This window comes from Scomber japonicus, chromosome 2 (assembly GCF_027409825.1).
Source record: "Scomber japonicus isolate fScoJap1 chromosome 2, fScoJap1.pri, whole genome shotgun sequence".
NCBI lineage: Eukaryota > Metazoa > Chordata > Actinopteri > Scombriformes > Scombridae > Scomber > Scomber japonicus.
In genome coordinates this window covers 18,742,626-19,030,983 of record NC_070579.1, presented here as the reverse complement: position 1 = coordinate 19,030,983, position 288,358 = coordinate 18,742,626, and the positions used below count along the sequence as shown (strand labels likewise).

Here is a 288,358-nt window from a genome sequence, read left to right as displayed (position 1 = left end):
TGCTTGAAAGTTGGTGAGCCTTTAGGATAATCAGTTAATTTGAAGGGGAAATTAGAGTCTGGTATTTCAGTCAGTGAGATGAAATTCAGATGACTCTGGGTTGCGCTGCCTTATTTAAAAGAGAAAAATCAGGTTCTTCACTGTGAGAGTGTGAGCTTCACATCACAGGTTTGTGCAAGTGTGTTATGTCTGGAACCAAGGAGATTTCTGAGGACCTTAGTTCATGTTCACTGGGCTGGAAAGTGTTACAAAACCATTTTAACAAAACAATACAAAGGTTCAGTCACTGATAGAAATATGAATTCTGAGCTGTACCAGAAATTCTACAGAACAATGTTGAGGTATCTATCCGTGAACTGAAGCTCATCAGAAGGTACAGCAAGATGACGACCCTAAACACACAAGTCATCCTACAAAAGAATGGTTAAAAAAGAAGAAAGTTAATGTGTTGGATGGCTGAGTCAAAATCCTGACTTAATCCTATAGAAATGCTGTGAAGGGAGCTGAAGCAGGCAGTTCATGCAAGGAAGCTCACCAACATTCCTCTGTAAGCAGGAATGGGCTGAAACTCCTCCAAGCCAATGTTCAGGGATGATCAACACTGACTGGAAACATTTAGTTGAAATCATTGCTGCAAAAGGGGCTCACATCAGTTACTGAAAGCCAGGGTTCACACATATGTTTGCCTCACATAAATTTGTAATAAATGTATATGTTTAAAGTTTTTAACTTGTTTGATCGATCGGTTCCCTTTATCTAGTATTAGGACTTCTGATGAAATTAGATGATGTTTTAGGTAATTTATGCAGAAAATGTTCAAGGATTCACAAACTTTCAAGCACCACTGTATATATTTCAACTCTTTTTACATCACTATGCTATCCATCCATTGTATCCATTTATCTTACATAAGGTATGGGTCGTTTTTTTGCACAATCCTTTGCACTCGTCATGGAAATTTGAATTCAGCTTGTGTGGCTGTTTAGCCCTGCAGTTGATTGATGACATTTCCAGTGTTTAGAGGATCTCTGTTTTTATGTGTTCGGTGACTCTTTTGTGATGCTTTAATCTCATCATTCATTAATTTTGATAGATATTGATTAAACATGTTTTTATAAACCACTTGCTCACCCATATACAGGATAAACTATAGATAAGATTTTACACTAAGTTTACACAGGACTGTATCTGTTTTGACAAGCCATTCCAGCTGATAATTATAATTGGCAAATAGATGAGGAATACTGTGGGTCCTTCTGCATTGGCAGTAATTGTGGGAAGTCCACAGTGTTAGACAGTGGATTTATTTTAAAAGCGTTTCAACCTCAAATCCTTTCCCAGTCTGTTACAGTCAAAGTTATATTTGTTGGTTGATGATATCAATACTAACAACTGGAATATTTAACATTTTCAATACACAAGAATATACCAAATGTACCTATTGAAGCTTGTGGGAGCGGGAACACACCCCAATTACACCCCTTCCGGCTCCTATATAAACAAACCTAACCCTCTTCCCCCCTCTATCTCATTGGTGGTGTGGTCCTTGCTCGTGAAATAAAAAATAATAATATACATGTATGAATATCTCTTGAGTCTACTTGTTACAACTAAATAGTGTTTTTAAAATCAGGAAATAAACGAAAAATATTTTTTGGCTTGTGCCTACTACTATAGCTCTGTAACAAACTCAAACTTCCTGGAATTACCACTCCTCATACTTCATGTAACAATTAAACACCACTGAATCATTTTTTATGCTCCTACACTCAAATCAAGTGTTCACTAAACTCCTCAAGAGGATGCAGTTTTAGGGAAATATCTCAGATCCTTAAGTACATTTTTACAAACAATGTTTTGCAGACAGTCAGGCACCAGTTTAACTCCAGCTTTTCATTACTCAATCTTTTTGTCACACAGGCACAGACACAAACACTTATACGCACTTAAAATATTACTAGACCCTTTAAATTGCATTAATTTAGTATTGTCATAGCAGGAAAAGCACAGGTGTAAGTCATGACGTCTAGTCTAGGCATGCCAGTAAGTCATGTCATTTTGTCCCTGCTACTGGATGAACATGGAATGAATGGATTATTTATATTATAAATTACACTTGTGTTTTGACAAGTCAAAATGTCTGGTGCAAGTCTAATGTGTCCAGACACTCACACAACACACACTCCTCAAACTGGCCCATCCACTCAGCTTGGTTTTTACTTGGGAAAGTCCCAAAATTGTAAACATCTCAAGTCACATACATTTATCATGTTAATCCTTTCATTCCAGGATGATGCAAGACCTACATATTGCTGTAAACATGTCCGATGTCCTGGACTTACTTACTGTAGCAAAAGATAATATTACGTATGGTCCTGGTGTTCATTGAAATCCACTACATTAAAATATCAAAATTTGTTTAAAAGAAAAAAGCACCTGTCACAGTGAGCTCATCGCTTCATCCTTCACGTCCCGATGATGACTGCACAATTAAAAATTGAGGCAGACATGATATGACATCAACCTAACTATGCCTTGACAGCAAGATCACGGTTTTGCAGCATGATTTTAAATATTGAACCAACTCAAGAGTAGAAATTCTTTCTCCTAGTATGTTAGCATATAGGTTGGTGTATTTAGATTTTAGGATAGATCTGATTCAGTGCGGCACCTCAAGTGTCAACATTTTACATTACATGGTTTTATCATGTACATATTATTCATTCATTCATTTTACCACTTATCCCCTAGAGGTTTGTGGGGGAGCTGGAGCCAATCTCAGCTGACATTGGGCAAGAGACAGGGTACACCCTGGATAAGTTGGCAGTCAATCACAAGGCTAACAAATATAGAGACAGACAACCATTCACACCTACAGGCAAGTTCAAGTCAGCAATTAACCTAAGCTAAATGTTTTTTTGCCTGTGGGAGGAAGTTGGAGTATCTGGAGAGAACCAACACAGGGAGAACATAAAAACTCCACACAGAGGGGCCCCATTAGGGCTGGTGGGTTCACACCCAGAACCCTCTTGCTGTGAGGTGACAATGCTAACCACTGCACCACTCTGCTGCTGTAAACTCATTATGAAAAAATGATTGGTTTGATTGTTCTTAATCATGTTTGAAAAGTGTATCCTTTTCAAGTTAAGTTTAAATGTTTATTACATGAAGGAGCATCTACATCTCTATTTTCACAAGAATGATTGTAAATTGGTTCCCACTTGTTGCAAAGACTGAGGGGCGAGACACAGTGGTGGAATTATGACACATGAGAAACACCTGCACCCATAGTTTTCTATGTAATGCCCAACAATCACTGAAAGACTTTGAAAGACCTTAAAAGATTAAAGTCTGACACCCTGTCACATATATGGACCCTGTGTCTTCAGATGTGAGCCACTGAGTTTTTAGTCACATACTATAAGATTTTGCAAAGCCTGGTGATCTTGCAAGGTCATTGTCCTGGTGAACAAGAGGAAAAACTGTTGAACAATCGAGCAGAAACAGAAGCAGCTTTTGGCCACAGCTGTCCTTGTGTGTGCAGTGGTATGCACAGAAAACCAGCCAGAAAGAAAAAGAGACAAATTCTGTCCACTCTTTTTCCTTCACTGCTCTATCATGGTATCATTAGGAGGACGTGTCAAAGAGACACTTTTGTTAACTTCACAAGCCCACCAGTTTCTTCTCCTTTTCGACTACTTTTTCCTACTCGGTTTGCTGCTTCCTGTTTGGTGGTGGAGAGTGTTCATCTATTAGTTGTTGAAAATGTTCACATCATTGTTCTTAACTATCCAGGACAAGGAAAAAGACTGCCATAAAGCTACTCTTACCTTTCTTGCATTTCACACAGCACATTGAAAAAAAAACTTCTCCTGTCGGACACTACAATATTGATGACCAAGACAATGCACATGCACACACACATAGTAACGTGAGTGGACAGGTGATTACAGCGGAAAGTTAAATTCTGATAAACTGTACATTTTACCAAACATGGAAAAAGTGCCAATCACGAGAGATCTGGCATTATTTATGCACAGGTTACCCAACACTAGGTAATTATCTAGAGCTAACTTAAGTCCGTTAGCAATATGCTAAACTTGAACCGTTAACTGTAAGGTTACAACAAATAGAAGTTGAGTCAAACATGCCAAAAATATGTTATTATGTACAGCAAAGGTTGCCCAGCATAAATTACCTAATTAGCTGGAGCTAACGTTAGGTCCATTATTGCCGCTTCAACCAGTATACAGTATAAAGTGCAGAAGAGCTGTTACAGATGTTGTATGTTAGGGTTAGTTAAATAAAAATACCTTTCAAACAGAAACTCCGCAACCATTTCATCCCTTTTTAGCTCTGGATGAAGCTTCATCAGACTCCTCCATCGCTCGAAAGCAGAGCTGATATTGATTCTTGTTTTAGCTCTTGTTGCATCAAGCTCTTTCTTTGTGGTGGCTGGATCTCTCTAAGATTTTAGAGTGCCATTGCCTTATTAATAGCATTTTAACCTAAACCAAAAAAGTGTAAAAATTTAACAAATAAGGGTAGCTTTAAGATAGTTTGGACTGAGTTTTATGACCACCTTGAACCCAAAGATCAAGATGACCAGAGCATTGTCACAGCTCTCGAAAAACTGATTTCATTTCAACACTGGAAATTTGTCTGAACCTGTGAAATTGCCTAAAAAATGTATTTGGTCTAAAGCCAGCATAAGTTGCACAGCGGCAGCTTCCTGACACAACTATTCAGGAAACACAGCTGTCCTATTTCCCAGACCTGATAATGTGTGTCACCGCTCAGAAGTGGCTTTGAGTGCTTTCCGCCTGATGAATCCTTTGTGTTTTACAGGCAAAGACTGACATAAAATGACAAAGCTGTTGTCTGTTGCACTTGAGTCGATTGATACATGCAATGAGCTTTACAGTTTAGTATTATTTAAGTAGATACCAGCTGTCATTTCTTAATAGTTGATGGTGAATCCGCATAATTATTACCACTTCACACTCCCATGCATACATTTACATAATATAATAATAAAAAATAATAATGAAAACTTATTTGTAAAAGCACATTTCTTGTAAAAAGATGTAATAATTTGTCTTGAAAAAAAGAAAAAACATTCAAAAGATTAGAGTAGTATTAAAAAAAGAGACCCATGAAAAATAAAAAACAGTAAATAAGAAAAAATGAACAGTACATACAGTACAATGACGATACTGTACATGATGTCAAGATATAGTAACATTTTCTAGGTAAATGCAATAGATGTTTTAAGGCAGGTGCACATAGTCTGGTTGAGTGTAAACTGAATGCAGCATCACTATAGTCCTTACAGTCCAGGCAGAGGAACAGTTACCTGTTAGGGACATATACCGTGAGGAGGCCACTGATGTAGTCTGGAGCAACCTTAAGTGATTTGAAAACAATGAGAAGCACCTTAAAATCAGATTCTCGTATGGGGGTTGTATGTATCCATGTTTTCCTAGAAATTATGTATATTTACTGAATTTTTTCCAGGAGAGACGGTTCGTATATGCTCAGTTTAATTAACTACTTTGTATCACACCATTATGTATGATATAATTTTACTCTATGTTAATGTGCAGTGGACCCTGGCTATACATTCACAAAACATGATAAGTTTGAAGAAAAGAAAAAGATTGCTTTTAGTGGTGGTTTAGTGGTCTGTGCAGATTGGTGCTTACAGGTAAGATGAGAGCCAGGAGTGACAGGACTATGTGGATTATGTGGATTCACAGAAAGAGAACTTTACAATGACCACCTCGGTCAGTGGCAAAAGTCACAAGATAAATGTCACATGTCAGCCTATGTACATTATGAATATAAGTCAAATGGGAAAATGTCAAATTCAGTTCAATTATCCAAGACTTGATACACCAGTGCTCACTCAGACAGGCATTGAATTAACTTCTCACTTTTCTTCAGTAACAATTAATAATTTCATGTCAAGCTAAGTGTTTGAGACCTCTAACACATTACTATTAAGTCTGCTTTATTGAATCTGACATGATATGCAAATTTAAAACTTTACAGGTTTTAATAAAAAGAATATGGTGATCACAGTGAATTACTTCGCTGTTTGATGTAAGTTCAGTGTGTGGAAGATATACCAAAAGCAGATCTTGACAGGTCTTTCTCGTAATAGAAGAAATGTAATCCACAGAAGTTTTCAGAGAGAACCAATATTAAGGGTGTCTCAGCATATTTTGTCTCCTCTGATTGAAGACGTGAAGAGGGCATATAGTGGCGAATCCTTTCAAAGGGGAAAAATAGTTTGAATTATTGGACAGCTATGTGCAGATATGCGGATGAGTGTGAATAAAATCATAATGCTCTTTCACTGGTAGCAGATAACAAGATGTAAATTGTTACAAATGGCTATGAGGATAATTGAAGAAATAGAACTGTTTTATCCACTGTTAATGAATGTGTGAAGAAGCTGAAACAAAAAGGTTTTGATTAGTCTTTGCTGCCATTATGGGAATTTTCTAACAATACTTCAATCACTCACACAGATCCATTCAGTTTTAAAGGTCCTATATGTAATATCTGTGAAATAATATTACATGTAATAATCATTTGTTATTATCAAAAATGAGACCTTCCCCAACTTTCACTGTTGTCTTTAACAGCCTGTGGTCTGACCTCTATGTGAAGGAGCCGGGCTGGATTCTCTGTGAAAATCAAAAGGATGTGATGTTTTTGAACGTTTCATAGCGCTTTGTCTCTCTCCTGCTAATGTCAACGGACGACCAGCATAACACACAACAACATAACAAACGGTGCAGTCCAAGTAGAAACACCCTGCAGATAATAGTTCTCCAGCTAATGAGACAGCTCAGCTGCTTCTGTTATCCACAACACATTTCACAACAAAACACTCCCAAAATGACAAGTTACTATCTCCTGAGAACACAAAGTTAAAACAACATTATTTCTTCAGCAAAGGAGCAGATAACAAGCTCCAGCGCGATAGCAAAACATACCTTATCCGTTTTACTGCTTCTGTTGATTGTCCAGACGTGGTAATAAGCACACATCTCACAGCAAAACCACAGCCTGTTGCACCCTTACCACAGCTCACAGAGCCGACTGGTGTTTATTAAACACGGATGGTAAAAAAAACAGTTGCAGGTGTGTGGGTTGGCTCGGGTTTAAGATAGAGATTGTTGGAGATTCTTTATGTAATTATGAGAAGTGTAAGTAAGGAAAAAGATTTCACTTGCAAACATACTTTGAAGAGAGCATGCAAGCTTGAGCAAAAAGACATCGACTGCAGCTACAACTCCCCTGATGTAGTTCTGCTTCTAAATGATTTGTTTCATACTTTACATAAAACATAATCTTGTCAGTTCCTTCAGTTTTAGAGTTACTGTCATCAAAGCCTTTCTCTGCAGTGTACCTGACACCTTGTATTGTTAAAGAATAGTTTGAGGAATAGCAGGGAGCTGAGGACTTAATTGTTTATAGTGAATAAATGAATATGCTCTGGTCATTGAAGATCTGGGTGTTTAAGGGTTAATGTGAGAAGATTTGAAACAGTAAATGAACCACCAGACATGGAGTGTGTATTTTGGTAGTGCTAAAGGAAATTGACAGCTTCATGCTATTTTCCTTCTCTGCCACTGTGTTAGATACTGTAAGAGGCTGTTCTAAAAATGACTGACGTGCCAGGTGGTCCGACGCAGAACAGTAATGATTGCCTTATTGAGCGGTGTAGAGGCATACGTGGGTTGGAGGGTAAAATAACGCTTCATCTTTATAACCATGGTTTTTTTGCAGGACATGTGCATGGATTTATCATCAGGTAGATTCTGCATTTAACACACTGATTCAACCATTAACTACACTACATATTTCTTCATTTGTAATATCACTGCACTACAGATAAACAGAAGATATGTTAGTGAAAATTGATTCAACTTTATACTGGTATGTATAGAGAGTCTCAGTCAAAAGTTTGGACACACTTTCTCTTTCATTTGAATGGAAAAGTGTGTCCAAACTTTTGACTGGTAATGTTTATTTAAATATATTAATGTTTATGTATTTTTATTCTTCACACACACACACACACACACACACACACACACACACACACACGCCATATATTATTTGTAACATACTACTAACATGCCTGATATATGCAATGTCACAGACCAGCACACTGAACTCTAAAGCCATCTGTAGCTGAGACACGCTTCTGCATACCTACTGCCTTATTTAGAGGAGCTCTCTCTTTAGAGTAAAAAAAAAAAGTCTTTAATACAACCACAATGAATAATTGAACAACCTTTAGTTATATGTACTTGTGAAATTATTTTTCTTGCTCTATATGCTGAAGTCTAGTTTAACAAGTAGAAAGTGAAAATGTGAGGTCTGAACATTCACTCTTTCTCTGATTAAATTTACAGTACAATAGAAATGTAATGTTATAATTAAATGTATTTATGAGGAGGATTAGTTTTATTTCAGGACACTAAAAGATGGTCAAACCAGCAGGATACATTTGTGTTGGCTCTTCATTTCATATTACTGTATTCTTAAGAAGTAAAAAATGCATTCCAGTGTGTACCTGCACCTACAACTGATTTGTTCATAGAAGCAACATCTCATTGGCTGCCAGCTGTTTTTTCATCATTAACTTTAAGGTACTGCAAGCAAGCATTTTCTGAAAACAAACTTGACTGATGAGTGTAAGATCATAGCAACATTTCTGCCTAACATAAATACTTAAAAAGAAAGAGGCAATCAAGTAAAGTAATCTCAAAGACTGTGGTTTGATGATTGCTGCCTGGTTAAATGCAAATCTCATCATTTTGCATTTCTTCGCTATGAAGAAAAGGAGTCTAATACCTCTTGCTAAGCAAACAATCTCCAAAGCAATTCTCATATTTGGTAGTGTATTTAAGTAATGCTCTCAAAATGTTTTGAGGAAGTTATGTGAGATGAAACATTATTGCAGTGAGGCTAGTAATTTGAAAAGGGATACATTTTGCCTTCTCATATTACCTAATATTTAGTTCAGTTATTCTCAGAATGGGGGCAAAGACTTTATGCCTGTAAGGACAACAAGGTCATGTCCTCACTATTTTTCTTTGTCTTTTTTAATATTCTAATATATATATTTCTTAAAATGTTACATTTAAGTGATGGATACATGCAACACTTACTATAAGATCAGCCAACACTATGATTGAATACAAGTTACACCTTCATAATACACTTCAATGTGGTATTGGTTACAGTGATGATCCCCAAAATCATCTTAGCAATTTAAGAGCAATATAGAATGGCAATAAGAATGGCCGCTCTGGTTATATAGCCTACCTCTCAAAGCATGACTGGCCAATGGCATGAATGATAGGTCTGGCTACCTACAGCCATAGTCTGTATTCCACCTGACCTGCACACTCAAAATAAGTAACTACGAGTCACTCGTAGAAGCATGTGTGTTAATGTGTTTGTAGAGGAATTAAGCCGCCCTGTCAAGTTGAGAGACCAGATAAAGCAGCCATAGACCCCGCTGTGGCTCATGAATATCTGTGGACAGACCAACCATTTAATTTTCTGTACAATCATGTCTCTATCTTGTCTCTAGCAATTTAGCTTGTTTGTGGGTCAACGCCATCTTGAGCGAGAGAAACAAAATTTTTGTTGGCCAGTATCAAGTAACACGTGTCCACTGCTTCCACGTTGTGCGCATGTTTATCTGTGTGCAGAGCTTGCTACTTTCTCTCTCTCTTGATCACTATCTTCTTTCCCCCCTTCTCTCTCTGTTACTAATCACGCACACACACCTCACACATATCCACATGGAGAGACAACACAGGCTAAGCTAAGCTACATGCTAAGTAGCCTTATCTTTAGCCACGTGTGTTTTGCTGAGCCAGTGTGTTTGGGAGCTCTGACCACGAGTCGGCGTCCTTGCACCATTTTGTCCAGCGGTATCCTGTTCTTAAACCCACGCTTGAAAACCCCACTCTCTCACACACAAACACAAACACACACAAACACACACACCCTGTCACTACCTGATGTGAGTCGCTATCCGATTTGAGTCGCACATGTGCAGTTGAATCCACCAGGGTCCGCCATATTTGACAGTTATGTAAGGCAACTCCGCTTGGACAAACTACTGTTACTATATGTAGGTTGGATAGATGTACATGCTTCAGCAGTTGGATGCGAGTCCGCAGAAAGTATAGAAACAATAGAAGTTCAACATCTGTATGTAACCAGAGAAGTAGTAATACATTATATAAGAGCCGTTTTTCGTACATGTGCAATGTCGCTACCTGGGACTCACATCGGGTAGTGACACACACCCCTTCTCTCCCTGCATCCACACGCACGTAGGCTACATTAAGACTGCAGGCAAATCTGATTCTGATTCCTTCTCAAATGCGATTTTTAGGCCTGACTGTCCACACTGTTTTTAGCAAGTGTCGGATTTGGCTCTGTTCAGACTGGGCCACATTAATGACCAATCGGACAGGTTGCTGTGGCAACGTCGTTGGAGCGGAGGTGTCATCTAGCGTGTATTGTGTGATGTCATATAGTTGTGACAGCAACAACAAACCCTCGAGCTTCTCTTGAACGGAGCCATCTCCCCAAAGATTAATTAAGAATTTGGTTTTGTCCTCTGTCCAAGGACTGATGTTTTCGATGGCCACCATTGCCTCCATTGATATCAGCTAGCAACAACAACTCGGATAAGCGCGGGTCTGGTGTCGCATAGAGTGACATAGCGTAAAGTGAGTAGTGTAGAGACGTCACGGACAGTCAAAAGCAATGTATGGTTGCCTTGTAGTGAGACTACCCCCAACAGTAGGAAATGGGAAATACATTACAATGAATTTATACAGCATGGCAGCTGCTTTCAATAAGTAATTAATCTACCTTGCTGCAGTCATGCGGCCTATAACTGCCTACTCTACCTTGATGGGCCTTGCGTGAGGTTCATGGTGATGAAGGATTGCATCAGGGCATACAGCCTATGTCCAAAATGAAAATAACTGCATGTATGAGTGAGAAGTCAGAGTGGGAGATCAATATCATGTGACAAATCATAATTGCAACTCAAAATAGCCCAACAAAAACATTAGGTCGATCATTCTTGTTTATTTTTACTAAAAAGAACTTGAAGCACCATGTCAAGAAATCTATCCCAATCAGTGTGCCCACTGGCCCTGTGCATTAGTGTTAATCTTGATATCCTCACTCAATATAACCTCGACTTTTTGTACTGTAGGTGAAGCTGCTGCCTGTTACATTTCCCTTGTTCATGCTCACACGGCCTTTAACCCACTGTCCACCTATTTAATCTGATGTGATCCCTTGTGTGATATTGCAATAAAGACGTGCTTAATTGCAGTTTTGGAATTTTTGAAAGATGACTAACAGGCTTGTTCATTGTGCGCCTCTGCTGCTATAAGTTTATAGGCTAGGGAGGAGAAGAAAGTTATTTGTGTTTAGTGTGGCTCTAAAACGTCAGACAACTCCTTTAAAATGCTAAGAAAATAAATGACTCATTTGGATGTCAGTGGCAACAACACATAATCATCTGGTACTGTTTACACTCAGTGTTACAGTGGTTTATTAATCAATGTTATATAGCAATACAAAGATAACAGCACATATTGACACTTTGATAATGGTCAATTTAATGTTATAATCTGCAACTTTTGTTATGACAAGAGGTCATTGCACTGCATTTTTCCAGCAATTTTGGTTCTGACAGTAGCTCCCAAAACACATAGTACATAAGTACGGATGACTGAATCTACAGAGGCAGTAACATATACGATTATTACATCTCTATATATTTTTAGTCTGTTTTAATCTCTGAAATGCATTAGTAGATGTAGATTCTAGTTTTGGCTCATGTCAGGGACATTTCTTTTGTATTTGTAAACCTAAAATCAATGATTTTCCTTAAATTCCTCACGTTCTATGAAAATGAACTGATATTAATCCTGCAAGAAAGCAACATGATGTCAATGACATACAGCCAACTGTTAAGACTGTCCTAAATTAACTTGTATTAAATCTAGAGTAGATATAAAACAACACAGACTTTTTAAAGTGTTTCCATTCACCGGTTTATCTGGGAAATTGGGCAAATGCAGCCATGTGACTTCACGGACATCAAACATACTGAAGATCCCTTTTTGGTGTATTAACTTTAAAAAGACTGGTTTGTCAAAAATGTATTCAGAGATAGAGTACATCAATCACTTTTGTTGTGGTCACCATTTACTGAAGCATCTGACTCTATAAAGGAATTGATGCAAAGTTCTGTAAATGGGTAACATCTGTTTAACTTTGTGGCTGCGATTATCAAGGTGCTGGTCCCCCTATCAATATGTTCAAAGTTCAGCCTGGGACCTCTTTGTATGTGGCTGTCAGTGCTCATAGCTGTCATTCAGCCCTCAATATTGTTAGATATCCACCTGTATGTCAGAGATTCTTACAACAATTAGATTTGTAATTATTACTAAATCAAAATGCTTAGATGTAATTATATATCATAATTACATATTTGAATGTACAGTGCTTCTCTAGGTTTAATCATTGCCATGAAGTTGAGATGTTGAAAAGTTGCAGATTATTACAAAAATCTGCATTGTTTCTACAACTAACACAAAAATAAAACACTATTGCTCAGTTGTTGTACTTGTTTTTTTTTTCTTCCTCATTAAAATTTAACTGCATTTGCAACAAGTCACAGATACATTTCATCATTGCAATGAAGCTACATCAAGCAAACACATCAGAACTGACCAATGGAGAGCAATAGAAACATTTTTGGAGGTCTCACTGTAAGAATATGATAATAAAATCACTTAATACTTACTTCAACAAACTATTTCTATCATTTCTAAATTTTCAGATGACCAAAATAATTGTCAAAGCCATCAGTAATCATTCTATAATAACTTGTTGAAATTAACAAATTATCCTTTACAGAAACAACAAAGAAAAAAGTCACCACTTGACTGACAGAGGCACACATTGTACTGTACATTCATACAAAACATGTATATTAATACAGAGAGCACAAAAAATAGCTTAATTACCGTATACAGATATTAACCAAACTACATATGGAAATGAAATGATTTGACAACATCTTAAAAATACAGAACACATTAAACGCACTACATGTTTTTCTTCACATTCTTGAGTAAATACTTTCATGAAGTCATCTAACATTCAGAACTGTTGGTAAAAAATAATTAAGTACTATCACAATGTGTTTTTGAATGGTTGCTAATTCTAACCAATCTAGAAAATGTAAGCTTTAATTTTGAAACAAATATGTAACAATGCTGTGGAATCTGTAGAGCTTCCGTAGTACCCCTCCCCCACAAAATATTAACACAGCTAGAGTTATACTTAATTCCCAGCATTGACAAATAGCATCACTCATAATCACATATAGTAAAGGGTTTCCTCGCCTTCATTAGTTGACATGTTAGTGTGTTGCCAAAGGGGACACACTGTTCTTATATGGTTTATTTAAGCATATCTGACAAACCTGATGTGACGCAAGCTTGGGTTGCTCGATGCAGTCTCAACACTCATTGTGCACACAAGCAGAGAGTTAAATTAGGGTGCAACACATAATAACAGCATGCTGGAGGAAATAGAGACACCAACAGTGGCATCAGCTCAATCTGTCCTGCCTTCTGATTACACAGCATACAAAGGCATGTCATATAAATTCCTCACTTGCTGAAAAGTTTCAAAATGAAAAACAGTGTCTCGCTAGCCTCTACCTGGTGAGCTCACATTGAATTTTCTGATTCACCAGCAGCCTGTTAGACTTGCTGGGAATGTATACTGATTTAGTCTGTGGCTCATTACCATTTACCAGAACACATGTTCCTGGCAACAGTTACATAACTGAAAGCCAAACTCAATTCTATTTAGAGCCAAACGTGGAGCATTGTGTATAGACAAACAGAGTTCAATCAACGGCTATTCCATTGGAAAACTCTAAGCGACATTACAGCCGTTCACTCATGCCTTCAGGGAAAAACAGATGACAGTCCTCTGTACCACATAAAGTCCACAGTTACAGATTGAAACTTGACATACTTATATAATGACAATCACTATGACACATTTTTCAGATAATCTCCTTGGTAACAGTAACGCCACTCTAATAGAGTATCTCCAAGCGGAATTGATTAATTTCATTATCAATCATTTGAACTGTAGGAGCGTGACCTCACCAAAACAGCAGTGCACTGACGGTGTTTACATGCTAATCTCAATCAGAGCTGAATTTTTGGTGGAAGTGGAAAGAACAGTTACTTCATTTATTAATATTGAGGAAAATTGATTTCATTAGGGGAAATCCTGACTGTATCAATCCGAGGAAAAGTGCCAGGAATATAGAACTATCATACAAGACAAGAACTGTTCACCTCATATGTGGTTAAGGCTGCTCCCAAGTATTGTATTAAATCAGTATTACCCATTAAGGTAATTAATAGACTAATATCCATAGCCGTGCAGTTGATTTCTGCATGTTCAACTTTGATACAATGCTTCTGCATTTAAATTCAGCAAACAACCCATGCACTCTTTGTGTGTACAGTGTATTATGCACGTGTTTAAAATTTCCTTGCATGCATATGTCTGTGTGTGCATTTCTGTATGTATGTCTGTGAAAAAGCCCTTCAAGAGAAATCCTCAGGTCGAGCATTCGGGGTGTCTCCATTTTGCATTTTCACATTGCCACCGTTGCATCCAGTGATCTCTGTGTGGCGAGACGTGATGTAGCTTTTCTTTCTGGCAGACAGGGAGGTCTTCCTTCCAGAGGCACCACTGGCACCGCCATCGCCCTCAGCCGGGTCGTAAACCGCAACCACGGTGGTATCCATTCGTGACAGTGTGTACATGCTGCTCTGACGTGTTGGGTGCAGCCGTGTGGAACGGAGTTCTAACTCGTCATAGCTGGACACCTTGATAAATGGGCACCAACGAAATGCTCGCTTGAAGCCAGCCCGAAACCTGGTGGCATTTGGGAAGTGGAGAAAGAATAATATATAGAAGATAAATACAAGTACATCTGTGAGTATTTTATTAGTTGGTTGTCCTTAAGGGTGATGCATCGTTAACATTTCCAGGTCTATATTCTAGGCTTCTACTGGAATATCTTTGCATGATTCACAGTTCGAAAAACTCCTTTTATCTTACACTGGCCGTTTATGTGGCCCCTCACTTCAGCCTCTGTCTGAAACAGGTAGTTTTAGCTACTGTTCCATTGTGTTTAAATGCATTTGTTAAATGCAAACAGTGGTAGAATTCACTTCTTTTTCTTATTTTTTACTCCAAATGGAAACTTCTCAAATAAATCATAACATGTTTGAGCTCAAATCTTATCTGAAATATGTGACAAAGTGAAGACCCCATGGAACAACCTTCACAACAACCATAGCAACAAAGACTACAGAATGGGCAACACAAACAATCTGACGTCATCACAAGGAAGAAGTACAGGTGACATGTGGTGCTCCATTTGCAGGCTGAAGCCATGGCTTCTGACCAGGGCCGGCCCGTGGCATAGGCAGTATAGGCAAATGCTAAGGGCGCCGTCCATCCAGGGGGCGCCACAAATGGGGGAAGAAAAAAAAATGTAACTTCCACTAATCTTAAAACTACTTGGTATCATGTCTTAATATGAAGATAATAAGCCCACATTAATTTAACTGCATAGCAAAGCCTGTTAAATAGGAATACTAATAATAATAATGATGACACGTTACTTTCCTAAGACGCCCCCCCCCCCCACTAATTAGACTGTACCTGCTACCTGGGGGAGGATGGTCATTTTTTAACGTGACCCCAAGGCAAGCTCGACAACAACATGTCATAACGTCCCAAACTGTCTGGTGCCCAGGGGAGGAAAAAAAGAAAAGAAGAGGAGGAAAAACGAGACAAAGACAGAGGTAACGTTACAATAAAGATGATGTCATGACCTTATTTGTGTGTTGCAGAACGACGATAACGTCGTTAACCATTAGCATAACATGGTTTGTTGTTAAACTGTTAGTTTTAACGCCAGTTAATGTTATGGAAGAGCCTAAGTTGTTATGGAAAATAGTAATGTAAGTAACTACTCCCACCTTACTTCCCAGCAAGCACATTTTGGTTGAAAAGACGTCTAAAAGACGTGTATCTATGGTAACCGGTGAAAAGACGGTGAAAATTGGTTGAAAAGTGAACTTTTTTTTTTACCGGCTATAGAGACGTTTATTCAACTTTCACATATAAACCATATTTCACCGGGAATTGCTGTATAGAAAATTCCCAGCTTATTTAGTGTGCAGACATAGCCTATATAGTTTCATATTTATGATATTTTATTCAACATTAAATGCTTTGAAATTACGTTTTGTTTAGACGTCATTTCACCTCCTCTCATTTATAGAAAAAACGTCAAAATAATCAATACAATCTCTGTAGAGAGCTACAACTGAGCTAATTATCAACCGACATCAGACAAATGTGTGTTTTGTGACGCGTTGATGTTGTAACCGTTTTCAGACGGTTGAAAAGACGTTCAGACGGTTCAGACCTCATATCAATCTGTTTTCAACCGGAAATCAAACGTTGAAATTAGGGTTTGTGCTCGCTGGGTTTCCTCAGGGAAATGTGTAAATATTAGATCTATTCAGCATTTTTATTGACATCTGGTTAGCTAAGGTTTTCTTTGCTTGTAATAGTCAATCAAAATGCTATTCCTTTTCCACCCTTTTATTATAGTTGTAAGCCTAGCTGTATCTTGTGTTACAGTTCATATTGTCTAAAGTGTGTTTATAGTGTTAAACTTTACATCAGTGTTAAAGTGCACATAATTCATGTTATAGCTAGCATAATTTAGCATTCCCACATTCTATATTATACTGCAGTTTACTACTTCTTTGCATTCTGCTAATCAGCATTTTGTTGTAATGACAATAAAATTGAATCTTATATAGTTTGCATATCAGAAAAAGTTGTATATTGTATATTATACATGTACAGTATAGTGAACATCATGCATGTATCTCTTAGATTTTTCATTTATATTATTTCATTTCATTTTATTCTTGAAATCATATTATGTATCATATCATATTTATTATTAGACTGGTGTCACATACTCCTCTTCTCTCTTCAGATGCGCTGTTGAGGTTTCTCAGTCCCACCCCTGCAAATCTTGGGCCACCTACAGCATCAAGCGCTCCTCCTGTTGCCTCCACCTCAGCAGCACCACCCAGAAGTGATGCAGCAGCATGTCACTTGTTTACACTTTTTATTTTGTGGGTATTTAAATCTTATACTTTATGTAAGCTATTTATATTATATTTCATATATTCATATAATATTTTTTTGTATTTCTTTCTAATTTGTTCTAAGTATTTTGATTGGGCAATTGCTTTCTTTAAATAAAAGAATGTCCAAGATAAAGCTATTCAGTTTCTTGTGAGTATGTACACCAGCAGTGGAATTTACTTCGATGCAAGGGGGGCGCCACCTAAAATCTTGCCTAGGGCGCCACATTGGTTAGGGCCGGGTCTGCTTCTGACTTTAAGAGAGCATTTTTACAAAAATTCACTTGAAGTTTCTGACCTTTTGAATGTGTTTAACATCAAACATTATAACTGTTAAAAAAGCAGGAAATCACAAAAAAGAAAATGTCTCTATAAAATAATTATGTATGTTGTGGTAAATGATTACTGAGTGATTCCTTACAAGAAGTAGCATTGTATACACTGCTGTACCAATAGTTGGCTCTTCAGTAACTATAAGGAGACCTTGTATTCAGGTGTCCCTAAAGCTTTTTAAAAGGCAGCCAGTTTTGAATGTTTAAATGTTTGTGCAGTGATGAAAAAGAGGTCAGTTGGTGTGTAATTGTAGTATTTACAGTGGGAGCACTCAACAGTAAACAGACAGCATTTATCATACTGGCTGTGGACTATTTTCTAAATGGATGGAGGTAATTTTCATTGATGAACCAAATAGCTTAAGGTACTTGATAGATGCTATATCCTTTTTAAGAACCACATCAATTTAACTGAGTGGACTGGGTGACATCAGAGATGCACTACTAAGGATATCTCTTTCTAAATAAACTGAAAAAAACCCAAATCATACCTACAAATTGTTAACAAAAAAAGTATCTCATCATTTGAAATTCTACATTTAACAAAATTAGACCAAAACAGCCTGGACTACACACATAAAATATGCATTTATTCTAACTGGGAAATTCAGAGAAAATGACATGAGAATGTGACAAAACATGCAACACAGCCTGATTAACAGATCAGTTTTCCTTTGCTGTGTCAAAAAAACATTTTAATTATGTTTGGATTGAATGCATCCCAGTCACTTTGGCCAAATATGATTAGCAAATGTATTTTTTTGATAATGCCTGAAACAAATTTTCATCCAGATTCCATAACTAATGAAGACATGCTTAACTTTCATCGTCTAAAACAACAAAACAATAATTCACATTCACTGATGCATAGCCACACTAAGATCAAGTCCACTTTTGATATTTTGTTGTCTCAAAATGGAGATATTTTTTCAGTTGTAACATTTAATTTTATTTAGATTGTCAACACTGTGATTTTACCCACCTGCTGTTGAGGCAGCAGTAGATGATGGGGTTGTACATGGTGGAGCTCATGGCCAGCCACAGCACCGACAAGTAGACCTGCTGGATGTACTTCCACTTGCTCAGACGTTTGTTAAGGCCCGTCACAATGAAGTAGACATGATAGGGCAGCCAGCAGAGGGCAAAGGTCACCACTACAATGATCATCATCTTCACCACCTGCGAAAAACCAGTTCACAGGCTGTCACTGTATGATCATGTAAGCCAGAGATAATTATAGGCAAGAAAAACCCACTGTCTGTCTCTCTGAATCTGAATAATATTTGACAGGGGAACGCGGTTCATGTAATTTCAAGTCATTTTTTTAATTATAGCATTTGGTAGCACCTGGCACTGCAGGTGACAGATGGTAGGGTGGGGAAAAGTCTGAGTTTATGAAAAGTCTTCAATATTAAATAATGAAATATTGAAGACTTTTCATAAACTCAGACCAAAATATAAAAAGTCATATTTTCTTTCTCATTTCATAATATTAGAATTAAAATAAGTCTAAAAATCTATCTATCTGTCTTGCTTTCTTGCTTTTTCTCTTTCAAATTAATGAACTGCTGTGGATTGTCTCTGGGTGGTAACTGGAAAAACCATCCATACTACTATGTGGCTCCTTAGAAGCAGGATGGAGAGGAATGCTACCAGAGCCGAAACAGACATCATTGAGTTCCTCCTTAAATCTAAACAGAAATCCTGGCACCCCTTTTTTTGAGTGTATGTTTCAAGACGTTTATTTCATAAAACATGCTGTGTAAACTAACTAGACGGCTGTTAAATAGGGCTGAAGAAGTTAGTATTTTGATGGCAGTGTAAATGTTAAGAAACAATGAAGACTCTCTGAAGATGACATATCAGGCCTGAAAATGATGCGAGAAGATTAAATGAAAGAGGAAGAATAGAAAGGGAATAGTACAAAGTTGTGCTTGGCTTCATCTGAACTGTCAGTCAAATCTGTCTAAAATTTTGTAATAGTGAAACAAAATTTAATGTGCATAGCTCAGGTATTAAAAGATCAAATCTTTCCCACAACTAATTGCAGAAGACCTGTCCACTTGCATATTATTTAGGACACATTCACTAATTTATTTAATTTGAACTGAGCAATAACTAGCTTGGGTTATTGCTCATCATATGCTTCTTTTAGTTCATAAAAATAACAATGTGTTATTGCAAATTGTCATTGTGATTAGTGAGCATGTCACCCATTGCAACTATGTGTCTCACTGATGTGTTTTATGACAACAACGAAGGACAATGGCACAAAGTAATAAGTCAGGATTGATTGATAACAAGAAAAATCTAGTATTTTAGTATGAAATATAGTCAGTGCTATCTTAACAGAAGTATTATCCAAAATGTACCAATTGAGTGTTAGTCTTCTTGCACAGTGTGCTTTGTTACTCTTATGTCATTGATCTAGTTTCTTTTAAAGATTTATTTGGCCTTTATTCAGACAGCAGTTAGAGAGAGAGGCTGACAGGAAACAGAGAGCGAGGACGAGGGGAATGACCTGCAGTATAGGTCCTTGGCCGTATTTGAACCAGGGACACTGCAATTATGTGGTATGCGCTCCAACCACTCGACCACCAGGTTGCTTAGTACTGTCAGCCAAACTCATAAATCAAATAAACTGGAGGTAGAGAAACAAACTTACTCACAGTCTTGTTTAAATGGTCCATATATAGACTGCCAGAGAACTCAACACAATTCATGACTTATACTTACGTATGTATACACACTGGATATTTTATGAGGTTGGCTTCTGAAACATTTCTTAACACAGCCTCTTCTGGAAACACGTTGTGGCTTATAGATTTAGAACTATACATGCTGTACAAGAAAATATGAAATTATAGGCAAATATTGTGGGGAAATAAACCTCCATAAACATGGGGTCATTTCTCACTAAAGATGTTGGTGTCCTGAGGGGTATTCCAGAAAGCAGGTAACGTGGAAAACTCAGAGTAAGTTAACCCTGAGATTAGGGAAACTCTGAGTCAGTCACCATGGTAACTGACTCTGTGAACATAACCTGCTCGCTGGCAGGTTTTCTATAAGAAACCTTAAGTTTCTACCTGTCTGCTCCTACCTGAAGAAAGCTACCACACTTGGGTTGTCCATTTCTCTGCAATCCAATAGATATTGAGGCAGAATTAATTTGCAATTCCTTACGTCGGGAGATGTATTCAGGGCTCAGTTGGATGTGCTTTCATTCCCAGATGAATATCTGTTAGAATGGTATCACTTTTCATTATATATGTGGGTATATAAATATATATATATATATAAATACTGCGTACTGCGTATGCCTCATAATAACAGTGTCGCTGGTTCAATTCCAGCAAGGAACTTTTGCTGCAGGTCATTCCCCTCTCTCTCTCTCTCTCTCTCTCTCTCTGTTTCCTGTCGACCTCTATACCAGCTAATGTTAAATTAAGGTGAAAGTGCCCAAACATAACTCTGTGACTGTGTGACTCTTGGACTGAAACATTTACACTTTTGTAGTGTTGTATATATAAAGACATTTAGGTGTTGCTTTCAAATATACAATATTAAATACTGGCAGTGTTGGGATGGCTTTCTTTTTTACTAAAGACTACTAAACTACTAAAATAACTAAACTACCAAAATATATCACATGTTGAATGTAGCCAGTGAATGCTGTTGTAATTAGGTAGAGCAGGCTAAACAACTTCACAATTGCTTGTAATGAAATTATACTTTGCTTGTGTGAGCTATATTTGTATATTTCATATTCAATTCCAAGTAGGCCTATGTTTTGTACCTGTTGGGGACTGCATTAATATTAAATGCGCTGCGCACACACACATACACAGAATATATGTTGAATAAATGGACCACTCGAGACAAAACATTTCAGGTTTTTTTCATTAATAATCACACATTGGCCCGGTTAGTAATTTCTGTCACACCAGCTCATGTTCTTTTGCTGCTGCTACTGTAATGCTTTTTTTGCTTGAATATATATTCATTATTTGCAGGTAGCTATTCATTAATATAACTAATCTAACTCCACTGGGGAGAAGTAGGACGACTGAGCCCTTTGTTTCACCTGTTGCCATGGTGAATCATGTTATCTGTGTTCCATTGATGAGGGCTTGGTATCTCCTCATGCACAAGCTTCACTCAGGGTTACTTTAACTCAGAGTTGATTGAACTAACTCAGAGTTTGACAGCTCAGAGTTGGTCAACCTAGAGTTAAGGGGGCCGCTTTCTTTTGGTCTGAAATACTGGTGCTATAATGCAACATCTAGTGGCCGATGGTCATTTTTTGCAGCTTTAAAAAGTCTAAAATGTAACAAGAATGATTTCTTTATGACTTTTAAATGAACATTCGGTCACAATGAATATATTTTGCATGGGGCAACTACAATATTAGTTATTTCCCCAAAGTGTCTTGATAATTCAGTCAGTGGGGGCCAAGATTTTGTATGTGATACAGACTGAGTGGGGAAATCCACAGTCTGTTTCTGTTCCAGAAATAATATTAGAATTTATCTTGTGAGGTGCTGGGGGTTTATGTGAGCTTATGTGGTGGTTCATATAAACATTACTGGCTATCTTCAGGGCTTTGAACAGAAGAAAACACTGAGCCTCACAACAAAGGCTATAGGGAATACAAAGGGTTTGTTTTCCAGCTGTATTATTTGAGATAACATAAGTCAGTGACATAGTGTTAACAACAATGAAACAGAGAATGAGAGTAGGACCAAACTTTCAGACTACAGGTAAATACTAGTTGTAATGAGTAATTTAAAAGATAATGCTGATTATGTGAGCCTGAAAGTTTACCAAACTTGATATTTGCTGCACTGTAGCTCACAGGGGGACTCATACATCATAAATCTTAAACATCAATTATAAATCTGGGAGGACAACAAATTAGAGTTTGTTTGTTTTTTGCCAAGGGTGGCAGACAAAAATAACTTACAAACAAATGATAATCAGATAAATGAAGCACATTTTCAAGTGTTTGAAATTAAAAGTTGCTGTCAAATATCAGTGCCTTACTTTATAGCAGATGATTAACAATCAATTAAAGTAGTCACTGAAGATCAGCATTAGAGGAGGGGGGTGGGGCTATCATTAAGCTTAATGAGTTATCATTAAGATTAAGATTAATTAAGACAAATTAATGTTGTATTTAGGAGATGTATGGCCCAATGGAACGCTATTAATGTAAAATAAAAGTGGACCCAATATTATTCCGTAGGCTACACCACAAGTAAAGAGGGTAGGCTTGGTTGACAACACTGAAGGCAGAGCTTGAATCAAATGAAACAGAAAATTGAGTCAGTTGTAAGAAGTAGATAATTTGGTTACCTTGATAAGAGAAGACTGAGTACTGCTACTAACCATAATGTCAAAAACAGCAGATGGCAGAAACATTTTTCCTGAAATCTCTCTCAAAAAAAGACATGTTTAAATGGACTTAAAGTTAAAGGGTTAGAGAAATTAAATGAAAATATGCAAGTGGACAAACATGGGAAAGACTAGATTGTGTTTTTACATAAAGGTGAGAACACTGACTAATGAGCGGAAACCCTTTCATGGTTGACAGATTGATTTGATCATGCATAGACTGAGCATAGGTTTAAGAGAGATGCACAGTTATGTAGATGAAGGAGACATTTGAAACCTTATCTTCTCAGTTACCAGTGAAATGTTAATGAAATTATTAAGAAACTACCTAGTACCATCTGGTAAAATATGTCTATTTCATAGTTTTTCAGTGACAAAACTACATACTGTACAAAAACCTGCACAAAGAACCAGTGGGATATTTAAATTGCAAAGGCAACCACACTTTTAGAACACAGTAGTTTGAAGGAAAAGAAACACACAACTAATGTTGTTAAATTGCATCTCTGGTCCAAGTGAAATTTGAGATTCATTATTACGTTGTTCCTTCTCATATACAAACCTCTGAACGTTTTGGTACAATGAACTGTAATCTATGACGAAGCATTCATTATGATCTGTTATGATTGACTTACCACTCAGGTCATCTGGTGCTGGCCTTTTAAAAATATCAAGAGTCAACTGCAAAACTTAGAAAAGCAGATTTTTCTTTTTTTATGCTCCCATGAGCAGGAACCACCTTCCAGTGAATCCATTTCCTTTTTCAACAACAAACCCAATTGTCTTGCTGTTGGGTATGACATATGTCTATTCATAACAGAGTTGGTCAACTGTGGTCATTTCTGACTGTGTTGATTTAAAGTATTTTCCGTTTTAATCTTTTCACACATGTATTTACTGTATATATTTGACTAAAAAGGTGCAGGCCGAAGCCTTAGCTTATTACACCTACCCTTTTTACATTCATTAATTGTACAAATCCCTTTAGTTTTATATGAAGGAAAGAAGAAAGAGCAAAGAAGAGAAAGACTATTTTTCTGTTTACAGTACAGTAGGTTTGTGAATGTTTTCTGTGTGTTACCCGAAACTCTCCACAGTGTATGCAATGTTAGGTTTTCCTAAAATGTTTGAGAACTCCGGAAAGAGAGAATCATTCACACTGTATTTTATGAAGATAGAAATGACCATTGTCTTTTTCATTTTGTTGGGAAATATGCGAAAATATTATTATATGGGAAATATGATTGGGTCCACAATATAATTTGCAACATATACATACATATGCATATAGCCAACATTCATAAATGGCAATGTATTTTATTTTGGTTATGATAGGTTGATTATTGTTAATAAAGTTGGAGCTTTTTTTTAGTTAGGAACTTATGTTCCACATAAATTGTTACCCGCATGCTCACTGAATAGCAGTCATAGTCTATTCAAGAATTTCTACACAGAGATGGTCTTGTCTTGGCCGTTAAAATAATTCCTCACACAGTTCATGTGAGTGTCTGCTGTATATTTGCATCAACATCACTGCCTATTGATAACTCCTGAAATTGTCATCATCTGTACGGATCTATGTATTTTAGGATATCCATACAGCTGAATCATCACTTTGCAATTTCTTGTCCAAGTGGCTTGTATTTTGTTTTACTTCTGTAAAATACCTGAATGCCTGACAATGTCCAGATTTCTTTAATAAGGTGTTCATTCATATACGCTGCACACAGTCAGCTACCTCAAACAGCTCAATCATGTTCATGTTGTTCCGATTCACAAAACAAACTATAATAGCCTGCTTTACTCTGCTGTTCTTTTGGGAAAACGTATGAAAATCCACGATTTTGTTGCTGTCAATGAACATGTTTTGTCTTCCAAAAAACTGTATGAGTTGTTCTTCCAGTGTTTGAAACTCATAGAGGGGGGCATCTTAACATTGTCTCAGACTGACGCTTTGGCATATGTTTGGGGCTTGGTCTCCAGTTTGGCTATAATCTAGTATGGTTCATTGTTCCATGTCATCAATTCTCCAGGTCTTCAATTTTATTGTCTCCTCAATAAGCATTAAGTAACTAAGTTTGGTTTGTTATGTAGCAACTTTACCTAACTCTTCCGACATAAAGCTCAAAGATTTCCTGATTTCTTTAATTTCTTCTTCCACCGTGGTGCTATTTTGTAGCTTCATCTTTGGTGGAATTTTTCTTTTTTGTACTCTGTCCTTGTTCGTCATATACTCTGTTCTCACACATTTAACTGCCTCAGTATGTCCTGTACCAATAAAATTCATGATGAGGTCAAGGAAACTATCTTGATTGTAGAATACAGTGTGAGCCAACAATGAATAGAACCTCCATATTGTTAGTTTAATAAAAGGAGTAGAAGCACACCTAAATCATTTATGGGGTAAAGTCAACTGAAAGTCTTTCGGATAATTCAACAATATGTGTGAGAATGCAGTGGTGTTTTCAGTCTGAATCCGTGTTTATGCATGAGCAGTGTGAAAATATGACTATTAAGATCACACTTGGCGTATGAATAGGAAGTGCAGAAATAGATTTTATAACAAGTTTTTGTGGCTTTATTATACTGAACACTGCATCTGTTTAGAGTATCAAGCCACTTTTACAACCACCTTTCAAGCCTGCAGAAGCATGCTGTTTTATACTCAAAAGACAAAAAAAATCCTGGGGGAGTAAATCTCAGGCATGACAAAACATTTGAGGAAAACTGCAACAGTATTTGCAACCTCTGCTCGTTCTGTCAAAAATTCAAGAATTGGGATTTTAAGGTAGCCAATTACTGCTGTAACATTATGACACATCAGTACAGTTATCATTAAAAAGCATGTGAATCTTTTTTTTTTTAGTCTTCTCTACCAATGCTTTGACCGAATGATTATTTCGTTTTGTGCTGTGGTCACAATTTAGGCTGGAGACGGTAAACAACTCCCTGTGTGAGTTAAAGTGTTTATATTCCTAATAGGGAGGTAGCACTCCAGAGAGCAAGGAAGAGAAGGTCCTGCTCCTGAGGGAATGATAGGATTGCACATCACGTATCTCCAACATCCAGCAATGGTCTGCCTGTGAGAAGAAATGCAAGGGTGAACGCTTTATGCCACACAGTTTTAAGGTTACCGTTAAGTTACAAAATATTTATTTCTTAGGGATAAGGTCACTTTCTTGGTTGCTGGAGGAGAGAAATTGCATTGATTGCAAAGTTGGTGACTGCAAGATGTAGGACTTCTGATTTTTCTCTTATTGTGTAGTACAGTTTATCCTTGGAAACATTTAAAAAGAGGCATTCATTTCAACATTCTATAAAAATCAGGCACAAGGTAATCCCTGAAAGTTTCATTTAAAAAATATAAACACACATATAAACAGAGTCTTTGATGGTGGTCCTGTTGAGTTTGAATTTGAAAATCCAATACAAATGCGCTCAGAGAGAGCGGAAAGAATAAGACATGAGTGAAGAACACGTATCAGACATTTGCATACAGTAGAGCAAACCTCAAAGAGAACATGTCTTATCTCTTTTTGCCACTTTGATGTTTCATGATTGCTACACTACAAAGACCAGCAGGACAAAAATGCACAAAGAGAAAAAAGGTTGTATAATAAGAATAATATTGGTAATAGCAATAGTGTACCAGAAAGTCCTGTAAAGCAGGATGACTGGTGCTATTGTGCTGAGACACGAGCTGTAACAGAACATGTCAAAGAAACATGGTTATTTTTTGATGTTTATTCTGAGATATGTGGAAACTGGTGGTGACATTACATATGTTCTTATAATGGCAGATGATCCCGTAAAGGAAAGTCTCCTGTCTCCTAGAAATTAAGTTCAAATACTATTAAATTACAACAGCAAAAATGTTTTATAAGAAAATGAATGATAATAATTAATTCAGAGACAATCTTGCGGTACAATTTTGGCTGGTAAAAACAAAAGCATCATTGAACTGTTTATGTGTATGCTCAGGCACAAACGATCCTTGTTTAAGGACACACTCTTTTGGGACCCCGAAAGTGAGCTGAAGTCTCTGATGTTAGAGTCCTGCTTCTCCTGGGTGATCACAAGGAATAGACCAGGTAATCTGGGTCTGCCCCAGTACATCCATTATCAGAGTTTAGGGCAATATTAGAGGCTCTGTCCTGCTCTCTATTGGATTTGTGAAAGTTTACATTCCAGCAACCGCAGGAATCAACAGTCAGTCCTTATCCTGAAAGCCTTTTCTCTCATTAAGGTGAAACCTTTTTTGGTAATACAAACAATGACACATAAATCTAGTCCAAGTGTGTTTATCCAAATAGGATCACATTTCATATTCAGATGGTTCACAAAGACGCATCCTTACTAACTAACTTAAATCTCTGATTTACATTTTTGTAATTTAATTCACCTCACCATCACAGCAGGTAAGGCATATGGGCAGCCTTAATGCTATGTGACCTGGACCAGTTAGCTGGTCTGTCTCTGTGTTCAGGAAGTGGTACTTTCCTCTTGCTAACTACTGTAAGTGTTTTACTTTTTGCTCTTGCAGTAAAACATATGTAAGGTTATGCTTCTCATGAAACACTTGCCTTCATGCAAATGGTTCACATCTACTCACTAATGATACATGCAAAGAAGAGCTTCTCAACAGCTAACAGCTGCTCCTTGCAGTGAATCCACTCAAGTGTTTATATTCAGTCCCACTTCTCAGATGGAGATATTGCTATGGAGTATTGCTACAGGCAGAAAATGCTTTACTGACACATTTGGAGGCCAATTTGTAAGCAGAATATCACACGAGGAGCATATGGTGGAAATAAGTTTAGATTTTTAGTTTAGTTTAGTGTAGTTTCTTTCTGTCACTGAACTCAAACACACATGTAAAAACAAAGCAAATGATTATATGCCCTCATTCATTTTTCTTAATTTCTACTGGAACTAATGACAAGCCAAAAGGAAAAAACAAAGATATAAAAAAATATAAATAAATAAATAAAAAAAATCAGATGATGTATCAAAGTCCATAAGCACTCAGACTCAGTCTCAGCTGACAATGTGTTCATAACAAGTCACTTCAACCCTTTCTGAGATAAATTATGTGTATATTTTACAACAATAAAGTTTCAAGGGAAACATACATCTTGAATTGACTATGTTCAGTGACATGGTTGTTTTTAATTAATTACAAAGCCAAATGGCAAGAGTGAAAATAGCTATTTAAAAACAGCTGCAGTGGTGAAGACTTTATACCAGCTCACTGTACTGTTATCACAGTATTCCACATCTAAATTCAGATAAGGAAAACATATTAGTTTGATGCTGATTTGCATTTGAGAAAAAAACAAAGTAATGAAACTAAAATGTAAAAGAGCTTTTTCATAAAATTGATATTCTGAGTTAGACTGTAACCAACCAAAACAGTCTCAGGGCTTACGCTGCCTCCAGATTTATATTCCTTCATTAATCCAGTAAATAACTATACACATTACATAGCTTGAAGCCAGAGTGAATCCCACCAACAATTTAGAGCATGATACAGTAAGGATGAAAATCAGCACTGAGTTGCACTGAGTTATTCAACAGGAGAGAAACTAGTCTGCTCTTTAAAACTATTTACTCAGTGCAACCCAACTTTCAAATAACCGTTATACACTCCTGATATTCAACAGAAAATATGTTTTGAAAGAATTGTAAATCAACTCATGTTTATCAATACGATAAGGATTCCTACATTTAATTTCTTTTCAAAGTTAAGATACAACTGTCCAACAATTCTTGGCAGTGCTGACAGAGTCAACAATTTACAAACATAATTAAAAACATAGTCCATGTCAGTTTATGTATAGCCTTGGATACAATATCACAAATCCATCTTTGTCGAATCTACAGTTATGCTGCCAAATGTTCTACTGTGTAGAAGGAAAGTTATAAAATATCAAAAAATATGTGTTTTATGTGCGCATATGTTACTGCTATTTAAGGAGCGCATTATCAAGAGTCCAATATGCTCCTATATAGGCGGGTATATAAGAGCAGACACTGTGCTTGTTACACACATGGACACGCAGCAGCACACACACATGCAAAACATTACAAATAAAAGGACCACAATGTGAATTCGTATTATGATGATCAACATATTAAAAATGCATGTCATATTAGTTAGTCATAATATTTATCAGATTTAAATAATTGTAAAAAATGGAGAGTGCCTGCGGACAGTCCTAACAACCTATGAAAGTCTGTAGCCTCTGATGCTGCACAGAGCACAGTGCCATTACGCACAGCCACTCACTGTTTATTAAATCAGCTGATGACACCAGGCTGCTGCACACCTCTACACTCATCAGACAGGTTAGTTATAACCACACACACCTCTACACTCATCAGACTGGTTAGTTATAACCACACACACCTCTACACTCATCAGACTGGTTAGTTATAACCACACACACCTCTACACTCATCAGACTGGTTAGTTATAACCACACACACCTCTACACTCATCAGACTGGTTAGTTATAACCACACACACCTCTACACTCATCAGACTGGTTAGTTATAACCACATACACCTCTACACTCATCAGACTGGCTGGTTATATGTCCATATTCTTCCTTTATATGAATTAAATGTGAGGTTAGCAGGTCATCAGCCAACTTTCCTTTCAGCAAAAGTAACTCATGTTATATTATTGAAACGCATTGCTGGTAAATGTGCTGCTATAATAGCAATCCAGCAAAGTAACAGCGCTCCTGGCTTTTAAAGGGAATGGGAGATGACACTGGTTTACCGCGTGTTACGCCCAAAACACGCCTATGATTAATGAGTGGACTTAAGTCCATCCCTTTTAGACCATGCGCCTGGCGCAGTGACCATTTTTCCGCCGTTAAAATAGAAAAAGTGGATTTGGATACACCCCTAAGGCATTCCTCAATATTTAAAGTCTGTGTAAAGTAAAATTAATTTGGGTTCTGAGTTTGACATACCACAGAAAAGTGTGTTGTTAACCACCCTGCCAAATTTGATTGATTAAAAAAATTCCCAAATATTTGAAATTAGGCTTCAAAGTTGTATAAACTCAGCCTCTGTCTCTGCTCCCAAACACTGTGGGAGTGCCCGCAGAGTTCGCTGAAACCCCGCCCCCTATGTCACCTATCAATCAAAGTCACCACCTCTACCAACATGGACGCTATGTCTGAGAGTTTTCTGCCGCTAGCTCAGCGGCTAACTCAGTGGCTAACTTGGTGGCTAGCTCAGCGGCTAATGCAGCTGACTGGCTAACTGTAGCCTGTAGTAGTAATAGTGTGCGCAGAACGTCTACAGCAGCAGGGGCGGGTTTATGCCAATAACGTGGCAGTGATTTTCAGACCCACCCACTAAATCCTGAACACAGAAATTTTGAAACACAGTTTGTGAAGCCTAGCTCCACAATTCAAATGTAAATGGTTGAAATGCTTTTCACACATTTTTTAGAAATACATTTATGACCTATTTAATGTGTTTAGAAGAAAATGTCTGAATTCACTTAACACAGTCTTTAACCAAAACCCCAATCACATTCATACATTATTCCCTGAACTTAACCAAAGTGCTTTTGTTACCTTAACCCATATCCACACGTAGGAGACAGGATGTAACCTGGACTCTGTTGTCAAAGTGCTTGCCCGACCAACACCAAGAATGTAACACCTCCTTGACTGGAAAAAATGTTGCGAGAGAACAGTTTGTGTATTTGAGGTGAGAGGATTGCCTATTGAACAAAGGTGGTCTTTGGGGTCAGAGGGTACAAGCAATTTCAGGTATTAGAGTTACTAAAAAGTCTTTAAGGCCTGAATGTTTCAGGAGCCTTTGTCAAGATGTGAAAAAGATAGAGATTCAATTTTCATCTTAGACTCACTGGTGAGAAGGAAGAGTACAAGAGGTTACCAGACTATAGCCTCAGTCGTTGAGACCTGCACTCTCAAGAGAAAGCAGCAAACTCCTATTATGTTATAGCATGGCTTGGTGAGTGACTGTGAATTTCATTATTGGACAAGCCGAGGCACTTGCCTGTGAACACCTACGCGTTATCTCTCTCAGGACAGACGGGCCTATATGCACCTGTCCAGTCGGGATTAGAATAGTCCCATTATCGCTGGAGGTTAGATGGAGCCAGCGTGAACCTCAGATACACCGCAGCTTAACACTGTTATACCTCATTTTGGGGAAAAAATTATCTTGTAGAGGTAATCCATCCCAATCCTTACTTCTACACACACAGAGGTACACTCACACACTTTATCTTCAGACAGAAAGGCAGATGGATGATTGAATGCAGATTGACTTGAAGAGAACGTCATAATGTTAAAATGTCTGAAGTTCAACGTTAATGACCTGGTGATTAGTGGTGCACTTCAGATTGACATTTCGCACAGGCCCCAGGCCTGAGCTTAAAATGGAGCACCTGTGGCGTGGTGATTGCAGCGGAATGGATTAACTCAAAACAATGGAGTGGTGAATCTTTCTTTCAATGAAAAAGGACAGAAAGACGGAGCATTTCATTGTTTCATATCCCTCCACAGACCTGTGATAGCTGCACAGGAAATCTGTCATCAAGGTGAAACACTACAAAATACTTGAAAAAGATCTCTTGAGAAATAATATCTCTCTTCATGTGTTATTTTTGTACAAAATTGCCACTTTATGCTTCATTACTTCAGTTCATCTATTCATTACATGTGGGTGACCTTCAATACTGCATCAGCCCCTTTAGTGGCTTACAATTGCTTCACGGGTACAGATGCAACTGTCACTCCTCAACACATCATAGAAAACCCAAAGGATACTGAAAGGCCATAATTTGGTCAAAAGGAGGGGAAGTCTAGGACAAACAAGCGGTAACCGCCACAGACGAGTGATATATAATGAGATACTTATACGTCAAGGAGGCACAATCAAAAATGTTTCTATTTAAGCATTAATGTTGTCTCAAAGTGTCAGATCACTCAAATAATTTGCTGCTACTCCGATGTGAATCATCTTAAAGCATCAACAGGGTAACACTTTATATCAAGTTCACTGCTTACATATACTTATTGTACTCATTCAGCTAGGGACGCCACCCTCATTTAAGGGAAATATGTTTCATTGATCAGTCTCATGACCAAGAGTTGGAATTCTTTCTGATACATTTACTACTGTCTTCTTCTTCTAAAGAGCACAACAACTGTGGAATACATTTTGTCTATGAGCAAATGAGGCCCTGACAGGATGATGTGTCAATGGCACTGTATGGCCTCTGTAAGACAAATAAGAATTAAGGTTTGAGGCCCAGCCAAAGGGGGGGCGGGGGGAATCATAGTTTAACATCAACTCTTCTTTCAGCATATTCTCAGTTTAAGAGTCGTGACTAAGGTGATTTCCAGTACTGTTAATGAAGTCACAAAGGTAGACACCAAGTTGATTGCAAAATAAAATAGAAGAGTGAATACAGTTTAAAATATTTTTTAGACTTAGTATTTTGTTATCCATAGTCAATGGATGGCAGTGTTGCAATGCGGTGAGGAATGTATTATAATTGTATTCTAATATCATTTTATATCGTATGTACATTGTATAGACATAGGAGTTGAAGCACCTTACAAGAAAACATTTGTTGAGTACTATTAGATGTGTTCCTGGGTTGTTATACTGCGAATCCACATTCATTCAGACTTGGGTCAGATATAAGGAGAATATTTTGAATTTACTTCAGGAATCTTCAGCACCCTCTAATTTACATCAGAGATTTGAAGATAAGTGAAGCCCAGTGAGGAGAGAAAAGGGATTGTGTGTGTGTGTGTTAACACAGAAAGAGATGAGAAGAGAATGAGCGTGACTCAGGATAGTTTCTTAATTTTGGTGAATTTTCTTTATCTTGATGGGAAAACTTGCATTCAACAGTCTCTTAACTCAAGTCACTGTCTATGTAAACATGGAGCTCTCTTGACTTGTGTGTTCTTGAGCTCATAAGACCCAAGGGTTGAAAGGTCTTTGTGTAATGTTGTTATTCCGTTGTCTCTTCAGGCATCAGACTCCCAGGGTGTCAGAACTCTAAGTGCTTGGTCTGGCTATTGTAAAAGAGTACATGCTCAACCTGCTCTATAACTACTCTATAATTTTGTGTTGTAAAATTGACTTGACTTAATATCTCAGATCTTAATTGAGCATAAAAATACCATTTGAGTTGCAGGTTAAGTTTGACATATAGCTTCATATATACTGTATATACATGCTGTACACCCTAATGCACCATACATGTATCTGCTCTCTGTTTCTACATTCCCACAGCTCTTAAACAATGCAAAAAACAAGTCAATCCACATTTACTTTAATCAGCAGGTGGCAAGCAGGACAGGGGAACTCGACTTGGGTCTTGATGAGTTTTTGCATTTATTCACTGACAAAGTGCCTAGACTGCACTTTTACATTCACAGCTGCTGACTTCATACTCTGTCACATACACTATCTCTCTCCAATGTTATCCCCACAAGAGGCAAATATCCGCAGAAAGAATATATTTATTCTCAACCCAAATTCCTTTTGACCAGGCCAGATTGGTTCAGCCTGTTAACTGAGGTGATTATATGAGGTTATAGTATTCTTATTCTGATTGAGCTATTGATTTTTAATGGAATATTAGGGTCCATGTTAATATAGCCTTTTGTCTTTGCATGCTCTCACCTTTCCTAAAATTCAATATTGGCTTCACTACAGTGTGTATTTGAGTCTTCCAGACAGAAATTGGTCTATAGTGAGCCCTACCTGAGAAACTGCAGATCAATAAAAGAAAAGGAATATGTATTTAAGTTTTATCCATCTGTTTTCACTGTTATATTCCAGACAGACAACATTTTGTGGTTGATTTTGTGCCTAATTTAAAGGCAGTTTGCATTTGTGTTTCTGTATTTGAAGCTAAAACCTGTTCATCTTTCAACTCTCCTCTCCTCATTGCTGTTCACATGGTACAGTGTCTTTTTCTTGGGGACAAATGTCATGCAGGTTGAGAGTTTTGTGCTTGCAGGCTCTGGTCAGAATAGGTTACAGAAAGGAGAGAACAGCCCGGGGGAAACACCGTCTAGCATCACAAAACTAGCTGGCTCAAAACCTAATGCTTCTACTGTATTCCAGACTTCTGGCAATGACACTAAATAAATAAATAAATATTCAGCTCAGTGAGCTGAAACACTAGGACAACATAAAAGAAAGGAAAATCAGCTTAGTGACCTGCACAGAAAATTAAACGACTGTGACAGAAACACTGTTGTTCAAACATAATACTGTAGCTGAATAATCACTATTATTCACTTTTTTTTGGTGCTCTCTTTCTCAAATGATTTGTGACATAACAAATAAATCCAAATTCTATCTCTTCTGTTGTTTCATAATACACTTGGTTAAAGTCATCCATTTTTTGTACTACATATCTTCATGGTTAACCAATTACCTTTTCTTAATATGGTGATGAGATGATAGTTGACTAACATCTACAATATTGTAATTTGGCTGCTGCCATTATCACTTCTTCCTTTTTATGACCTTATACAGTATATGTGTTTTTCCTCATATCTTTCATTCTTTGTGACAGCAGTAAACAATCTCCTTGTAAAAACATATTTTTAATTACTTTATGACTCCTGGCCTGGGACAACTCAGTCTCACATCAAAATGTGAAATAGCCACATTGGTCCACAGCACAGAGTTTCACAATAATGTCCTAACAATGAGAGATGCTTTGTTTTTTAGTTTAGTTTTTTTTTAGTTTTTTTTTTTGCTTACCCTTTTCTATTGGCCTGAGACCACATCATGTGACAAACTTCTGTCTTCCAAAACTAAATGTCAGGTCCGACTGATTTAAACATTTGTATTCACACATTTAGCTCCTCCAGCTATTTTTCGCTGCAGTGCATGCGTGAAAGGGGCTTAATACGTTTTGTGCTGTGGACCAATGTATAATCATTACACATTTTGATTTGAGGACTTGGTTTTGTATACCAAAAGCATGGCCAAACTTAATGCCTCAAGACACTGTTGGTTTTTTAGAGCTTGTACCTGTCAAGATGCATAGACAAACAGCTGATTGAGGACAAGTGACAACCACAGAGGTTGTGTTCTGTTGAATCAAAGATTTTTTTCCCTGAAATGCAGTGCAGTGCAGAGCAGTGTGTCTAATGTCTTCACACACATACAGAAGATAAAAGTCACTGATCTTATTCAATTGCTAAGTGCTGTATAATGCTCTTAATGTTCTCTAAGTGTTTATCAGTGATATTAATGACTTTCTGAAAAAGACAATAAAATCTGAAAGCAATACCAAAGCTGTCTACTTTACAGATCGTTGAGCTTGGTTGGTGTTGTTCCTCTGTTTAATTTCACAAGTAGCAATTTGATTGTAATATTACTATTTACTATTATGGAGGAAAATGATGGTTTATGTGTAGTCCTACTTCTGCTAGTGCTTGTCCCTTACTTATCATCAAAGTATCCCATCATAACAGCATAAATATGAGTTCTGGTGGTTAAATGCACAATGGCAAGCATAGGGAAATGTTTTGTTTAATCTAAAAATATAAAATATAAAGCTTAAAACTGTATGAAATGGTTCGATAGGGAGTTCTTCTGTGAAGCATTAATTTGTTACATTACTGTACTGCCAAGGATATTATGTTTTCGCCAGTTTGTTTATCAGTGTGATACACTTAACAACAGATTATCATGAAAAACATAGAACAGAAAACAGGCCAATGAACAATTAATTAGATTTGGCGGTGGTCTGGGATTTCCTCCTTTAGACAATAAATGTTTTAATCACAAATTAGAGGATTATATCCAAACCCCAAAGGTATATGTACAGTAACAGCAAGCTGGATAATTGTTCCAGACTGGCCAGTTAATGTTGAATGCATTGCAGAAAAATAAGTGACACCAATGGTCTCAAACTGTATTTTTCATTTTCAGGCTGCTCAGTGGCAAAAAAATAGCAAACTATTCCTGGTACTTTGGCTTTGAGCGTTAAAAGATCACTGTATTTAGAGCTACAGAACTAATTGGACTGCCCCAGGTCATATCTGAATTTTGGAATGAATGCTGCTCTCTTTCCCCTTTGAGCATGCTTACCTTCCTTTTAGCCTGAAGCTGTCCATGATAGTTATCAGATGAATCTCCTGGGATCTCCCCTCCCCACAGAGTCACACCCACAATGGTGTAGGTCATGCCCATCACCACTAAAGGCAACACATAGACCAGAACTGTCACTATGATATGATACCTAAAGAGAAAGAGGAGAAAAGGCTCAAAAGTTTATACATCTATAAAACATTCATACAAATGTGAAATTTCAGAATGTCAAGTGTCAAGTCAGCACCACCTGCTCCTCTGTAACTAAAACTGCAGCCTTTAGGTAATATGAAAGAGAATGACACTACTTATTAGTGTTGGAAACCTACAATGCACAATATCCTGCATGTTTGTACATCTGACTTTATATCATTAATAATCAATAATAATGTATCATTTTGAGTTCATCTCTGTTATGATTAGACTTTTTTATGAAGTTGAGGGTCGCTTTAGAACACAATATAGTCATTAATTGCATGAAATCACTGTTGTAAAAAAGTTTAACCACACAGTACTGTAACAAACTGGAATGCATGTACAACAGATATACAACATTTGTGTGGCTTGTTCCTGACAAAGTAAGATGTTAACAGAGACCTCACTCTCTGCCTCATTATTATAGGCAGTCAGAACACAAATGTAATAAGTGCAAGGCAACATATGCAGAGAGGCACAAAAGGACAAAAAAGGACAAAAACCTCACAAGTCAGGCCAGAGTATAAACACAGAGCCATGTGTTGTTCAAGATGTGGAAATGTAACAAAACACCATAGGAGAGACTGCTCCAAATATGCAGAATGTGACAAATATAAACAAAAATGACATTTCACCCAGAACTGTTACAGTGGAAAGAGTTCCAGCTATTCCTAGCCATCGCTACTCCATGGACAGGCGTCAGACACTGCATCTGCCCAGAACATTCCTGTATGGTCATAGCAGCTCCTAGATATAACAGGATATTTCAAAGAAAGACTGGACATGGCGTCTATATGGTGGTCAAATTGATGAGACAATGGGGTCATGGGGATCTCCTCAGCTCCAGAACATTTGCAGTGATGCAAATATTGGATGGCTGTGAAAGAATGGTATGCTACAACGATGATATTTCGGTGTATGGCAAAGATCAGTCTTGACATGATACCAGACTAGACCAAGTATTCAAGAGACTGAGAGATGAAGGGCTTGATCTAAATTAGGGCAAATGAGAGTTTGCCAGGAGCAAGATTATGTTACTTGGACACTGCATCACCACTGAGAGAGTTAACACTGACCTAAGCAAGTTCAAAGGCATTCTTAAAACAGCCAACATCTGTTCCTGACATCAGAAAAGAGAACTCAGCTCACCCAGAGTTGTTGCTGTATACTCACCCAATGCAAAATGCGGATATCAGCTGACGCATCATCCTTCGGTCTGAAGGAAACTTCTGAAAATTTCTGGTCCAGAAACAGCCAGGGAGTACTGACTGTAAGCCAGTTGTGTTCATCTTCACAAGTCTGTTTGATGCTGAGAAACACTATTCTCAGATTGAGAAGATGGCACTAGTGGTGGCCTGGTCATGTGAGCGCTTGGCATGAGGTTCACAATTCAAGGTGCTGGACGAATTTTCTGACTGGGACTGTGGAAATTCTCCAATGACATTTTACACAATCCCTGAAAGCTGCTCATGAATGCAATGAATTGTCAAGTTATGGGAGGAAATGCTTGACATCGTTCAACAGGGCTGAAAAAGGATAACCAGCTCGACTGGTGGACAAGGCTTTCAGCTAACATCCTGCTAGTGTTGTTCAATCATCAGACTGCTGCAATAACACCAACACTCAAGAAACCTGGCTCCGATCCGAATGATTTGAACAACTTCCATCCTATCTCAAACCTGCCATTTCTCTCCAAAATACTAGAAAGAACTGTTGCAGCTCCGGTCCACACCCATCTGTCTGACAGCAATGTCTATGAACAATTCCTGTCTGGTTTCCGTCCCCTCCACAGCACTGAGACAGCCCTAGTGATAATCACCAATGACCTCCTGATGGCATCTGACTCTGGACTACTCTCCATTCTGGTTCTCCTCGACACAGTTTCTCATGGCATCCTTCTGGACAGGTTAGCCTCCATTGGAATAACTGACATCCCTCTGGCTTGGTTCAGAGCATATCTCTCTGGTCGCACACAGTTTGTTCAACTCAAGAACCTGAGATCCGGCTCCTCTCCAGTCTCTAGTGGTGTTCCCCAGGGCTCTGTCCTTGGTCCCCTCCTATTCATTATTTGTCTTCTGCCTCTTGGTCACATTCTCAGGAAATTTGATATACAATTCCACTGTTACGCTGATGATACCCAACTCTATCTTTCCAGTAAGCCTACTTTCACTCTGCCACTCATAGCTCTATCCGACTGCTTATTGGAAATTAAATCATGGCTCACACTCAACTTTCTTAAACTCAAGGGTGACAAAACTGAAGTCCTCCTCATCGGTACCAGATCAACCTTAGCAACACTCAACACATTCTCCATGTCCATCAGCAATTCCACTGTTCCCCCATCTCCTCAGGTAAAGAGCCTGGGTGTCATTCTGGACAGCACATATCTTTCGAAGCCCATATCAATAACGTTACTCGGTCTGCATACCTCCATCTACGCAACATCAATTGTCTCCGTCCCTCACTTTCACCATGTGCCTTGTAAGATGTCCTTGAGTGCTTTGAAAGGCGCCTTTAAATAAAATGTATTATTATTATTATTATTATTATTATTATTATTATTATTATTAGCCAGAAAGTTGGAAACTGTCCCATACGCATAAAACACAGAACAATACATGGGGCAACCCTGTTGACAACTCCTGCACCTTGGGATCATGGCAACGTGTGGGGTACACTGATACACTGACTTTGCTCATCTCCTTGTTGCATTACTTTACACAGTCATATAGGCACTGAAGAACATCCTTGTTTGGCATGGGTTCCTGGAGATGCTGATGTCAGACAATGGCCCACAGTATGCCTGCATTCTCTGCAAGGACTTTGCCAGAAAGGCAAGACCATGAAAGGCTTGTGAGAGGGAGTTATAGGACTAGTTATGGATCAAAAGACTGCCTTCTTATCATAGCTCTGTAAGAATTATATCAGTTAAGTAAAAGTCATGTAAACAAAAACATCAACTAAACTTTCTGGAAAACTTCCATCTTGGGAAAAAAAATCATGGAAATAATAGTTCAGTTTCTTCTACAAGAAACACCTGCCCATATCTGTTTGACATAACAGTAACTGTACAGCACAACACTGAGTGTGCATGTCACTGTTATCACACATTTAAAACAATATCACAGTCAATGTAAATATTGGTGTAAATACAGAAAAAAATACAATTTTTGGGTGCAAGTTGAAAAACGTTTCTCACATGAAAGGGTCATCAGCCTTGCGGGGCCATGCCACGTAGCAGAGGGTCCTACGAGGCAGAGTTCGAATTGTGGAGAAGTAGCAAAGAGGGAAGGCCAGAACCACAGCCAGACTCCAGATACAGACGATGACCCCTGTGGTGGCCTTCGCTGACAGCCGAGGTTTCAGTGGGTGGATGATGGCCATGTACCTACAGGTCAGAGATCAATAGATTAAAAAGAAATCATTATTTTCCAAATCTATTGCTATTTCAGTACAATATGTCCAGAACATGGACTGGTCCCAGCATGTGGCTTGCTGGCTTATCTCAAAACACTGACACCTAAACACACTGGGCCCTATCTTGCGGTTGTAGCACAGCGGATGGTGCGTGTGGCGCATGTGTCTTTGTTAGTTTTCCCCAGCGCAGTTGTCATTTTTTCGCCCTGCGCCCACGTTATCTAAATAGCAAATGCACTTTCACCAATCTGTGCGCCTATGGGCGTGTTGGTCTCAAAATGAGGTGTGGTCAGGCGCATTGGTGGCGCGTTGCTATTTCAAGGCAGAGGAAAGCGATTGTGCTACTGACAAAAAAAAAACAGGTCTAAAGTCACTGGCACATATGTTACTGTTATTTAAGGAGCGCATCATCAAGAGTCCAATATGCTCCTATATAGGCGGGTATATAGGCACAGACACTGTGCTTGTTACACACACGGACACGCAGCAGCAGCACACAAACATGCAAAACATTACAAATAAAAGGACCACAATGTGAATTCGTATTATGATGTACATCAACATATTAAAATGTATGTCATATTAGTTAGTCATAATATTTATCAGATTTAATTAATTGTAAAAAATGGGGAGCACCGTTGTGGACAGTACTAACAACCTATGAAAGTCTGTAGCCTCTGATGCTGCACAGAGCACAGTGCCATTACACACAGCCACTCACTGTTTATTAAATCAGCTGATGACACCAGGCTGCTGCACACCTCTACACTCATCAAACTAGTTAGTTATAACTACACACACCTCTACACTCATCAGACTGGTTAGTTATAACCACACACACCTCTACACTCATCAGACTGGTTAGTTATAACCACATACACCTCTACACTCATCAGACTGGTTGGTTATAACCACACACACCTCTACAGTCATCAAACTACTTAGTTATAACTACACACACCTCTACACTCATCAGACTGGTTGGTTATAACCACACACACCTCTACACTCATCAGACTGGTTGGTTATATCTCCATATTCTACCTTCATATGAATTACATGTGAGGTTAGCAGCTCATCAGCCAACTATCCTTTCAGCAAAAATAACTCATGTTTTATTATTGAAAAGCATTGCTGGGTAAATGCGCTGTTATAATACCAATCCGCCAATGTGTCAGTTCAGCAAGCTATATCGCTACAGAAAACTTTCATTATGAAACCACACAAGTACAGGTGATTTTCAGAATAACAAGAAAAATGCAAAACATTCAACAAGTCAGAAACATACACATTTTTATGCCTTTGTAAGACAGTTAAAGTGGACAGGTAAGAGGACATGAAGAGAGAGGGAGGGAGAGAGTTTGAGAGAGAGAGAGAGAGAGAGTGAGAGAGAGAGAGAGGAGGATCAACATGCAACAAAGTCCCCAGCTGGAATCAAACCAGAGATGATTCAGTTCATAGTCAGTGCCTGAAAATTCTGAGCTTCAAAGGTGCCCCAAAATAAACAGAAATATTCTTTCTAATAATCTTAATCACTTATGTGACATATTTATCTTAGGATTCCTTAGGGGGTCAGATCCCCCATGTGTGTGATCAAGTTTTTAAAAATTCGCTGACTGCAAATTTCACATGCTAATTCAGATGCTTCAATTTAAAATGCTAATGTTTTCTTTATTAATATATTGCTTTATTTCCTGCAAGAAAGCCTAAAAAATGTCACTGTCTGTTAGGAGTTTCAAAGTGATAGATTAATTTTTTCCAAAACATTTGATGACATATTATTTGACATTTAATGACACAGTAAAGCACTCAAAATTGGAATAAGATTAATAGCTGAACATGCTTTGCTGATAACGCAGTCTTAGAGCTACTTATTCAATCTTCCTAAGAAGGTAAAGAATGGGCCTTGTTCTGTCGCCTCAGTGACTGGAAATCTCTGAGGTACAAGAACAAAGCTGCCCATCTATTCACCAGTAATTGCTTTGCATTTACTGAGTGTCTCACTGGTCCTTGCTGGCAGTGACTGAATAGCTTGTTAGATACCCAATCAAGTATGTGCCAAGGCAGTCCAAGTTATTTGGGATCCAACACACTCACACAAAGATGATTGATCGAATAGAGTGGTAACCACTGAACAGTAACCATATAACACTTGACTGAGCTAAACAGAATTACACACACTCCTTTTCGGTAACCAACAACACACATCAAACTACATTCAAGTGTCAACATGAATTTGGCATCATCACAGAAACATTACGCCAGCAAAATATTAATTCATATCCATTTGTTTTCCAACCTGCAAGTATGAAATCACAAAACCGTTGTGTGACAATACCAGCTAACACTCACTTGATCACAGCCTAGTGTTTGACCAGCAGAGATTACATCAAATGACACTTCAAACGCAAGGAGCCAAACATTATGCACACCAGCTAAATGTCAAGTGTTGGCTTAAATGTCTTCAGAGGAGAGGATTAAGTTTAATGTTCACAGCATAACATAAAATACTTAAAGGGTCAGATTACCCAAATTGCTTTTGAAGTAACATTATCTACTGTTATAATGCAGATAGTTTCAGTTGTATTTGTTTGGGATTTTTGATTTATCAGACAACATCCCAATATAATGAAGGTGGATGAAAATCCATTTCATTTTGCAGTACTCAAAGTCAATTACTTTTAGGAAATTTAACACAATCTCTATCCTCAAACAATGCCTATGTTACTATGGATGATACACAGACATTACTGTCAACAGTTTTATTGGGGGCCATTTCTTCTGTTGACATTAGCTCGAATGAAGAATGTGCAGAGTGAGGTCTGTAGATCTTCCAGACTGACAGACATTTTCTCTGGAAAGATATGTTGTTAAATTTAAGAAAAAGTAAATGTTCAAGATTATTAGCACACAAACACACAAACACACAAACACACACACAGACACACACAGAAAAAGAAGAACCTTAATCCTTGGTGGAGGCGGAAACATTAGAGATGGATATCTCAGAAACTGTGTAAATTAAATCCAAACTGTTTGCATGAGTTTACAACTGACCCTTTCTAGAAAGCAACAGTTATTATTCTCAGCGATGCCTGTCTTTCGTCACCTTCTCTAGCTCCCCTGCACATTATATTAAACATTAAGAGAGCCTTCCTAATCATTACTACATGTTCTTTATACAAGCAATGCCATACATATCTCTAGGACCTATTGACAAAATGACCATAACCAACACATCCACAGCTTTACACAAAAAGAGAATTAAAGTGTGAGGGATGTAAAAAGTCACTAGCCGTGTTATCATAAAAAAAGTTTTAATGGTTTGCCAGTTGCCTTCCACACAGCAACCTGCATTTATTTTGCTGCAGTGCCCACAGAAACACACTTGGCAGCACAGCAAGGCAGCAGGAAGGACAAATTCACAGATGATCACGAACTGTGGCCTCATGCCATTTCAAGACATCAGTGCAAAGACAGCACCATACTGGGGTTAGGAAAAGCATGACCGGAGGTTACATCTACATCATGTAGGTCATGCCGATGTTCTCTTCCTCAGTACACAGTTGACGGAATCAAATGGACACTGCAGACCAAAAATACAAATGCATGGGAGTTGCTGTAGAGGAGCCAAAATGAGCACGGCCTGAGGAAATGCATTGTTCCTTTTTGTGTGTCAAGGAGAAGTACAAGAGAAAGAAAGCACCTCGCACAATATCACAACACACTGTGACACATGAGCACTGGCTGGAGACACACAATGTGCCTGCATGCAGCATCTAGGCGCTTTTTGGTTTTATTACGCTCGACCTGTATAGCTGCTTCCTTCAGTCTCATCCCCTCATTGAAATATTATGACGGATGATGCTTCACTGATCAGTATCAAAGCCTGACTGATAGTGGTGACCGCTTCACCACATTACTTGAAACCACAGGGGCAAGAGAAGAGAATGAAAAACAAAGAAAGAAAATGTGTGAGAGAACTGAGGCTAAATAATGTAAGTGCATGTGACAGAGAGCTAGAGAGTCAGGGAGCGTGAAAGTGTGGAGGAAAGGATGATCTTTTCTAGGGTGTTGGCACACATAGGATCATTTACTGCAGTGCAGACTCTTTGCAAAACAATAGCTTCAGTCTATGATTCACTGGCTGTGAAACGTAAAACTAAATGTGTGGAATAGGCCCATTGTGTGTGAGATGGCAGCCACCCTGCTGGGTACCCGCCTTTCCAGTATAATAATGCATATCTGATGCAAGTGATTACTCATTCTAACAATGAGAATTTCAATCAGCAGGGAGTATGCACTGATGAAATAATGTGGTGAAATAGCCTCCATAAGATGCCATCAGTGGAATTGAAATTGGACCAAAGTTTTTACTCGTTTGAATATGAGAGGGAGTCGGTTTATACAGTTTGCATCAAATAGGCCGGATTATCTCCAAAGGCGGAGACACTCAAATCAGTGTTCGAAGACAACACTGATTTGAGCTTTTTTTCAGTACAAGATTCAATTTTCCGCTGGTGAAAGGCAGAAAAACCGAGTGGAATAATCAGAAACGAGATGTTCAAAAATCAGACGTGAAGCTGTTGAGATGAAAGTGTGTGAAGGACCAGGGTATTTTTACATCCTGTAGGCTATAGCTTAAAATAGTATTCATTTTTATGGTTTCTTTGATGATTGTAAGGGTGTTGTGAAGGTATGGATATAGGCTATTTCCCCCTTTTTTCCCTCACTGGTTCTATATGGAGACAAAAGGTACCTACATACACAAGTGACAAGAAACAGAATCTAAATAATTAGTTTAGATAGCCTATTATTTAATTTAAAAAGAGATTAAGGTAAGGGCCGTGGGGAGGATTTAGCATAGTCAGTCAATCGTTACATGTTGTTTTCGGACCATTTTATTGGCTCACCTGTCCACAGCGATTGCAGTCATGGAATAGATGCTCGCAAAGACCGATGTAACCGGGAAGAAGTTGTGGAATTTGCAGTAAGCTTCTCCGAAGTACCACTCCCCGTGGGCAGCGTAGATAAAGTTTATTAAAGTATTCAGCGCGGCCATTGACGCGTCTGAAAACGCCAAGTTTAATAGAAAGTAGTTCGTCACAGTCCTCATACGCTTGTGGGCAAGAATGATCCATATCACGATGAGGTTTCCAAACACCGCCACCGCCAGAACCGAGCTGTAGGCAACGGACCAGAGAGCGATGCGCCACGGCGGCTGCACAAACTGGTTGGTGTAGTTCGCGGTTAAGTTGGATCCGTTATGTGGAGCTGCCATTCTCGTCACCTGTTCTTCTATAGTTGATGCTTTTGTTGTTTAACGAGTCTGATCTACCTACTGAGGTGTAAACCTAGAGTGCCGTGAGAGGAAGGCACCATAGCGCGCAAAATAAACGCATCACCACCTCAAAATATACGCATCTCCTGCTCTTTAATATTGTCTGACACTTCGACTCTGTTTAGTATAAAGTACTACTTATACAAACTTGAAGAAACTAAACATGTAACAAGTATCCTCCTCCAGTGCCTGTTGAATGTGGGTGTGAGCGCACAGCCTCTCCTCCGGCAGCAACAGCAGCAACAGGCAGGACGCTGTGCGCACTTAGTGACGCACAAGTGGCACAAATGGTGAAAGAAAATGATTGATACTTGTGGCTGCTGTGTAAAACTTCATGAATAACAAATGGACAGCGCTGTCCCTGTACGGTAGCATCATAATCAGACAGCGCACATTGTGTGCCTTTATCTGTATTGGACCCTTATATGATCTCGTGTCAGCAGCATTTCAGAGGAGCCACAAACCGGATATTGAAACATCGCATGCACCCTGTGTACAATGAGACATCATGTTTAACCCTTAGCTGTGATTTAAGATCACTTTGTTTATTTTTTTGATGATACAGTGCAGTACCATCTACTTCTGATGAGTTTTCCAGTTATTTCAAATCTCAAGGTGTATCACCCACCGTCTTAATTCCTCTTTTATTACTGTCCTAAATCATCGTAACTGTGCAGCAGAGAGTACATTAATGTTCATCACTCTGCTGGTAGAGATGCTATGACTCTCTCCTTTTGTTTCAGACCAACATTCACAACTAACAGGGTAAAGTCCCCTCCAGATATCTATCTATTCACATCCAATAAAACTCCATCATCTTCTTACAGTATATAGCCTTTAGTGATAACCTCTACACGGCTATGTTTACATGTCTTATATGGCTGATCAAATCCAATCTAGTAAAAATCTTCTGACCGAAGACAGTGTTATTAATGTATACAGTGGCATGTGGAGAGTCATCATTTATTCTTGAAAACAACACCTAATTATAATATTATTTAATGATCAAATCGGTCTATAGGAAGGATACAGTTCACATAGGCGGGTGTATTTTACCCAATACTTACATTTAATTTGTAATAGTTTTATGTCAGCACTATAAAATTACAGGAGTTCAGAATTAGCAGAATATGTCATTTATATATGACTGGGCATTGAAAGGACATTTACACTATATTGCACCAGACACTGAAGTATGTAACTGCAGTCTATTGTAGATAAATGTGGTGTCATGCAGATCCATTAACAACATATTGACGCCACTTTAGAAATCTGCTTTTCAAATGTTTCATGAAATTGCTGCATTTATGAGGAATGAAATGGAGATTAGTGTAAATTCAAGCAGGAAGCTCCATTACTATCTATCAATCATTCATTCATTCTCATTCTTCTATCTTTCTCTCTCCCTGTGTGTCCTGCTTTAGTATCAGCTGATTAGGGGTGATAGAGTAGTTAACAAATCAGAATCCACAATGATTTCTATCAGCCTCTGTCTTAGCTGCCAAACTTTAACTATGTTCTTTTCACTGTAGCTCTCAGTTGTCATTTCATTGTGAATCATCAAAACCTCCCACCACTGTATTCACCTCCACCTCGTCATGTTAGCATCTGATCTGAGATCACAGAGGCCTGCTTCTCTTCTTATCATCCAGATCTCCACCTCATTCCCCTCATCATGTCAGCGCAGGTCTGTGATTAACAGAAACCCGCTGTTCCTCTTTTCTTCCACATCCCAATATTCCTTTATTCATCATCACCACCAGTGTCTAGACTCCATCAGGGGATATCCTATTCTACTCTTCACCTTCACCTCCCCCTTATAAATATGATGATTTGGTCTAATTACCAAAGACTTTATATGCAAGTTCAATAAAATTAGTGTCTCCTAATTCCAATGCTTTACTACTGTTAGACTGGATACATGCATTTCATTTCACTGATAAACTTTTGTATGTTTAAAAGAAAGTTTTACAGTGTATCTTTAATGTTATGCATTATCTATACAATACATTTTTATCTTAAACACTATGGTATTATTCATACTTTGTGCATGTTATTCTTTAGAGCATCTTAAAATTATGCTGGGACAATTGAGTTGATTGTGGTGCAGCAACCCAATGTAGTCCCCCCCCCCAAAAAAATAAATAAATGTAAATAAAAAAGATGTTTGTAAAATGACTGACACAGTACAGTAGCAATTCAAGTGAGAAGTTGTATGTGTGAAGCCTAGCCTATAGTACAGTAGTAGCATGTAAATGCTGATTGAAATTCATACCAGATGCTCACATTTTTGTAGTTTGGTCCCCCTGGACATGCAAATACTGCCTAAGGTAACATGATAGAGACTTTAATAATAAACGTGTGTGTGTAGTATGAAAATCAGAATACGTATTCAGTGATATAATTCCTATGAATTCATGGGTATTCATAGGAAAATACTGATATTATGTCAGCAGCCAGATTATGATTGGACTCCAGTTTGAAGTGTAATGTAGGTTTTTCTTCTTTGAACTGTAAAAGGCCACAATCACAGAAGAAAACCAACATCAGTATGGTGCAGAGAATTGTAAGGTAACCACTTACAAAAGACACGCACCTCATCTGTGTGGCTTTCTCTTTGATCACTGTTTAAAAACTCAGGGGGGCTCTCCAGTTGTCTACTGTATGATCTGAGCGGCTCTCATTAAAGAGCAGTAGAACTGGTGCTATTATGTTGTAATTAAAGGGATGAATATAACCACATGTGATGTACTCAGGGATGAACCAGGCAGATCTGCTTAAATGCAAAAATACTGTGGGGAGCTGGCCTGAATGTGCTCCAGGAACACGTTTAGGTGCATACAAATAATGCTTTGACAAGTAATTTCTTTTTCCATAATTCATGGTCTTTCAGGTTCTGTGTGACAACAGTGTTCATTCCCAAATTCAGTAGTTCTGGACCACATGATAGATTAATGACAGAAGCAATGGTGTGTTGTCTGTGCTGAATTGATTAAATTTTCGTATTTAAATGTGTTGTGGAAATATGAAGTTCAGTTCTCTGAGGAATACTGTGGGAATATATTCATGGAAATTTGACAAGCACTGTATAAAATCAAAGGATGAAGAATGTTTGGGTTTTTTTTTGCAATTGCTTGTGATTGACAGATCTGCCACTGTTTACAATTTGACACTGACAAGTTGAGATCCAGTGAATTTTGAAAAGCTGTCAGAAAGGTTTATGTTTAAATTGTTGCTCTTTTTCCATATTCCTGTAGGATAAAAAATGCTCTGGAAATGACATTTTATTTATATAAATTTAGGGTGTTTCTTCTGGCATTATTAGGTTTTGTTGACAAACAGTAGGGACAGACTGGAAAGAGAAACAAGGATGACATGCAACAAAGTTCCCCTTCCAGAAATGAAGGATATTGTTGATGCCTCTTATCTACCAGGCTAAAATATTGCCTCAGAAATTCAAATTTAGAAAGTGAGGCATATTTGAAATGAAAAATAATGTTGTGTTTTTTAATAGTTTAAAAAAAAAATATATATATATATTAAAAGGAATAAAAAGGTATTTGGAAATACCAGAAATGCACCTTTTGTGCAGTGTTGGTTTTCTGTGTTTGATTGACAACAGCTGGCATTCAGTGTGTTGTTAGTAGTGGTTGAAGGACCATACAAGCATTTAAATGGACCAATGTAGAATTTGCATTTACATGCTGTTTAATGTTCAGCTAATTATTAATTAATTAGCTATCTAGCCCTCTTACATTAGGAGTGTGCTTTTTCCCAATGAATGTTCACTGGCTTGATCAACAAGCTAAGGTGCAGGACAAGACGTTAATTTACGTTTGTAAGTCATAGAGAGAGATTTTTAGAAAGAAAGCTAATGTGGTGTTGTTGTTGTTCAGAGTTTGTGGCTATGTGTTGTGTAACCGGCTGCTGTATGACTGTTAGTCAGTGTCACTGTCTGCTCTGCCTATGATTGATGGTACTAGTACATTAGGCAAAGAGTTGATTGGCTGTATAGAAACAAGATCTCCATCTAGATTTACACAAAAATTCTTGGAGCGGCATTAAGCACATTGGGTACATTGTTAAAGCAGCATGTGGTTTACAGTTGTAGCTTTTAAGAAGCACACTGATCAAGACAAAGGCTAAAATCCAAGTAAAAAATGCCTCATTTGCATGTGATGCATATTTTCACAGAGTCCAGTCTTGACCCTGGTCTGTTCTCTGCTCTGATCATTTTGAGAGTGGCTGCCTAATTAGGTGCTGTGGGCTTTGTTATGTGTGTGCTGCATGGCAGAGACTTGATTGTCGTTAGGTAATTACATTTTTTGACATGAAATGTCATTTATGCTCGTGTCTTACTGGAACATTTCTTGAGGAAATATCAGGGCAGCAGTTGCGTAGCTTGAGCTGCAGCGTTTTCGTCAGCTCTTTTCACAGCTGCCTCTGTGGTGTGTCAGAACTCGTGTCACAGCTCGGGGCTATTCACTTTTATCAATTCAAAATGTAACCAGGGACAGCCATTTATTTGCTAATGAAAGAACATTGCTTCTTAATTATCTTTATTAATCCTTACCTCAGACATTAACAGCTGAACACTACATTCCTAATAAGGATTTATTGCTAAAGCTTTACTTTGTTGCTCAGTGTTCTGTAGTTTCTGAGTGCAAAGTGAGCATCAATACTGACCACTAACAGGATGTCAAATACTAATCAATTGAAGGTTATCATAGGGTGTGTTTGTGCTTCTAAAATATTTTGACTCAAATTCAGAGTCAGATAGTATTGTTATACAACCTCCACTAAAATGGGCAGTGACAAGGCAGTTTACGTGTAGATAGACAGACCTTTGTTGTTCTCAAGGTACACCAGAGATTACCCCCCCCCCCCCCCCCCCCCCGCCCCTTTACTTTGCCCCCCACCCTGCAGGGCACACATACTCTAAGGCTGTGACACCAATCAGCGGGTGTCATTTCACCACCCTACTTGTATTCCCAACATGCAACATTAGTGTTTTATAACCTGTGAGACCTGGGGGATAGTGTCTATCAGTGTATTGGCAGTTTTTGTCAATAGAACTCCATTAAATGAGAATTCTTCTGGGTTTTGAGGACCTGTATTCTTTTGAGTCTTTGTGCCCTCTGAGATTTAAAGTGTTTACTTAAGTAAAGGTAGCTATAATGAAAAAAAAAAGCAAATTGCTGCATTAAAACACCTTTTCACAGTTGCAACACACATATTATCTGGATTCTTCTTCCTGATTCATTAACATATCATCATCATTTTAATATTGTGATGCACAATCACGACCAGTGTAGGCCCGGAGAAAAACCAGGTAATGCGGTTGTGCTTAATGTGATAGATGGACTGAGGGGGGACAGCCCCACATGTGACAATTTCTTCACTCTTATGAACTCAGCCAGCAGCTGTTGAAGAAGATGAACATGGTTGTCACAGTTAGAAAGAACAAGCCTGAGATCCCCCTGCACTCCTCACAATGAGCTAGAGAGAGGCCTTCTCATCAAAGTTTGCCTTCACCCCTAACACCACCATTCTAGTTTTTTATCTTCTTAAGAGGAACCAGAATGTGGTCCTCCAGATTGCACTGCACAAAACAGCTAAAATCAGTGATTGTGTGGACAGGAAGCCAGCCATCATCCTGGACTACAACCACAACAAAAGAGGTGTGGAGAGGTGTCCGCTGGTCCGCTGGTCCGCTGGTCCGCTGGTCCGCTGGCCCTGTGTCATCTTCCATAACATCATTGATGTGTCCTCATACAATGCCTTCATGATATGGCACAAGATCAACCCTACCTGGAGGCCTGAGAGTGGAACAAGAGGATGGTGTTCCTGTAGCAGCTGGGAAAGACACACATTCAAAGAAGGGAGCTCCACCCTGACACCGCAGTCTCTGCAGCACTTGTGGAAGCTGGTCAGGGGGCTGAATCCTGTTATGATCCACATGAGGCTTCAGCTGGGGCAGGCAAGAGGAAGAGATGCACACAAACTTGCACTGTCCTGCATGTACTAATTAGAGTTGACTGATTTATCTTCCTTATGTTTTCATAGTAATAGAATATGGTGCCAAAAAAACCCTCATTTTTCCCTTTAATAGAAGACATTAAAAACAATGTTCAGCACATTTCTGCCATCCTCTTAGATGGAGTGTTTTTCTTGGTAAAATGTACACCTATGCAGATCCTTTACAATAATAATATTAATAAACCTCTACTTTTATAAAAAGGTAAAACCTATGACATGTATGTTGTAATTAAAACAAATGGTGTCCAGTGAATAAGTGCAGTTTTTCTGCACTGTGAAAAGGGAAAACCCAGATAGGTTTGTGATGAGTGATGGGTTGTTTCTTCATGCGAAATAGATTTGAGGTTTAAAATTCAATTAAGCTACTTCATTATACTGTAAGTGTTTAGTAAAGGAAGGTCAGTTTTGACTCTCTTATGACTAGGATTATACAGAATATTAAGACTACACAAAGGTCAAAGTTGTGTCCTTAAGCGTGCAGCTGCTAGTCTGCTTAAATAGAGTGCATTGTTTTGTTTTACTTATTAATCCTTTGATATTTGCACCTTGACTACTGTTATTGAATTTTATTTTGGAGAGGTCTCTGATATCTTTTACCTTGTCTGCCTCTTCAAAATATGATGGTGTGGATTTTCCATTTTTTACTCATTAGTTTGCAGCATTTCTTTGGTCAAACGTCTCACTCTGTCTCTCAATGATAGACACAAGTCCAGGATTTTGTATCTCATAATGTATTGTAATACATTATTATATAATATGTTATATAACTATAGCTGTCAAACTGATGTTGATGGATAACCAATTGGGTCCAGGAAGCACATAGAATTTAGTTACACACAATGCTGCATAAACAAAGTCTTCAAGATCAACACCAAAAGACAATGTGTTACATCCCAGCACAGATAACAACAACCTCATTAACTGATGCAAACAGCTTCTCAGGCTGGAGACAACAACACACACTAATAGGAGATTAGCCCCTGCAAAGCCACATCTTACCCCTGCTGCTGTCCGTCTGGCCCCCATTAAGTTCCACAGAGGTTACATGCCTGTTGAAGCTGTATAATGTCCAATTGTACAGATGCCTGTACTGTATAATGATTTAGCATTTCCGTACACATTCTCAGTCTATTTCTACCTCAGATATATTAACAGTGTAGTGAAATTTTTAATAATGTGGTGGAGTAGAATAATGAAATAGTATAAAATGGAAATATTTGGGTCAAAGTGTATCAGATTTGTAATTAATTACAATTTCAGTGGAGATTTGTTGAGCCAAGTGGTGAAAGAATACATCTGATGATATTCTGTACTTTTCCTATTGAAAGTAAATCCCATGAAAAATCCAAAATAATAAATTGATCTTACTCACAAGTACTGTCTGTGTCCAAAGCCTGATATGTAGGAATGTATGACTGTCACTAATTAATAAATTCAATAGTTATCAGATGTTCTAATTATTTTCATTATAATCAGCAATTTAATGAGTTAATTGGAAAGTAAGCATTCAAATGATTGGAGATGACAAGCAAGTAAAGTAAGCAAAGTAAACAGCTTTACTGTTCAGCTAATGCAGCAAATGTAAAATCTAGCCCTTTTTACTCCCATTTTGATGATTGTAGTTGTGCGAATACTGTTCAATACATTGAAACCCCTAAGGCACTGAATCCCACAGAGACATATCTCCACTGGGAAATCAGCATTATAGGCAGCAATTTCCTCAGGATAAATGACACGTGCTCCATCGCTCCACAGAGCCCAGTCTGCCAGAACATTTTCATTGGCTACCACAATTGAGTTCATGACAACACAGAGTCTGTGACATTAATATTTATACAACACAGGGTATGCTCTCACAGTTCCAGATAAAAGCAGGGAATTTAAAGTAGACCTAGTTGTGTGAAAAGATTCTAACTGTAGCAAAGATTTTTAACAATGTCTACAGTTTAAAATAATTTTATATTAAGATACATTTACATAATAACACCTTGTACATATTTATGACACAAACAGAAAATTACAACAATAACAACTGCTGATGAAAGCTGAGAGATGGAGTTAAAGGCTCCAGAAAACAGTTAGTAAGTGGACCTTGGATGGATTAAGCAGCCCGGTGAAATATGGGTAACTGGGTAAAGCCCATTTGTAATACAGTATTATGTAATACACTGCCTGGCCAAAAAAAAAGTCACCATCAAAAAAGAAAAAAGGTCACACACTCTAATTTTTTCGTTGGACCGCCTTTAGCTTTGATTGTTTCGATAAACTTCTGCAATGTCACAAGATTTATTTCTGTCCAGTGTTGCATTAATTTTTCACCAAGATCTTGTATTGATGTCTGGACTCTGTGGTGGCCAATCCATGTGTGAAAATAATGTCTCATGCTCCCTGATCCATTCTTTCACAATTTAAGCCCGATGAATCCTGGAATTGTCATCTTGGAATATGCCTGTGCATGCCTGTATTAAACATAGCCCTGAGTTCTACTGTTGTTTTTCTATGATTTGATTTCACCAAACGTTTCACCAAACTTAAATAGTTGGTGAAATCAAATCGTAGAAAAACAACAGTAGAACTCAGGGCTATGGTTAATAGTGAAAGTAAGAGCATTTCCACATGCACAATGCAAAGGAAACTCAATGGATTGGGACTGAACAGTCATGTAGCCTCAAGAAAACCACTAATCAGTGAGGCTAATCGGGAAAAAAGGCTTCAATTTTCTAGGGAGCATAAAAATTGGACTCTGGAGCAATGGAAGAAGGTCATGTGGTCTGATGAGTCCAGATTTACCCTATTCCAGAGTGATGGATTCATCAGGGTAAGAAGAGAGGCAGATGAAGTGATGCACCCATCATGCCTAGTGCCTAGTGTACAAGCCTGTGGGGCAGTGCTATGATCTGGGGTTGCTGCAGTTGGTCAGTTCTAGGTTCAGCAACATTATGTGCCCAAAAATGAGGTCAGCTGACTACCTGAATATACTGAATGACCAGGTTATTCCATCAATGGATTTTTTCTTCCCTGATGACACAGGCATATTCCAAAATGACAATGCCAGGATTCATCAGGCTCAAATTGTGAAAGAGTGGATCAGGGAGCATGAGACATCATTTTCACACATGGATTGGCCACCACAGAGTCCAGACCTTAACCCCATTGAGAATCTTTGGGATGTGTTGGAGAAGGAATCAATAAGAAAAATTTATTCAACACTGGATGGAAATAAATCTTGTGACATTGCAGAAGCTTATCGAAACAATGCCACAGTGAATGCATGCCGTAATCAAAGCTAAAGGCAGTCCAACGAAATATTACAATGTGACCTTTTGTTTTGGTGGCGACTTTTTTTTTGGCCAGGCAGTGTATTATGACACAAGAAAGTCTTAATGCATTTTGAATGTGTGAAGTGGATCTATTCAAGCTAAATAGTGTATTATATTGCTCTTTATACTTCAGCTGATATTCTGCTAGTGTCAAATATTTGCAGTTAATCATATTAACATTGACTATTTTGATAATTAATTAAAACAAAATGCCAAACTGTGGATTTGCTGCTTTCCTCTGTTTTACATCATTGTAAATCAAATATTTTGGATACAGATTACACAACAAACAATAAAATTGATTAATCGAAAAAAAACCCAACAACTATCAATCATTAAAAAGAATAATGTATAGTTTCTATCCTATCACAAACCACTGAAAGTGAAGGACCTGTGGGGCCCTTGGGATTTTGGGGCCTCCAAAGGTTAATTTGCTATGAGTATGATAAACTATTTACTATAATTAAGATGTGGTCCTTTCCATGAATGTAGCTACAATTACTGACAATTATGAAGTCAGAAAAAATTCCTGAGAGGGTGACACATGTAGCGCCTACAGAGTCATCAAATCACTCTTTCAACCGTGTTAATTAACACAAATTGCTTTCTTTTCTTCTTAGTTTGGTTTTATCAATGACTTTAATAATGGATTAGAACTTGAACGTGGCTGTGTTAGTGCCACCTAGACATCAGTGCTAAGAGACGAACAGAAAAAGGATGATCAATAGTCACATGTTCACTGGCTTACTTAAAAGACAGAGGGTGAGTGTATAGCAATTGTTTTTGTTCCTTCAGATGTCTGGTGGCTTAGAGTGCAAGTGTTTTGTTCTGTTCACAGGTTAAGTGCGGCGGTGATGAACACTCTGTACATATGGTGAGAGAAGAAGATTTGTGAGCTTTTGAAGTGGAAATTGATTTTTTCTTTGGTTTACGTCTTTCTGAGGAGAGTTAAGTCTGACATGTTCCCTGATATGCCATACACATGCATGCACACACACAGTCAGACGTTTAATGTAAATTCCAACATGTCCAGTAATAGTTTCCAGTATCTTTCTGCTGAATAAAGGCCTTTACCTTCAAGTGGAAATGCTTTTCAGTTTAAAAATCACAATGTTTTATTTTCATGGTTCAGAGCACTGGAGCTCAAAAGCATAAACTAGACAATGCTATCTTAACTGGAAATGAGCTTGTTTTAACCTTCAACCTTTTGTTCAGTAAAGTGTACAAATATTTTACAACTGAAGAACAAATTTGCTTTGACATAAAAAAAATAATTGCAACATTACAAAGGAAAAAGGTGGAAAAAGAAACCGTTACTGGCATTTGGTCAGTGTTCTGTAGAGCAATTGTTCACTGTGGCTTCCATCACACATGACTAAACCACATATGAGGTGGGTTTATGTGGCGTGATGATACAGATTTTGTGGAAAGGAATAATAGGTCATGTGTAGTTGATGTGTTTCTCTGCTGATAAAAAAAAACATGTGTGCAGTCCTCAAGATATCATACAGTAATTTTTGAAACAAAAAGAAATTTACCGGTAAATTACGGCCCCATTACTCAGGCCTACCAAGAACCGTTCTCATGTAATCCAAGCAGATCTCTCAGGTGACAAGGTGGCAATCTTTTCCATGTGCCTACAGCATTATCAAAATCTGGTGAGATTACGCTCTATCCTGCTCTATCCTGCTCTATCCTTTTTACTCACTTAAGCATTTATTTATGTATGTTGTAAATTCTTGATCTGTCTCAATTTCACACTCACTCCTCAGAGATGAAGTAAATAATGAGCATCACCAGCCAAGTTTGAATAGAAGGGCTCCAGAAAAAAATGATGAACCAGCCAGGAGGAGATTTAATTGTCTAAACAATAAATATATGGCTAAAATGTGTTATCATGCCTATAATTGAACTTTTGTACCTGCTTTGGTTTTATCATTTACTTGTATCTACTACAATAAGAATGAGTTCAACGCTTTAATTCTGTCTTGTTTTAATATGCAACTGGTGAACTGCCACTGTGTATGAGATCTGCAACAGAAATGAATAGCATGTCTTTGCCATTAACCTTCCATCTGCTTTAATTACCTTTATTATCAATTATTGATTGGTATAACAGTTGTGCAGGGAGTGTTTCAGTCCCAGAGCTTCACAAACTGCATACCATGCCATGTGGTTACCTGCAAATCCTTGCTTTTTACTATCCTCATGTGGACAACAGTGTGTACTGCAGGCTTGAGTGTTTTCCAGTATAAAATGTATGAATCTGTGTATACAGTCATGAAAATTACAGTAAAATTTTAATGGAAGTCACAATAAATAAGACAACTGAAGCCAGTATTTTATTTGAATGTTTCCATTGGCCTTGTCCATTGAATTACTGTCAGCAATTTGATTATACATATACAATAGAAATACCTGTTTAAGTTCCAGTAGGTATTTCAGCCAGTCTCTAGTGTTTCTTATTTTTAGTCTTTTGCAGTTTTAATAATCTGTTAATAATTTAAGAAGCAAGTCCAGTAAGAAAGATGTCCTTGTGTTTAAAGAATCTAGGGCTACATAGAAAAGTGCTCTGTGATTTGTAGAAGCTATATGGATTTACTTTTTGTCTTCCTCTGTAGTTTCCTTGTCTTTTTCCTCTTCACTTTTTCCCTCCTCATCTTTTCCCTCTTCTTCCTTTTTCTCCCCATCTCCTTCATCCTCTCCCGCTTTTTCATCTTCCTTTTTCTCCTCTTGAATATCCTTTTTCACCTCTTCTTCTTCTTCGTCTTCTTCCTCTACCTCCTCTCCTGTCATGCGCTCCAGATCAGCGATGCGATGTCTGAGAGCCTTGTCGGTGGATGTGTAATTTCCCAGAATCCTCCTCAACTTCATCTGCATCAGTTCCATTGAGCTGTACAGTCTGTTGACCTTCTCCTCTAGGTCTTTGACCTCAGGCATAATGTTAGCTGGGTTCAACTCTATCAGGCCATCTCTCATCAGGATTTCTCGGCCCTTGTCCTCAAGCATGCCTTTAGCATCTGGGTACTCTGTCAGTGACTCCATCAGGTCATCCTTGGACAGGCAGAAAAGATCTGAGTATCCAATGCTGCGGATGTTGGCTGTTCGCCTGTTGCCCGCTTTGCTGCCTTTAATATTAAGGATACTAATCTCACCAAAATAGCTGCCGCTTCCCAGGACAACAAACTGTGTGACACCATCGTCAGCAACTACTGCAAGTTTTCCATCTTTGATGATATACATCTCACGGCCAATATCACCCTTTTTGCAGATGTAGTCTCCGGGACTGAACACCTGTGGCCGGAGCTTGAGCACCAATTCGATCAGCAGGCCGGCCTCACAGTCTGCAAAAATGCGAACTTTCTTGAGCGTGTCCATATGAACTTGGATGGCGATCTCAGCTTTTAGCTTGTCTGGAAGATACCTCAGCACCTCCCGTTCATCCTGTGCCTTGCCGTTATTCCACAGATAGTCAAACCACTTGATGACTCGCAACTCAAGATCCTCGCTGACCTTTCGAGCCTAGGAAAAGAAAACAAATTGAGAACATTTAAAATATAATCAAAGAACAGCTAATTGTGCTTTTTTTGTCAGCCTATTTCATCAGTGTAAAAAGGAATGGTTACCTACATGCATGTACTGCTTGATATTGTCAATTCGAGACTGGAATTGAGCTTGGGCAGCGTTCATGTTGGAGATCATGGTAGCAATGTTTCCTACAATGGTGGCAAAGATGAGGACCCCAACTAAGAAGTCCACCACATGGAAGAGAAATTCTGAGTCCACGGCTGGAGGTGGCATTTCTCCAATAGTTGTTAGGGTCATTGTGGACCAGTAGAGGCTGAATGCATATTTCCTCATGGGGTGCGCAAAATCAGGCTGTTCAGGGTCATCCACAGCTGGGTAAACAAAATCATCAGTGCCAAAACCAATATACTTGGAGAAGGAATAGTAGACGCAGGCATTCCAGTGGATAATGATGAGGATGTACATGATCAAGTTTCCAATACGAAAGATATTGGGGTAGTCGGTTTTAGTCTCAGTCTTCGTGAAGAACTCTATCATGCGGCCAATTCTCAGCAGCTTGTTGATGCGAATCTCTGGGTAATCAAAACCCAGGACGAAATACAAGATATCAGTGGGCAACATGGAAATGAAATCCATACGAAACTGGAAGCTACTCATGTAGCGATCCCTTAGCAGCTTTTCATCTTTCACCATCAGGCCTTGTTCAAGGTAACCTGCATTGACAGAGAAAGAAGTATGGAAATTCTGTTGTTCATGCATAAAACACAAATGTTTTAGGCAAATTTTGAAGTTAAATGCTATTCAGAAATATTTACTATAATCGCTACAAGCATTCCTGTCACTCCTTGCACGAATGATCTCCATTCAATTTTTTTTTTTTTAAATCATTCATAATCAGCTTCTAAAAACTGTTCAATGATGATTGGACATGTCATAAAAGAAACTCATGCCATTTCATATGAGCTCATAATTTGGATCAATTCAAATTTCTGTTGATCTGTGTCCCAAGAAATGATAATAATATATAATATAATAATTATATTGATTAGAATTCAAATTAATAAAACACATTACAAGTCCAAAATGGGTGAATACTTTACATCAGCACAGTAAAACATTGAGTTTAAAATAATTAAAGACAAGTTGACATGTTTTCAAATCCATCATAATACAACAAAACAAAACCTATATTCCTTATTCTGTATAAAAAATGATTCTAAAGTTCAGCTGAAGTTAATGTGAGGCTTAATATTAGTACAACATTATCTTTTTTTATTTTCTCTGTTTGTGCTGAGCTGAGTTGGAGGGATTGGAAACCAAGAAAAGTATTGTTCTAAAAACAAAGTAACCCTAACCCTGAAGCTAATATGAGTAAGCCTCATATTAGCTAATATGAGTAAGCCTCATATTAGCTTCAGCTGAACTTCTGAACGCATTATATAAAGAGCCAAAATTGTGGACTTTGTTGCTCATCATTTACAGTGGAACTGCTTTAGGAAAGGATCTTTTTGCAAACAGTGTTTGAATTGCAACGGCCGATAACTTTATCAGTGTGGGTTTTGTGATTTATTGTTTTAATACAGAATCCAAAAGAATATGATCTCATCGTCAGTGTTGTGCCTGAACGTGTTCAATGAACGATCATTCCTGAACTCATATTTTGGGCAAACATAAACTGAACGTACTGTATTTCTACCTGATGAATGTTACTGTGAACGCGTTCATTCTGGCGTTTGTGAGCGGCGCTCTCTCACAGTTTAACTTCGTTCAAGAGTGCCAAATTTCCATAGAGCCTTCCAGGCGAAGACCCGGCAAAAAACACCCAATCTGGCAACGGGAGCCACCACAGAGTCGCACCGCTGCATGCATCATCAAAATGCAAAGTACGGAGGCAAAAACAAATGAAGGCAGCAGCACTGAGCAGCTCTACCTCAGACTCTGCCTTCAACATCTGCATCTTCGTATGATTACTTAAAACAATTTTGAAATCTGACGCATAGTTTCAGTATTAAAACTGATAAAATAATTGCATATTGCAACATATTGAAAAAAAGAACTATGAACTAGTTCATTTTTGGAACTGTGAACTTAGTTCAAAAATTTGAATTATGAACTATGAACTGAACTAGTTCATTTTAAAATGTGTGTACAAAGTGAACTTTCCCAACACTGCTCATCGTTTACCAGACCATGGTTTTCTTGTGGTTGGGAATTATATGCCAGTTTTCACCTGTTCTGGACTTGACGAGTATATCCACAAAGTAGATTATGTCTGAGGTGTAGTCCAGGAAAACCCAGTAAATGAAGTAGTCGTGTTGGATCTCCTCAAAGCAAGCCCTGTTTGCAGGAGAAGAAAACCATCAGCACTGAGCGGGCATGTTTTTTTTTTTTTTAAATAATCATGTTGATAACTTGTATAAGCATTTCCTTTTCTGCACCTCTATGTCCTGTACTGCTGCAGCTGATGTTGTGCCAAGCTTACAAAGTATAAAATAAATCATTGCATTGAATTCAAATTAAATAAACTTGCCCACCATCTTATGAAATTATTGCAAGGACAGGGCTATTTTTCACATGAATAAATAACAGGGATATATAACCATTTCATATGGGCTAAGATATGAATAGCGCTTAATGTGCTGAATGGAATAATTTGAACATTTGACCTGCTGGAAAATTACAGCGCTGACAAGGAATCACTGACTTATAGAGGTCACCTGGCTATGATCATGGTCCAGTTGTACATGACGGGCATTGTGATGATGGACAACCAGTTGTAATACAAATTCCCTGCAGGATTCATGACAAACACTTCTTTGGGCCTATGAGAAGAGGCAGAATGGGTAAATTAAATTATTAAAACAATGCTTGAAAAGATTTTGTATTCATTGTCCTGAGGAAGATGCTCTGTCTGTATGATCCACTTACTTTTCCTTTTCCTTTGCCTTTTCCTTTTCCTTTTCCTTTTCTTTTTCTTTTTCTTTTTCCTTTTCCTTTTCCTTTTCCTTCTCCTTTTCTTTTTCTTTCTCTTTGTCATCCTTGTTTCTGTAATGCAAATCAACATCAGAGAGCACTGAGCATCAAATATTCGTTTATGCTGCATTTACTAAAACTTTTAATAGGAATATTACTCTTTCTTCTCCTTTTTCCTTTTCTTATTTTTCTCCCTAGTAAGGGATTCATTAAAATGCTTAATAAGGCTTGTCAAATGACTGAGATATTTCAACGGAAACTGTGTTTTTTTTACAAAGGTTTCACCCATCTCTTTATAACTATAGTTGTACTTACTCTTCATTATTATTATTGTTATTCATGTTGAGCAGATAACGAGGATTTGATGGAGGCAGACTTCTGAAACAAACAGCATGTTACACAAAGTTAATTAACTTTCTTGTTATTTCTCATTAATGTATAGTAAGTCCACTGTTAACATTTAACATATCTTTGAAATTGTGCTTACAGGTCATCCTCGCTGTGCTCTTCACTTTCTGTGGCAAGTTGTGGTGCAGTGAGAGGTGGCACACTGATGTGGGGAAGGGTGGTTGTAGTGGTCATGGCAGCAGATCTGCAGTATAGCCTGCAAAAAAATGAATCAGAAGTGGAGATTTTGTGTGAGGCTAACTGGAGGTTAATAAATTGGTTTGTCACACCCTTGTGATAAGATAGGTGTATATTTTAAATTACATTAAATACATGTATCTTACTCCATTGTTTAGATGCCTTGTAACTACAAATGTAAGCAAATGCAAAATACTGCAACACAAGTCTCTGTATGTAAAAGAGCAGAAAGAAAAAGCAATCATTTTCAAAACACAACATCAAATCATAATAGCTCACATCTGCAGCCATTTAGTACTGATAAAAAATGCATTCAAATTAGCCAAATGTTTTAGGAAGTGTGTTTATTACTCCATATCTGTCCCGTCATTAACATCAGGTCATAGATTTACATCCGTATCACACCAACTGCCATATTCTCTGTTTTCAGACACGTTCAATTACTACAAAAAAGTGTTTGGTTGACTAATCTTTAAAAAGTAAAGAGAACTGCAACTGAAATTTCAACATAAATGTATCAAATCAATGGAGAAAAACTGTATTTTGTGACGTTAAGTCTGCTGAACACACAAACTGGTGATTTTGCAAATAAAGTTTCCAAAGTGTAATGATGAAGTATAATCCATTCAGTTTCTTGTGACTTGACTTACCTTTTCCACTAATTAATGTAATGTTGAGTCCATTTTCTTTTGATCCTTGTATAGTTTTCAGTAGTCTGTGAGCTGGTGTATCAATGGTCGTATCAATCATCGGATGCTCATTAAAATTAATATCAAAATTAATATCAAAATGTAGCTACACAGCTGACACCTATAAGCACTGAGTCTAACTAACTGTGTAATAGAGTCTTGGTGACCCTGATAAGGATTTGAGGATTAGAGGTGGCTGAGAACAGGCGAGGCAAAGTCACTCATCCCTCTTATATGTCCACTCCAGTAGGAGATGAGATATGCTTTGAGCCGCTCGGACAACTATGAGTTAACCTGTCAGTGTGGATCCAGAACACCAAAAACCATTTTGTGTTGACACTTCCATTTTTATCTATAATAGGCTATAATTTTCCTGACCATCTGCGGAACAGTTGAGGATTTAGGCACAAAGACACACACACACACACACACGCACACGCACACACACACACACACACACACACACACACACATACACACACTGCCATCTCCTGCACAGTCAGCACTCTCAGCCATATCCAGCTCTGATCCTATTAGATCGTACCAGGTAGTACAGATTTCAGATCAGGTGGATCTGGTCCCTTTTAAATGAATGAGTATCATGAGAGTGAAATTATATCTGAGTGTTAAGTTGTGTGTCTTAATAGCAGGTGCTCCTCGGGGTACTACAATATACAGTACATCTTAATCACAGGATGTATGGCACTCCCTGTTGGCTAAAGTGAAGGGCGGTGACATTATAGGACTTTGTTATTAGAAAAGGAAAAACATGGATTTGTCACCAGCCAATGGAGGTTTTAGATGCCATGTTTTTATGGCTGTTTTGCCTTCATTTCATTGTAGAGAGAGAGACAAGGGACAGGTTCCTGCCTGAAACAAATCAGCAATGACAAATGTCTCATAACATATTAATCACTATTGCATTTATTGAATTTCAAGCACATAATTCCTTTAATCAAAGAAAAACAAAATTTAAAGTGTCCAATTCTGGACTGAAAATACATTTATTTGTACACACACACTCACTCACACACACACACACACACATTACCTCTTTAGTACTTTTTTCACAAAGAGCATTACAGTTTTTAAGAGCATTACAGTTTTTTTATGTATATTTTTACATATTTTTCTTCAGTCTGTATTCACCATGCTGAAGATTTTTCAACCTTTTGTACTGTGACTACAGTACACATTTCTGTTTCCACCTGCTGTCCTAACTGCTTGCAGAGGTGCACTTGGACTGGTAAAGTAATAACAGGAGGATATCTACAATGGCGCAGCAGGATCTGCTGCCACCCCAGTCATGTCAGTCTCAGCTGCCAGTGGGGCAGCATCAGGAGCACCAGGATCAGCAGCAGCAGGGACATCTGCTACAGCCACATCAACAGACACCTCAGGAGCCGCTGGGGCAACATCAACAGGAGGCACATCAGCAGCAGCAACATCAACAGCAGCGGCATCAACAGCAGCAGCATCGACAGCAGCAGCATCAACAGCAGTAGCATCAACAAGAGGAGCATCAACGGCTGCAGCATCAACGGCAGCAGCATCAACAGCAGCTGCATCAACGGCAGCAGCATCAACGGCAGGAGCAGCCTGAATACCAGCAGCATCAACTGGTGCAACATCTACAGGAGCGTCAACCACAGCTGCTGGATTTGCTTCAGGCACCACAGCTGGCTCAGCCTCAGATTCCTCCACCTCCTCAGCCTCCTCTTCCTCATCAGAGTTAAGGGGGGCAGCAAGAGCAGCTTTAAGGGCAGGGTTGCCACCCTGTGCCTAGGGAATAGAGAGGATATGAATTAGTGTGTATGTATGTATGAGTTTATATACAGTCTATTTTGGTTATCTACTGAAAGGAGAGTTTACTAATCATGGAGGGTGCTACTCAGCCTGTTGAAACTAATCCAGTCGAGATGCTTTTGTTGTTAATTCAGATTAAAACCCAATGTTAAATCATATTTAATCATATTATCATATTGTGTGCTTCATTTTAGTTTGGGACCTTCAGCAGGAGGAATTGTGCTATTTATGAGCATGCAGTAGTAATAACATACAATTATTCTGTTCAATAATATGTGAAGATGGTTGCTCACCTCTGTCTCCTCCTCTGATGTATCTCCAACAGCTTGGACAGCTTGAAGGAGGACGACAGCTGGCTGGGCTGGTGCAGCATGGGCCTGCATGAGTGAAATCATTTACATTCAGAACAGTTTAAAGTTGAGGAAGATTTGAAGTTTCCTTCAGTGCTGATATGCACTTAATGTTGATGCCAAAACTGTCTCAGCCTGAACAAATGAATACTACGTGAATAAGTTACACACAACTTCAGTAATTACTATTTTTACGTTAAAATACATTTTTACAGTTCTGTATAGTAGCTAACATTATATTAGAGTCTAACAGGAAATGAACTTACAGGAGCATCTGCAGCAGGAAGGAAAGGGTTTCCAACTAGTCCCTAAAATAGTATAAATTAATGACAATGTTTAATTATTAATGGCAAGTAATCTGAATGTACCAGACATTTATCAATATTTCTGTATTGGGGTAAAAATAAAATGCCCTCCCACTAACCTGCTGCTGGTACAGCCTGTACATCTCCATCCACCTCAGGGCCTCATTAGCATGTGCTGCAACCTGCTGAAGAAATACCAGACATCTCCAGACATGTACTGCAATTAAGCCAATTATCTCCTCTCTGTCAGACATCTATCATGCTGTACATTTGATGACATGACAAAAACATGGTATGACATGTCTTGGCAGACAGACACAAAACCTCACAGACCAGCCCAAAAAAGCCCTCTTACCTCCTCGCTTTCACTCCCTGGAACCTGTAAAACAAAGAAGAGAAGTGAGCAAGCAACAATGATTGTATGCCATTATGAGCAACAATATTTATGGATCAGTCACCGGACTCAGTGACATATTATGTTCAGGAAAGACTTACAGGGGCAGCCAATGCAGTGACCAGCAGGCACATCATGAATATCACTGGCTTCATCATGACTGTTTCTGGAGAAAAACAAAGCTCACTATGACAAATATTCTACAGTTTTCTTAAATTTCTTTGGTAAACAAACACTTAAAATTAAAGAAAGATGAAGAACATTAGCAGTGTTAGATTTCATCTTAGAATCCATCTCACCTTCTTCCTGGCGCAGAGAAAGGCTGAAGATGTGTCTCCTCAAGGATAGAAAGAAGTCTACTTCATCCCTCAACATGGATGCCATTTATATACTGGAAGATCCTGTGTCAGCCAATCACATCCAGTAAAACATGCAGAAGTATGTGTTTGAAGAAATCTCCTTACACTTCAAAGCTGGAAAAAAGGGCATGTATGGTTAAGGCCTCTTATTTAATTACAAGTTGTGCAACCATGCTTACCACACATACCCCCCTCTTTATTGCCCTAAAACCAAATAGACAGTATGTAGCTGACATAAGCATGACAGTAATCACTGGGAAGCAAAACTGTGTTTGATTTGAAAACATTCAAGTCAGACATCATGTAAGACTAAAGAATTATGTATCCATCAGTTAAGTTGGTGCACAACTGGGATAACTACTACTGTATACTAAAAATTACAGTCAAATAAATGTAGGTCCTAAGATCACACAATTTCTTGCTGTAAACTACACATCAACGGAAGATGCACTTTAGAAATTACATTTGGATGTTGTTTGCTTTACAACTACTGGTACTGTACAACTACAACTACTAGATAATTGCAGTTTTGACCATCAAAACTAGAAGGTTTGATTGCAACATAATAGTGTTTCAGGAATACATAATTGTGCTGATTTGAGGGAACATAATCAAGTTATTTAAAACATACTTCAGGCGTTGGACTGAGTAATACTGCTTTCCATACTTCCATACTACACACAAGTTAGCAGCCGTTTTCTCTTGCAATTGCAAATGGGCCGTGTGTTCGCATGCATAAATGTATTATTAGAGCTGGATACTGGACCGAAATTGGGGCTTAATTCTTCCAGTAAGAAGTTCTTGCCTGCAGCAAACAGCAAAAAAGTTTCGAGCTTCTGGGTTTACTTGTGGGGGCATGCAGTCTACTGATTATGCACAGTAGTGTTTCTACCAGTGGGCCCGGCCACAAGTTCCTGCTCCTCCCATAGACTTCATATTGTGGTGATCATAGATTTAAAATTTTATTACTCTTCATACACCAAAGTTCATATTAACTCTTCTTATCTCACCACTCTTCATTCACTCTCTAGCTTGCTCGACCACTGCTGCTTTCTCTCTCTCTCTCTCGCTCTCAGCTCAATTATGCTTTCTCTCATTTCCTATCATCTTTTTTAGCTGACAAATGTATCTTTACTTTTAACGTTATTGAGTGAAGAGAAATGTCCTCCTATCATTGTTGCTAAGCTATTCTAGTGAAGTTCCAGTGTCTTAGTAAGGTATTGGGTCACCATGTGCTTCCAGAACAGACTTAATGTGCCTTGGCTTTGAATCTACAAATCTCTGAACTACTGGAGGGATAAACAAAATTCTTCTAAAAGATATTCCCTCATTTGGTGTTTTGATGATGGTGATCGAGAGCGTTCTCTAACACGTCAGTCCAAACTCTCCCGTGGGTGTTCAGTTGGATTAGGATCTGGCGACTGCAAAGGCCATAGTATATTATTCACATAATTTTCATACTCATCAAACTTAGTGACCTCTCAACCCTTTGGATGGGGGTATTATCATCCTGTATATAAATGTTCCATCATAGGATAAAGATGGTCACTCAGAACCACTTTGCATAGATTTGCAGTGACCCTTCCCTGTGAAGGGACCCAAAACATGCCAGCAAAGTGCCCCCCACAGCTTAATAGAGCCATCAGACTCTCTCACTGTAGAGGGGAAACATTAATGCTCTCTTGGTGTATGCCACACATGCACTCACTCGCTTGCTGAGAAAAAGTTGAAGGGTGACTCGTGTGAACATATCACTTTTTCTCACGACTTTGTAAACTAGGGCCTATGGTTTTCGCACAAAACACCAAATGTGTATTCATCTATGTAATAAGAGGTTTATGCACTGCCACCCTACTATAATATCCCTCTCTAAGAAAAACATGTCTTAAGTTCAAAACCATGTTTATATGAAAATGCTGTTAAGGTTAACACAGGTCATGAAGTATACAGAAGTTTTGAGATCATAATTTGCATCAAAATTAAGATAGAACATTTGTGTGTGTGTGTGTGTGTGTGTGTTTGTATAGTATGTATATATATGTATATATACGGTATATATATATATATATATATATATATATATATATATATATGTGTACATGTTGGATATTAACGTAAGAGATTGTTATTTGTATCCTGTTTCGAACTTTCAATATGTGTTTTTTTAAAACCATGACCAATATCATCCCCTAAACTGGTTACTGTATCCGTGACAACGACAATCCCTGACTTGAAGGTAGTAGTTATTTTAACCCAAAGCATGATGTTGCATCAAAATAAAGCCAATATCTGTGTGTGTGTGTGTGTGTGTGTGTGTGTGTGTGTGCGTGTGTGTGTGTGTTTGTGTGTGCACGTGCATGTGCATGTGCATGTGCGTGTGCGTGTGGTTGAAACAGACACGTTGCCAATGGGAAGAGCTTTTTTTGTAGTGTCTGAGTTTTTCCACTAATCCCTGTTTGTTTTAGCAGGTGTGGCAAACTTTAGAGTGATAGTGAACATTGTAGGTTTGTTATGTTTATAGGTTCCAAATCAAATAATGAAGGACTCTGCAAAGCTGTATTCTAGATATGCTTTCCTTAAACAGTGAATTTAAAAAAACAGTGCTATGTTCCAACTACTTTGTTTCAAGTCTGTTGCCTTCAGTGTTATCAGTGGTGATTGTAGCTGGGCTCAGCCAAAAAACCCCACACACACCAAAAAAGCAGCAACAAGGCTAAAGAGAGGGAGGGGTAAGCGACTGTAACACTTTAAATAACTATGACGTAAAGTAAACAGGAACAGGCAAAATAATCATTTTAACTTTGGGCGTCTTCTCTATACCCAATGTAAACAAGTCATAAAACTCACAGAAATTATTTAGGCTACAAAATCAACACCATACAAAGGTAACAACTGAAAATATAAAGCTGGCCACCCAGAATGTACTGTATATTATTCTTGTCAATGAATATCAAATAATCTTTGTGTCTCTCAGATAAAGTAACTGAGGGGGCTGTTAAAAATGTTGAGGGGGTAGTTGTTGTTTTTTTCTAAAAAATAAAATTGGATTCAACCATACAATAGCTTGAGAAAGGCTAAATAACTGCAGTATAAGGCTGTCTCAAAATCAAAGAATACTTTTAGCAATCAGGGAAATCATATAAGAACAGAGCAGAAATGAGCCCTCAACACTGAAAAGTAATTCTCATCTTATGCAGCAAATAGCACCAGAGGGGACACTTTGGCCTGCTTGTATTATCATTGATGCCACCGCTTAGTATCCTCTTTATTGGGCCTTTGCCACTCTATTTAGCTGCCAGGAGTTTTACAAGGTAGCAGTGTGTGTATCCATGAATACATCATGTTGTCCCTCATTGTCATGTAACAAATCAAGATCATGTGTTTTTTTCTAACTAGGATGTAAAATTGAGATAAAGTACAAATCAGGTGCATTAAACTGTAAGAACTGACAGAGTAAGAAAAGTTGAATTGCATCCTGTTCTCCTCTTACATCTTTGAAAATACTCAGCATTCTCACCTTTTCATGGCTGAACAAAGTTACAAACGTCCATAATTAGTCTTAAATGTTGGCTATGAAGACATCTGACTAAAGGTTAATCTGTTGTTTAACTTTCTGTGTCACTGCCTGTGGTTTTGTGGAATGTCTAGTTTGTATTTGACTAGGCTTTGTAGTGTTGTTTTATGTAATTATTCGTGTGTAACGAAGACATGGTACTGAGACAGTGTACCTAGCCTGTTGCTGTCTATCAAGGGTGGTGCTGAATGGACATTTGAACATGACTGACTATCTGTTTTACTTTCTTTACTTTGGCTCAATAAGTAACAATTTGTGTTTATGGACAAGACAGGATAGGATATATCAGTTATTTTACAGTTGTGAAATAAATGGCTTTATCAGAAGGGCCCCTCAAGAGGGCTCCATCCCCGCTGTGCCAAAGGTCCAGCACTGCCACTGCCAAGTGGACTGGTTGATGGGATAGTAATCCTCACTTAACATGATGATAATAAGATAGTAATAAAATAGGAAATTCCTTAGTAAAATGGCAAAGCTAGCACAATTAGCATTACACTGTTAAACTTAAAATAATTACTATGTACACAAAAAGGTTTTTTATGGACCTATAATAATGTTAAAGATGTAACAGGAGCATTACCATACAAACTATATGACAAGAGAGCCTTGACATGACAAACATAACTACAGCATGTGTGGTGAGCTAAGCTACAAGCAAGATAGCTTTGGCTTTCGGTAAGGCCTAGGGCATGATTTTTCGTACCACCCACTATAAATCAAAATGTGATTGGGTAATTAACCCATCACTTTCTAAGCAAACACACATGACTGTGGGGGCTATGTCTTCCTGTCCCGTGTGAACCAGCTAAATTTTCTTTGCTTAGAAGCAATAACAACAACAACAAAAAATCTGATCAGATAACTTTAATTTATGAAGCTAACCTGATGGAATATGAGACTACAATTAGAAGAGTAAATTCAATAAGGTTTTACCATTCTTTCTACACACCCTTTTTTTGTATGTTTTGGCCTGACTTCTCAGAAGTACTGTATAGTACAAAGGCCAAAGATTATAGTTGTGGCAAGTCAAATTAAGCTATCATCATTTCCTCTCCTTTGGTTGATATAAGTTATAGATGTATATGACCTACAGTTCCAGGAAAGTGAACTTGTGAAGAAGAGACAGTCATAGCGTGAGAGGATGGCGCCTATGTTTCCAGTATCTTTGAAGAGATAAGTGTTAAGCCCTGTTGTGACAAGCCCCTGTCCCCAGGCGAGCGAGGATCAGGAAGATTAGAATAAAACCACTGTCTTTCCCTTCAAGGTGTCTCGTGTGGTGTTTCATACACAGTTGAATTTTATAGAGGGGGAAATGTACTAGACCGCTGTTTGAAATTATGATGTACTGTGGCTTTTTCTGCCGTATGAGAGATACTTTGTATTCTAAATGCTCCGTTCAGTGACTGTTTTAGTCTTGCATTGCAGGACAGAGGTGCCTGTGGACATGAATTGGGATAAAACAACTGAAGTATATGTATGTTTTATTTTCTGTGGGTGTGTCACACTGAATGCATCTTTCCTTTCCAACAGTAACAAAAGAGTCTCTGGATTTGGAAAGCTTCCCTTCTTCTTTTGCCCTTTCCATGTTTAAACATTATTCATAAACAAACACATTTGAACTATACTCAGAAATATTTGCAGCCAAAACATTTCAATTGCAACAATGTGTCAGTATTGGATGCCAAAACATGTCCACATAGTCAAATCAGTGAGGATCAGAAGCCATTTTATAAGAAGACAGGATAAATTGAGCAATATGGAGAACAGATTTTTGGGACAATCGTGGCTTCCAACATAGCCCAGGCTTTCAAATTAACGAAAGACAAAAATAAAAATTCCAGTACAGATACCACATCACAGATATGGTGACAAATCTGGCACAAATACAGTGTAAATATGGCAGTGGCACCTTCCAGTTCATGGAGAGCTGTGCTCCACACGTGAGATTTTCAATCCACAAATATATGCAATCTGTAGGAAGCAGCTACTATTTCCAGCAAAAAGCAAAATAAACACATACAAATCAGAAATTGCTTGAAAGACTTTATTTATTAATGAAAAATACTTTTACAGAAGCTGAAATGATTAAACATAGATAAAGTATGCAGCACATTTCTTATATACTGTGGAATGCAACTCTTTGGAAATGCCACATTCCCACAGCATTATTGCAATAGTTTATAGCTGAGATCAGATGGCGGCTGAAGAGTTTACAGGTCTACAACAGGTTATTGTTCATTTAGACTATAAAGAAAATTCTTCAGAAAAGTAATGTTATGCCAAAAATGTGTTATTTTATGTTAATTCCAGACTTTTATGTTAACTTCAGTAAGCATATCCGTAAATAGCACGGCAGATGCCTGAATGTTAGGGTTAGGATGCCTCTCTTCCACTTCAGACCTGTGCTGGCATCTGCAAAGATAAAGAAGTTTTAAAAACTTAAAATATCGTGAATATCATACACTGTTCTTACACTTTGCTCAATAACATTTTTATTCATACCATTACTCATCTCTTTCTGTACTTTTTTGTCCCAGTACAAACCTTAGATTTATGTTTAAGATAAGGTAATACAGTGTGTTACTCAAACAAACCTTTGTCGGTGTGGGTAGGTCCTGCTGAATATGTTGCATGGGGCCCTGGGATGGGTGAGGACTAGCATCCAATGGTGAAACCTAAAAAAATAAAGGAAAACAACACAAATTCATGAGCAAAAAATGAAGAAGTGTCTTGAAAGCACAATGAGATGATATACAGTACCAGTCAAGAGTTTAGGCATACCTTCCCATTCACTTGAATGAGAAAATGATGTCTAGACTTTTGACTGGTACTGTTTGTGTGTGTTTTCTCTCACATTTGCGGTCTGCTGGGGTATATTTTGAGGAGAATGATCAAATTGGAACACCTGTGAAAAAACAGAGTAATGAATAAAACATGTTTTCACCAAAAACAAATACAATGGATATTTATAATAAATAATATCTCACATTTGGCATATGGGGGCTGTTTGACATGGGAGGGCTGTTTGTCATTATCTGAAACAAAAGTGAACACATTTAATTATGTATGGTGCTATGTAAAATGGTTTTTCAATTATGCATTATACAGTATTGTAAAATAAGTGTAAAATTCTTACCCTTTGCTGACTGAAGTCATAGGGGTAGTACTGCAAATGTTGAAGAACAATAGCACAAAATGCTCAATAAATAATGTTGTAGCAGGTTGTTTGTTGCACCAAACATGCTCTTTCAATCAGTAATTGAGGTGTTCTCAGTCCCAACAGGTCCTTTATTATAAGAAAGGGAAAAAGCAACACTTACCACTTCCACACTCTGTCTGCCCGCTGGCTGAGGAACGGAAAATTTAATTAGACCGTAACCGGTAAGCGGCTGTGGAAAGAGAGGAGAAGAAAAACAAAAATCAGTGAAAGGTAGTGTACAGTTAGGTGATTTTTTCCCCACTGTTTTTAAAAGACTAGATGCTCCAATAAGATGTGATGTGTGTGCTTACCTGTGAAGGGTTTGTACCACCAGGGTAAATCTTAGGAAAAAACAGAATATACATATACATAAATGAACTGAGAAAAATAATTCATAACAATAAAAGCAACACTGGCAATAGCAACAGTGGCAATAGCAATGTGTTACTAGAAATATTATAAAGATAAAAAAAAGAGTTTAACGTACCAGTTCCACACTATAAGCACCTGCGCCTGGTAGAGATGGTACAGACAGACCAAGTGGGTTGGTGTTTCTCACCTGAGTGGATGTAAAATCTTAGATTGCTTACATGAGCAAATATTTTTATTGTACAGTACTTTGTTTTAGCATAGTATAAAATAAATGAATAAATAAACTTCCTCACAAAATGCATAGTTACCTGTGTGGGTGGTACCTGTTGTCTGGAACCTACAAATTGAGGCAGGTACCTGAAGGACTGAAAATGAAGATGATCAGAAGATGGACAGACATATGTACATAAAATGGACCATAACTTTTCCTAAATTGAATTACGTTCCACAATATAAGAGCAGCATTTGTCTATGTTTTAAAACTTACTGGTGCAGCTGAGGCCATGCTGGCTAAACAGAGACACAGGATGACCAGCTTCATTTTTGTGTTCAAGTCCTACAAAAAAATAAATAAATCATCATTGTATTAACACATACTACAAAGATAATACAAAAAAAGTCCCACTGGATGTTATGGTCCAGTCAGGAAAACAAGAATGAACTCATGTTAAATTTCCTCACAACTCACTTTCTGCTATAACAACACAGCTGGAGAAGGTGATGAAGATGATGAGTGTATCTTCCACAGAGACACTTTCACTTTTATAGGATACCAGCTCACCTGGCAGCCAACCACAGTTGGTGGGAGTGATGCTATACAATAAGTAGTTTCAGCATAAATGTCTAGTCCTCAGCTTTACTAAATGACCAGTGGTCTGAAGAACTTTCAGTTTAATAGCAGTGTATGGTTGATTACACAGTCTAGTGCAGAACACACCTTCAATATGATTGCTCTTCATTTTGCCATCATGACAGTTTTATTGCTTCTATATAATTGCAGTCCTGTGGCATAAATGTCTGAAATAGAAATATATAAACATAGCACAAAAAGTTGTGTTTGGTAGAGTATTTCTATTTTGGCAATAAATGGTACTAGGGCTCACTCCAAATAATGCCCCAACTTGGTTTTGTGGAACACAAAACATGGCATGCTGATTCTTGGAGTAGACACCAACTGACCTGCTCACGGGTGCCAGATTGGTACCTGATTGGCAGTGCCTGGGGGTACCAGAAGCTCAAAACAAGAGTCAATAGCAACAGCAAAATAAGCATTAGCAGAGAAGATTTGCCAAATTTTTCATGGGCAACAAATGCATGTTCCTTAAAAATGTGGCACCATTTAAAGGGGAAATAAACAGGCTTTCCAATGGTATAACATGCATTGCCAAGAAGCATTGTTACAACAAAGAAATACTCTACCAAACACAAATTTCCTTACTTTGTGTGCTACGTTTACATGTTACTCACACATTCATTGTTCCAATCAGCAGCAGGGAAGAACACATTTCTAGACTATTCAGGTATCTGATGATAAAAGTATTGAATGTGACACTGAATATCTCACCAGGGTCATAAATTGTAAAAAAAAAAAAAAAAAAAAGAAAAAAAGGACATTGTCACTGTAACATCATTATGAGGCCCCCCCACTGGTTTATGTACTGCCCATTTGAAGCTTCTGCAATTTGACCATTGCCATCTTGGATCGGACTGTCACCATCTTCAGTTTTTGGAGCCACACGTGGCTAGGATGGTAAGATGGAGCTGACCCAACCTGTTGATTAGCACCTCTTAGCATGGTGCACTTACAGTCTATGGTGAACTGTGCAAATTGTAATGCAAATTTTCGCTAGTGAAAAATCAGATTAAGACCATCAAAACAAAATGTTCCCAAAACGGAACATCCTTAGAGCATCTTTTGGTACATCCAAGCCCTGAACAAAATTATTTTTAGGTTACCAAAATGTTTCAATTAACACTAATTAACTGAAAACTAGGGCTGTCAGCGTTAACGTGTTAATCAGATGTCAGTTAATTAGATTAAAGCAATCCATAACGCGTTAATTTTTTTTAATCGCATTTTAATTTTGCAAGCCTTTTTGTCCCTTCTACTCACCCGTAGACGGCTCCTCTAGCTGTAGCGCTATGCTTTGAAGTGGCCTCCTGCAGTAAACCTACCGCTGTGATGGAATGTAAGAGAGCTACCGGACTTTTGAACGGCTTGTTTAACTTTAAAAAACCAGACGGTTCAGTTGACAAGTCAAAAGTAAAATGCAACCTGTGTCAAACGAAGTTTAACTACCACCAGAGTACGTCGAGTTTGAGTTAGCACCTCCACGCTTAACACCCAGGTGCAGCCAAGCGAGCCTCAGCCCCACCAAAGTACCATTTTGGAGTGTGGGAGTCGCAGCAGAGCCATGATTGATTCCCAGTTAAGACACTCTGGTATGAAATGCTTTACATTATGAGCTTAAAACTGCCTTGAAATGTAAAATAACAGGATTTTAAACATGCAATTCAATACGTGATTAATCGCGATTAACTACGGAAATTCTGTGACTAATCTCAATTAAAAAAATTAATCATTTGACAGCCCTACTGAAAACACAATGTGAAATTGTGGCAGCTACAGCTCTTCCCTGTGAATTTGGGGTTACGCCATAGTTACGTTACATAATCAATGCTGCCGCTGTGGTAGCAAGTTGTCAATCACAATGTAGCTATACAATAAAGCATACTCATCTTTATTATCTATTTTACTCTAAATGGGTCCCTATTTACAAAATGAACATCATGATATATTGATATGAAACTTGCAATTGAGACCATGAGTTCATTAGGTAAGTGTTTTCTGAGGTAATAAATCAAGTAAGAAGTAGGGTAATTTTTTTCATAGACTTTCATGCAATCAGACTTCTTTTTGCTACCAGTGGAGTCAACCCCTGCTGTTCGTGAAAAAGAATGCAGATTTAAAGTACTTGCACAATGGCTTCACTTCTCAGACGAGGAGTTACCCACTTAGACCAGGTCCAGACCTTTGAATCCGCCCACTCCACCAAGTTGAGTTGACTGATTCTCGGTTAAAAGAGTGATCATCCAATGAGCACCACGGGGGGACTAATGATGAGCTAATCAGCACCACTGGCAGGACAAATGCCCTTGTCAAGCTTTTGTCACGTAAAGGCAGTGTTGATCAAATATGAATCAAGACTCTGTTATTACATTGCCTCTCTCTCACCTCGAATGTTTTCAGAAACATATCTTAGTGTAATGTTTAGCTGCACTATAAGTGACCCAGCCACCATGTTGGAGACTGACAAGCCAAAACGAGCATTTAGTGGAGATATCAATTCCCCCTCCCCTATGGAAATCAGTTAGTGGAGGCGACATAAAACTTAAGATGGAAACAGAGTGAAATGAGATGACAGTTCTGTCTGATATCAGGGAAGAGAATATCAGAAGCTCCAAATCTTTATGTTACAATAAACTGCTGACTTAAGCATAGTCAAAGTAGAAAAGTAAAACTTATATAATCATCAAATGTTATTTTTTGTGTTTTTACTATTAAAACCTGCAGTGCAGAACTTTCTCATATAAATGAACATCCATTACATTCAAGCCTTTGCCAAACAAGTCCACACAATGTTGATTAATGCCAGATAAATTGCTGTGTATTTCACAGTATGCTAGACTTTTTAAATTGCATGTTAGGCGTGACCTTCCTGTGCTGGCTGTTTGGGCGTTAATTGTACAGCGCTTCTAGACTTTCCAAATGTTACTGGTCCAAATGGATCAAATTGTAATGGTGAAATTAGACATTTTTCTCAGGTTGTATGACACTCAAAACAATTTATCCACCATTTTACAGCCACAATAGTAGGTTACAGCCAGTGATGTGTACTGGCTATTAAGCATAATAGGACAAATCCCAGTGGGCCAGTGGATCATCAAAAAATATCAATTTTTACTGGTCCTTTTTGTGTGACTGTTATTCAGTGCACATGAGAGTGTGCTCTGCATGTGTCAGGCAATCACAGCCAAGCGCTCCCCTCTACTCAGAAGGGGGAAATAAAAGTCCCACACTCCAGCTTTAACATTAAAACATGATTCAAATCGCATCTTAATAGAAGTAAGAGATTATAGTAATGTATAATAATTTGTTTAAAATGGACCAAATCTGAAAGCTCTCACATGGCATTCTTGTGTCTTTTTTATTATTTATGCATTAAAAATCACTATTCACAATCAGGTATAATCATGTTCATCTTCTCCTCTATAAATCACTCCATGTCCTGGCACCTCCCTACTCATTTAACCTTCTCCATCCTTACACACCTCTTCACACACTCACATTTTTCAAGATGTTTTTATAAATGTGCTTCTATTATGAGCATGAGTATATGTGTGTACAGTTGAAACCAGAAGTTTACATACACTGTATAAAAAAACCTTTTTTTCTCACTGTCTGACTTTATATCAGATGAAACTTTCACAGTTTTTAGTCAGTTAGGATTACTAAAATTATTTATATTTGCTTAATGCCAGAATAATCAGAAAGAGAATTTAGACATTTTTTTATTACTTTCTTCAAAGTCAGAAGTTTACACATATTTCATTAGTATTTGGTAGCATTGCCTTTAAACAGTATGACTTGGGTCAAATGTTTTGGGTATCCTTCCACAAGCTTCTCACAATAGTTTGCTGGAATTTTGTCCCATTCCTCCTGACAGAACTGGTGTAACTGAGTCAGGTTTGTAGGCCGCCTTGCTCACACACACCTTTTAAGCTCTGCCCTCAAATCTTTTATAGGATTGAGATCAGGGCTTTGTGATGGCCACTCCAAAACATTGACTTTGTTGACCTTAAGCCATTTTGTAATTAATTTGGTCTCAGATTCTAAAATAAATTAAATCTAATTAAAAAACAAGCTAAAACAGGCTAAACATCATATACAAGATAAAACATATAGTTAAAGTGCATTAGTTTCAAAAGAAAAAAGTGCAGCATCACAGACAGGTAGTATAAAGTGCATTTATCAAAGCAGAGTCCGAACAGTTTAACAGTCTCACAGCATCTGGGACAAAGCTGTTTCTCAGCCTGGAGGTTTTTGCTTGGATGCTGTGTAGCCTCCTGCTCGAGGGGAGAGGGACAAACAGTTCATGTGTCGGGTGGGACGGTAGGCTGCAGCCGATTATCCTCTGAGCAGGACATGTCTCCAAAAATTAAGGTCTTTGTCCCTGTGCATTTGCACATTGTAATCTGGCTTTTTTATGTTGCTTTTGGAGCAATGGCTTCTTCCTCGCTGAGTGGCCTTTCAGTCCATGTTGGCACAGGACTTGTTTCACTGTAAATAATGACACTCTCTTACCAGTTTCAGCCAGCATCTTCACAAGGTACTTTGTTTTTGTTCTGGGATTGATACGCTCATTTGGCACCAAAGCACATTTGTCTCTGGGACACAGAACCCGTCTCCTTCCTGAGCGGTATGATGGCTGGACATTCCCATGATGTTTATAATTGCATATAATTGTTTGAACAGATGAACGTGCCACCTTCAGGCATCTGGAAATTGTACCCAAGGATGAACCACACTTGTGGAAGTCCACAATTCTCTTCCTGATATATTGGCTGATTTCTTCTGATATTCCCATGATGTCACACGCACAGGAAGCAGTGTGTTTGAGTTGTGCCTTAAAATACATCCACAGGTGTGCCTCTAATTAACTCAAATGTTGTCAATTAACCGGAATCAGAAGCTTCCAAAGCCATGACATCATCATCTAGGCTTTCCCAAATTGTTTAAAGGCATAGTAATCTTAGTGTATGTAAACTTCGGACTTTGAAGAAAGTAATAAAAAATGTCTAAAAAATTCTCTTTCATTATTCTGGCATTAAGCAAATATAAATATTTTGTAATCCTAACTGACAGGAAAAGTTTCGTCTGATATAAAGTCAGACAGTGAGAAAAAAAGGTAAATGTCTTTTTATACAGTGTGTGTAAACTTCTGGTTTCAACTGTATATGCATATCCATATTTATTTTGTGTTTGTTGTGTGTGTGGGTGTGGACGTATTTTATTATTATTGTTTGGTTTCTTTGGGGGGCTTAAAACAAAATGCATCATTATTATGTAATAATTACATATAAAAATTGTATTTAAAAAAAAACAAGAACAGCTTTGATGTGTGGGATCAATATCATTTTTATGATCCAAGTTTGCGCTTTGTTTATTTTCAAATTTTGATTTAAAATATTGTCAATGCTGTTAGCAGGGAAATGACACCCAGAGCCCTAACCCTTCATTTTAAAGCTTACCTAGATATATATTCAGAGTAGTGGTGGGCCGTTATCGGTGTTAACGTGCTGCGTTAACGTGAGACTCTTATCGGGCGATAAAAAAATATCGCCGTTAATCTATTCTCAAAGTTGGGTTGGGAGCTGGGTCTATACTACGCAAGCTATGATGACTTTCACCTTGATATTATTATTACACAGGCTACTGTGGGCTGTAGCCAACGCCAAAAAAACAAAAACCTAACATCAGTAGCTCACTAGCCACACACGTGCTGCCATCTTCTTAAGCAGAGGCTAACAACAACAAACACACCTACACGCCAGCTGCAAGTCTCACTCTCAAGACGCGTTCACAGACACTCGGAAAAACCAGCACTTTAACTGAACAGAACAGAATCTGGCTTAAACTCTTAAATTTATAAAACACAAAACAGTAACATGCCCAGTTCGTTACAATATTTTAGCGCGGATGTGGTGGTAGCGCGGAGATCTAGTTTGTCACCAGAAAATGTGAACAAGCTGGTCTGCCTGAGTGACTGGTGGAAGAAAGGAGAAATAGAGCTTGGACTGATTGACACAAAGCTACTGACTGTAAACAGTTCATCACGACCTCTTTTGAAGTCCTACAGTTCAAAATTCATGTTTAACTGAATAAACAGTTAGTAAACACAAGTACATCTTATTGAACATGATTTATTTTCATCACCAATTAGAACAGCTTTCTCAAGCAGTTTGTGATGCATTTTGGAAACAGGAGATGAGCCCCTGGTCTAATGCACCACCTGGCTTGAGAAACCTGTTCTCAAAGACTTACTTTTAGTCATTATTTGGGTAGCACACATATTCTGAATGCCTTCGGCAGAATTCAAATGAGCCATTTTAATCTAGATTAATCTAGATTAATTCCCAGATTACAGTGAGATTAATCTAGATTAAAAAAATTAATCAATGCCCACCACTAATTCAGAGTAAAGGATAGATTATCTCTAGCGAGTTTCTACAAGTTGAGTTTGTCCTGCAAAGTTGACTTGATGGAGGTTCACAGTTTGCCTTAGAAAGAAGCAGTATATGATTTTAAGAGTGAAAACCTTAAACAAAACTGTAGTTCATTTAAAAGGACTGCTGCCAATTGAAGCTACAAATGACACAAATTGCTTGAAAATAGTGACTTTATTTACTAAAGAAAATATACAGAAAAAGGTGACAAACACAAACATACAATAATATTGTAATAGTTGGCCGCTGAAGAGTGCATAGGTCTACAAGTGAATGTTAATCTATGAAGACAATGAAGAGAATTCTTCAGAAATGTAATGTTATGCTGAGTTTTCTATTCCAGCATATTCTCTTAAAATTGGTTATTTTCTGTTCATTCTAGACTTCTATGTTAACTTCAGTGAGCATAGCGGCATGTAGCACTGCAGATGCCTTGAATGTTTGGGTTAGGGTTCCTCTCCTCCACTTCACACCTGGTATGGCATCTGCAAAGATTTTAAAAAAGTTTTTAAAACCCAAAAATTGTTAACCCTCACAGCACCAACATATTTTAAATACAAGGACTACTCACTGAAGAAGAATAAACTATTGTAAGAAACAAAACAATGCAGTTATGCAGTTAATGTCATCTGGAGAAAAAAATGATCAAAACTGTAATAGATTAAGTTACAGTTACTTTACATATTGTGTAAAAGAAATACTTTACAAGAAGACTTTTGTGTGTGTCTGTGTGTGATACTTTAAACTAGGACTCATAGCAAACATGATGTCAATACATCATTCCATCTATTAAAACTTTTATAAAAACACATTAATTAAAACAGAAACAAAAATTAAATGATAGAATAAAGTACCTGTGAAATAAAGCATACCTCCCCAGCCAGTAGGAATAAGGTTAATTTCATACACTGTCCTTAAACTTAGCATTCCCTCTGTAACATTTCTTTATTAATAAGGTAATACAGAACATTGACTGAAACAAACCCTATTTGTTGGTGAGGGTTGGTCCAGCTGAATATGTTGCATGGGGCCCTGGGATGGGATTGGACTGGCATCCAATGGTGAAAGCTGAAAAAATAAAGGAAAACAACAAAAAATAATGAGAGAAAAATGAAGAAGTGTCTTGAAAGCACAATGAGAAGATATACAGTACCAGTCAAGAGTTTGGACACAACTTCCCATTCCTTTAAATGAGAAAGTGCGTCTAGACTTTTGACTGGTACTGTTTGTGTGTGTTTTCTCTCACATTTGCGGTCTGCTGGGGTATATTTTGAGGAGGGAAATCAAATGGGAGCGCCTGAAAAAAAGCAGAGTAATGAATAAAACATGTTTTCACCAAAAACAAATACAATGGATATTTATAATAAATAATATCTCACATTTGGCATATGGGGGCTGTTTGACATGGGAGGGCTGTTTGTCATTATCTGAAACAAAAGTGAACACATTTAATTATGTATGGTGCTGTATTGTATGCATTATACAGTATTGTAAAATAAGTGTAAAATTCTTACCCTTTGCTGACTGAAGTCATAGGGGTAGTACTGCAAATGATGAAGCACAATAGCACAAAATGCTCAATAAATAATGTTGTAGCAGGTTGTTTGTTGTACCAAACATGCTCTTTCAATCAGTAATTGAGGTGTTCTCAGTCCCAACAGGACTTATAATATAAGAAAGGGAAAAAGCAACACTTACCACTTCCACACTCTGTCTGCCCGCTGGCTGAGGGATGGAATATTTAATTAGACCGTAACCGGTAAACGGCTGTGGAAAGAGAGGAGAAGAAAAACAAAAATCAGTGAAAGATGTGATTTTTTTCCCACTGTTTTTAAAAGACTAGATGCTCCAATAAGATGTGATGTGTGTGCTTACCTGTGAAGGGTTTGCACCACCAGGGTAAATCTTAGGAAAAAACAGAATATACATATATATAAATGAACTGTGAAAAATAATTCATAACAATAAAAGTAACAGTGGCAATAGCAACAGTGGAAATAGCAATGTGTTACTAGAAATATTATAAAGATTAAAAAAGAGTTTAACATACCAGTTCCACACTATAAGCACCTGCGCCTGGTAGAGATGGTACAGACAGACCAAGTGGGTGGGTGTTTCTCACCTGAGTGGATGTAAAATGTTAGATTGCTTACATGAGCAAATATTTTTGTTATACTAAAAATCTGAATCCCAGTGAGGCAGTGTGTTTTTCTTCTTTCTTTTTTTTCTTTTTTGTTTTAGGTCAAATAAATAAATGAATAAACTAGTTCACAAAATGCATAGTTACCTGTGTGGGTTGTGATGGTTGTCTGGAACCTGCATAATGATTCAGGTAATGGAAGAAGGACTGAAAATGAAGATAAACAGAAGACAGACATATTTACATACAATGTAATAATACAACTTTTCCTAAATTGAACTACGTTCCACAATATAAGAGCAACATTTGCCTATGTTTTAAAACTTACTGGTGCAGCTGAGGCTGTGCTGGCTAAACAGAGACACAGGATGACCAGCTTCATTTTTGAAGAGTGTAGAAGTCCTACAAAAAAATCATCATTACATTAACAATAATTAAAATACAAAGAAAGTCCCACTGGATGTTATGGTCCAGTCAGGAAAACAAGAATGAACTCATGTTAAATTTCCTCACAACTCACTTTCTGCTATAAAACAGCTGGAGAAGGTGATGAAGATGATGAGTGTATCTTCCACAGAGACACTTTCACTTTTATAGGATACCAGCTCACCTGCCAGCCAATCACAGTCAATGGGAGTGATGCTATACAATAAGTAGTTTCAGCATAAATGTCTAGTCCTCAGCTTTACTAAATGACCAGTGGTCTGTACCACTTTCAGTGTAATAGCAGTGTATGGTTGATTACACAGTCTGGTGCAGAACACACCTTCAGTGTGCTTGCTCTTCATTTTGCCATCATGACAGTTTTATTACGCCTATATAATTTTAGTCCTGTGGCATAAATGTCTGAAATAGTGATATTATATTTATCAGATATGGACATTTAATATTATATAATATAATTATTTAATTCTTCTGTTGCTTAGTCATTCATTTTTTCAAATCATTTAAGTAGCAGGGAAAAACTATTCAGGCGTCTGAGGATAGAAGTACTCAATGTAAACACAGCATCTGAAATACCAAAAGTTTGTGTTGCTGACTTAAGCATTGTAATAGTAGAAAAGTTGAACTTGTATAATCATCAAATGTTATTTTTTCATGTGTTCATGTTTAAAGTGATTGTAACTATTTAACTTGTATAAGACAATTGCAGATTGTTTCAATAGAAGCAAGAGATTACAGAGAGGTTACAGTAATTTATAATAATGTGATTTATCTTTACTTTATGATGACACAGATGCATTGAGCATTATGTTAGTATTATAACTGAGTTAACCTTAGCTAGTCTTATCTAATTATGATTGTATAATATTTTAGGCAAAGAAACACAAGAAAATGAATTAGTTTGTATAATTTATGATGAAGCGTGGTGAACATGATTCAGAAACCAAACAAACATAAATGTAGTGGTTAAAAACTGGGAAAAAATCCACCTTGTAATGCATTGCATGGCAACAATTTTATTAGCATAGCATCTTTTTTTCCTCCTCAGGAAACAATGGAGCACCTTTTTTCCTGGAAGTGCATAGCACCTTTTTTCAGTAAAAAGCATATAGCACCTATTTATATTTTGGGAAACAGCAGTGTTGGCTGGTCATCTTTCACAAAGGCAGGTTGCTGGACTTGTTGCTTTGATCACCTGTTATGGGAAGAAAAGCATAATTTGTCTCAACTGTTCTTCTGATGACAAATCTTTCATATATTGAACACACAGGAAGTGGTTTGTTGATACTCATATTTGGTTTCATGAATAGTTTTTGGTTAAAGCTCCTCTGAGGAGTTGGTATTGAGCAGCAAAACATTTACTTTCAATGGTCTTTTTTTGGTGTACTTGCCTGTGCATGAAGCTTTGCAGATCCTGCTGGCTGTTTTTTTCAGTCCTCCTCTTCAACATCATCATCATCTCCAGTGGCTTTGGGAGCCTGAAATGACAGGGTCTTCTGATTAACCAATCAGGACTGAGGACAGTTTCTTACATGTCTATGTGTGAGTCGATGTTTCTCAAACTTCAGCAGAAATAGATAAAAAACATTTTCTCTGACGCATTACAAACTCTTTGCCCTTATCTGTACTATAGTTCAGTTTGCTTCCTGTCTGCTGTGGTTATGTGAGGGCTCATAATCAGTGTTACAGGGCCACTGGCAGCACTGACTGGTTCAGCAGGGGCAGCTGGAGCAGCATCAGCAGGAGCAGCAGGATCGGCAGGAGCAGCAGGAGCGGCGGGATCGGCAGGAGCAGCAGGAGCAGCAGGATCGGCAGCAGCAGCAGGGGCAGCAGGGGCAGCAGCAGCAGTATCTGCCAAGTTGAAACCGAAGGGATAAAACTGGAAAAGGAGAAAGACAAGATCAACAAGATTTATATCGGGTTACAATAATATTTCACAAACTGCCAGAGAAATAAAAATAAATCTCGGGGTACTTACCAACTCCTCGGTTTCTCTACCGTTCGGCAGGAGGATCTCCTGCTTGATGAAACCTTGGACCTTTCAGTGAAAATACACACCAGCACACACACACACACACACACACACAAACACACACACACACACACACACACACAAAGACACATGCAATTAAAAAGTGCAATGCTTCATTTATACTCCAGTTCAAAACTATATTTTGTTGAGTGCCTATAGTATCCATTATCTTTGATTCAGATGGTAGTGTAGGTGCTATGTGCAGCTTCTTTTGATAAAGCATCGGCAAACTACTATACACATATCAAGCTATACTGTGTCACTCACAGGTCCTCCAAGAGGCTGTCTCTGGGCATCAACTGGTAGGAGCTGAAAATGAAAACAATCACGATTACCACAAAAAGATTTATCAAAATGACTGATACATTTGTTGTTGTTTTTTAAAAAGGAGTGTAAAACAAAGTAATTTAGCTCTTACAACATCCAAAGATTCAGCTGGGACTCCAGCAGGGATAGCCGGTGCTGCCTGTAAAGATCATTTTAATTTAAGCTTCCCAAAGGTTTGAGTTGTACAGTAAGAAAAAGCAGCAAATTAATAAAGAGCAAGCAGTAAAAGAAATATCAACAGGCTCAGCTATAGAAACACTGCCATTAGTGGTGAACCTAATAGCAAGACCTAATAGTGGTTTTTCGTGTGTGTGTGTGTGTTTGTGTGTGTGTATGTCATGATGTATGCCAGCTAATCTGTGCTATTTCTTACTGTACCTGAGCTGGAGCGTGATGGATGTCAAACTCCATGTACATCTGTGGCTGTAAAGAGGATTTAAAGAAGAAAAATACTTTGAGATCAGTGGGATGCAGGTTGGTGTCAAGTTGAAAATTCAGACACATTACATTTTTATATTATATACTGTTAAATATGGTCATTAATCAATGTACACAAAAGGTCCTTAACTGCCCAGAAAAAATGGAAATATTAGCATCTACTGTTTGAGAATCTTCTGATAAAATATGTGGTATGTAAGCTTCAGAAAAGCTGTTACATGGACCTTGAGGTGAGATTAGTTTGTCAATTATTAACATTTAACATTGTGATAGAAATATTTATTATATTTAAATACATACAGGGGCACAGATAGCCACCCCAAGGATGCAGACAGCCAGCACGATGGATTTCATTTTGGAGTAAGCTGTCAAAGAGATTTTTTAAAATTATTATTGAATAATATTCACTGCAAACAGCATTTAAATAGAGCATCATTTTATATTTTCTTTAAAATATATCATATGATATTAGTTGCCTACATTACCTTTCCTTTACAGCAGCACACGAGCACTGAAGGATTGCTGAGAAGAGGTGTGACGACTGCAGAGAGATCTACTCCTATTTATTTGCTGACAAAACAAAGGACGAACAAACCATTGACAGATGTTGGTGATAAGCCAAGGATTTTCTTTTTACAATTCAAAATTGGCAGCTGTATCTCCATGAGAACTCTCGTAATACATTTTTTGGCTTGAAACCTATATTAATCAATCAACGCACATCGCTGAAGGATCAGTGAGGGATCAGTGTTGTGCTATATCAGATGCCTTCTTGCAACATCTTTTCACACATTAAAAGCACCTGGGATGCACATAAATGGGTCAAATTTATCCAGAAAATGCCAAATGAAGCTTTTGAAATGAACATTATAACTGTAATATATCATTTCTATTGAAGTGGTCAGTGTATTATACCACATCTTATCACAGACTCCTTCCATACCTATTGTAACAGGCAATGAATACTAAATATAGACTGATTTAATGACAGTTTGAAAATGCTGTACTCAGTGTTCACATTGAATGTGGGAACTCAAGTGCTGCGCTTGGACCAAAATCCATTTACTGGGAGACAAAGGTCGCAGCATGATGGTTAGAAAACCATGGTGTTCATTCCTCTTACAAAAGAAAAAAAGGAAAAAAACTTAGTAAGTTAGTTAACTGTTACTCTATAAATGAGTTACTTCATGTTGACTCAACTCTTCACAGGCCTTCATCAGATTATTTCCAGGTCTATGTATTAAAATATTGTTCCTAATAAATCTCTTCTAATTGCAAGCACAGAAGACAGTGTGCCGGAGTTCCTCTATTTTTGAACCATGGTCTTCTTCAACGCACCTGTCTATCTACAGGTCGGCACCATGAAACTAAATTATAGTCATAATTAAATGCTAATGAAACTCATTCTTGACATGTGCTGTGTGTGTTGAAGAAAATCTGCTGTAGGGCAATTTTGAATGTGTCTCACTGTGTGAACATGAAACTGAGTTTTGCTGAGAAAATAAGGTGCAACAGAAAAAGTCAAAGATACTGTGCTGAGTAGGTGGCATGGATATATATTAATGTTTTTATATTTTCATGGTATAATCTTCAGTGTATGGCTTGGTTGCACTGTTATGATTCACTCTTATTGAAGACAAGAGTTTAAAGGAGTGTGAACGTGAACTTATGACTCCAAAGTATTCTAATGTTGCTACGTGTCTACTACTAAGCAACATATGCACTACTACATATGCAAATAACTAAAAAGGTTATATACTGTATTCCAGTGTTTAAGGCTTATTGCTGCTGCCCCTAAGTAACCAAAAAATGTTAAAATAATGTGACTAAAATCATGAAAACAAGATTTAAAGACACACATGATTTAAAAAGGGGAAACGGATTGATCTGTTTTTGTTGTTCATTTTTTATTTGATATTATTTATTAAAAAGAAAAAAAACTACTCTATGAATGAAAAGTTTACTCAGTAAAATGATCAGATACAAGATGACACAAAAAACCTACAGGAATCTTCATTGACACGTTGGATGTCTACACCTTTGATCAATAATGGTTTTAGACCTTTCTCAGTATACTGTTATTCATCATAGCAACTGGCTGGAGTCTCCCACAGTTTCCATGTGTGGTTTTCAGTTTCAATCGAGCAGGTGTTTGGACTGTGATCGCCTCCTGCGCTGGTTTCTTCAAACCAACAGGGACATCATTAGCCATTGTTCCAGATCCTTGATGGAGCCCCTGTGTCTACAGGACTTCAGGGCACGGTGTCCCCTCAGCTGGCAGGGCTTCTTACTGCCCTGTGTTTACAAGCCCTGCGGCCTGGTTTACAGGCTGAACAGCTCCCGCAGGCGGATTTGGGAGCATATTCAGGTACACACCCACATAGCCCAGTGTAACTGCCACCTGAAACAAAAAAGGAGAGGAAAGATACTGTAAGAGGCCAGGGTGGGGGAACACTTGGATGTTTGATGGGATCACTGAGTTCACTGAGCAGACTGTTTAAACAGGCTGAGAGACAGATAAAAATCTTGGCTTTGTTACCTCAAACTCCTCCAAGCTGAGACTGCCAAGAGCAGAATTCTACTAAAGAATAACAGCACGTCAAATAAGAAAGAAAATGGTGAAATCACACATCAATCATTTTAATATCTAAGTTTACAAGACAGAGACAGTAATTTACCATTGGTTGTTGGAACATGTTCACAGTTTGAGGGAATAAGGCAGTATAATAAAAAAAACTATAATTCAATTTATAAGTTTTACCATATTATATTTTTGATAATATGAACACTGCTGTCAATTTTAGGTTCATAAAGGTATAGACACCTGTTATTGCTGTATTGGCTGAGGTGCATCTGGCTGAGCAATAGATCCAGAGTGTGTTTCGCATGTGACACTTGAGTGTTCAGGGGTTGATTTGTGGGAGAGGAGCTTCAAGAGTCATCAAGTATCTGTATGGAGAAAACTTGAAGAGATAAAAATGACACTGAAATGTTTGCTAGCATGACACAAATCGATTGTGATTCTAATATTCTGCTACTCCAAGTTACAATTTAAATCTTGTGTGTGGCAGAAAATCACGTACAAGGCAAAACAGACAAGTGCAGCTTCTCAAGTTGCAGTGAAGTGTCCATCTCAGGGTCATAAATCTACTGGCAAATGGATGTTTTTATTTCCACAACACTCTCTTTAAAATAGAATGGTTTTAGGTTGTTTCAGTTTTCCCTTTACAGTAAATGTTGACAGCAAATGTATGAAAAAAGATCCATCCACAGTAGAAACACGTTAAGAACCCCCAGGTGAAATCTTTCAAGCAGAGTTGTGGTTGGAAAATATTTTTTGTACCTGCAGTCTATAGTACATCACAGTACAGTACAGACTGTTCTCCATGCAGTACATGGAAGGATTTATCTCCAAACACAAAGACATTATGCATTTTTAATAATATGTCACCAGTTGATTCATGTACAGTGATGAGAAAAGAGAGAAGTATCCATAAGGAGGGAAAACCATAAAAAAACAAACAGAAACAAAAAACACTCAAAATGATTTGTATTCTAAATGGTACTACTGGGATTTATGTGTATATTTCTGTAATTGTGATCTAAAAAACAAATTAAGAAAATGTGAGAAAGAAAGAAGTAACTTTATAACAAGTCAAATATTCGGTTCCTTACATCAGGTCATTTCTATTTCGATGTCTTGCCAGAGCCTTGCTGTAGCAGCATCAGCTGGCCAGCAGACAGACTGCCCCTATTGGAAACAAGGTGTAGTGTTGGAGGGGAGGCAGAAACTTGGGGCCATGCTGGGGATTTTGCTAGTGGGGAACCACAGGCTGTGGTTGCTCCATGCTGGGATAAAGCGTTGTTGGCGCCTGAGCCTTAGATTGCTGGTTTGTTGATTCAACAGGCTGAAAGGAAGGTGGTCGTTAGGACTTACCTGAAAAAAAATGTAAGACAAATATCAAATGAACAAACAGATGACTGTCAAATAATTTAGATGAACATAAATAAATAACAAAGTAGTAAATAAAAAATAAATCAATTTCTTAAATTAAAAGTATTAATAAATGAGTTTACTGGAACTGCAGACACCATTATGGAGAAACATGGCTATAGAATTACAATAATCATTTCCAACAGCCAACAGGATCAATGAAAGCTTTCAAGGTTCACTCAGAGCACTTATAATAAATTCAACCCGCAGGAGAGGGGGTACTGACTTATGCACTGCTCACAGAGAGAAACAACTATCACATGACAGATACATTTAATAAAGAATTGAGACAGAAACCAATGTAAATCCACTGAATACCTTAAACTGCATGTGGTCCTCAATTAAAATGCTGTAATGTCTCCAGAAATTAATAAGCAATCACAAAGGCACCTACAGGATGTGTGGTTTTCCTATTACTCAGAGCATATGTGGGTGCTGCTGATGTGTCACTGTCTCACGCTGTGGTCAAACCAAACATTAAATATGTAACAAAACTGGAAGAAAAGATGAAATTACAGAAATTTAAATAACCTTTCAAGCAGAGATTTAACACTAATATTGTGCTTTTCTTTTAATATTTTTACAATAAACACAATGTAATGATTTAATTTTTGTATTAATCCAATCTGACATTGGATTGAATTCCGTAAAATAATGCACGAAGAGAGCAGTTAGAGCACACAGCCATGCACATCTAGACAAAACAGAAAATTACACAATAAATAATTCTGAAACTAAAAGTGAAAAAGTTTAACAAAAGAGGTGGCACAAATTGAACAAACATTGATAAAGAAAATATATAAAATATTTATGTATGTCATTTAATCATTACAGATGTCTGTGACAGAAATACCAATATTGTGTGCATGTGTATGTGTGAGAACGGCCATATGAATAGATGGGTATGTGCGGGGAAGGGTTAGAATAGAAGAGGGTGGAAAAGTTAGGATGAAATGAGAAAAAAAGAGGAAATAAGAGAGAGAGAGAGAGAGAGAGAGAGAGAGAGAGAGAGAGAGAGAGAGAGAGAGAGAGAGAGAGAGAGAGAGAGAGAGAGAGAGAGAGAGAGAGAGAGAGAGAGAGAGAGAGAGAGAGAGAGAGAGAGAGAGGGAGAGAGAGAGAGAGATAAATATACATACTATACATGTGAGTAAAAGAGCAGCCAAGAGCAGGGTGGCTATGAAGAGCCAGCAAGTTCCTCCTGTGGCTGTTTTTTCTTTGTCCTCTCTCTCTCCTTGTTGTTGTATGTTTGCTTCAGGCCACACCCTGACACCAAGGAGTGTACACCTCCCCCAGATCATCCCAACTGGTCAAGGTAGATGACTTGCTCATGGGGGAACGTTGGGTCTCTGTAAATTATGGAGTGCTGTCTAGACCTGTTCAATGCAAAAAGTGCCCTGAGATAACTTCTGATGTAATTTAGTGTTATATAAATACAATTAACTTGACTTGACTCTCCTGTCTTTGAGAGGACGTACTCCTTGAGCAATGCCACCTCATGTCAAGCCAATCCAGCAGAGCACCTGCAATGTTGCTGGCAGCAGAATAGAATAAGACCAACCCGCCAAGTACTGAAAAAAACAACAAACGAAAAAAGGAACATAATACAATAAGGACGCAAATGAAAAGAGAAGCAGAGGAGTGATAATGAAAGGGGCAAAAAGGTTTATGTGTGTGTGTGAAAGGTTTGAGCAAAGTAGTGGTGATAATAGTATTTACAACAGTAGTTACAGTTCTATTCTTATTTATTATTGCTATGGATTGTCATCTACTTAATGCTTAAACTGTGTGATGTGTACTCATACAGCCTAGATACACACGATAGGATTAACCAACTGTACTCTTTGCTACTGAATGTTTCTTTAGTTTCAACAGCTGTGTTTTCTTAGCTGAACTCAGTCAGAAACTGTAGGTACAGACACATACACAAGGAGGCAGTCTGAAGGTGGGCAGAGAAAATGGGTAGTCACTGTGGAAGTATCTGAATTACAATCAATAAAACCTGATAGCTGCTGCAGGTTTCAGGTTTGTGAGTAGAAAGGACATTTTTGTCATCAGGATATCTTAAAATATCTCTGTCAACCATGAATCTATGGTGTAATAAGCTTACAGCAGTTTTGAATATAACTTTACTCATGAGGGCAACCACACATCAAAATACAGTCTTTGCTCAAATGTGTAAAATAATTGTAATGGTATAAATAAATTACATTAAATATATAGTGTTTATACACACACTTGTTGTGTACTTATTTGTTGTGTATAACATCAATTTGCAAGGAGTGAAGATGAACATTACATTACACATTTACTGCCACATTTACACGGGTTGTCCCTAAATAAGTATAATATGGAACAATGAATTTGGATAGACTTCTGACAGATCATTTATTACAAAAAAAAGGTTCCTACACCTGGTCTCAAACCCTGGTAAAACACTCAGCCCAAGGATCTACCTGCGGGCTAATGGACGGTGCGTCTAGTCATCTGTGGTCAGTAATCTTTAGAGGGCAGGGCCTGCACATTGACATTACCCCCTCCTTTAGGAAACACCCTCTGGGCACACACGCTTCCAATTGCCTCACAGTCTGACCATCCCACTTAACATTTTGACGTTGCATTGTAAATGAGTCTGGGTCATCTATTTATGATCAAAAAGTGGAACTAAATAAAAAGTAACTTATTGTAAGCTCCATACATGTCAGGGCTGTATTTTTTGTGTGTATTTTAACATCATAACTGCTGAGTGACAGGACAAGTTTGGTTTGGCACACAGAACACAAAACAGGAATGTAAGATCCACTCAGAAAAAATAGTAACATGATGCCAGCATTTATCTTCACTATGATATATTGCTTCAAGATTTTCAACACCTAACATTTGTGCCATATATTTGTTTTCAGTTCATTGGGTTCATATTAATGTGTCTACAAACAAACAGAAGTTTGTAGAAAGAAGTTTGTAGAAGTTTGAAGGAAGACAAAATATAAGCAATGTTTGTAATTTGCAGTGACGTAGGTATATTTGAGTCATGTCAGAATAATCTGCAAAAAATTAGGTCCCAACTAGGACAATTCATGTGAACGCATGCTGTAGTCAAAGCAACAACTCGAAAAGTACGTCAGCGTGTCCGCCATATTGGATGGGGCAGATCTGCCCAGTGAACTACTATAAGTTAATGGAGTAAACTTTATAAAGCGCTTTTCTACAAACTGCTTTAAGTTAATGGCTCTCATTCACCCATTCACACATGCACATATATTTGGGAAACAGATAGGTAGCAAAAACAACGTATATAACGTTATCTGATGATTATAAATGTAAAGGTTAATGTTTTTCCCCCCAGTGCTTACAGCTACTAACTAGAGTGTGTAACGCTGTTACTGTGATGACACATGGAAGTTAAATATTGAATGTGTGTTTATAATAACCAGATCCTGACATGTAGATGTGATGTCTTTGGGTTTTCTGAATATAAAGCACATAACAGGAATGTAAGATCCACTCAGAAAAAATAGTAATATCATGTCAGCATTTATCTTCATTATCATCAGTTCATATTAATGTGTCTACAAACAAACAGAAGTGATGAGTAAAAATAAAACTATTACCTCCATAAATATCTTTTTAACAAAAATGTAATTACATTTATTTATTTATATATTATTTATTTTTATCATAAAAATCATGCAAAAGTCAGTATTTAGTGCAAGAATGATTTACACCAACCTCAGCCAGCTGTTTGGTTGGCTAGTTACCATATATGAAAAGCAGAAACTTGGAAAATGTTCACATTCATAATTAGATGATGCACAAAACCATAAGCACAAACAGTAACAGAATATTTTTTGATAATACATTACAGTGCACTGCATATTTTATGTCATAGTGTCTTTGAATTAATGCAGCAAAGAGTTAACAGTGCAGTGCAGATAATGGGTATATTGGTCTGGAGTCATGATAAAAACACAGTCCAACAGTCTTCTCTGATGAAGCAGAGAGTCAGGTATTAAAGGCTCAACACTCATCCCTTACTCAAACTAAATTGATCTGGAGATGGCGTGTGCCGACTGGGCGTATATTACACTGACATGATGTCAGCACCTCTGCCATCCAGAGACCAACCTCCAACAAAACTAATAATTACACCCAGAGCGCGTCATTTTAAATCACAATATATCACTACATTCTTCAAATTTTTATATTGACCACAATATGTTACTGCATTCTTCAAGTTTTTGTATTGACAAAATGAAAAATATGTTAAGAACACATTATGGTGATTAAAATGGTATGAAACATGAAGGAAGTCACAAAGATACAAAAGAAAAGTTGCTCAATCAATACTGAAATTTGAAAAAAAAAGTTATATTTTTGTTAAAGTCAGTCAAATCGAATCACTTCAATATGATAAAATGCAATCAACATAATCTCATGCAAAAACACACGCTCGGGATACATTTCCCTATCACAGTGTACAGTGTTGGTAAAGAATGTCAGTAAAGTGATATGGAATAAATTAGCTGTGTCTGATCTGATCACTGAAGTTCTTCATCTGTTGTCTCCTCGCGGGTCCTTTGTGGCCTGGGGGGGTTGTATGCCTGGGGTTGGGGTTGGAGTTGGGTTTTCTCTGGGAGGCTCCACTGGAGGCTCTGCTGGAGGTACTGCTGGAGGCACTGCTGGAGGTACTGCTGGAGGTATTGCTGGGGGTATAGGTAGTCCTGGTAGACCAGGACGTCCTGGCCTCCGGCACAGACGAGGAAACCAACAGCAAAAACGGATTCGAAATCCCATGAAACGAAGGTCCTGCAGTCAGACAAAATAAAAACATCAAAACAAAAAAAGAAGAAACTTTAACTTGTGATATGTGATTAATTAATTAACTTACCTCCACACTGCCAGAATCACTGCTACGAAACGGATGACAGTTCTGCAAAAAAACATTGCATTAGCTTAAAATCATACCTTACACATGAAAATTCCATAAGAAAAGAGTACTGTATTGATATTTTTGTACTTACAGCTATAGGAGAGCTGATCAAGAAGACAATCATCAGAAGAGAACACTTCATCTTGCAAGCTGTAATTCAGATCTCTTGATAGTTAGAGCTGCCTGCGAGCCACAGTTGAGTACAAGTGTAAACAGCTTAAAAATGAATTAAGTTTCAACCGTGAGTTCTCTTCCTTCGAGCTGGACCTCTCATGTGACTTTATTAGCTTTTAAGTAGCCTCACTGTGTCCCACGTTGCTCTCACAGCTGTTACTTCATCTTAGATGTGGTTGGTCTCCCAGCAACCTACCGGAAACCAAAATAGGCGTGAACACAGTTTCATTACCTGAGTAGGTTGTTTTTGCAACTTTAAGGCTCACATCCTGTTTATAATCCTGCTAGATTTAAAATGTTTTGAGACATGCAGTCAGCTGAATTAACCACCAGCCCCAGTTTGTCCAGCTGACAAACATCAACACAAAAACACGTGCACTTCCATTTGTTAAAAGAGAGGCATTCACTGCAACACTTTACAGTTAGATTTAGATTAGATTTAGAAAATAATTTCATATATTTGCTGTGGAAGTTTGGGAGAGGACTGTTAAGGTTTAAGTTTTCCATACTTGCGAAACTTTAACATCCGCTGCCAAGAGCTTAATTTCCACCTGCAAAACAATACTTGCTCAATCCTTTCCAAATACACATGCTGTAATCATCCTGGTTACTCACAGGGGATCTTTTCTATTTCCTTAACAGCCATCATTTAAGTTTATGATCTGTCGCAAGTGCTGTCAAGAGTTTCTATGTTTGACTATAATGGGATTTAAATGATTTCCTATTTCCTGTCATGGATCAACAGGGAGAATAAATGTTTGGTACTGTAAAATACAGCCAGAGGGAGAATTTGTGTCTGTTGTGTGAATTTGTGTCAGTTGACATCATTTTTTCCCCAGCTGTAACAAAATCACAGCAAAATCTCTGACAACACTTACACTTAAATATATATTTTAAAAGTGGAAAAAAAGGTCTTGGTCTCCAGTGACAAAAGTAAAACAGTCAGAAGTTATTAAAAAAGATAATCTTGGCAGCAGATTTTATAACATGCAGCTTCTGCACATGCTACATGCTATTCGGGAGTCACAGTGTATCTGACATAACATGATAAACTAGGAATATTATTGAATTTACAATCATGTCAACAACTGTGTCTGTGTTTAGTCGCTTGAAGTCTCTTTCTTCCTTGTCTTTGTTTGGCACATTACTTACTTCACGTGTGTAAATCAAAAACCCTACCCTTTAAGGAAGAAAATAAGGGTTTAAGGAGGTATATGTACATATACAAGCATATGAATTGTTTGTTACACATTACTTCTCATTCAAACAAAACTTCTTGTCTTTCTATCTTTTTCTTTTTTGTTGACAAGTTGTGGTAAGTTTTTCTTTTCTGTTCATCGACAACTGTTCAACTGTTCATAACACAACTCCATTTATTCCAAAGAAAGCACTGGTGCTTCTGGTAATGATTTTTTTTTTATTACAATTGGTCTCATGGCAAACAGATAATAATGTGCAGCCTCAGTTTGCCTGACATTTTGTCTCTTGTCATTAATAGGTTGTTCCTATAGTGTTATTTGGTTAAAACAGCCCATAAAAATGTACATTATGATATGTTCTTCTATGATGCAAAATTGAGATGAAGATGAATCACCAAAGGAAACCCCATTTTATCAATTTTGTAGTGGAAACACCAGAAACCAAAAAATGCATTGTGTTATATCAAACTCAACTTTGTACAGGAATGTTTTGATTTGGCAAATGTGTGAATTTGATAAAAAGGAAAGCGTAGGGAGACTGGGGACGGTTGCAACAAGTCTTATTTCTCCAATCAGAAGCATGCTAGAGTGATGACACTCACACTGCACATGCTCAGTTAGACCCTCTGCCCACCAAGAAGAGAAGAATGGTCCTGCTTTTATCAAGAAAAGATGTTTTGGAGGTATGAAAGTAGCTTTTTTCATGAGCAGTATTTTTGTCAAACTGTTCTGACCTTTTGTATGAGTGAATCCAAACTTACCTAGTTTGAATCATTGCTTTGTTGACTATTCAGTGACATGGTTAGCATGTGTCAATGTCAGCATGGCTACCTAGCACATGATGTTTTGTCATGACTGATACCATGCTAAGTTGGCTAGTCATATCGAAACAGACCACAAAACAGTATTTTTGAAGATTTTAAGTTCAAAATAGGCACAATTCATCTATTTTATTGTGTCTATGGTCATGATGAACAGAACTGGCAATTATATTATAAGACAATGAGAGACTAATGCTATTGATAAACAAAATAATACCCCAAATATCTAGTTTAGCAAAAATGAGAAATTATTGTTCTATCTGTTATGGGACAAACTAGCCACATACATTTTACCTGTGAAAACAGGAGAAAAGTCAATTTATTTGTTGTCCTATAGTGAATAAATAATCTAAAAGTAGACATTTTTGTAATGTTAATTAGGTAAACAGAGCCAGCCTCATGCATCACTCTGACGAAGGTGAGATAGATGAAAATTTGGTAATTACAGCATATTGCGCAACGTGTTTTAAATTTGATGGACTTGCATTGAACCTTACATGGAACTGTACCTGACTGTGTGTGCATTCTCAAAAAGGAAGAAAAGAGTTTGTGTCCATATCAGATAGCAACACCCCGCCACACTATATTTTATGAGAGAATTGGTGAAATCACACCAGCAACTAGATATTTAGACCCTCAGAAAATAAAGCCAAGGAGGAAATGAAGTGCATTTTAAAGGTTGTTTATTGCGTTAACTTAGCTAGTAATTGACTCAAAGCATAATCACATCATGGACCTGAAACTAAGCGAAATTGTTGGAACAAGTCTTTGAGGAGCTGGATCAGCTCAAGTAAATCTGAGGTGTTGAGGTCGCTGGGGTTGGTGTTGAGGTGAGAACCATGATTCTGTAGGGGAAAAAATCAAGACATGTTTAACCCTTTGTAGGTCACACCACCAAGAAAGTGCTAATTAAAAAATAATTTCTTTGCTTTTCCTACCTCTTTGACAACAGAAAACATGGATTTTTTTCTCATTGACCCTAAATTTGTATGTTTTACAGACCTCATTCAGACCTCATTTGTTCAAAACTTTTCTTGTACAAGATTAAAAAATGAAACTCAACTTCAAAAAATGTCTCCAGCAGGATCACTTATGTCAGCAGTGATTTGTGTTATTCTTCGTTTATACACTAGCACAACCTGTATCTAGCAACCATGACACAATCTGATGGTATTTTTGTGCATTACATACCTCATACAAGTGGTGAAGGTTTCCCAAAAAGTTTGGGTAAATAGATATTGTTTTTGACCAGATATGATGACACAAAGTGATCTACAAACCTACAAAGGGCTAAGAACTTATTTCAATTCTGTCCTTATTAAGTCTATATTTCTCACTTAGATGGTTAGAACATGGAAGTTAAAATTAATAAAAGTTCATCCTTTCCAACGATCCGATTAAATACTGACCTCCTCACTTGAGGACTTGGACCCATGGTTAGGAGCACCCTTGAAAAGTAAGTAAAAGAAAGTTTAGTAAAAGTTTAATAGCAAATTCATGCACATTTTGGTAGAGTACAGAATGTTTGTGTCTTACCAAAGAGGTCGAGATGAGCATCATGACGACAACCAGAGTAACAATCTTCACTCCAAAAGCCTGCATCTGAAAAAAAAGAGTGTCAGACCAATTTGTCACATACATACAAATCACTGCAAATTACTGCTGCAACTAAATGCAAAGATCCAATCTTGGCCTCATCCTGTTGTTAATACCTTTCTAAAGGTTTAGCTCTTTCAGTTGTAGAATAGAAACCGTGCTGTGATATTTGACAGTGTTCAGTCCATATTCAGCTAGATATATAGTGTCGTTCAGCCAATCACAGTCAATGTGATAGCTTGGTTTTGCAATGTACTTATGAAACAGACAAATTATCCTCCTAACATGTTTAACCCACAAGCAGTTAGGTTGAGCAATTAAAACTATTTCAAACAGAAGGGTGGAGTTTATACTTCACACCAGATGATTGATTAAATGTTCAGCAATCAAACCAAAAAAGTATATATGCATTTTACAGAGTGCAGTACAGAATACACAATATATCGTGTAAACATGGCAACAGTCCAAAATATCATACAATTATCAACATCAAAACACTTTGTGCTTGTAATTAGAATGAAGACAAATTACTTTGAGTACACTGACAGTCCACCAGCAGCCATGACAACAAGAAGCAACACTGACAATATACATTTACTGACATACAAATTGACATATTATGTTCCTGTAATGATTCATTCATTTAATTACATATTCCATGAGTATGAAGATGCAGAAAACAGCATGTGTACATTACAGGTAACCAAGAAACACATTTGAAAATCAGTGGATTTTGTGACTCTGTGTTATCCTCTTCAGAGGGGCCAAATAAATACTGACAGTGTAACATTGCTGTCCTAGCAAACTGTGTATCTCCAAAATATTAACGTCAGGAGTATTGGAGTTTATCTAAACATTTCAAAACTACCTATATTGGTGATAGATGGTTTTCATTGGACACCTCCTGTTATGAGGCTTTGATTGATTTTAAACAATAAAGAATTGTTTCTTTAGCACTTATGTTTCTTTTTTTTAAGAGAGGGCGTTGTGAGTGGACACTAAATTATGGTTTTCAATGAAATATTTCATTTAGTTTTAGAAAAGTTAACTGATTCCTAATCTCTCACTGACAACTGGCTCTCACTGCAGATGAGTGAGTCATCTTCAGAGTGTGGTGTTTTATTGCTACAGACTAGTTTACTGCTGCACATCTTGGGATTTAGTGGGGCTGCAACAAATATGGGAGATTAAAGGGCTCTATATCAAAACCAGGGATTTTACCAAAGGTGACGATACTGTACGTCTAGTTGTATGAGCACAATAAGGACCTCTACTGGACTCTATACGGTTAAACTCATGCATGCAATCATCCACTGAAATGTGACTGTACATAGCCAGCCAATCAGGCCACAGTGGAGGGTAGATGCACTTACAACCAAACAGTGAGGTGCTTCTTGGATAGTGCTTTAACAACCACTCCTTCTCCATTCCCCGTGAACAGCTATGCAGCATGCCAACAGGGGACCGTGCATTCAACATAACATGCCAACGAACATACTAGGCACAGTCATCTTTATCTATCTTAACTTCATAATCAAGTAGGTATTATTCTATTTTCCCTTTATTTCATCTCATATGTCAAGTGGGTTTTCATCTTCCAAATTATGTTTCATGTACACATAGCAAAATATTTTTTGAGTTTCGCCATATAGTCTCACATTACCACCACTGAAGTACACATTCTATATACATTGTATTATTTCTTTATTCTCTCTTTTAATTAATGTTTCTCACTGGGTGCTTTTTTCTTTTCTTTTTTTTTTTACACTATTTTATATTATTTTTCATGTGAAGCACTTGGTGCATGTAATTTCCATGAACTCTACTTTAAGAGGTCACTCAACCCAGCGGTGATCCCATAAACAGATGCTGTTGGGACCCCCAATAATTCACGTCCTCCTGTACTGATGATGGATGATTCATCAAGTGGTGCTTGTGCTTCCTAGGAAGCAGGTGCAGGCTGGAAAACTACCATTACTAACACCCCACTGCAATAGATTATATGTAAACATTTTTTGGGTGAGATACATTAAATTCAGAAAGCCTGAGATGCCCAGAAAATAAAGACAAGGAGGAAATGAAATGTATTTTATAGTTTCTTTATTGATTAATTTTATTGACGCCATTTAGCCAGTAATTGTCTTGAAGCATAATCACATCATAGACCTTTAAGAAATTGTTGGAACAAGTCTCCGAGGAGCTGGATCAGCTCTGTTAACTGGGATAAGTTCAACTTGCTGGGGCCTGTGTTGAGGGAAGAACCAGGATTCTGTAGGGTAAAAAAAAAATCAAGATTTGTGTCAGAACTTATTTCAATTCTGTTCTTAGTAAGTCTATATTTCTCACTTACATGGTTAGAACATTGAAGTTAAAATAAATAAAAGTTCATCCTCGTCTCTAGACATTCATTCAACTAAATACTGACCTCTTCACTTGAGGGATTCTCAATCCCACGGTCAGGAGCACCCTTGAAAAGTAAGTAAAACCAAGTTAAACAAGTTTAGTAAAATTTTAATAGCAAACAGCCCCCGTTGCAAATTTTGGTAGAGTACAGAAAGTTTATGTCTTACCAAAGAGGTCGAGATAAGCATCATGACCACAACAAGAGAAACAATCTTCACTCCAAAAGCCTGCATCTGGAAAAAAAAGAGTGTTAGACCAATTTGTCAAATACAAATCACTGCAAATTACTGCTGCAGTTAAATGCAAAGATCCAATCTTGGCCTCATCTTATTGTTAATACCTTTCTGAAGGTTAAGCTCATTCAGTTGAAGAACAGAAACAGTGCTGTGATATTTGTCAGTGTTGAGTCCATATTCAGCTGGACATATATAGTGTCTTTCAGCCAATCACAGTTAGCATGAGAGCTTTGTTTTGTAATGTACTCATGAAACAAACACATTATCCACAAAAACATGTTTTTATGACCAATATGCAGCACTGTTGAGCAAGTACAACCACTGAAACTAAACTAATCAGAGAGAAGGGTGGAGTTTATACTTCCTAGCAGGTGACTAAACTGGCTGAATGATGAGCAATCAAACCAAGAATGTATATGAATTTTACAGAGTGCAGTACAGAATACACAATATAAAGTTTGAACGTGGCAACAGTCCAAAATATCATACAATGATCAACATCAAAACACTTTGTGCTTGTAATTAGAATGAAGACAAATTACTTTGAGTACGCTGACGGTCCACCAGCAGCCATGACAACAAGAAGCAACACTGACAATATAAATTTACTGACATACAAATTGACATATTATGTTCCTGTAATGATTCATTCATTTCATTACACATTCAATGAGTATAAAGATGCAGAAAACAGCATGTGGACATTGCAGGTAACCAAGAAACACATTTGAAAATCAGTGGATTTTGTGACTCTGTGTTATCCTCTTCAGAAGGGCCAAATAAATACTGACAGAGTAACATTGCTGTCCTAGCAAACTGTGTAGCTTCAAAATATTAACGTCAGGAGTATTGGAGTTTATCTAAACATTTCAAAACTACCAATATTGGTGATGCATGGTTTTCATTGGACACCTCCTGTTATGAGGCTTTGATTGATTTCAAACAATGAAGAATTGTTTCTTTAGCACTTTATGTTTTGTTGAAATTATTCATGATTTCTTTTTTTTTTAAAGAGATGGCACCAAATATGAGAAGAATTAACCAAGTTCAGGAAAATGAACACCAAGAAAACTCGTGATTATTTTGATGTTTTATATGGGATTGTGAGTCAACACTAAATTATGGTTTTCAATGAAATATTTCATTTAGTTTTAGAAAAGTTAACTGATTCCTAATCTCTCACTGACAACTGGCTCTCACTGCAGATGAGTGAGTCATCTTCAGAGTGTGGTGTTTTATTGCTACAGACTAGTTTACTGCTGCACATTTTGGATGTATTGGGGCTGCAACAAATATGGGAGATTAAAGGGCTCTATATCAAAACCAGGGAGTTTACCAAAGGTGACGATATTGTAAGTCTAGTTGTATGAGCACAGTAAGGACCTCTACTGGACTCTATAGGGTTAAACTCATGCATGCAATCACCCACTGAAATGTGACTGTACATAGCCAGCCAATCAGGCCACAGTGGAGGGTAGATGCACTTACAACCAAACAGTGAGGTGCTTCTTGGATAATGCTTTACCAACCACTCCTTCTCCATTCCCCGTGAACAACTATGCAGCATGCCGACAGGGAACCGTGCATTCAACATAACATGCCAACGAACATACTAGGCACAGTCATCTTTATCTATCTTAACTTCATAATCAAGTAGGTATTATTCTATTTTCCCTTTATTTCATCTCATATGTCAAGTGGGTTTTCATCTTCCAAATTATGTTTCATGTACACATAGCAAAATACCTGTTGAGTTTCGCTATATAGTCTCACATTACCACCACTGAAGTACACATTCTATCTATATTGTATTATTTCTTTATTCTCTCTCTTTTTATTAATGTTTCTCAGTGGGTGTTTTTTCCTTTCCTATGTTGCATACTTTTCTTTTTTTTTACACTATTTTATATTATTTTTCATGTGAAGCACTTGGTGCATGTAATTTCCATGAACTCTACTTTAAGAGGTCACTCAACCCAGCGTTGATCCCATAAGCAGATGCTGTTGGGACCCCCAATAATTCACGTCCTCCTGTACTGATGAGGGATGATTCATCAAGTGGTGTTTGTGCTTCCTAGGAAGCAGGTGCAGGCTGGAAAACTACCATTGCTAACACCCCACTACAATAGATTTTATGTAAATATTTTTTGGGTGAGATACATTAAATTCAGAAAGCCTGAGATGCCCAAAAAATAAACACAAGGAGGAAATGAAATGCATTTTATAGTTTCTTTATTGATTTATTTTATTGACGCCATTTAGCCAGTAATTGTCTTGAAGCATAATCACATCATAGACCTTTAAGAAATTGTTGGAACAAGTCTCTGAGGAACTGGATCAGCTCTGTTAACTGGGATAAGTTCAACTTGCTGGGGCCTGTGTTGAGGGAAGAACCAGGATTCTGTAGGGTAAAAAAATCAAGATTTGTATCAGAACTTATTTCAATTCTGTTTTTAGTAAATCTATATTTCTCACTTACATGGTTAGAACATTGAAGTTAAAATAAATAAAAGTTCATCCTCGTCTCTAGACATTCATTCAACTAAAATACTGACCTCTTCACTTGAGGGATTCTCAATCCCACGGTCAGGAGCACCCTTGAAAAGTAAGTAAAACCAAGTTAAACAAGTTTAGTGAAAGTTTAATAGCAAACAGCCCCTGTTGCAAATTTTGGTAGAGTACAGAAAGTTTGTGTCTTACCAAAGAGGTCGAGATAAGCATCATGGCCACAACCAGAGTAACAATCTTCACTCCAAAAGCCTGCATCTGAAAAAAAAGAGTGTCAGACCAATTTGTCGAATCACTGCAAATTACTGCTGCAGCTAAATGCAAAGATCCAATCTTGGCCTCATCTTATTGTTAATACCTTTCTGAAGGTTAAGCTCATTCAGTTGAAGAACAGAAACAGTGCTGTGATGTTTGTCAGTGTTGAGTCCATATTCAGCTGGACATATATAGTGTCTTTCAGCCAATCACAGTTAGCATGAGAGCTTTGTTTTGTAATGTATTCATAAAACACATTATCCACAAAAACATGTTTTTATGACCAATATGCAGCACTGTTGAGCAAGTACAACCACTGAAACTAAACTAATCAGAGAGAAGGGTGGAGTTTATACTTCCTAGCAGGTGACTAAACTGGCTGAATGATGAGCAATCAAACCAAGAATGTATATGAATTTTACAGAGTGTAGTCCAGAATACACAATATAAAGTTTGAACGTGGCAACAGTCCAAAATATCATACAATGATCAACATCAAAATACTTTGTGCTTGTAATTAGAATGAAGACATTACTTTGAGTACACTGACAGTCCACCAGCAGCCATGACAACAAGAAGCAACACTGACAATATACATTTACTGACATACAAATTGACATATTATGTTCCTGTAATGATTCATTCATTTCATTACACATTCAATGAGTATAAAGATGCCGAAAACAGCATGTGTACATTACAGGTAACCAAGAAACACATTTGAAAATCAGTGGATTTTGTGACTCTGTGTTATCCTCTTCAGAGGGGCCAAATAAATACTGACAGAGTAACATTGCTGTCCTAGCAAACTGTGTATCTCCAAAATATTAACGTCAGGAGTATTGGAGTTTATCTAAACATTTCAAAACTACCAATATTGGTGATGCATGGTTTTCATTTGACACCTCCTATTATGAGGCTTTGATTGATTTTAAACCATGAAGAATTGTTTCTTTAGCACTTTATGTTTTGTTGAAATTATTCATGATTTCTTTTTTTTTTAAAGAGATGGCACCAAATATGAGAAGAATTAACCAAGTTCAGGAAAATGAACACCAAGAAAACTCGTGATTATTTTGATGTTTTATATGGGATTGTGAGTCAACACTAAATTATGGTTTTCAATGAAATATTTCATCTAGTTTTAGAAAAGTTAACTGATTCCTAATCTCTCACTGACAACTGACTCTCACTGCAGATGAGTGAGTCATCTTCAGAGTGTGGTGTTTTATTGCTACAGACTAGTTTACTGCTGCACATTTTGGATGTATTAGGGGCTGCAACAAATATGGGAGATTAAAGGGCTCTATATCAAAACCAGGGAGTTTACCAAAGGTGACGATACTGTAATTCTAGTTGTATGAGCACAGTAAGGACCTCTACTGGACTCTATAGGGTTAAACTTATGCATGCAATCATCCACTGAAATGTGACTGTACATAGCCAGCCAATCAGGCCACAGTGGAGGGTAGATGCACTTACACCCAAACAGTGAGGTGCTTCTTGGATAGTGCTTTAACAACCACTACCTCTCCATTCCCCGTGAACAGCTATGCAGCATGCCGACAGGGAACCGTGCATTCAACATAACATGCCAACGAACATACTAGGCACAGTCATCTTTATCTATCTTAACTTCATAGTCAAGTGGGTATCATTCTATTTTACCTTGATTTCATCTTATCATATTATTACTGTTATCAAGTGGGTTTATCTTCCAAATTATGTTTCACGTACATATAGCAAAATACCTTTTGAGTTTGCTATATAGTCTCACATTACCACCACTGAAGTACATATTCTATCTATATTGTATTATTTCTTTATTCTCTCTCATGTTATTAATGTTTCTCACTGGGTGCTTTTTTCTTTCCTATGTTGCATACTTTTTTTTTTTTTTTTTACACTATTTTATATTATTTTTCATGTGAAGCACTTGGTGCATGTAATTTCCATGAACTCTACTTTAAGAGGTCACTCAACCCAGCGGTGATCCCATAAGCAGATGCTGTTGGGACCCCCAATAACTCTGGTCTCCCTGCACTGATGAGGGATCATTCATCAAGAGACGCTTGTGCTTCCTGGGATCCAAGCGCAGGCTGAAAAAACACAATTTCTAACACCCCACTACAATAGATTTTATGTAAGTATTTTTTGGGTGAGATACAATAAACTAGAAATTCAGAAAGTCTGAGATGCCCAGAAAATAAAGACAAGGAGGAAATTAAATGTATTTTGTAGTTTCTTTATTGATTTCTTTTATTGATGCCATTTAGCCAGTAATTGTCTTGAAGCATAATCACATCATGGACCTTTAAGAAATGGTTGGAACAAGTCTCTGAGGAACTGGATCAGCTCTGTTAACTGGGATAAGTTCAACTTGCTGGGGCCTGTGTTGAGGGAAGAACCAGGATTCTGTAGGGTAAAAAAATCAAGATTTGTGTCAGAACTTATTTCAATTCTGTTCTTAGTAAGTCTATATTTCTCACTTACATGGTTAGAACATTGAAGTTAAAATAAATAAAAGTTCATCCTCGTCTCTAGACATTCATTCAACTAAATACTGACCTCTTCACTTGAAGGATTCTCAATCCCACGGTCAGGAGCACCCTTGAAAAGTAAGTAAAACCAAGTTAAACAAGTTTAGTGAAAGTTTAATAGCAAACAGCCCCTGTTGCAAATTTTGGTAAAGTACAGAAAGTTTGTGTCTTACCAAAGAGGTCGAGATGAGCATCATGGCCACAACCAGAGTAACAATCTTCACTCCAAAAGCCTGCATCTGAAAAAAAGAGTGTTAGACCAATTTGTCAAATACAAATCACTGCAAATTACTGCTGCAGTTAAATGCAAAGATCCAATCTTGGCCTCATCTTATTGTTAATACCTTTCTGAAGGTTAAGCTCATTCAGTTGAAGAACAGAAACAGTGCTGTGATATTTGTCAGTGTTGAGTCCATATTCAGCTGGACATATATAGTGTCTTTCAGCCAATCACAGTAAGCATGAGAGCCTTGTTTTGTAATGTATTCATAAAACAAACACATTATCCACAAAAACATGTTTTTATGACCAATATGCAGCACTGTTGAGCAAGTAAAACCACTGAAACTAAACTAATCAGAGAGAAGGGTGGAGTTTATACTTCCTAGCAGGTGACTAAACTGGCTGAATGATGAGCAATCAAACCAAGAATGTATATGAATTTTACAGAGTGTAGTCCAGAATACACAATATAAAGTTTGAACGTGGCAACAGTCCAAAATATCATACAATGATCAACATCAAAACACTTTGTGCTTGTAATTAGAATGAAGACATTACTTTGAGTACACTGACAGTCCACCAGCAGCGGCAGCAATGACAACAAGAAGCAACAATGACAATATACATTTACTGACATAAAAAATTGAGATTATGTTCCTGTAATGATTCATTCATGTCATTACTCATTTCATGAGTATAAAGATGCAGAAAACAGCATGTGTACATTACTGGTAACCAAGAAACCTTCTCCAAGTCCACAAAACACATGTGGACTGGTTGGGCAAACTCCCATGCACCCTCAAGGATCCTGCAGAGGGTGTAGAGCTGGTCCACTGTTCCACGGCCTGGACGAAAACCACACTGCTCCTCCTGAATCCGAGGTTCGACTATCCGACGGACCCTCCTCTCCAGCACCCCCGAATAGACCTTACCAGAGAGGCTGAGGAGTGTGATTCCCCTGTAATTGGAACACACCCTCCGGTCCCCCTTCTCAAAAAGAGGAACCACCACCCCAGTCTGCTAATCCAGAGGCACTGCCCCCGATGTCTACGCAATGCTGCAGAGTCGTGTCAACCATGACAGCCCAACAACATCCAGGGCCTTGAGGAACTCGGGCCGGATCTCATCCACCCCCGGGGCCCTCCCACCGAGGAGCTTTTTAACCACCTCGGCGACCTCCACCCCAGAGATAGGAGAGCCCACACCCGAGTCCCCCGGCCCTGCTTCCTTACCAGAAGGTGTGTCGGTGGGATTGAGGAGGTCTTCGAAGTATTCCTTCCACGGATCCACAATGTCCCGAGTCGAGGTCAGCAGCGCACCATCCCCACCGTACACAGTGTTTACGGCGCACTGCTTCCCCCTCCTGAGATGCCGGATGGTGATCCAGAATCAGTTGACAGCTCCACCCCTCTCTTCACCCGAGTGTCCAAGACATGCGGCCGCAAGTACGACGACCAGACTACAAAGTCAATCATCGAACTGCGGCCTAGGGTGTCCTGGTGCCAAGTGCACATATGGACACCCTTATGCTTGAACATGGTGTTTGTTATGGACAATCCGTGACGAGCACAGAAGTCCAATAACAGAACACCGCTCGGGTTCAGATCGGGGGGGCCATTCCTCCCAATCACACCCTTCCAGGTCTCACTGTCGCTACCAACATGGGCATTGAAGTCCCCCAGCAGAACGAGGGAATCCCCAGGGGGAGTGTTTTCCAGCACCCCCTCCAAGGAGTCCAAAAAGACTGGATACTCTGAGCTGCTGTTTGTACCATAGGCACAAACAACAGTCAGGATCCATCCCCCCACCCGAATGCGGAGGGAGGTTACCCTCTCGTCTACCGGGGTAAACTCCAACATACAGGCACCAAGCCGGGGGGCAATAAGTATTGCCACCCCTGCCTGGCGCCTATCACCAGTGGCAACTCCAGAGTGGACGAGAGTCCAACCCCTCTCGAGGAGACTGGTTCCAGAGCCCTTGCTGTGCGTCGAGGTGAGGCCGACTATATCTAGCCGGAACTTCTCAACCTCGCGCACCAGCTCAGGCTCCTTCCCCACCAGAGAGGTGACGTTCCTCGCCCTAGAGCTAGCTTCTGCAGCCGATCGGACCGCCAAGGTCCCCGCCTTCGGCTGCCGCCCATCTCACACTGCACCCGACCCCTTTGGCCCCTCTCACTGGTGGTGGGTCTGTGGGAGCGGGGTCCCATGTCCCTTATTCGGGCTGTGCCCGGCCAGGCCCCATGGTCGAAGGCCTGGCCACCAGGCACTCGCCTCCGAGCCCCACCCCCAGGCCTGGCCACAGGGGGGGGGGGGGCAAGGGACACGAAAAACCAATTATCTTGCTCGTCATTGGGGTTTTCTGAGCTACCTTTTGTCTGGCCCTTCCCGCCGGACCTGTTTGCCATGGGAGACCCTACCAGGGGCTTAAAGCCCCCGACAACTGGGCTCCTGGGGTCATTGGGACACGCAAACCCCTCCACCACGGTAAGGTAGTAGTTCAGGGAGGGGTGTACTTAACTTACTTACAAGCACAAAGTGTTTTGATGTTGATAATTTGACTATATTTTGGACTGTTGCCATGTTCACACAATATATTGTGTGAACAGGACTGCACTCTGTAAAATTCATATACATTCTTGGTTTGATTGCTCATCATTCAGCCAGTTTAGTCACCTGCTAGGAAGTATAAACTCCACCCTTCTCTCTGATTAGTTTAGTTTCAGTGGTTGTACTTGCTCAACAGTGCTGCATATTGGTCATAAAAACATGTTTTTGTGGATAATGTGTTTGTTTTATAAATACATTACAAAACAAAAACTCTCATGTTAACTGTGATTGGCTGAAAGACACTATATATGTCCAGCTGAATATGGACTCAACACTGACAAATATCACAGCACTGTTTGTGTTAAACAAGTGAAAGAGCTGAACCTTCAGAAAGGTATTAACAATAAGATGAGGCCAAGATTGGATCTTTGCATTTAGCTGCAGCAGTAATTTGCAGTGATTTGTATTTGACAAATTGATCTAACACTCTTTTTTTTCCAGATGCAGGCTTTTGGAGTGAAGATTGTTTCTCTGGTTGTGGTCATGATGCTCATCTCGACCTCTTTGGTAAGACACAAACTTTCTGTACTCTACCAAAATTTGCTTTTAAACTTTCACTAAACTTGTTTAACTTGGTTTTACTTACTTTTCAAGGGTGCTCCTGACCGTGGGATTGAGAATCCCTCAAGTGAAGAGGTCAGTATTTGGTTGAATGAATGTCTAGAGACGAGGATGAACTTTTATTTATTTTAACTTCCATGTTCTAACCATGTAAGTGAGAAATATAGTCTTACTTAGAAAAGAATTGAAATGAGTTCTGATACAAAGCTTGATTTTTTTACCCTACAGAATCCTGGTTCTTCCCTCAACAAAGGTCCCAGCGAGTTTAAGTTATCCCAGTTAACTGAGCTGATTCAGCTCCTCAGAGACTTGTTACAACAAATTCTCACAGTTTAAGGTCCATGATGTGATTACGCTTCGAGACAATTACTGGCTAAATGGCGTCAATAAAATAAATCAATAAAGAAACTATAAAATACATTTCATTTCCTCCTTGTCTTTATTTTCTGGGCATCTCAGGCTTTCTTAATTTGTAGTTTATTGTTTCTCACCCAAAAATTACTTACATAAAATCTATTGTAGTGGGGTGTTAGCAATTGTGTTTTTTCAGCCTGCGCTTGGATCGCAGGAAGCACAAGCGTCTCTTGATGAATCATACCTCATCAGTGCAGGGAGACCAGAGTTATTGGGGGTCCCAACAGCATCTGCTTATGGGATCACCGCTGGGTTGAGTGACCTCTTAAAGTAGAGTTCATGGAAATTACATGCACCAAGTGCTTCACATGAAAAATAATATAAAATAGTGTAAAAAAAAAAAAAGTATGCAACATAGGAAAGAAAAAAGCACCCAGTGAGAAACATTAATAAAAAGAGACAGAATAAAGAAATAATACAATATAGATTGAATGTGTACTTCAGTGGTGGTAATGTGAGACTATATAGCGAAACTCAACAGGTATTTTGCTATATGTACTGTACATGAAATATAATTTGGAAGATAAGAGCCCACTTGATAACAATAATAATATGATAAGATGAAATAAAGTAAAAATAGAATAATCCCCACTTGATTATGAAGTTAAGATAGATAAAGATGACTGTGCCTAGTATGTTTGTTGGCATGTTATGTTGAATGCACGGTTCCCTGTCGGCATGCTGCATAGCTGTTCACGGGGAATGGAGAAGGAGTGGTTGTTAAAGCATTATCCAAGAAGCACCTCACTGTTTGGTTGTAAGTGCATCTACCCTCCACTGTGGCCTGATTGGCTGGCTATGTACAGTCACATTTCTGTGGATGATTGCATGCATGAGTTTAACCCTATAGAGTCCAGTAGAGGTCCTTACTGTGCTCATTAAGTACACTGACAGTCCACCAGCAGCGATGACAACAAGAAGCAAAAATGACAATATACATTTACTGACATTAAAAAGTTGAGATTATGTTCCTGTAATGATTCATTCATGTCATTACTCATTTCATGAGTATAAAGATGCAGAGAACAGCATGTGTACATTACAGGTAACCAAGAAACACATTTGAAAATCAGTGGATTTTGTGACTGTGTGTTATCCTCTTCATAGGGGCCAAATGAATACTGACAGAGTAACATTGCTGTCCTAGCAAACTGTGTATCTCCAAAATATTAACGTCAGGAGTATTGGAGTTTATCTAAACATTTCAAAACTACCTATATTGGTGATGCATGGTTTTTATTGGACACCTTCCGTTATGAGGGTTTGATTGATTTTAAATAATAAAGAATTGTTTCTTTAGCACTTCATGTTTTGTTGAAATTATTCATGATTTCTTTTTTTTTAAAGAGATGGCACCAAATATGAGAAGAATTAACCAAGTTCAGGAAAATGAACATCAAGAAAACTCGTGATTATTTTGATGCTTTATATGGGATTGTGAGTCAACACTAAATTATGGTTTTCAATGAAATATTTCATCTAGTTTTAGAAAAGTTAACTGATTCCTAATCTCTCACTGACAACTGACTCTCACTGCAGATGAGTGAGTCATCTTCAGAGTGTTGTGTTTTATTGCTACAGACTAGTTTACTGCTGCACATTTTGGATGTATTGAGGCTGCAACAAATATGGGAGATTAAAGGGCTCTATATCAAAACCAGGGATTTTACCAAAGGTGACGATATTGTAAGTCTAGTTGTATGAGCACAATAAGGACCTCTACTGGACTCTATAGGGTTAAACTCATGCATGCAATCATCCACTGAAATGTGACTGTACATAGCCAGCCAATCAGGCCACAGTGGAGGGTAGATGCACTTACAACCAAACAGTGAGGTGCTTCTTGGATAATGCTTTAACAACCACTCCTTCTCCATTCCCCGTGAACAGCTATGCAGCATGCCAACAGGGGACCGTGCATTCAACATAACATGCCAACAAACATACTAGGCACAGTCATCTTTATCTATCTTAACTTCATAATCAAGTGGGTATTATTCTATTTTCCCTTTATTTTATTTTACCATATTATTACTGTTATCAAGTGGGTTTTATCTTCCAAATTATGTTTCATGTACATATAGCAAAATACCTTTTGAGTTTCGTTATATAGTCTCACATTACCACCACTCAAGTACACATTCTATCTACATTGTATTATTTCTTTATTCTCTCTCAAGTTATTAATGTTTCTCCGTGGTTTCTATTTTCTTTCTGAAGTTACATACTATTTGTTATATACTATTTTATGTTTTTTTAATGTATTTTTCATGTGAAGCACTTGGTGCATGTAATTTCTTTAGTTGTCCCACCCCGTCAGAGACCCATCCATGAACTCTACTTTAAGAGGTCACTCAACCCAGCAGTGATCCCATAAGCAGATGCTGTTGGGACCCCCAATAACTCTGGTCTCCCTGCACTGATGAGGGATCATTCATCAAGAGACGCTTGTGCTTCCTGGGATCCAAGCGCAGGCTGAAAAAACTGTTGCTGACACCCCACTACAATAGATTTTATGTGAGTATTTTTTGGGTGAGATACAATAAACTAGAAATTCAGAAAGCCTGAGATGCCCAGAAAATAAAGACAAGGAGGAAATGAAATGTATTTTATAGTTTCTTTATTGATTTATTTTATTGACGCCATTTAGCCGGTAATTGTCTCGAAGCATAATCACATCATAGACCTTTAAGAAATTGTTGGAACAAGTCTCCGAGGAGCTGGATCAGCTCTGTTAACTGGGATATGTTCAACTCGCTGGGGCCTGTGTTGAGGGAAGAACCAGGATTCTGTAGGGTAAAAAAAATCAAGATTTGTATCAGAACTCATTTCAATTCTGTTCTTAGTAAGTCTATATTTCTCACTTACATGGTTAGAACATTGAAGTTAAAATAAATAAAAGTTCGTCTCTAGACATTCATTCAACTAAATACTGACCTCTTCACTTGAGGGATTCTCAATCCCACGGTCAGGAGCACCCTTGAAAAGTAAGTAAAACCAAGTTAAACAAGTTTAGTGAAAGTTTAAAAGCAAATTTTGGTAGAGTACAGAAAGTTTGTGTCTTACCAAAGAGGTCGAGATGAGCATCATGACCACAACCAGAGAAACAATCTTCACTCCAAAAGCCTGCATCTGGAAAAAAAAGTGAGTGTTAGACCAATTTGTCAAATACAAATCACTGCAAATTACTGCTGCAGTTAAATGCAAAGATCCAATCTTGGCCTCATCTTATTGTTAATACCTTTCTGAAGGTTAAGCTCAGTCAGTTGAAGAACAGACACAGTTCTGTGATATTCCATATTCTGCTGGACATATATAATGTATTTCAGCCAATCACAGTTATCATGAGAGCTTTGTTTTGTAATGTACTCATGACACAAACAATGATTCACACAAACATGTTTTTATGACCAATATGCAGCACTGTTGAGCAAGTACAACCATTGAAACTAAAACTACTCATAGAGAAGGGTGGAGTTTATTCTTATCAACACGTGACTAAACTGGCTGAATGATGAGCAATCAGACCAAGAAATTGTATGAATTTTACAGAGTGCAGTTAGTAATACACAATATGTCGTGTGAACTTGGCAACAGTCCAAAATATAGTCAAATTATCAACATCAAGATATTTGATGAACAACTGTCTGATATAAGAATTTTTTCAACATTATCCAAATACAATGCATGAAATGTGGCTATTGCATGTATTACTCTCATTCATACTGCTCATTCTGTATGAACATCAGGGGAAAACATTCAGATAATATGGGAATAAATGAGTACTGTTATCCTGTAATTAAGAAGCATTTAAAAGTTTATAGTGTATTACATTGTACAGTATACATACAGTTAAATATGAGACTAAGATAGAAAATAGAACAAAACAGTCAATGCCAAAAACAAGTAATTGTATTTATTATTTGTAAAAATATATAATAATAGTAATAGTTTTATTATTTTTAATTTTATTTGTTTTTTTAACCCTAACCCCAGTGTACATTGCTTAAATGCTAATATTCAAATGTATTATGTATTTAATTTAAGGATCTCCAAAGTACTTTCTAAGAACACATATTTTGCTCTGCTCTTGGGTATGTAAGTAACATAAAGCACAGTGTGTGAATCAATGTGTGAAGATTAAGCTAAATATGTGAATCACATAAGAAACTCAAATGTGCCAATGGTTTCCTACAAATAAGATGAGATTTCAAAACAGTGGCATGTTAAATTAAGGTCTGACACTGGATTAAGGGATTATGTGTTATGAAATGAAGAATCACATAATGAGCCCCATGGTACAGTCATTTCTTGTGCTGGAACAATGTACAAATATTCAAATGACAGAGCTCTCTATCTGTCTTTTATACTCACTTATACATTGAGGCATTGATGATAAGAACACACGTTGCTCTTGTAATTTGAATGAGGACATTACTTTCAGTACATTGACAGTCCAATAGCAGCAATGACAACAAGAGGTAACACTAACAATATTCATTAACTGACATACAAATTGACATATTATGTTCCTGTAATGATTCATTCATTTCAGTACACATTCCATTAGTATAAAGATGCAGAAAACAGCATCTGTACATTACAGGTAACCAAGAAACACATTTGAAAATCAGTGGATTTTGAGTCTTTGTTAATGTCAGGAGTATTGTTGTTTATCTGAACACACAGAACCACCACAATTGGTCATACATAGTTTTCATTGGACAGCTCCTGTTATAATGGTCTCAGACTCCAATGTGGATCTACCTGGCTTCACTCTCATACGATCTGACAGAGATGCTAAAGCTAGTGGCAAGAAAAAAGGTGGGAGCTTGGCTTTATTTGTGAACCAGAGATGGTGCAGTCCTGCACATGTTACTGTCAAGTAGAAGATGTGCTGGACAAACTAGTCAAAAGAGCTGGCTCTGTGATTGAAGCCAGGTTGGACACACTGGAGGAGGTGGTGGAGAGATGCACTGTCAAGATGTTCGAGGCCATGTTCCCGAAACATCCGCTACACAACACCTTTATGGACCAAAAAAACAGCAGTGAACGGCTCCTCTCTCTCCGTTGCAGGACGGAGAGATTTAAAAAATCCTTCATTCCTACAGCCATCAGGCTGTCTAATTCTTTGAATTACTTTACTTTTTGAATTGAATTTGAATTTTTGACAACTGGCTCTCACTGCAGATGAGTGAGTCATCTTCAGAGTGTGGTATTGTATTACTACAGACTAGTTCACTGCTGCACATTTTAGGATTTAGTGGGCCTGCAACAAATATGGGGGATTTAAGGGCTCTATATCAAAACCAGGGAATTTACCAAAAGCGACGATATTGTAAGTCTAGTTGTATGAGCACAGTAAGGACCTCTACTGGACTCTATGCATAATATTCTCCCCAAGTCACATGCATGCAATCGCCCACTGAAATGTTACTGTAAATAACCAGCCAATCAAGCCACGCTGGAGGGGAGATGCACTTACAGCCAAATAGCTAGTTGCTTCTTAGATTAGCTTTACCAACCACTCCCTCTCCATTCCCCATGAACAGTTATTGTGCGTTCAACATAACATGCCAACGAACATACTGGGCACAGTCATCTTATCTATCTTAATTTTAAAATCAATTAAAATCCATTTTTTTACACTATTTTATGTTATTTTATGTATTTTTTATGTGAAGCACTTGGTGCATAGAACTTATTTTGTTGTCACACCCTATCACGGGCATCCATGAACGCTGTGGGGATCTCCAATAATGTACGTCCCCCTGCAGTGATGAGGGAACATTAATCAAGTGGTGCTTGTGCTTCCTAGGAAGCAGGTACAGACTGAAAAACTACCATTGCATGCACGTTCTTCAAGACTAACACCATTCCACACTATATTTTATATGAGTATTTTCTGGATGAAGTCACACCATAAAATAGAAATTCAGAAAGCCTGAGATGCCCAGAAAATAAAAACAAGGAGGAAATGAATTGCATTTTCTACGTTCTTTATTGATATCATTTGATTTTAGCCAGTCATTGTCTCATAGCATAATCACATCATTAATTGAAAAGTGATAAGATTTGTTGCATCATGTTACTAAGCATACTGATGACCTGGAACACACCAGAAAACTGGGCCGCAGAAATGTTGTTGGGGTGGCTGTTCATGGCAGGATGGTGTAACTCTTCAGGGGACTGTGGCTGAAAGAATCAAGATTTCAACTCTGTTTTCATTCAGTCTATATTTCACATAATTTCACACACAGGTGGTGAGAATGTGGAAGTTGAAATAAATAAAAGTTCACAGTTTTCTGTTAATACTAACCTCTTCACTCTTCTCAAGCTCAGGTGTAGGAAGAGCCTGCAAAAGTAAGTAAAAGAAAGTAAAACAAGTTTAGTGAAAGTTTAATAGCAAACGGTCCCTGTTGCAAATTTTGGTAGAGTACAGAAAGTTTATGTCTTACCAAAGAGGTCGAGACAAGCATCATGACCACAACCAGAGTAACAATCTTCACTCCAAAAGCCTGCATCTGGAAAAAAAAAGAGTGTTAGACCAATTTGTCAAATACAAATCACTGCAAATTACTGCTGCAGCTAAATGCAACGATCCAATCTTGGCCTCATCTTATTGTCAATACCTTTCTGAAGGTCCAGTTATTTCAGTTGTAGAACAGAAACAGTGCTGTGATATTTGACAGTGTTGAGTCCATATTCAGATGGATATATATATAGTGTATTTTAGCCAATCACAATTAACATGAGAGCTTTGTTTTGTAATGTATTTACAAAACAAACACATTATTCACAAAAACATGTTTTTATGACAAACAAGCATTTATGTTGAGCAATTAAAACCATTGAAACTAAAAGATTCAGAAAGAAAGATGGAGATTATACTTCTCAATAGGTGACTAACCTTGGTGAATGATGAGCAATCAAACCAAGAAAGTATATGAATTTTACAGACTGCAGTACAGAATAGTAGTATTGTATGAATAGCATGCATGTGGAAGCAGTCAAAATGACAAATGCCAAATGATCAACATCAAGATACTGTCTGATATTAGATTTGTTTTGGTACATCATCAATTTACAATAAGTGAAATGTGGTAATTAAATATATTCATCTCATTCATACTGATCATTCTGTGTAAACATCAGGGGAAAACATACAGATAAGATGACAATAAATGGATATTATCATCCATTTTCATGTAAAGCTCTTGTTGCATGTGATTTATTTTGTTGTAAAGCACTTTGAGCTGCATTTCTTTAATAAAAGGTGCTGTACAAATAATGCTATTATTATTATTTTCCCCCTGATGTCCATACAGACTGAGCAGTATGAATGAGGATGTACTGTAGCTTGATTATGTAGAAAAAAATCAAATAACAGACAATACTGTATATTGTGTATTCTGTACTGCACTCTGTAAAATTCATATACATTCTTGGTTTGATTACTCATCATTCAGCCAGTTTAGTCACCTGCTAGGAAGTATAAACTCCACCTTTTCTTTCTGTTTTAGTTGCAATGGTTGTACTTGCTCAACAGTGCTGCATATTGGTCATAAAAACATGTTTTTGTGGATAATTTGTTTGTTTCATGAGTACATTACAAAACAAAGCTCTCATGCTAACTGTGATTGGCTGAAAGACACTATATATGTCCAGCTGAATATGGACTCAACACTGACAAATATCACAGCACTGTTTCTGTTCAACAACTGAAAGAGCTGAACATTCAAAGGTATTAACAATAAGATGAGGCCAAGATTGGATCTTTGCATTTAGCTGCAGCAGTAATTTGCAGTGATTTGTATTTGACAAATTGGTCTGACACTCTTTTTTTTCAGATGCAGGCTTTTGGAGTGAAGATTGTTGTCCTGCTTGTGGTCATGATGCTTGTCTCGACCTGTTTAGTAAGACACAAACTTCCTGTACTTTACCAAAATTTGCATCAAGGACTGTTTGGAATTAAACTATTACTAAACTTTCTTTTACTTACTTTTCAAGGGTGCTCCTAACCATGGGATTGAGACGCCCTCAAGTGAGGAGGTCAGTATTTAATTGGATGGATGTGTAGAGATGAGGATGAACTGTTATTACTTTTACTTCCACGTTCTAACCATCTAAGTGAGGACAAATGGACAGATACAAACTTTCTTTACTCTACCAACATTTGCAAAAGTGCTGTTTGCTATTAAACTATTACTAAACTTGTTTAACTTTCTTTTACTTACTTTTGCAGGCTCTTCTTAAACCTGGGCTTGAGAATCCATCAAATAAAGAGGTCAGTTTTTAGCTAGATTGATGTGAACTTTTTATTATTTGAACTTTCATGTTCTAACCATCTAAGTTAGAAATATAGACTTACTAAGAACAGAATTGAAATAGGTTATTATACACATCTTGATTTTTTTCCTCTACAGGAAGACACAAACTTTCTATACTCTACCAAAATTAGCAAAATGATTGTTTTTTATTAAACTATTACTAAACTTGTTTAACTTTCATTTACTTACTTTTACAGGATCTTCCTGAACCTGAGCTTGAGAATCCATCAGTTGAGGAGGTCAGTATGTATTTGTATTATTTTAACTTCTACATGTGAAAGTATGTGAAATATAGACTTACTAAGAACAGAATTGAAATATGTTATTATACACATCTTGAATTGTTCCTCTACAGGAAGACACAAACTTTCTATACTCTACCAAAATTAGCAAAATAATTGTTTTCTATTAAACTATTACTAAACTTGTTTAACTTTCTTTTACTTACTTTTGCAGGCTCTTCTTAAACCTGCGTGTGAGAATCCATCAAATAAAGAGGTCAGTTTTTAGCTAGATGGATGTGAACTTTTTATTATTTGAACTTCCATGTTCTAACCATCTAAGTTAGAAATATAGACTTACTAAGAACAGAATTGAAATAGGTTATTATACACATCTTGATTTTTTTCCTCTACAGGAATACACAAACTTTCTATACTCTACCAAAATTAGCAAAATGATTGTTTTCTATTAAACTATTACTAAACTTGTTTAACTTTCATTTACTTACTTTTACAGGATCTTCCTAAACCTGATCTTGAGAATCCATCAATTGAGGAGGTCAGTATGTATTTGTATTATTTTAACTTCTACATTCTAAACACCTGTGTGTGAAAGTATGTGAAATATAGACTGAATGAAAACAGAATTGGAATAGGTTCTTATATACACATTTTGGGTTGTTTCTTTTTATCTACAGTCCCTCCAAGAGCTACGCCGCCCTTCCATGGACAACAAACCCGTTGACTTTACCATTACCGACTTTAATAGCTTATTCCAGATCCTCAAGATTCTCCTTGACTTGTTTCAATAATTTTTTAACACTTACAGAGCAATGATGTGATTATGTTCTGTAAGTCAATTACTGGCTAAATCAAATTAAATCAATAAAGAACCTATAAAATATATTTCATTTCCTTCGTCCTTGTCTTAATTTTCTGGGCATCTCAGGCTTTCTGAATTTCTAGTTAAGGGTATGATTTCACCTGAAAATTATTCATATAAAGTGTGGAAGGGTGTTAGTCTTGAAGAACATGCATGCAATGGTGTTTTTCAAGCCTGCATTTGGATCATAGGAAGCACAAGCACCGCTTTATGAATGATCCCTCATCATTGCATGGGGACCTGCATTATTGGGGGTCCCCATAGCACCTGCTGGGTTGAGTGACCTCCCATAGTAATGTATTCAACAAGCAGTATCTTTAAATTGTGGCCTATTTCATGTCATTATAAGGTGTTAATTGAATACATTACATAAACGTTGTGTCGTATTACTGTGTTGTTATGAGTTGTTTATTTTGTAATGTCACAGTGTTACATTGAATAGCTGCTGTTGTGCAGCAACTAAAAGGGATCCAAATAAACAACAGGCAAACATGTCTTAGTGTTTTCTCAGTAATTAATTGTTTAAATGCTAATATTTATATGTATTTAAATTATAGATCTCAAAAGTATTTTCCCAGGAAAATGATTTTATTCTGCTCTTGTGTATTTAAATAAGATTAAGCAAAACATGAATCACACAAGAGTCTAATGTGTCAGTAGATTTCTGCACATCAGATGAGATTTCAAAACAGCGGCATGCTAAATTAAGGTCTGAAACTGGATTAAGGGATTATGGGTTATGAAATGAAAAATCACATAATGAGCCTCATGGTACAGTCATTTCTTGTGCTGGAACAATGTACAAATATTCAAATGACAGAGTTTGTCTGTTTTTAACACTCACCTACAGATAAATTAAGGCATATAGGGTAGGAAAACACTTTATGTTTGTAATTTGAACATTGACAGTCCACTAGCAGCGATGACAACAAGAGGTAACACTAACAATATTAATTTACTGACCTACAAATTGACATATGTTCCTGTAATGATTCATTCATTTCATTACACATTCCATTAGTATAAAGATGCAGAAAACAGAATCTGTACTTTACAAGTAACCAAGAAACACATTTGAAAATCAGTGTATTTTGAGACTGTTAACATCAGGAGTATTGTAGTTTATCTGATGTTTTATTAAAATGATTCATGATTTCTTTTTTTTAAAGAGAGCTGGCGCTAAATTTGAGAATAATTAACCAAGGCAACAAAAAAATGTGTGGATTTCCGGGCTCTATCAAAACCAATGAATGTTTCAAAGGTTACAATATTGTAACCCTAGTTCTATAAGCGCCGTGGAGACCTCTACTGGACTCTATGGGGTAATACTCTCCCCCAGTGACATGCATGCAGGGATGGGCACAAATACATCAAAATGTATTTCCAAATAAATTACCAAATACCCACCTTAAAAAGGTACCAAAATAAACTACAAAATACAGCAGCCAAAAAATTTATCAAAATAAAATACTGTATTTTTGTATTTTCAAAATACTACAACATACTTCTTTCCCCAAGGCAGTTTTTTAAACAACCTTTCTCTAATAGCCTAATTTTCATTTATCCCTCACTTGTACACTACCTGGAAAAACATCTGAAAGCAAGAGACTCCTCCCATAATCAGTCAACAGATTAGATATGCTGACCCCTCATGTTAGAGACATCCCAATATAAACCTCTGCCCTGAGAAATGTTCGGTAACTCAAGGAACTACTTACTTATTTAGTCTCTTGGTGTAATAGATTGCCCACTATGATCAGTGACAATAACTCAAAGACAAATAATCCAAATTGATGATTTATTTAGAAATATAAACTAGGTAGCATTTTAACCTTTTCAGTTATTTAACACCATCACTACCAAACTTATGGTGAGTTTCATCACAGTTGAATAATTGTGTATACACGTGAAACTGTGCAAAATTCAATCAATGTCAATCTAAAAAAAACTGGTTGTCACATTAATACCATCCAACCAGTTGAGCCAAATAGAAGCCAATAATTATGACATTATCAATCATTTCTTATTTGAAATGTGCAAAAGGTTGGAAATGTCCTTGTTTGGGGTAGGAAATTATCTTGTCAAGTCACTATAGCACTGAAATATTTCATAGGTCAGAGAACATAGACAAATTTAAAGTCAAGAAAAAAACTGTAAAACAGAAAAATGAAAGAAAAATAGCTAACTGAAGTGATGCTCAAAGCTTGTGAACTCAAGTCCTTGTGCTGTCCTTGTGTGAGCAAAGGAGTATGTGTAACCTTAGCCACCTTAGCTAGTGGTGTCTCCTCAGTTGATTCCTTTAAGCACAACTAACTTCTCAAACAGTGTTACATTCAGACGACGCCTATAGGACCTGTTAATCAGTCCAGCAAAGGAAAATAAACGCCCGCCAGTAGCGTGTGCAATGTTCATGCCCATAGCAAGTGTGAAACAGCGCCAAAAAATCCCAGTGGCCGAGAGCGGTATCACATGGGGCTTGCCCATGCGAGGGTGCCTCAGACAGACAGAGAGAGAGAGATTTCGTGCTTTATACAGTAGATAGATAGATAGATAGATAGATAGATAGATAGATAGATAGATAGATAGATAGATAGATAGATGGATAGATAGATGGATAGATAGATAGATGTCATCACGGTGTTTCACAGAAAGTATTTTACAGTATTTTGAAAATACAAAAATACATCTTACTATACCTTTACCTTCCATCTTATAGTGTTGAGTGGTTGGTAGGTTTGAAAAAAAAACTTTTTTTTGAGTTTTCACAATTAAGTTTCAAAGTACACCACTGAAATACACAGTCTATGTATTGTATTTTCTCTTTATTTTCTCTTGTGTATATTTATGTTATTTAGCGGGTGCTATTTTCTACATTATATGTTCTATAAATGTTTAGGGTTGTTTTTAAGTCATCTTTTTATTGTTGTGAGCAGTGTCATGAAAAATGTATGGACAGTGTCAAGGGTATAGACATTACATTCGACTGTGCCCTTTATGAACCCCAGCTTACTACCCATCCCACCCTTAACATTATTGTTAATTACATCATTTTTTTATTTTTTCATTTGAAGCATTTCATGCATGTAATTTCTTTTGTTGTTAAGCACTTTGAGCTGCATTTCTTTAATAGAATGTACTATACAAATAATATCATTATTATTAGTTGTAGTAATAATTGTAGAAGTAGTAGTAGTATTACTAGTGGTATTCAAAGTTCAGAAGTTCAAAGTCAACTTTACTGTTAATCCTGTTGGTGCTGCCCATTCACCTTTGATGGACAGATTGGTCAGTTGGCTCATCTCCGTCCTGTAGCTTGTTTTTCATCCTTGTTAGTGATGAGACCCACCACAGTTATATCATCAGCAAACTTTATGAAGTGGTTGACGCTGTACTTTACACATCCCTGAGGGGGGATTAGGGTTAGGGTTAGGCCTGTGTTCAGTGTGATGTTGCTTTAAGTGCTGTTTATGTGTCCAGGTGCATGAAATCACACCATAAACTAGAAATTCAGAAAGTCTGAGATGCACAAAAAAAAGACAAGGAGGAAATTGAATGCATTTAATAGATTCTTTATTGATTTCATCTGATTATTTGACTCATTTGATTTTAGCCTGTTACAACTTTAACAACTTGTTGAAGCACTTTAGTCAGAAGCTTCAGGATCTCGAATACACTCGCGATCCGTTCCTTGACGAAGTTTTCTGGTTGGGCGTTCAAGTCAGGATTGTCTAGATTAGAGAGGGACTGTAGCTGAAAAAAAAACAAGATGTGTCTATAAGAACCTATTCCAATTCAGTCTATATTTCATATACTGTCACACACAGGTGGTTTGAACGTAGAAGTTGAAATAAATGAAAGTTCCTCCTTGTCTCTACACATCCATCCAATTAAATACTGACCTCCTCACTTGAGGGTTTCTCAATCCCATGGTTAGGAGCACCCTAGCAAAGTAAGTAAAAGAAAGTTTAGTAATAGTTTAATTACAAACTTTGGTAGAGTGCAGAAAGTTTATGTCTTACCAAAGAGGTCGAGATGGCCATCATGACCACAAGCAGGATAACAATCTTCATTCCAAAAGCCTGCATCTGAAAAAAAAGAGTGTCAGACCAATTTGTCAAATCACTGCAAATGACTGCTGCAGCTAAATGCAAGAAATGCAAGATCCAATCTTGGCCTTAACCTGTTGTTAATACCTTTCTGAATGTTCAGCTCTTTCAGTTGTTGAATGGAAAGGGTGCTGTGATGTTTTTTAGTGTTGAGTACATATTCAGGGGGCATATATAGTGTCTTTCAGCCAATCACAGTTAACGTAAGAGCTTTGTTTTGCAATGTACTGTTGAAACAGACAAATTAATCTCCACACGTTTTTGTAACCAACATGCAGTCATGTTGAGCAATTAAAACTACTTCATAGAGAAGGGTGGAGTTTATACTTCCCAAAAGACGACTGATTGTCTGGAATCAACAAAAGATTTTTTTTTTTACAGAGTGCAATACACAGTAAACAGTATGAACATGGCAATAGTCCAAATATAGTTAAATTATGAACATCAGGATATTTGATGAGCAATTGTCTGATATTTTAAAAAAAATTCTACGTCATACAGTGCATGAAGTGTGGCAATTGCATACATTCCTCTCATTCATACTGTTCATTCTGTATGAACATCAGGGCAAAATATAAAGATAAAATGAGAATAAATGTATATTATCATACTGTAATTAATATTGAATTAAAATTTTAAAACAGTACCACATTGTAATGTATAAATATACAGTTAGACATGAGACTAAAAAACAAACAGAAAAAATAGAACAAAACAGATAGAAAATCAGAAACGCATAAATGTATTCACTACTGTAATACTAATGAGAACTGTAATTATAATTGTGTGATTAATGGGTTGGGTATAAATGCTTTCTAACAAACAGCAAAATGTTTGTTAATTTACTCAGGGCTTGTTTGTGTTTGTTTTCTAGTAATGTAATGTAATGTAATGTATCTTTCAACGTGACAACTATCACATTATAACGTCATACTCATATTTGAATGAGGAAACTGTGCGGAGAACGGATAAATATGTGGCTTATTTACATGATTTAAGTGTACTTCATGCTTGAATTGAGACGTGACGAGATCCTGCTTTTAAGGAGCATAGTGGATGATAAATATGCTTACAATGAGAGGGATGGATTACAATGGGTAGGATGAAATGGCCACAGCATGTTTTAACCACATATAGAGCCTCACTCCTAAGAGCTGAAGGAAAATAATCACATCAGATAGAGGGCATGATGTGTGCCTGTGGTATGGAGAAAGTATTCTACACAGGCAGTCCACCTCTGTTTGAGACAATGACTTTCACGTTATAATGTGAAACGTATCATGTTATAACAAGAAACTTGTTACAACATGATACGTTTCACGTTCACTTATCACGAGATACGTTTCTCATTAAAATGTGATACTGGTCTTTTTTGTAATTTTTCTAGTGTGGCAGCAATATGCTTCCGTAGATTATTTTGCAATGTCACTGTGTTAAAACAGCTGCTGTTATGCTGCAAACAAACGTGTATTTCTGTTTTCTAAGTAATATCTTGTTTAACGGCTAATAATTACAAATTTAATATTAAGATCTCAAAAATATTTTCCCAAGAAAATCACTTTTATCTGCTCTTGCACATATAAGTATTAAGCAAACATGTGAATCGCATGAATGTGTCACTGGATTCCTGAAAGTTGGATTAGATTTCAAAACAGTGGTGGTGTTAATTAAGGGTTGACACTGGATTAAGTCATTCTGGGTTATGAAATGAATTGACATGAATGTAGGCATCTTTCCAGTTGATGGAGGTGAACCAGTTGCTTGGTTGAACCATTTCCAGCATGCAGCACATCTTCTGCAGAATGTATTAGTTCAGGATGCAGGATGAGGAGATCCAAAATGGGTGTGAAACCAGAAGGGTGAGGGGTAAAACCTCCTGTCTGTGGGAGTGGGAACAATTGAGATGGCCTGTTTCAGTAACAGGTCCTGGATCTTCTCAGAGAGACAATCTATCTCCTCTTGGGATGATATATTTATCTCCCTGATGCCCAAGAACAGAGGAGGGATATGGCAGAATCAACATTAATGATCATGAAATCAACAAACAGAAAACAGAGGAAATTGTGTTTGGGTCACCACCCAACTCCCACAGAACTCCTTAAAGTTAAACTCACACTGACAAAATTAGTTAGGTGTCTTCCTGCAAGTACTTCGAAGTATGGATAGATAACCTGTTAAGCTGGAAAGATCATATATTTTATGTCTGCAAAAGAACAAAGCAGAGGATATACTTTCTTCGCCGCCTCAGGTCCTTTGGGGTCACAGACTAATTCTTCTCCTTTTCTTCACCTCAGTCATACAATACAATATGAAACATTGTATGGTTCAAGAGTCTGTCAACAACCTTAAGAGCCAAATTGTCACAGCAATGAAACATCTGCTAAAAGATTGTGGGCCAACCCTCCATAAACTCTATGAAACAGCCTATCACAACATGTTAAGGCAGGCTAACAAAATCATCCCTAATCATAACCATGTTTTAAACAAAGAATTTCAACTGTTACCATCAAACTGTAGAGTAGCCACATTCAATAAAGATCATGGACCAGGTGAAGGGACACTAATGTGCTGTGCATGCTGTTTGTAGAGTTTGATGTGTCACTGTTTTGTCTGCTGGTATGTCACTGCTTTGTCTGCTGTCACTGTTTTTGTGTATTGGTGTTGCATGTCTGTGTTTGCAATGGAGCTGCCGATGGACGCAAGAAAAATGTCAGACCTGTCTGACAATAAAGCATAATACTCTATCTATCTATCTATCTATCTATCTAGAACTGGAGAATAACCCAGTTTCAGTGTCTTGTCCATCAATTCACAGCTGTGACTCCATGCTTTGAAAAACTGTGACACAATGTTAGGCAGGATGTGTTTCTTTCTCACCACATCATATGTAACATTGCATTCATGGATGCGCTCAGTGCTGAGCTTTTTTCAGCCTGTACAACCTGCAGCTGAATGTTGCAGTGTCTCCGTAAAGTTGGTGCGGGAGGTGGCTGAAGCAGCAGTGCTCTGCCCTGCCTGCAAACTCTCCTCTAAAATGTCGTTGGGCCAAAGCGTTGGACCAACTGACATTTCTATCCCATCACTGGTGTGGCTAAAAGCATAGGAAATTAAAGCTTTATTGTGCAGAATAGACACACTTTCTCATTCAAGGGAATGGAAAGATGTCAAAACCTTTTGCTGGTAATGTACACTCCCTGACTTTGATCAGAGCACTTAAAGCTCCACCAAATCCCAGTCAACCTCAGCACATTATTTTTGAACTAATGACAAATATTACATGGTGCTGGTGTGGTTTCCGCCTGTGATCATCAGGCACACCCAGAAATGTGGAGATGGAAAATTTCCTAAGAACTTTTTCTCAACAATGCGTCATGTTAATGAGATGACATCCATACCTGTACGTGTATATAAGATAAGCTCACTGCCATAACACCAATACAACATCCTCAGTGTACGAGACAGTCTGAGGTTGTGAAGACATTTATTATATCAATAGTTTTCTTTTTTTTAATTCGAGTGAGTGATTGAGGAAATTGGGATTTTGTTGAAATTTGTCTTTAATATTTTTTTTCCAATCTTTGTGATCAGTGAAACCATGCTGAAGGTAGTATTTGCGCTTTGCTGCCTCCTGAGCCTCGCTTTGGCTCTTCCTGTAAGTGTAACGTTCTCATACTCATTGTTCTCATTAGCTGAGACCAACTTTAAGTTGCACTTTTCCTGTAGTTACTCATGTCATGTCTATATTTATGTTTAGATGTTGAAGTATTTCAGGGGGGTCTTCCAGAAAGCGCGTTATATGGAAAACTCAGAGTATGTTAACTCTGAAGAAACTCCATGTTATCCATTCCAAAAAGAGAGGTAACTGAAACTCTGAGTTAGTCACCATGGTAACTGACTCAGTGAACATAACCTGCTCGCTGGCAGGTTTTCTTTAAGAAACTCTGAGTTTCTACCTGTCTCCTCTTACCTGAAGCAAGCTACCAGACATGGATGCTCCGTTTCTTCGCAATCCGATAGATATCAAGGCAGAATTAATTCTCAATGCCTTATGTTGGGAGATGCAGTATCACTGTTCATTACACTCAATCATTTCTTAACATTCTCCAGCCATAATCTGCCTTCTTGTTGATCTTATTTTAAAGAAGTATTTTATTGTACACATCGTCACATTTTAGTCTTAAAATCAATGACTCCAATATGTATAATAAGTAAAATAGTGTAAAATGTTAATCTCCTAAGCAGGATATTAGATGAGAGGACATATGTGTTAAACAGCTTTCTGTTGGGGGTTTAAATTACTACTTGTTGAAATAGCCACTGAATTAATATTTACTTTGTTTAATAAATAAATAAATACATTTAATTTGTATTGCACTTTACATTTCAGCAATCTCACAGTGCTACAGAAGAAAATAAAATAAAAAAGGTTTTCAGGTTTTTGAGCAGTATTTGAGCAGTAAATTATATTATTATAAAAAAAATTTAGGAGTCTGAGTATTACTTATTCTATGCAAGTATGTTAGTACATTAGCAGACTGCAACACTAGTTCTTGGAGAACAACCAACAACTAGTCTTGCAGCTTTGTTTTGAGCCAAGATGACATAAAACCAATGAACAAACTACTTGATGAAACAACTGTGAGTTAAAACATGGAGCACATTTACGCGTTATGGCAACAGCTCTACCCATTTTGGCATGTGAACGGACCATGACAATGTGCAATCAAGCCAGAGCCCAAGAAGCTTCTTTATGTAATAATCTATACAAGGTATCGTGGCTACATTGATGTTTTTTTATAGTGGTCGTGAACGTGCCAAACCCAAGGTGAACATACTCGGAGTTGATTGCACTAATTCCGATCAGCTGTTCTGGAACCGGATACTCAGAGTTTCCCATCTCAGAGTAAGTCAACTCAGAGTTCAGGGTTAGACTCAGAGTTTGTTGAACCTCCTACCTGGAATACCCCCCAGATGTTTAATGTTGTTGTTGTTGGTCAGGTTTTCTCTTGTGTCTGTATAGGACTAGCACCACCAGAAAGTTGAGCTAAGTGGTGGACAGTTAAGGTGGATAAGTACATATATGCACTGAGCACTTAAGTTCTTAGCTCTTACCCCATCATTGATTTATTCATTGTACAGTTTGTCGTATCATAAACATCTTGTAGTGTCAAAGTGTAAACAAAATGGGTTTCATTTACACAAAATAGGGTTAAAGACTTTTAAATTACTTGTGAGCATGAATAAAGAGAGGGGTATCCTTTCATTGTGTTATGATTAGTGTGATTTCTGTAAGTATCAAATTGTATTACATTACATAAATGAAGTAGTAGTTGAAATATGTCTGTAAAAATAAAAGTAAAAACACAGTATATGCTTGGTCATTTCTTTATTTATAATAAAATGTTTTGTTTATTTGATTTCAGTTACTCAGAAAGATATTGGATTCTTTTATGTGAAGGGTTTTTTTGGTTATCTGTTTCATTTTCCTGGAGGTGGAGCAGTTCAAAGACCTGCCAACAAAAGCTGCACCATTGATGACAAGGGTCAGTTGGGTTGTAAGGCAGAGAGGAGTACCAACAACTGGGAAACACACAAAAGAAAACATTTGTGGGCAGTGTCATGAAAAACATGGACAGTGTCAAGGATGAAGACATTACAGTCAACTGTTCCCTTTGTGAACCCCAGCTTACTACCCATCCCACCTTTTACATGAGTATTAATTAAATTATTTTACATTCTTTTATGTGTTTTTCATGTGAATCACTTGATGCATGTAATTTCTTTTGTTGTAAAACACTTTGAGCTGCATTTCTTTAATAAAAGGTACTATACAAATAATGTTATTATTATTATCATCATTATTATTATTATTATTATTATTATTATTATTATTATTATCATTATTATTAGTAGTAGTAGTAGTAGCAGTAGTAGTAGTAATATTAAGAGGACCAGTCCTTAAGAGGTGCATTTAGAATTGTAGCAAGAAAAGGTGCTCTTGCTGCTTAGCAGTGTTGGGGTCGTTACTCAAAAAATTTTATGTATTACACATTACTTGTTACTCTTTAAAAAAGTAATGCATTACATTACTAAATTACTTCCTGTAGAAAGTAATTACACTAGTTACATTACTTGTTTGTTTCACCTTAGCAACGCCGGCGATGTCATGTAAAAATAATAAATAAACAGATAAAATAATATGAGTCTTCAACATCATAATACCATTTTGTACAAATAATAACTGCCTCAAAATAATATATAGACAACCTGTTTTTCCTCGGAGTCAGCACAAGACTGGCCAGGCTAAAGAGTCTCTGACATAACACTGGTCTGTATAGCTCACCAAAGTTTTCCTGTCTGATGACGTCCGTTTGTTCACTATTATCGGCACTTTGCTGAGTTTGTTTCTGAAACACAGAGATTAATGAGCAACGCACAAGCTTCGGCTGCTTGGTTGGGGTCTGCATACAATCAGCTTGAGCATCACTGCGGGTCTATAAGTGTTTCGTAATTAGCTTTGTGTTAGCATCAGAGGTCTGGAAATTGTACCGCAAGCGTGCATGAAACGCACCTTTGATTATTCTTTATTCCACCCAGTTTACACAGCATATTTGAAGAACTTATGTAATGCAAGTAATGACATATTTGTTTGTTTAGTAACTGTAATGTGATTACTGACTGTAGACACTGTAATGCATTACATTACTGTGTTACAGGTACAGGTACATTGTAATGCCTTACATGCAATCATATTACATCTACATGTGTTGCGTGTAACGCGTTACATTGTAACACTGTTGCTTAGCCTACACACCACCTATCACTGACTGTCCCCAAACAGGTGCCATCCTACCCTGTCAGGGACACTTCCATGAATGTTACTAGGAGGTCACTTGAAGCAGTACTGATCCCATCAACAGGTGCTTTGGGGACCCCCAGTAATGCAGATACTCCTGCACTGATGAGGAATCATTCATCAAGCAGTGCTTGTATAGGCTGGCAAACCACCATTGCATGCATGTCCTTCAAGAACAACACGGTCACACGCTATATTTTATGTGAGTATTTTTCAGGTGAAATCACACCATGAACTAGAAAAGTCAGAGATGCCCAGAAAATAAAGACAAGGAAGAAATTAAATGCATTCGATGGGTTTTTATTGATTTCATTTGAGCTTAGGCAATTATAAGTTTAGCAATTTCATGAGCAATGTTAGTCATGAGTCTCACGATCTCAAATGCGCCATTGACACGTTTCTTGACAACATTGTTGAGTAGGACAGGCCGGGGTAGCTTAAGCAAGGACTGTAGCTGAAAAAAACAAGATGTGAATATAAGAACCTATTCCAATTTTGTTTTCATTCAGTCTATATTTCTCACTTTCACACACAGGTGGTTTGAATATGAAAGTTAAAATCAATAAAAGATCATCCTTGTCTCTACACATTCATCTAACTAAATACTGACCTCTTCATTTGAGGGATTTTCAAGCCCAGGTGTAGGAAGAGCCTGCAAAAGTAAGTAAAATTAAGTTAAACAAGTTTAGTAATAGTTTAATAGCAAACAGTCCTTTTGCAATTTTTGGTAGAGTACAAAAAGTTTGTGTCTTACCAAAGAGGTCGAGACAAGCATCATGACCACAAGCAGGATAACAATCTTCACTCCAAAAGCCTTCATCTGAAAAAAAAGAGTGTCAGACCAATTTGTCAAATCACTGCAAATTACTGCTGCAGCTAAATGCAAAGATCCAATCTTATTGTCATCTTATTGTTAATACCTTTGAATGTTCAGCTCTTTCAGTTGTTGAACAGAAAGAGTGCTGTGATGTTAGTCAGTGCTGAGTCCATATTCAGTTGGGCATATATAGTGTCTTTCCGCCAATCACAGTTAACATAAGAGCTTTGTTTTGCAATGTACTGTTGAAACAGATTTGGCAGGTCTAGCGCTGCTCCACCTCCACTCAATCAATCTCACCTATTCCTGATTACACAGTGAGCCACCTGCTTATCTCCGTTTATCCGTTTGATTAATTTCTTTATTTAATATTTGGTTTATTTGTTTAGATTATTTTCTTTCTCGTGCATTTTTTTGTTTCATATTCAGCTGTGGATCTGTCTGTAATTAAGTTACCATTCCTGGTACCCGTCCACAGCTGAGTTTTGGTGTTTTGTTTCATTGTTGTTTATTTTGTGTTCTGTGTGTATTGGTGGTTGGTTTTTGCCCATTGTGTAGTTGTAGATTTTATTCTTTTCTCTCTGTGTGTGTGTGTGTGCATGTTAGTATAAATCTATTTTAAATTGTGCAATTTATATTTGCCTGAGTGTCCCTTTATCCTGTATACGGTATTATAATTCTTTTCTTTTCTTTTCCAGGACAGGAGCTGGCATAGTGTGCGGCAGGCTGCCCTGTTGGTGGTTCCCCTCGCACTCATCTTCATTTGGTGTGACACGTGGTGGTTTGGTTTGTATTGGATTTCTTTGATTTGCGTTGTTTTCCTTCGCCCCCTTTGGTTTTGTGTAGTCTGTCACTCAACCTAGATCCTAGCCCTGTTCCTGTTATTTATTGGTTGATTTGTTATTTCTTTGTTACAGCAATTAATATAATTTTGGTTGTTTGGCACTCAGGCTGTGTATTAGCATGTTATTTTAATTACTATAATTCCTCATTAATAAACTTTTGTACATTGGGAAGTCCATCTCCATCCTCTGTGAAGCGAAACTGTGTGACCTATTGGTTGGTGTATTTCCTAGGTGGTAATCCCCAGGTGGCGTAGTTGATAACTCCCCCTCTCCATTTTGCCACACAGACAAATTAATCTCCATACGTTTTTGTAACCAACATGCAGTCATGTTGAGCAATTAAAACTACTTCAGACAGAAGGGCGGAGTTTATAATTCCCAACAGACGACTGATTGATTGGATAATGATCAAGCAAAAGAAAGTATTTTAGCATTTTATAGAGTACAGTGCAGAATACACAATAAACAGTATGAACATGACAACAGTCCCAATTTAGTTAAATTATAAAATCAACATATTTGATGAACAACTGTCTGATATCATTATTATTATTATTGTACATTCCTCTCATTCATACTGCTCATTATGTATGAACATCAGGGGAAAACATAGATGAGAATAAATGGACATTATCATCCTGTAATTAATCCTGCATTTAAAAATTAATATAGTACCATATTGTACAGTATTTTCCCAAGAAAATCACTTTACTCTGCCCTTGCATACATAAGTAACATTAACGAAACATGTGGATCACATGAATGTGTCACTTGATTTCTGCAAGTTGGATTAGATTTCAAAACCGTGGTGGCGTTAATTAAGGTTTGATACTGGATTAAGTCATTTTGGGTTATGAAATGAATTGACATGAATGTAGGCATCTTTCCAGTTGATGGTGGTGAACCAGTTGCTTGGTTGAACCATTTCCAGCTGGCAGAACATCTTTTGTGAAATGCATTAGTTTGGGATGCGGAGATCCAAAATGGGTATGAAAGCAGAAAGGGCGAGGGGTAAAACCTTCACTGTCTGTTGGAGTGTGAACCATCAAAATAGCCTTTTTCAGTAACAGGTCCTGGATCTACTCAGAGAGAGAATCTATCTCCTCTTGGGAGGATATATTTATCTCCGTGCCCAAGAACAGAGGAGGGATATGGCAGAACTGTAAAACTGTCACTATGGTAGGTGAGATGTGTTTCTTTCTCACCACATCATATCTAATGTTGCATTCATAGATGGTGGTTGGTCGGGAGGTGGCTGAAGCAGCAGTGCTCTGCCCTGCCTGCAAGCTCTCCTCTAAAATGTTGTTGGACCAAAGCGTTGGACCAACTGACATTGCTATCCCATCACTGGTGTGGAAACGCATAGGAAATTAAAGCTTTATTGTGCAGAATAGACACACTTTCTCATTCAAGGGAATGGGAAGGCGTTGAAACTTTTCACTGGTAATGTACACTCCCTGACTTTGTTCAGAGCACTTAAAGCTCCACCAAATCCCAGTCAACCTCAGCACATTAATTTTGATCTGAACTAATGACAAATATTACATGGTGCAGGTGTGGTTTTCGTATCTGATCATCAGGCACACCTTGAACATTTCCTAAGAACTTTTTCTCAACAATGCTTCATGTTAATGAGATGACATCCATACCTGTACGTGTATATAAGATAAGCTCACTGCCATAACACCAATACAACATCTTCAGTGTACGAGACAGTCTGAGGTTGTGAAGACAGTTATTATATCAATAGTTTTCTTTTTTTTAATTCGAGTGAGTGATTGAGGAAATTGGGATTTTGTTGAAATTTGTCTTTAATATTTTTCTTCCAACATTTGTGATCAGTGAAACAATGCTGAAGGTAGTATTTGTGCTTTGCTGCCTCCTGAGCCTCGCTTTGGCTCTTCCTGTAAGTGTAACGTTCTCATACTCATTGTTCTCATTAGCTGAGACCAACTTTAAGTTGCACTTTTCCTGTAGTTTCTCATGTCATGTCTATGTTTATGTTTAGATGTTGAAGTATTTCAGGGGGATCTTCCAGAAAGCGCGTTAAATGGAAAACTCAGAGTATGTTAACCCTGAGATGAGGAAACTCCATGTTATCCGTTCCAAAAAGAGAGGTAACTGAAACTCTGAGTTAGTCACCATGGTAACTGACTCTGTGAACATAACCTGCTCGCTGGCAGGTTTTCTATAAGAAACCTTGAGTTTCTACCTGTCTCCTCCTACCTGAAGCAAGCTACCAGACATGGATGCTCCGTTTCTTTGAAATCCGATAGATATCAAGGCAGAATTAATTCTCAATGCCTTATGTTGGGAGATGCAGTATCACTGTTCATTACACTCAATCATTTCTTAACATTCTCCGGCCATAATATGCCTACTTGTTGATCTTATTTTTAGGAAAATTTTATTGTACACATCATCACATTTCTTGTAATTTGTTTAAAAGACTATTAGATGTAGCAGACCATACAACTGAACAGTAATCAAGATGACATAAAACCAATGAACAAACTACTTGATGAAACAACTGTGAGTTTAAAAACGGAGCACATTTACACGTTATGGCAACAACTTATTGGCATTATTTGGCATGTGATCGGACCATGACAATGTGCAATCAAGCCAGAGCCCAAGAAGCTTTACAGTTTTTACTTGCTGTATTGTTTGACCATCTATTTGTATATTAATTTTAGGATTATGTAATAATCTATACAAAGTATCGGGGCTCCATAGATGATGGCTTTTTATAGTGGTCATGCACGTGCCAAACTCAAGGTGAACATACTCAGAGTTGATTGTACTAATTCCGATTAGCTGTTCTGGAACCGGATACTCAGAGTTTCCCATCTCAGAGTAAGTCAACTCAGAGTTCAGGGTTAGACTCAGAGTTTGTTAAACCTCCTACCTGGAATACCCCCCAGATGTTTAATGTTGTTCTTGTTGGTCAGGTTTTCTCTTGTGTCTGTATAGGACTAGCACCACCAGAAAGTTGAGCTAAGTGGTGGACAGTTAAGGTGGATAAGTACATATATGCACTGAGCACTTAAGTTCTTAGCTCTTACCCCATCATTGATTTATTCATTGTACAATTTGTCGTATCATAAACATCTTGTAGTGTCAAAGTGTAAACAAAATGGGTTTCATTTACACAAAATAGGGTTAAAGACTTTTAAATTACTTGTGAGCATGAATAAAGAGAGGGGTATCCTTTCATTGTGTTATGATTAGTGTGATTTCTGTAAGTATCAAATTGTATTACATTACATAAATGAAGTAGTAGTTGAAATGTGTCTGTAAAAATAAAAGTAAAAACACAGTATATGCTTGGTCATTTCTTTATTTATAATAAAATGTTTTGTTTATTTGATTTTAGTTACTCAGAAAGATATTGGATTCTTTTATGTGAAGGGTTTTTTTGGTTATCTGTTTCATTTTCCTGGAGGTGGAGCAGTTCAAAGACCTGCCAACAAAAGCTGCACCATTGATGACAAGGGTCAGTTGGGTTGCAAGGCAGAGAGGAGTACCAACAACTGGGAAACACACAAAAGAAAACATTTGTGGGCAGTGTCATGAAAAACATGGACAGTGTCAAGGATGAAGACATTACAGTCAACTGTGCCCTTTGTGAACCCCAGCTTACTAGCCATCCCACCTTTTACATGAGTGTTAATTAAATTATTTTACATTCTTTTATGTGTTTTTCATGTGAATTACTTGATGCATGTAATTTCTTTTGTTGTAAAACACTTTGAGCTGCATTTCTTTAATAAAAGGTACTATACAAATAATGTTATCATTATTATTATTATTATTATCATCAGCATCATCATCATCATCATCATCATTATTATCGTCTGTTCACTATTATCGGCACTTTGCTGAGTTTGTTTCTGAAACACAGAGATTAACGAGCAACGCACAAGCTTCGTCTGCTTGGTTGGGGTCTGCATACAATCAGCTTGAGCATCACTGCGGGTCCATAAGTGTTTCGCTATTAGCTTTGTGTTAGCATCAGAGGTCTGGAAATTGTACCGCAAGCGTGCATGAAACGCACCTTTGATTATTCTTTTTTCCACCCAGTTTATACAGCATATTTGAAGAACTGATGTAATGCAAGTAATGACATATTTGTTTGTTTAGTAACTGTAATGTGATTACTGACTGTAGACACTGTAATGCATTACATTACTGTGTTACAGGTACATTGTAATGCCATACTGTAATCACATTACATCTACATGTGTTGCGTGTAACACGTTACATTGTAACACTGTTGCTTAGCCTACACACCACCTATCACTGACTGTCCCCAAACAGGTGCCATCCTACCCTGTCAGGGACACTTCCATGAATGTTACTAGGAGGTCACTTGAAGCAGTACTGATCCCATCAACAGGTGCTTTGGGGACCCCCAGTAATGCAGATACTCCTGCACTGATGAGGAATCATTCATCAAGCAGTGCTTGTATAGGCTGGCAAACCACCATTGCATGAATGTCCTTCAAGAACAACACGGTCACACGCTATATTTTATGTGAGTATTTTTCAGGTGAAATCACACCATGAACTAGAAAAGTCAGAGATGCCCAGAAAATAAAGACAAGGAAGAAATTAAATGCATTCGATAGGTTTTTATTGATTTCATTTGATCTTAGCCAGTTATAAGTTTAGCAATTTCTTGAGCCACGCTAGTGAGGAGCCTCACGATCTCAAATGCGCCATTGACACGTTCCTTGACAACATTGTTGAGTAGGACAGGCCGGGGTAGCTTAAGGAAGGGCTGTGGCTGAAAAAAACAAGATGTGAATATAAGAACCTATTCCAATTTTGTTTTCATTCAGTCTATATTTCTCACTTTCACACACAGATGGTTTGAACGTGAAAGTTAAAATAAATAAAAGATCATCCTTGTCTCTACACATCCATCTAACTAAATACTGACCTCTTCATTTGAGGGATTTTCAAGCCCAGGTGTAGGAAGAGCCTGCAAAAGTAAGTAAAATTAAGTGAAACAAGTTTAGTAATAGTTTAATAGCAAACAGTCCTTTTGCAATTTTTGGTAGAGTACAAAAAGTTTGTGTCTTACCAAAGAGGTCGAGACAAGCATCATGACCACAAGCAGGATAACAATCTTCACTCCAAAAGCCTTCATCTGAAAAAAAGAGTGTCAGACCAATTTGTCAAATCACTGCAAATTACTGCTGCAGCTAAATGCAAAGATCCAATCTTATTGTCATCTTATTGTTAATACCTTTGAATGTTCAGCTCTTTCAGTTGTTGAACAGAAAGAGTGCTGTGATGTTTGTCAGTGCTGAGTCCATATTCAGTTGGGCATATATAGTGTCTTTCAGCCAATCACAGTTAACATAAGAGCTTTGTTTTGCAATGTACTGTTGAAACAGACAAATTAGTCTCCACACGTTTTTGTAACCAACATGCAGTCATGTTGAGCAATTAAAACTACTTCAGACAGAAGGGTGGAGTTTACACTTCCCAACAGACGACTGATTGATTGGATAATGATCAAGCAAAATAAAGTATTTATAGAGTACAGTGCAGAATACCCAATAAACAGTATGAACATGTCAACAGTCCAAATATAGTTAAATTATTAACATCAACATATTTGATGAACAACTGTCTGATATTATTATTATTATACATTCCTCTCATTCATACTGCTCATTCTGTATGAACATCAGGGGAAAACATAGATGAGAATAAATGGATATTATCATCCTGTAATTAATCCTGCATTTAAAAATGAATATAGTACCATATTATACAGTATTTTCCCAAGAAAATCACTTTACTCTGCCTTTGCATATATAAGTAACATTAATGAAACATGTGGATCACATGAATGTGTCACTTGATTTCTGCAAGTTGGATTAGATTTCAAAACCGTGGTGGCGTTAATTAAGGTTTGACACTGGATTAAGTCATTCTGGGTTATGAAATGAATTGACATGAATATAGGCATCTTTCCAGTTGATGGTGGTGAACCAGTTGCTTGGTTGAACCATTTCCAGCTGGCAGAACATCTTTTGTGAAATGCATTAGTTCAGGATGCGGAGATCCAAAATGGGTGTGAAAGCAGAAAGGGCGAGGGGTAAAACCTTCACTGTCTGTGGGAGTGTGAACGATCAAAATAGCCTTTTTCAGTAACAGGTCCTGGATCTACTCAGAGAGAGAATCTATCTCCTCTTGGGAGGATATATTTATCTCCTTGCCCAAGAACAGAGGAGGGATATGGCAGAACTGTAAAACTGTCACTATGGTAGGTGAGATGTGTTTCTTTCTCACCACATCATATCTAATGTTGCATTCATAGATGGTGGTTGGTCGGGAGGTGGCTGAAGCAGCAGTGCTCTGCCCTGCCTGCAAGCTCTCCTCTAAAATGTTGTTGGACCAAAGCGTTGGACCAACTGACATTGCTATCCCATCACTGGTGTGGAAACGCATAGGAAATTAAAGCTTTATTGTGCAGAATAGACACACTTTCTCATTCAAGGGAATGGGAAGGCGTTGAAACTTTTCACTGGTAATGTACACTCCCTGACTTTGTTCAGAGCACTTAAAGCTCCACCAAATCCCAGTCAACCTCAGCACATTAATTTTGATCTGAACTAATGACAAATATTACATGGTGCAGGTGTGGTTTTCGTATCTGATCATCAGGCACACCTTGAACATTTCCTAAGAACTTTTTCTCAACAATGCTTCATGTTAATGAGATGACATCCATACCTGTACGTGAGTACAAGATAAGCTCACTGCCATAACAACATCCTCAGTGTACGAGATAGTCTGATGACTTGACAGTAATTCTTTCAATAGTTTTCTTTTTTTAATTCAAGTGAATGATTGAGGAAATTGGTATTTTGTATAGGGCTAGCACCACCAGAAAGTTGAGCTGGGTGGTGGACAGTTAAGGTGGATAAGTACACATATGCATTGAGCACTTATGTTGTTCTAAACTCTTTATTTATTCATATTACTATTTATTAATTGTACAATTTGTCGTATGGTAAAAATCTTGTAGTGTCAAAGTGTAAACTAAAAAGCTTTAATATACACAAAATAGGGTTAAGACATATTAATTACTTGTGAGCATGAAAAAAGAGAGCGATAACCTTTCATTGTGTTATAATTTGTGTGATTCTGTTGGTATCAAATTGTATTACATTACATAAATAATGTAGTATGTTGAAAATAAAAGTAAAAAGGCAGTATATGCTTGGTCATTTCTTTTTTTATTTTATTTTAGTGACTCAAAAAGTGTACAGCTATTGGATTCTTTTATGTGAAGGGTTTCTTCGGTTTTGTATTTCATTTTCCTGGAGGTGGAGCAGTTCAAAGACCTGCCAACAAAAGCTGCACCACTGGTAGCTGTAGGTTGGGTTGCAAGGCAGAGAGGAGTACCAACAACTGGGAACACACAAAAGAAAACATTTACAAGACTTTATCAAAAAAACTCATTAAGATTTAGAGAATCTCCTGCAGATACTGACCTCTAGTTTCCCTGCACGTTTGACTCTCACGTTTGACACGTTCTCCTCAGGGACCTTAAAGAATAAAGAGTTTGACATCATGACTTTTGCATGAATTCACATGATTAGTTTTTTAAATCTGAAATGTAAGTACTATAAATCATTCATCCTATCATAACATTAGAAAATACATGACATACAATATGGTAGCTCAGAGTTGACATAAGCACTTACAGGAACAGCATAACTTAAAGTTATGAAGCACAGAACGAGGACCAACAGTTTCATAGTTGAAAAATTCAGGAATCCTCCCTAGAACACAAACATAACAAAAGAAAATAAAAAAAGCACTACATTGTCTAGTTGAGAACTATGAACTGTCTCCAGAGATAAAAATCTTACCTTCAGAGACATGACTGATGATGATAACAGTGATCACTATCTGAGTCCAGAGGTAGGTTCTGATGTTCCTGTAAGTCCATGTGCACTTCTTATAGTAGTTTCTGACCCCAGTTGTCCAATCAGCTGTCAAAGATATTTAAATGTTGCTGTTTGTCCTAAAGATGTTAAATGTGATGAAACTTATAAAGGGGATAATCCTAAAAAAAATGTTGTCCACTGTCCATGCAAGACACTAATCTCATGGCTGTTGGGAAACAGTGAGGTGGTGTTTACTGGACATGATTCATGTACAGTCCAGAGATTTATGTTCTTTGTGAACATGGCTTTTAAAACGTTTTTTTAAGAGACTATATTTAACTTATTATGGAAAAGTGTTTTATTGTAAAATGTACTGAGACACATTATATTTTAACTTTGATATCTAGTATTTGTACTGAATGTACCAAAAACGTTTGTATTTTTGAAATTACTATAAATAAAGGCAGTGTCAAAATGCTCAGATTTTTTCCTCAGTGAGTAGGATTTAGTGGCATCTAGTGGTGAGGTTCCAGATTGTAAACCCTCCCTCCTCTTCCAAGCGCATGGGAAAAGCTACAGTGGCCATGAAATTTCAAAACCCCCCTGAAGAACCAATACTTGGTTTGTCCATTCTCTGCTACTATCGAAACATGGCAGTGCAAGATCGTGGTCTCCAATGAAGAGGACCAGCTCCCATGAATGTATTATATATGTATGTATTAGGAGCTGGATCCAAGACCAAAGATTGTTTGCAGATACTGACCTCCTCTAGCCTGGCTAACACCAGACCGTGTCTCAATCTCATGTGAGATTGAGGTAGGGTCTGGCGAGGAGCCAGGATCAACTATGTGTGATCCAAAGTGATTGTTTGACTCATTTTTTTTATCATCTGGGGCCTTAAGAAATGCATCATCTCACATCAGAAAGTCTATGAACAGACCTCAACTTGGTGCACTGAGTATTTAATGCAACTTAACACCACCACAACAACTAAACAACATGTGATTCATAGACTAAGTATTGTCACTACGGTTGGTTATTGGTTGGTATTTACAGGGAGACAGGGAGACAACATTAAAACCAGCAGTTTCCTGGCTGAGATAAGCTTGAGTTCCTTGTATAGAAAAATCAAAAGAAACAATCTTGCACCACCATGTTTTCACAGTAACACAGAACCAAACCGAATACTGGCTCTATAAAGGGGCTTTCGAATTCTTTGCAAGTTTAGCAGTCACTCTCTATTGAAGAAGTTGTTTGCAATCTGCAACCTCACCACTGGATGCCACTAAATCCTACACATTTATAAGTAATTACATTTGATGAAAAAAATGAGATGCAAAGTTCAAATCTAACATATGTCTCAGTACATTTTACAATACAATACTTTTCCACATTAAGTTAAATATAGACTGTTTAAAAAAACTTTTTTAATGACATGTTCACAAACAACATAAATCTCTGGACTGTACATGAATCATGTCCAGTAAACACCACCTCACAGCCATGAGATTAGTGTCAAATCTTGCATGGACAGTGGACAACAATTTTTTTATTTTTTTTTTTAGGATTATCTCCCTTTATACATTTCATCACATTTTTACATCTTTAGGACAAACAGGACAATTTAAATATCTTTGACAGCTGATTGGACAACCGGGGTCAGACACTTTTCTATAAAAAGTGCACACGGACTTACAGGAACATCATAATCTTCCTCTGGACTCAGATAGTGATCACTGTTATCATCATCAGTCATGTCTCTGAAGGTAAGATATTTATCACTGGAGACAGTTCATAGTTCTCAAGTGCAGCCTGCAGCTTTAGCAAATGAACAACTTGACAATTTAGTGGAGTTGTTTTTATTTTAATTGTCTGTTTGTGTTCTAGGGAGGATTCCTGAGTTTTTCAACTATGAAACTGTTGGTCCTTGTTCTGTGCTTCATAACTTTAAGTTATGCTGTTCCTGTAAGTGCTTACAGTATGTCAACTCTGAGCTACCATATTGTATGTCATGTATTTTCTAATGTTATGATAGGATGAATGATTTATAGTACTTACATTTCAGATTAAAAAAAACAATTAATAATTAATAAATTTATGCAACAAGTCATGACATGAAACTCTTTATTCTTTAAGGTCCCTGAGGAGAACGTGTCAAACGTGAGAGTCAAACGTGCAGGGAAACTAGAGGTCAGTATCTGCAGGAGATTCTCTAAATCTTAATGCGTTTTTTTGATAAAGTCCTATAAATGTTTTCTTTTGTGTGTTTCCCAGTTGTTGGTACTCCTCTCTGCCTTGCAACCCAACCTACAGCTGTCACCAGTGGTGCAGCTTTTGTTGGCAGGTCTTTGAGCTGCTCCACCTCCAGGAAAATGAAACAGATAACAAATAATTAAAAATAAAGAAAGAAATTTTACCAAGCACATGCTGTGTTTTTCCTTTTTTTCTTTTTCAGAAGAATTTGAGCTTTACTTATTTAATAATATGCCCAAAATTATTTCGACATTTAGAAAAATAATAATGAAATGAAAGGATATCCCTCTCTCTCTGTACTCACAGGTAATTTATATAATTTTATATGTATTCTATAACCGTACATTGTGACCAGCTCCCATGGATGTATTATAGAAGCTGGATTCAAGGCCTAAAAATGTGCCTATTCAGGCCACTGAATATTAGCATTAGTGTTTCTCGCACTGGCCTCACCCGTGAGTGCCTTCTTGGCCCATAGGCTTTACATTGTGGTGACATCACAGATTTTTAAATCACTTTTCTCGGCTTGTGGAACATTTTACTTCTATTCCCTAGCTTTTAACTATCTTTAAAAAAAACGAATACATAAATAAAATGAGAAAAAACAAATAGATACATTTGAAAAACAGCTAAGGTGGTTCACTTGAAGTCTTGATGGGTTTGTGCTATTCTCACCATGTGCTGTATGACCATGTACTTTTGTTATTGATATTGTCATAGTAATTTTTTATCATCATTCTGATTTCCTTTTTTGTGTATGGTTTTACTGTGTTATTTTATTTTTTTTGTATTTTCCTCTGTGTAAGGCACTTTGGATCAACTATGTTGTGTTAAAAGTGCTACATAAATAAAGTTGAAGTTGAAGAAGAACTATCATTTCAGTGTTTGACTCATTTTTTTTATCATCTGGGGCCTTAAGAAATGAATCATCGCACATCAGAAAGTCTATGAACAGACCTCAACTTGGTGTAAGTATTGTCGCTATTGGTTTGAGATTTTTACAGGGAGAGAGGAAACCAACATTAAACCCAACAGTTCTATGGCTTAGATCAGTTACTTGCAGGGAAAAATGAAAAGAAACAATCAGGCGCTAATTTAACTGAGTGTGCATTATTTTATCATAAATGAACAAACATCTTACATAGCATAAAGCATGCAGAATTTAATAATACCCAGGTTGGATGTCTGATTCTGAATTTTGCACTATTGCCACCTGCCTAGTCCAACATTTCTGTTAATGGTCTTTGCGACAATCAGACAGATGATCAGAGGTGTTGGGAAACAGTAATGGTGGTGATTAAATTCTGTGTGAATCACATTTTCTCTCATAGAAAGATAATCAAACTATACATCTATTTTTGTGGTGCACACTTTTGTAGTAGAACTTGATTTTAAGACAAGGAAAATATATGTAGTCCACATGTTTTTCATTTATGAAGTTTATTCAGGGGATACAACAGTAAATGATTTGATTTTGATCTACATATTTATATGAACTACAACAAAGAGTTTGGCCAACAAAAAAAAACATTCTGGGTTAAAGCATCATACAAACAGACACAAAAATCCATATCACTCAATAGTGTTACTGATCTCTGGTTAAATTTCTGATTTTTGTAGTTGCTGCTGTGGTGGTAGTTACAGTGGTATTGATAGTATCTTGGCGACAATGCGAACCAGTGACAGGAGGGTTGAAAGAACCAGCCGTATCCACCACTGTGGACTAAACTGAAGCAGGAAATCAGAAACATTCATGGTCAAATATACAGTAGTGAATTTTACTGAATAGATTGTCATGTGTGAAGAAGGCACTCTCCATATTGGAGAAAGAGCCAGAGTTAGAATTTACAATCATTGTAATAATCTCAGCCTATAAGAACCATGCGTATTAGATAGTGTTACACTTACAGGAGGAAACAAAACGGTGGTTATGAAGCGGCGAATTATAGATAACACCATGGTCTCAGTGATCACACCTGTTGAAAAGAAAATAATAAAGAAAAATAAACAACTTATGAAATATCAACAAAATCACATTTCCTCCAGTCTCATATATGGAAAAGAAATTTATAGTTACTGTCAAGTCCTCACGACAAGTCCTCACGACAATCTCGTAGATGGCTGAGGAGGTTGTTGCAGTGTTGTTCTTTTAGCAAGTCGCTCCTATATGCAGTTCCAGGAGAAGAAGTCATGTCATTGACGTATGGAGTATCATTGGGAAATGGCAGTTTAGGAAATCGCTTCCAGGTGACTAAAGAAAACACACCTGCAGCATGTAATATGGTATCATATTTATGTAATAGTCCAGTTAAAAACTAATGTACCACAGTTGACTGCAAAAGTTTGGATTTATTCAGATAATATATCAACACTGTGATATATAGTGTCTTTACATTCCACCCTTCAGTATTGGCAAATTTGAAAACACATTGGATTTGTTGTTCCTGTACAGTTCATTTCACTTCACTCAGGTGAATTAGTGGCTTTAACAGGTAACAGGCAACACCCAAAGAGGCATGCACATCTACTTGACTCCTCTTGTTACAGGAAATACCTTGCTGTCGTTAAATAACTCTGCTGCTCAATTAATGCACAGAATTTTTTCATTCTATTAAATGTTACACGTCCATTACATCCCTTCTTGTGTGGTTTCTTCCTTTTTATACCAGTTAAAGGAGCTTTTTAGGGAGGTTTTCCTTATTTACATAGATAGTCTAATGATGTTGTATTGCTGTACAGACTGTAAAGTTCCCTGGGCAAAACGTGTGGTTTGTAACATTGCACTATACAAATCGACTTGGCTTGACCTAAAATGATCAGAAAATGAGATGAAATGAAAATCTATTCCCAGTTTCTTTTCTGATTGTTATTATTAAATATCGCTACCAGTTGAATTGTTGTCATCATGTGCTATTGCTAAAAGCAGGGATTAAAGTAAATTAAGAGGACATTAGCAACAACATGTGAAGTAATTTCAGTTTTATTTCCAGACACAGTGATGTGCATGTCTCAATGTCTGAAGTCAGATATAAGTACAGTGGAGGAAATACGTATTGACCGCGTCAACCTTTTTTTTCGGTGAATATATTTCCAATGAGGATATTCACATGAAATTTTCACCAGACTTTAGTATTAACTCAAGAAATCCACACATATAAATAAATCAAAACATTAAGGTCCATATATAAAGTTGTGTGTATTAAAGTTGAATGACACAGGAAAAAAGTATTGAACACACAAAGAAAAAGCAGAACACCAAGTCAAGAAAAGGCAAGGAACCAGCTAATATCCATAAGTAGTTAGAAAGTAATTCTACCTCCAATCTGTGCATATTAATATCTGGGTTAGTACATATTGATAGGCTATATAAAACGTTTTTTTTGTTAGCAAGGTGCCACACAAGAAACATCTCATGATGGGTAAAAGCAAAGAGCTCTTCCAAAAGCTTCGCAACCTGATTGTTGCAAAACATTGTTACATTGTATGTAACATGTATTTCAAAATTTCTGAATCTTCCAGTAAGCACTATTGTGGTCATTATCTGGAAGTGGGAGGAACACTGCTCCACAAATCCACCAGTCATACAAAGGAGCTCCTCACAAGATTTATGACCAGGGAGTCAGAAGGATAGTCAGAAGAATAGCTCAAGAGCCATGGACCACTCGGAAAGAGCTCAAGAAAGACTTGGAGGCAGCAGGTCCAACTGTTACAGAGAAGACAATTGGCAATGCACTCCACCACGATGGCCTCTATGCGCACTTACCCAGCAAGACTCCATTACTGAAGACTAGCCTATGAAATACTGGGAGAATGTAGTCTGGCCAGACAAGACCAAAGATTTTTTTTGGCTGTCATACTACATACTATGTTTGAAAGAGAAATGGCACTGCACATCACCCAAAAAACACTATACCAACAGTGATATTTGGAGGTGGAATCGTCACGTGTGGGGCAGTTTCTCATCTGATGGTACTGGCAGACTTTATATAATTGAAGGAAAGATGAATAGAGCCATGTACTGGAAGATTCTTGAAATTAATCTGCCACCATCCACTGGGATGATGTGGATGAGACATGGATGGACCTTCCAGCAGGACAACGATCAAAAACATATAGCAAAGGAAACTCTCAATTGGTGTCAGAGAAAGAAAATCAGTTGTTAAAATGAACATTTGTGGAAGGATCTAAAGAGGACCCCCTGGAATCTGTTTAGAAGAATGGAACAACATGGCGATACGTTTCTTCATATACAGGAAGCGTCTTGAAACTGTCATTACAAACAAAGGATTCTCCACTAAGTATGATATAAATTTCAATTAATGTGTTAAATACTTTTTTTCTGTTTCAGTCCTCTTTATTACACATAACTTTATTCATGGGCTTTAATGTTTTGATTTATTTATATGTGTGGATTTCATGAGTTAATTCTAAAGTCCGGTGAAAATGTCATATGAAGTATTTGCATTGCACATATGCTCATATTTTCTTGCAGATTCTTCAGAGATTATGCAGTTTTTTTGAATTGCAGTTACTTTTTTACTCTTTCAGAGACCTTAAAATCACTGACAAATACTTTAAATTTTAAGCCTGTCATTTGCAATTGTGTTGTTCTTTTTTTCAGCCAGAATCCCAGAAGACAAGGCAGGAGATGCCCACTTACCTTTACATGTGCTTAAGACAGGCTCCTGACATTGGTGCCATGACTGATGTGCCTGGAGTCCCTTGTCCTAGACCCAGCAAGCCCTTCGGGAGACTGGGAGGACCTCCAAGACATAAGGGGCCCATGCTGAAAATCTGCTGCAAGGTTAAGCTCAAAATGAAAGTATCATTATTACAGCTTTTTGCAGCTTAATGCATTATGTAAATGACCTGTACTCTTACTTACTCTCTGAAAGCTGAGTATGCCTCTTTTGGAGGAAAACTGTACGCTGACAAAATTTAGGTTCTAAAAAGCACATTGATACCCCTCTTTTCGCCTTTTGTGGAGAAGCTTCCTTTTCTTTGTTTTTCCCAGACGGTGTGCAACCTCCAGCTCTGCCACCATTGCCACTCCACCATCCAGCCTAAGCCTCAAGCTTCAGCGTCAGCCAGCATCCATCTACTGGACTGAACCCTTTTCCAAATAAATCTAATGTTAGAAATTCACAACTTGTTAAATGTTATGACTCCACTCACCTTGCTACTGGTCTACAAATCACTGAATGGTTTAGGTCCAGAATACATGAATGACATGTTAGTAGAATATAAACCCAGTAGAGCTCTGAGATCTACTGACTCAGGTCGGATTGTTGAGCCCAGAGTTCAAACTAAACATGGTGAAGCAGCTTTTAGCTGTTATGCTGCACACAACTGGAATAAGCTACCAGCAGAACTGAAATCAGCCCCAACTGTGAACATTTTTAAATCCAGGTTAAAAACACTTCTCTTCTCCTGTGCTTATGATTGAGCTCTTTTAAAGCACTTCACATTTGAATCTTTCATTTGCTCTCTATGATTTTAAAGCATTATTTTATGCTGCAATCTTATATTTAATGCTCTGTCTCTGCTCTCTAGCATTTTATTTCTCTCTTTCTATTTTTCTGTACTTTGTTTTTATTATTAGTGTGGAGGGTGGGGGTTAATTGTATGTTTTAATGTTTCTCAAATTGCATGTTTTTCTGTTTTATGTAAAGCACATTGAGTTGCCATTGTATATGCAATGCGCTTTATGAACAAAACTGCCCTGCCTTGCCTTGCCTACCCATTTTTTATTTTGCAGTCAATTGGTGTCTGTTCAAAATAAATGAAAACAGCGAGTCTTTTACATGTGATTTTTTGTTTTCCCGTTGTACCGAACCCGTACCGAACCCGTACCGAACCGTGACCCCATACCGAGGTATGGACCGAACCGTGACTTGTGTGTACCCTAATTGGTATGTGCAGTGATTTAATCATCAGTAAATGTGCCAGTCATAGACCCAGACTTTAATGTTATCTTGAACTAGAATATAACGTACACGATCTAGAAATTGCCAGGAGACAAAAAGCATTTTTCAGCACATTAACTGACATTTCAGTGACTTGAGATCTAGATCGTGGGATTAATTTGAACATTTTTTGTTGATTTCAAGATAAACCTTGGTGAGGTTTTCGGAGAGGAAGACTATATAGAAGAAGATTACTGATTATCAAAGGTGAACGTGTCAGCACAGGGAAACTGATTAATTATACCCAAACATCAATTTGCTGGCTGATGCTCACTATATTTCATACTTCACACTTTTCTCAGGAGGACACCAACAGCTCTAAGTTTGATCTGCCAACTTTAGATAAGTAAACTCTGAAAGATCATTAATGTATTTTTGTATTGTCTGTATTTTCCTGTAAAACCCAACTGTGTCTGTGCAGCACAATAAAATTCTAACAATGCTCTTTGGCAAAAGTTTTTATTGGATGTTTTGTTACAATGTGAAGCAGATTCCTGAAAAAAAGTCAGACAATTTCAGTTAATATACAAGAAGCACCTGAATACAAATAAAATGTACTAGGACAAATTGCACTTTACAGCATGTTTTGCTGGAGAGTGATATTGCAGTGACTGTGACCATAAACACAGAAATTTCATCAATTTTACTGAATCACCTTGTTGTTATTTCCCAGCTGAAATCTAAGGCTCAAACAGGAAGGGGAAGTTGGATTGACCCTGGAGAAACATTAAAAATTCAAATCAGAATCAAACCCTGCACATGAAATGACAGTGATAATGTAATATACACCAGTGTTTGTATATCAGCTTTAAAGGCTCCTTGTCTTCATATAAAGTCATACCTCATCAACCCCAGGGCCAGAAGCATCACCACGAGGATTAGGAGGGATGGTAGTAGACTCTTTCCTTGTCCCCAGAGGCTGATATAGATATGGTAAGACAAAGTTAACACACAGCTCTTTGATCAAATTGAAATCCTCACATTTCTTGCATCATGAATTGATTTGTAAAAGTTCACTCACCTTGTCTGTTTGTACCTTTGGCTGGGAAGGCTGCTGAAGTAGGAAGAAATGCGTATCAATTTGATTACAAAAATAATCATATATAATAATTAATATTATTAAATATATGCATGTACTATTTCTGGGTATTATTTTAATCCCATCTGTGTGTTTGAAGGGGTCCTCAGATGTAAAACATGGACATAAACAGACCAAAAACAAAAAAGAAACTTCCATAAATATACAACAATAAAACCATCATTAACACAATTTACTGGAAACTTGTAAATTGGGTTGGTTTAGCTGATACATGGTGATTCATTATTTGGGCTTATAGTTAATAATTAGCAAAGATTCTTCATAAAATAGACTTTTGATGGGAAATACACTACTTTTGTATGTCAAACACTATGTCAGCAAGTGGTTTCAATATAAGTTAGCCTTTATGTAACTAATTCTTAGGACATTTCTTTGAAAGGGTTGCGTAATTTGGTAGTACAGTATAAAAAGTTTTTAAGAAACAACCTAATATGCTGATATGTGGTTTGACACACAAAACTACACAAATGCCTAAAAAGTGAGTATCAGTGTAAAATGGACGTGTACAATAAAGTCTTACTAAACAAAACACATCAAATAATATTAAAACACACATAAGCAACCCCAATTCACACCTGTTATCTATATCATAAATAGTGTAGCAAATAGCAGCACTGAGAGACAAGAGCTACAAAAAAAGTCATATCAATGCATAGCTTGTGGCTCGTCCGTCTTTCAAAACTCAAATGGGATATTTAAGCATGATCTAAGCAGTCAACTATGAAACCAGCCAGACTGCATGTGGTCAAAATGACGGATAGTCATCATTACATCACAGCGCCCGCATCCACACAGCCATGACTTAACATTTCCTGATATGTTATTATCACTAAGTCTCTTTAGTCACTGTCTGCTGGATCAGTACAGCTGCTAGACACAATAGTTATATGTGTTTTCATACTAGCATTTCCTTGTGTCTTTAAATTTTCAGAACACAATAAATGATCAGTTACATTTTACCAACAAGCACAAAGAAACCTTCTTTTCTTTAGTTGAAGTCATCTTGCATGTCTCACCTGCAGAGGGAGCTGGGGCCTCTGTGTAGTTTTCTCCGGGTTCCGCTGACCCATCTTACCATTGTTGGGCTGCAGCACCACATTATTCCTCTGCTGTGGGTAGCCATAAGGAGTCAGAAAGTAAGGTAAGCCCTGTGGATGACAAAATTCATTTGAATTTGCAGAAGGCATTTAAATAGAGATCTTGATGTTTTACTCAGGTCAACATGTTTGACTTTGTACCTGCTGTCCGGTAAACTGAGGGTATCCAAAAGCAGGATACTGGAACTGTGGAAACGTCTGTAGGAGATTCAACACAATGACAAAATTCTGCATATTATCATGAGGGGCTTGCAGCAGTTGATAATGATAATTACAATGATAACTGCACAAAATAACTGCACAACTCGATCAATGTAGTTTACCTGCATAGGAATTTGGGCCTGCTGAGGATTATTTGGGTCCTGTGGAGATGGGAGCTGCTCCTGCTGACCGTTGGGGAGGACTCCAGGTGTCAGTTGGTTGCCCTGGGCGGGAAAAATAAACTGGGGCAACTGGCCCCCCTGAGGAATGAACGGACCAGCCAACTGAGGGTTCAAGTTAAGCACCTGTGGAATGAACAGAACCTCAGACGCCTGGAGATTGGAAAAAGGAGATTGAAAAAAGGATTTGGTTTGGTTTCTATGTTCTGCCTTCTAAATTTCTATTTTTATGTTTCTTACAGTAATCTGACAGAGGAAGGCATGTAACATTGGTGCTGATAAATGCAGTAACTGGAGGCAGTAAAGGGAAAAGTGATGGTTAGTGTGAAGCATCACAGTAGCGGAGCGCTACCTGTACCTGTCCTTGTCCAAGGACCTGTGCTTGTCCAAGAGCTGCAAGAGTTAGTCCGTTCAGTCCCAGGATCTAAAAACACAAAAGTGTTGGATGAGATTCAGCACTGATGCTCCTAAAGGACAACAATTTGACGAGACTTTAAAGCAAATGTATTTACCTCATTGCTGTTGCTTGCAAGAATTCCAATCTGCAACTGTAAAACGAAAAGAACAACTCTCATTTTTGATAATGCAAGCTATATGGTAAAGCAACATAGAGATTTAACTTACTGGAAGAGCAAAGCTTGTCCTGAAAAGGCAGATCAACAGAAGGGAGGTCTGGAGCTTCATCATGTCTTAGTGTGTCTAGAAACATGATTCAGGTCTTTAAAAACACTCCATAGTTTTAAAACATTTTGTCAATCTTATTAAAATAAACTGAATGTCTTGCTGTGAATGTAAGGGATATAAATTTGTCTTACCTTTTCTTCGGTACTGGTTTCCCTTTCTGTGTGTTTCCTTACCTGGTCCACATTCCTTTTAAATACTCTCCATGTGAGCTCTTATAGTCCAACGCCAACCCATCCAGACAATTTGTGGTCAGCATGACAGACGTTTCTCATGGCTTTAGATTCATCAGGCTCAGACACTTACAACATGCATGAGGAGAGTATATTATTATCTCTGAAACTCCATGGTATGGTCTACATCGACATGTTTACAAGCTCCTTAAGTGTCTGAATTTAATATTGTATTGGCTTTCCACTTAAGCTAAACTTTTAATGGACTGTAACTGAACAACTTTCAGTTTTAGGTGTTTTAAGTCAAGTTTATGCTTATGTGTTAAAACTATTGCACTTTAGTCTGTAATTACAGGCATTAAGCCCAACAGGAATTTTGGCATGTCATGAGAAAAAAAAATGGAAAATAGGAGCTGGGAGCTCATAATTAGGCATTTGTCAGTTCTTTAGCGTGCTCAGACTGGTGTAGGTAAGTATGCCCATCATTGCTTGACTGTGTTCATGTTAAGAAAGCTGTAAAAGCAAACCAGCAAATTTGTTAATAAGGGTCAGTCTGGAGAAGCGAGGCTGCATATTTATAAGTTAAAATGTTTTAGACTGACATTTGAAATAATACACATGATTAGGTCAAACGTTTTATTGCGGTGCGTTTTTTGATACACCCAGGTACATATGGTTACACAGGTTTTTCTTATCCTCAAAGTTTTTTAATGGTTTTTGTGATCCACTTTAATGTTTTTTATAGTTGAAATTAAACTTAAACTTAAATATGACCAATTGGCCCTTTTCACAGCTGAGTGTTTGACCCTTTGTAGTGAAGAATAGACTACTTTCAATTGTTTATGAATGTTGACAGACATTTAATTTACTGTCCTGGTTGTGATTTCAGTGATGTATGCTCTGAGATGAAGAAGGACTGAGAAGGAATCATTTGAAATTAAATGTGGATTTAGGCCTATGTAGATCAAGATGAACCAACTTGTACAGCAAAATTATGCTCCACTAGTATGAATTATTCTCCACCTAAATTAGTTATTTATTTTATTTCCCTGGCCTTCATTGTTTCAATGTGCTAAAATTACACATTTTTCATGTTGCACCAGGATGCGGTCACATCGGGGTCAGTTATGGGCTATAAGTCCATCAGTGTTGACACGTTATTGTGGTTTCATATTATTTCAACAGAACACAGAGGGTAAAAGTAAATGGCCTTCTCTCTGACAGAAAGTGTTCATCTATCGGTTCACCTCAAGGCTGTGTTTTGTAGCTACTTCTATACATCTTATACACAAACATGTGCCAAAGCAGAGATGAAAATTGATTCATTATTAAAGTATGCGGTTTTTGTAATGGTGTGAACTGTCCCACCTCCAAATTAATGTAGCAAAAACCAAAGATATGGATATTGATTTCAGGACGAACACCCATATGCACGAATACACTTTAATCAAAGATCAGACTATCAAGGTGGTGCAATCCTAGTCATAGATGACAAATTAAATTTTTAAGGCAACTATGACGCTGTATGCAAGAAGGGTCAACAGCATCTGCACTGTTTAAGGAAGCTCTCTCACTTTCATATTGACAGAACCATTGTTTTATCATGCTTTTATTGAATCTGTGTTATCTTTTTCTTTGGTGTCAGTCACACATCTTTAAAAGGGAGGAATGCCTTGAACCTAATTGTCAAATGGTCCCTTCTATTGATTGGTGAGTTTCAGCTTTCCCCAACATCCCTGTATTCCAGACAGTTACAGAGGTTTGCCTTTTCTTTTTTAAATGATGACTCTCACCCTTTGAGCTGTGAGTTTCAGCTTCTCCCCTCCAGACGGAGGTATTTGGTCCCTAAATGTAAGACCAAACGCTATCGCAACACTTTTATTCCTGCTGCCATCATTGAGCTGAATAAGCTCTAACTATACACACCTTGCACATGACTTAAATCTATTTATTTATTTATTTATTTATATTTTGTAGCCAAGAAAATATTTTATTATATTTATTATATCCTTGGCTCAATAGCCATTTTTATATTGGTCACTCCGTGTCTTAGGAAATCTGTGTGTTTATTGGTGAAGCCTTGAGCTTTGGAGCACTTTTATCTTTATCTTTATCATGTTTTTCTCTTTTGGTTGTTATGGTGTAATGTTGTATGGATGAATGGATGACAACTCACTGCAAAACAAATCTACCTACGGGTATGAATAAAGTAACCTCTAACCTTTTATACTGTTTTCGCTTATTAAGTCTGAAATTACAACCACTGAAGTACATATTCTGTGTATTGTATTTTCACTTAATTTTACCTTGTGTTTATCAATGTTATCAAGTGGGTTTATGTTAATGATTTTATGTTCTTTAATGTCTTTTTCATGTGTGAAAGGTGCTATGCAAATAAAGCTATTATGATCATCCATTAGAGGGCAGCAGAGCTCCACTGTACATTGCATTCAGAGTGTAGTTCATTGATGAAAATGAGAGTTGTTGTGAAATCAGAGTTGTGTGACACAAGCTTGCCTTTAAAGTAGATTTAATTTTATTGTAAGGAAATACAAGAAAATACATGATTAGTTTTAACTGAGTTTTATACTACAGCTCAGTCTCTAAATACAGGTGTTATCATCATATTATGTATTTTTTTAATATTTCATTTCATTTTATTCACTGTAATGTAACAGCCGCATCTTAATTGATTCCATTAAGGCCATTATCAATGGGAGTTTTCATTTCAGTAGGAGCAGGAATCTGAGGAATAGAAAAGGTAATGAGTGAATGCATTAAACCAGAATTTGAAAAGGCACAAAAACACAGTTAAAAACTTTGCAATCTTTATGTTTATAAATCACTCATTGTCACCTGAGTATCCACAGTAGCCCTCAAGATGTTGTCTTGTCTCATAGCATGACGCTGTAAATCGAAAGAATGATAATTAAAAAATGTACTTTTCATCAATAATCATCACAGTTAATGTATAAAAGTTAAATTAGTAAATGACTTGTTTCCTACCCTAAGTCTTTGCTGGGGTTGGGGGGGAGGGAGTATCAGCAAGACAACAGGATTTGTTAATTTGTTAAATTGAATTACTAATCATAATGTAACATTAAATAAAAAAGGATTATATGGATTGAAATTCAGTGATAGAAATAAGTATTTACCATCATAGCCTGCTGGAGAGGAATCTGCAGGCAAACAGAAAGAAAGAAATCAAATATTTTACTCATCAAGCCTGAAATAATGTCAAAGAAGCTATGATGTTTTTTAGCACAATTACAGTATGTACTAACCGCGTTGGCAGGTATGGCAAATCCATTGGGAAGGCCGCCCGCCCCAGCAGGAAGTCCACCAATAGCCTTTGAGAGAAAGACAGAGATTACAACTTTAATTTGTGTTGTCAAGATTACTGCAGGTAAGTATTACAACAGAATTTTGCATAAAAGGTTCAGATCAGGTATTTATTACACATTGTAATATAATGATAATATAATCAACACTGGTCAACATGACAGCAAACTGAATTCAGAATGAGTTTAAAATAATGCCAAATGATGAAGCATTTTCCATGTGCTAATAATGAAGATTTCAGTCACTTAACAGGAGTGTGCCATCTTGTGGTGTATTTGGAGTTCAATGACAACAATGAGACTCTGAGAGTCTTTACCAAATCCATTCTGTTGTACAGTACACATTCATTTTGGGGAGGCCAAAGAGTATGTCTACAACTGTGTGCTTATAATTTTATTTTTACATTAAAAGCTGATTTTTTTTTTTCAATTGATTTCACACAATAAACATAATACACAACTGAACACATTATATTATTTCCGGTTACGATGAACTGAGGTCATAAAAATTATGACCTGATGTACTGACCTGAACAAGCTGTGGCTGCCTGATCAAACCAGCCATCAATTGTGGATTCAGGCCTGCATTCACCAGTCCAGGGTTTCCCACTCCTCCGTTCAGACCTCCCAGCATTCCTTGATTCATAGCTTGCAACAACAGCTGTGTCTGCAACAGCTGTGTATTCATATATTAGAATATAGCATTGCACTAATCACACATAGATGGTTCATCTCAATGTTACTTACCTTTCCTATTCCTGCATTGACCTAGAATAAGCAAAAGGACAAGAAGTTAAATTCACTGCTTTTTATGTGACATAGATAAATAGATAGATAGATAGATAGATAGATAGATAGATAGACTCACAGAATAGATGCTGGCCACAAATGCTGCGAGGAGGAGAAGCTTCATCTTGCTGTCTTAATCTTGTAAAATAGCAAAAGATGCATTTTCAGTAATATCAACACAGAGCATATACATGATTTCAAACAGAACGTGTCTATTCCAGTAGTGTATACACATAATTCGGACTATGTAAAAAATCTTTAAAAAGTTCACTTACTGTATATTTCCTGTTCTTGCCTCAAATGCTTTGTGCCAAGGTGGAGGATAGCTGCAAGGTGGAGGATAGCTGCAAGGTGGAGGATAGCTGCTATCTGACTTTCAGCAGCTTTTATCAGTCCCAGAGATTATTGTGAGATTATTATGAGCCAATTAGAGACGAGATGACTAACTTGTTCACAAATTATATAATTATTACACACAGGTTTGTCACCTGTGTGTAATGGGAATTTGTGGTATGACATCTTTTTGGGACAAGATTCAAAAATTTGAAGACATTACTCTCAATATACCACAAAAGGTGAGCACAAAGAGTGACCACAAAAAATAACAGACTGATTCAGTGACATGTGATGGGTTCTAGAGGGCACTTACTTAAATCTAGTATAAACCTTCTGAATATTGTGGGTTGTGGTACCAGAAGACAAACAGCTGACATCATTGTTAAGTACTTTTGCAGATCAAACAGTGAAAAACAGCTGTCTATTCTTAAATCGAATTAATACATTTAACCTAGCATGCAGGAAACTGTTTGGACTGTATAATAACTTTGATAATAATGTAACTTTATTTATTTACAGCATTTTTTTAAAGAGTTACAAAGTGCTGTCCACAAAATCAAGTAAAACATAGAAAGAGCAAAATTCTGACATGGAAAACAAGCAGTAATGATAAAGGTACAGGCAATCAAGATTATTAAAAATCAAATCATACAACGAAAAAAATCAATCATCAATAGTCAAAACCATGAAATAGAGATAAAATATAGAATTCAAACACAAAAAGGATGAGGAATAGAGTCAGTAAAACTATAACATTTACATGAAAAATGAGTTTTAGGAAGTGAAGATGAAACCAATTCTGCTTGTCTGAGATCCTCAGGTAGCAAGTTCAATAATTGAGGGTTCCAGACAGACAGGGCCCGGTCCCCCTTTGTAAGAAGACAGGTAGAAGGAACAACTAGAAGACTCTTGCCTAAGGATCCTGTGAGGCCTTGAATGTTATCAATAAAATCTTAAAATCAATTCTAATACTCATAGGTGAGACATTCAAAGATTAGTGGGACACAATCCCTTTTTGTAGAACCAGTCAAGAACCGAGCAGCAGCATTTTGAACTAATTGGGGACAGGAAATTGTCTTCTGACTCAGCCTTGAGTACAGAGAATAGCAATGGTAATAAAATAATAATAATAATAAAATTTAAAAAATTTAATAAATTTTTTAAATTTAATAATAAATTTAAAAAGATAATAGAATAGAATAAATAATTAAAAAAAATAAAAGGATCTCGGTTTTGGAGTCATTAAGCTGAAGAATGTTCTGTGACACCCAGCATTTGGTTTTTGCAAGACAGGACAAGATACTACTTATGTTGGCTGATTCATAGAACTGGATATCATCTGTATAACAGTGGAAGTGACTGGTGAGGGGAAGCATGTAAAATGCCTTTTAGGGATGCCACAAGAAAAGGGGGCCCAAGAGGAGAAAGCACCTCCAATCATTACAGAAAAGGGTCTATCAGATAGATAAGAACAAAGTTGCTCAAGAGCCAGGCCTTTTATCCCAGGGCAATGGTCCAGGTGGTTGATTAAAATGACATGATCTACTGTATCAAATGCAGAACTTAGATCTAAAAGAATTAAAATTGAACAGTTACCAGAGTCAGCTCCTAGTAATAAATCATTAGTGACCTTATTAAAAGCTGTTTCGGTGTTCAGGAAAGCCTTAAAACATTTTTCAAACAAGAGAATTGAAATGATGTGTAGACAAATAGGCAGGATCTCTGTGGAGCATGTATAGAATTTCATGTGAGCAATGTCTTTTTTGGTGGAAAGACAGGGAGATTTGCTCAGAATGGGACAATGTAATAGAAATTTTAGAAATCTGCAGAAATGTTCTGTGGAGGTGGAATAGATGGGGGCAGAAGAGGTCTGGTGCCTGATCTCCTCAATTTTGTTTATGAAATGTTTTATACAATCTTCACACCTTACTAGTTTTGTGGCTTTGTAGGACTGACTGGGAGGAGGGCTGATCACAGAACCAATGCTCTGGAATAAAACCCTTGGATTATGGCTGTGAGAAGCAACCAGCTTGGGAAAATATTAATTTCTTGATTCCTTAACTTGAAGTTTGATAGATAGTCATTAGATTTTCATAAGACTCCTGCTTCCATCTTCTATCAGATTTTCTGCAAAGCTTTTTCAAATTTGTGGTGTGGTCATTGAGGATTTCAAAGGTATTCAAAGTGCTAAAAGAGAGATAGAGGAGCATTTAAAGGAGTCCTTAAACACAGCGCCCTTAAACACAGATGATTGTGAGTTCAGGAAAACAGCATCTCATGTCTTAGTGTGTATTTTGTTTCCTGTTATTGTGTTATAAAGCAAATTTAAGTTAAAACTTCTGCCTCAGGCAAAACCGAAGGTCGGACTGTAATCTGTCATGGGTTTACATTTGTTGATAACAGACTCAAGCAGATTATGTTACGCTCACCGGCCCAAAAATAACTAGGCATATCCTGCTACCAACTCGACCACGAAGGAAACAACTTCAGACATCTTTAAATTAAGAGCTTCATCAGCATGTTTTTTTCAAAATGTCAGGAGTCATTGAATTCATTCCCAATGTGGTTGGCTGGGTATGTTGTCTCATTGAGGCTGTCTGAGTAGGAAGGGTTTTTTTTTGTTTTTTTTCTGCTGACTGGACAGCCTACAGCCGACCAGGTAAACACCCTCTGTAGAAGTCTGGTCTGAGGCTTCATGCTAATTACACGCTGTCATACCGTTCAAATTAAGTAGACTAACATTTTCTTTCCTGTTTGCAGTTTCATGTTAAGACAAACGACATTTCCTTATGTGTAACTCTGGCCTTTTTTCATTGAATTTCATTATGTCAAAGGCTTTATTAACAGGCATATATTCATGCAAGAATTTTGACATCATGTGAGTAATGTTTGGGGATGTTTTTCATATTTAGAGACCTAAATTACAATGTTACAAGCAGTGCAATGTAAATATAAATTTGTACATATTTCTACCATACTCTCATACAAAAATAACTGCCATCAGAGGAGCCACACCCATGACACTGGATACTGTTGCTCAGTGTTTTGCTTCTTTTAAACATAAGATAATGTGGAAGTGTGTGTAATGTACTGATGTAAAAGAGTCAACCAAGATTCAACAAGTGACTTCAACCATTTATTGGTGATTTGATATGTTTACAATGATTCACAAAGGTAACACTTATGCATGAACAGTTAGTAGTGAGACAGAATCAAGACTGAAGAACAAATCATGAGATATATGTGAAGTCTGACAGCTGTGTGGTCTCATTGTGCTTGATTCTTCTCAGCCTCCATCCCAGAGCTTTCTTCCTCTTCTTCAGCTGCCGTCACCTTCGTCACGGGAGACTGTGTCCTCCTGAGGCGAGCCGCCACTGACCGCTGGAACCTCAAACTGCCAATTGCCCTCCCACCTGCAGCGCCTGGCTGTTGCTGGTTGTTCAGTCCGGCTGCCGTCAACATCTGCATTTGGCCAGGAGTCAACACACCCTGTGGGCTTCCTCTGGCGTTTATCTGTGGCTGCATAGGAAACACTACGAACTGCCCACCCCTGACAGCCTGAGCCGCTTGCCCCTGAGGATTCAGATTGGCTCCTACTGGACCCACAAGATATGGCCCACCTTGTTGGAGAGCTCCAATGGGAATCAGCTGCTGACCTATTTGGTTCCTGAGTGGCTGGATCAATATTGGCCCACCAAGTCTGAGTAACTGTGCCAACAGGGCATCAACATTCAGTTGGACCCCATTTGCACCAATGGGGTTGGCATTGTTGCCGGCTGCTGCTCCATTATTTTGCCCTCCTGCAATGGCGATTGCCTCACCACTCCCTGAAGAACCACCCTCCACCACAAAAGCCAAAGCCTGAAAGATCACCAACAGTATGCAAAGCATGTTTTATCTTTCTATCAGCAGACAGTCGACAGGTGAAGAGCTGTCCCTTTCTTCACTTATATAAAGGCCGTCAGATTCAACCACCTCTAAGAAAGGTCCAATCAGAGTCCAGCGTTTGATCTCAAAACAACAAGTCACTGTAATCATCATGACCATGCTATGCTGCTAGGTTATTTTTTGTCATGTTGCTGTACAGAGGGCCATTACTCAGGAGTATGTGGCTAACCAAAAACAGGTATCAGTCACATACATTCTCAAAACCATTGTTGCAGGTTTCATATGTTCATGTCATGGTGGCATCAGAAGAGCAACCCAGGAATAAAACATGATATTAATGCACAAACCGATCTTTCCAAAGGACTTTGTGGGGGTCTGTGGGATCCACCAATATGATATAATAACTTTATTTCAAGACTGTAGAGAAACACAGGTCATAACCATCATTAACAGCAGGGTGCACTTACAGGGTCATTATATTGTGAATCTGTTGCTTTCCATAGAGCTTTAATTAGAGCTATAATGAAACTTAGGATACAAAGACAAACATTTACAGCAAGTGCCACAAAAGTAAGCAACACAGTTATTGTTTAACATTTTCTAGTGTAATACAGGGGTCTGAAATTATCCATTTCATTTTTATTTAAAGAGTAATTCTGCACTTAATCACTCTAACATACATGACAGTTCATGTGAAGCCTGGTAGTGACTGTACATTTCAACTAATGAGCTGTTGTAAACTTTTCCCCATTTTGGAATGCTTTAGAAAATATAAAACTGGCTAAACGTAACTCTTCATGATATATTCTATTTTTTTCTACTAGCTGCATCTAAATTATAGAACAGGATCAAATGTCCAAGCTTAGCCTGACATAAAGTAACACCAATGACCACCAACACTCGCCCTCTATAGCAGGAGGTAAAATGAGTTTCTTTTTCATTTGTACCAGTAACACAGACGCACCCAAAGGCTTCTGTCTCAAGCTGCACTGTCGGAGCAGCTTTCACAAGCTGGTGCAATAGGTGAGGTACAAAATGAAGTTTAGAATAGCAGGTTGACATCGATATCATCTGTGGAGAAAACAGATAGTTGGTATAAATAGGATCAAAAATAACTGACTGCATTTTGTGATACAAGCTGCATAATCATTAAAGCTGACAAATACAAATAAACTATGGATAAATTAGAAATGTGCTTTGATTGAAAACCCATTAGAGAAACAAACTACTCGTAAGTAATAATGCATTATTACTGTAATGGAATATGTATTGATCATAAGTTTTAAATTGCAGCTACTGGTTGAAATAATGACACATTAAAATAAAGAATGTGTCTAAATAGCTAATCAATAGTTAACTAGCTATATATTATATTCAAACATAGTCTCAATCATCAAATGAACATTAAACATTTTCTCAATGTCCATCTTACCGTTCTTGATACCAAAACAGGAAGTCCACTCTTTAAAGGACACCTGCTTGTCCTTGTCAGCATCACACTCCTGGAAGAAGCGGGAGGTGCAGTGCTCCATTGGCACTAGAGGGACCCTGAGAGGCGCCAGCTCTGAGTGGGACAGGAGTCTGCATACAAGAAAAAAATAGCATATTTTGATTATTGTATATATAAACACATGGTGTGTGGATTATGGTATTGATATGGGTTATAATAGGTTTCTTGATATACTTCGCAAGTACGGGCTGTTTGTAAAATATGTGATATTAGTCAAACTTTTCTTCTTTTCTTGTTTCCAGTTATTTCTTATTTTTAATTCTACATGGACTATGTTGTATTGTGCATATTATTGTTAAAATCATTAATGGATGTGCCAGTGCCTCCTGATGATTACCGAATCCTGTTGTTCATCTCCAATATGACGAATGCAATTACACTTTCTCCACACATGTCATTATTCTAATATATTTAATTGCTGACGGGGCTTATTGGTCAGTTATTGAGGCTGTCCTAGTCATCTTGGCATGTGAATCACCCAGTGCTCATATTATTTTTCTATCCTCACCCGTGCAAACTCTATGTTACGCCCTCCCCCTCCCTTTTCATTTTCAGTTTTTTTCACTTTCAGGTGCTCCTGATGAGTTGGCTGATAGGTGGGTGGACCTGCCTACCCTATATAGGGGAAAGTAGAGGATAAGGAGCTCTCTCTTCCTCCTGGCATGCAGCCCTGACCAACCGAGACTTTTTTGTGTGTTTTTCTTTTGTCATTTTGTTCTTTTTGAGTACAGGGGCTTGATAGTCTAATTTTCAGCTTAGTTTCATCAAATTAGGTAATGCATGTTCTTATAGTTTAGAGGGGGTAGTTCTGGGTCCTACAGCCCACCCATAGTTTTGGTTAGTTTTTTGCATTATTAGTAGCTAAAAAGTCAGTCTTGTGGAAAACTTTTACTCAGGTATGGTGTTTCTCTATATATGTTGCTGGTCACAGGTTTGAGCCATCTGTTTTTTATTGTGGCTGCAACCCTCTAATCCATGTTGTTGATGTTGATGTTTTGGTTAATAGCTAAAAAATATATCTTCAGAACGGGTTCCATATGTAATTTTATTATATATTTCAGATTCCTTTAACAATGATTCAATTATATTCTTTTAGTAAATTCTAGATTCTTAACATTTCTGGTATAAAACATGTTTAAAAAAAACACCATGATACAAAAATAATGAGTGACTTTGTTGAATCTTATTATACTACTATATGGTAAGCATTCAATGAGGGTTTTGGGTGTTATTTAACATAACGGTTGAGCAAATTAAACCACAGCAATCAAATAACATGTACCTGTCAGATGGGTGTTGGTCCAGCTGAGCAAACTGCCAGTGCACTGGGTAGATGTACATGTTGTAGTTCTTCTCAAAGTCCTGTGCAAGCAGCTCAACAGAATGATCGCCTGCATGAAGGCGCCTCTCGCTCTCGAAGATTTTCTTCACCTACAGAATATAGTAGGTACAGTTTGGTTGATTTGTATTACCTAAAACACTAAAACGTTGACAACATACATTTTATACAGATATTTTCTTTCCTAAATGTGCTATGTGACTGACTGATTCATTGATTGATTGGATTTCTACAACAAAATGTGGAGAAATTATACAGCATGTTTGCTTTAAGCTGGAATTAGTGGACCTGGTTAAGTCAAAGTGAAGAACTTGTCAGAGACTGTGACGTCTTACGCACTCAATTCATCCGTCTACTTCTGGGCAAGAGTATTCGAATCTTTCACCAAATCCTTGACCTTACTTCACACATCTGTGCCTCTGGTTATTGAACTATAAACCAGACACTATGCTGATTAGAGTTAACTGAAGTCAAGTAGTCTATAAACAGGTTACCTTGAGACAAATCTGACTATCTGCACAAAGCACAGCATATCTCCACCTGACCTTGGTTCCCATAGCAGACAGACAGCCTTATCAAAACAGCTGCGTATCACAAATATTTCCCCCACAAAGCTGAAGAACATAACATAAGATTTAGTAAAAGCAGCATTTCTCTTAATCTTTCATCTAAATTCTCTTAATTTCTCTAAAAAAAAAGTCTGTATGCTCATTAACAAACAGACAGAGTATAAAGTCACACTCAAACTGACAAAACACCCTGACAGCTCCCTGTTCTATCAATTCATATATTCATTATAATTCTCAAATTCGTTTTGAGCTGAACTTACTCTGAAACGCTGTTTAGGAGTGAGGAAGCCAGGAGACATGGAGTCATGCTCATAGAGCTGCAGCAGCACATTTTTCAGCCAATCTCTCATTCGTAGAGGGAACTGGATCAGCTCAGTGTCAACGCATAGAGGAATTACTGATAGAGAAAGATCAGAGTTAAATAAATGAATATGTTAATGAATTTTATGCTTCATTCACAAATGTTGTTGTTAACACCATAGTCCTGCATTTGTGCTGCATTGAACGCTCACATTTGCACGGCCCAGTGTAGTCCAGATGAAGTCTGTGTCCTTTCTTTGTGCCCTCTAGGTTGCATTTAGTAGCAAAGAGCTCACAGGATGTATCATAGGTTTTGTTGTCTGTTCCACAAACCTACAGAAATGGAACAATAATTAAAAGTGCAACAGACAGATACCATACAGCAGCTACTTAAAAAAAGATCCCAGTTTAGCCATCAGCAGGTCATTCATACTTACATGATCAAATTCGTTCACACTGGGAGGACAGTCTGTCGGTTCTTGGCACACACAGCCTGGCTTATTGTTTGCATCAAGTTTACATGTCTTTCCACGCTTGCAGCGGAAGTTATCACATGGATCTAAAACAAGAGACAAACACTGCAATGACCTTTGTCCTTATGTGAATTTGAAAATAATCTAAGTTATTTACAGTGTGAGAACTAGACCACAACACATCATCCCCTGCATTCCACTGCCATTTTAGTTTGTAGAGTGATTAAATTCAATCTGATCTCTCTTATTCACTCCATAAGCCTGCAGGACTGTGTTTTGGTAGTGGCTGTGAAGCAGAGTGGTGCTATTCATGCGGAAGTTTTAGCAAAATGATCCTGTCAGCAGATTCCCCTGTGAGATTGTTTGCATAGTGAATTAGTCAGTATGGTGAATGTGGCTGCAGCTGCTAAATTAACCAGACACCAACCGACAGGGGCTTCAGGGTGATGTATGCCTCCACCAAGTGAGGGTCTGGAACTTGGGTAGAGATCCACTGTGGCTCTTATCTGCACTGGATTCATACCCACTAAAGGGCCCTGGAAAAGTACACAAGATAAATGTAAATAAAAAAATAAAAATGTTTCAACTACTACTGGCAACATCAGTTTGCAGCTGTATTAACACAGCAAAAGTGATACGTTAAATACTTTTTCCCTAATGAGAAGGTTTATGTTTTTTGGCCACATGGGGGCAGCCGAAACAAGCTATAGCTGTATAATAAGCAGCATTTTCATCAACTTGTTAGCAAAAAGTACATATTCAACAGATTCGGAGTGACATTAGAGTTTTGTTTACAAAACTGATTAAACAGTCATTTGGTCTCAATGTTCACTGTTCTCAAAAGCCCAAGATCCAAAATAATATGCCTTTTTTTCTCCCGAAAATAAATATACACATTATTCATGTTATACCCATTTTCCTGCCCTTCTCCTCTTTGCCTTGTGGACTGTATTGTCAATGTTGCTGCCCTCAGACTCCTGCGCATCCTGTTGGCTCTCCTCCTGTCCAGGTTCTGTTTCCTCCCTCTGTGGGGAGTGCTTCCTCGCCCTCTGGTTCTTCTTTTCCTTCCTATTCTTTCCCTTGGTGTGACTTCCGCTGTCATTCTTGCTCTTCTCTTCTTCCTTTCCAGCCAGTCGTGACCCGGATTCAAGGTTTGTACTGCTTCTTGGTTCTTGAGACTCCATGTCTACCTTTGGTACTTTCTTATCCCTGTTCCTTTCTTCACGTTTAGCCTGGGAGTCTTTGCCATTGTTGTCTTTTCCTTCTTGAAGGTTACCCTGATCAGATGATTCCTCACTTTCCATCGCTTCTGTGTTTTGCATGTCTTGTTCATAATCATCTGCGGTGGAAGACGGGTGGATGAGTCCTTTCTCACTGATTTCTTTCTTTCTATCATCTGGAACATCTGTTTTTGAAATAGGCTGGTCGTCATCAGTGTGGGGTTTTACCTTAGCTGAAAAAATCTGTAGAGGATGTAAAATGCCGCTATCTGCTGCATAGTCAAGATCGACTGGGATCTCTGAGTCTGTGCTGCCATCATCATCCATTTTGCTGACAGACTCGTTCTCCTTTTCCTTGGGTGACATCTTCTCCACCTTTTCCACCACCTTATCTTCTTCCTCCAACATGTCAGCATCTTCCATGCTCTCTTCCCTCACCTCCTCCTCTGTCACTTCTTTGCTGTCTTCCTCCATTTCCAAGTTCTCATCCAACTTCTTCTCCTCTCCCTCAGCTTCCTTATTCTCCACAGCCTCACCAGACTCCTTTTCACCTTTGTCTGCATCCACATCTTCTTCCAGCTCTCTTTTTTCTGCCTCTTCCTCTTCTTCTGCCTCCTTCTTCAGGAGGTCTACCAGTTCCTCCTCACTAAGCAGGACAGCCGAGCTTTTATCATTCCTTTCTATCTCACCATCCTTCTTGTTAGCATTAGCATTGTCCTCGGAGCTCAGTTCCTCATCTTCCTGCTCCTGGCTGCTGGCCTCAAAAGTGACTAAAGTGGGTAAGATTGGTGCCTTGTTGGCCTCCTCTGAGATAACATCCTTATTTAGGAGAAAAGGAAAAAAATCATTTCACAATTAGAAATCATGTGATGTTTCAAATAAAACATTTTAAGAGTCATGCTCTACCTTTTCTTTGGCTTTGTGTGAAGTCTTGTGCAATCCATGATGTTTTCCATGAGGTTTGCTTGTTACCTAGATATAACAGTAAACATAATAGTAAATAATGATCATCCATTAAGTGATGGGAAAAAATGCAATTCGCAAAGATATTGATATATTTGTCAGGAAATTCTCACAATCCAAAATGTATTTGTTTAGTTAAGTCTAGTTTATTTGTAAAACTATAACATATAACACAATATAATAACAATGCTACTCACAGACAGGGCAAATGTTGCTGCCAGCAAACAAGAGAATACTAAGCAGGCCCTCATACCTAGAACATTGAAATGAATAGTTTAAAAATCAGACAAAAACATATTGCAAATTTACATTACTATGAATCACTGCTGGGATTCAAATGATAAAATAAACTTAAAACACATTATAAACAATCAACAAATGATATCCTGACTTCTAACTGGTCACAACAAGGACTTGAACTTGGCAGATCTTTCAAAGTTAAAACAGACGAGTGCATCTGTATGCTGCCAACACATTCGTGACGAGCGGAGCTGCAGGATTGGCCTCCACAGTTGCCAAGGTTACAGGCCTCTGAGATGCGCCTCTCTCTCAAAAGTCACATTCAGAGCTAAAGTAAACATCAGAAGCTACCAGACTGGAAAAAGTTAACTAAGTCCACAAACTTTTTGTCTCTCTGAACGGAAACAAAACAGACATTACTGGGCCTGTCCAGTGGAACAATAGCTCCCTGGTTCGGCCCAGTAAACCCAGTGTAGGTGTAGGAAGGAGGGGTATGGATAAACATTAATAATAAGTGATAAACATCTCAATGGTTTGTGTGAGACAATGAAACAAATGTACTTTTAAGCTTTATATACTACCAAAATAGGCTTGAATGTATTTCTTACACTCAAATTTCATGAAGCTTCTTTGATGATATTATATAATTATTTTAATTGCTTTCGTATATAGATAATTCACAGACAGGTGTAAACAGGCAACATTTGAATTTGTCTATACAGTGTATTTTTGCATATTTCAAGACAGACAGATTATTAGTGGTCACTACCTCTTGATATGTGCAAAAATCACAAAGGCATTAATGTGAATAATAATAGCATCAAAACAGACTTTCTGACAATTATAAAAGGGGCAACAGTACAAGCAAAACCAGTAGTCAACTTACACACTACAGAAAGAATTTAACTGCAAAGTGGTTAGTCAACCAGGTATCACACATATCTCATTTGGTCATTAACAAATTATATGTCAAAACACTGGAAAAGTCTCCAGTAATGAAGATATTACCTGAGGCTGATAGCTGCAACAGAAATGATAATTCCGCACAAAATACCAGTGTGTGTCTGTGTTGAACCTGGTGTGAAGATGTCCTTTTGTATTCAAGACAGCACTCACACTGTCCTCTCAAACTGGCATGCTACACACACACACACACACACACACACACACACACACACATACGCACACAGTTTTTTAGAGGGAGGGTCTTTTGGGCTACAGAGATACAGAGTGAGGGAGAGAGACAGAGAGACGGTGCGATGCAAAACAAAAAACAAAATTGCTGAACACATTTAACTAAGTTTAGATTTGTTATAGATGAAAATACTGACACATAAGATACATTCATAAATGAGTTGCACTGGATATGAGTAAAGCCAGATAGCAGGATAGGCACCAAAAGGCTGTAATAAATATTAATGCTTATCACCTCTCTATATCCTGAATTAAAAGTAAACTTCAAACATGGTTTCACAACAGGATCAGTCATCTTTCTTTGCTTTGATCACTCTTAAGTCACATCTATGCTTGCAAGCCTTGTTCAGAAAGCCACTGATAAAACCAGTGACAAAGTTCATGTGATCTTTTGACAAGGGACACAGTGAGTAAAAATACAACAATCTTACCTCTAGGTCAATTTAGTAGCTGTTCTGGAGGTTTCAATCATATGAGTTTATTCATTATATAAGTTCAAAAAAGTATATTTTTTGAGCACTCGAAGGATTCCTCATCCATGTTAATATAAAAGATGAGTTTAAAAGTTGCTGTTCTGGGACTTTCAATCACATGATCCTCATCAAAATGGATGAAATGGAAATACTGTTCAAAAATGAACTCTTAACTTCAATTACTACAAGTGTATCAATGACATTATGCTAGTAATATCTGAATATTTCCATCATGGATTAGAAACTGTAGTGCTTAATGTGACTGTCTGGCTATAAATCTTTAGACTCAAGCAAACTTTGTTTCAGGCTAGGGCGAGGCACTTTATTTTGTCCTCTGAGTGCCAGTGTCCTGCAGATTTCTGTTCCTTCTTGGGAGCTAATCAGATACCAAAAAGGAACACAGTTGGCCCAGCTGTGGCTCACTGAATAACAGGGAAGAAAAACAACCTGTAGCACACTGTTCCTTCAGGGTCACACTGAATTCCTCTGCTCTATTTCCATTCTTGTAAATGTCCATCCAAAGCCTGGCTGAAATAGTGACTACATCATAAAAACTTAAGTAACCTTAAGATGACATTGTTGCCTGCTACAACAAGCATCAATCATGCCCTGCTCACTCCTCCCCTTTCTAAAGCAGGACCTTACAACAACTGGTAGCTGTGGTTTCTGGCGAACAGCTCCAGACTAGTGAACATCTACAGTCTAATTGCATGTTTCTTTTGCAAAGTGAGGTTAAATGAGGAATTCTGTAATCTTATATTAAGCCTGACCATATATGGATATCCAGGAAACAGTTATGAGCCAGGAAGGAAATCTAGACATCTTTATTTAGGCTTTGTACAGTACATGCCCTGTTCTAAAAACAGTGTGAGTACAGAGGTACAGTAGATTGCAAAAACATGATATCAGTCATTAAATGTAAGAGTATTTTCAGTGTTGTTTGCCTCATTGCCAGTGACTCAGTTACTGAAGTTGGCACAGAGGATTAATTTTTTTCCATTTAGTATATAATTTTTCTTTAATTAATAATAATATTTATAATAATAATATAATTATGCAAGGCACTAACTCCTGCCTGCTACAAGTCATTGATAAAAAGTATACAATTAATTGCAGTTATTGATAAACTATAGAAAAAGGGACTAAACTATAAAAACATTGCACCGGAAACATCATGACCCTGTCTGGCCTCTTTTCCTCTGAGTGGGTGAGTTTGTTTTCCAGCAGGCCACAAACCCTATGGTTTAGTAAACTAAACTATATTTCACTGTAGACTTGGGAGGGGGTGGAAGAAATGTAGGGAGTGAATGAAATAACTGTGTGTGTGTGTGTGTGTGTTTGTGTGTGTGTGTGTGTGTGTGTGTATGTGTGTGTGTGGTGTGTACGTGCAATCATCATCCTGGCAGTATGTGTCTGTTTTGAGCTTGCCCTCCGGAACAAATACACCTTCGCGTGTTGGCAACAGAGGGGCATGCGGAAGGAAGTGATGCAATCGCCTTAATTGAGGTTACATATATATAGAAGCAGTTGGAGTTTCCTTCAGCATATCCACACATTGACTCCATACGTGGCTCAGCATAAGGCTCCGGGAACTCCTGTTTGCTGCTATATAGACTGAGTGAAGATCACTAACTGCTTCTTACACCAGCTCTGCATCTAACGGCCGAGAGGTAATTGATCATTCATTGACTGATTATGACATCATTATTACACTCTGCGTTTTAAATTGCATGCATTGTATTTTAAGATTGTTTTAAGTGTATGAAAGAATTTCCTGTGTTTTTATGTTTGCAAACCAATTTGAATTTAATTAGTAACAATATTCATTAAATGTTTCTGTTACAGAATGAAGGGTACCATAATAACATTTTGTCTGATTGGGGCAATTTTTGCCAATCCAGTAAGTAAAATCTCTTGATTCTACAGATGAATGATATATACATGATATGATAGTTACAGTATAGTAATACAGCATATATGTTGAAGTTCAAGTACTTGTTTACTAGTTATTCCAGCTATGAAAATACAGCTGAAATCAAATATCAATTCTCTCACAATAACAGTATAAAAACATGTACAGGTGCAGCATTCAAATTAATACGAGTGCAAAGATTCATATATTTTTTATGTAAATACACATTCATAGTGTTTTCCTGTTTACTATTGCATCTATGTTAACGTAATAAATAGAGTATCACCTCTGTCTATTGCTAATGTTGTGTTTCCTCTCTGACAGATTTCATTTAATACCGTTTTTGAATCAAGTGAGCTTGATGCAAACACAGTGAGTGCCATCACAGTCCTTCTTTCAAACTTTGAATCTCATTTGACATTCAGTGGTGCTGCACAGTGCAGGAACCCAACACTGCTTTACTCATAAATCATTTGGCTGCAGTTAAAGCTCAGCAGAAAATGTAACAATAGTTGTGGTTACTTGAATGTAGTCCAGACCTCAAGTCCATGGTTGGAGACTATTGTTACTACTATAATGTCTTACCCCATTGTTGCAGCAATAGTTTGCCTGCATGGCAATAGATGACATCTTAAATGAATGCAATGTTTATTTACAGTTGAATGGTATCATTAAATCTATTGTGTTGTTTGTTTGATTTATTTTTTCGCTCCCAGACTGAAAGTATGTCTATTTCACAATCATCTGAAAACACCTCAAATGACACCTCAGAGCTTCAGGTAATAAATGTATACCTTTATGCCAATATTTATTTATTTTTAATGTAGAAGACTTTTTGCATTACTTTCTGATAACTGGTTTTCATCTTAATGAGTATGTATTCCTATTTGTTTTGCAGAGCTCTGAAGAAAATATGTCAAGTCAAGTGAGTCTTTTTTGAAAAATCAAACACACAGATATAATAAGCCTGATGATGTCCGTTAAATGTGTCTGAATTCATTTGATCAAATGTTTGCTTTTTTCAGAGTTCAGAGTCTGAATCACTAGAATCCACAGAGTCACCAGAGTCCACATCAGAGGACACAGTGAGTTGAAATGACACTTAAAAAACTTACTTATATACATTTAGTATATTTTATACTTCAGTTTACTCCTGAAGGATGTTGTTGTAAGGTTAATAAATTCCAATTTGTCACATTTTTTTCAATTGAAGGGATACTAGTGCAAACAAATAACTGTATTAAAACAATACAGGACAACTGAAAAAGAAAGGAAAGAAAGAAAACAATTGTCCTTAATAGAGTATGCATTAATAGTGTGAAGAAATATGTATGTGTACTAGTATATGTACATTCTTATGGTATCAGCACTCTTGCTGCATTATTTGATGTTTCCCGAAAACTTAACATTGTTTTTTTCTTTTGTTTTTATCCGCAAACAGACTTCTGAGGAGAGCAATAGTCAGTCAGATGAAGTAAGATGAGATGAAACTGAGTATTTTATATTTGCCAATTGTTAATATGTGGTACATTATCATTTTGATTTCTACTTGCCTCATATTGTTCACTCTATTTCCTCAGAAAAACTCTATGGATGAAACCAGAGATAATAGCATGGGCAGTGAGGAGAATGTTCGTAAGGTGGGATAAACATTTTGCACATTTTGCTCAGTTTAAATCTATGTCCTGCTTCAGCTGATATTAAATATGAGTAATGCAATGGTCTCTTTTTTCTTTACATCAGAGTTGGGTTCAAGTGTTTGCAAGTGTCATCAAAGTCCTGAGTGCAGAGGACAACAGCACAGAGGTCAAAGGTCAGTCAGAAGAAAATCAACTGGTGGACAAGCCCAGTGACAGCAGTGACACCACCAGTGACAGTGCAGACACCAGTAATAGCAATAGTGTCACGACTGCCACCAGTGATAGCAGTGAAAGTACCAGCATTGAGAGCAACGAGACCAGTGAGGCCAGTGACAGCAGTGATGCCAGCAAGAGCACAGAGGAAAGTAACGACAGTGACAGCACCGAGCTGAAGCACGTCAAAGCCCAAGACTGTGTGAATGGAACTCAGAGCTGTGAAAGTGATGAGTATTTCTTCCAGGATATAGGAGATGACGCCCATTACTCAGTGGACAACTTGATGATGCCAGATGAGGATGACCGAGAGTTCAGCCTCAGGAGATGATGACATGACCCTGAGCAATGTTGCTTTTCCCACAATGAACAATGACTGGGGTACCTGCAGACCCCAGATGTTTACTTTTTGTGATATTTTACAAGTGTTTTATTCTAACAATGTTGTCACTTTGTCAATCAAGTTGTTCCTAATGACTTCGTATTATTCTATCTGTTCTGTTTTAATTGTTAAATACCAATGCATTGGAACTTTTGAGGTCACGTTTTACACAATATGCTAATTAACTGTAATAATATTGTAATAATAATAATGACAATAATATGCTTTTTTCAGATTACATTAATTACATAACTAATGATGTTTTAAGAAAAAATAAGCTAAAATGTTGATGATAGTTGTTCCCCGAGTCAGTAGTCCTTTTATGTTAAATATAATGGAAGGATGAAGGTTAAATGACGTACCTGAGGACTGAAGGTTGACAGATTTGCTCCTGTCTCTTGCTTCTGAATGCAACATAATGTTACCTGCAGCTGACTGGTGTGTGTGTGTGTGTGTGTGTGTGTGTGTGTGTGTGTGTGTGTTTGTGTGTGTTGATGTAGCCAAGCCTTTTTTTGTAATAAATAAATAAATGATGATCATAGAAATGACTGCTGTCCATATTTTTACTTGATTAACAGATGTGGTAACGTTAGAAAATAAATAGCTAATTTAGCTGTAATTATCAAGAGTTCAATATGTTTAAACAAATCGTCAGTGAAGGGTTTTTAAGTCATTCTTCAGTTACGTAATTCTATTATATTCTAACATAACCACAAAACAGAAGTTTGGTATGATATCATCGATATATCAGTTTATTTTCGACAGCGTTAACATGGCCGGTTAGCTCAGTTGGTTAGAGCGTGGTGCTAATAACGCCAAGGTCGCGGGTTCGATCCCCGTACGGGCCAACTAGTATTTTCTTCCCCCCTACCTTACATTTCTCTTGTGAAGAAGCGCTTTATTACACCCAACTTAACAACGTATTATTAAAAGAAAATGAAAGAGCAAAAGGTCGAAGCTTTGTAACGCTTCCTGTATAAAAATTCACACTGGATGGCGACAAAGTCACGCAAACTGACACGTGTCACTACTTGTTCCTGAAATTAACTTTCTTAACTTGACTGAAATACATTCGAAAAAATCCTTCTCTTAAAGCATTTGTTTAATTATCTTACTAGGTGCCAGAATTTGAGCTTTTAGATTAACTGACTGCTTTGGAAACTATAACACACGTTTTCTCAGTTTGACACAGCTATGCAAAAAATTACAAGATGTCAGCAAACTCCTCGTACTAGCAAGAATGGCAAGGTAATAAGGTAACGTTGTCTCCTTCTGTGTCATAAACTATAGCAAAACAGGTAACAGGTAGGGATAAGCACTGTGAACAGCTGTGACCTGTGTGGATGGACTGTGCGTGCTGGCGCTGAGTATACCATCTAGTCCTTTCTAATACCAATTAATGCTTTGTCAAGCATTGTTGCTGAGAGGCTTATTTGCTAATTGTAGCAATTGCGTCTTTCTCTATAACAGTGGTCAGGTAATGATTTAACTCTTCCAAATGTCTTAAATATGTTTTTTTTATACTGTAAGAAAGTCTGAAAGCACATTGAAAAATAAAATTGTTATCTCTACAGCAACCCAATCAGTCATCCTGCTTCTGTTTTCAGGCTGACATGGTAATGTCACCAATTAAGTTCTATCTATGAGGCAAATGTTTCTTGTGTATAGTTGCCAACCTCTACTCAAGTTTTAAAAGACTCCTGAAACAAATGTAACTACTCTTTTCTCTTTAAACACACGGTTCTAAAGCCTACTTTGAAACTAATTAATGTACTGTATCTACTTTTACTTCCATTACATGCAGAAATCAAGATAGTCCAGCACATTTTAAGTGTTACCATAACTGTGACACCTTCCATGATTTTTCCACACAAGACTGTATAAAACTTAAATGTAGACCTACACTGGAAAAGAGATTTGTCTTTTCCAATGTAGGTCTACATTTATTTGTTTATTGCATTGAAATTTAACATAAGTTGCTGAGCTGAAAAAACAAACAAACATTGTATAGTTCTTACAAAACATTTAATGCAACTTTATACATGTTTGAAAATGTAGAACATCAGGACTGTCTTGCCCTGACGTGTAGAATAAAACAAATGACATCCAACATAATTGACATACACTGAATATATTCACAGTGACGCTGCTCTCAAACAAACACTCTGAAAATGCAATTAAAGCAGTAGGTGGACATTGTGTTACCATAGTTAACGTTTTAATGAAAATGAAATGATAATGTTCTATGAAGCCATGAATCGTAACTTAACTGACAGAAAATAATGCCCAATACACCTGGAGTCCTGAGCCCATGAACATTTGTGGCATTTTGATTTTGAGGGTACATTCTCATTTAGGAAAGTGAGACTTCAGATGTTCCTTCAGAGCTGGCATGGTGGGAAGCTCTTTGTGACACATGTGGCAGCGGAGAGGTAGTTTCAACAATTCACTCGTGCCTTCTTTAACGGTGACTTTTCCGTTTGTTTCAAGCATCTGGATGACGTCTGCAGATGGAAAAAAAACATAGTGTGGGTTATGCCCACATAAAACAGACACAGTGTAGTACTATTAAATGTCAAATCAACTACTTACACTTGCTTGCAGATTTATTAGGTACACTTGAATAAATATGAATACAGTATAATACAAGAGCCCTGCAATAAATCCTACGTTGATAAAGGTTATAATGTTTTACAGATATATTGATAATATTGTCATTTTGGAGGCTGTTTGTGCTGCTGTTGAAGGTTATGATGGGAGATGTCTCTAATGTTTTGGGGTTAGACTAAATATTGCATTAGTTGTAACTAGGTGTACCTAATAAACTGCAGGGTTAGTGTTTCAAACAATAACTATCTCCCACCACACACACGCACACACACACACACACGCGCGCGCACACACTCTTCTCACCTTGAGACTCAATGAAATAGTCACTTGTGAATGAGTTCCAGTGCTTTTTGTTCTTTAAACAAGGTGAGTCGAAGTCTTGGCTGATCACATGGAGGTGTACATGACTGTAAAGAAGAAAAAAACAACATTAACTTTTGTGTTTGTGTGTGTGTGTGTGTGTGTGTGTATACACGTCATGTGTGCTGACCTTCTCAGCAACTTGAGACTCCATTTTGCATTTTATAATGTACTTTGACCTCTCTTTTATCAAGCCTGTGACTCTCACCACTGAGAGGAAGAAAAGGTCAGTGTCACTGCCACAATGGAAACAAGACTGGTGCAGTGTTGAGGTAAGGGTAATAAATAAATAAATAAGTAAGTAAATACTTATGTGATTTATACCTTTTCTTGTACTAACACGATCATTTCTCACTTTCAAGTCAGTCAATCATGTCACTGAAGTTAAACTGCATACTCTAAAAGCTTGTATCAGTGAAAGACAGATACATACAGCACTAAAACAATTAAAAAATATTCTTTGCTTTAGAAAATAACAGCAATGAAAAACAAAATACAGAATTTACACTGAAAGCAATAAAACCTACAAAACACCAGTGTGATCTTTAGACAGAATAGCTCCACTCAAACAGTAATTACTTACCTCATACTGGGGATGGCGTGGTATCCTGTGCGAAAGCGTAGTGTGGCCACATGTGGGCACTGCTGAACCATCTGGTCAGCAACTTTCTGCATGTGTTTTACAAGATTACAGTGCTCATCCCCCAGGGCCTTCAGACTGGGAATAGCCTGCCACGGGAGGACCAGCCAGTGGTAGCGAGCTTTGGGGTATTTATCTTTGATTACTACCACTTTATCATCCTTATACACCTAGAAAAATGGGGGGAAAGAGAGCATTTAACAGTCAAAAATTAAGCTATGATCTAAAAAGTGAGAATTAGCCAATGGTAATTACTTTTTTAAACAGCTACCTGCATCTTGGGGTCCTGCATTGAAACCTTAAGGCCTTGGCTCCAGTGTCCAAAACCTTCCTGCAACAGATTTCAATCACCTGCTTCATGTCTATAGTTATGCCATACCAGAAAAAATAACACCTGCATACATTAAAATCATAAAAACAGCATTTTAGATATGAGCACTAGCACACAGCCCCTCCCTGACGAAGCTGGAAACTTTCTTTCTTTTCTTACACTTGTTTTTGTGGCTTCTCCGTGACTGTTGGACTCTGGCTGTTTGGCTGCTTTCATACTCGGAGCTTCTCTGTGGCTCTCTCTGTCCTCTGAGGTGGTCTCTCGTGGTCTTTTGGTACTGCTGTGGTTGCCACTGGGGTCCTCCTTAAACTGTACAGTGTATGGGTAAAGTTGATTGACAATATGAAGCTGCTGCCCGGGCTTCATTTTCACCTCGTTGCCTTTACCCACCACCACGGAGTCTATGGAGGTGGGGTTCAAGCCCAGCTTTGGAATAGAGACAGGACATGAGACATCATTATTATTGTTGTTACAACCCTTAAAAGAAATAGCACGTGTCCAAAATATGGTCTGCAATGTGTACCTTAAGTAGCACAGTGTTTTACAGCTATTTATTCAAGCTCAATACATCATTAGTTTCACACCAAACAAATAAAATCTTTCATTCATGTTTCTTACCTGTTTAACTTTGATGTAACCTTTATTGCATTCTGCTTTCAATTCAACTGGTTGAGAAAGGATGACATTTGCACAGTTTAAAGTTTGTTATCAATACTTCGCCTATGTTTAACCTTAATAAAATAAGATAGATCATTTTATTGATCCCCCAGTGGGGAAAATTAGCCCTAGCAGATGAAAACATTCATTAGAAAATTACAGTAGTTACATTACTTTGATGTAGTAGTGTAATTAAGTGAAATAGTTACATTACTCATACCATTTTAAAAAGGTAATCTGTAACATGTTACATTCATTTTTTTCATTTAGCAAAATAATAAGACAAAAAGCAAAAGATAAAGAAATAACAACAAAAGAAAGGTGCAAGGTAGCGGCAAGAAACCCAAAAGGGCCTATACATGGCCTCTACCTATAGTATGCGGAATTCACAAGTTAGTTCAAAAACAAGTAACTATAAACTACATTTCTAATGTAACCCCCCAACCCTGCTTTAGATGTATTTTTTTATTCTTATATGTTTATATTTAAGGGATTTTAAATGATTTACAAAATCAATGCTAAACAAAGTAAATAGGGGGTTTTGGTGTATTTCCACTGTGATGTATAAGTAAGCCCACGGCAAATGTATCATTAGATTACCTTGCTGCCGGGAGCATTTTTTGTCTTTAATAGTCGTTTCTGGACCTCGACCCAGGACAACTGCCTGTTGGTGAGGCAGCTGAATTGGCTTGTGATTTCCCTCCTCGCTGATAAGCCAGCAAATGGGCATTTTATCATCTTTTGTAGCCTTTTTTTTCACCAGAGCTAACCAAGCTAACCAAGCTGCAGCCCCCACGCTTGTTTTGTTGACTCGTCTCGTCTCACAAAAGTGACGTCACTGAGTCACATTTTCGCCCCTAGTAACGAAGAAGCTTCTGGAAGAGCCAAGCCGACGTCCGAGGACTCAAATTACTGCCTTTATACAGGTCAGGAGACTTTAATTTAACTTTACCTATCTTTTTTACACCGCTGTCACAAATAAATGGTCAGCTTAGCGTCAGAAATGTAGCCGGTGTAGCCTAGCGTGTTAGCATTGGCTATGGCTAAGTGGCTAATGCACGAAGGGCCTGAGATATGAAACCTTGTTATTGTTTTCACCAGCTTGTTGCTCATGTCTAACTTTAAATACTATTTTAAAACTTTTGCCAGCCAATTAAAGCCTGCGGTGGTCACACGATAGATCTGAGTTGGGGACATTTCCAAACATATGTAACAAAAAAGAATCATGACGTATGGAAGTATATTGTTAAATTTAGCCTGCCGGTATGTGTGTGTCGTTTTATTTATCTGCTGTTTAATCTTTTCATGTTATTTCAGGCTTTTAGTTAAAATATTGATCAGGATGAAGATATGGATAATATCACAAACAACCATCATCCATATCACAGGACATAATCATGATCAGTTTACTTAAAAAGTGGGCAAATAACACCTAAACACACCTGAAAAGGGATTTAATGCACTCTCCACCTTATATACCTTATGACCCAATCTATGTTTCCCCAGGATAAGGAAACGTTTAAAGACTAAACTATGCTGTGATCTGCTGTTCTGGTTTTTCCTCTTTGAACTGAACTAACCTTAACTCTAAATGTCAATGATGCTGTGTGGTCATGTAGAGTAGCACTCAAACGTTTGGACATCAAAACTATGAAATAAGCACCAAAAAAGAGAGAGAAAAAGATTTAGATTCTTCAAAGCTGCCACCTTTTCTTCCGATGACTGATTGGCACATTTTTATACTCAATATTTTTGCAGTTTGTACGAGCAGTAAGTTTTCTTCCAGTTCAGAGTTGGTATGAGGAACTTTTAAAGCCAACCTGCTCTGTGATCTTTTGTAATGGTTATCAGCCCCTCTGACCCCATCCTCTGTGACTTTATCAATCAAGACACATACACACACTACTACATGACACATTATAGTAACATAACACATAGGGCTGGGCAATATATTGAAATTATATCGATATCATGATATGAGACAAGAACAGTACATGTTCTTGTACTGTTCTTGTACAAGAACAGTACAAGAGCATTAACAGCATTAGATTTTGGATATCGTAATATCGCGATGTGTCATCAGAGTTGTCTTTTCTTGGTTTTAAAGGCCGCATTATAGTAAAATGTGTAATTTTCTGAACTTACCAGACTGTTCTAGCTGTTCTATTATTTACTTTTTACCCACTTTTTCATTATATTGATATCAAGGTAGTTGGTCTAAAATATCGTGATATTTGACTTTGTCCATATCGCCCAGCCCTAATAACACACCATTATCTTTCATTTGCCTATCAGCGATCTTTGAATCTATTTCCTATAGAGCAGCAACAATAGTCTATTAATACATTCTAAACTATTAGACTGTAGTTAGTGTGGTGTTGTTTCATATATTAGAAAGTCCTCTCTACTCTCATTTCCTTTGCTAAGGGAAAGACCGCATTCAAGTCTAGTTTTGAGTTGAAACGAGGCCCTACAACCAGCAACACAAAGGCGCCTCTCACACAGCAGTGTGGAGTTGAGCCACATGATGAAACACTTTGTTTCTGTATTTATTGTTCACTTTCTTTTTGCCATAATAACAGATTACAGATTGTTTTTTTTTTCACATTGCAACTAGGGGTGTGACGATACACTCAGCTCACGACGAGACACGATATTGGGTTCACGAGATCGAGACGAGATTTTAACTATATTTTTAAGAAAACTTCAATGAGGAAATAAATGACTGTTGATTTGAAATTCACAAAATGGAAATTAAATTGAAATGTTTTAACTAATCATCTTGTAATGAATCACTTTAGTTCTACTTTCTAAATATATAATGTGAGATCTTCTCAACAGGTAGAAGCTGCAACAAGGTTAATGATCCACACGTGACATTATAAAAAGAAGTCACACCCCTAATTGCAACAAATTCAGATTCTTTCCACGTTGTTTCAACCTTTGTTCAGAGATTAAATATTACTCTTATTCTGACAGGATGTTAGTTGGTAGAGTGTTTTTTAGAACTGAAGTGAAATTTAAAAGTGAGATACTAATTGTTTTTCTTTTTCTTTTCGTAAGGTTGTCATTCCAAAGCAAAAATGGTGAAGGAAACAGGCTTCTACGACATATTGGGTGTGAAGTCTAATGCCACTCCTGATGAACTGAAAAGGGCCTACCGCAAATTAGCCTTAAAATATCACCCTGACAAAAATCCCACAGAAGGAGAGAAGGTAAGAGCATGCTATTCACTCATTTAACAGCATTAACAGTGGCTGGTGTTGTTAATTTGCCTCACTCCGAAATGATAAATATGCGATGAAAATTTCCTTTAAATGTTAATATATACTGAAAATTCATTTAGATTCTTAAAAGAAGTGTGTGTTTTTTTGTGTCTTTGTAGTTCAAGCAGATCTCACAGGCCTATGAAGTGCTATCAGATGCCCAAAAGAGAGAGCTGTATGACCGTGGAGGTGAAAAAGCTATAAAGGAAGGAGGAACTGGTGGTGGTGGGAACTTTGCATCACCCATGGACATCTTTGACTTGTTTTTTGGCGGAGGTAGTCGGATGCATAGAGAGAGAAGAGGTACAGAAATAATCAATTTGCTGAAATGATGGGATCTGTTCATTCTTTATTCAGAATATTTCCATTTGTAAGTTTAGGTTTGTTTATATGTTTTCATTTATGAAAGGAATTCATTTTAAGGTCTCAAGAAACAACAGGAATCAGTATTTATAGAATCTTGTGTCCTGACTTGAAAATATAGTATTATTCAAATCTGTGATTGGTCTGACGTCGCAATGTTTTGTTCCTTCAGGAAAGAATATTGTGCATCAGATTTCAGTCACACTGGATGATCTTTATAATGGAGCCACAAAAAAACTTTCTGTCCAGAAGAATGCTATTTGTGAGAGATGTGAAGGTATGTCTTTAGCTGTACTACTACATGCTTTTTTATTACTTTTACAGAGTCTTGTTTTTTTTGTCACTGCATTCATTTGGTAATCCATGCAGGTGTTTTTCACTACAGGCATATCCAAGCAGGCCATGAAAAGGCTCTTTTTCCTTAAACAGAACACATCACCTGTGTTTAATTGTAATCCCGTTTTTGCTTACAGGTCCTTTTGAGTTTATGTATTCTGAACTGACATTTTCTTGACAGGTCGTGGGAGTCGGAAAGGAGCTGCACAGATGTGCATGTCTTGCCATGGTACCGGCATGCAGGTTCATGTGCGCCAGCTTGCACCAGGTATGGTTCAGCAAGTGTCCACAGTGTGCCACAGTTGTCAGGGCCAAGGACAGAGAATCAGCCAGAAGGACCGCTGCAAAGCATGTGTAGGCCGAAAGATCCTGCGACAGAAGAAGATCTTGGAGGTCCACATTGATAAGGGTGAGAGTGGAAAGAGAGCTGATCTAAATGCTTCTGTGATTGCTCAGATCAAACAAACAGATATTGCTCATGCATCATATACATCTTAACTGCCACAGGAATGAGAGATGGTCAGAAGCTCGTTTTCCATGGAGAGGGAGATCAGGAGCCAGGACTTGAGCCAGGTGACATCGTCATTGTCCTGGATCAGCGAGAACATCTACTTTTCACCAGGTAACATGTTTCCTGTTTTCATGGGTCTCTTGTTAGTCAATGTAGAAGTACCAGTTCTGGTCAGTAGAGGTCAGTAAGTATCTGAATCATTTTACTTTGCAGTAAGTCCCATTTTAATGTGCACCCTTTTTTATTCTATCAGCGTGCTACCCCAAATTATTTTAATACCTCCAGTCAATCCAGGAAAATGATATTTGTTTTGAACTTTTAGTTTTTGTTGTTGCCTTTAGGAGAGGAGAGGACCTGGTCATGTCGATGGAGTTGCAGCTGGTTGAAGCTTTGTGTGGTTTCCAGAAGCCTGTTCAGACACTGGACAACAGAACTCTACTCGTCACTTCGCATCCAGGTCAAATATTTGCTTAACCGCACACCTCTTGCTGCATTTGTCAAATATTTATTAGCAATCACACTCAATGCGTGACGGTGCTCTTTGTGTTTGTTCTTGTGATATTTATAACGTGTCACTGCATTGAGTTGTACCTCTCTTTGTCGTATCCAGTATTCATGGACAAATACATTTGTTACAAAGCATACAAAATATTTGCAGTTAACTGAACACTGCAGTGACCAATATATAGGTAATCTTATGCAGAAGACTGTTACTTCAAACAAGGCCAAGTGATTTGCAATGCCTTCTTTACAAAACCTGTGAAAAAGTATTGCATGTTTTACTGTATTTGTGAAATACTGAATTGTGTAGCTGATAAAATTGTCTATAAATTACCTTTTTTTTGGAAGGCTATACTTGACAATTAGTGGAGGGTGTCTTTTCAAAACAACACTCAACTTAAAGCCCTTTAAATAAATCAGATTAGTCGCTTGCTCTGCACAATATCAGAAAAAGTATAAAAATGACCATCCTTTTCCCAACACCCAAGATGCAATCTAAACTGTCTTGTATTTTCTCAGGGGAACTGATCAAACCTGGAGATACAAAGTGTGTTGTGAATGAAGGGATGCCCATGCATCGTAGGCCATTTGAGAAAGGACGCCTGATCATTCAGTTCTCTGTAAGAGTTGGAGTCTATTAACATATACATGAAAATATTTACTGACTAGACATAGTGCTGCCCTGCTGACGTGTTGTTGTAATTAAATTGCTTATGGTTGTTACTGTCAGGTGGTCTTCCCACAAGCCAACTTCCTCCCAAAGCACAAGCTGAAGGAGCTGGAGCGTTACCTCCCAGAGAAGATGGATGCAGAGCAGCCAGAGAGTATGGATGATGACCTCTACATCTACGCCGACCTGGAGGACTGTGACCTTGAGAACAGAAAAAGATACACCCACCACCAGCACTACTACATGGATGACGATGACTATGCCAGCACTGGAGGTGTTCAGTGCCAGACGTCTTAAATCACAGCTGGCCTGTTCTTATTCCATGAGCCCAGACCCTCATCTCTTAAAATGAAGCACCTTTTTTTGAACGTATGCGCACTTTTTATTTTATTACCTTTCTTAAAATCGTAACTGTTTACGTGTTGAAGTTTTCTTTCAAGCTGAGTCGTAAAACTGTGTTCCAACACCCTTCCGATTGTTTTTAGCATCATGTCATAATCTTTGAGTGGAGTAAGAGTATCTTAAAGTTCCAGGAGTTAACTTGGATCCAGGTGAGTGGGACTCCTTGTCATCTCTGGGACCATTTTATTTTCTTTCCTTTTTTTCCCCCAATCACACTGTGACTAAAGACGAGGGCTGGTGTCACAGAGGCTTCAGAAGAGAGAAAAACTTCTTTGTCTAAACAAGGACTGCCTGATTTTTATGCAGTTACACTAAAACTGATGCCAATTAATATTAAAATTACCTTTTTTATAGTGTTACTAAATCAACAGTTGTTGTAAACCACTTGTTAATGACGTGTTGAATCCATGATGTGTGAACACCCAGTCTTCAGATGGCGGTGGAGATGTGCATTGAGACTTGAGTTAAAACATTTATGCTGTTTTACCCTTTCAAGGGCTATTTTCTAAACAATCTTGAAAATGTGACAAGACAGGAGTTGAGAGTGAAGGTAATAGTGATTAGGTCAGGTAGGAGTATTTCGGTTAACATTTGAACTTTTGAGCTGCCATCAATTTTCTGTGATGTGTCAAACATTTTTTTGGAAACCTTGTCTGGATACATCAACACCCCTTAATATCAGCTTCATACAGAAAATCTGCTGTTCTTGCAGGGCAGGTATTAGGAAAAAAAGTAATCATAAGTAAGAAGTCGGTCTTTAAAAAAAAAAAAAACAATGTATTTGAGTTTTACTCAGCAGAAAATTATTCAGATAAGTCTCTAAACCTGCTTCTTATAACAGGCCGCTGCTGCCTTGATGGCCACTGATTTCTCTCAGTTCATGTGTGTGTGAGGAAAAAAAAAGATTGGCTAATGTTTTACTGTCACTGGTTGTTCACTTTTAGAGAAATTATTCGAGGCTTGTGGTCTTAAAATCATTAGGAAATATTTCCCTGATCTATCGTCAGACCTACATTTGGAATTTAAATGACGAATTTTAATCAAGGTAGCAAGTTAAACTTGTTGCCCCCAAGCTATTAAGTGTCTTTTGTCATTATTTAGTGCTAACTGTAAATGCCAAAGGGGTCAGTGGGAGGGGGTTGTGGAGGCACACCTGATACCTCATAAAAGTGTCTGCCTGTTTGAAGCTACTTGATGATGCAATTATTATTTTTTGCCTTGGATATTGTAAACTATGCTCACCAGAACGGGAGCTCCTTAAATTGTTTCACAGTTGTTCTTGAAGCTGATGCAAGTTTATGAGTAATCATAATGTCAATTGAATTCATTTCAAAGTTCAACCTTAAAGGATATTTGTCAAGTGTTGTCAAGCTCTTAATTGATGTGCGCATTGTAGGACCAATCAACTACTATTTATGCTCACGTTTTCTAATTAAATAGTTTGATGGTCTCTCTAAAATGTTGTATTACTGTGTGAGTGATATTTACTTTTGTTGCCAGGATATCCACTTGTATTTAAAACATGAATGGGATTACTTTGTGCATTATTGCGTTGTCAAGTTTTAAGTTTTACTTTCTCCTGACAATGGTTTTAAAGTAAAGCCTAAACCTTGAAACTGCAACTGTGCATCTGTCTCTTACTAACTCTTTATTTTAAGTATGCATTTTATAGTTACAAGATTTTCTTAAAAAGTTTGTCTTTTAAAATCCATTTCCAATTCAATTTCATACTTATCTAAATCTGGCTTTTTGAAACTACAACTATAATATAATTGTGTCATCTAGGTAATAAGTGAAAGAGTTATTGACACACAAACACTGTAAAGGTTTTTTTAATTTTATTGATAATCATTTTGACAGTGGCTGGCAGTGTTATATACAATATCATATACAAAATAGAGTGTAATGACTAAATATGATTTTGCAACATCGGCAATGACAAGGCTGGTATCAGCGACAGATGATGGTGTCAGATAGTACAAACAATAATTACCAGTCATTACCGGCAGTAGCTGTTTCTTGCAGGCATACATGTCCCACTGATGCACAGATACACTGGTTACAGTCAATGGAACAGCATGGCGGTAATGTGATCACGTTAAATACATTCATTATAGAAACAAACTGGATGCCGAATGTGTCACTGGAGCTCCATTAAGGTGTATCTTTAGTCATGCATATTTTTTTAAAGTATTAAAATCATTGTAGAGCCACATTTAGACAGTGTGCTGAGGTAGCATGCAGGGAACACAGAGGACAAAACACATCATTACATCTGTTTCATTGAATCAAAGTTACAAAAGTATCATAAACCAAAGCTGACAAATCATATACCTGATATTGTTTGTTTATGCCCAAACAAGAGGCGTTTTTTTTACTATTATAAATATTTTCACGACAGTTCACCATCATGCATTTTCATGTCTAAAGACAGAAGAGATGAAAATGGGGGATTCAAACTGCACAACTGAAGTTGGATCCAAGAGGAAGTGTGTGTACAGTATGGAGGACCAAGATAGTCTTTCAAAAGCTTATAAAGCAAAGACTTTACAAATGAATCAGTAGATAATGTTACTTCAAAAAGAAAGAAACTTTTGTAAGTTGGTTAAATATATAATATTCATTATTTTTTCTTTTTGTTATACCAGTTTCCACTTTAATTTAATTTTTAATTTCCATGAAATTTGGTGCAGAAATTAAACATTTGTTGAAATGAAGTGTAATAACTTTGGTGATCCTTTGACTCCATTCCAATGTGTCCAATATCAAATTTCTGCAAAACTAATCCAGTTCCCACAAACCAATTCCTCAACCATACTCTCTGGGGAAAAAATGGTAATTTGAACAGCTACAATTTTAATGACAACTGGGTGAACTCCATCTGCTGATGAAGGTCTTTTAATATGATCAAAAGCTACAGAACAGCTACTAAAGTGACCTTGAGGTGAGCAGAGAGAACTGGGGTGTCATTTGTTTATGGATTACAGCATCCATTTGTAAAGTCTTTTATTAGTCCACCTTTTTATTGCACAATTAAATAGGAGTTAATCAAATGCTTTATAACCGTTTTCAAGGCTCTCTAGCTCCTCCATATTTCGATGTAAGCAACAGTCTAAGGTTTCCACAGCCTTAGGAGGCCATCCTCGCTGTATGTGGCGATCAGGTTCACATGTGGGTGGTGAGCGATGCCAATTACATCTTTCTCGTGAACCTGTGGGTGCAAAGGAAACAGATGAGCACATTGTCTACCCATCTCCCTTTCTGTTTCCTTATTCTCTAGAATTGCTACACAACAGCAGTGACATTTCATGCAAGTGAGTCAAAAATAACTAGATGAAAACTCTTGGCAGCACACTTTTTAATAAATCACATTTTGCACGAGTGTGGCTAATCCCTCTCTTCTCACAAACTTTGATGAGTGAATATTAGCAGCAGAGCTTACAGTCAGCGTTTTCTCCAGCCTTCCTGCTTTATAGTTGAAGCAGTAGAGCACTAAGTCTTCTCCCACACAGTAAATCCACTCCCCGCGGGGTGAGATGGTGCAACATACAAAGTCTGATCCTTCCTTTCTATCTGAGCTGAAGGTCTTCACAGTCTGAGGAGAAAGATTGTGTTAAGCTTATGGTATAGTGTGGGTGCTAGCATTATAAAAATACCAATACCTACAGCATAAAAGAAAAGATTGTGTAATAAATGATGCAAGTTTGAGGCTGCTTTGAGAAATACACTTTGTTTGTTTTCTGCAGTATTGATCTTTTCATCCAACAGAGAACATGGCAAAAGTCTGGTTTTGTCAATAGAGTCAATGTTTGTATCAAAGAAGCTTTTTATGAGTTAGATTTGAATATTGATCTCTCACCTGACCGTGCATGTTCATGACGACCACTGTATTGGAGTGGTTGCAAACTACAAAGTGCTCCGGGCTTTGTGGTAGAGGAATCACATTGTTGACGGGGACCTCGACTGTCCGGGACAGAGATTTCAAAGTGTGGATGCATTCACAAGTCTTGGTGTTCCAAATCTAGAATATGCACATGGAATAATATTTTAATAAACACTGAGCAACGGTTCAGATTACAGATTACATTCATATCCAACTGTTAATGCTTTGTACAAGGTGAATTGAAATACCAAACTAAGTACTTACTGGCAGGTACAAGGGAAGAAGAACAGGGAGTATTATGGAGTGTTAAGAGGGGACCTATAAAACAATTACACTGTATGAACTTTATTTATTAACCTCATATTAAATAATGATAGGGTATAAACAGGGGACCAATAGGCAGTATGTCATGAAAAGGAGACACCAGTTTTAATTATCACATAAATCTTTCACTCCATCCCAAAACTACCTGTCTCTTACCTTAAGGCCTATGTCATCATAAGCTAGACAGGTGCACTCCTCCTTCCAGGCATAATGTTTTGTCCCCAAGCAATAATAATTAACACTATATTAATAATCATTTTACTATGTCATTTCCCCAAATCCTTTGTCAGTACATCAAAATTAAGGATACCATGACTGCTTCCATTATAATATTGGCACTGACAATAACCAAGGCAATATTGTTGTATTCTGTAGTTATGAAATAGGTGCTCTGTAATTTTAAAAACACTACTTACAGTGTAATTCATTTGAAAGCCCCTCTTCAACACAAAGTTGTTACCTCCACATACTCTAACCTTTGTTTCCTTCCCTTGTACCTACTAAGTATTTTATTGATGCACTGCAATTTGCGTTCTTGCCAAGAACTGAAAGACACTGAAAGTATATCACAGCATTGTCTCAGTTACATTGTACTACTGATGCAGCACAGACATCAATTACAGTCGTATAATTTGTCACTATATGGCAGCTGGTCATTATACCTTAACAGTGCCATCAGATGAGGCACTAATGATGTGAAATCCATCTTGCGTGAAAGATGCATCATTTACAAATGATGAATGGCCATTTAACTCCTTTAGTGTCTTGCCTGACCTCAGTTCATGGATCCTGAAAATGACACGGAAAAAATACTGATATAAAAGCTGTTAAAAAATACTAAAATGAAGTAAAACAGCAGCTCTGACTCAGTAAAAAACATTTTTTTTTTTTTTTTTTTTTTTTTTACTGAAGAGGGGATTTTGTGTGAGAGCAGACAAAATGTGTTTCTGAGCCGCAGAGCTGTGTTATTTTTAGCTTCAGTGTGGCTGGGTGCAGATTAGCTAAACCATGACAAAATGCCTAATGCTCACTGATTGACTCTGTCTCTGGGAGGATGAGTTAGAGCATGTAAACAATTCAGATTCTCAGCTCATGGAATAGCAATCAGAGGAACACGTTGCAGCTTCGAGCCTGAACACATGGCGTCTCAGCTACACCCACACAGCACATGTGCTTCCAACACAGTGGAGAGACGCAGCCCACAACCCCCAGCAGGCAGAAATAGATATTCAACTCCTCAACTATTATGGGGATTCAGTCTCTCTGTGTGCATGTGTGTGTGTGTCAGAGCAAATGAAAGAAAGACTTCCTTACGCTACTGCATATTTGCCTTTAGGTGCACAATGCATGTGAGTAGCATGTGATATTGGGTGCTGACTGCTAATTAGTGTTATCTGCAAATAATTATTAGTAATTATTCAACAATCAATTAATTCATGTTGAATTTGACATTGAATAAACAGAATATATAAATTGCTGGCTAAATAAGCAGCAGGCTAAATATTATTTTGCATTTACTCAGTAATGGTTACTTTTTACTTTGCAGATTCAGATTGTACTTATAAAACTTGATGAACTTATAAATTATGATGCACTGTTACAAATGTGACAAGCCACCCATTTTAAAGATACCTTCATTTCAACCAAGTACGATGCTGCTTACATGTTCATACATCCATAAAAATAATATAATATATTATAAACAGAGGCATTTTCTGACACCCAGTGAGTACTTCTGTTTTTGACACTAATACTTCTGTACTTCCACGTAAGTCAAATTCTAAATGCAGAACTTGGGTTATTTGACAGATAAAATTGCAAACAGACAGGAAACATGGGTCGAGATGTCACAGGACTTTCACTTGTGATGGAAAGTGTTTTACACTGAGGTATTGCTACTTACTTTCTTAAATAAAAATCAATACTTCCTGCATATTTGCTAATGAGTATCTGACATTTATAAAAGTCAAATTGTCTCATGATCCCTCTGGTAGCTCTTTGGAGGGACCTGGCCCCTAGGTTGGGAACCACTGAACTATAAAGTATTTAAAACTAGCACCACCTCCAACAGCTACAACAGTAGCATGCTGCTTGCATACTGATGCTTCAGTATTAATAATCTAATGATGTCAAATATAATAATGTATCAGTCCAAGGGGCAAAACAAGTACTTTTACTTTAATACTTCCAAGTTCTCCTGCTAGTAATGATGTATTTAAGTAAGATCTTTCATGTAAGACTTTTAGTTGTAATGGAGTATTTTTACATCACTGTTTTGGGACTTTTGGTATGTAAAGGATCCACCACTGATGGCAACATTTTGCAAATGTAATGTGGGCTGAACAAAGAGCTTGCTATGTTCCAGCTGATATCACATCCATGTGCCCGCCTTTGAAACTTCTATGAATCATATCTAGGGTCAGAGATCTTACTTCCTCCCACAGTGAATAAAGTTTTGCCACAACAAAGCTCACAAATTTAAAAACATTAATATATTTCTAAATTAATTTGTAAATTCAGTTATTGATGGCATTACTGCAACAAGTTTTCACCTAATCTACTTTATACATTTTCATTTTATGTAATCATGTGTAAATTACTTTTTATATGATACAATAACAAATATAGTGATTACTCGTTAATTTATCTCTGTTTACTGTAAAGTTAAATAGATGTTCTCTAAGTCCTCCACACAGAATATATGTGTGCAAACTGAGTCAACAGTTTGTCTAAATGTCCTTTTAGCTTATATTTACTCTTAATTATTAGTCTCGTTTATTTATTTTAGCAGTCTATTCAGCTGTTTTTCTTCCTTATCGCACTATTTTCTCTGTTGTATTTTCTTTTCCCTTAGAGGATTTGGGACAATGGGTTGGGGGTGGGGGGGGGGGGGTTCATGTGTACATTTACTGAATCTGTGATTTGTATGTGTTTAATTACAAATGCCAATAAACAGATTTTTCAAAAAAAAAAAAATTATTAGTCTCTGACAGAATGTCAGCCATGCAAATTTCAAAATATTCTCAATAACACTACATGCAACAAGTATCACATAATAAATACACATGCAGATCCTCTGGTCCACACTACTAGTGTAACAAAAGCAGCAGACTGCAGCATGTTCACTGTGAGTGTGATGACGTTATAGCCCACCTGATGGTCTGGTCGAAGGAGGCACTGAGGATTTGGTTGTTGTCCTTGGAGAAGCTCAGACAGGTAACACCTTTGTTGTGAGCATGCTCAAACCTGCGCAAGCACAAACCACTCTGGATCTTCCACACCTTGCATACATGATCATCGCAGCAACACACACACACACACACACACACACACACACACACACACACACACACACACACACAAAATCTAATGAGACTACAAGTTGAATAATGCTCACTATTAACTTAACTGATACCATTTTTTCAAATGTTTTGACATTATTGTGGTATTATTGTCATTTGCATTCAGTAATAACTACACAGATACATAAATTACCAAGGTATTTTGTTTAGTAACATTCCCGCTTCCAGGACAGGGATCTGTTCTGCGTCCAGATGGAAGCAGTGTGAAGAATGAATAAAGGGGGTGCCTGGGGTCATGTGATATGTTGTGGGCTCAGTGTGTGATGTCTTGCTGAGGGAGGGGAGACCGATAATTTTTGTGTACACATGAGTTTCTTTCTACTGGAGGCAGTTAACGTCATGAAGAAACAGTAGAGGAAAATGGGTTGAATTATGCTTTTTTAGGGCAGAAGCAGACGGTGGGAGGGGCAACAGAATGTGCTTTTAGTTCATGGATGGGGCAGCCACTGATGATTATTTTCACTATTAATCTGCCAACTATTTTCTTGATTAAGCAATCGTCATTTGATGTATTAAACATCAGTAAAAGTCCCTCACAATATATTAAATCTAAAGGTGAAATCTTTACATGTTCTGTTTATATGTTTATTCAGTCACAGGAGGACACAACAATGGAGTATGAACAAATGAGTAGACAAATATACACAAGAACAAAATATGTATATAATAAAAGATGGTCCAACCTTTATTTTTCCGTTCTGGGCTCCAGTGGCCAGGAGATCTGTATCCTGACTGAAGCACATACACAGCACAGCATCATCCATCATCATGAAGCTATCCTGAGCTTGGTACTTTAAATCCTAATATGCCCATGAATACACAGAGAGACCGATGGAGAGAGAGAGAACGAAAAAACATTGAAATACACTGAATAAAAAAGATCATACATCTCCAATTCTACTAATGAGCTGCATTTTGTGTGATGGTATTTACCTTGCTAATTTTTCCAGTGGTGAAGCTCCAAACTCCAATGAACCCATCCACTGATCCAGTGATTAAATACTTTCCATCAGGAGAGAAACGAGCACATTCCACATGTGACCGTCGGCCAAACTGCAGATTGAAATGACGAACAAATTGCTCATTAGCACTCCTTCACCCTCCAGAACACACGCTCTTCTGTATGGTTTACGGCCCTGTGATCCAGAGGTGCTGAGATATAAAACACAAAGTTAATATCGGGTGACCCAAAGGAGGCATAAAGTTCTCCACCAGGCGACTGTTTACTGTTGTGTAGGCTGACCATTCACACATTAACCTTGGGGCAGAGAAAAGCAAGGACAAACAACTTTGGCAGCTCCATCTGGATGCAGGAGGGGTGCAGCCAGAGACTTAGACAAGTGCCTTCAGGTCAATAAAGTAATTAGTTGTTTGCATGTATGTGTTTGCCAAATATACTGTGCAGTTAATGACCAAGCAGATTTAAACAACAGCATATTCAGAAATGACTCATCAATAAAAGAAAGGTATTATTTGCTGTAAATCCACTTTTTATAAGCTACAGAAAAGTAAATTTTTCAACTCTCACAATTACAAAACCAAACTTTTAAAGTAAGAAATTGGTCCTGACTGTTATGTAGGATGTATTATGGAAGAACTTGTAGTGATCTACCTTAATGTGACGATACAGCTGGGTGGGAAAAATCTCTTTCTCGACAAGTCTCTCCTTGTTGCTACATGTTTCGATGGCCATGTCAGGGGAGAGATGACCCGAAAACTGCTGTAGTCTCATCGACTGTAGAACAGGAATGAGTAACAGTCAACCAAAAACATGAGGTACTTGTGGCTTTTTTTTTGAGTGTGGTGTTGTTGTCCTACAAGGCAATGCACAATGGAAATAGAGGAGCTATTCGCAGCTGGAAAATAGTAAAAACTAATTGTGAATGGCAACGCTGCACTCTTGTAACAACTTCAGAAACAAATCAATAAAGCAATGAATTGTTGGAAATATATTGTAACCTGCTTTTTGATTAATTTTCAAATTTGACATCGGCAGTAATGATCCAAATGTTCTCTTTTAATGGCAGCCTGGTCTTTTCCTCAAGTACAATCATTTCTTGTTACTACTACTTGCTACTATATCTCATAGAATCATTAGTCATCACCAAGAACCTTCCCCAGTTCCCCTGCAGAAAATATACTCTCTCTCTGAATGAATGTCAAAAGAAATAGCAGAAGTATATCTATTTTTGGGACTTTCTTTTTGAAGATTTTGCATTTTGCAAGCTAGATTTAATCTTAAGAATAGAACTAAGGGAATAAAATACATGGGGGACCATCATCTACATAAAGAATTTAGGATCTGTCCTGTCACTTTATCAAACACAAAGAACCTGTATGACAAATAGGAAATTCTGATCACAAATTTATTTTATAAATGTATTTTTGCTTAAAGCGACCCTTACCTTTGTTACATTTTTACACATTGTTTTGTTTAGGTTAAAATGCTATTAATAAGGTAACAGCACTCTAAAATGTTAGAGAGATCCACCAGGCATAGAAACTCATCATTATTCCATTCTCATACGGTGCTGTGAAAACTGACTAATCATATCATTCGGTCCGAATGAAATTGGTGGACGGGAAAGGAGTGTGGGGGGGTTGTTGCTGTTCAAGTTTTTTCAAAGTGCTGTGTGAAATGCATGAAAGGTAAGAGTCACTTTAAGTGCTGTCATATACAATACTGTCAATTCTTAAAACCTTCTAACACAGCCTGAATAGATAAGAAAAAGACGAGAAACGAAGGAAATTGTTTGTGCTCTAATGATAATAATATTGATCAGCATACTCACACCGACTTGTTCCAAGAGCCCCATGAGGCGAGAAGGGGGAACCACACTGACTTCCCTCACCAGTGCCTCGGCTATCGCCCTGCGCCGTTTCTCCTTGCTGCTGCCTTTCGGGTATGCCTGCAGCAGGGGCGAAGGGTGTTATAAAGGTCTTTAAACCACACATGGAGCTGTCTGAATGTACAAACTGTTATTGTCTCACCTCACGTGGGTCAAAGTATGAGCAGGTCAGCAGGTTCTCCAAGTGGAGGTACCTTTCTGGCTGGGTCTGCTTCAGCATGATCATCGGGTCAGTTTGTCTGAGGAGTGAACGTGCTGCGCCAACCTCCCTCATTTCAATGAGCTCCATCACAACCTGTTGGAGAGATCACTGCTCATCAGAAGCTGGCAATGTAAACATTCAAACAAAGACCATCGGCTGAGAAATGTGAAACACACCTGCTCATAAAGGTCAATAAGTGTGTTGTCAGGCAACTTGAGGGACTCGATGGCCAGCAGGACGGAGTCCCAGTGGCCACTTTTTATGTCTGCAATGAAACTGTCGATACTTTCCACTGTGTTGAGAGAGACAGTGGTTTCCTCCTGTAAGGTGGTCAGTGTTCTGTAGAGGTTGTTCTCCTTCAGGTACTGCATTATCAGGCGGATCACGCTACAGAGACAGAAAGGGTAAATGTTACAACCACAGTTTTATAATCATACCCACAAAGAGTAATAGCTCAAGTGTTAATAAGTGCATTGTGGACTCATACAAACATTGGCAGTGTCTTATGAGAGTTCAGGTAATTGAGTAATATTTCATTTGGTAATATTCAAGCAACACCAATTAATTTCTTTGTGGCAGTGATTTTATAAGTACGGAATGTTTTTGCATGTAGAAGGCAAAATCAATACTAATAACTTGTGTCTCACTCTTGTACTGTTTATTTTCAGATGTTGTGTGACCTGACGTGGTCATAGATTGTCTGGCACAACCATCAAAACAAAGGATCATGGCTGGAATCCTGTTTCATGTTGAGTTTAGTCCCACACACATTTTCACAACTTCATCCTTTTCAGTCACTCTGTCAGCATCACCCTGCAGGAATATGTTTTAGGGGCTTTCATGTGCACGCATATGCATGGATCTGTGACACTGCCTGATGACTGGATTAACATCATCCATTGCTGCTTAAAAACACCTTTTATACTTAACTCACTCCCTCATACTCCCCACCATACAAAAAACAATCCCCTTGCATCCCCAAAGGAAGACTAAAGAAGTAGCCAATACAAAAGCACACTCACATCCTGGCCAGGGGTGGAGATGATATTAGATCAACAGGCACATGCAGGAGACACAGTATAGTGACTGTAAAACAGTCTGGACCCTCCTCTTTCTCAGCAAAAACTGTCAGCACATGAGGTTTGGCTCAAAGATTAGCCATGTGTACAACACACTGGTCACAAATAATAAAAGCATATCTGTGATTGGATGGTCGGTTCCGAATAAACAAACGCCACGTGAGCTCACAGACTGCGCAGATAATAAAAGATAAATAACATCGTCATTTAGGTTAATTAGTAGTTAAATTAGACACGTCATACCCTAACAGATAATATTAATTTCATGATATGAGAAACTTAAGGATCAGACACCAATTGCAGCAAAAATTTTAAAAAATGTCCCAAAGAAATGCTCTGGGTGTGATGCGCAGTTGCTTATATCCATTAAAAACACGCGCATCTTTCCAGTTTTAAGAAAAACAACTGATGTTTTTCTTTCTAAATCATCACACAGGTGGGTATGTCATTATTAATTACCGTCAAACTATCAATGAAAACTTAAAAAAAAAAAAAAAAAAAAGCGCACTTACTCTGCGGGCTCCATCTCTGCTGCCATGCTGATGTTTTCTCCTGCTGTTGCGGCACTGGACTGGCTGTGAGGCGGCTCGGCTCGGGCTCGGCGCTCGCTAGAGCCACGTGCAATCCGTATGGTGAGGACCACCCACTACACGTGCTTCTCTTGTGTCTCGTATTTTTGCGGTCCCAAACCTTGAGACTGCCGCCCGCCACACAAAGTCTTGAAGTTACACCTCCTCCTCCTCCTCCTAATTCCTGACGCATGCCGATACACAGAAACATTTTCTGGGCACGTTTTGTGCAGCAGAGCGGACATGGGGGAGATGATGCAGCTGCAGTCAGCCACCACCACCATCACCACCACCACCACCACAGCTGCAACATCAGCACCACGGACAGCCCTCGTGTTTTAGAGCGTGCTCGCCTGTAGGAGCCATTGTGCAGGAGCCAAAAACACTGCTTTAAACGTCCTCTAACGGAAAATCACCTCAGTCGCACTCATCAATATGCAGATACAGATCGTCTTTGCCTTATTTACCATTTGAGCATCTTTTCGTACCAACCATCACTGTATTTTATTATAACGACACATTTTCGGGGGGTGATGCTGTGGTGCTTTTGTGAGCATACAGCTAAATTGTCTGCGTGCCTGCTTGTAGGCATACAGCAGGTGCCTCCTGAATCCTTAACAGAGGTTTCATTACATCATGTGGCATTAATCCAGCATTAGAATAGAATAACCTTGCATAGGCATTGTTGTCAAACCAGTGTGGAGACCAATTACGCATACAAAAATAGATACTTTGATTAAGTTTCCTACATATAAGGAGGCAATATGCGAGCAATCTGTAAATAAGGGTTATTTTAACTATGATCTTTATGGACATTTTAATACACAATTGTCATACATAAGAGAAGCCACACCCCAAATCAAAATTAGGGAATAACATTAAGAAAATGTGCCTAACTGACTAATATAAAAGTCTAATTCACGATTAAACAAGTCAAGTATGGAGATGTGTTGTTTAGTTTATATTATTCTGTATTCATCTCCACAAGGGATATCTGAAATGTCAGATATTATACTTAATATTCAAACTGCTGGTGACAGAAATAAGAAAGGGCTTAATCTTCCTCCTGGTTAAATATATGTCTTCTGCAGAGGTGCACACAGCTCTGCTCACAGACCGTATAGCCTAGTACCAATGCCCTTGATTTGGTATCAATCTGTATTTCTAAATTTCTCAGGATTGATAATCAGCATTCATTGTGGATCACTTCTAAAAGGTCTGGAACAAAATACCACGCTCACTGTGTAGTCATTTTACCATCTGTGTGCTGCAGAAATGAGGTGCACTTTGGTGGGCAGCAGCATTGTCAGCTGGGAAGAATTGTTCCTGAAATGTATGATAATCGTCACAGAGAGAGCAAAAGACCTTTGGAGATGATCTATATGTTTTGCATACCTCCAATGACTCTTCCTAAAAAAACTGAACAAAATCTTCCAAGAATCAAATAAAAAAATTAAAAGAATCCCCCAAAATTAGCAGAGAGTGAGCATGCGCAGTACATATTCATCCAACCAGCGCGGGAATGTCAACCCTGACACTACAGTACATGAAATAACGGTTTCCTATGAAATACAGAGATTTATCAGCATTCATCAACTCGTTTGGAAATGTCTTGATTGTGACAGACGTTTATTTAGCTATATGTAAACGTGTGGTGCTGCAGGTTAACTACACTGCACTTTAAATATTTCTGATAACTCATCAAATCATTTTTTGTTGAGTAACTTACACACTCAGTGGGGCGAATCATGACGTCGCCATAGGGGGGTGGGGTGGCAGTAGGAGGGTTATTTTCAAAACTATCGCGAGATTAATCTAAACCCTAAATATACTCACGAGACCTCCACCTGATCCAACCCCAACCCTTGCATTTACCGTGCACGAGAACAGGTGAAAGTTAATTGATGAAACGAGCGCGCAATGTGAACCACAGCTTTTCTATGAAACATTTTGCAGGGTGAGTGTTGCATTTTGTTGAATCCATCCTTTTTTAGGTCAATGAATTCTACAAGGACATTTTTACATTTCAAACCTTTTATTTCTGTTTCCTATCTCCATCAAAGTGTACGAAACATGCCGATGAACAACAACCAGGTGAGTACAATGGAGTCAGATTAACCTCATCATCAACAGCTGAATGTTTGAAGTTCCCAAGTTCCCAAATTTAGAAATAAAAGTCCCCCATAAGAATTTTCTTAAGGACTTACATTTTGATATTTCACTCCAGGACCTTAAGGTGTGCTCGACAGATGGAAGCCAAAATAGTAAATTTTTACTGTGAATTTCCTGAAAGCTGGATCTGAACTGAGGTTTTGTCTCTGCTGCTTGGTTTCTTACAGAAGGTCCAGGTGGGTGTAGCTGCCAGGCTGGCTATGCTGCCCATGGTTAGCTCTGCTTGTGCCCAGCTGTCAGTCTTGTACACTGACACTAAGAGCAGCCACCCCAGCCTGAGGTCTGTGTGTGAGGTGCTGGAGAACAGTGTGACAGCTTTAGGCTCGGTGGCATCTGACAATTTTTCACCCGTCATGGTTAAACTGGAGCCCCAAAGTAGGTGGTGTTGGAACCATTTTCTGTGACTATTTAGACTATATTGTCATACACTATAATCCCTGTTTATATTCATCTACTTTCAGCCTTAAATGGTAGTCTGTTATGTGGATTTTAGGCACAGAGGAAGATGTTGCCATTGCTGCAACTACCAATTTATCTTTTTTAATAAACTGTTTAGTCAATAAAGTGTGAAAAATAATGGAAAAACTCACAAGATCCTAGAGCCCAAATTGATGTAATAAAATTGTTTGTATAATGAAAAAAAGTTTAAAACCCAAAGAGCAGAAATTCCTCACATTTTTGAGGCTTAAACCAGGAAATATTAAGAATTTATTTTCTTAAAGAATGACTGACCAAGATTGTTAAATATAAATTTGATCAAATTACTAAAGTCCATTAATTAGTGAATTGTTTTTACTCTAATGTACATAGAATGTTTGTTAGGGCTCTACAGCTTTCCAAAATCTGTGATACATAGCAGGGAAAAGTCAGGATAGAGCAGTGAAGAAATGTTTTGATTTAATTTTAAATTTTTGATCAATAACCCAATTTAATTTGTAATGGGTTAAAAAATAAATTATGTAATGCTTGAACCTATTTCCAAAGGCAATACAACCCCATCCCTAACAAGTGATGATCATTTAATCTAAAAATATGTTTCATACATAAACTCATGACTATCCAAATGAATAATTTATATCCAATTAAAATGAAGTGCTAAGAATAACTTCAAGGTTTCTTTTTGGACAACAAAAGATGCAGATGAGGCATAATGGGGTCATCGTATTTGCTAAATGAAGGTAGTGGCTGCAAGTTGCTGTTGTATTGACAACGTTTCAGTAACAGATTCATTGTCTTAATATATCCATAGTTTCCATTGCAAATAATGTTGCATGTAAAAGTCTTGACTGGTTGGTGACTACATTCCCAGTGCTTCACACACCCACAGAGCAGGTAAAATAATCTTTTCCTTATTATCCTTTAGAAATTGAATTCATACAAATTCCTCTGAGATCCCTCTCTGTGCTCTTTGTTGCTTGTTTCACTAAGATTGTTATCGGTGCCAAGAACAAGATGCTCGAGATCCGGGATGTGGTGAACATTGCAGCTAATGGAACTCTGGACTGTGTGCATCACACTGTCGCCTGGGTTATTGAAAGGATGCAGCAGGATGACGAGCAGTCTAACCATACAGTTTTGGAGACGGCCATAAGAGTGGTCAGTGTAGGACTAGACTCTGCTCTGAGCATGTCTGAGGCTCTGATGGATAGAGTGCTTCCACTGACAGAGGAAGAAAAAAGTATGTAGCGTACAGTAGATGTTGCTGATGTCACACTCCAAAATGTACACCTTTTTTGTCTGTCTTTCATAATACCCTTTATGCTCTATTTTATAGGGGAAGAAACTCACTTGGTGGAGGGTTTTGAGGCAACTGCACGCAGGAGAAGGAGGTACCCTGTGAGGCTGGTGACACTTACTGCCAAGCTGTGCAGAAGGACCTTTCACAAGGCTGGGGCCAAGATGCAGTCTGTTGAGGTGTGCTGTCAGTACAGTTTCATAAGAGGTAGAGTGGTGGGTGTGTATGAAGCAGACTGTTAGCATGATCAAAGTGATGCTGATATTTTTAATCAGCATACAGGCCATCAAACACACTGTTAATCATTTGTACTCAATTTAAGAAGATAATGACTAAAACAACTTAAATGAAGCTGTATAAGTGCTTGACAGTGTGCAGATATATTGACACTATCATATCGCATATCTTTGTAATCACAAGTTTTTTGTTGCAGTTTTTTTTTCTTTAATATTTACAGGGATAATTCTATAATGTTTTTCTTTTCACTTCTAAATTCAAAAAGTAACTTTTTTTTAAATTTAAGCATTAGAATTGTCTTTGGTTATTTAATACTTGTATTTAAATAAGCGTTTGCTCTGAATCAAATGATTAACACATTAGTTGTTTATCACAGCTGACATTTTGCAGGCAAAGCACACGTTTACTAATAACCTTAACAGTTTGATTTCAGTGAGTTGTCCCAGTGCACCATGACCATGTGACAATTAGACAGCAGATGCAATGCTATATCCAGCTTTCACTGAATTAATACTTTTGGTTCTCTTATCAACAGGTCATGTCCAGGTCATCTGGTCTTCTTCGGGACCTTCAGACCAGCTGGCTGGCCTTGTCCTGGAGTCTCCAGGGAGTCCCCCAGTATCTCCAGCATCAGGTGTTCATATTTATCTCCCAGATGTACCAGGTCGGCTGCCCTTCATCACAACAAAACCACTCCAGTCAAGATAGGAGTTGCCTCAAGGCTGCAGAGGCCCCCATGGCTTACAACGACGTGGTTAAAACCCCCCTCAAGGTTACACCTAACTGCAGGATGAGAAGGGCTGTCAAGACATCTATGTTTGAAAATGGATGTAATGTTAAAGGATGTGTGCCCCGTTGATCTAGGCTACTGACATTGATATACATGTTTGTGTGCAAAATTGACAGCTGTCAGAAAAAATTGCAACCTCGATCATTTTTTTGTACATTAAAGTATTTTTGAAGATTCATGAACTTCATGTCCTTGTCTTATTTACAACTACACCAGTAAGATATCACGTGACTCAGTGTCTCATAGCAGGATTAGTGGGTTGTTAGCATTAGGTTCACACCTTGGTCAGTTGCCATGGTAGCTATCACTGAGGATCAAACATGCAAAGATCAGAATTGTGTCCAAAATTGCCCTCAAACTTTCCACAATGGGACAAAAAAAAGGTTCAGTTCATTGAAGTATATGTAGAGAATGAGGGAGTAATTTTGTATTTTAAGCCCAGTTTTTAGTCAGGACTGTGGATCAAAGTACGACACCTCCTCCAGACCTCTGGTTTCTAAGAAAAACAGTCATCCATACTATCGCACCAGTCTGAAAACACTGAATTTATAGTATGAAATGTCAGAGCAGATGAGTAGGTGTTAAACTAGAAACACTTTGCCACAAACCAATTTCAAGCAAACATTTCAGTTCCAGCTACTTAAGGGACCTTATTGAATCATTACAGCTTATGGCTTCAACAAACACTTTACAGTCCAAATCAGTGTCATTTAATGAAATGACACTTATGACTACTATTACTACCCCATGTTTCCACAGGTATCAAATCCTCAGTTAAAATACTCCTTTACCTGATGAGTGGTTCAATTAAATGAAGCTGTGATATGCTGCTTTGATATATCAAAGTGTCAACTGTGAGAAAGGGTTATGCCAGTTGTACATTGGGCTCAGTCTGCACCACAGACTAACATTTCGGCCATCCTAGTAGCGATGTGTTCAAATAAACTGGTGGTACTTTATTGAAAAATTCTGACAATTGACAAGAATACGTTTTTAAATAAAGTTTTAAGTTAAAACACATGCTGCCCAACTACATTTTGGCTTTTTTGATATTGTTTGGATTCAGGCATTTTCCACATGATGGTCAGTATCAAACTGAACTCTAGTAAGTGTCTAAAATAAGATGACTCCCAACATTCAAAAACAACTATTCAGACAAACATTACATGACACCGTATTTTCAGCAAAACATTACTTTATTTGACTTAATGATTTCACTTCTGGCTGGACTCTGACTTGGATGTAGATGCCCTCAGAGAAGAAAGGCGGCGCCTCTTGGCGATCTGTTCCTGGCGCTTCTCCTTGGCCTCCTGTTGGGAAGAACAAATGTCAGAAATGTTTCACTTTCAAAATTACAGCGGTTTGCATCCAAACTGGTCAAAGCCCCCATTATCCATATCATTTTTTAAATAAAGAGGGCTAATCACAGCTATATAGTGTAATGAAATTCCTCAAAAATAAATTGAGCTTTACAATTTAATTGAACCGTGAATTTTATGTTAAACAGTAAAATTTCACTCAGTTACAGAGGCAGGTAGGTAATATTATTTATAAGAAATGCTGATAATTGAGCTGTTTCAGTTTTCTGGAACATTTTCTGTGTAGCTGAGCACTAATAAGACAAGACAACAACAACATTTACCTTCATCCTCTTAGCCAGCAGCTTGGCATATTCAGATGCCTCCTCCTTGTTCTTCTGGGTGCGCTGTCTCTTCAGGGCAATGCGGCGGCGCTTGTGCTGCAGCACACGGGGCGTCACCAGTCTCTGGATCCTGGGTGCCTTGGTTCTGGGTTTCTTGCCTGCCGAAGACACAGGATAGAGTTGTTAAGTGATCACATGTATATAAAAGCCAGGTGAGGTTACCAGGGGTAAGCAGAAAGTGTTCATTTATTACTCATAATTGGCAATAGCTGCATTTGACATAAGAACCCAATACTGTGTGCCATCAGTTGCACCTACAGTATCTGGTATGGTCATCATGTGACTAGTACTCAGTTCACCATTTTGGCAAAAGTCCTGAATAAACTCAGTCACTTTTTAAGTCAATATACAAAACATTTCTCCAAACAGAGCTAGAAGGAGGGCCCATTATCAAACAGTGCAACATGTATGGAGTTTGTAGTACTGACATAATGCTGTAATAGCAATAGAGGACTTATAAAGAGGAAGACGGGTAACTTGTCAAGAGGAACAGCTGTCAAGCCACAATTCTTGCCAAGTGGTACTTGAATTATGATGCAAAACTATAAAAGGCTGCTTATTTTGCTTTGGCCCCAGAACAGACTATAAGTAAGGAACACTGTGACCCAAGCCATCACTGTCAAAATAGTTTAATAACCCTACTGTTCCAACATGTGGAATAGTAATGGAGCACAAGTTCCACCAGAAACATTTTGGCATTGCACCACTTAGCTGTAGCATCCTCATAGATGTATGCTAACCAGCTTAGAGAGACCCATAAAACTGACAAAGTGCAACTTTATTATTAAGTTATGTTGTGTTATCTCTGCAGTGAACGATAAACACATTTAATTTCTGACATTTTCAGACAGCATGTAGTAAGAACCAGTACTGAGAGGGAAAGATTCAGTATGAGTTAAGTCATGGTTTGGTCTGGAGCTAGATTGAACTATTTTACATGCAGTTAGACCATCAGCATAAAGACACTAGTGCTATCACTAGTAGTTATTGCCAATTAACCATTGTTGGATATTTACCTCTTATCTGCTGTACCAAAAACGTGAACCATGATCCAAAAACTGGGGTGCTTACTGAACCATAATATTAGGAGTGTAACTGTACACAGTTGTGTACAGTTACACTCCTAATATTAATATAGTGTATATGTCATTGTACATATTGCAACAACTGTATCCTATAACAGCCTTTTGTTTATCCCAAATCCTACATTTGGGGCTTGATTTATTTCTTTCTATTTTGCTGTTCTCAATACATGCAGGATCTGAGAAATGTGAAGGGGTCCAGTGTTCCTGTGAGATAGAGAACACTAACAAATGAAACTGAGGAACTACAATAAAAACTACATACTACGGTTTGATCCATACATAAATACCGGAATTTCCAGACTATAAGCTGCTACTTTGTTCCCACTCTTTGAACCTCCCGGCTTAAACAATGACACGGCTAATTCATGGGTTTTTATAGACTGCTAAAGTTGTAAACATTGTCGAAATATCGCGCAACCACAGTATTTCAGTGATCGCGTGATATTTACAACTTTAGCAGTAGCAGCAGAGTAAGAGTCATCAGGTAAGGGTTATTTTAATAAACTCCTGGTGTACTTAAACTTTTCAATGCATTGATTTATGAGTAAAGATCCTATTTGTACTATTGTAGAAGTTTGATAACAATCCAGGCATTTTTAGTGGGGTCATTTACGAGATACACTGGTGGTCCCGTTAGCACCTGTACTAAGCCATTCGGCTGATGGCTCTAACTCCACTATTTTACATTAGATAGACCTCATGGTGCATATGACGCTAGGTTGAAATTAAACCATTGCTTTAAAGCCTGTATAAAGTTCCTTTGTTTCAATGTAGGCATCTGTGGCTTCTAGACATGTGTCTAAATACGACATGTGCATGAATACGCCTATTTATGTTCAAAATAAACTTTTTTTAAATTCAGTGGGTGCTGCTTATATTTGGGTTCACTTAATAGTCCGGAAATTACGGTAATTAATTTTTACAAAACAATTTATATATCAACACTGGTCACTGTTTTAACCAAACCAAAATGTATTTAATGTCCAATGATCAAGATTTTTTCGAAAACCTAAAAAGTTAGAAGCTGAATTACCAAGACATGAAATAAAGGCCAAAAGACAAGTACTGCTTTGCTACCATGTCTACAATGCTTTAATCAATGTCAAATATTTTTGGAGTGTGTTAAAGTTTAAAAACTCAGCCAAAAGACAAACATTTATGCAGAAACTGCTGTAATCATACCTTCTTTGGACAGGGGTCTCCTCACAACATACTGTCTGACATCATCTTCCTTGGCCAGGTTGAAGAGCTTGCGGATCTTGCTGGCCCTCTTGGGACCAAGACGGCGAGGGACGGTGCTGTCGGTCAGCCCGGGAATGTCCTTCTCACCTGGGAATAACCAAATCAATACAGTTCAGTGATGGAAAACTTCACATTGCTGACATCTTTTGTACCAAGACTACTTTCAACAAATCGCTAAAACCAATAAAATCGTCAGACAAGGATTTATTTCTCACAGATTTGAAAACATTTGAACAACACATCCTGAATAACCTTCCACTTGACATACAGAGCGAAAATGAGAGAGCATTGCAGTTCAACCATCCATGGTTACAGGTAAGGTTGCATCTGGTAAGCAGCTCCACAGTTACTCTGGCAACACGCTGTCCCCCCTTAATGACTACGGACCAATCAAAAAGGGTCTACTGGTGTGCCATCAACATCTTGTTTGAGACATTTTTAAATTTGGGTTTGAGTTGTAAAGTAAGCCTGAACGAGGGTGTACTTTCAGTTTACCAGCTAGTAATTGAATTCTGGGCCCAATGTTTGACCTCGAGAAAAATTTAACACCTTACCTTTCTTAACGATGACCAAGTTCAGAACGCTGAGATTGGCGTCAACGATGCAACCACGGACAGACTTGCGCTTGCGCTCACCAGTCCTGCGGGGACGGTAGCAGGAGTGGCCCTTGCTGAGCAGCAGGCGCACACGGCCGTGGGTCAGCACACCCTGCTTCATGGGGAAGCCCTGTTTGTCGTTGCCTCCGCTGATGCGCACCACATAACCCTGTCAATGTAGAGAAAACAGTTACCCGACTGTCAAAGTGACAGGTGATGCAGAATATTTAGATCAAACTTGACAATTTTGCAGATTTTGACCACAAAAGCTTCTAATGAGAGCAGTCCTTCAATTAATGTGTTTAAAAGAGGCAAAGCACACAGGCCTGTGAGGTTTTCTACTTCTAACACTTCTTTCCATCACTGATGTGCAATTTACCATTTATCAATATAGGCTTGTATGTATTTTAATTCATGTCATCATCTAATCATACACTAATTACAAGCAGAGCTCTTGAGAAACCTTCAATGTTGCCATCTGCTGTGTTTCTGTAAATGAGACATTGAATACATTTCTCTTAAATCCTCAAAATAAAAACTTTGAGACAAATTGCTGTAAAGTATTGAGCAAGCGATGCTGTTTCAATCAGCCATGGTTACAGGTCTGGTCACATCTGGTAAGATGCTCTGCTGTTCCAAATAAACATAATACTACCTCCACCTGACATACAGAGCAAATTTGAAGGGACACAAAATACTCCTGAACAATGAGACAATGAGAGAGCATTGCAGTTCAACCATCCATGGTTACAGGTAAGGTTGCATCTGGTAAGCAGCTCCACAGTTACTCTGGCAACACGCTGTCCCCCCTTAATGACTACGGACTAATCAGAAAGGGTCTACTGGTGTGCCACATTTACAACATGTCAAACTCAAGTCCACGTGCTGCTTCCTTTAAGTCTGACATTGAAAAATCAGGCCTGAAGAGATCACAACAGGTAACACTGATGCTCACCTTCCACTCATCTCCCAGAGGGTCAGCAGGCACCTCTGTGGCCATACGCTTCTCATAGAAGGTACGCAGCTTGCGCTCATCATCAACTTCAATCAGCTTCTGGCAGCCAGTAGCGGGGAATGAGATGTTCAGCTGAAACACAGTGAGAAATAGACACGTTATTACTTGAAGCTTACAATTCAATACACTTTGACAAGTTATCACAATGTAGATGTAGCAGGTAACCTCAGCAGTGTGTCACTTTAAACAAGTTATGCTGATTTAAAGTCACAGGTGAGCTTCTATAAACATTTTCAGGTCTAAATAAACACATAAAAGAGTAGAGACAGCGCACGTTGCGTTTGTGGGCTAATGTTTCGGTCAGAGGGCGACAGAGGCCTGTTAGCTTGCCCGCCGGTAACCAAACTTTCAACCAGTTTAAATGTGACCGTTTGAACCGGCAAACATGAATAACATGTGAGACTCATGTATCACTAACTACACAGGTTAGAAACCCTTCTCTCTCTTAGTGAACGGGTACTTCTAACACCACGAACATTTGTCTGCCATGTTTCACCAGCTCACTGAGCGTCAGTCAGCATTTAGCTCACGTCTCAATCAAAGCTCATCCTGAGCCGCAGAGCAGGGATCGCGACATAAAACTGCACCGCTTTACAGTTCAGAGTGAAGACATTAAACATATCGGAGTATTTTAGAGAAAATGTTTTTACTTAAAGAAATATCTGGACGGAAACTTTGTACCTTCATTTTGCCAAACCGACTCAACGACGGTCCGCCACGGAAAAGAGACCGGATATCCTCCCCGTGATCTCACATAGGCTTGAAATGTTCTCGCGATAACTGCGTCACCAAGTTTTTTTTTCTAATCAAGCTAAAGGTGTTGGGTTTTTTTTGTTTTTTTTAAGCAGACAGGAAAGAAAAACAGATCACGGCAACTGATGTCAACCAACGCAACACAAGTAAAATAAATATCTGAAAATGATCATTATGCTCCTGCTTTCATATATTTACTTTATTTACGATATTTTGTAGCTATTCACGCACACACCACATAAAGATTACTGTACAAATAGTCAAAAAAAGGTGTTTGTGCATTTCATTAAAACTAACTACAACTTCTTTAATTTAAATATTTAAGGTTTCAATTAAAGGAGTTTCTCCCCCCTAGGGAGGAATTCAAAATTGACACACCAGTAGCCGTGTAATGGTGAAAATAAAATTAATTCATTAAATAAAATACTAACCTATAGGCCTATACAATAAACAATCCCTGTGTAAAATAATCAGCATTCATATAAACATGCAATATGCATAAATTCCTGATATTATATACATGTGTGTAATTTTCATGGGATTAAATAGAAAGGACAGTCTCAATCTTTCTTTTTTTTTTTAATAGAAAGAAAGAAAAGGAAAATCAATTCAGGACAGGTGGAGAGCCAAATAGCTGTCCTGAAACTCAAAGCTAGATTATGAATCACATTTAGCCATAAATTAGGCTCCGTTACTGGTCATAGCGGTGTATTATCAACACATTAAGGATATTATTGAGTTACTGAGCATGCGTCGTCCAGAGAGTTATGTGATGTAAAGAGAGTTATCTTCCCATCCTGCCTGAGAAAAAAACTTTGGCCTGCTGGACAAATCTTCCTCGAACATCCATATTTGTACTCATCAGTTAACAAATGATATCCATTAGTTTAATTAAGACAGAGGCAACTTCTGAGGTTCCCTTGTATGTTTCAGCATGCATGGAGAATGAAAGCAGCTGAACAAAATCCATAATTTTATCAGGTTTTAATGTGACCACTCAGACCTCTGCCTATCTAGCTAGCTATCTAGCTGCCCACTGACCTACCTGTCCATCTGTCTAGCCATCCATCCAACTTTGTGCATAATGTCTGAGCAAAATCAGGCAAATTAAGGTATGTAATGTAACTTTTCAAGATTTTTTTTTAACATAATTTGGTCACAATTATGTGAACAAGCTACAGGAATAGGTATAGGCCTTATTCTAACTGAAATTATGCATAGATCATTAAAATGTGTTGATATTTGTGAAGCAAAATGCATCTTCTGTCATTTTACAGGATTCAGATGGCAAGATGATGCTATTTCTCCTCATACGCATACCCAGGGGTGCATTAATGAACGGGCTAATCTGGGCTACAGCAACAATGTAACAAAATCACACCGTATATCCAACACGCAGCTTAGTAGATGGCACACAAAGCGACAGGCAAGACGACACATAGCCTAATAGTTAGCAACAATGCAGTGTTCACACCATAGACTATAAAAGAAAGGTTCACACCCAAGTGGCGTTGTGATTGTTGTGATGTCATTGTGCATATGTGTGTGTGCGTGTATGTGTGTGTGAGTGCATGCTGGCTCATTTGCAAAAATGAAATGCACATAGTTAATGTTAGGCCTACATATATTAAATAAATAAATGGCATAGAGATGAATCAGTTATTTGCTTGCAATATGTTTGATTTGTTGCATAGCCTATGGAACAGTTATTACTAGCCTAAGTGAAGTATTGTGCTGATGTAATTGTGTGTGTGGGTGAGTATATGTTGGCTTGCAAAAGTGAAATGCACATAGTTAATGGTACATACATTGGTATAGATAATTGGCACAGAGCCAAAGATGGTGGGGGGGGGGGGGGGGGGGCTCATAAAGTTCTGTAGCCCAGGGGCCTCCAGTGATGTTAATGCTCCCCTGCCCATACCCATTGTCTGTCATGTTAGTTTACTTGTCCATCCATCCATCCATCCACAGTAAATGCACTCACCGGCCACCTCATTAGGTACACCTGTGCAGTCTAATTCAATCCAATACAACAGTTCTGCTATAAATTCTAAATTTATGAAGTTTATACATTTTCAGTTTTTGTTGACATTGTCAAGAAGGTGATAATTCTACTTTATGTGTATTATAGAGGTCATCGTGGGTCATTATATTCACCATTGTTCCTAATATTTTTGTTGACAAAATATTAGGAACAATGGTGAATATAATTGACCCCAATATGCCACCACCACTTTTAATATGACCTCAATAATAAATATAAAGTTGAATTATCACCTTCTTGCCCTGAAATTTCGCACATCCAGACTGAGGAACAGTTTTTATCCTTCAGCCATGCACAAATTGAACTCTCACCCCCCCAATCCCCCTCCCTCCCCGACTACTACCACAATAATCTTAAATTGCATCACCACATATTGATGTGAAATAACTGCATATGCACTGTGGCTTATCCTTTCTACAACACTATTATCATATTTGACCTTATTTTAACAGTTATCCTATTATGCGTGTGTATGTGAGTGCATGTTTTAAGTAGAGTGAATGGAAACGGTTTTATTTTATGGGAGACAGCAAAATCCGTTGTATATGAACATGCAATGACAATAAAGGCATTCAATTTAATTACTGACAATGTCAACAAAAACTGAAAATGTATACACTTGAAAAAAAGTGGAATTTATAACAGAGCAGTTGTATTGAATTGAATTAGATTACACAGGTGTACCATAAAGTAGAAGATGACTGTATGTAAATATGACCTAACCCTTCTGCAGCCCAGGCCCAGCTGTGTCCCAGCGAAGCAGGAAGTGAGGGTGAGTGAAGTCTCTTACTGTACACTCTTTGGCCACCAAGCGAGCAGCTGTCAGTGCACAACGCAGAGCGTCACGACAAGCAGGAGGCTTTGTGGAGGCACGGAGGCTTAAAATGCAGCTCAGTCACGGTCGCAATAGTCTACCACGTCGTCTAATGCACAATACGCGTGTGTCGGGTCTCCATCGTTAGGATTTTACTGTGTGAAGCAGGAGACGACAGATCCAGACTGTTTCCTCCGGTGTTTAGTTGTGTCCAAAGCTGACGGCGGAGTGTCGTCTGCTCTGCACGGTCCAGCCGACTGAACCAGTCCAGACATGAGTAACGTTAATCTGATTTTTTGGGACCAGTTGCAGGCTGGCAGCTCCGAGGTGGACTGGTGTGAAGGCAATTACCTTATTTACCCCAGCATCGCTGAATTTTACAACACGGTCGGTTTTGCAGTCGCTTGAACTTGTAGCTCAAAGATGTTTTTTTGTTTGCTTTGCATTTCTACAGTTTGGTGCACAGTAAACAGCTGGCTTTGTTTTCCTTTGTATTGCACTGCCGTCTTGTAGGTTACTGTCAGGATAGCTAGCTGCAAGTTAGACTCGACTTTTCTCAGTTTGGTTGGTTTTCAGCTTCAGCATCATGATGTTTACTGTTTGTTCTTTTTTTAGCATCAAGTTACAGATGTTAAATGTTCAGTGAGGCCTGCGCACTGATCAACTTTTACAAGCATGTTGATGTCATTGAGCTACACGATCAGTTCAACTGAGATGTGTTTTTTTTCTTCTTCTTCTTTTGGCTCATGGTTTTCCTTTGTTTATCATTTCAGATCAGCAACATTTTGTTTTTTGTTTTGCCGCCCATATTAATGTGCTTGTTCCGCCAATATGCAACACATTTCAACAGTGGGATTTACCTCATATGGATTCTCCTGGTTGTGGTTGGTAAGTTGGCTGGCTGATTTTGTCTTTATGACCTCTTAACCCCATCTCAGCTTTCCGTTCAGCTTTACCATCATCATTTCAGTTCTACTTCTTTTAGCTATAACAAAAGCCACATTTAAGCTCATACTTTATTGATTTTGCACAATTGTTAGGCTGGTACATGTGTTTTGTATTCATGATAATTGATATCATATACAAAACATGCAGTGTATCTGCTGTGTTTGGCACTAAATTAAATGCAAAGCTCATTTTAATGTTTGAAATCTTGAGCTGGGACATTTTAGACAGTTGTAGCATGCCTTTAGATGAAATTAGTCTGTCGGAGCTTAAAAACGATTTGAAAAATTGCCATGACATTTTTTACAGACATTCATGGTCCCCAGAGGAGGAATCCTATACTGACTTTGGTGACCCCTTAACTCTTCTTTTAGCGCCAACATGTGGTTCACATTTGTGGTTCAAGGTGCAGGATTTTAAATGATAGATAGTCATGAAATCCTCTACATAACATTCAATGTACAGGGAGGATGACTTTAATGACCCTTTGACTTTAGTGCCATCAGCAGGTCAAAGCTTGAACTTAGTCAGTGGAAACATCTGAAGCTAAATTTTGTACTGATATTCATGCTCTCTAGCAGATGAATGAATCACCCCCAGCAGATTAACATTTTTGATTATTTAAATATCTTGACAACCATTGGATGAATTGTTTTGAAATTTGGTACACACATTCATGGTCTGCAGTAGATGAACTGTAACAATTTCAAGATCCTCCTCAGAATTCATCAAGTGCAATCATCAGCTCAAAAATGCCATTTGTCCAATACTTTTATGCCTTTAGGACCAAATACATGCAAAAGTAATGACATTCACTTCACAGCCAATTAGCAAGATGATGAACATAGCAAACGTTACACCTGTTTAACATCAATTCTGGCATTTTGAGCTTGTCAGCTTGCTTACGTTAACATTTTGCTCAAAGCACCACAGGCACTAGCACAGCTATAGTCTTTTATTATTTTGCTGGTTGTGTTAGTCCTCTATGATGGCATTTTGAATATTCTGGGGGGTTTGAATGGTTAGTGGCACAATACGAGAAATAACAATAAATATGTCAGTTTAGGCCTTTGTGGAAGTATTGTTGCTTTTTTTCACAATTTTCTGACATTTTATAGACAAAATGTTTAATGGAATAATTTAGAAAAAAATCTGCATATTGATTGATAATGAAAATAGCCAGTAGCTACAGTTATACATTTTACAACACATATGAGTTATAGATACTCACATTTGCTAGTCTGTATCCTTTAATAGCAGCAGCAGCAACAACAACAACAGTATTCAGACTGAGGTTTCCTCAGCTGTCGCCTCTTCCTCTGTCCTCAAAGCTTTAGGATACTCTGAATCTTTTTACTCTTCTGAAAACATTTGATCATGACTGGGCTTATTCATTGGTTGAATGAATAAGCCTGTTGCCTAAGATTTCATTTGATTTGACTCAGTATTTAAGTCTTAAATGGGGCTACTGTATGTAATGGACAGCACAGTAATAGAGAGATTACAGTGCCTTGTTCTCTTATTGCTATTTCAAAACAGCAGTTGCACTGTCAGCAAAGATAACCTGACAGACCTCCCTCTGTTCCTGAGAGGTGACCTTACTGTCACACGCACACACACACACACACACACACACACACACACAGAGAGAAAAAGACTAGCATTTGGTAATCATCTGCATAACTGACTTAGCCACATGAACATGAAGTATGAGTCAGATTAGAAATATTCTTTTAATGTTTTAATATAATTTGAAATGTTCAATCCAGTGAAGAAACTTGAAGGGAAAGACGATCTTTGTTCCTTTTAAATCATTGCAGCACATTTGACATCCAGCAGTTCTTGCTCCAGGTCATAAATATTTATGCCTGAGCTTTGAACCGCGTCCATTATTAAGCATATGGATACTGTTGACAAGGTTTGGGTCACATGGTTTCATCTCTCTTCCACTGTCTCTGCGGTGGAGACGACCTTTGACTCAGGGCAGGAAAACAAACTTATAGGCTCCAGAGTGAAAACATTCAGCTGCTTTTCTTTTGCCTTTGCCTCAGTGGTGAGCTCCCAATGTTCGTACAGTTAAGGAAGATGGCTTTGACTGCCACTAGTTGAAAGTTAAGGTGGTCTCTGAAGACGTTTTTTTGTGACTGACTGACAATAATACATAACTTCACTGACATGCTTTCGTGATTAGTAACACAAGACTAAGTGTGGCAACCCCCTTTTAGATAAGAAGTTTGTTGAGATGTGGGAATCTTCAGTTGCGCCTGTTATGAAAACAGATTAGACTGATAATAGAAAGTCTGTTGGACCCTGATAACCAGCAGTACTGAAAGATCCAACCTTGTATTTCTATTAAAACTAAGATCAAAGTAATTCCAGTTTTTGTCATGAACTTTGTGTGTCTTTGTTTCAAACAGCAGTATTTCTCAGTATAAACTCACTAAGCTGCTTTTGATTTTTGGTAGAGTCACAGATGACCTCTCCTTCACATTGCTGCAGTCAGTTACTCTCCCAAAACATTTGAGGTTCCTGTTATACATGGGTTTTACACACAGTATCTGTCTAAATTGGTCTCATTTACAGGTGACATTGGTAACTTTCTATACATGTTTTATTGTTTTAGTGCTGAAACTGATGATTATTCTCATTATCAATTAATCTGCCAACTATTTCTTGGAGTTTTTTTGTCAATAAAATGTCAGAAAATGGTGAAATATGCCTGTTATAATTTCTTAAACCCTCTCACATGATGACATGGCATGCCTTGTTTGTCTGGAAACAGTAAAAAAAAATAAAAAATTAATGTTTACTATCATGTATGTAAACTAAAAATTCTCACATTTGAGAAGCTGCAATTGCCAAATGTTGCTCAATAAATGACTAAAACTATTATTTGATTAAAATCAAAATAGTTGCCAATTAATTTTCTAATTGATTAATCGTCTAATGCAGCCCTACATGGTTTTGGTTACACTTCCCATTTGATAAATGGAAATGAGAAAATATCAGCTGTATACTGGATAAAATACACCGATCTGGACTCTTCATGGTGGCCCAAAAAGTTTTTAGCTCCTGACAATAATTGTACACTGTTTTCAGTGATAGGCTAGATCTTTTTGTTTTTAAAAGATGCATTCATCTCATTAATCCAGCCTCATTAACATTTCTCAGGTATTGGATCGACATATTTTCACGCCACCCTCAGCTTCCTCGGCCAGATGCTGGATGAGTTGGCCATATTATGGGTGCTGATGTGTGCCATTGCCATGTGGTTCCCAAAACGATACCTACCCAAGATGTTCAGGAGGGATCGGTATGTTGACCAGTGTGATACTGTTTCAGAATAACTAGCTTTAAGAATTTGAACCTGGTGTGTAGGTAGAGGTCTTGAATCAGGTGAAATATCAGGCTAATGTCCTTTAATACAACAAAGCGATACTACAGTTTCCGGCATATAGTTTATTTTTCCGGCAGATTCACAGTATTAGGGCCTGATTCACTAAGATCCCAAATAGTGGGTACTAAATTGCGTGCACAGTGCAATAGATTGCACGTTTCGTTTGCGGGCGTTTTGTTAGTGATCTACTAAGAATAACTGCGTAAATGAAGACAGGTGAAACAGGGTGGAGACAGCAGTATTTAAATGAGGGTTTTACGTGTCTGAATGGAGAGTTTGGACGAGCAGAAAGCTGCAAGTGCAAAATGAATAAAATGAAATGTGATCAGGTTCTAGTGGAAGAGGTTAACAAATAGCTATAGAGTTATAACAAAAACAAATATTACCAGAAAAACCGACATATGGGAGAGTATTTGTGACAAAGTCAATTGTGTATTTTGTATACCCTGTACCCCTGTATTTTGCACACTGGGGTTGAAACGCCCCACATTGGATATTCATTATGGCAAACGTGCTAAATGGACAGTGCATATTATCTTACACAATTGAAAGACGCAAACCTCAGGGCGCTGCGTTAGTAGATCAGCTTGCACATTTTTTGTGGGCGATGTCAAGTTTGCACACGTTTTTATACATGCAGAACTTTAGTAAATCAGGCCCTTAGTCTTGAGCAGGTTCCTATCTTGAACTCACTGTTGGCCACTGCTGTGCCATTAGATGTGCTGAGAGTTACTCCTGTGACTCTAATGTTTAATAATAGGTCTGTGCAAGATAGCTGACACCAGTAAAAGCTGCATCACATGTCTTTACTTCTCTTTCCATTGTCACAGAGCCATCATGGCTGCTCTTTCACTTCAGGCTGTCACATAAAGTTCTTCTTGTAGCTGACCGTTGCTTGTTTTTTTGTTTTTTTATAAGTGTGTTAAAACAATTTCTGTCTTGAGTAATCCAAAAATTCTTTCTGCATTTCACAAGTAGTTCATAGTGCTGCAAGTGATGTTTTTGTAACTTGTTTTGCTTTTCAATCTAGGTCAAGGTTCAAAGTGGTCATCGGCATCTTGTCAGGGATCACCACGGGCCTGGCATTTGTCAAACCTGTCCTGAACTCACTGTCACTCATGACTCTCGGTATCCCCTGTACTGCACTGCTCATTACAGAGCTTAAAAGGTGAGTGAGTAGATTTGTTTTTCAAACAGCAGGGGTGAATGTGTGGCCCTGTCCTTTAGAGTCATAGTACATAAAGTATGTACTGCAAGCCCTGGATATCCATCCCCCGAAACTTGGACATTTCCGTCACTGAGCTAACAGAAACTATAGACTCATGTAATCAACTTATAGTGGTAAAAGAATACGAAATATGTCAGCCAGGTGAAAATTAACAAAAAATAAGCATGATTTATTTACACAATAATCATCTTTTTGCAAGTGAAGACAAACCTTGAACTGAATGGTAAAATCAAAGATGCAGGATTTCTTCCTCCTTTTATTGACTTTAATCGATGAGCCCTGTCTCAATCTGAGTTTGTGTTTTTCATGTTTTATGTATTATGTTGTTATGTGTTAATGGTACTTAACACAAGCATTACTTTTTTTACACCATAGTACATAGTATGATAGTCCTGGATCAAGGCTCTAGGGATGGGAATGTTGGTCTGTTTGTTGGTCCACCGCTTTGGTCTAGACTGAAAAAAATCAAATGCTATTGTGGATGGATGTGCCATGAAACTTAATACAGATATTTATGGTATGCAGAGGATGAAAAGTCAGAGGATTGGCAATCCTTCTAGCGTCCTCAAGCAGGGGAAATGCTTTATTTATCCTCTGAATAATCTACCAGAAATTTGCTACAGACATTCATTTTTCCTAAAAGATGTATCCTGTTAAATTAACTATATAATGATGTACTGTAGGAAGTTACTGTAGGTCCACGAGCTGTAAAATACCTTTGAAGTGAAACAACTTCAGGAGGGGAAGTGATTACTTTAAACTTACCTTTATAATCCTTTTTAGATGTAGGTTTGACTTTGTTGTATTGATACTTAAATTAAGAAACCTATGTGTTTCAGAGTTAACATTGTTTGTGGAGTTTAGAATGAAAATGTCCAATTAACTATGCATGACTTTATACTATCATTACCAGTTGAAAGTTCAGACACACTTTTTCATGCAAGTGAATGGGAAGGTATGTCCACACTTTTGACTGGTACTGTATAATTCAATTAATTTTATTTATTATTGTTGGTATGGTAGTGATTTATTGTTTTATTATGTTAGGTGTAAGAATTTTAGATATCCTAATTTACACTGGCAATACAGAGGTAATGTCAACAGGTCAGATATTAGAAAACTATTTTTTTCAGTTGATTAACCTACACAAATATTGGTTTGAATTTACTGCTCAAGCATCTGCAGCAGATCCCAGTGATTTGTTTCTATGTCTGCAGTTGAAAATTTGCCTATTCAGTTAAATCAGCTGCTGTAGTATTTAGTAGATAACAGGACAAAAGGGAAACATGTAATGTCTGCAGTCTACAGTTCATTAATGTGTCCCTTTGGCCTTTTGTACTTACATTGTTAAATGACATGTTGTCTGTTCCAAACTAATTATAGAGACTTATGATGTGAAAGAATGTTCCTGAAAACACACAACAAGCTTGTGTGTGTGTGCATGCGCGCTCGTGTGCATGTGTGTGTTTCTGTCTCTAATGCTTTCCTCCGTCGTCACATAATGTTTCCGTTTCCCGCAACACTTACTCACCGCCGTCAATCTTGTAACCTTAAGTCATCTATTGTTCAACCTGTTAGTAATTCTTGACATTATTGTTGGTGGCAGTTATCTATAAAGGGGCCATGTTTTTGTTCTGCTAAGTGGGAGAAATTCCTGTAGCCCTGACTGATAGACTTTGGCCCTCACAAAGGACGGACTATTTTGTTGTTGTTTGCTTTTTCTACAGTACAGCTGCCGGTGCTTGTACAAGTCACTTCCAGTTATACAAAAACAACTTGTCCAGTATGTAGGATGTACATTAAAGTTGCCCCAACAACTCCATAAATGGAGCAGTTGCAATAACACCAGTCACGAACTGTAGTTATAATACAATAAAGCGAGTATATTAAAATTGAGAGAGCAAAATGAATTTTCACATAGATAAAATAAATAATGTATAAAAACATCTGTTTATTTATTTAAAAATAAATCAAAATAACTCACAGTCATTTAATTCTACTGTTTTGCATGACTTTTTAAAATCACAATCAAGGCTTTAGGCATTATATTGTTATTCAGAACCATAAAGAAAATTTCCCAAAACTTAACACTACTAATCTTGTTGGTAGTCTGGATTGATACTAAGAAGTGACAGATGAGCTGAGAAGATGTATCAGAATTTGAATAGAAAAAAAAAAAGTTTGATCGGTGCATCAGTGCAGAAAACATAGTGTCCAGTAGCTGATGATAATTTCATCTGAGATAACACTGCACTGTGTGATGTGTTGGTATTCATGAATCCAGTTTGATATCGAGTTGTGACATGTAACATGCGTGCCGTGATATAAAGCATCGTTCACAAAGAGCTGTCTTCTGTGTTGTCTGATAAGCATCAGGTTTTTTGTCAGTGATCTTATGGAGCCTCTTCCTTTCTGTTCCCTCGAGTGAGAGAAACATCTTAGCAGGACTCCACCCAAGACAGACAGGCTGGGCCGGGCCTTTACCTCACTTATCTTTTCCTCCAACAGTCAAACTCTCAATCACACTAACTCTCCACAGCGTCTTCGAGGAGACGTCCTGGTTTCATGCTGTTTCTTATCTCACATGCTTCTGTTTGAGCTGATAGTTGCAGTTTTCCACATATCCGGCGGTGTTGCAGTCGTTTTGTTAGTGTATGTTTGTTGGTTGCAGGAAAGGGTGGTGGCTCACTAAAGACTTATAAGTGTGTGTGTGTACGTAAAGGCAGATACTTAGGTTAGCTGACTTAGAACCTGATGCACAGGATGTCCGGATTTGGTCCCATGTGACAACTAAATAATCAATTGGAACACTAAAAATGTTATATAATATTGATCACTCTTTAATTAATAGCGCGTTTCCCTCTGGCAGGAGCTATCATTAGCCATCTATTTTTGCACTTCATGTGGCTGATGAGTAGCAGTGACACCGGGCACAGAAAATGCCCAAATTCCAAGTTCCAGCTGCTCAAAGACAACATTTTAGGTTCCATCTCGGACTTCAGGAAACATTTTTCACCATATTCTGACATTTTATTGACCATTAAACAACTAAGAAAATAACCAGCAGATTAATCAATAATGAAAATAATAAATTGCAGCTATAATCTGAACTATCTTTTTTGACCTGTGATTTAATTGCCATGGTGTAGGGTTTATAGGAAATGGAAATATGGAGAAATATTGAACAAACATTATTAAATTGTTTGAAAGTTTACCGTCCTTACAGTATATATATAAATGGAGTGACAAAACAAACAGTTGAGTTGATGCAGTTGAGTAGGTGTGTTCTCCTATGTGCGTTATTACAAATGTCATTTTGACTTTTAATTAGGGTTCATTAATCACTTTTCAACTTTGGCTCTGAACAGTTTTACAGTGTTGTGTTTTTAGCTTATTACACTGCCCCCAAGTGGCCAGAATGCACGTTTAACCATTATCGTTTAGCTGTTGCTTGTGGCCACAGTGGCTTCTGTTTACTAAAGGTTGCATAGGCTAGCTTTAAGCTGGCATACTGTTTGTGCTTCACTTTGCATTGTTACAGAGCCATCATTACTGCTACTCCTTAACTTAATGCTACGCTTAAAAATGTCCATCACCTCTCTAGCTGAGTCATGCTTGTTGTTTATCTTAATGTTATTTTGTTGTGGCGGTTTCTAGAGGTTGAGTTTGTGTCATCGCAGCATTCCTCTCTCTTTGGAACAATGGGAACCCGAATGAAAGGCTTGTTAAGTGAGATGACTTCATCCAGTGCTGTATCTTGAGGGAAACAAACTGTGTCACAGTGACCACACTTTTGGGCAGCAGCAGGGCTTTGACTGGTATGTCCAAGGAGCACAAGACTAAGAATAGTTTATCAGCAGCTCTTTGGATTAGCATGTGTTTCTGTAGGTCAGTGGTGTGTCCACTAGCAGATATCTGTGCAGAGAAGTAGACCAGAGTACTCTGTACATGGGTCACAGTTCTGACAGTTATCTAAAGAGAAATATGTTAACTTACAGTTTTACATCCAAGGACAGACATCCCAGCTGCAGATATGAAACATGCCAGAGTAGTAACACAGACTGGAAACTCATTGGGAAGCATCAGAATCAGCTGGGATATTTGTATACCATCATAACTGAACACAAGCCAATGAAACACACCACCCGCCCCTTGTATGATCAGTTTGAATTGCCTTTGGGAAGCATTTTAAGATACCTCAAGCAAGAAAGGATGTTTTCATAATGTCCCAGCGCAATTGCAATTTTAAACATGACATCATAGTTTGATTATTGTTTTATCTACAGATTTGTTGACTTATGTTTTGTTGCTCTTTTAACTTTCCTATTAGAAGGGGCCAAGAAATTTGCTTTTTTTGATTTTATGGTTTTGTGTTTTTGCATAGATAAATAACATGCACTAAAACTTTGCATTCACAAGACTGAACACACAGTTATGGAAATTAAACTGAAAAGTACAAAAACAGTGCACAGTATGTACTTAGAATGCGGTTGGAGGATGATTATATGGTAACAGAGATGATATCAAATTATACAATATTTAAAAAGTGAATGAAAAACATTGGGTAGCACATTAACTATAAGTCTACATGTGTTTATTCTGAAGTTATACAAAACTGTGTGTGTGCTTTCACAGTTTTAAACATTTCTCATTGCTCTGTTTGATCATCACAGGTGTGAAAACCCCCGTGTGTTCAAGCTGGGCCTGATCTCAGGGATCTGGTGGGCGCTGGCTCTGCTTTGCTGGATCAGTGACAGGATATTCTGTGAAATGTGGTCATCTGTCAACTTTCCCTATTTACACTGTGCTTGGTAAGCTCAAAGCCAACTCAGAAAACTCTATTTAATGTGATACTGTAGACGTCATTACTTAGGTTTCATTCTTTTGCACTTTGAGTGTGTAAAAGGGAAATGAATATTATTAAAAGGACTGTATTTTCTTATTTAAATGAATAGTTCAGTAGTTCCAGTCATGTGTTAGGTGAGAAGATTGATGCCATTGAACCTATATCTGGCTGTCCATTCATTATTTAGTTAGCCATTTCCTAGGTAGTATGGTTCATTCAAACCCTTCTTGCTCTTACAGGCACATCCTTATTTGTCTGGCTTCCTACTTGGGTTGTGTTTGCTTCGCCTACTTTGATGTAGCAACCGAGGCCCCAGAGCGAGGTCCGGTCATCATGTTCTGGCCCAACGAGAAATGGGCCTTCATCGGCGTACCCTACGTTTCATTTCTCTTTGTCCACAAGAAGTCTGCTATCAAAGTGACTTAGAGTGACCCGAGTCTGCTCTGCTGGTTGTGGTTTGACATTTCTCCCCAGGATGTGTCCCGGCAAGATAACATCAACATGTCTGTGAGTCAGGTTGCCTCCATTAGTGGCTGAAAGATGTGGGCAAAGCACATTTTGGTCAAACATTAGGATTTACCTTTTCCTTTTTCCTTCCTTGGTCTGGTCTTCATTACTAAACAGTGTTTATGCAACTCTGTCAAAGAACAAAAGGTGTCACAGATGTATCTAGCTTGGTGACACAGGGTGACTCTTTACATAACACCATATCAAAGCCAAGAAACCTTTTTCAGTGTTCTAAACGTGTTCTCAGGCTTTGCAAAGGGAATCATGTTATCTCTAAAGAGTTAAGTATTAGTATTATGCATTTCATGCTTTATTAAAGACAAGATTTTGTACATTTTCTAGTAACTTGGAAAACCTCATTATAAAGCATTAGATTGCCTTTATAAACACAAATATAGCATCTCATAGGTGCAGTCTGGCCATTTCGAACCCAGGTTTAGGATGAATAAAGCACTGGATACATTAACTGTGATTAATGCATAATGCATTCAATTTTCATCTTACTATGCTCAATTACTCAACCAGCTCGTACATAAGATGTTACAGAAGTGTTATAGGAAGGTAATTCACACAAAGCCTTATGTGTGTTAAGTACGTAATAGATTCATGCTGTTCTGCCTGCCATCTGTGTCGACGAACAGTTGAGTTTAAGTCACAAACACACAATAGGGTTGTTTCTGTGATGGGTGTGTTTTACTTATGTTTTACTTATAGCATGCAACTGTGATTGTTCAGGATAGTATTTGAAAAATGTGTTTAATATATTATTGTGTATAGTTTGTTAACTTGTAGTGTAATTTCCATAGGAAAAACAAATCATTCATATATTACTGAATGAACAGGTACCCTTTGAGATAGGCCAAAACCCAAAGTACAAAAAAAATTGAATGTAAAATTAAAAACATATTGAAATATGACAATTACCTAGTTTGCACAAGATGAAGAATAGTTCTCAAAGCCTTTAACTAAGAACACAGTGCATAGCACTGTTAAAACAATCCAGATGACTGATAATTGAAATAATTTAAAAGTCAAACTGTTTAAATTTTTTCAAATTGTATTGCTTATGTACAGCAGCCCAAAACTGCTGATAAGATTTTCTTCTCCTGATTTCATTTCACATAGGCATCTCAACTTTCAAACTGTTCTTCAGGGTTATTTATTCTAGTAGACTCAGTAGACTTTATGCTTAAACTATGAATACTGTGCAGGAAGCCTTAATCAAACAGGACAACGGACTAACAAAGCAACATGTTTGCTCTAAAAGGGGAAAGGCTGTATATCGATTGCATTAAGTAACAAATGGATGTGAGGTGTAGATTTTGGGACAGATTAGGTTTTAGTACCTCTTTAATCTATAGTCTAATTTAGAAAAAAAGAGAACAATTAATTCTGTATGTAGAATTAAAAAGGGAAGTATTTTGGGTGTTGCAAAGCTAAGCCTAAATAGACAAGGATCACCAAAGCTTTTTCACCTTGAACTATTGTTGCTCATGTTGTTCTTGAAAACTGCCTCAAGCTGTTCAACAAATATTATTTTACTGCTGGGAAAAAACCTGTTCTCCTGCAGAGGCTTATGGAAACTCAAACCAATAAAATAACTTGTGCATACGTGAAGGATCAAATGAAGGATCAGTATTTGGAAGGAAACCAGCAAATTTTCTGATATTCTGATGTGATATTTTTTAACTACTTGAAGTATTTTGTTAAATCCAAAAACAATTTATATTTTTGCAAGTGAAGTTCTGCCAAATTTGAAGCCACTGCCTAAAGGGTGTGTGATTTTGATGTTATTGTTATTACTACCTTTGTATTGCCAAACCTTGTTATGAACTGTTTCTTTTTTTTAATTTTATTGTAGCTTCAGTATTTGCAATTTGAACAGTGTGGTCGAACAGAACATTGTGCTGCAAATCATACAAGGGATCCATGATAGTGGGTTGTTTCTATGATGGAGAGCAAAATATGCACAACTTCTAAACTAAGTCAGTGAATCACCATCAGATATGAATATGTGCGAACAGGGCAGCCTGTTTAATTCTAATCCTCTTCATCGTGATATTTGTCTTGGCATGAGGTGTAATTATGATGACATAACAGTGAATTATGTCTTTTTAAAGGACTTTTGTGTATATACATCTTTTTTTCTCTGCTTGCATTGACAATACAGACAAACTGCACAGAGGTATTTATTTTCATAATTTATCCTGTTTTTTGTAAACAAATTTGTAATAGATTATAACATTAGTATTTTATTGTATGCAATAAACCCAAGCCAATACTCTTGAATGACTTCTGCTGTTTTCTGTTTACAGTCATAACAACATTTGTGGAGTAATGCAATAATCAAAAGCATTAAACATGATTCATAACATGTTTTCTAGCATTATTCTAGTGCTGAATAGATTTTCAACTTTCCAAGTCATTATAACAAGTGAAAATTTGTTCCACCAGGGGGCAAAGTTTTTCTGCACCTACTTAATTTTAGCAGTCGCAGCACAGAGAACCCCATAGATAATTACTGCTGTCAAAAATGTATATCAAAATAGATTTACAAACACACAACTTAAGTGTCACTGAGGTTTTACATGTACAAATGTGCAGACTTAAAACATGCTGCGTTTCTTCATGTCTGCACATGAACTAACAAGATGCACAGTTCCCCTTTTTATCTGATACTTAAAATATTTAAAGTAGAGATGCTGAGAGGATATGCACGCCTGAGAAAGGAGTATGACATGTAACAAAGGTCCCCTGCTGTAACTGAACTGTGGATCATTGGATGTCTTGTCAACATGGTTCTTGAACCCTGCATGTGTTAAAGATGCAAGATAAGGCATTTTTAAATGTATAGCGCACATTTAATGAAACAAATGTGCTTTACATTACAATGTATACAGCAAATAGTAGCCTGTACAAAAAATACATTTAATACAATACATGACAGTACAAACAACTAAAACAAAGAAAAATATAAGAAAAAATCAATCACTTCCCAAAAGATGGTCTGGATTGGTGAGCCTGAAGACTGACTGTGTGTAATGATGATGGGCACACTTCATCTCACTGTATTGTATCTGTATGAGTTTATATTTGTACAACCATGTTTTCTTTGCACCTTCATGAAATAAATCTTTTCTGATGTGTAACAACTGAAACATGAATTCTCTACTGTGTGGTTCATACTACATATGAAGGTGAAGCATCTTTTTTTAATTTTTACTATCTTAAGTTAGAGGATAAGTAGAGTCTCATTCTACTTGGTTGCACTGAATTAATGAATGAGCAGCAGTAAGGATTTTTATCTAACAGTATGGATAAAAATGTTCATACAGTTCAATATAAAATGAATGAATATGACATTATGAAATAAATAATCATGAATAAACACAGACATTACAGATCAATGAAATAATTAAATAATTCATTTGAACTTAGTTAGTTACCTCAACATGTTATTTTATTTTTATTTTGCAGTTTTTATCATTTTGAATATGTCCCCTTTTCAAAGTCTTGTAATCTTGGCTGATCTTTGGGGAAAGTGGTTTTAATCAACTCTAATTGTGTAACTAGTAATAAACTCTAAAGAAGAACGTTAAAAATATATTGATTCCTTCACATTTCCACGATTATATAATATAATCTGTATTTATTTCTTATTATGTATTACTTCATTAATTATTTATTCCATAATAATTGATTTATTCAATATTGAACACTCTCCACAGATCTACAGGCACATCTCTTTTATAGTCTTATGTTCTATAATAAGCTAAATTAATTGGTCAGTGATGAATAAATTATACTAGATTTGATTGAATATCATGCTGCACTGTTAATTACCGTCATGAGTGCAGAGGGAGCCTCTGCTGGAGGAAGTCCCGCCTATTCTGACCACTGAAGACGCTCATTGGTTCCCACACCAGTCAATGAACAAACAGCCATGTCTAGATGGGTCAGATAGGAGACCATCGGTTTCCATCTGGTTGACTTCTGTGGGTTTATTTTACCGTTTTACCTCTGGAGATTCATATCAGGGGTAAATTGATAACCGACAGACTCACTGACAGACTCAACGCTGCTCTGCGGCCTCATCTGCGTCTTTTTGTCTGCGGGAAAACAGGATGATGTTTATTATTAGACGCTGAAACAACTGACGGCGCTTATTGTCGAGCCGTAAAAAATAAAAAAAGGGTGTTTCCACAATCAGGCTATCAAACATAAAGAAGACCATAGATGTGATTCCTTCTCACTACCGGTGGCGTTTGTGAAAAAAAAATCCATCCAGATGATGTCCGGAAAGCATTTCAAGGCTCATGAAGTGAGCTGCTGCATCAAGTATTTCATCTTCGGTTTCAACATCATTTTCTGGGTAAGTCCCTCTGTTTGTGACTTCAGGCCTGCTGTATCCTCAATTGAACACGTTGACATGTGTTGTGTTTTTTCTATGAACAATATCTTTAATTCTGTGACAGTCGTTAGGTTTTTTTTTCTTTATTCCTCGATGATTTCATCCCTGCCATAAAAACTCACCGCTCCAGCGCACTTGCTCTCACTGTCACCCATCAGCACGCTTTTGTTTCTGTGTGGACAGCAGCAGTGTGTGTGAGGAGCTCCAATAAAGGCTTTTTCCTGACTGTACTGGTATCACAGACACATCCATTGTTTACATCAATGTACCTACAATTGTGGATGTTTTTAAATACGAGGTTGTGTATGTGTGTGTGTGTGTGTGTTTACTGGAGGAAATGGGGGGGGAGGGGGTGAAGACTGTGAGCAGAACATCTTCATCCCTCCTGTGCAGTGAAATCACAGCCAAAACAAACACCTCATCTCTTAAGTATCTATAGACCAATGTGTCTCAAACTTTTTCACGTTGAGGACCTCTAAACTGACACAAATTGGACCACAGACCCCCATTTGGTAAGATTTTGCCAGAGGGTCCACCATCTGATCACATTTTTGCTTTTATAGATGTTTTATCACAGAAAGTATATAAAACCAATGACCAAAATAGTCACACATACTGTCATTGTGTTACTTGTGGATGGAGTTAAAGTGAAAATAAATGTCAACCCTTTTTTTTTTTGGTGACATCTTGGAACCCCCCCACCCCCACCCCCCCCAGGACCCCTGGGGATCCTGGACCCCACTTTGAGTCACCACTGCTCTAGACATCCCATCTTGAGATACTGATGTTAAGTTGCCAATTTAGAAATTACTACCTGTTGGCTTCTTGAAACTCTCAACATTAGTAAGAAATAGGGAATGGCATTCTTTAAATAGGAAAGGGCTATTAGTGATTTATTTATAAAGGACATTTAAGAATAACAAACATTGACCAAAGTGCTTCACAGACAAAATAAATTATGAAATTATTTGATGGATGGCTACAATCAAACAAAAACACATAAAGGATCAAATGTAAACACAGGAAGGATCAAATAAAAACACAAACATTAAATAAGAGGATTTAAGTGAATTAATGAAAGCATAGAACATCTCGACACAAACAGCGTTGCACAAACAACAAATGAAATAGAAACAAATAAAAGTCAGTGTGGTCAGTCATGTCTTCAAGATGAGGAGAAAGAGAAATGATGGTTCTTTAGACCTGTTTTAAAGATGTCAGTGGAGGGGGAAGATGATTGATACCATTCTACAATTTAGGGCCAAGAGCTGAAAATGTTATAACTGGGTGCGTGGACTAGAGAGCAGTGATTGGTCAGTAGGTCTGAGGGGTCTGGAGGTGGAACAGAGGGATGAGCAGTTCAGAGAACCTGGTGCCAGTCCATGCAGTGCTTTAAACACACACACAAAAAATCTTAAAATCATGTATGTATGTAAGAGGCTAGTACAGGAGAGGTATGATCTCTCTACTTGGTACCAATGAGGAGTCTTGCTGTGCTGCATTTTGAGCCAGCTGCAGGTGAGATATAGCTGACTGACTTCTACATAGAGAGAACTGCGGTAGTTGAGGTTTAGGGTGAGACCTTACATTCACTGACAGAGGGATTGTGGATGTGGAGTAGTCTGCCGGGCCGAAGATTAGAACTGGTTCAGCTGAAAGAAACTTTTTGCCATCCAGCATTTTACATCCTCAATGCAATTTACAAACATGTATTGCATTAAATAAAACTTTGGGTTTGTGGGCATGTTTGAAGATGATATCAGAAAAATATATTTTTTCTCTCAGCTTTGATACATTGTTGTTATTTACCCAGACATTATCTTAAATGGATTTAGAAATATTATTACAGCCTTATTTAATCCTAGGAGTGGTCCTATATGTGCCTATTTGAAATCTGTACAATAAGTACCATTGTGTGTTCCTTAGCCTGTAATAGACCTCAGAGTGTTGAGAAGGAAGGCCTACAGGCCTTACAGAGGCTTGCTGCCAACCGTGCAGTGTCCTTTCTGACCCCTTCAGTGTTCATATTAGAGGAAGCTGGCTGTCAAAAACATCCCTTCCTCTGCAGCTGCTTCATAAATAAGCACTTGAACAGTTACCTGCAAAATGCTTCAGTCGTCTTTAAAGGGGACCTATTATGCTTTTTCTTTATTTTCAGTCATCAGATTACAATGTCAGATGGTCACATTAAACATGGTCAGCATGTCAAATAATGAGGCAAATGTATGTAGAGTTAAGCACTGGCTTTAGACTCCTCTGAACTCTCGGTTTCCAACTGTTTTTTCTACTTTCAACCCAAGACAACATCGGCTTGTGACTGACTTTTTTTATGTGGTCATCTGCTCCATGCACAACACGCAAGTTCACTGCTCCGCTCCATTAACATTCATGTTTGGGAGTAGTCACACTGACATGTTTTTCCATTACACAGTGTTGCAAAGTAAAACAAGTTTTGTTGTGGCGCTTTTCTACTATACACTTCTAGCACTACTTAGCTCAACTCAGCTCGACTGACTCGGTACGGTTCCAGGAACGACCTTTTCCATTACAAAAAAGTACCTACTATATGTGGCAGAAACAATGGAGGGCATTGAGGCAGTGGTGTACTAGCTGCTGTATGTGGCTTTCTGTCACACACAAAATAAGAGAAGAGAAACCAATGACTGTAACGCTGTTGCCGGTATTTAAAAATGCCGGGTTTGATTCTTGTGTGGGACGGCTCATGACTCTTCCAGTGATAACTCTTCTGACCAATCAGTGGTCGGCAGTCTGTTGACGTCACATTTAGTATCGGCTAAAAAAAAAACGAGTCGAGTCGTGCTGGAACTGTGTGGTGGAAAAGCGCCATTGGAGGTGTGCTGGTTGTCTGCAGTGCTTTATCAAACATCATCATCACTGTGGCTGTTTCTGCTTGTACTATTCCTCCCTACATTACTTCTGACTGATCCACTGAACAAATAGCTCCAAATATCTGCATTTATTGTTGAGTGGCTAACAAAGCTCTGCTAATTTGGTGAGGCACACGTTTAATTACCTGTACGTTTCCCATTATTTAGTAATTGGAATGCTTTTAATATGAAGCAGTAAAGCAGGAAATGTTGGGTTTGTGTCAGCAGTAACTTATCACGTTGAGAGACAAGAGAGATAAATACAGAGTTTTTTTTAATTGTGAACCATGCAAAGCTACTCTAGTGGAGTCCAAAAATAAAAATATAGTACTGGAAATTAGCATAATAGGCCCCCTTTAATATTTCTACCAGGATTTAACAAACCTATACTAAAAAATTGCATTTAGTAACATAGAAAACTGAGATACAGATATATATTGTACAGTGCTTAGGCGCCACATGTCAGTTCTTGTCTTAGGAACAGACTTCTGCTGTCTTAACTTTGATGTTCAATTTGAATCTTACTGTTAGTGTATTAAAGTTACGAGTGAATTTTAATGATTAATCACTTTTATAATAACAAATAAGTCTGTTTTTGTTCTTTTTATATCAAAATATAAGCAATGATGACAGTGCCACAAATGTGCTGATTCCTGACAAATCCTGAAATAAGCTTTTCTACTATTGCACTTGTATGCATTCAGGCTGTTTAAATTTGCTTTCCTATGTGGGAGTCTCCTGCTGATACTGCAGACTGGGCTGAGAATTATTGAGTAATGGACCACTGCCAGGAAAATCTCTCTGTGGTTTTCTTCTAGTGCTTCTCTGTGATGCCTATGTGTTCACTCACAGCAAAATAATCTTCCTCTTTTGTCTCTTTCTTCTTTTTCCTGTTAGTTTCTTGGTGTGGCGTTCCTTGGAATTGGGTTGTGGGCATGGAGTGAGAAGGTGAGTTATATGCCTCTGCGGGATGAGAAGTTGTCAATTAAATAATAATCCATAAACCAAGCAGTTCATTACATAAGTCACTTCACGTTTACACCCATTTGTCCACACTGTGACTTTACTGAATCAGAAAGGAATGTCGTGCTTTCCGGTGAGACGCCCTTCTGAACAATGGACTCAATGAATCTGATACATGTCACAGATTCATTCACTGTGTTCTTTGAGTGTTTTGGGTGGGGGCGCAGATAGTCTAGTGAGTTCTAAAATATTTTTAGTTTCACTGATGACAGTAATCACAATTTCCTTAAGCCAAATGTGACATTATCCAATGTCATTTTTTGTCCAACCAACAATCTGAAACCCAAAGATATCCAGTTACTAATAATCTGAAACAGAAAAAAGTACAAAACTTCACATTTTAGAAGCTGGAACCAGCGAGTATTTGATATGTTTGCTTATTTAAATAACCTACTTAAAGTGGACTTAACATGTTTCTTAGGATTTTTTGTTTATTTATAGATATGATATCAGATGACGATGTTAAATAGTTCCAAAACTTCACCCTGCTCTGATTGCTCACTTTGCAAAGTTACCACTACCTCCACATCGAACTGACATCAGAACGTTGGTACATTGCCCATGAACCGCTGTCCGTTCTGTAGCCTTTCCCTTGCTAAGGTTGCTGCTAATGTTGTTGCTACTTGAATATTACAGATCAGATTTGTAAAGATATTCCAGCAAAGCCCCAGAATATAAATATAGCCCTGGAAATGTGCATGTCATGTCCATTTAAAATGAACTAAACTCTCTGCAGGTTATAAATGACTTAACAACCTTGGCTTAAAATACATTTCTGATCTGCTTGAAGGATATAAACCCTACTCTATGGCGCTTTTCCACTACACAGTTCCAGCACGACTCGACTCGGCTCGACCCGACTCGGGTTTTTTTGCGTTTCCACTAGGGATAGTACTTGGTACCCGGTACCTGGTACTTTTTTACTACCTGCTCTGCTGAGGTTCCAAGCGACGTCAACAGACTGCCGGCCACTGATTGGTCAGAAGAGTTGTCACTGGAAGAGTCATGAGCCGTCCCACACAAGAATCAATCCCGGCAGCAGTGTTACAGCCATACGGCTCAATTTTGTTGCTTTGTGTGTGACAGAAAGCCACATACAGCAACAAGTACACCATCGCCTCCATGTCCTCCATTGTTTATGTGTTTGTGTCGCGTATAAAACGAAGTCACAGCAGTTTCGTGGAGCCGTGCTATGACGACATGGCCCACGTTGAATAGGTACCTTTTTGTAATGGAAAAGGTTTTTCCTGGAACTGTGTCGAGCTGAGTCGAGCCCAATAGTGCTGGAACTGTGTAGTGGAAAAGCTCCATAAAGATCTAAAATCTTTAGGTAGCAGTCAGCTGGTAGTGCCTCGAGCCTTAAACAAACTGAGTAAAGCTGCTTTTAGCTATCGTGTTGCACACAGATGGAACAAACTTATGATCTCAAATGTTTTATTTCATGTTAATCAAATATTTGTCTTTTTTAGATAATTTTAATTTCCTTTTTACTGTGTTTTGAAAAGTTTTATTATTTATTCTCTCTGTTCTGCACATTTTTTAGCTTATTAAGGGCACTTTCACACCAACAGCAGTTGGTGCGCACTAAACAGTCCATTTGGACCAAAAGCTCTTAGTTCGGTTCGTTTTCGTTGGTGTGAAAGCATCAATCACACTCGGGTGCGCACTAAATCAAGTGGACCGAGACCTCCAAAAAGAGGTGGTCTTGGTCCGCTTGACTCCGCACCAAATGCCGACCTACCGGAAGATGAGGGAACGTCAATCGGACCACTCTTGATTCGTTTGCAGGTGTGAACGTGGACCACACCACAGCCTGTATGCAACATAGTAACAATTTTACTGCCTGCTGCAGACCAAATAATCAAACTAGTGGTGTGAAAGCGCCCTAAATCTATTCCCTTACATAAGAACAGATCATTCTAACTGCTTTGAGCTTGTTCATAGAGACTCTAGACAGATTTTTTCTCTTGTGGTGACTTATAGCCTCTAACCTCTCACTCTTGCCTGCTCTTGCTTCTTTACCAGGGTGTTCTGTCCAACATATCGTCCATCACAGATCTAGGGGGCTTCGACCCTGTGTGGCTCTTCCTTGTGGTGGGTGGGGTGATGTTCATCCTCGGATTCGCCGGTTGCATTGGAGCGCTGCGAGAAAACTCTTTTCTGCTGAAATTTGTAGGTTTTCGAACCAAACGTTTTCTCAGACTTTCTCAGTCTTTCTTGTGTTTATAGTAACAGAGAACTGGGAATGGTTTTGTGTTTTCAGTTCTCCGTGTTCCTGGGTATCATCTTCTTCCTGGAGCTGACTGCTGGAGTCTTGGCCTTTGTCTTCAAAGACTGGATCAAGGACCAGCTCAACTTTTTCATCAACAACAACATTCGGGCCTACAGAGACGACATTGATCTGCAGAACCTGATAGATTTCACTCAGGAATATGTGAGAAATATGTTTCTTTATCCACACTGCTCATTTCCCTCCAGTGTCTTTTTTGCTTTGGTAGGATCATGGTTGCTAATTTCTGTGGAATATTGTTGACACATACAGTGTGTGAGGTTTTATGGTCTGTTTAATCTTGTAGTGGGAGTGTTGCGGAGCTTTTGGAGCTGACGATTGGAATTTGAACATCTACTTCAACTGCACTGATTCAAACCCAAGTCGTGAGAAATGTGGAGTGCCCTTTTCTTGCTGCACCAAAGATCCAGCGGTATGTCTTTCCAAAACACATTCAATTTATAGCCAGCTCATTACTTTTTGTGTTAAAACAAAGCAAGCTTGCAGATATAATATGGAGGTCTTGGGCCTCAGAGCTGAAATTAAAATTGCGTACGTCATCTTCTAGGATGTTGAAACCTTTAGACTGTCAGTAGCTGGAGGGGGGTGTTGTGAAGGTCCTCCCTGTGACATTTCTCTCAGACTCTGCCAGCACAGCATAGTATAAATGCAGCTGGGAGGAGTTATCTTGACCAAAGCGTTTTTTGGCAGAAAAATGCTCTAACTGCTGCACTCGGTGCAAAGCAGTAACAGCACTCTGCTTCAGAAAAACAGCTGCTTCACTGCAATGCAAGTTGCACAAGAGATCTTTTTATTTGCTGACCGAAGAATCCACTAAGGTCATCCTCTCTGAGAGCAACACTTAATAACTTATAGCATACTGCTGATATGAAATGGGTTAATCCCAGTTAGGACCAGCAGCAGACAGACTATAAAATCTATACAATCTGTAAACCATCATGGTACTCACATAAAAAGTCTTATTCATATTAAACTTGCTACATCTAAAATGTCACTGCTCAGTGTGAGATCTTTAGTTAAGAAAACTTCCCACTGTTAATGGCATCAGATGTGTCATTAAACTTGACTGTATTCTGTTCTTCGAGACCTGGCTTGACAAGACACATATTAAAGAGCATTCGGAACCAGCATCTGCAAGTTTTAAATTTTCGCAGAGGGGATTGCTGCTTTCTACACTGACAACTTAAACTGTAAAATTGTTTCTCCGGATTTCTAAATTTTTTAATGTCTAACTATGGTTGTAGCATGGACATTTGTATTTTCTACTGTGCTACTTAGAGTGTATTAACCTGCCTAAGCTCAAAAAAGGCTTTCTAGGTGAATATACTGAGCTGCTGTCAACATTTCCTTTGATAGTCTCGCTAACTCAGACTCAAAACACTTTCTTTACATTTGAATTTTCAGAGCATGTTATGGGGCCCACACATAAACAAGGACACACCCTCAACCTGGTTATCTCTAAAGGCCTCAATAATATCATTCTGAATGTTGCAATTTCAGATCATTTTTGTATCTTTTTTTATATGACCTCTGTACTCAAAAGTAACACTGTAGTCAGATTCAAAAATAGGGTTAGATACACAAAGCATACACGGCCCACAATGTTACCATGTGATGACATGATGGACAACTTCCACTCTGTTGTAAGTCAGATCATTGACAGCATTGCTGCCATCAGAACTAAAGAGACCACTGGAAAACCCCAAGCTTGTTAGGGAACTGGGAAAACTGTAAAACAATCAACTGCTGGTAGATTAGAAAGTCTATAAAAGTACACTTAACTACTATAACAAAGAAATGATTATATCAACCACTGGATGTTTCAAAACTTTCTACAGCTCCAATAAAGAACTGAAATTCTGATAGTGAGCCCAAAAGTGAGAGGGCTATGTTATTTTCATTTTCTCTAAAGCACTGTGAGCATGTGCTTCAGAGAAAATGTTGAGCATTGTATGAAATATGCTACACAAATAAAAATGACTTGACTGGGGTATTGTCTGACATTTTTTCTTCTCTTAATGCCTTTAACTTTTGAAAAATGTATAAATATGAACCATCTTCTCTTCACAGGAGGATGTCATAAACACTCAGTGTGGATACGACATCCGAGCAAAAACGGTAAGCTCTTTATAGAAACTTCGACGAAGATCCTCATCTAGAAGTTAAATGTTGTTATATAACACAGTTTGGAGAATAGAAACTATTACTGGGTTTGCCTCAGTCAGTTTTATTTGGCTGCATGAGGTCATCAGGTACTCCACCCTAGATAAAATATTCTCCTTTCAGTATGTTTCCCAACTCCTCACTCTTCAAAATACATCTCCCCATTAGTACTTTTTGGGCTGTGCTGTATTACTCATGCTGTAGCAATGCAATGGATATTTGAACCCCTCCCCCCATCATCAGCTTTGGTCTTACTCCATTGTAGCATAATGTAAGGAAAAGGCTGTGTTTGACTTCTTGACTTCAAAAAATGATGAAAAAGCCAAAGTCAATCAGTTTTAGCTAGAGCCAGAGCAGGAAACAGTGAGCTGAGTGTGTGTGTTAACAACCAGGTAACTTAAGTTTAGAGAGATTTTATCATAAAGGGCTTTTAGAGTCCACAACATGAAAAGGAAATCATGTGCTACCATTAAAAATAACTGTGGAGACAAGTGTTGTAGATGAATGTATACTGTCAAGTGACTGAAAGATTAATATAAAAAAAGTAAAGATTTGGCAAAATCTAACCCAGAATAATGTTAAATGTGTCTTTTAATGTACTTTCAGGAATCTGAGCAGAGGTCTTTCATCTACATTAAAGGGTGTGTCCCACAGTTTGAGAAGTGGCTTCAAGACAACTTGACAGTGGTTGCAGGCATCTTTATTGGGATTGCGTTACTACAGGTGAGGAACAATGTGAATATTTTATTTTATTAGCTGATCTCTGTCAACATTTAATTTACCTAACATGTACAATTATTCTTTTTTCTTCTTTTAGATTTTTGGCATCTGTTTAGCGCAGAATCTCGTGAGTGACATTGAAGCAGTTAGAGAGAGTTGGTAGGTGGCGATTGTTTGTTATTCCAATAATCAGTGAAAATGTTATGAAATAATTTTATCTACATGATGTAGAGCTTTTTCTTTACTTTTTGTGGTCCGAATTGTCTCCACAACTGGATTGGAACAATTTGATTAATTGACATTAAATTAGGTCCAAACATAAATGTTTCCTATATTATTTAAATTTTCGTGTTCCCCAAACTATTTTTAATCTTGTCCAATAGGTCAGAATGTCAATTAAGTTATTTTGTTTATAAACAAATATCTCCAAAACAAATGGCATTCAAATCAGTCTCAGCTAAACTCCCTGAGTAACTCCCTAAGTAACAATTGTTAGCATGCTAACATTTTCAAACTGAGATGGTGACCATGGTAAACATAGTACCTGCTAAACATCAACGTATTAGCAATGTATCAAACGATAATCTGTAATGTCAGAGGTGTTGCTCATAGTGACAGAATTATCACTAGACTCTCAGCAGCTCCCCTCGGCTTTACAGAGATTTATAGTGAATTTCAGCTCATTGTTTAGCTGCCAGGCTGTAACTTTGATTCACTCTCAATGCTCTTGTGTTTTTGGTCAGAGAAAAAGCTCTAAAAGCTCCCTGTACACCACCTGCTCAGCACCAAGTAAATGTGGTAGTGTGATAGAGACTATGTAACGGTGCTGCATGTAAATCAGTGCTTCACTATCTTGTAATTATTCTGTGAGTACCTGCCCAGGGACTACAGATGGAAATTAGCTAATAGTTTAATCTGGCATGAATCATCTATTCTCATTGTGAGATTAATGTTTTTGTACATTATCCTGTGGCAAACAGACAAAGTTAGTGACTAGCTGGTGAACATGGTGGAGCATTTAGCAGCTAAAGAGTCATAAATTAACCTCAGGAATTGATGGAGACCAAAAACAGAACTAACACAGAGTGAATATAGACTTGCATTCATCAGGTGAACAGAAACACAACTCCAACTCTAACTGCTGGATGTGTAAATAAGCAACTGTTCACATACTATTAACTTCAAAGGTTATGATATGTCATTGTTTGGTTCAGAACTTTCCACTGCCCTCAAGTGGCCAAAAAAATCAGTTTCTGCAGGTTTATGGAGTACAAATTGAGCAACATTTGAAGTATTAAGAACACCTTTATTGTATGACTATCATACTTTGGCTGCTGGCCTTCCTCTAGATTTCCTCATCTTGCAAGCAGATGTTGTGCTAGAAACCCACACTCCACCCAAGCACAACATCACAGAACCAACAGCAAGTCTTGTTTTGTAATTGTCCATTTTATGCCTCGAGCTCAGCATCTGTTCTTAAATCTGTCTCTTCTTTTGTGCAGTTTGTTTACCTAAGACCTCCACAGAATCTCCAAAGGCAAGAAGGATGTACCCGGTAAGCACTTATAGATTACATTAATTTAACATTACAGTGTACACTATTGATTCCTTCCTCCTCCCCTGTGCCCTGTGGTGTATGCTTTCATACTGAAATGCACTTTTCCGCAGGACTCTTCAGATCAGACGCCAGCAATGAAGGGAAATACATTAATCAGCTGATGCGTTCAGAATGAAGAGCCTCATGTTTGTGTAAATAATAAACTTAAGAGTTATTTTTAGAGTTATCTGTGGCCCTGTTTTTTAATGAAGCACCACCTCTGAAAAGTATTGCATCTCACATACAGTACATTTTCTTTGCAGTATAAGCAGCTATGATGGTAAAGATGCGCATGATATTTATCTGCAGTCCTGGGAGATAGTAGCTGAGGAGGCTGTCATAAGACCATAAAATAGATTTGATATTTTCTCAGAATTAGTGCTTCATTTAGAGAAGGGCCTCGGTTTTTTATGTCTCACAACTACAGTTTTTAAAGCTGTATGTAAGGGTTGTGTACAAAGATCAAGTGATTCTGGAAATGCACTGCATGCCTATTGTCTACTGGTAGGACATTGGCTCTCCTAACTGTATTTCATTAATGTAATGCATTTTAAAATATTTGTAAAATAGTCACTAGTTTAGATTGAATCGGCTGGTTAGCACTTTGTGAAATGTTTAATGGAATCTACTCAAAGCTTCGGAGAATTAAGTTTAGATTTATTTCTATCAACGAGATCACACATTTATCATACAGATACAGTTTGTTCACAGAGATTTGTGAGGCTGAGGTGGATATAGTAACATGTAGTATAATGAAAGCATATAATAGATGTGGTAGGCTTTGTGAAGTTGCAGTTTGTATGAGTTTTGGCAGTGACATTAAAATAATGTCTAAATATATTGGGAGAAACTGAAGATATGGCGTCTAAATCAAAACTCAGCCTTAAGCACTTTAATCTTCATAGGACAGTGATGAAAGCTGGTCGCAGCCAAACAGCTTTTGTCTTGATGGACTGTTAGTTTAAGTCAAGCATACAGCAACTGGAGGGAGTACTTTCTTGAAAACTAGCATCTGTAACTTCTTGGTGCTCCATAATTGTCATATACATCTCGACTTTGTTCAGAAGCAGCTTGACAGAAAATGTGTTTCGCACATTCTTGTTTTGTGCTTTTCCTTGCACATTATCTTACTGTTTATTCATTTATTTTGCTCCATTTTTTAATTATTGCCACTGTGTTTCCTTGATGAAATCTGCCTAATTGATGATAAATCTTTGTTGGTTGTGTTTGATTTTTTTCTGTGTTAACCTCTCACTGGAAAATAAGGATAAAAGCTATTTCCAAGGTTTATAATGAATGGCATGCTGGTACTTCATGGAGGCACTTAACTGAACTTAGAAATAATTTAAAGCTAACATACATACAGTACTTGAAAATAGAGTCCATACTCTATCACCAGCATCATTTCAAATGCAAACTGAGATACAATTTGTCATTTTTTTCCTTTTAGACATTACCTGGAAGCATATAATTTACCATTATAATTAAAAAAACCAACAACTGTTAAGTGAGATTAAGAGCAGCCATTTCATTTAAAGACAGTGTGAACCTTTGCATTCGAATCTTCTGCAGCCTTTATGAACTGAGCTCAGCATCCTCACACAGGATGTTTCATTTCTACATTTCACATGTTATAAAGGTGTCAGGTATCCCCTTTTCCACTTAAAACATCCCATGATTGTTGATAATGACCTATTACACTTTTCTTACCACTCAGTGCCATACATGTGATTTCTACATATTCCTGACTATAACTTTCATGTGTACTCCTGATTCTTGTAAATAACTGGACCATAACAAGTTGTAAATATACATCTGAATAAATGTGGTTCTTTATACACTTTGTGTCTGTCTTGTCATTGTGTTAGCATGCTGTACATAAAGACTGTTTTAATGCTTTGTTGGGTTTAGCCATGGTTAAAAGTAGAAACAGGAAGTATGGTACACAGATGTTAGATTCTTGAGTGAGCAACCCATCCTTGCTTATGTTGCTAGTCGCATTTATAGAGAAACCCACAGTTTAATCTTTTTTTTCTCAAACAGATTTATTGAATTGGGTAATGCAAATATCTAGCAAGTAAAAAATGCATTGTGTGTGTGTACCATTTTGCTTATAAATTTGCCAGAGGGACTACAATAGTGAAAGAAGAAAATAGAAGTATTAACCATAAGTGAAAAACTTGTAAGGCTTACAGGTATTGTATGTTTTTAGTGCTTTTTTAAAAATCAGCTATAGATGAAATGCATTTGATATAAACAATAAGTTCAGAGAAGTTTGGCTTTTTTCCATGTCAAATTCAATTAAACCATACTATACATTTTTGCATAGGACATAGGAAGAATTGAGGATATATACTGTATAATACTGTATAATCAAAAACAGTTTAATTATCTTAGCTGACTTGACATGTGGTGACACTGTCAAGTGAGTGACAGATTGCTCAATACCTCCATCTAGTGTTAGTTTCTAACAAATATCACATTTTTCTCAGTGTTGCCCCACTCAGACTAAGCAAATAACATATCAGTGAACGCTGTTTACTTTTTTCTACAGAGGAAAATCAATTCACCTTTTTTCATGTTGTGTATGATGACATTCGACATCCATTTGTACCTGATGATTCCTGCAAACAGAATTTAAATTCCTGGTAACTATTGTTCTGGCTGACATTAATGTTTTACACTTGATGACATAATAAATTACTTGACATGGTGGATAATGGCATGATAAAAGTCATTACTATATAAAAGTGAATTAATCATGTCTCCTCTTTGTATCCTTTTTCACTGTCAACATGCTGACTTGTCAAAGCAGGAAAAAACAATTGTTATCGGTAACACTAACAATGTCTCTGTTATATTCAAGTGTCCCAGTAAGTCATGACAGTGAGCAAAACATGCACACTATCAGGACCTGAAACTGAGGCAGCTAATCATTGATCATCAGGCATCATTCATTTTATTATTCATGCTGGTGCTTTTCCTACTACGATACTACGACGTGTCAAAGGTCATTGATTGTTCAGCATTCACTAAAAAGCCAGATAGAGAATGAAGTAATTAGGACATAAAACTAAAATGATCAGAAGAGCAGTGACAAAGCACATAATTCACCAGCAGAGAGTTTATTTTGAACTAAGGTCATACCGTCTTTCTCCTCTCTCTCTCTCTCTCTCTCTCTCTCTCTCTCTCTCTGTCTCTCTCTCTGACACACACACATACATATTGAACCACTCTCCTCTGTTTACTTTCTTGCTCCATCATTTTCAAAACATTAGGAAAATGTCCCGAGTTATAATATCAAATTCTTTATAACTTCTCTATTCCAGTTTTAGCTATTGAAAGAAGATAGTCAAACTTAAACAATGTGTGAAAATGCTGTTATCAAGAAAAGCATCAGATATCTATTCAAGAAAATATACATGTATGTGATCCCAGCTCTACAGAATATTTGACTAACAAAAACAGATTTCTTTGAAAAGTTGTTGAAAATAATGTGGGAAATTCATTAGTCATCTTGGGCTGTTACACTTCCTTAATAGTTATTTTTTGATTAGGCTAAGTCGGGGTTGTCAGGCCACAGTAAAAGAGGAAACCCCACATTGTCGTTTTTCTTTTTAAGTAAACTTCATTCTTTCAGAAAGAACAACAAAGATTAGAAGGGCACACACACATGTACACCTTTCTTTCAACACATCACAGATAATTTGCAATTAAGATATCCAGCTTTGATAAGTGTATCTTTTTGTTATCAGGGACAGATTAGAAACCTCTGATCTGACCTTTGGCCATATGTCTCAGTGTCAGTGTCCAGAGCCTTTTGTTGGGATGCAGTCACAGAGCAAAGACAGAGTCGTTCCCACTGATGTGATCAGCCTCCTCTCCCAAAACATCCACTTTCCATCTATGTACCAGCTTTGATTATCAGCACTAAATAATTCAGTTTAGTACACTTAATAACTTGTTTGTCTGTTTGTCAGCATCTACATTCTCTCAACCCATCAGATCCCTTTGTTATTCAGATATTACAAAGGAGGTGTTTCTGACAAAAACTGTCAAAAGAACACTTTGTTTCTGTTTTATCTGTGGTCCACTCACTATATGAGGTATAAGGTCACTGATAAGCACACAAGCAGAGAAGTTACTAGAAAGTCTGGCTCCCCTGATAACTGTTGAACAGCAGCTTTCAAGCAAAAAATAACTGTTGCTCCTTTACCTGAATCCCCCAGTCCCCCAGTCTGATTTATGGTTTACATTTACATTTTTATGAAGATAAGAACTTGTTAAAGTAGTTAGGACGCAGGGATTGTGTACTGTATCTATACATACTGTATGTCTTTTTAATTGATTTTTCTGACTGTATTTCAATGTTTTTTCCATCATGCCTTTATGTGACATACTTGTATAATACATCTGTTTGCACTCTTTGCACTGTCAATGAAGGAAAAGGCATCTAAGCATTCTCAGCATATGTACTTTATCTGTCAGATTGAATTTGAACGTGTTTTTTCATTTATCATTTGTATTGAACCTTTTTGTTTTGTACTCTGTTGTATTGTTTGGTACATTTGTAATATATCAAATCATCATCCAGTGTTGTGATTATGTGATAATATACATTATTATGAATTCTGGCAAAGATATTCTACTTTAATTTGTAATTATAACCAGAACCATCATCTTTTTTCAGTATTTGTAGATGAAAGCTTAATTTGAAAAAAGTAGGGATAAACTAATCGTCTCATTGTTAAAAAAAAACAGCAGTGTGTCACGAGTTATGACATACTTCCTTTTACTTTATCTGCAAAAGATTATCTGTGACAGATACTGCAGAGGCCCAGCAGCAACTCCTGACTGGGGACTAAAGTTGTACATTGACATCCAGGACTACTATCTCCTTCCTAATTGATGGAGACGTGTAGCTTCAGGACAGTGAAAGAATCATCAGATAAAGTGAGCTGAGATGATGTCTACTGTATGTGATGAGAGAGATGTCTGATGTCTCTCAACCTGTGAAGAGAGAGATCAGATATTTATTATTTTTAGTACAACTCAGGACTCAGATTCATCACTTTTGATTAGACTCTGGATACTTCTTCAGCCAATGGGTCCAAGCAGTAGTAGCTGTAGCTGTAATAAAAGTATATGTGTTTGTTAAAAATGGCAAGCTTCATTGTATTCACACAGCAGTGATGTAGTGGGTGTGAAGTAGCCCCACTGATGATGATTAAAGGTGCCATCAATTGAAAAGGCCCCTGAAAGTCTGCTACACACACACACACACACACACACACAAACACACACCCTCCTAATAATCCTATGAGTTGTATAATGATTTAATTAAACAGGTTGAGGTTGAAACATCTGTACATCAACATCTGTACTTCAATATAACTGTAACATGAGTCATGATATATATAAATATTCCATATTTGTGACTGATTAGCGAGATTTGTAAACGCTTTTGGGCCCACTGAGATGCTGTAATATGAGCCAGGGGCTGGTTTCACTGACAGACTGCCCATTTCCTCCAACCAACTCACAAAGTACCAACTGTTCAGAAATGAGGTGAAAGTGTATAACATGAAGACGTCTCCGGGCCACTGCTTGGTAAATATAACTTAATCATTTTATGCGATCATATAGATAACCTATGTGCTAATTTGCAGCATTACCAAATTAACATCACCCCAGTTGTTTATTGACTAGCCAGGGCGTGTTGTGCAAATTAAAAATCCAGCCGACAAACCTCACATTTGTCGCTTGATGAATTCAATCAATCCGATAATCCCATTTCATTGATTAATGTATCACATGGTCGCGCGCAGACTCAGTTACAACCCCACTGTATTAAAAAAGGGGACACCATGGTGCACCTATCAATAGGCCTACTAGCAGATTTCCTGTCAAATCTGTGCTCCTCAAGTTAATGATTTGCAGGTTATCTCGTACTTAGTACTTGAGCGTGGAGTTTGGAGTCTGCCCTCCCCACAGATAAAACATAATAGGAGGCATTTGGACTCGCTTTGCCTTTCCTTTTTGGCCCCTAAGCGCCACTTCAGCCACTGACTCCAGTTCTTGTGTCGGTTTTGATCTATCTGGCTGCAGAGAGAGGACACACCATGTTCACTCTTGCTGTGTTCTTGCTTTGTGCAGCCTCCTGTGTCTCAGTTTCTGCCAAAGGTAAGTTGATATGTTGTGGATTTCTTTTCATTGTGTGTAGATGTAGTTGGGATGTTTGGGGCCCACAAGGACATTCAGTAGATCACCCAGTGATTGGTTGAATTGGTTCATTTGGAGCATGAAGTCTAGTATATTCTCTTTTAATGACACAGAAATAACTTAAGGGTTTAACCCTCGTTTTACCAATATATTTAACATAGAGGGGCTACTAACTACAGGGGCCCCTGGGAACCGAAGAACAAACTACTGGATGAGACTACTAACTCTAATCATAGCATGGAGACTTCTAACTCTAATCATAGCAAAATGTTTGTCTTCAAAATGACTAACAGAGGACTCTTGATGCTTGTTCATAGATGACAAAGTGCTTTTACAGATTAATTTGTTTATTTGAACTTTCATAAGGTTTCAAGCTTCTTTTTATTGTGTCACAGAGACTTTGAAATCACACAATTAATCGTTCCTAGCAGGAAATAATGACACTAGAGACCCCAGTGTCTATTTTCTATTAATTATCAACGTAGTAGCCTCACACAGTACTGCTTGATGATTTTACTAATAAGAGGTGAAAGAGTAAAAATTATAATTATATAAATCATCATATATAAATATTATTTTGGTGTCAGGTTGGTGTTTTGCTTCCTTTCATATCTCATTCAGTTGTCAGTCATGTAGCAGTGACCCAGAGTTTTTATTTTACTGGTGATGAAATCAAATACTGACACGTCAGTCTGTCTTCTCTCGGGGCCAAATGTCATATCTAACGGAAAGCCTGCCATTAATAGAGCAGAGGAGAGCATTTTATCTTCTCTCACGCTGAACACACCCAGTTAAATGGCCGCTGATTGAGTCACCTCAGCACTGTGGAGAAAATGAAAACATTTTGTAAGCTAAATAGACACGTCCTGACTTTATAGAAAAGATCAATTACTTCAAGTCTATCTAATGTTTGAGTTTGTACATTATTTTATTTCAGCATTTCCACCTTTTTTCAGAATACAGTAGGTTTATTAAAAATGTTGAATTTAAAGTGTTCTGATATGAGTTTATCAATCACAGTTAACACTTAGTCATCTCTGCATGGCAAAGTTATTTTGTCATTGATAACAGAAGCATAGTTCACCTTGACAAGTTTCTGAAGATGTGTGCCCACTAACTAGTGGAAAACTGCGATATCTGAGATTTGAGTCTTTGCTCAGAAGCTGAAAAAGCTCCCAAAATCACAATATCCCTTTCATGATCTCCCTGAAGTGTCTGACCACACATCTTATAAATCCTCTGCGACCAAATCACAGATTTTGGATGCTTGCTTCTAACAACTGTATTATCGTGTGATGATACTATAACTTTCACTGAATGTTTACTGTGATGGATTACTATCTCCAGTTTCAAGCCTCTGACATCTGATATTTTCTATTGCACTGCCAAGAACTGAAACCAGAAGTTAGGCAGGAAAATGCTTTTGTCAGCCTAAAAAGCAGTTATATGCTATGGAAAACAAGCGTTACATATGAGCACATCAGCGTTATGACATTGTTACAACATACAGTATCTAGTATGAACCTAGCTGAGAGTCTTCTTATAGCGCCCTTACACTTTCCTTGCTTGAGTGTGTTCACTGACTGTATTTCCTATGTTTCTTCAGGTGCTGCTTTGGGACCCCGGCTGAATAACAACCAGCTGTACAAATTCAGCTACACCACTGAGGTGCTGGTGGACAGGGCCAGGAGGTCAAAAGAGGGCAGTGCTGGCTACAGGATCTCAAGTGACGTTGACGTCCATCTAGTTTGGAGACATCCGAGTAGCAAGGATGACCAACTGATACAGCTGATGGTATGCTGGTCCAATCACGTTATTATGTAGTGCATTTATGAAACCTTTAACCAAGCAATTTAAAAATAGGCTATGAGATAGACAGAATGGTTCAATGTTTCAGTTTTGATGTATGTGGCAGTAAAATGGGGCTAGTTAGAACCCGATCAATGTCTAGTGAACGTTCTGTCTTTAATAAATGAGACGTTTTGTCTGCAATTGGTGGCTTCAGTACACATCTCACCAACCTCCTGTCTCTCATTACTAGATCTCAAATGTGAGAGTTGACCATGCCTCCAAACGATCAGAGAAGAAGAACGTCCTTCATGGTTCCACAACTGAAAGTCTCCTGGGGAAAACTAGACTGGCAGCTCTGACAAAACCTTTCTTGGTGCATTTGAAAAATGGAAAGGTATGAGTATCAGTGCTGCAGTTTATCTTGTAAAAGTTTAGGTCATTGGTATTATATTATAACAATTTGTGTATAAAGAAAACAATCCTAATAAGTGGCCACACTAGTTCTGACAGTTATCATACTTTCCAGGTATATTTAAACCTTATTTTGTCACTGAAGGATAATGAGCACCTTTTATTATTTGATTAAATTGGTAGGTTCTTAAATGGAAGAACAGTCAAAAATTCCCATCGTAATTTCTATAAGCCCAAGTTGACATCTTCAAATGGCTTTTTTGTCTGACCAATAATCCATAACCCAAATATATTCAGTTTACAATGATAAGAAACAGAAGAAAACAGTATAATCCCAACAGTGAGAAGCTGAAACCAGATACATTTTGGCCCATTTTCATGAAAAAAAAAAAAAAAAAAATTATTTGATTGCCAAATATTTGCATTTCTGTCAGGACTAATCAACTGGTTGTTTCAGCTCTAAAATAAAAATGGAAGTGCTTTATTTTTAGTCCAGTGAAGATACATAAGCAGCAGCTCCTAAATATGATGTAAATTGTTGTTTTCTGACGATTTATAATCATTCATGTGAGAGAGACTTACATAAGTAATGTCAAAACCTCAGTAGTGTACCTCAAGCACACTGTTGACAGCACTGCTGTTGTCTTGAGATCATTAATGAGCTTATTGTCATTGTGCTGGAGTGATGATGCTGGCAGGGGAAATACCAAACAGATGTGTGTATGTGCAAAGGTCAGTGGGTTCAGAGGGTCAATGAATGAACGCAAAGACTTAGAGAACAGCTGCGGGTAGGGTGCTCCGTGGATAAGGCTCATACTACTTACTTCATTTTTACTATGCTATATGCTATTCAGTTTAACAGACATAATGGCCTCCAAAAGGTATCTCATATCATGATTGGCACTAGTTTATGGCTAAACACTGCTGAAGAAAAGTGCTAGCAGGAGCATGTTTGGTGATTTTTATTATGCGCTCCGACACACAGTAAAGACTTTAATTTATAACTTACAACATAATAAAATAAAAATGAAATAAAATAAAATCCTCAAAAGCAAGTTTATAAAGTGTTTTATAGACATACAATCAGATAAAGGAGCACATAAAATACATGTTAAATGAACAGATTTATTCGAGAAAATATGTGAATAAGATACAATAATTCAATCACGGTGTATTTAGCAGAATTAATTAGGTATTCAGTAGATATTAGAAGAGGTTGCTGAACTTGACTGAGTCAAATTTGACTCAAATGTCCAGTAGAAGGCTAATCCAGCAGCATATTAAGCATTTATTATCATCAGCCAGTCATTCTCAACTCCCGAGCAACCCAAAATATGTTTTTATTTAAGGCTTAAAATTGATCTATAAAACATAGTGAAGACTTTATTAAACAAATTAGTTGGACCCCATGAACTGTGCTTTAGGGTGCAGCTGAGGATCCTAACAAATAAGTAAATAGACAAACAAATGAACAACTTTTAAAGTGTGCTTCATTAGAAAGTGGTTTAATGTCCTGAATAAGTACAGTGAACTTGGTTGTTGCTCATATTGGTTTCAGACACAAGTTATCAAACTGTTGTACACTTGTTGAAACTGAAACAGATTTAAAAAGCATGTCATAGTAAAACCTAACAAGTATTAATAAATTAAATAAAATAAAAATTTCCTTGGGATTCATGTGGATCTAGTGGAGTACAGTTTGGAAGAATGAGACATTAGAGGGTATGAAACAGGATCAAGCAGTGTCCCCCTCGGTGTTGTGAGGTTATTTATACTAATGGCAGGCTGGGGCAGGAAACATACACAGAGTAGCAGTGGATAGTCTATTTATGGTGGTCCTATCTGATATTGTGGTTGGGCGCCACAAATAAATTACATACTGTATAGGAGACACTGTAGGATGACGTAATTGGCTGCTTTCTGCACTCATGACTGGGACATTGGGTCCATTATTGAGCCAAACTGGAGCCCTGTTGGAAAACTTTGTGATATGATATGATATGATATGATATGATATGATATGATATGATATGATATGATATGATATGATATGATATGATATTTCTTTAAATCACCTGAGCTTTGGTTCCATTACTTTAATAGGATAACAGGAACTAGTGTAATATCACATGTCACTGATCCACCCTTACCCTTGGTTGGTGTAAGTTATTCAGAGGCAATGGGGGCTATGGAGCCTGAGTACATTTTTAATTCTAATGCGCTAATGCCAAAATATTTCTGTTGTGTTTTTGACTTGCTCTTCAAAGAATATATTTTTATTTCTGTATGTGATGTAAGTAGTTTCTGATGTCATGACCATGCACACATGTTAGTGTATACAAGTATGCAAAGGAAAAGTGACACCCTGATGAAAGCCATTGTGAGCTGTTGGCTGCTTTATCTGCTGGTCAGTGTTTCTCATGCAATTCTGTTAAACCTTTTGCTCTCTTTCTACATGTTTACTGTAGGTAAAAGCATTTTATTCCTACTGGGCTGAGCCTGCAACCATCAAGAACATAAAGAGAGGGTTGGCCAGCTTACTGCAAGTACAGCCTCACACTGGGAAGGTTATAGAGGTAAATGACATGATAAATCACCCATCGCATTTGTTTTTGTCAGATTTTAAGACATGTAAGTAATGTTAACACACTTGACTCCTGTCTGGAAACAGAATGATGTGTCTGGAAGGTGCACAATTGAGTACAAGGCCGTAAAGGGTCAAGTGACACGCACCAAGCTGCTGGAGACGTGTAAGACTGAAGAGATTGGATTCACCACACAGAGTCAGGTTAGTCAGCATCCAGAATAATTCGCAGTGCTGAAATACAAATGTTATTGACTCGTTAACACATCTCACTTCAATATATCTGTATTTCAGGTCTTGGGTGTGAGCAAGAAGGCTAGTTCTGTTACAGTGTTTACACTTGAAGATGGTTTCGTACGGTCAGCCGTGGCTGAAGAAACTCACTCACTGGCTGTTAACGTCCACAGGTCCACAGCAGCTAAAGTTGTATCCAGGTAAATGCCTTAAGATCAAATTCATCTGTGTTGCTGTGCCATCTGTCTGCACACTAAACACTGACATTTTCTTGTTTCACAGGCAAACTCTCACATTGGTAAGGACAGAGGCTGGACCGCTGGAGGCCGCTGGGAAAGATGTTGCAGGGGTGGTCAAGTCCATTGATGCCAAACTGGCTGCTGTTGGTATCGTGGCTGAGAAGGTTAAAGCCCAGTGCAAAGGCTGTCCATCAGTGAGTCACTTTCACACATCAAATATCTACCCTCCAACCTCAGATGTGTATGGTTGTTCAACCAAAAGATGTTTCTGTTTGTGATGTTATGGTGGCATCTGTATTTCTGTAGAAAACAGTTCAAGAACAATACATATAGTTACACCACAGATAACCTCATATAGCAGATTTTTATAGATATTAGAGCTGCCTTCCTGCAAGAATTTACATATTAAATGATAATTTCAGTTTATAACAACCAGCAATAGTTTCTATTGGTTATAATAATATTGTACTCGCCAAGAAACTGTTGGGAACATGGTGACAATTCCTCAATGAAGGTTGACAGGGAACAAGCATTAGTGATCAGATGAGACACAGTTATGCCAATGATCAAACAGTTAGTTTGGCTTACGTGGTTGTTTGTAAAAAATATGTGAGATCATCTGATTGTTTTACCTGAGATGACCTTTTCTTTAAAGCATGTCACCATATTCCAGTAATTAATTATGTTTATATTGTTGTGAGGAATGATGACCAAAACTACAACAATATCCAATATCCAAATGCAGGTTCAGTTTTATGATTTATTATTACAGATTAAGAAAAAGACTTACACATCCAGTATTTCTTATGCACTTGCACCATGATTCCTGCACACTGCTCTTGCTGTTGCTTTTAAGACATATAGTGAGTCAGTTCAGTCAGAGTTGAATTGTACATGTTGTTAAATGACCCTTAAATAACACTGTATTAGCAAACAGATTTATTTTTGTTCCGTAATTATTGACTGAAGAAGGTCATCGGTCTTCTAATCCCCTCTCCCTGTGTTGTCCCCTCTTAGCTTTTTGAACATTGGCAGGCTGAACAGAAGCAGCTGGAGCCAGCTAGCCTGTCCAAGGCCACGGCTCCTCGGAGCTTCCTGGCTCTCATCCAGAGCATTAGGAAGGCGTCCAAGGACGAGATCCTCAAGGTGTTGAAGAGTGCCAGCCAGCCATCTCTGTAAGCAGATTCTTCCTTCCCTCCTACATCTTATTTACCTCCTACTGGCTCCATCACTCATTTAATTTAATTAGTGTAACTTTGAAAATTAATTAATTCAGATCCATTGAGCTTTACTCACTATTGCTCGGCTTTACGTCTTCTCCCAGACCTCAGGTGGTGGATGCTGTGACGTCCTCCCAGACAACTGCATCCTTGGATGCTATGCTTGAATTCCTTAACTTCACCGATGCCAAAAGTTTTGTTCTGCAGGAGAGGTTTCTCTATGCATGTGGATTTTCCTCACATCCCAATGAGAGGATGCTCCAGGCTCTGCTGGTCAGTACCTGGTTGTGGTCAAAAGTTAATAACAAAAGACCTGTTGTCATCTGAAACATGTTAGTGGTTTACAAGAGGAAAAGGTGTGCCTTTTCTGCACTAAAATGCAGTTTATGTCCTCAAAAAAGGACAGCGCTGTTGTGCTAAACAAGCACAAATATCACCTAATGTCTTGCTCATTTTATTGAATACTGTTTTATTTTTAACTAATGAACTGACAATCCATAATTTATTAAAATTATCATGACGTTAAGTGACTTTTTCACTTTTGTATTCTGGAGTGCAGCTTTAACTGGTTATTTTCATTATCAATTAATCTGCCAATTATTTACTTGATTTTGGTTTGTCTATATAAGGTATTGATAAATGCTAATTATAATGTATTAGAGCTTATGGTGGCATCTTCAGATTATCTTGATTTATCTGATCAACAGTCCAAATGTTGACATAGAAAAGCTGCGACAAGCAATTTTCAAATACATTGTTGCTTAAAAAAAAAGAAAGATTAGGTAATCATCATAATAGTTGCCGATTAATTTGCTGTTGATCGATCACAAGACTATTTGTTATACTAACTTTACACATTGCTCTATTATACATAGTATATGCTATATTTTATATATTGCTTCTTTCCTCGAAAATAATATCTCAAATTAATTGTCTGAAATGTAGTCTTTTTTATTTAAATATGCTAGCAGGGGATGTTTTGAGTAAATTTGAATGAGAACTGTTTTCTTTTTCAGGGCATTTCTAAAGGAAAGATCGGCAGCACTGACATCAAAGAGTCAGTGGTGATCATTATGGGAGCTCTGGTCTACAAACTCTGTCAGAAAGGAGAGTGCAACTTACCGGTGAGCCTCTAAGAAGATAACATTGAAAACAAAGTTACAGAAAATTCCTTTGCTTTTATAAAACATGTGCTAGTATTATTTCAGGATGGAAAGCATTTAGAATTGGCAGTTCACAGATGTGAAACTGTACATGTTTTATATGAAGTACTTGGAAAACTAAATCAAGTTTGAATGAATGCAGCAGCTGACTGATGATCTACTGGTGTATGTGTACCTCTCAGACAGTGCTGCAGGTGAAGAAGATGATTTTAGAAGGTCCTTACAGCACACAAGTAGAATCTGAGGTCCAGATGTACCTCCTGGCTCTGAAAAACGCTCTGCTCCCTGAAGCCATTCCCATCTTTACCAAATACGCCGAATCAGAAGTGGGAGCATACAACACCATTTCCCTCACCGCCCTGCAGAGATACAACGTCAATCTCATGACTGATGAGGTACACCGTAATGTACAAAACTTGATGTTGAAGTAAACAGCATGTCTCGAGAGCCTTAGTGGAAATTGAAACCAAATCTTTTTTCTGTCACTTCAGGTAAAACAGACAGTGAACAGAGTTTACCACCAGAATCGACGGATCTATGAGAAAAATGTGAGAGCTGCTGCTGCCGACGTCATCCTCAGTAGCAACCCCTCGTACATGGAGGTCAAGAATCTACTTCTGTCCATCGGAAACCTTCCCCATGAAATGAACAAATACATGCTGTCTAAGATTCAGGACATCTTGCGCTTCCAGATGCCTGCCAGGTATGTTATGGACCAAGAGAAATAAGAATTGACAGATAAAATTAACTATTGAGCAAACAGAACATAGAACGCGAAGAAAGATTATAGTTGTGCTTTAAAAATGTATTTCTCTTTTCTTTTCAGCAAAGTTTTGAGACAAGTTATGAAGGACATGATTTCCCACAACTACAACCGCTTTGCAAAAGTTGGGTCATCATCTGCATACTCAGGATTTATGGCAAGTGAGTATAAACCCAACCTCTAAGTCAAAAAAAGGAAGAAAGAAAGAACAATTTTGTTAAAACATGTACAATCTGAGATAAAATGTGGAACAACTATATAAAACATTTTGCTGTGGCTGCCACAACCAGTCAACAATCATCCTTGACATTTAGCAGCTTTTTTAGCATCCATGTGGCTCTTCAAATTCACCATTTTAAATCTTATTTCCTTCACATTTTCAACAATAAGGTCACTAACATCAACAGTTACATGCATGCTAATTGACTATTTTTAATGAAAAGCTTAAGTTCATGAAAAAGTAACTAAAATAATAATGTTCCTACAGAATCAATGGATGTCACCTCCACATACAGTTTGGACATCCTGTATTCAGGCTCTGGGATCCTGAGGAGAAGCAACATGAATATTTATGGTGCTAGTAAAGGAGCAATGCTACATGGGCTTCAGGTGAGAAAAAACTTATGAGTGTAATTTATACAGAACATGGAGGAAAAAGGGAATTTATTTTGAAATAACAGAAGTTATTAAAAGGCTAATCTGGCTATCCTTCATGTCATCCAGGTGGCAATTGAGGCACAGGGTCTGGAATCACTGATTGCAGCCACACCTGATGAGGGAGAGCAAGACCTGGAGTCGTTTGCTGGGATGTCGGCTGTGCTGTTTGATGTCCAACTGAGGCCAGTCACCTTCTTCAAGGGCTACAGTGACCTCATGTCCAAAATGTTCTCCATGTCTGGGGAGCCCATGAATGTAGTGAAAGGTCTGATCCTGCTGACTGATCATTCTGAGGTAAACAATACATCATTCACATTTGAGCTAAACGTGGTGGTCAAACCTCATCTTAGGGCTTAAAGTTCACATTCAGAACGGTGATGAACAAGAATGAAATGCTCATATGAGTAATTTTGTAAAACACTGACTCACATCAGAGGGTATTGTGAAACCATGAGGCCATCTCGACTTTCTCAGATGCAAACAGTATATGTGTGTGCAGGCACAGAATGTTAAATGACTCAAGTTAATAATAGTTAACAACAGTTGTTAAATGCAGTCACGTGAACGTAACCAGGCTATGTACAGCTGATAAAAGGATATCTGGTTGCTTTTACTACAGCTATTACATGCTGATTTTAAGCGTACACTCAGTAAAAAAAGAATCTTAATTATTCATGTCAAAAACTGTGTGTGTTTGTTCATTTTCTTTCCTCCCCACCTTCGGTCTTCCAGGTCATTCAGCTGCAGTCTGGTCTAAAGGCGAGTGCAGAGTTCCAAGGAGGGTTAGCCATCGACATCTCTGGAGGCATGGAGATCAGTCTGTGGTACAGGGAGTCCAAGACCAGCGTCAACAACAGGTACAGTCCAGAGACCATACAATAAAACAACTATCTTTCAGCCAAGGCAGGCCAGCAGGAAACATTTTACATAATGATATGTGTTACGTACTGTATGTGGGTCACAGCCTCACGTACAACCATGGAATGATAAAGTATCTCTCTCTGTACTGTATGTACATTAACATGATGTAACCCACTCACAGGTCAAAGGCCTCCAAAATAGACAGACAGTTCTTAGAAAACAACCTTTGTGACAGAAAGGGAAGTTGTTTCACAAGTTCCAGGCGTGTCACCTCACTGCAAATAGATCCATGTTGATGTTGGATTCATGTGAACTTTAAATGGTCTATAAGTGTCGCCTGATTCATTTGTTCCACAGGCATGCTGGACATGCTCCAGTATTGTGCTTTACACCTGTCTCATTTTTAGCTTTATGTGAATATGATGTCAGTTCTGTCTAGCTCTCTATTTTAAATCATTACTGTCCATACACAACAGAAGCTGCTGATTATGGAGCACATCATCATGCTGGTATCATATATCCTGTTGCATGTGATGATGAAACAGGATTTCAAGAATTTTAACATTAAATATAATTTAATAAATACACTTTCTGGTGGATACGTATCATGTGCGTATCCAGGTCTGTATTTATATTCTGGGGTTCGACTGGAATATCTTTGCATGATTTAGGCCCCAGCCAGACAGGTTGCAGGTGGCAAAATGCGAGGCACACTGCACTGCCTTTTTTGTTGAAGCCTACTACTTTAAAAAGAGCAGCTTGCTGCATCTTTTTTTTTAACTGCTGCTTGACCACCACCAAATCACTTGTCCCTAGCCAAACCATTGTTGTGAAGTAAACTCACTCCAGGCCTGCTGTTTTGTTGTTGTTTGTTTTCTGTTCAGATCATGGTTATTATGATTGGTAAAGTCATATAGAGCCGGGTATCTAGCAACAGCTGTCCTCATGACTGTTATCTCCTCTTGTTGTCATCACCACCATAGAAGGCCTCTCAATGTGTCTGATGGACCATGGGAAAATATGCTAATGATATTGGGTGCTTGTCCTCTCAGAGTTTTTTTCAATTTGAGGCATTCACGGTGCTCCTACAAAAGCGCAAAGCGCATAAATGCTTCAATCTCATTGAAAACAATTGCAAAAAGACACCACAGGCTGCTAAAAAGTGCTCTGTGTGTGACCTTGCTCCTTATGAAGTAGTAGTAGTAATAGTAGTAGTAGTACTTATTTGTCCTCGTGTCCTTATTTACCTTATACTACCTCTTTACACTGCCCCTCAGACAGAGTGTGGTCATCGTGACGAGGGGCCCTTACACTGATACACTATATGATTGTGAATATCAATTACCAGCCTAAATGTGATATAGTTAAACTTACATTAGCAACACACTGATGCACAGTATAGCTCCTCAGAGAGTGACTCTGAAAAGACTAAAACAGGAATTCATGGGGATTTAGTTTGGGGTGCAAAAGACACGGGATGCTGTGCCTTTAATCTTCTGTTCGATATCATGAGGATATTAAAAAGTTTAAAACAGAACTGCTTTCTTTCTGTTTTTTGAGTGTTTTGCTGTGTCTAGACCACTGTAAAGAGTAACATCGTAAATGGATAATTTGACCTGTGTATGCAGGGGAATGGCAGAGGCAGGTGAATGGATCAGCATAGCTGTACCTCTTCCACTCTGATAATAGACTGGCAGGCTATCTATAGCAGCAGAACAAACCACACTGGCATCTTTGCCAAGGCATGTCTCCACGGGCAAAGTTACAGACATCAGATTTTCAGCTGGTTGGCACACACTTTGAATTATAAAGGGAGGTGGTTACACAGTAGTTGAACTCCACATGTTAGTTACTGAACTTTACTGGTCTTGAGAGCCAAACCGATAAATACATGGTCAAAAACAAGGACGCAGTCACTACCAAGGCCAGTACAAAGCCAGGAAATCTCTACCATAGCAACGGTTCTAAATGGTTTTACTGTGCAAACAGTTTACTGTTTACTTGATGGTGAGAGAGGGAATTGCACATGCACATCAGGCAGACTGAAGACATTGTGGTTATGTAGTTTACACCTTAAATATTTCCTCCTATGCTTTTCAGTTTCCTGGATTAAGTCAGGTGTGTTGACCTTTGCCTTTTGAGCACATTTTCACTTTGTTTCGTCTTTGTTTTGGTTTACAGGGGAGCGTTAGTGGTCACTGCTAATGTCACTGTGGACCTGGACTTTATGAAAACGGGTGTGGAGGTCAGCTTTGAAACAGAGGCCTCACTGGACTTCATCACCACTGTCCAGTTCTCCGAATATCCCTTCTTAGTGTGCATGCAGATGGACAAAACTACCTTCCCCGTCAGGTACTGTAAGATTTCTGACAGATTTCTTTTGGGTCCTAAAAAATAAAAGCCCATTTTAAAGTAAAGCTATGTTGAGATACTTTTGGACTGTGTTATTGAATCCGCTCATTCAAAACCTTATTTCCTATTCCTTATGCTCTGCTTTCAGTGAATACCTGAAGAAGTATGATAGCCTGTCATCAGGGAAGAGCGTTTTGTCGCAAAAGAGCAGGAAGCAGCTCGTCCCCGGCTCTGAATTCCCTCTTCACCAGGAGAACTCAAACATGTGTAAGAAGGTTTTTGACTCCAGCTGGTAAAATGTGACGTCATGAACTTCCAGGAGGGAGTCTTCATTCATTTGGGCAGGTTATTGTCACTCAGTGTTCATTGCTTTCAGGGACCAGTTATCAAATCTCAGCCTCAAGCAGTGAAAGACTGCAAGAGAGGAAAGTGGCAAATGTTTTTTTTTTTTTTTTTTTTTTTTTTTACAACACATGCAATGTTTACATTCCTGTGAGTATTTAAGTCATTTTAATTTTGTTAGCAATCAGGAATTCTTGCATTGTTTTTTATGGATTTCTTTGAAAATGTATTTATGGTGGGCACATGGATGTTTTGTTTGAAGGGTAATACTCAACATGAATAGTACCCCTATAATTTTCCCCCAACACAGTTGCAGTGAAGATGTAAATACACACTGGAGAGCGTGAATTAAACTTTCACCATGAATATAAATGCTCTTTTTTCTCTCTAAATCCCTTTGTTGTTTAATTAAATAGGCGTTTACTTAAGAGGAGCATTTTTAACTGTATGTCACTGTATCATTGTTCACACAGTTGAAATAACATATGTACCAGACTAATGATATTGATCAATTCCATTTTTCATGATTATATTGGTAATTGTCTAAACTATTCCTACAGAGACAATGTGTTTGCATAGTCTTTTACTTTGTACTTGCAAGATTTGAAGTGAAAATCAAATCTACAAAAGTGAAACCATCAACACTTGAACATAGTTTTTTTGTATTGGCTGTAATTGCTCTGTATGTCTGAAAATGTTTGGGAAGTTTCAAGACTCTGGAGCTACCCCTTGTGTTTCCATATTTTGAGATCAGTTTTTGTTGGATTTGTAATTGACTGAGAATAAACGTACACTGGAAACACTTTGCCTTTTGACTTTGTTTGTGTCTTGACTTAGAATTTAGATCAATGAAAACAATTGTAAAATATTATCAACCCTCTGGAGGCAAAATGAAGCTGTCATAATAATATTTTGCCCAGAGTCTTTTCCTAATGTGAAATACTAATCTGCAATAGGTTTTCTGAATGTTAACTAGCTGTGGTAATTTGATTAATTATACATTTAAACAGTAATTTGCACCACTATTAAATTAACACAACAAGTGAGGGCTGCATAATTAGGTGACAATAAGTGTGCTGCATTCAGGCCCTTCCCTTCAGTTTATGTGTTTTTTAGAGCATGTTCCTAACTAGAAATGAATCAAATTACCACAAACTAATTGGCACACAGCCCATTGTTTTCAGGGATCCTGCAGGTCTGGGTAGTTCCCCATTAATAACCTAACCTTGATGTACAATATAAAGGTGGTGAGAAATGGGAAAATGATCTCAAACATATTTAATTTTGACAGCTCTTTGGGAAACAATAGCTGGATATCAACACTGCAGTATGGCTGTAGGCATACTAGCCAGCAGGGGGGGAAAAATGCAACTTCAATACTGGTTCCTTTTTAGCCATATTGGCAGCATGAATCTGGGAATGGCGATGTAAGTCTGTTTGTCAGTCCAGTGACCGCTGTTTCGTGGATTGCCATGAAACTGTGTACAGACTGTCATGTTCTTTAAAGATTGATCACCTTACCTTTAATCTATCAGGTCAGTATAGTTTAGGACCAAAACATGCTTTTCCATTAGTCTTAGCCCAGCCTTGATTTTGTCCTTTAAATGAATAAATAAATGTTAGCATGATAACGATAAAGTTTACCGTGATAGCACGATAAACTAAGACAATGCACATTAAATATTATACCCGCTAACCATCAGCATGTTAGCATGTCATTCTGAGCATGTTAACTTGTTATTCTCCTAAATTTGAATCTATATCTACCCGGTTTTTGTAAGATTATTTTTTCTTTCTACTCCATACTATGTAGCCCTCATTAGTTTGTGGTATGTGTGAGGAGACAAAATGTACTGTAGTGTCCTAAATTCAACGTGCACTTGTTGATCCAGGTGAGGCAATAAATCTTGACTTTTCTTGTGTCACAGCTGTGACATCAGAGCCCTTACTGGCATCCAAACACAACAACTGGGCCTTAATGTAGATTCTTTAGAAACCACTGAGAGCAGCTGGGGGCAAACCAGTGTCTGCCAGTCTTGCTGCATCCATGGCAACCAAGTAAACACAGCAGCAAACTGTCAGGTTAAACTTAAGCCTCAGCCCGGGTGATGTTTCAGTGTCACCAGAAAGCTAACCTTGCACGCTGGCAGATGCCAAATGTGTACTTCTGCTGGCATAAATATGTTTGATCCCCTTTGACCCTTGTCATTTCGTTTTTGTATGGTTTTGGTGGTGAAACTTTATCAGCCACGTATGAGACTGCAGTTTTCTGCAATATGGTCAGCAGAGAATCAAAACTAGGTTCTCATTGTTCAGAAACCCTCTATCAGTGCACAACTATGAGCTGGATGCATCAATTGTGTCACAAGATTTTTGTTATTTTGAAAATATACTTCACCACAGCTAGAATGTTAGATTCACTGGGCTACAAAACCATATGTAGTGTTGTTTAAATGTGACAGACTATTAAAATATTACATTTTACTTATTTATATATTTTAATTGCTTTTAATAAATTAATTATTAGTAAAAACCCAAACATTTTTCTGCAATTAAAGGCCCACCTCTTCTGAGGCCTCACATTAGACATGAACAGCAGCAAAAGTGTTACATTCAAATGTAACCAAACCTTAAACCGATTAAAATGGACACAAACACATTTAGTAGCTTGCATTCTGAATTTATTGCAAACATATGTAGGCTTGTCAGTCTACATTACACTCATTCATCATGTTCATTACTTTCAAGCTTGTAAGTGCAAACACAGCACTTACTTCTCCTTTCAAAGTATCTCTCTGCTGTCATTCTGACCTCTGTCTTTTTCTGGGGCAGCCATGTAAACCACAGTTGACATTATACATAAAACATATACAGTGCCATTTTTTGACATTATGGCCATTAGGCATTTCATTCAAAGACAACAGCCGCCCTTTTTCTTTCAAGATTCACATTTGCACTTATCTCAAACCATCTCACCTTCTTCTGACTTTCTTTATACAAAAACAAGCAAGCGTTCATACAGTCATTTTATCATTTTTAACCTCAAGGTCAGTAGGTTTGTTGAAGGACATTTTAAAGAATGTTTTTAAACAAATTATCTATTTTACATTGCATTTTTTGGGCAAAATTCACCAGAAACAATTACAGTTATTTAAATTTACAATTAACATGTCCACATAGTGCTCCTGCGATCACCAATCAATGTTAACAGCCATTCATTGCTGTCAGTGTCAGTGACAAAATAGTGGCAATCCAAGTGCATTAAGTACATTATTATTCACAGATAAAAGTCATACAAGAGACTGAAAATATGCATGTAGGATAAAAAGGTATTTATGAGTTTTGTGTTCATGTCAACATTAGAATATACATTTTACTGGAGCATAGAAAATTTAGGTAGAGTGATTTATATATTTTCACAGGGTTTAAAAATGATAGGTAGACTAAATTATCTGTGTGTTATCATAAACAATCTGAAAGTCATATAGAAATGGATCAGTGTTTTATTATGTGCCTCCTTTGCACAACTCGCTGGTCAATTACACACTTGCCCCACTTTCATCAGTGCCAAAGAGAAACATGGAAAGGTTGTGGGGAGATTTAATTTCTGGTGAGTAATATTTTGGTGCTCTTGAACCATAACATTTCACATATTAATATGCTATGGTGGGAGGTTGCATATTACAGTTAATAATTTGGACCTATTGATAATTACTAAGAACATTTCTTAGCAACTATTTAGACATTAATATATGCTTATTTTTTACCAAATTTTAAACAGATTTTAAAAATAAATTTTACTTGACCTTCTTCCAAATGTCTAAAGGGCAAATTAACTTGGAGTTATGAATTAAAATGCAAATCTTTAGGAATACAATGTGTCATGAATTACATGTACAAATTTTATCTTACATTTCAACTCAAAATGCATTAAATGATGCAACATCAAGTTGTTCTAAAGAGCAAACCATGTCCAATCTACTGCATAGTCAACAACAAATCTTCCAAATCACTGCATGAATTCATATCATTTATAATGAAACCAACTCACAGGGCAATTTACATAAAGTCTGTTGTCACAGAGGCACAATAACACATATTTTACAGAATGAAGGTACATAGACTGACCAGCAGCTCCAAATACCTTTAATATTGTGTTTAGTTTTGAAACATGCTAAAACAGCAGCCTATTGTCTGCATAACTTCTACATAAGATGCTGGTATTACTGAACCAGGTAAAGCACATTGACCCATGGTGCCTCACTGCATATCCAAAAGGAAACAAGAGACAGGACAGAGAAAACTGAATAACACCAGAGCTTCACTGCACAGAAGGTAGTAATGTACTAATTTAGTCAGTTAATACACATTTAAGGAGAACAAATTGGGTTTAAACAAGAGAAACTGACACTGCTATATTGTAAAGAGTAAAGACACACAAACATGTATTGTCTTCTCCTGTCTACTGTGAAGTAACATGACTCCTTATTGTACACTCACAAAATGCAGAAATGCTGTGCATAACTGACAGCCACAAACACATACACATTCAGACACACACACACACACACACACACACACACACACACACACATTAATTCCCATCTCATTACACAGAAGTGTAAAATAAACTAACACTGATAGAGGAAGTTATCCCCTAAACATTTCAGCTGGCAGTGACTCATTAGGCCAGAAACTACTTTGGAAATACTGACCTAAGTACACTGCTGAACTGGAATCCCAGCTCTGCTTCAGCAGAGCAACACACAGTGTGTGTTTTTTTTCTTTTCTTTTCTTTTCTTTTCACTATAACATCCGAGGTGTGTGCTTTCAAAATATAAACATACATCATGACATACCGCATATCAGTTGTGCAGGTATTAGCAGCATTTTGTGACTCGTGACACACAGGATGCATATACTTCAAGTAAAAACATGAGACTCGTAAAAACATAAAACGTATAGGTATTATGAAGGTTGACAAATAGTGTTGGAAGGTAGTAGTGTGATACACATACAATTTCAGATATCAGCTCTGAAACATAGTATTTTAACATACATACGTACATACAATACATATCAGCCTTACTGAACAGCTCCTTGGGAGACCAGCCATCCTGGAAAGAAAACTAATTTCAGCAGTTTGTGTTGGTGATCTTATTATTTCTGACTTTCCGTATTGCCCAAAACTAATAACTATAGATGAGGGTTGGAACATAGACAAACTGGTAAATCTTCACCTTTGGGCTTAGCTGTCTCTTCACAATGACAGTCTGGTACAGTGTCTGTCAATCTAATGCTCCATCTTGCCCTCACTCTTGAACAAGACCCCACGATTCTTGGAGGCAGCAATTCACTTAAAGCCTGAGGTGAGTAATCCACCATTATCTGACAGATTACCTTGATCTCTATGTGGAAGTGCTGACCCATATTACTGCCCCTCATACACGACTGCAAACTGTCCCAGTAAGCACTGATAGTCACAGTGTGATGAAGCCAGCAGAACAACATCATCCATTACAAACAGAAGCAATCTCGAGGCCTCCATACCAGACACCTTGGCTGTGCCTTGAAATTCTGTCCATTAAAATCACAAACAGAAATGGTGACAAGGTGTTACCCTGGTGGAGCTCAATGTGCACTAAGAATGCATTTGACTTCTTGCCAAGAACAGCTCTCATTTCGGTTATACAAGGCTTGATTGGCTTGTAGTGATGGCTGTTCCACAACCAGGATAGTATCCACCATACTTCTCTTGAAGGTCCGTCTGGTGACCAGACCCTCTTGTACAGTGCCTGACATAAGCTCACAGTCTCTGGTCCACTTTTTTAAAAGTGGAAAATAAGAATATGGTATTTCGTTCCACAGGCACTGTCCCTGACCTCCACAGGACACCGAAGAAGCATGTTGACCAAACCAATGGCACAATGTCCAGGGACCTATCTCACGGTAAATCTCATTCATCCCTGGCCCTAGCTATTGCAGAGCTTTTGGACTACCTCAGTGACCTCCACTAGGGAAATGGACATGGATACCCTGAGCCCTCCAACTCCACCCTCTTTATGGACAATGTGTCAGTTGGGGTTAAGAGTTCTTTAAAGTGTTCCTTCCACTATCTAACAATGTCCGCAGTACTGAGGCCTCATTTATAACTGTTGCATTGCACATATGTCACCTCCCACAAAAAACTTGATGGGAATGTACAGAAACTCTGAACCATGCTTACAAACATTTTGGAGATGGGATAAGTCTCACTGTTATGTTCCCAATCTGCAGAGCGCAGTGGAGAGGACTGGGCTGTATGGTGCTTACACTCGTGGTTGGTTGTGGAGCAGCACAGCACTGCTGAAATGCCAAGATGATGCCAGGATGTGGCTAGATTCAGGAAAACTGACTTTCCCCAATTCTAAGCTTAAATATACTGATCCTCAACTTAACCACATTAACTGATGAAATTATCATCATCAGTTGTAGAAATCTAGAGTGAACATAACTGTGCTGCCAGTCACACAGAGTGCAGTGGAGACACCACAGTGGCTGCCACAAACACTCACCTGGCACATCTTCAGCACCTGCACTCATATATGGATTGTGTAAATTAGAGAAACAACTGTATGCTGGATTTTGGATTAATTATAAATAACTACTGCATTTATTGTGTTTTAGACATTGAGTGTGTGGTCTGATCATTCATGTATATATCTATATACAGTAGATGCTTAACCAAGTGGTGAGCTTCGGTGTCACAGTCCCTCCACTAGTCCATACCCTTACAGTGAGCAGCAATGCACCTCTTGGCACCTCCATGTCTGGCCACTTTAATTTCGTAAATTGTTTCGTTTGTTGCACCGACTGCATTACCAGCTGCTGCAGCCATCAACTCTAAAACTTTCTTCTGTTTTTAGTACTGCTGCTAGCATGGGAACCAGATAAATATGCAAGCTCATGTTTTATTTGATCTGGCAGATACATCTGGCCATCTTCCAGTTCAAAGAGATTTCCAGCTGAGCTGACCTGGACCAGGCCAATCACAACCATTAATCTAATATGGTTCGGGTTTGATACATTGACTGTACAAAGAATCGTCAATGATCTAGTTTTGAAAAGTCGCGTGTCATGCTCTAATTGGTTGTAGATCTTTTGCTCTGTGCCCATTGAACGCCACTTGGAAATTGAAAATGAACTGAGAGGTTCAAGACTAATTAGCAAATCTACCAGACTATACTGGTGCTGTTCTGCACAGGGGCAGCATGTACATCAATATTCATGAAGGCTTTTGCATGAAACATTTATGGTTAATTGTGGGAGTGAAAGGGATAGGGATATGACATTCATTCTCGTGCATGCATTTTGAAGTTGATTGTGATTTATAAAGGGAAAATATGTGCATTCATGTGTGTGCACAGTATTTTTTTTTGCGAATTCCATTTTTGCCTCCTGTGCGCACATACACTTTAGGTTTGGATCCTACATGCTGTTTTATAAATGAGGCCCCTTCTCAGCCAAACAGCCAAGGCTAAGCCCTGCCTCCACTGAATTTGAATCATATGGTGGTTTCCTAGGCTGACTGAAAGTCTTTCTCTTTCCCAAACTCCTCCTTTTGGTGTGGTTGTGGACTTTTGCTTTTACAACCACAGAAGCTGCAGTCTTTCTGGGCTGTTGATACTTGTGTGCTGCTTCAGGAGTCCCCTGAGCTAAGCAAGCATGAAAGGACCCCTTTTTCAGCCTGAAGGCCTCCTTTACTGCTGGTGTGCACCAGTGGGTTGTTTAGATGCCACCATGAAGAGCACAGAAAACTTTCTGGCCACAACTTCAAACAGTTGTTTCTGCAATGGAGGCCCTGAACATTGAACATGGCTTTTTTTTGCGTTTATGTTTTTAAGCTGGCAAGGCTGACTTGCTGTGATGTATCCAAGAGTAATGGGACCACAAGCAGGAGCATAGTGTTACAGTAGCACATTATTAATATAATATATATATTAATAATATTCATACTGTCAGTGAACTAAAAACTAACTAAAGTTTACTAAGATTAGCTAAGATGGTCATACCAGAACAAGAAAGGTTGTAGCAGCAACGAGTATTCTGTACAACTGAAGGTTATGTGGTTCTGCTGGCTATCTGGTAAAAGAGATAATATTTCAAAAAGTTAAAAATAAAACAAAATTTGTATTAATGAAATTGTGTCATGGCTGATAATGACTAACAAAGAGCTCTTAATAGAAAACCTGCCTTGTTTCCTTTTGAATAGATGAGTTGCAGTGAAACAACATTTCAACAGAGATCTAGACAGCAACTGAATGTAAAGTGTTACAAAGCAGATTCATAAAGCAACATCGTGACATTAGAATTAATAAGGTTCTATCTGACATTTCTGGCAAAAAAAATAGTTATTCACATGAAACTGTTCTTTGACAAATTATTGACATTTTGTGTAGGTTTATATTTTTATTTCTGATTATTGGCCCTTAAAATTTGAGAAAAGGTTCTATCTCAAAAATAAATCTCAAACTTGGTGCTATAATGTTCAATCTGCAAAGCACCAATCAGTGCTCGGAATGTAGACAGGAGGACCAATCAGGTTCCGTCCTTTTCCATGTGACCTCATAAAATGTTGCTCAATCTTAAGTTTTGAAGCCTCAAAATTGATTATTTTGTCCAAAAAAAAGCAGATTTTTTACCTTTATCTACCATGACCAGCTAGTCAGTTTGCTTTGTTAGCAATGATTAATGTTATCATTAGTGACTTTAGTTACTCTGATTTCTTAAAAAATTAGCAATGGAAGCCCAAATGTTATGCAGTGAGATACATTCAGGCTGCTACTTGCTGATACTAACACTAATGCTGCTTGCTGCTAATTGTGTTTGCAGTTATAATTTGAGTCCTGCAGCAGACAAAGTGATGACCGAGAAATACTCAAAACTAAGACACTGAAAGAGATAACAGTGTATCAAAAAGAAGAAAAACTAAAACAAAGTAAATTTGGGAGCATAGACAAGAACAGTTGTGAAATGAAAAGCAACAGACAGAGACAGCAGCAAAAAACTAAAACAAAACAAAGCACAATAAGGAGAGAACATAGCACCAAATGAACAGAGAAACATTTAAAATATTATTTAGAAACATTTAAAATGTTTTTGAAATTTTTCCTCTCCTCTGAGCTATTCTTTTTCAATAGAACTTCCTTCTCCGCATCCATCCCCAGCCTAAAATCAATGGCACTGCCCACTTCTCAAACTAAATGAATTACTGTACTACTATAGAATCATAGAAGCATTAAAAGCCAAGAAAAACAGTGTGACTGTTTTACCACTACAATATGTCATTTTTTGTAGAAAGTCAAAAAAGAGGTGCAGTAAAGGTATACTGTAGATGCAACAGAAATTTTATTTAGCCTGCATTAACCAAATAATGTAACAGTTCAAAACAAAATAGATGCATGTGCTTCCTATAGCAAGCTGGTACAGGCTCCACTATAGCTTCATTACAGTTGCTAGCTGAAAGATGTGCTATGATTTCAGTACTGCAGCACACAATTTAGAGAAAGCAATAACGGGAAAAAAAAGACCAGGCTCTTGCGTTATCAGACCTGGGGGGCACAATTTGCATAAAGAATTTGACATTTTTTCAGTTGGAATCTCTACTGATGTCTTCATAAAACTCTTTCAAATATTCATATGAAGCAGCTTCAGCAGTACCAGTAGTTGTGTCTAAATGCCAGCATCCTCGTCTTGTAAATCCTGTAAAGTACAGCGCATGAGTGTTGTTAACTCTTGTAGGAGTTAACATTTCTCACTTTCATGTTCATAAGTTGCAAATTGATACGTCCAGTTCACCGTTCACCAACGACATGAGCACGTTCAATGAACGCAGTCTTTTAGCACATTCATGCATAAAACTGTATTTAAACTACATTAGATGTGTCTGTCACTTTGACAAAATGGAACCATACTATATATCAGTTTTACTAACTAGGATGTCAAAACTTTCAATCTCAATCACTCAAAACCACTCGGAATGCAGATAGAACCTCATAATTCAAAGGCGTCGAGATGGCAGAGCATCAGCCAGCGGACATGGCTATATGCATTTACCCTACAAAGTGCTGCAATGCATACAGAATACAGTAACGTCTGCCGCGAGGATAAACAATACAACAGAAAGGGGGTAGAAGTTGTTGATGGTGGAAGCTGTCCGGGGGAGTAGATCACAGGGTGGGGTGATGGGGATGAAAACTGCACTTACAGTGGATGATGGCAGATTCCTCAGTAGAGATGTCTGGAAGAGGAAAAAAAGAAATGAAAAATGAGAAATTATTGTGTTCAACAAAAATGGATGCAATATAAACAAAGTGAGATTTTGGAGGAGAAAAAAAGTTTTTCTTTTAAGCCACTGGTATAAGCCACTGACTTTTCTGTCTGCAGTTCCTGGTTCTGAACCAGCTGACCAGATTCAGTCAGATCACTGCCGGGGGCACGCTACTCGATTTGTTTATGTAGGAGCGCTGGAGGTCAGTGCTGCTCTCCACCTCCTTCTCCCCATTTAGGAAAAAGCAGAGGGGGAGGGGGCTATAAAAAGTTGACCCCATCTCAGCCCCGCAGACTCGCTTCCAAGCTGGAGCAGCAGCAGCATCTGATCTCTCCGAGCAGCTGTCCTCTCCCTGCATCAGCACAACAAATACTTTACATTGCCTGACCTTTTCCTCCTGCATCACTATCCCAGCCATGCCCCCATGTCCCTCCGCCCCAAACACCCCCACTGCCACCAACACCATCAGCTATACACACACACACACACACACACACCCCCACACACACATACACACACACACACACACACACACACACACACCGTGTGTTCCCCTTCACACCACTACTCAACCCCATGCTAGGCCCCTGCCTGCCACGCACCCAGCTGACATGTATCCCTCATGCTCATGCAGTTGTATTATTACTCTGACACATTAGCTGAGAATGGGCTGTGACTGGTTGTAAGTGTGTGTCTAGTGGATGAAAAATGAAAAGAATTAAAAAACTTATGGACAAGATTTATAGACAAGTCTATATAAAAGTGGATGGTACAGACTGCAGATAAAGGGAATTAGATGTGAGGCTACAACGCTGACAAAAATCAGCAGATTTACACTGATTTTCAGTTAGTTTCACAGGTTTAAAGTATGACTGCTAAATAACAAAATAACTGAATGAATGTTTTAAAAGAATTTCAGTGATGAGATTTAAAATTAATACAAAGTTATTGAATACATTTGTAAACTTGCCATTGAAAATTGGAAACTGTCATGTCAGTTTTCCTTGTGACAGCACTGAGTTAAGAAGAGATAGTTGTAGAGAAAAGATTTAAACAAATGCAAAAACGTTGACATTTTGAATTAGTATCAAATATCCTACACAGCAGTGGTCAATTCATACTGGTGTTTTTTGCCAGAAAAAAACTTTTCAGATCTGACTGGATGTAAACATGAGTTTAATAGTTACTAAGGTATAAACAGAAAAAAACCTACATTTTAATATTTCTTGTACGTACATGGAGTTTAGTGACGCCATGTTCTCCCTAGTATACAGCCCAACTTTAACCCGAGCAGAGGTCTTATTAGCCACAATTGAAACACCGGTGTGGCTCTGCAGGGTCATTGCACTTTCAAAAAAGCACTTTTCATGTAAATAATACATATGTTTGGTAGTGATTAATATAAAGCCCATTAGACTGGTTCCACCTGCACAGCATGTTATGGGGGAAAAAACAAGATTAAGCCTTATGCTTAAGTACAGCTGACACTCACAAAGTGCATCTCAGACCAAGAAAACATGAGCTAAGTCTAACAACATTGAGCTGAGCTTCACAAGCTGAGATATCACTCACAGACCACTGTAAATGCAGATAGTTTTGATTTTATGTACTGAGGTTTTGAGATCGCTGCCACTAACACTTACATCACCAATCCAAAGCAATTAAGCTGAATTGCATTTTGGTACTTTGTTGTATTTTTTACTTCCCTATATGTATTCAACAACTAGCCTATAATAACTAATTACATACTTACTCATCCAAAACATATAAATGTATGGTGCATAATAGTATGTTTTAATGTTTCTCAAATTGCATGTTTTTCTGTTTTATGTAAAGCACATTGAGTTGCCATTGTGTATGAAATGCGCTATATAAATAAAACTGCCTTGCCTTGCCTAAATATTTCTTTCACCACTGCTTCAAGTACTTTAAATCCATCTGAATTACCTAAGATAGTCCACTGGTGTCACTTTTGACTGATTTACAATTTACGCCTTTATTTAGCAGACACTTTTTTTCAAAGTGATGTTTGGATGAGAGTTGATACAACACAAGCAAGAATAATCTAGAAGAACAACACTAGTAAGTGCCATGAAGTTACGTTTGAGTCTGATGCCAACAGCTCCAACTGAAGACAGTGAGATTTTCTATTTCTGCTTTTGTTCTGTACTCCAAATAACCAGTACATTGTTTGCTGCTGGTTCCAAATGAAGATATCAAAACCTCAACAAACACTACGAGCATGGATAAATAGGTAACTATATGTTTGTTCTGATTTGATATTTAGCTTCTTTTTAATTAGGAATCACTTTGTTTTATTTGATTAGTTTCAGGTGATGCATGTTTAGGTATTCTAAAACCATCAACCTGTGTAAATTACAGGAAGCACTGTTCCAACTCTTCTAGTAGGGACAAAGTTTCAAGAAATGTTACGAACAAGGAACAAACACATTAATGATCTGTAATGTTATCTGAGTAATTAAAGCATTTATTATACTGATTAAGAATAACTAGATAGAAGGTGTCACTGACTGGAATAGTTTCCTGTGACACCTTCCAACCCTGAGAATAAACCATGTAAACAAACTCGTCTCACACTATCAAAATAGCCCGACGATGTGTAATGTAGAGAAAAGAGAACTCAACCGACTCGCTCCAGGACTGCGACTGAAAATCCAATCTCCCAGCAATCCCAGCCACAGCTCAGTGGAGTCGGGTTACCTGTCATGAAGCTACTGCATGTCTATTAACACTGACATACCACCGCTAAGGCAGCCAAGCTGGACCGCTGCTCTAGCAACATTTACAACAAAAATGCTGTAAAAACTCATGTACTGTAGGGCACCAGGACCTGCACACAGGTTCAAGTACTCACTGTAAATGTTATGGAGCTGTACTCATAACCTCAAACAACAATAACCTTTAACTGTGTAAATGATACCTGAAGTCGACTGGGGACATAAACCATTCATTTCAAGGAAAGTGACAAACAGGCTTTTTTCACAGCAGATATACTGATTTGTAGCTGTAGCAAAAGTTCAGAATAGTAGCAGGATTGTGCTCTTGAACTGAGGCTTTTCAAAAGATAGTATCAGGTATGTGTTGCCAAAAACAAACAAAACAAAAAAGTAGAAGATGCCATTAAGTGCTGACAATGGTCATTCAAATGAAATATTGTCTTTTTTGCCCATTTTTTTCACTTTGTCAGTTTTTGCTGACGCAATTATTTTAATTTTTTTGCATCTTAAGAGTCTCTTCTGATTTTTTTTTCACAGTTTGCACCAATTTTTATGAAACTGTGGTAGGAAAAGCACGGGTGTATCTAATAGCATTAACGATAACTCGGTTCCATTCACATGTCCCAATTGGACAGCATGAACAATACCAAGAAACTTGTGTCAAAATGTCTTTTGTGAAAAAAGCCTATTACAAATATTATTAAAAATGTAATTGTAAATGATTGTTTCATGTATAATCAACATATCTCAGTTATCTTTCGAAACCATGTATCTGTAGATTGTTAGCTCTTGAACTGAAAAACATCTTGTTTTAGCTTCATGGCTGTGCCTTTTTATAGAAAATTCAAATACTTTTTCTTTTTCAAACATTAATTTTACACTAGATGGAGGACAGCTTTCAGACTCTAAAGAGAATTGCATCATTTAGTCTATCTCAATATGTGTTTGATGTATTTGAAAATATGAAATTAGTTTTATTTGGAGAGATGAGAATAAGAGTATAGCCTACAGGCCAGAAAACAATGTATTGGTAGACAACAAAGAATCATTCTTTAAATAAAAAGTGTGTATTTAAGTTTGCTTCAAATCCAGATTGGTTTACAGGCTGTAAATAATGAAATGCAGTCAGGATACTGAATTGGCACTTTGATATTAATGATATGTTCATGGTGATATTCAGTAAAAATATATTTATAAGACATATCTTCTAAAGAACTAAGCAATATATACTGTATAAGCAAACTTATTTCTGGACAATACAAATCAGTCAAACAATAAGACTGAACTAAACTGAACTGCAAACCATATTTGTGCAATTGTGAATTTCAACTAGATACAGTAAATTTGACAGTAAATTTTACTGCATTTCTAGAACTACAGTTTCATTTATCTGCTTTCATTAGAGTGTGTGCAAATGTTGAACAGATGAAAGCACATTCACACAAATTCACAGACACACTTTGGTGTGATTAAAGTGTAGGTTCACAATTTCAAGTCTGTCTTAAAACAACAACTTCAGGTTGATTGAGGACTGTGGATTTTGTCTTGCATCACTTACACTGGAGGCATGATAAAATGGGATCTTTTTAATTCCAGTTTGAACAGGTTGAATGAATACAGTAGGTAAAAGTGGTTTCAATGTATGGGCATGTGAGTATAGTTTTAAGACAGACGTGAAAAAAATGAACATATACTTTAATCAGGACTGGGCTGCCACCCCGACTGAACATGGAAAATACACCAACTTACATGTATAATGAGATGTTTTCTTGGTCATCGATGCTCCACTACAAAGCTCATTGTTGTTCCATCAAAGGAAGGAGGGGCGATGATTCTTGGACCTTGTTGCGTGGTGATGCTGATAACTGGCTTCCTGTCAGCGTTTGCTGCACTTCCTCTGGCGCTCACATGTCCCAAACTCACAGGCAGCTGCAGGGGAGCCTCTCCTGTTGCACTGTAATACATGCTCTCGCCGTCTGTTGTGTTAGTTTCCTGTTTAGGACCTCTGGCGCTTTTCAGCTTTTCCCTGTCTGCATCCTCAGAGTGACACGGTGACTGTGGCAACACCGCCTGAGCTGGCAGAGTGGGTGAGGGGATGAAACCCGGGTAGATCATGTATGTTGGGGCGTACGCTCCTGGGCTCAGTGCCACTGGGGACAAAGAAAGAGGCATAGGGGCGATAGGGGTGACAGGTGCTGCAGGTGAATGGGGCATGGGTACGTCCACATAATGGCCTGTCTCGGGGTCAAACAGTCGCTTTGTGGTGGGCTGTATAGGAGTGTCCACTAGGTAATAATGTCCGGTAGTCGGGTCCAAAAGCATCTTGCGCTGTGATGTTGATACAGTCTCTCCAGAAGGTGTGGGTGACACAGTGGTGACAGTGGGAGAGAAACACAACACCTGCTGTGTTTGCGAGCCTGCTGTCGCTGCTGCTGCTGGGTGGTGGTAGACACTTGAAGCTGGGTACTTCATGATTAACGGTGACCTCTTACTGTCACCTGTGTGTGTTTGGCTACTGTTTGAATTTGCCTCCTTGGACACCGGCTCTCGATTCAGCAGTTTGATTTCATTCTTATACCCCAACCCGGGTATGGTGAGATAGTTCTCGGAGTCTGAGCTGCCCTGTGTGACTGTGGGATTTGTTGGGCTGATTTTGACCTTTTTCTGCTCCATCTGCCCGTTTTTTGGGGGCTCTATTTTCACTGACAGTGGAGCAACCGGTGTCTTGGAGCTTTTCATAGTTGCTGATGTTTGCAGCACAGAGCTTTGAGGAACAGGGTTACTAACTGAACTTATGCTGAAACGTGCCTTATTACTGTTGCCAAAATGAAGGACACTCTTGTTACTGAATGTTTTACTTTGCTGCGACTGTATTTTAAAAGTGTCATTGCTATATGGAACGTGGATGATATTCAGAGATCTTTTAACTTCTTGTGATTTGCCTGTCTCTGCAGTGTTTATCAAAGACTGAGGGATCCTGTCAGTGTGTGTATCGGGGTCTGTTACTCTCCCTCCTGTTGCCTCAAGCTCCTCTGCTCCCTGCTCCTCACGGGCAATAAGTGAAAGCACGTGGCTGTCAGTGATGGGTTGTGGAGCTTGAGTTTTACGCTTCCATTCATTTCTATCAAAAACATAAAGCTGCTCCATTGTTTTTACTGCAGCTTTAAGTTTCTCTAATGCCGCCTGTTTTGGTATTTTAGGCTCATTTCTCCTTTCAGCTATTTCACCTGAAAACTTTTCCTTCAGTTTTGTCACTTTGCTTTCAGTATTTGTTTGATTTTCTGGTTGGTCAGGATTTAGCTGCTTGGCTACAACAGGTGGCACCCTGCTAGTTGTGCAATGTGAAGGTGCATTTTCATTTTGAGGTGTTTCAGACAGGATATTTCCCTCTGTCTGTTTCTGTGATGCTTTGTTTATTTCTGATTTGACATTTGTTTTTACAGAGTGGCATTTAATCACGATAGGAGATGGTAATGAAAGCTTTACAGGCTCCTTTTTGGCCTTCTCATCAGGTTTATCCCCTGCTGCTGGAGGCCCAGTGGAACTATTATCCAAAGAAACAAAGCGATATGAACTTTTTACCAATTTACGTACATCTCTGACATGATATATTGGTGTTTGAAACTTGCATTTGGTGTCTCTTATGTCTCTAACGGTGAAGTTTGGGATCTTATCTGACGCAGACAAAATGTGGCATTTGGTTTCATCTGCTGCTCTAAAGGTGTTAACAGTGTTGTAACTTATTTTAGGGGTTAACAGGTTTGCAATATTCAGTGTGCACCCTTTATTTTCTTTCACACTTCTCAGGCATATTTTTATCTCAGGTGTTTTCCCACCCTTCTCATTTTCTTCTTTGCCTACTATGTTTCCATTATTGCCCGTTTTGAACACTTTCTCACATTTCTGGGGGCCGGCAGGTGTGCCTGTAGCAGGTGTATTTCTCAACAAGTCTTGTGTGAATTCTTTCTCTTTTGAAAGAAGCTGGCAGCTTGGAACAAAAACGAGTTTTGTTAGCATGCTATTGGTATCTAATTCTTCCTTTGCTGTGGTTTCCTTTATGTCACTTACAGCTGTGGAGACTTCAGTCTCTTTTATAGGATCTGGCTCATCCTCTTTCCATGAATTAAATGCACTACTTTGACTGTGGCTGAGTTGTGCTTTTGGAGGATCACAAGGTTCCTTCTTCTCATATTGTCCCTTTTCTGAATCATCTGGTGCTTTGTTGCTTTTCTGTTCCTCTGTAGGCTCACAGGAACTCGCTCTGCTGTCCTCCAAATGTTCATCAGCAGAATTCACAGTGAATCCTGAGCCTGATTCTGATGTCTGCCTTTGGAAGCCCCTTCCCACACCCCTGTATTTACCCCATATTCCACCCCTCTCCATTTTGCGCTCCTGTTCAAATTGCATCTTTTTGGAAATCACATTTTTCAGTAGACTTGATGCAAAACTTGCCCTTTTCTGTGTATCCCCCGTACTCTCTTGGTGATGATACTGCACCTCACACCCTGATCTTGCCAAGTCACCCCCAGTAACCTCACTGGACCGTGCGTTCTTGGAGCACTTTGGACGCTTCGCTCCTTCAGGTGCAACATTACAGCGGAAATTCAGCGTGACACCGCGCTGCTGTGGATGAACGGGATCGCTCAGATCAATCTTTTTGCTCGAAGATGAATCTTCTTGAGAAGTTGTTCTCTTATTCAGCGCGTACATTTTAGTTTGTGATGCTCTCGAACTGGCGATGGACTTACTGTGCCTCTTACTGTCCACAGTCTTATTCATTTCCAATGTTGCACTGGAAGCAATTACGCTTCGCTCTTTTCTCCGCGATATGTTTCCATAATTCCAGTCCACATAGGCTGACCACTTGTTAAGCCCATATTCCGACATAGAGGACTCACTGGATGTGCTAAGATTGATGGCATCGAAGTATGGACATGCCAAGCTCCGGAAAGACTTGGCGGTTAAATTACGCACTTCTTTATCGGCGTCATCCAGCTCGCTAATGGAGCTGGACGCTCCGCTGGAATACTCATTAATATCTTTCCGTCTCAGTTTGGTTGCAAGGTGCTGACGGCCCGGTGCAGGGATGAAATACTGGGCTCTATCGCACAAGGGCCCTGCTCTGGCGCCAGAGCTCACAAAAGAGAAGTGGCTCCTGTCTCCAAAGTCTTTCGCGTATCCACACGTGTTGTTATCAAAGATATTGACAGGTTCGTTCACCGCCCTGGAGGAGGTTTTTATAGATAAATGAATTTTCCCCGTATTGGCGTCTCCGCTTTCGTTTTTGCATACGCTTTCATCTGAACTGGCGCCTTTGTCCGAGTCACAAAGATCACTCTCCTCCTGCTCGGTGCTGACAAGTGCCCCACCAAGATTAGACTTCACTTTCGTTTGACTCCTGCCCTCCAGTATCAACGTCCCCTCTTGTGTTTCATCGCTTTCAAACGAGGCGTAATCCACAAAGGAATAAACCAAGTTATCGTCTTCAAAATCCCAACAGGTCCCACGCCCCAGGTCGTAATCTACATCGTGGTCGAGCTCGGTCAGCTGGATTTCGTGCGTCGTGATATAGTGAGACTCGTCCTCCAAGGTGTCGGAGCCGCAGTGGTCGGACAACACCGCACTGGCACCGTCATCCGACTCAGTTTTGCTGTTCAGATACATGTCCGTGTACTGGAGCTCATCACTCTCACTGCATACATGTTCACTGCAGTCACTCGGGTCGAGCTCGGCCTGCTGGCGCTGCTTGTCAGTCTCTGTGTCAGTGTTGGGAAGTTTGGTCAGAGTTTCCAAGAGACGCTCACCCGAAACAGGGCCGCAGTCGATGGCCCACTTGTCCTCCGATTGTTCTTCAACAAAGTCCTCTGAAATGAGTTTACCCTCGGTGCCATGCTCTCCCTGCCTCACACTGTCACATTTGATGACAGACAGTTGGTTTCCCTCGCCAGTGAACGTTACTTTCACTGTTTTTGCGCCGTCCGGTTTCATGTCCAGATCCACATAGTTGGACTCCTCGCTTTTTGTCTCGGAGTGTCCCTTACTGTCTTTGTTGTCCTTATGTTTGTCCTCTCGGAGCAGCTTCCTGTGAAGTCCGGTGTCATCTCGGTAAGTGAGAGTTTCCTCCGCTGCTTCCATTTAGTCCGGTCTTACCGTCAGGTGGTCCTCGTTTACGATGTTATCCTGACACTGGACGGAAAACTCTGCAGGCTGGAGAGACTGGAGGACGCAGAGAGAGGAGGGAGAGAGAGGTGGGAGAGTGGGTGAGAGGGAGAGAGGGAGGGAGGGAGAGAGGATAGAGGATAGAGGTGGGGAGGGGAGCGGGGGTCCCAGAGAAAATCCCATAATGATTTCTACCTAATATGAGTCTCAGTCTTTCCAAGTTTTACAACTAAAGTTTTTGTAACTTTTTATTGAGAAGCACGTGATCTTATGAAAGCTCTAAAAGTGCCGAGATTCAGCACCTTTCTTGGAAGAACAGCTCCTCTTTAAGAGTCAATAAAAAATTATCTATACTCAAAAGCAGTGGTGGACAAAAGCTAGGCTAATATCTTATTAAGAAGTGTGAGTAGTTACATTACTTCAAATGTTTCAAGTTTTACAATCTACTTGAGTAAAAGTTAAAAAAGTGGCATAAGTTCTGAGCAGAAGTTACTCAATACTGCATGTAAAAGAACAGAAAGTAATCCAGCTGCCAATGCTGCCAATACTTCAACTATACTTTGTTAGACAAAATGTAGGCTACTCAGAGCTGAAATGATTAGTTGATTAGTCAATTAATCGATTGACAGACAATAAATGCAACTATTTAGATGGTCGATTAATCATCATCTACGTTATTTTGCCATACAATAAACTGGATATATAACAACTAATCAGTAAATTTACTAAGGTACTTTGGTGTAAAAATACAAGTTAAAGTCCTGGATCCAAATAGTATTAGTAAAATGTACTTTTAACAATAAACATCTTCACAAATAGCCCCTGTGACTTATAAAAATATATATAAAAATATTAAATATTAATTTAATAGATTTGATAGATCTGATGCACCAATGTGTGACTAGGATTTAACTACTGTAGCTGGATGAGGTGGAGCCAGTTTGAACTACTTTATATAGCGTTAATAGCTGTGTAATAAAGTTTGGTAGTTTGGTCCAGTGGTTCCCAACTAAGAGGTCTGGCCCCTTTCTAAAGGTCACAGAATAAATCTGAGGGGTCTGGTGGTGATTAACAACGCCTCAAACAGTTATAAAAATAAAAAAAACATCTCAATCAATCAATCAATCAATCTTTATTTGTATAGCGCCAAATCACAACAAAGTCATCTCAAAGCACTTTACACATAGAGCAGGTTCTAAACAGAACTCTTCAGGTTTTAACATTCCCACATGAGCAAGCACTTGGCGACAGTGGCAAGAAAAAACTCGCTTTTAACAGGAAGAATCCTCAGGCAGAACCAGACTCAGAGTGGGCGGCCATCTGCCTCGACCGGTTGGGGTAGAGAGGAGAGAAAGGAAGGACAGGGGATCTGAGAAATTTAAAGTGCAAACACCTTAAACGTAACAAGGAGCCCCAGCCAAACACTGCTTGTTTTGTAAGGGATCATGGGCCAAAACGGCTGGAAATATAGTTTAATCTTTAACAAAGCACTGTATTTTATAAATGTGTTATAAACTGTTTTAATGTAAAATCTTAATCTGAAAAGTAACTTGTAATAGCTGTCAAATAGATTTAACAGAGTAAAAAGTTAAATATGTTCGTCTGAAATATAGTAGAGATGTGTAAACTGTCATCAAATGGAAATATATAAGTAGAAGTACATCACAATGTAATTTAATTTACGGAACTTGAGTAAATTTCACTTCTGTTCTCAGTGAGTGTAGTGCTTGAAATGTGACGGTATCATTTTGAATCTGTGAAACTCCACAACTAAACAGCTGAAAAATATTGATTAAACAGTGGCACGTATGATATTGGCACAGATAATATTTGCGGATATGAGAATGCCATCAGTGCTCTGCCCTCTCATTGAAACAGCTGCCTTCCCTTTATGGAGAAAAATACTCAACAGCAGCTGGTAGCATGTCAGCTAAAAGAATTTACTATAAGTTCATCCATTCATCTGCAGATGTACAACACATTTTATCTTTTCTGTCCAGAGTTCATTTCAACCTCATTCCCCTAACCACTAATTCAAAGACTGGACAATAGAACATGAAGAGATGTGTGTTTGATAATGATGTCTGCTCTTTCTCTCATAATAATGATCCAGTTATTAAAGCTATGCATGTCTAAGTGTTGAAGACACAAGTGTGGTTTCTGGACAGGGCCCCAGATTGGTGGTATGCGGCAGGGAGGGGCTGGGCCAACAGTTGCTCCATGTGGAGGGCACATTGATAGCAATATCAAGGACAGAGGCCACCAGTATAAAGCCTTTTGTCACCCTCAAATCCCACTTTCACCCTCAGAGTCATTAATGTGGTGTTGCCTCTTAGATTGAAGCTGTTTTTGAAGTATTTATTGAAATGATGATGCCTGATATCTGACATGTATGAGTCCCTCTACTGTCTTGTAAAGACAAACAGCAGTATTGACTCAAGCCTATATAATTGCTATTGAATTACATAATAGTGTTTAAATACTGTAAAAATCTTTCTTTCAGTTTGCAGTTACACTTCTCAGTTAACTGTGATGAAACAAAAAATAAACTTTAAAATAAAAATGAAATAATTGCACCTCCATTCTACTTCACACAGATGAAAATATTGTCATATATTGTCTTTTCTCTAGTGCTGGGTGGTTAAAGTCTTGATTTTCTCAATCTGTGCCCAAATGTGAACACGCACAGGTTGAAATGACCTCCACAAAGATGATAAATTTAGGTAGCTATTTAAAATGGGGACACCACTCACGCAAGCATGTTGAGATCAGTTTCTTACAGTGGCTACATTAAAACAGCAGGTGTTAAATCATGAGCACCATTAATCAACGCCACAGACGGTCCACGTGAAGACCTTTTCAACCCTTGCTCGCACATCTGATGTTGATACAGAACAGGATCGCCGCTGTGAATTGATACACAATATGTACCTGCTCTAAAAATAACTCTAAGAGAGTGAGGCACAAGTCGAACAGTAACACAGCAAATCTTACGGCGTTAACAAGTGTTGATTTTCAGATCTGACATGTGTTGGTCAGACAGTTGTTTGCTCACAGAGCTGACAAGGGTCGACTCGAGAAGCAGTCGATTAACCCTGATAGCTGTGTACAGTAAACACACACACACACACACACACACACACACACACACACACACTCACACATGCACCATTATTAATATTGTAAGTAAAAAGAAAACCTTACTTGAAGGAGTGTAAATTTATAACCACTATATATAACTGTGTGATGTGATGTAATACATTATACATACCACCATGTATGAATAAAATAGCAGGCAAGGAATAATGCAAAAAAACATTCTGACTTCCTGAAACCATTTAATACTTACAATAAAATTATATTTGTTTTAAGATTACAGTTGTAATTAAATATCAGTTTAGTTTAGAGTATTGTTGATCATTTTTTTTAGTAAAAGTAGCAGTTGTACAGTGTAAAAATGGGCGTTTGAAGTCCTGATTTATTGCTTAGGTAAATGTGTAAAATTATTGGACAGATTTCTAGTATTAAAAGTGAAGTTATGAAATTATGAGACTCATTACGCAAACGCCCCCACTCAGTGTGATATTTATTATATATACTGTATAAAGATAAAGTGGCTGTAAATATTATATATATATATAAAAGTATTTACCACTCTTGTAATGTTTTCTTATCTTAAAACATTGAGTAAAAAGTTATTTAAAGTGGATTTTTTTACACTGATCAAGAGAAAAATACACTTTTAAGTGATCAAAATTAATTACAAATGCAAAACTTATAAAATATACATTTAAGATATTGATCTGAAAGGTGACCTAAGCTGTCAGATAAATGTAGCGAAGTAGCAGGAACAATTTTTCACTCTCTGAGAAGTAGTGGAGTAGCAGTATAAAGTAGCACCAAAAAAGCAATTTATCTTCTATGTTTTTGATACATTTAACATAAATATATATTTTACAATTACTAATATTCTTTAATTATTTATATATTTTTTTCAAACTTACTGACTGTTGTTGGTCAGTCAATACAAACTCTTTGTACTTACAAGCTTTCTGTACAACTAGAAATTGTTCAAACCCATAAAACTTTATTTTAAATTCAATAGAGATCCTAAAGTTTCTAAAGATACAAAATATGTTTGATAAAATGTTGATGAATATTTAGATAAAGACACTAAATGTCTAAGAATATAAAATACTTACATATGATGTATTATTGCAGCTACAAAAAATCTTTAATATTATTATATTTTTGTTTTATTTAGGTCTTTTTAAAATAATGAATTATAGTCATTATTTTGTGCCTTTTAAGCACAAAATAATGACTTAGTGTCAAAAACAGAAGTCATTACCTATCACAGAACGAAATACACAAAATGTATCAACTTTTCTTTCAGTCAATTTTTAACTTCAATTTCATTCAGCTTCAACAAGCTGGTAAAGGATATAGCTCATACTGTCAGATTTTTCAAATCTTAAGTGGAAAAAAGGAAATTTCAATTCACTTTTTCCGGATAACTGTACGATAGAGAGGAAGATAAGACTGAGTTGTGAGAAGTTGAACGTACAGACGGGTTCATTTAAAGCAGCATACAGTTCTTATATAATATGTTCATGTTTTTTGTGAGATCATGCCATCTACCAGCACCGGTGAGTTTCTTGATACTACTGCTGATCTTCCTGCACCTCCTGAGTGGGAACTGGAGAAGTTTGAGTGCTTGAACACCTGCTGTGGAGCAGTCACCAGCAGCCAGACGCTGCACTTCTCCAGGTTACCCCCCCCCCCCCCCCCCCCCCCCCCAACTCTCCAAACCTCAAACCTTCAAGGCTTCATGGTTCAAAGGCTAAAAGGTCATCTTTGGATTTGAAAGTGTATGTGAACTAGTTTAGTAGATGTAAGGGATTACAGCGTTACCCTAAACCTCTGATAATGACAATTCACTTAAGGAGGATAAATGATCTCTGTGAGTATTTAGGTCACTTTTACTGACCTCCTCCTGCTGAAAGGTTCAGTAGGTTTATCAAGTTCTAAATATCACAGATGTGAAGATGCAACATGTTCATAGTGAATGTAGCGGAACGTTTTCATGATTGATGAAAAGCTCCTATTTTGTTTCATGTTAAATAAAGTCATGTTTATTAATACATTCAATGGGAACCATGTGAGGCTTGTTGGAAGATATGTATAGCTCAGTTATGGAATTGATTACTTGATATGGAAGAAAGCAGGCTGACAAGACAGATATATACATGGGATAAACAAATAATTGGCTCTTGGTCAAAAGATATGTGCACATTGTTCTACAACTCTGGGTTAGGTGATTCTTTCTTAAAATAACATGCATTAAAAGCTCATCATATGTTTGTTCAGAGAATCTTTTTACTCAGACTCAAGGGCATTCAGCTGATAATATACTGAAGCTGTGTGTATTTAGGATGATTAAAAATAAATATGAGAATGACGTCATGGATAATTTGTCAAAAAACCAAGATCTCTATGTGCCCAGCTGAGATCTGGTATTTTACCATTTATATGGCACAAAATAAATTAAAGGTTGAATATGTAGAATATTTATTAAAAGCTATATATATATTTTTAATAATACAGCCACGGGGCGTTTTGAGGGGTACAGAATGAAAGTATTGCTTTTCCATAAAAAAAAAATATTTAGTCTGAATTAATATTTTTAAAATTTTTTGGGGGTTCGACAATGACGTTCTGACACGTTCTGTGTACATTGTACCAGCCAATTAACGGCCGGAATTGCGGGTTGCCAGGGTTGTCTGTTGTTCCGGTGCAGCTACTGTAGGCAGGCACTGGGTGAAATGGAGTTGTAAACAAACACGGCCATGTTGGACTCACTAAAACCAGCGTTTTTTGCTCTCAAGTACAACTTTTCATCACAAAACTTCGAAGGTAAGACAGAATATCTGTTAGTCACTGTAAATAAGTGGTTGTTTACCTTTGTATGCTGCTGGTTCACTGAGTTTTTAGCGCAATAATAGTGGTACTGTTGAACTCGCCAGGGTCTTAGCTTTCATATGAGATGCTATTTGTTTGTATACCATGAAGTATCAAAACGGTAGCAATGGAAATGTGGAGAGTGGGTTGACTTTCTGACGCTATTCGGATTTTGATATTTGATCATTAACCTCTTAACGCACGCTGTTCCGTTCACGGGACGGGACGGATGTTAGGAGGTAGCCACACGGTCTTCTGAATGTTTTAAACACCAACCCTTAAACATATATACTCATGCCGTACATTGTTGGAAAGCTTAGATTGTTCTGATTCATTCAAGACCACTCACGACTTATATGGTTGCTCACAGCCGTAATAGTATTACCGATTAGCTCGGCTAGCCACTCAGCTAAGTGAGAAAAGCTATAATGCCTACATACCTTCAAAGTCTTCCCTTTATCCACAACGATCATCTTATGACTCAGGACTTTCTGTACAGCTCGCCAAGTATCCATTCTTGTGAAATATGAAATCCGTTTTCATAAAACCGGAATATTTTCCTCAATATGTCCATGTATTTAGTCCAACACGTAATGTAATAACACAAATAACAAACCATATACGGTCCGTTTACGTCATTTCCTGACCTGCGCGTCCATCTCAGAGTACACGTGACTAGATGTTTACGACCGTGAGCCTCTTCTGCTTCTGACGACACCACACACAAGCCAATCAGTGTTTAGGATTAGGCAGTACATGCAGAGACATTGCTGCTGCTACTCCCACTGGCGTTACAATGTAATGTACCTCGGTGGTTTCAAGTCAGTTACAGCCAGGCGGGGAGTTCCAGGCGTCTGAAATGAAGCCAATGCGGAAGTAACTTAGAGCTGCATTCTATCAAAAGGCCACTAGGGGGCGATCGTTTTGTGTCCAAAAAGACTTCCGGCTCTATACAAGTCAATGGAGAATTCACCAATTTCTCACTTGATTTTTAACCTCAGTAAACGTTTTCAAAATGTGTTTATGGTCTCAATCGCTAGTTTAAAGCCTTCTTCAATGCAGTCTGGTGTTCATTTGTGAAATTTTGGCCTCCCTGATTTTATATTTGACGATAAAGCAGGGTATGCATTGGGGGCGTGGCTACGTCGTGATTGACAGGTTGACTGACAGGCTCAGGAGGGCAGACAGATAGGCCTTGAACCTGCCGTGAACTTGTCTCACATCGACAGTTTTTCTGAGTTCAGAGTTTTGTTTTACATTTCAGTCGCCTAAAAATGGTTTGTTCGGCTTTTGGATGTGCTAATCGACACACAAAGGATTCTGATATTCAGCTGTTTCGGTAAGTAACATTGCATTTCCCATTCAAAATGACTTGCATTTTATTTTAGCCAAAATTAGTATTAATATCATAGTTAACATTAACGTGCATTACTGACGAAGAGTGAAGTTTAAGTTACGAGTCACCATGTGCTAACCTGCGGGATCATCCATATGTTACCCACTTTGTATGTGACCGGGGAACCTTATATAACCTTGGGTCTATATACAGTCTTATATACAGTCTATGATAGGGATGATCCCGTGTACAGTTAGCCAGTTAGCTGAGTTAGCCGCTGAGCTAGCAACCATAGACTGTATATATGAAAGGGCGCGATCAGGGAACAAAGGACCCGGGGAACATAGCATAGACTGTATAATAAGAAGGTACCCCCTAACCCGCTGCTAACAAAGCTAGCGTTAACTTCGCCGGTAACGTAACGTTAGTAACAAAGTCATAGAAATGTGAGCAGTCAAAAGCTGTGTGTGCAACGTCAATATAGCTGTTTGTGAGGTTGTTGTGATATTTAAGGTTGAAATTAACATAATTTAGACATGATTACGCCAGCTTTGTGGCAATACAGTGGGACAATATGGCAATACAGTACGTGTTAATGGTTAATACATTTTGTTAGCAGGTCACCACTTCCTAAACAGCACTGGCTATTTATCTTCATGTCCTCTTAAATTCGCCTATTTGTGTGTTGTCATATCGACTGTTTTAATACAGGCTAATTTCAGTCTTAATATATTTTGGTTGTAAGAAGTCTGATAGTGTATGACTCCACTTTTTAATGTAATGTTATTTTAATATGTCAGAGACTAGAGATGAAAACTGGCTTTAAGTCTTAATTAGGCATGGGTCTGTATGAGATTATGACGGTATAATAACCTTAGGCAAAAAATCACGGTTTCATAGTGTTATGTTATGTTTATTTTTAAACATATATAGAACATGATGGAAGTCCTTTCTTGAAATACATGGAAAACACAAGACAGGAAATCTTACCTTGACATTAAGCATATTTGTTGATGTACACCTATCCTGACAAGCTGTTATATGTATATAATTCATTGTAATCCACCATTTCTCAACTAAAGTGTTTGTCTTTGTCTGTAATTCGAAAGGTATCCACATTGAAATGACCGAGAAGGAAGACCTCATCCGTGGAGCAGTGTTATTTGATGCCATTCATCTGGTTGTGGAGAACGGAGACTGCATAGACAACATCCTTGGTTCTCAAATGGGTTGTGATGATGATTCCAGAAAACCAATTCCAGTTCAACTTAATCAGATGAAACCATAGACCAACTATTGTAGCAGTGTATAATTCTGTCCTTAATATTCTGAGGTTCAATTTCTTGAATCTGAATTAATTTCTGCAGTTGTTAGACAGGCAATGATAGGATTGGAACATTTAATAAATGTTGCTATAATGTGTTGACTAAAGCTCTTGTAATTACATATTCAACAAACCTCAATGTATTTGCATAATTATAATACTGTACATGTAGCTATTGTAACAATTCATACCAGATATACACCATTAAAAAAAAAAAAAGTTCCACAAACTAAGGGCATGATCATCAAAAATTCTTTATTGCACAATATTGCATCAAGTTAATGGGGAACTGTGAACTGTAACATTTTGAACTATTTACATTTTGTGACAGCTACGTCTGGCATGGGGAGAGAGAGTGTCAGAGACCATGGGGTGATTCGACTGGGGTGGTTAGGGGAGAAAAAAAGGGTGGGAATTGGAGTATGTAGGGGACAAGGAAGAGCAGAGCCGGTAAATCTGAACAGTGTTATGGCCACAATTGTTAAAATAAGGAAAAATAATATATTATCAAAAATAACACCCATCACATGAGGCATGACACTGTGGGATATCGGTCAGGGCTGAAAAAAAAAATCCATTAAGGCTCAACTTCAACAGCAAAGAAACTACAACATTTCACTGTTGCTGAAGTTGGGCTTTAATGGACTCAGCAAAGCTGTTTAAAAAAATATAATTTCCCCTAGGGGTTAAATGAACTCCATCACGCACAAATAACCCAGGAGTGTCAAACCTGATGTGAGGGTGATGGACAAAAACACCATTTAAACAAGGAACAAATGTAGCCATAACACTGTTCACAAACCTGCGAGCCTTGTCAAGCTTCGCAGGTTTGTCACCAGCCCTCCACCTGCACCTCTGGGTGAGTTCAGAGAAGATGATCCTCATATCCGGGTACCGCAGGTGGAGGCGGCGCAGGTCCTCCTTCATGGCTGCGACAAGGCCGACACTCTTCACACTCCCCAGGTCATTCCCGCCGCAGTGGATGAGGAGGACGTCCGGCACTGCTCTTCCTTGTAGGGACCTGCGGAAAAAAGGGACAAGGCTTTTCCACCTCAGGCCACCCCAGCCGAACCACTGGACGAGCAGGTTGTCGTGATCAAGGTTGTCCCCCATGGTCTCTGCAGCTCTCTCAGCCCCACGCCGGACGTAGCTGTCACCAATTATCCAAACATTCACTGGATGGAGAAAAAACATTAAAGAGAAATGTATCAGATTATAAACTATAAAGACAAAGAGGAAATAACTTTTAATACATTAGCTCCACACAGTTAATTTATCTATAAATACATTATTCCCTTGAATTATATATAAGTAGTTAAGTTATTGTTAGTTATATAACAAGTAACTATCTAAGTAACTAACTAACAAGTAAATAATACTCACTTCGCCTTCCTTTATCAGGTCCACATGCCATAGTGGTAGCAGTAGTGTGGATATTTTTTTCCTGAAAGATAAAGAAATAATTCCAATAGATCTGTTGTTTTTTGACAATGAAATGAACAACACTTGCAAAAAATATCCTTACTGAAGTAATGTTACTTGGTGTGTACCAACTGCCCTTAACAGTATATGATAACAGTTAAAAACACCGAATGATAACGTTAGTTCAATAAGCTATTTTCTACGTGTGCTAACGTTAGCTCTGACAGCTAGCACGTCAATACAGGCAACAGTTAACATTAGCATTACACACGTAACTAACGTTACTCCTCTCTTAATATTTGATGATTATATGCATGCATGCAATTAGGTATGTCACATTACTAAGCTACTTTAACACTTGGCTGTAAAGTTTACGAGTTTACCTCGAATTGTGATTTTCCCTCCATATTCGGTGTGTGGGTTGCGGTGGGTCGGGTAGGCAGCATAGACATCAAGATGGATACAAGCGTGCTGAGTTGAATGGATCTCTATACAGTTCACTGATAGAGATCCAGCCCTCACAGCCATAGGCTCGTAAACCTCCTCGTCCCGCCCATTGTCCCGCCCACACTTCCTGCCATGGTCCCGCCTCATGCCCATATAAGTAGAATCCGTGTTCTTTTTTTCCCAGCATGCACCTGAAATTTTCAAGATGGCACCGCCCAGATTCGATACTATTGGCTTCCGAGCAGCAGTCCAAAAACCAATGGGTGACGTCACGGATGTTACGTCCATTTCTTATATACAGTCTATGGTTACAGCGAGGGTATGTTCGCTTCCTGTTTTCAAAATAAAAGCACCAACTCTATCGTTATGGTTTTCTTAATAATAAAAGGCAACGGGTGTTTTATTTTGTGAAAATGACCGGAAGTGCGTTACTCGCTATGGCTAACTTGAGTGGCTCCGAATTCGCAGGAACAACATTTTAAGCAGATGTTATTTGGACAAATTAGCGTCACATTGTGGATCTAAAGGGCTACTTTCTCGCCTAAAAATGTTAGACATGTGGATAAAGTGGTATATTTACAGAGTTAGAGCTAAAATAAAATCCGGCACCGGACCTGGCAACCCGACTGCTGGAATTACTTTTTGGTTGTTGCGACTACGATCTCGAGACATTAGATGGCGTTGTTCTGCTCATTCTACATATTCTACCTTTAAATATAATACTTTTAAATTTACATATGTGCCTCAAAGAGCTTTAAACTCTGCACAACACACCTGACTGTCCAGTTAATCCAGTTGTCAAAAGTGTGAAAAGTTGTCTCTCAGTTGCATTAGAGGCATTGTAATAGTTCTTGGTTAATACATCAAGGAAGGAGTTTATTGAACATGCATTTGTTTTTTAGATCATTAACAAGCTATTCATAATTTTGAGGTTCTGTGCAATCTCACAGGCTGGTGGTTATCATCCACCTGCATGACCGTCTTTTTTCTAGATTCTTTACTTAACAAAAGCAAACTAACAAACAAAAAATGTCTCTAATTATTTATGACTTACTCGCATTTTACCTACAAACATGGCAGTTTGTTAGAGAGTTTAAAGAATAATGAATTACACATATTTATAACTGCAATAATGTCAAATAGAAATGATTACCACCACACAAAGGGATTTTCACAACCTTGCAACCCAGATGTGTTTTTTATTAATAGCATAAGACTGATCTATAAACCATCTGTAAATTATTTATTAACTATTAATTGAGCAGTAATAACAAAAAAAATCTTCACATGTTGCTTTAAGACAATATAATTGTGTTACAGTTAATTTCAATTCCAGTTATGTTTTGTTTAAAAATGCTTCAGGATGAATTCAGGTTACTTAGTGTATAATAAATATACTAATAATAATTATCTTGCAATTATTATGTTATATGTTTTTTTTTTGTTATTTTATTACACGTGAGCGAATAGAAGAAGCTTCTGTAAGTTTTTCTACTGAAACACATTAAATGTATTCATTCTGCAAAAATAAGTGACTCTTTTTGTGAGTTTATTCCACAGTTTTCAGTGTTTCAACAGTTTTTTTTGTTTGTTTTTTGAATATCACTATTTACAGCACGTCACTATCAGAAGTTGCATTTTGAGTTGGTGTGAAAAGTAAACAAGTCAACTTCTTTATTGTGTTCAGAAAGTGGTGTAGGCATAGAATCTACTTCACTCAGAAAGTTAGGAAGGCCACCAAGGCAACATTTTTGCCTAGATAGGGAACCTCAGTGACATGGTCAAAAAAAATTAAATTGTGGCCACAGCTATTCCGTACGCCACGACATATTAATTTGTCGCCACGAAATAAGTATAATGTGATATTAATATTATTAATTAGTTCTTGTGCACGTTATACCTATTTTGTGGTCATGAATTAGTATTTTGTGCACGTTATAGACTTATTGTACGGAAGCCTATTGCTGCCACACCAGAAAAAAAAGGAACAGTATCACGTTATAACGTGATAGTTTCTTGTTATAACATAAAACTTTTCATGTAATAATATAAAAATGTTCACGTTATAACGTGATAGTTTCTTGTTATAACATAAAACTTTTCATGTAATAACGTGATAGTTTCTTGTTATAACATAAAACTTTTCACGTTATAATGTTATAATTTATATTGTTATAACATGAAACGTTTCACGTTATAATGTGATAAATTGGTCTCAGGCGGATGTGGACCCCAGGTTAATCAGGTTGTGAACTGGCACTTGGCCTTTTGCAGTGAACCAGCATCACCGTGGCCCAAAACACAGATGAAAAGTTTTATGTTATAACAAGAAACTATCACGTTATACCATGTAAAGTTTTATGTTATAACAAGAAACTATCACGTTATACCATGAAAAGTTTTATGTTATAACAAGAAACTATCACGTTATACCATGAAAAGTTTTATGTTATAACAAGAAACTATCACGTTATACCATGAAAAGTTTTATGTTATAACAAGAAACTATCATGTTATACCATGAAAAGTTTTATGTTATAACAAGAAACTATCATGTTATAACATGATACTGATCCGTTTTTTTTCTTCTGGTGTGGCAGCAATAGGCTTCCGTAATATTGTGGTGGCCACAATTAATTTTTTTTTTTTGACCATGTCACCAGAGGGCTCCGTAGGAACCAATCAAAGAACGGGGAGGCAGACTCAAGGCGATGATGACTGTAGAGCGACTCTGTTTACATCCAGTATGGCAGCCACGGAGGTGCAGCAACTGTCTGTAGCAGCAGTAGATTGTGTGCTAAATAAAATGGAAGGCAAGTTCACTGTGAAAATAGAACAAAAAGTACATGATTTTTCCTTCATTAAAAGGATGTGTTCACGCTGCTCTCTAAAGGCTCTGAATACGTCATCGTCTGTCGATGATTGATGATTGGCTTTAAGTTTGTCCAGTAGCGTACAGAAGCATTTGATCTACATTCGTTGATCCCGCCTCAAATACGAGAAAATGAACGGCTCATTGTTAGACCCTACCTCAGACCACCGGTCTGGTGTTAGCCAGGCTAGTGTAGACATCCAAGACATGAGCAAAATGTAATGATATAACATTTACTGTGTCAAAGGTCACAAGTGACAGACATCTCTTTATATTCATGAAAGAACTTAACATAATTTTACAGAGGACAAATGTATTTTTTTTCTCCATGCAGGTATTTTCAGTTCCTCAATCTCATCTTGATGTTTGTCTAGAAAGAAATAGCAAAGAGATGTTTGCCGTGGCGTCATCTGGTTTCAGCTTGCACGTGTCCTGAGTGTTTCAGGGATACTCTAGCCTAAAAACAGCAATGCTAGATGCAGAGCTGTCATGAATTATGCCAGCAATGGCAGACATGTACGGTTGCTCCCTCCTGGCAATGGGTATTTGGTTTCACTCATGCTCATAGACTACTGGTCCTCCAGCAAAGGTCAGCACCTTGTTAGGGCCTGCTGGGATAACTAACAACCCTATTGTTTGGATAATGTGTCTTTCTATGAATAAGGATATATGTTGCATTTAAAGCAAAGTAAATAAGTTCATTTTGCAGAGCATGATTGTGATTTGGAAATGGAAATAATTAAATGAAACAAAGTGTAACTGAGAGCTGTTAACCAGACTGGAAACCAGATTTACAGTTTATGACCAGTATAACACAGATTATTTATAGTTATTTAACAGACAAATGATGATGCTTTAGATAAAATACAGATAATTTCAGCTACTCTGGGGCTCAGTTCAGGTGTTAAAGCCATTAGTAGTTAAAATCACAGCTACTCTTATTCACATGTCTAATTTTCTTCAAGCACTAAAGTTTCCCCTGTGTTTATGTGGGAAAAACATGAAAAACAAAATTTTCCACTAATTAAATGAAAAATGACATTTTTTAATAAAACATATAAACTCATCCTGAACTCTCCAGAATACTCTCCATATTCTGTTTCTATGTTGTTTTTAGTTTTTAATATAAAATTATGATTTTTATTTATTTATTTATTTTTTATTTTTATAAAAATACTTAATACTTAAAAAAATACATTAATTTTCTAGATAACTAAGCATTTAATTGCTAGTTTCATAACCCACACATTGCATCGTCTTTTTACAGTAACAGTGCCAATTTTAATAGTAAAAATGAAAACAATTGTAATACAGTAAAATACAAAAAGTGAAAGAAAGAAAAGTCTCCTTATGAGGGAAAATTGTGTGTGCTGTGTTGTTCTCAAAAACTCAACATATAATATTTCCAAATTACAAATTACCGCCTCCATGTGAGGGATTGTGGACTCTGGATGAGAGCAGTGGGACATGTGGCCACATGCTCTGCAGCTGTTTTCCTGGGATTTTCTCATTTTTATTATAAAATATTTTTTAAATGTATTACATTTTATTCATTATTATTTAATATTTTTCTATAGGCTACAATTTAGTTTTGGTTTAGTTTGGTGTATCTACAAAGAATACTTAAGAGTCATTTAAAATGATTTAGT

The 288,358-nt window shown here is 37.8% G+C and overlaps 14 protein-coding genes, 1 long non-coding RNA gene and 1 other non-coding gene across 17 annotated transcripts; 7 read left to right on the top strand and 9 right to left on the bottom strand.

Moving 5' to 3' along the window:
• Positions 1–14,591: 14,591 nt before the first annotated feature.
• tacr3a (tachykinin receptor 3a) lies at positions 14,592–45,370 on the bottom strand. Its single transcript, XM_053330929.1, has 5 exons — positions 44,738–45,370; positions 39,607–39,795; positions 36,213–36,363; positions 18,669–18,865; positions 14,592–15,048 (listed from the first exon to the last, which is right to left on the bottom strand). Exons 1-5 carry the CDS (start codon positions 45,103–45,105, stop codon positions 14,715–14,717), a joined length of 1,239 nt encoding a protein of 412 aa, XP_053186904.1. The 5' UTR covers positions 45,106–45,370; the 3' UTR covers positions 14,592–14,714.
• An 11,752-nt stretch (positions 45,371–57,122) lies between these two features.
• On the bottom strand, positions 57,123–61,761 carry cnga1a (cyclic nucleotide gated channel subunit alpha 1a). Its single transcript, XM_053326338.1, has 9 exons — positions 61,757–61,761; positions 61,513–61,629; positions 61,341–61,403; positions 61,184–61,219; positions 60,981–61,097; positions 60,770–60,874; positions 60,283–60,389; positions 58,155–58,765; positions 57,123–58,046 (listed from the first exon to the last, which is right to left on the bottom strand). Exons 1-9 carry the CDS (start codon positions 61,759–61,761, stop codon positions 57,123–57,125), a joined length of 2,085 nt encoding a protein of 694 aa, XP_053182313.1.
• A 2,298-nt stretch (positions 61,762–64,059) lies between these two features.
• On the bottom strand, positions 64,060–64,904 carry LOC128364886 (uncharacterized). The gene is made up of 4 exons (XR_008321790.1): positions 64,880–64,904; positions 64,722–64,763; positions 64,399–64,482; positions 64,060–64,081 (listed from the first exon to the last, which is right to left on the bottom strand). It is a non-coding gene; the product is annotated as an uncharacterized LOC128364886 (long non-coding RNA).
• Positions 64,905–148,655: 83,751 nt separating this feature from the next.
• On the bottom strand, positions 148,656–151,235 carry odam (odontogenic, ameloblast associated). Its single transcript, XM_053326324.1, has 9 exons — positions 151,176–151,235; positions 151,064–151,099; positions 150,910–150,975; positions 150,495–150,704; positions 150,313–150,369; positions 150,091–150,222; positions 148,993–149,029; positions 148,817–148,875; positions 148,656–148,691 (listed from the first exon to the last, which is right to left on the bottom strand). Exons 1-9 carry the CDS (start codon positions 151,233–151,235, stop codon positions 148,656–148,658), a joined length of 693 nt encoding a protein of 230 aa, XP_053182299.1.
• A 9,566-nt stretch (positions 151,236–160,801) lies between these two features.
• sparcl1 (SPARC-like 1) lies at positions 160,802–166,384 on the bottom strand. Its single transcript, XM_053332421.1, has 10 exons — positions 166,331–166,384; positions 166,077–166,142; positions 164,862–165,989; positions 164,378–164,486; positions 163,915–164,036; positions 163,690–163,810; positions 163,438–163,574; positions 162,552–162,700; positions 161,192–161,340; positions 160,802–160,830 (listed from the first exon to the last, which is right to left on the bottom strand). The coding sequence occupies exons 1-10, from the start codon at positions 166,382–166,384 to the stop codon at positions 160,802–160,804; spliced, it is 2,064 nt and encodes a 687-aa protein (XP_053188396.1).
• A 3,502-nt stretch (positions 166,385–169,886) lies between these two features.
• Positions 169,887–172,136, top strand: scpp1 (secretory calcium-binding phosphoprotein 1). The gene is made up of 9 exons (XM_053326312.1): positions 169,887–169,940; positions 170,277–170,324; positions 170,669–170,731; positions 170,851–170,877; positions 170,978–171,037; positions 171,394–171,426; positions 171,533–171,592; positions 171,696–171,935; positions 171,981–172,136. Exons 1-9 carry the CDS (start codon positions 169,887–169,889, stop codon positions 172,134–172,136), a joined length of 741 nt encoding a protein of 246 aa, XP_053182287.1.
• Positions 172,137–172,961: 825 nt separating this feature from the next.
• trnai-aau (transfer RNA isoleucine (anticodon AAU)) lies at positions 172,962–173,035 on the top strand. The gene has a single exon. It is a non-coding gene; the product is annotated as a tRNA-Ile (tRNA).
• Positions 173,036–174,477: 1,442 nt separating this feature from the next.
• aptx (aprataxin) lies at positions 174,478–177,604 on the bottom strand. Its single transcript, XM_053332433.1, has 7 exons — positions 177,386–177,604; positions 176,747–176,793; positions 176,288–176,554; positions 176,069–176,128; positions 175,741–175,967; positions 175,101–175,204; positions 174,478–174,691 (listed from the first exon to the last, which is right to left on the bottom strand). Exons 1-7 carry the CDS (start codon positions 177,513–177,515, stop codon positions 174,537–174,539), a joined length of 990 nt encoding a protein of 329 aa, XP_053188408.1. The 5' UTR covers positions 177,516–177,604; the 3' UTR covers positions 174,478–174,536.
• dnaja1 (DnaJ heat shock protein family (Hsp40) member A1) lies at positions 177,588–184,293 on the top strand. Its single transcript, XM_053332432.1, has 9 exons — positions 177,588–177,711; positions 179,849–180,000; positions 180,171–180,354; positions 180,587–180,691; positions 180,932–181,159; positions 181,258–181,372; positions 181,603–181,718; positions 182,282–182,382; positions 182,493–184,293. Exons 2-9 carry the CDS (start codon positions 179,869–179,871, stop codon positions 182,727–182,729), a joined length of 1,218 nt encoding a protein of 405 aa, XP_053188407.1. The 5' UTR covers positions 177,588–177,711; positions 179,849–179,868; the 3' UTR covers positions 182,730–184,293.
• A 1,653-nt stretch (positions 184,294–185,946) lies between these two features.
• LOC128373616 (WD40 repeat-containing protein SMU1-like) lies at positions 185,947–195,071 on the bottom strand. The gene is made up of 12 exons (XM_053333749.1): positions 195,046–195,071; positions 193,631–193,841; positions 193,395–193,547; positions 193,202–193,312; positions 192,016–192,138; positions 191,337–191,456; positions 191,087–191,203; positions 190,195–190,322; positions 187,704–187,830; positions 186,694–186,855; positions 186,277–186,429; positions 185,947–186,045 (listed from the first exon to the last, which is right to left on the bottom strand). The coding sequence occupies exons 1-12, from the start codon at positions 195,069–195,071 to the stop codon at positions 185,947–185,949; spliced, it is 1,530 nt and encodes a 509-aa protein (XP_053189724.1).
• Positions 195,072–197,175: 2,104 nt separating this feature from the next.
• LOC128365734 (perilipin-2-like) lies at positions 197,176–200,105 on the top strand. Its single transcript, XM_053326301.1, has 6 exons — positions 197,176–197,196; positions 197,442–197,649; positions 198,524–198,606; positions 198,703–198,952; positions 199,049–199,188; positions 199,782–200,105. Exons 1-6 carry the CDS (start codon positions 197,176–197,178, stop codon positions 200,103–200,105), a joined length of 1,026 nt encoding a protein of 341 aa, XP_053182276.1.
• Positions 200,106–201,213: 1,108 nt separating this feature from the next.
• rps6 (ribosomal protein S6) lies at positions 201,214–206,412 on the bottom strand. Its single transcript, XM_053329294.1, has 6 exons — positions 206,358–206,412; positions 205,617–205,748; positions 204,620–204,830; positions 204,006–204,152; positions 201,679–201,836; positions 201,214–201,346 (listed from the first exon to the last, which is right to left on the bottom strand). The coding sequence occupies exons 1-6, from the start codon at positions 206,361–206,363 to the stop codon at positions 201,251–201,253; spliced, it is 750 nt and encodes a 249-aa protein (XP_053185269.1). The 5' UTR covers positions 206,364–206,412; the 3' UTR covers positions 201,214–201,250.
• Positions 206,413–209,324: 2,912 nt separating this feature from the next.
• acer2 (alkaline ceramidase 2) lies at positions 209,325–222,499 on the top strand. The gene is made up of 6 exons (XM_053329281.1): positions 209,325–209,674; positions 210,061–210,175; positions 213,404–213,545; positions 214,660–214,797; positions 219,531–219,668; positions 219,943–222,499. The coding sequence occupies exons 1-6, from the start codon at positions 209,561–209,563 to the stop codon at positions 220,127–220,129; spliced, it is 834 nt and encodes a 277-aa protein (XP_053185256.1). The 5' UTR covers positions 209,325–209,560; the 3' UTR covers positions 220,130–222,499.
• A 1,668-nt stretch (positions 222,500–224,167) lies between these two features.
• Positions 224,168–237,140, top strand: LOC128374777 (tetraspanin-5). Of its 2 annotated transcripts, none has more exons than XM_053335031.1 (10): positions 224,168–224,582; positions 228,407–228,457; positions 230,558–230,704; positions 230,796–230,966; positions 231,109–231,234; positions 232,893–232,940; positions 233,592–233,708; positions 233,803–233,864; positions 235,208–235,260; positions 235,384–237,140. In XM_053335031.1, exons 1-9 carry the CDS (start codon positions 224,499–224,501, stop codon positions 235,218–235,220), a joined length of 819 nt encoding a protein of 272 aa, XP_053191006.1. In that variant the 5' UTR covers positions 224,168–224,498; the 3' UTR covers positions 235,221–235,260; positions 235,384–237,140. The 2 variants fall into 2 exon arrangements, with proteins under 2 accessions (XP_053191006.1, XP_053191005.1); XM_053335030.1 differs by having other exon boundaries at positions 235,374–237,140.
• Positions 237,141–241,311: 4,171 nt separating this feature from the next.
• mttp (microsomal triglyceride transfer protein) lies at positions 241,312–254,948 on the top strand. Its single transcript, XM_053330289.1, has 18 exons — positions 241,312–241,485; positions 243,131–243,318; positions 243,566–243,709; positions 246,195–246,302; positions 246,398–246,514; positions 246,605–246,744; positions 246,827–246,977; positions 247,801–247,958; positions 248,108–248,276; positions 249,020–249,127; positions 249,349–249,561; positions 249,658–249,869; positions 249,993–250,090; positions 250,417–250,538; positions 250,653–250,880; positions 251,319–251,443; positions 253,629–253,799; positions 253,948–254,948. Exons 1-18 carry the CDS (start codon positions 241,425–241,427, stop codon positions 254,093–254,095), a joined length of 2,661 nt encoding a protein of 886 aa, XP_053186264.1. The 5' UTR covers positions 241,312–241,424; the 3' UTR covers positions 254,096–254,948.
• Positions 254,949–268,961: 14,013 nt separating this feature from the next.
• LOC128365724 (uncharacterized protein C4orf54-like) lies at positions 268,962–273,323 on the bottom strand. The gene is made up of 3 exons (XM_053326289.1): positions 271,400–273,323; positions 271,208–271,339; positions 268,962–271,156 (listed from the first exon to the last, which is right to left on the bottom strand). The coding sequence occupies exons 1-3, from the start codon at positions 273,321–273,323 to the stop codon at positions 268,962–268,964; spliced, it is 4,251 nt and encodes a 1,416-aa protein (XP_053182264.1).
• Positions 273,324–288,358: the final 15,035 nt, after the last annotated feature.

Coding starts and splice junctions, on each gene's coding strand:
- tacr3a (XM_053330929.1), bottom strand. CDS start 45,105: ATGGCAGCTCCACATAACGGATCCAACTTAACCGCGAACTACACCAAC. Junction 39,796..44,737: donor ACTGCAATCGCTGTGGACAG/GTGAGCCAATAA, acceptor TCTGACCTGTAG/GTACATGGCCATCATCCACC. Junction 36,364..39,606: donor AAGGCTGATGACCCTTTCAT/GTGAGAAACGTT, acceptor CTTTCTCTTTAG/GTATCATATCATAGTGACAG.
- cnga1a (XM_053326338.1), bottom strand. Junction 61,220..61,340: donor AACAATAATAATAATGAAGA/GTAAGTACAACT, acceptor ATCCCTTACTAG/GGAGAAAAATAAGAAAAGGA. Junction 58,047..58,154: donor ATATCAAGCAGTACATGCAT/GTAGGTAACCAT, acceptor TTCTTTTCCTAG/GCTCGAAAGGTCAGCGAGGA.
- odam (XM_053326324.1), bottom strand. CDS start 151,235: ATGAAGCTCCAGACCTCCCTTCTGTTGATCTGCCTTTTCAGGACAAGC. Junction 151,100..151,175: donor GGACAAGCTTTGCTCTTCCA/GTAAGTTAAATC, acceptor TTCGTTTTACAG/TTGCAGATTGGAATTCTTGC. Junction 148,876..148,992: donor GGTACAAACAGACAAGGTGA/GTGAACTTTTAC, acceptor GGACAAGGAAAG/AGTCTACTACCATCCCTCCT.
- sparcl1 (XM_053332421.1), bottom strand. CDS start 166,384: ATGAGGGCCTGCTTAGTATTCTCTTGTTTGCTGGCAGCAACATTTGCC. Junction 164,487..164,861: donor GGAGAAGGGCAGGAAAATGG/GTATAACATGAA, acceptor GTACTTTTCCAG/GGCCCTTTAGTGGGTATGAA. Junction 161,341..162,551: donor GACCAACACCCATCTGACAG/GTACATGTTATT, acceptor TCTTGTATGCAG/ACTCCTGTCCCACTCAGAGC.
- scpp1 (XM_053326312.1), top strand. CDS start 169,887: ATGAAGGGTACCATAATAACATTTTGTCTGATTGGGGCAATTTTTGCC. Junction 170,325..170,668: donor GTGAGCTTGATGCAAACACA/GTGAGTGCCATC, acceptor TTTCGCTCCCAG/ACTGAAAGTATGTCTATTTC. Junction 171,936..171,980: donor AGGCCAGTGACAGCAGTGAT/GCCAGCAAGAGC, acceptor GACAGCACCGAG/CTGAAGCACGTCAAAGCCCA.
- aptx (XM_053332433.1), bottom strand. CDS start 177,515: ATGCCCATTTGCTGGCTTATCAGCGAGGAGGGAAATCACAAGCCAATT. Junction 176,555..176,746: donor GTTACATCAAAGTTAAACAG/GTAAGAAACATG, acceptor TCTATTCCAAAG/CTGGGCTTGAACCCCACCTC. Junction 174,692..175,100: donor CTATTTCATTGAGTCTCAAG/GTGAGAAGAGTG, acceptor TTCCATCTGCAG/ACGTCATCCAGATGCTTGAA.
- dnaja1 (XM_053332432.1), top strand. CDS start 179,869: ATGGTGAAGGAAACAGGCTTCTACGACATATTGGGTGTGAAGTCTAAT. Junction 180,001..180,170: donor ATCCCACAGAAGGAGAGAAG/GTAAGAGCATGC, acceptor GTGTCTTTGTAG/TTCAAGCAGATCTCACAGGC. Junction 181,373..181,602: donor GAACATCTACTTTTCACCAG/GTAACATGTTTC, acceptor TGTTGCCTTTAG/GAGAGGAGAGGACCTGGTCA.
- LOC128373616 (XM_053333749.1), bottom strand. CDS start 195,071: ATGGCAGCAGAGATGGAGCCCGCAGA. Junction 193,842..195,045: donor GCAGAGATGGAGCCCGCAGA/GTAAGTGCGCTT, acceptor CTGTCTCTGTAG/CGTGATCCGCCTGATAATGC. Junction 186,856..187,703: donor CATCTGATGGCACTGTTAAG/GTATAATGACCA, acceptor TGCATATTCTAG/ATTTGGAACACCAAGACTTG.
- LOC128365734 (XM_053326301.1), top strand. CDS start 197,176: ATGCCGATGAACAACAACCAG. Junction 197,650..198,523: donor GGTTAAACTGGAGCCCCAAA/GTAGGTGGTGTT, acceptor ATATATCCATAG/TTTCCATTGCAAATAATGTT. Junction 199,189..199,781: donor CCAAGATGCAGTCTGTTGAG/GTGTGCTGTCAG, acceptor TCTTATCAACAG/GTCATGTCCAGGTCATCTGG.
- rps6 (XM_053329294.1), bottom strand. Junction 201,837..204,005: donor GAGACCCCTGTCCAAAGAAG/GTATGATTACAG, acceptor TGTCTTCGGCAG/GCAAGAAACCCAGAACCAAG. Junction 201,347..201,678: donor TGCTGGCTAAGAGGATGAAG/GTAAATGTTGTT, acceptor TCTTCCCAACAG/GAGGCCAAGGAGAAGCGCCA.
- acer2 (XM_053329281.1), top strand. CDS start 209,561: ATGAGTAACGTTAATCTGATTTTTTGGGACCAGTTGCAGGCTGGCAGC. Junction 213,546..214,659: donor AAGATGTTCAGGAGGGATCG/GTATGTTGACCA, acceptor TTTTCAATCTAG/GTCAAGGTTCAAAGTGGTCA. Junction 214,798..219,530: donor CTCATTACAGAGCTTAAAAG/GTGAGTGAGTAG, acceptor TGATCATCACAG/GTGTGAAAACCCCCGTGTGT.
- LOC128374777 (XM_053335031.1), top strand. CDS start 224,499: ATGATGTCCGGAAAGCATTTCAAGGCTCATGAAGTGAGCTGCTGCATC. Junction 224,583..228,406: donor GTTTCAACATCATTTTCTGG/GTAAGTCCCTCT, acceptor TTTTCCTGTTAG/TTTCTTGGTGTGGCGTTCCT. Junction 230,705..230,795: donor ACTCTTTTCTGCTGAAATTT/GTAGGTTTTCGA, acceptor TTGTGTTTTCAG/TTCTCCGTGTTCCTGGGTAT.
- mttp (XM_053330289.1), top strand. CDS start 241,425: ATGTTCACTCTTGCTGTGTTCTTGCTTTGTGCAGCCTCCTGTGTCTCA. Junction 248,277..249,019: donor GGATGCTCCAGGCTCTGCTG/GTCAGTACCTGG, acceptor TTTCTTTTTCAG/GGCATTTCTAAAGGAAAGAT. Junction 250,539..250,652: donor CAATGCTACATGGGCTTCAG/GTGAGAAAAAAC, acceptor CATGTCATCCAG/GTGGCAATTGAGGCACAGGG.
- LOC128365724 (XM_053326289.1), bottom strand. CDS start 273,323: ATGGAAGCAGCGGAGGAAACTCTCACTTACCGAGATGACACCGGACTT. Junction 271,340..271,399: donor GAAAAGCAACAAAGCACCAG/ATGATTCAGAAA, acceptor CAAAAGCACAAC/TCAGCCACAGTCAAAGTAGT. Junction 271,157..271,207: donor GGAAGAATTAGATACCAATA/GCATGCTAACAA, acceptor TTCTTTCAAAAG/AGAAAGAATTCACACAAGAC.